The sequence below is a fragment of the Puma concolor genome, chromosome B3, assembly GCF_028749965.1.
Source record: "Puma concolor isolate L17-30 chromosome B3, mPumCon1.1.hap2, whole genome shotgun sequence".
Taxonomy (NCBI): Eukaryota; Metazoa; Chordata; class Mammalia; order Carnivora; family Felidae; genus Puma; species Puma concolor.
Genome location: NC_141672.1, coordinates 37,095,848 through 37,333,289, shown reverse-complemented (window position 1 = coordinate 37,333,289; position 237,442 = coordinate 37,095,848). Strand labels below are relative to the sequence as shown.

General features: G+C 45.5%; 5 protein-coding genes, 5 long non-coding RNA genes, 1 other non-coding gene and 1 pseudogene across 21 annotated transcripts; 8 read left to right on the top strand and 4 right to left on the bottom strand.

Annotated features, from left to right (window-relative positions):
* Positions 1–729: 729 nt before the first annotated feature.
* CHURC1 (churchill domain containing 1) lies at positions 730–16,613 on the top strand. 3 transcript variants are annotated; one of them, XM_086709528.1, is made up of 4 exons: positions 730–886; positions 6,138–6,273; positions 8,044–8,114; positions 8,989–9,144. In XM_086709528.1, the coding sequence occupies exons 1-4, from the start codon at positions 848–850 to the stop codon at positions 9,127–9,129; spliced, it is 387 nt and encodes a 128-aa protein (XP_086565654.1). In that variant the 5' UTR covers positions 730–847; the 3' UTR covers positions 9,130–9,144. The 3 variants fall into 3 exon arrangements, with proteins under 3 accessions (XP_086565654.1, XP_025774821.1, XP_086565655.1); XM_025919036.2 differs by lacking the exon at positions 8,989–9,144 and adding an exon at positions 14,185–16,613 and having other exon boundaries at positions 833–886; XM_086709529.1 differs by lacking the exon at positions 8,989–9,144 and adding an exon at positions 8,531–8,979 and having other exon boundaries at positions 833–886.
* A 3,615-nt stretch (positions 16,614–20,228) lies between these two features.
* GPX2 (glutathione peroxidase 2) lies at positions 20,229–24,155 on the bottom strand. Its single transcript, XM_025919034.2, has 2 exons — positions 23,228–24,155; positions 20,229–20,910 (listed from the first exon to the last, which is right to left on the bottom strand). Exons 1-2 carry the CDS (start codon positions 23,447–23,449, stop codon positions 20,560–20,562), a joined length of 573 nt encoding a protein of 190 aa, XP_025774819.1. The 5' UTR covers positions 23,450–24,155; the 3' UTR covers positions 20,229–20,559.
* Positions 24,156–24,218: 63 nt separating this feature from the next.
* On the top strand, positions 24,219–24,938 carry LOC147579905 (uncharacterized). The gene is made up of 2 exons (XR_015252301.1): positions 24,219–24,277; positions 24,682–24,938. It is a non-coding gene; the product is annotated as an uncharacterized LOC147579905 (long non-coding RNA).
* A 348-nt stretch (positions 24,939–25,286) lies between these two features.
* On the bottom strand, positions 25,287–48,839 carry RAB15 (RAB15, member RAS oncogene family). 5 transcript variants are annotated; one of them, XM_086709527.1, is made up of 8 exons: positions 48,522–48,828; positions 35,861–36,003; positions 31,621–31,681; positions 30,799–30,859; positions 30,220–30,297; positions 29,455–29,544; positions 28,197–28,262; positions 25,287–28,012 (listed from the first exon to the last, which is right to left on the bottom strand). In XM_086709527.1, the coding sequence occupies exons 2-8, from the start codon at positions 35,979–35,981 to the stop codon at positions 27,854–27,856; spliced, it is 636 nt and encodes a 211-aa protein (XP_086565653.1). In that variant the 5' UTR covers positions 35,982–36,003; positions 48,522–48,828; the 3' UTR covers positions 25,287–27,853. The 5 variants fall into 5 exon arrangements, with proteins under 5 accessions (XP_086565653.1, XP_025774820.1, XP_086565652.1 ...); XM_025919035.2 differs by lacking the exon at positions 35,861–36,003 and having other exon boundaries at positions 48,522–48,827; XM_086709526.1 differs by lacking the exons at positions 35,861–36,003; positions 48,522–48,828 and adding an exon at positions 48,332–48,394.
* On the top strand, positions 27,906–39,769 carry LOC147579904 (uncharacterized). Its single transcript, XR_015252300.1, has 2 exons — positions 27,906–28,033; positions 39,321–39,769. It is a non-coding gene; the product is annotated as an uncharacterized LOC147579904 (long non-coding RNA).
* An 11,895-nt stretch (positions 48,840–60,734) lies between the features above and the next one.
* On the top strand, positions 60,735–128,953 carry FNTB (farnesyltransferase, CAAX box, subunit beta). The gene is made up of 12 exons (XM_025919033.2): positions 60,735–61,011; positions 76,187–76,251; positions 88,564–88,636; positions 90,915–91,006; positions 99,667–99,813; positions 99,915–99,998; positions 105,441–105,527; positions 111,572–111,701; positions 114,830–114,962; positions 120,988–121,099; positions 121,973–122,087; positions 127,489–128,953. The coding sequence occupies exons 1-12, from the start codon at positions 60,868–60,870 to the stop codon at positions 127,618–127,620; spliced, it is 1,314 nt and encodes a 437-aa protein (XP_025774818.1). The 5' UTR covers positions 60,735–60,867; the 3' UTR covers positions 127,621–128,953.
* Positions 128,954–136,572: 7,619 nt separating this feature from the next.
* Positions 136,573–139,836, top strand: LOC147579903 (uncharacterized). 2 transcript variants are annotated; one of them, XR_015252303.1, is made up of 4 exons: positions 136,573–137,475; positions 137,600–137,728; positions 138,308–138,677; positions 139,312–139,836. It is a non-coding gene; the product is annotated as an uncharacterized LOC147579903 (long non-coding RNA). The 2 variants fall into 2 exon arrangements; XR_015252302.1 differs by having other exon boundaries at positions 136,574–137,475; positions 137,600–137,745.
* Positions 139,837–140,665: 829 nt separating this feature from the next.
* MAX (MYC associated transcriptional regulator X) lies at positions 140,666–165,773 on the bottom strand. 3 transcript variants are annotated; one of them, XM_025919548.2, is made up of 5 exons: positions 165,512–165,773; positions 164,722–164,748; positions 156,947–157,054; positions 143,445–143,568; positions 140,666–142,186 (listed from the first exon to the last, which is right to left on the bottom strand). In XM_025919548.2, the coding sequence occupies exons 1-5, from the start codon at positions 165,545–165,547 to the stop codon at positions 141,999–142,001; spliced, it is 483 nt and encodes a 160-aa protein (XP_025775333.1). In that variant the 5' UTR covers positions 165,548–165,773; the 3' UTR covers positions 140,666–141,998. The 3 variants fall into 3 exon arrangements, with proteins under 3 accessions (XP_025775333.1, XP_025775334.1, XP_025775336.1); XM_025919549.2 differs by lacking the exon at positions 164,722–164,748 and having other exon boundaries at positions 165,512–165,772; XM_025919551.1 differs by lacking the exons at positions 156,947–157,054; positions 164,722–164,748; positions 165,512–165,773 and adding an exon at positions 142,881–142,965 and having other exon boundaries at positions 143,445–143,465.
* An 8,588-nt stretch (positions 165,774–174,361) lies between these two features.
* LOC147579901 (uncharacterized) lies at positions 174,362–226,948 on the top strand. Its single transcript, XR_015251843.1, has 3 exons — positions 174,362–174,541; positions 193,696–193,844; positions 226,927–226,948. It is a non-coding gene; the product is annotated as an uncharacterized LOC147579901 (long non-coding RNA).
* Positions 179,546–179,685, top strand: LOC112856716 (small nucleolar RNA SNORA7). Its single transcript, XR_003223261.1, has one exon. It is a non-coding gene; the product is annotated as a small nucleolar RNA SNORA7 (small nucleolar RNA).
* LOC112855802 (large ribosomal subunit protein eL32 pseudogene) lies at positions 179,746–180,192 on the top strand (annotated as a pseudogene).
* On the bottom strand, positions 206,927–218,962 carry LOC147579902 (uncharacterized). Of its 2 annotated transcripts, none has more exons than XR_015251841.1 (3): positions 218,868–218,962; positions 216,208–216,266; positions 206,927–208,254 (listed from the first exon to the last, which is right to left on the bottom strand). It is a non-coding gene; the product is annotated as an uncharacterized LOC147579902 (long non-coding RNA). The 2 variants fall into 2 exon arrangements; XR_015251842.1 differs by having other exon boundaries at positions 206,927–207,986.
* Positions 226,949–237,442: the final 10,494 nt, after the last annotated feature.

Genomic DNA, 237,442 nt, shown 5'->3' with positions numbered 1-237,442 from the left:
AGGCTGATGCTCCCATTAAATATCTCTATTGGTGTAGCTGGGTATGATGACAGGTTCTTCAGAAGCACAAAGACAGATTTTTGGATATTCATATTCAAGTTAATTACATCACTATGAAAAGTAAGATGCTTTCAATACGGAGGAAAAGGAAAAGGCAGGGCATCAACCACAAGCATTTTGAGCTCCATAGGCTGGACCTCGCCATTTTCTATTTGCACAGTGTGTGCAAGCCTCTGAGGTGCTTCGGCGACGCGTTTCCCATCGCTAATGGGATAAATAATGGTCATTTATTATTAACATTTCAAATGTTTGTGGGTTTTTTTTTTTTTTTTTTTAGCAGTTTTAGGAGATTCTCTGAAGAGCTCTAAGTGCCTCTTGGCCAACGCTTCGGTTATTGCTTATTCACCTGTCTCACTGGTATGGAAAGGTATTTAAATTACTATAATTTCAGCTTTCTGTATGGGGTAAGCCGAGGCAGCGAGAAACAATTCCCTTTCGTGTGTATCGTGACTCGCCTTTCTGTCAGCCTAGCCTAGGTTTAGGAGGGAGCCTACAGCAGAACTCTGTTTCTTCCGCGTTCCCTTCCGGGTTCCCGCCACAGGGTCCACGGGCCCGCCCCCTTTCTCCGAAGGTTTCCGAAGTCCCACTCTTGGCCGGCCGTTGTTGCCTGGGAGACCAGGCCCTGCCCTCACAACAGGGGCTAAGGGGCGGAGACTTCGAGTAGATTCCCGAAAGCAAACACTCCAGGGTAGAGTACTTGGGGCGCATGCGGCAACTGTGCCTTTGCTCTCGCGAGGCTTCGTCTTTCCGGAAGCACTAGAGGACGGCCCTTGTGAACGGCGTCGGGATGTGTGGGGGCTGTGTGGAGAAGGAGTATCCCAACCGGGTGAGCGAGTGGGCGCCGAGAACTTCTCGCCCCCTTGGCCGGTGGCCAGCCCCCGAGGCTCCTCATACCCCGGGCCGGCCTTCCCTGAGAGGCCGAGCGCGGGACGACCCTGCCGCTCTGCCCATTCCGGTGACCCGGTAGCTGTATTTAGGCACTTGACGGCGGGGGCGGCCGGTGGCCGTCGGTTCTGCCCGCCGGTCCACGCCCTGGGGGCTGATCTTAGCCGTCGCCCCACTTCTCTTAAGTTCCAGGGTACAACAAAGGAAACCCCACACCACCAACAATCCAGTCGACGACAAAGGGACACCCTCCCGCCACCGCTGATGACATTGTCAAGCTTGATTTGGTGAAATTCACTTTTCTTACTGAAGTCTAGCGCTGGAAGGGACCTCTGAGGTCATCTGTCGTTAACACGGTTTTGCAGATGAAACTAATGCCCAGAGAGGGGAAATAAATTTCACATTCTGTTAACCTGAGTCAAGGCCAGAAATCAGATTTCCTGAGTATTTAAAAAAATACCTGTTCCTCTCAATCTCCGGAGGTTGCCGAAGCTTGTTTACTCTCATTTATTCAAGGTATACTTATTGAACATTTATGTGTGTAGCTAGACCAGAAAGAGATACCAAAGATGAAATAAAAGGCAGCTTCATTGCCTCCTGAGAGCTTACAGTTTAGAGTATGTGATTTAACAACAAAAAATGAGTAGTACAGTTCATAAGTGATATTCAACTTTAGAGAAAGGGGAGAGCAATAACGCTGTTCTCCCAAAAGAAAGGTAGACTTCATTTGGGACTTGGAGGCTAGTTGTGACTAGGGTAGAAAAGAAGGCAAGGAGGAGCCAGAGGCTTGGAGACTGTAAGAACAAAGATTCTTGTAATGGTTGGGCGGCAGAAGATCTATAGCTGCTCTGCCTCTTGATATTTTGAGTAATACTTCGCTTTGGGGAAGGAGGTGTAACATGAACAGTCATGGTACGGCCTCCTGGGAAAAAGGTTTAGTATTATCAAAGATTTGCATACTGAAAGACCCAGCAATTCTCATTCTAGAGAAATAAATGCATGTACATATGTTCTTGGAAACTTGTGTAAGAATGTTCATAAGAGCATCACTTGCAGGAGTAGACTGGAAAAGTGGGATATAGCCATAGAATGGAACACCATGAATGAATAATGGAATGAATTAGAGCAGTGGTTCTCAACTAGGTGTGACTTTTGCCTCCCAGGGGACATTTGGCACTATCTGTAGACAGTTTTAGTTGTCACAACTGGGGGTACTACTGACTACTAGCTAGAGGCATTGTGCTGTTTCATACGCTTTTCTGTATTGCATTCTATTTCATACTTTTTTTAAAGTTTAAAAACAAATTTTTATGAATCCAGTAATGAACACTGCACTTTTCAGAGACCATGTGAAGGAGGTGTTTGTAGTGAAGAGTATTAAAGAGATTAGGTTGGGTTCTTAAGAATTGAGCCAATCAAAAGATTTTAAAATTGTATGAGGAAATTTAGGTTTTACACTTTAGGCATTGAGCACCCATCAAAAAAAGTGAATAGGAAAATAACCCTGAAATCTGTTATTTAGGGAAATGAGTCTGTGGCTGTATGTTGAGGTTATGGGATGGGGGGAATGTAAAAGGGAGAGCCCTACAGAGTTTTTGGGGAGTCATGAAAATAGTAGGGTAGGCATGAGATAATGAAAGCCTCATTTTGAAGAAAGAATTAATAGGACTCAGCCAATTTAATGGAGGGAAGACCTACAGGTGATCTTAGGTTTTCAATCTAGGCAATTGGGAAATTGGAAGTATCATTACAGAAATTGGTGGCATGTGTGAGAGAGAACCAAAATTGGGGGGCACATGGTCAGGTTGTTTTTATCATGTTTCATCCAAGATTGAGAATGTAACACCCGAGGAATCAAGTGAAAATATAAGATTGCAGTATAGGTGCAAGATTCAAACAGATGAGTTAGCCAAATAAAAGTGTCAAAATAGAAATCTGTTTTCTTAGAAAAAGACTGGAGAATCAAGTAGAATCAAAGACTGGGCTTCAAGGAATAAATTAATTTAGAAAATGAAAATAAAGTATAAGAAAAAGAGTAGAGAAAAGGAATGAGGCGATTGGAAAACCAGGAAGGTGCCTTTCATAAGCACTTTTTTCTGACTTTATTCTGTTCTAAAATAATTAAAGGGCTGTCATGAGTAAGAATTAAACTTTTTGGAATTTCAGAAGGCAGATTTAGAAATAGTGGGTGGATGTTATTGGGTTTAGGCTTTGAATCAGAATAAAGAACTTTAACAGATTTTCAAAATGGAACGGGCAACCCTGAGAGGAATTGAACTCTCTTCTGTTGTTCAGGAGAAGCTAACTTGACCATTTGAAATCTCAAAGGTCCTTCCAACTCTGGGGGTTATCGAAGTCATGAGATATTTCTGAGGGGAGTAAGAACAGAAGTCACTTTGAACTTAGCAAAGGGACAATAAGGTAGTGGTAGCAAGAATAGTCTACCCGTGGCAGAGAAAAATAATGGATTAGCATGTTGAGAAGCTCTAAGTTGGACGCTTAACCGACGGAGCCACCCAGGCACCCCTAAATATTTAATTATTTATTTGGGTTTCATAAATTTTTCTGGAGACTTGTAGATATTTTTCACAGATGAAAAATACTAGACTTAGAAGACAAATACAAATAGTGAAAGAAAAGCTTTGATAAATTAGACTTCATAAAAATCAACTGTTCTTCAAAAGATATTATTTAAAAAACAGCACATTGGTAACAAAATATTTGTAATACCAATCTGAGAAGATTTGTATCTAAGATATATAAAGAACTCTTATGGGGCACTGGGTGGCTCAATTGAGCATCTGCCTCTTGATTTCAGCTCAAGTCATGATATCGAGCCTGGTGTTGGGCTCTGCACTCACAGCACAGAGCCTGCTTGGGATTCTCTCCCTCTCTCTCTCTCTGCCCCATCCCCACTTGTGCTCTCTCTCAAAATAAGTAAGTAAACTTTAAAAAAAAAAAAACTCTTGGGGCGCCTGGGTGGCGCAGTCGGTTAAGCGTCCGACTTCAGCCAGGTCACGATCTCGCGGTCCGTGAGTTCGAGCCCCGCGTCAGGCTCTGGGCTGATGGCTCAGAGCCTGGAGCCTGTTTCCGATTCTGTGTCTCCCTCTCTCTCTGCCCCTCCCCCGTTCATGCTCTGTCTCTCTCTGTCCCAAAAATAAATAAACGTTGAAAAAAAAAAAAAACAAAAAAAAAACTCTTTTATAACTCAATAATTCTTATAACTAAATAATAAGATAAACAAAAATGGACAAGACTTGAATAGACACTCCACAAAAGAAGGCACATGTGTAGGCACCCTGAGAACATGCTTAACGTTGTTAGTCATGAGGGAAATGCCAAATAAAAACTACTATGAGATACCTCTACATGACTAGGATGGCTAAAATAAGAAAAGACACAGTATCTAGGGTTGGTGAGGATATGGAGCAACTGGAACTCACACAATTCTGGTGGGAATGGAAAATGGGAAACTTTGGAAAACTAACCGGCAGTTCTAAAGTTTGTATGGACCATATTTTTACCATATGACTCAGCAATTCCGCTCCTAGATGTTTACTCAAGAGAAGGGCATATGTCTACATAAGACTTAATGAATCTTTGTAGCTGCTTTATTCATAATAGCCCCAAACTGAAAAGGACCTGAAAGTCTATTGACAGATGAATCCATGCAATAGATTTGGCAATAAAAAGCAATAAATTACCAATGCATACAACAACATAAATGATTAACATGGACTTTATGTTGAACAAAAGAAACTAGATGCAGAAGAGTATACTGCATGATTCTATTTATATAAAATTTTATAACAACCAAAACTAATAACTAGAGATAGAAATTGGATCAAGGGGTACCTGAGAAGGGGTTGGAGATAGACTGCAAAGCATAAAAGAACTTCCTGGGAAGATAAAACTTTTTATATCTTGATTGAGGTAGTGGTTACGTTGAAATATATGCCTATATATATTGGTATATAAGTCGTTCACGTATACCCTTACAATGTGTGGATTTTATTGTATATAAATTATACTTCAGTGAAGTTTATTTTTTAAAAAAGCAAAGCACCTGTTTTTAATAGCTGGAAATTTATACTTTAACCTCAAGACCTTTTTTTCCACCTTTAGTAATTAAGTTGCTGTGTCTATGATTTAGTATCTCCCGACTACATAGTTAGATTGATTTCCTCACTTCTCCACCCCCCCTTGCCCCAACAGAGTAAATCTCTTTGTTAGTACATAGCCTCAAGGAGCCACTCAAAAGGGAGAGGTTAACTGTGGTGCTGGGAATCCAGGAAGGCTTCACTTGTGGCATCGCTTAAAGTTGGTCTTCCTGAGAGTTCATAAGCTCCTCAAAGGTGGAAAGATATGACTCACCCTCTAATCCTTCCCTGTGCTTTGCACAGTATCGGGCACATAGCTGCATTGGAGAAATATTGATTTGACTGGTTTTTAGTCACATCAACTGTTAAAAATACCCTATTGGTCAGAATGAGGTTGAATTAGATTATTTATAAAATGACTTTCTGAACAATTACTGGTAAGCCTCTAGAAAAGAACTCCTTTGAGCCAGGAGCATAAGTTGTTAACAGTTTCTTAGTGATGAAGCAAAACCCTTTCTCCCTTGAATGCCATGGTGTCAGGCTGACGAGTTGAGAGCTTATCTTCACTGCCTGAATCACACATACCCTTAAGGATTGACATCTATAGAGCTGAGGGTTTATTCTTGTTTGCTTATTTTGTGTTATTTTTAAGGCATCAGAAAATGTTATTTCAACAATCAACTGAGCAACACATTGTATAAGATCATTTTTTATCATTAGTTCAATTTTAATTCTAGTTTTAGGATCTGCCTCATTTAAATATTGTTGGCTATTGGATTTTTCTAATTTTTCTTTTTCATATTTTATATTATTAAAGCTTCAGTGTGTTTCTAAAAATCCATATGCATTTAGTCCTCTCGGATACAGTTGCTGTCCTCAGAGACTTAACAGCTTTAACACTGCTTCAGTTTTATTTGCCATAAATAGCCCTTCTAGAGGAAAGCTAGTAATTTCAAAAATTACTTGGTACAGATTTCAAGCAAGTCAATTCTAGCCATGTTTTTTTGCCTTTAGAAATTTTTAGTCTATTAATTATTTTCACCAAGGGTTTTGAAATAGAAGAAAATTAAATTCCTATTTTTAATATTTTAGGGTAACATCTGCCTGGAGAATGGATCTTTCTTGCTGAACTTTACAGGCTGTGCAGTGTGCAATAAGCGGGATTTTATGCTGATCACAAACAAATCTTTGAAGGAGGAGGATGGAGAAGAAATAGTTACCTATGATCGTAAGTAGATTCTTTATTTTCATGCAAGTCTGATAGGAGATACCAGCTTTTAAAAGCTGATACGCTGTGCCTATTGATATATTTTATTTTATGAGGCCTATTTCAATATTGTATTGTAACATAGAGATACTAGTTAGTCTTTTAAGAGGAAAATACAGATGATGATAGCATCATCAGATACTCTGCCTGAGTGATTTTTGCAGATAAATGAAGCCTATGACTCAGGTACCATTTTTTGTTTGTTTGTTTGTTTTTAAAGCCTTTATGCCTTCTGAAACAAGATATAGAGACTTTTTTTAACCTTAGGGTCATTCGTGTGTTTTCTTTTTCTTTCTTTTTTTTTTTTTACTGTAGTCTAATATAGTGATGTCCTCCAACAGCCACTAAAGTGTTTAGGGCTGTTTGCTGCTGTACTAAATGACCCTGGATGTAATGGGTTTTTTGTCTTGTTTCTTTCTCGTGGGGTTTTTTTTGTTTTTTGTTTTGTCTCCCATCTCATTGTTAGTTGGTTATTTCTTTTGCTGTGCTACCTTCATATGCTGCTCCTCATCCTCAATACTGGGAAACCAAATCAATCAACTATGTATAATGAACGTGAATCAATTCTGAGGTTGGCACTAAGAATTTCTATGAGTAAATTAAGTGCATATACATTTTAGGGCCATTTAATTTAGTAAAGGAAGCCCATATACATTTTAGGGTATAGTGACAAGAATATAAACTGTTCACATCCCCGTTTTGCTTCTCTCTTGGTGCTTTGGTATGTTCTGAATATGAGGAATAAATGTACAAATAATGATATTTTGAAAACAGGTTATGAAAGACACTAAGCCTTTAGAATTGAATCAGACTATCAAAAGTGTTCTATGGGGCGCCTGGGTGGCGCAGTCGGTTAAGCGTCCGACTTCAGCCAGGTCACGATCTCACGGTCCGTGAGTTCGAGCCCCGCGTCAGGCTCTGGGCTGATGGCTCGGAGCCTGGAGCCTGTTTCTGATTCTGTGTCTCCCTCTCTCTCTGCCCCTCCCCCGTTCATGCTCTGTCTCTCTCTGTCCCAAAAAAAAAAAAAAAAAAAAAAAAAAGTTGAAAAAAAAAAAAAGTGTTCTAAAGTAGAAAAATCTTTTTCTTTCTTTTAGACATAACCCTTTAAACTCTATTTTGTACCAGGTAGTAGGACATAGTAGGTAAGAGCAAGGGCCCTGGAGCCAGAATGCATGGGTTTGAATTCTATTGCCAATACTTCCTAGCTCGGCAGTCTTGCTAATAATTACTTAACCACGGTGTGTCTTTGTTTCCCAATCCTTAAAAAGGTGATAACAAGTATCTGCTTCTTTGGGTTTTGAGAAAATTAAATAAACAGATAAAAAGTATTTAAAACAGTTTCTGGCACACAGTAAGCACTCAAAAAATCATAGTTATTATTATTATCATGTTTCTAGTAGAGTCTTTCGTTGCCATTAAATTCACTTTATAATGTCTAGCATTGACTTTTTTATTTATGATTGGTTTTACTAGCAGTTTCTATAGGTTCTGAGAATGGGAATTAATATATGCTTGTTAAACCTCTGAGTTGAGGCCCTTCATTATGTAGTATTGCTATGTGACAGATTTTGGATTTCTTATCAAGGTAGATTTTATAATGGGTTTCCAGCTGCTCTGTTAAATATATCACTTAAGATTCTTTTAAAGTAATACCATGAAGAGAATAGAAATTTTACTGTCTTAAGACATCTTCCAAGACTTAATTATTTAAGTCTCTCTCTGTTTTGGCAGATCTGTGTAAGAATTGTCATCACGTAGTAGCCAGGCATGAGTACACGTTCAGTATCATGGATGAATTTCAGGTAAATGTATAAATGTAGTGTGTTATTGTGGGGGAGGGGATAATGAAAGCACTTTTATAAATCTAGATAGTTTTAATAAATGAAGTATTAGCAGGTATTAAAGGAGACCATCCCTGTCTTCTACTTGTGTATGTTAAGAGAGACCCTTTAGATGTGAGTATATCTGTTCAAACCTGTCTTCGCAAGAGTCTAATCAAAATGCGTGCCTTACAAATGATATCTCAGGCCTGTCGTTTATGTTTATAAAGAACAGCACATTGTGGCTTCTTTTGAGGTTACTATTGTGTCCGTTTTTTTTCTGTCCAGTTATGTAATTGCACAATTGTTGGCTTTATGAGTGTTAGCCTGCCCATTGCCACCATACTTGCTGAGCATGGAAATTCTGATAAGGAGGTTATCTTTGTCTTCCCCAATAGGCATGTAGAGTTGAGCAACTCTGTAGTCTCAATTGTGGTAAGACATTTTAATATTATTCATCGTAAAATGATAGGATGGATGTATCAAGGTTGGAAGAAAGAACCTGGACCACTATAAAGGTAGAGAATAAGTATTTATAATAAATATGATGCCTTGTACAGTTGTGAGAGCACACAAAGAATTGTACAGAAGGCTTCTGAATGCCTGAGCTGCTAAAGATTCACAGATCTGAGGGTCAGGAAGAAAAGCTAGACAGTGGGGAAAAACCAAGGGTAAACGGGAAATCATGAAGACACACAGACCTGTGTCTGTCCCTTACTGCCTCCTTTTTCAAGCCTTCAGGTTGAGTTACTTATTTAAAGTGAACTGCATATTCATCTATCAGATATAAATATCAGGTTAGACCTTTTAACAGGCAAGGGAATTTTTTTTTTTTTAACGTTTATTTATTTTTGAGACAGAGAGACAGCATGAACGGGGGAGGGGCAGAGAGAGAGGGAAACACAGAATCGGAAGCAGGCTCCAGGCTCTGAGCCATCAGCCCAGAGCCCGACGCGGGGCTCGAACTCGCGGACCGCGAGATCGTGACCTGAGCTGAAGTCGGACGCTTAACCGACTGAACCACCCAGGTGCCCCAGGCAAGGGAATTTTAAGTGCTTCAAATTTGGGTAGTATTTTAATTAGAAAAAAATAATAATCTTCCATAATAGAATCTTACAGTATAACCACTCTCATTCTTTTTTTTTTTTAATTCACTTATTCACCTGTCAGAATCTGGTCTCATATGTTTGCTTAATCTGTACAACATCTTGACCACGTCTCCTCAGCATCCAAAAATTATGCCTCAAAAAATATTTATATGGTATATGTAACTTAGGGCAAAATCAAGATCTCAATGAATGCATAGTGGCCAAATAGGGGAAGGAGCATATCTTGGGTTTAAAGGAGAAGCTCTGTCTTTCATGAGAAGAAAAGAGGGCTCCTGGAGTCCCTGTGAGCTTTTTAGAGCCCTAAATGAATATGAAGATTGCCCTGACTGAGATATTATCTATCATAGCTAGACTTTGCTCTACCTGATTTTCCTTTATGACTGAACACAGCCATTTTCAAAGCTGCCCCAGAAATTACTCTGGGGTAGGAAGAAGAAGATAGAGGAAGATGGCTTGTATTCACAATGCCTGGACAGTGTGAAATTCTCTTGGAAAAAAAACTCAACTCAAACTAGGCTACCTCATCTTCTCTCAACATCTGCTTCCTTCCACCTGTATTCTGTGTCCTACAGATGAGTTTTCTGAAAACAATGCTTGAGACCACCTCTTTGGCCTTTCCATAGTTCATTTTAGCTACAGTGTAATATCTAAGCTCCTTGTTTCAAGGTTCTCATGGGCTGGCCCATGCTCCCTTCCCTTATTTCCCCTGGTCTCTGGCTTACCACACACATCATTGCCCTAATTCACACTCTTCCTTCTGTCCCATTAGAGAGGAAGATTCTTATTTACTCCTCTCTAAGGGCTACCCTTTCCACATGTCTTCATCAATCTGCTCTTTGTCTAGCATCATCTTTGTCTTCCTGGGATTTAAACCATTTCTTACACTAAATGTACTTGATTCTTCACTTATTAAAAATAAATTTAAAATGTTTTCATTTCCCATACCTACATCTTTGACCTACGAAAGTAGGTCTTTAACCTGTTTTCCTTATTTCCCTGTGTTCCTCGAAACCACCTACAAATGGGTTTTTATGTTCACTTCACTAAAACCGTTCTCTCAGAGGTCTCTTATCATGTAGCCAAATCATGTGACCTTACGTCAGTCCTTAGCTCTTTTGACATCTCTTGTGGGTCTGGTTTTGTCAACCATTGTTGTTTTTGAAGGATTTCTTCCCTTCAGGTTCATGGTGCCAGATTTTTTTCTTTCTTTTTAAATTTTTTTAAAAAAGATTTAAAAAGAAAGAAAAAATGTAAAAAATTTTGAATCCTCTTGCTTTTCCCCTGGTTTCCTTTCCTATTGTTCCCTGATTTCCCCCCGAATTTTGGTCTCTTATCTGGAACCTTCTCTTTACTTTCTCAAATAGTGAGCACACACACACTCAGGCTCACTTGAAACCCATCAGCTCGGGGCGCCTGGGTGGCGCAGTCGGTTAAGCGCCCGACTTCAGCCAGGTCACGATCTCGCGGTCCGTGAGTTCGAGCCCCGCGTCAGGCTCTGGGCTGATGGCTCAGAGCCTGGAGCCTGTTTCCGATTCTGTGTCTCCCTCTCTCTCTGCCCCTCCCCCGTTCATGCTCTGTCTCTCTCTGTCCCAAAAATAAATAAACGTTGAAAAAAAAAAAAAATTAAAAAAAAAAAAAAAAGAAACCCATCAGCTGTCTCCCAAATGTCCTTCTGTAACCCTAACACCCTGCCTACCCTCGTTTCTTCCTTTGTTTCTCTTGCCTTTTGGCCCTGCTGCCATACCTCATGTCAAGGACCATACCCGCTCAAACCTAAGTTACTGCAGCAGCCCCCAAACTGTAGTTCTACACACTGCCCTCAAGTTAATCTTGCTTACACGTACCATCTTGTCACTCCTGCTGCTCCGTATGGGATATGCTTGCTCTTTCCCTATCACTGTCCTTATTCATGCTTTTTCCTTGATTTGACTAGTCCATTTCTCTACCTTCACATCAACTAAATGTTACCTCTTTCAAGCAGAACTTAAATTCTCTCTCCTCCTTGTTCATGATAGTCCAGCCCATACTGCTTTCTCCCTTTCCTTGTACGGGGACTGACTCATGTGAATAGCCACTTGGGAACTTCCTTCTTAGCCTGCCTGGCACAAGAACTCTTTGTTCTCTGCTTCAGTAACCTACTTCCTTGTCCCCACCCTACGCCAGGTTCAAGGTGGGATTCCCACCATTTGTAACGTTTTGTTTGTTTTGCTTTGTTTTAAATGTCTTATGGGCAAAAGTAGGTAGGATAGTGTTTTAACCTCCACTACCCAGCTTCAGTTTGCTTTGTTTGTATCTCACCATTCCCACATCCCTGCAGGATTATTTTGAATCAAATCCCAAATATATTACTACTTAAATATTTCAGTACATATCTCTAAAAGATAAGGACTCTGTTTTTAAAATAACCATAATATCATTGTTAAAGTGATTTCTGATGGCACAAGTAGTGGGGGAAAGTAGAGACAGAAGTACAGAATTTAAAACAAAAACTACATTGTAAATGATTACAGGTATCCTTTGTTTTTTTATATCACCCTAAAAACCACTAAAAGGACTGTGTGTTTGTCTCAGGAAACAAAAGGGCACCTGTGAGATTGCCTTCTGTTCCTCTTTGGACCAGGGAATGGGAGGACTTGGGGTCAGAAATAGCAGGTAGTAATAGAAAAAAAGAGCCATGGGACCCTCAGAATAAAACAAAGGATCTGATTTTACCCAAAGGTAATTACCCACAATCCACCCTTTCTTCCGAATCTCTACCTCTATGCTTTGCCCAGGTGGAGCCTTTGAGGGTCTCCATGAATGACTGGGAGGAATTCTTACTCTCCCAACTTGGCCAGTTTTGATAAAAGGTGTCCTGACCCTGGCAGCACAGGGGGATGTGTTCCTGGCATTCCAAGCTAGAATTCTAGACGTATTTTCCCACCAAAGCACTGCTCTGTATGGTTAGATTCTGTAGTCTTGTGCAATACGAATTTAAAAGACTCCTTGGAATTTCCTGGGAACCTAACTGCTATGTACAACATTTACTTCTATGGGAAACTGCTTTTGAATTCCAAATAATTGACCTATGGTGAAATTTGGATTCCAGACTACCTATAAATTAAAGATTATAGATGTAATCAGTGTTACTTATTTAATAATCTTTCCAGATTATACCGCGTGCTAGGTTTTTTCTTGTTCCCAAGTTAGATTGTAAATTTTGCAAGGTCAGACCTTGTCCTTGTTTTCTCTCATATCTGCCAGTGCATCTAACACATTGCAAAACATTTAAGCACTAAATAAAAACTTGTCAATGGATACGTTGGTTGAAAATTCAGATGTTTGTCTAGCTTTGCCCATTTTCCCATTTTGACTTTATTATTGTTTTCTTCTTCGTTTCCAGTGATAGGTTGACATCCTACTACTAGTAATGTCTGGCAGGTGAAAGCAGAAGTATTTGAAAGCAGTAAAAGACCTTGTAGAGGGTGGATTTTTATTTCATTTTTTAATTTATGAGACCTGTATTTGTTCTCTAAGCTCTGGCCTCTGTCTCTATTGTGTGTGTGGAGTAGACCTCAAAATTAAGTGTGGTCTTTAAGAAACAATCTTTCCATTGCCACAACTAAGCTCCCTGCTGAACTCACTCATAGGAAATGGAAATCCAGTTGTCTAGGTCTGAGTGTCTGAACCACCGTCATTGTTTATCTCTGTGACCCTCTAGTGACTGTCTAGACCCATGAAACACAAACTGCCTTGATTGATCAATTCCCAGACAGCTTAACAATCTCAGTTGGAAGTGTGGAAATACTAATAGATTTAGCATTAATATTTGTTTTCTTAAAGAAGATAAAGAGGTTTTTAAGCAAAGGTTTGAAAAGAAATATGTTTATATAGTTTATTCTAGAAAGAGATAACTGTAAAAACAGGACTTTGCCCTAAGAGTCTTGCCTAAAACAAAATCCCTTCTGTCACCAGGCTGGATATTTTTAAAAATTTTAATCCAAGTATAAGTTAACATACAATGTTACATTAGTTTTAGGTGTACAATATAGTGATTCAACACTTCTACGCATCACCCACTGTTCATCACAACAAGTGCCCTCCTTAATCCCCGTCACCTATTTCACCATTCCCCACCACCTCCCCTCTGGTAACCATCAGTTTATTCTGTGTAGTTAAGAGTCTGTTTCTTGATTTCTCTCTGTTTTTTCCTTTGCTCATTTGCTTTGTTTCTTAAATTCCACATGTGAGTGAACGTAACTATATGGTATTTGTCTTTCTGTGACTGACTTCACTTGGCATTATACTCTCTGGCTCCATCCATGTCATTGCAGTTGGCAAGATTTCATTCTTTTTTATCAGCCTGGACATTTGTTAAGCCCAAGAAACATAAACTTCTTAAATAGATCAAATTCCAGACAGTTAGCTATCTAAATATGAGGCATGACATACTAGTGGATATAACATAATTATTTATTTTCTTAGAGTTGATAAAAATAGTTTTTTCAGTTTGGGACCTTTCTTTCACTTTAAAAATCGTTTTTGTTGCTTAGTAGTCTTAAGTAATCTAGAAAGGAACAACTCTGAAAACAGGAATTTGTCTTTAGGGAATCAAATTGCTTCACTACTACTTTAAATAGCAGCACTTCTAACCAAGCCCATATGTGTTTTAAATCCAAGATATAGCCATGCATTTCCAAGATGACATTCTTGTATATGTAGTAAATAGAGCATCAGCTTGTATTCAATTTATATAAACAAAAGACTTCAGGATACACAGAATAAACCTAAGACATCCCTGGTAGGGGTTGAAGAAACTGATATACAGTTTCAGAAGGAATATCCTTCTGAATGTAGAGAAGGAATATCTACTCCAATTTGTAGAGAATAGCTTTACCAGAGTAAGTTATGGAGTGTCTTTCTCCCTGTTCCTCAATGTAATTATGCACTTTATCTTGTTCTAGGAGTATACCATGCTGTGTCTGTTATGTGGCAAAGCTGAAGATACTATCAGTATTCTCCCTGATGACCCTCGACAAATGACTCTGTTATTCTGAGGATCCCTGCAGTTCTTCAGTAACTATGTTGTGTTGGTTTACAATATAGCAAGCCTGATGGTTTGTCTTACGTAGTTTATAATGGAAATTAGTTGCATATTTTTTTCTGCTTAGACTTAACTATCCTTAGAAAGAAAAAGTAATTTAGGGGATTATGCTGAGCTCCTCTGCTAAAGTTCCCAGTTCACATCAGAATGAAGCCAGAATGAAGAATCTCTGTTAGAAGTTATATGGCTGGAAGATATAACTAGAATGGGAGTATACCTAATGCCCACATCTTGGTTCCAATAAAAGGAACCAGGACTCCTTGGAAAAGTGATTGATTCTAGGACGAGGGCAGTAAATATACAAGACGAGCTTGGAGCATTTTGTGTCACAAAGAAAGTGCTCAAAAAAAACCCTCACAAAACACAACGATTGGGAGTATGTCAAAGGGGCAAAAAAGCCAACTCAAGGAGCTCCCTGTGACCAAAGTTGGAACAGTTTGAGCCACAGAATAAAGTAGTATTGGATTATAATCCAAACTATAAATATCTATGAGTCCTTACTGATATAAGTGAATGATTGAATAAGTAAATACATGAATTGGAAGAGTAGACAAATTGCCCATGCAGAAGAATTTCAAATAATGTTATGTAGATGTTCCCTACTCCTTAAGTGTGGGTTATAAATAGCAACTCCCGACTGTATAGCAGAATTGGGTAGAGTTGAGCATGCAAAAGGAGAAAAGTAACAGTGGGAAAACCTGACAAACACTAGCTCAGCCAAGTGACCAAGATTAACATCCTCAGTGATCATCCTGTTGATAACAACATGTACCCTTGATATGATATGATGGGAGGGCACTTTGCCTTTGTGGTCTTCCTCCCAAAAACCCATAACTCCAGTCTATTCATGGGAAAAACATCAGACAAATCCCACTTGAGAGCCATTCTGCAAAATACCTGACCGTTACTCCCCAAAATTGTCAAGGCCATTAAAGACAAGTCTGGGAAACTCACTAAAGAGACATGACAACTAAATGTAATGAGGTATCCTGGATGGGATCCTGGGACAGAAAAAGTGCATTTGGTTAAAACTAGCAAAACCTGAATAAAGTGTAGACTTTAATTAACATAAGTAAATAGAATGATTTCAGCTGCTCCAAAGAGATCTTAGAATATCTCACCTTGTGTAGTTGAAAGAACACTGGCTTGGGTGTTATAAACCCTGGAATTTAGGCCTCTCTGCCATTGGTAACAGTATAACCATTAAGCAAAGTGTTACTCTGGTCTTTATTGTCCCATTTCTATTAGATTAGGCTAATAAAAATTGATATTTTACTTCCTTCACAGTATTGTTAGAAGATCCAAATAAATAATGAATATAAAATGTGTTGGAAAGCATATCAAGTACTAGATGGCAATGAGATGGCTTTGGTTGATTCTTCTCAGTCTGAGACCAAAACTTAAAGGGTCAGGCATTAGAAACAAAATTGTTTCCTCTTCATATCCAAGAAATTTGAAATTCTGAACTAAAGCTTTGCTAAAGTGAGGTGAGCAAGGTGTTCATTGTTGATACCAGAGAAGTTTTGTTGTATAACAGGAACGCTAATGCTGAGGTTTATTGAGCACTTACTGTATGCCAGGGCCTTTTTAAACACTTACTTCATCCTCATTAACAATTCCATGAAGTAGGTACTATTGTTATCCCAATTTTAGAGCCAAAGAAACTAAAGCACAAAGAAGTTAAAGGAGCTTAAGGTCACACAACTAGTACAGTGGCTCCCTCTCAACACTCCTGCTCGGCACACAAGAAGTCTAAGGGTCTGGCAAGGTTAGGAACAAGTTGAGACTGTCAGTGACAGCACTCTGCGGAATCTAGGCACATCAGACCAAGATTTGTTATTCAGAAAAGTTAAGTCATCTGCTCCTCAGGGATCAGTTGTGTTATTCCTGGAAGATGTTTTCCACTTTCCTGCAAATCTATATCTGACCTGCTGAGGAAATCGTTTGGTGAAATGGATCCAGAAAGCAGAGAAAATGCTTCATTACTTTAAATAGCAGCACTAAGCCCATTATAGCCTCTGAATTGTCCCTTCTTGGAGTTTGCTAATGCTTCCAACTTAGTCATTTGGAGTTCAAGGGTATGACTTTATAAGCCCCTACTGATATCCTTGTCTATTACAGACTGTATAATTATCTATCTGTTTTGGACTATATCCTACAAAATTTAAAACATAAGGTCCTATCCACATATGTCATTATTAAACCAACCTTGTGCTGTGTTTTGTGATACTTTCTTTATCTTCTAGAATTCTTTTATGGGTCTAATCAAATAAAGACCTCTTCAGCCCAGGTCCACTGAATCTGTATTTTTCTGTTCAAATAAAGGGGAGCCAGGCAAAAACATCAGTCTTTACTTTCCTTCCTGAGATACAAGAAAGAAAAGAAATCACCTATAGATGTAATTGGGAAAGTGGGCTTGTTCTGGCTCCTCGTTCTTGGTCTACTTGTTCCATGATGTATAGATCTGGAGTCTGCCTACTTAGGCTCTTGGAGTTCAAAGCTCAACATGTTTGTTGTGTTGTTTTAGCTGGCCAAGTCTGTCTCCAATGGTCTTGGGTTCTGACAATACTAATTAATTCATATATGATATATTCTGGGCACAACCAGATATGATTCATTACTTATAAGTAATGACCAAGAGTTATATGTTTAGTGTTTTTTATCAAGGTATCAAGAATTCTTTCCATTTTATTCTTTTTTGTGAGCAAGGTTAAGTTACTTCACTGAATTTGAGACTCTCAATTTTAGGCCGTGTGTTTCTTGACTGTAGTACAGTCTCTATGGTAGATACGGTAGTGTTTGGATAGAAAGGAAACCAGGAGACTTAGGTCTAAAATTAGCTTTGCCACCTGCTCATGTTGGGACACTGAGTGTACATTGCTTCTTCGATGGAAAAATAGAAATAATCATGCTTTCTCCAGAGAGTTTTAAATCAAATGATATAATGTAAGTGAAAATGATGAAAATGATTTTAAGTTGTGCAATGCTCTTATAGGCAACTATCAGTGGTCTTTATGAAGGAACTTTGAGATGGAGGGAAACACTATCATGTTGTGATTAAGAGTACAGGCTTTAGGGGCGCCTGGGTGGCTCAGTTGGTTAAGTGTCTGACTTTGGGTCAGGTCATGATTAGCTGTTCATGAGTTTGAGCCCTGCATCGGGCTCTGTGCTGATAGCTCAGAGCCTGCTTGGGATTCTGTGTCTCCCTCTGTCTCTACCCCTCCCCCACTCACACTCTGTTTCTCTCTCTCTCTCTCTCTCTCACTCAGAAATAAAGGGTACAGCCTTTATAGTCAGACTGACCTGGGTTCAACTTTTCAACTCTTCTACTTAGAGCCCTTTGTCCTTGGCAGGTGTCTTGCTCAATTACCTTCTCTTTAAATAGAGACAAAAATTCTTCATAAAATCAGTATGAGAATTAAGTAACCTAAGATATACAAAGGACTCAGTGCAGTGTGTGAATATAGTAAATATTCAATAAATGATAGTTTGGATGACAGTTGTAATGGTGATTATGAGAAATCAGATTTGATGTCACCAATTAGAGTTTGGCTCAGTGTTTGTTAAACTAAGACATAGCTGTGGGAACATAGTCATAGAAATAATAAATTTTAGTCTTTGTCCCTTGGTTCCCTAAAATCATTTACTCCCAAGCTTTATTTTTTTGTTCAAGTCCTCAGAGAAACGATTGTCTCTATCCTTCCTCTAAATGGAGTGGCATTACCTCAGCTCTTCGGGAAAGCTTGTTTATGACACACCTCCGTGCCTCCTGAGTGCCTCTAGGGAAATTTGATTAAAAGATTGAAAGTGGTTGATTATATTAAGCTTTGCCATGTCTGTTTATGACCATAAGCTGATACTGCTGAGGCTGTAAAAGGAGACAAGCAAGATGAGGAATAAAGGAAACAATTTCTCACTTCTTTTCATTTTAACAACAGCACAACTAAAGATTTAGTAAAAATGAAATGTCCTTGTAAGACAAGTTCCCCCAGTCCGGCCCTCCCTGTTCCCTCCTGGGCCAAACTGGTCAGGTCCCTTCTGAAGCAGGGAGCATTTCCCCTGCCCAAATGAGGAGCGCTTTTCCTAGCATTATGGCCCTTACTGACTCTCTCTGCAAAATCATTTCTGTAATTCCTAATCCTTTGGGAATCTTTAGGTAATTCCTTCAACTTGAGCCTCAAGGAAAAGACCCAACACATATCAGGCATATCAGGCCCTAAATTGCCTGTGGCATAATGCCAACATCCAGGATAGTTGCTCTGTTACTAGACATAGCAATAAGCTATAGCACTATCGAGATGATGCACAAATCATACTAGCCTCCAATATGTATTCTGTACTTCTTCAGAGAAGTGATGTATCCCTGCAGTTATTCCTCTAAAATCAATGCCTCGTCCTGCCCTCAAAAAACCCATACCCCAGCTGTTGGCTTTAAGGACAGGAATCTTGAAAGGCTTGCGTTTCCAAGAGTCAGTGTAAGGGTAGCCTTAATTTAGCAGAAGGCCCTGAAAAGCATGCCAGGGGATTCCCACTGTAATGCTCAGGTTACCCTTTTTGAAATAAAGCACCGCAGATGACATAGCTTTAACTGAAGGTCAGACAGGGAGGATCTTTAGCCTGTATTCCACATTTACTTCTCAGATGATGCAGATGCTTAGAAAATAGTATAGGGAACATAACAGGAAAGGGATTTCCCCCTCAGCATTGGGGTTTTTAAGCAGTGTGTCCAGTTTGGAGAACTGTCCCTTCAGGGCTTCAGTGAAAAAAGTAAAATGTTCCATCTAGTGGTCAAAGAAGGAAAGGTAACGTGAGAAGTTTCCAGGAAGACGTTTGTAAGGCAAAGTGACAGGGCAGTGGCCTTTCAGCAGGTGTCTTTTCTTGAACATGATAGGACCTGGCCTTGGAGGTGTTGGTGCCTTTTGAGTATGCCTGTGCTAGCTGAGGAATCTGGGGCACCATCCTTACAAAAGCCATTTGGCAGACCCCTGTTCTCACAGAGAATAGCTCTCATGTTGGCAGGTTATGAACAGTCTGACTGTCTGAAGGGAGGCCCTCTTCCATTCCCACCCTCATGGAATTCAAAATGAAATCATTCATGTCTAAACCAGTTTGTCTTATGCCTGAATTTGAGAACATGTGAGTTTGAGAAAAACAAGGGTGGACTGTGAACTGTAAAAAGGAGCAAAGGATCGGGTGCCTGGGTGGCTCAGTCAGTTAAGTGTCCGACTTCAGCTCAGGTCATGATCTTGTGGTTCGTGGGTTCGAGCTCCGTGTCGGGCTCTGTGCTGACAGCTCAGAGCCTAGAGCCTGCTTCAGATTCTGTGTCTCCCTCCGTCTCTGTTCCTCCCCTGCTCGCACTCTCTCTCTCTCTCAAAAATAAAAAAGATTAAAAAAAATTGTTTTTAAAGGAGCAAAGCAAATGTTACTCAGCAAGGCAAGGAGAAAAGGGTAGGTGTTCTTTGTGTTCCCAGTAACTGCACCCTCCATACCCTTGCTGTCAGTTAGAGTTGACCAAATTCATGTCCCAGCAACATCTCAAAGTGCAGGTCATGCATAGTTGGCCCAGAACCTACACTGATAGCAACAGCTTCCTGATTGGAGTCCTCTAACGAACCTCCCAGTATACCGCACGGAAGGACCACTGACTTTTCTTTTGCTTTACCTCTCATCACCACCCTTTGCCCAGTTCTGGAGGAGCCATAGAGTAATAGTATAATTCAGATTTCCTGCAACTCCACTTGCCACCGCAGACCCTGACCTGACCAGACAGTTATTACGGTGTCCCCCTGATGAGAGAGCCTCCCTCTATCAAGCCTTTGTGTGCTGCCAGCTGTCTGGCCCACCTGTGGTTTTGTACCATCCCTCTACCCTCTGTCAGGGAAGAAGACACAGAGAGCCCGGCCATTTCCACACCTGCCCTTTATTGGACTCATCTAGCAGGCTGGCTCTGAGCCCTTCACACTCCTCAGACACCGCCCATACAGTTTAGGAAGATGCCATCATTCTGTGAAGGCCCAGATCCACCCAAGTCTTGAGCTCCAAGTAGAATCACCAACCAGAAGGTTGGGGGGAGGGAAGGGAGATAGGCAGACCGGAAAGGCAAGGCTCTTCAATGAAAGGGGCTGATCCCAAGGGAAAGCTTTGGTCCAGCAGTATCTCCTGAGGGCATTCTGAATCCTAAGGAAAGATACCTAAGGGCTGGATGGAATAGGTCTGTGTGCTGAGAAGCTTGTGTCTATATGGCAACTTTGAGGAGGCGCTTGATGTCAGGCTCAATGTTGATGGTAGGGAAGGTGCGACTGTAGCGGCGGAAGGGCTCCCCTTCCGGCCCAATAAGGAACTTCTCAAAGTTCCAGGCCACATCTGAGCGGCGTACCGGGCTCCAAATGATGAACTTGGGATCGGTCATGAGGGAAAATGGGTCATCATACGGGTAGGGGAGCTTGTCCTTCAGGTAGGCGAAGACGGGATGCTCGTTCTGACCATTCACCTCACACTTTTGGACAAGGGTAAAGGTGGGCTGGAATCCACCCCCAGGGCGCACATACTTGAGACTGTTCAGGATCTCCTCATTCTGACAGTTCTCCTGGGGGAGGAAAAAGACAAAGAGCATGGAAGAGGGAAGAGGGAAATGAAGGATCCACAAAAAATCTTTCACCCTCCTATATGCCGTTCCCAGGACTATTCTTTTCTATGTAGCGTTTTTTTCCTCTGTTCTTTCTCTTTCCTTCTTCACCGGCTTTGTCCTACTCTTGACTTGGAGTTTTCCCACTCACAGCTGTTGTTTGATGGTTTGCTAGGCCATTCCTGAAAGTCCTTGCGGTTCCTAGCTTGGCTGTTCTTAAAGTCAATGATTTAGCACTTTGAACGATTCTTTCTCTCTCCAAACTACCCTGGACAGTTTTTAGGGTATCTGTCTGAAACTTCAAGGAACCTTGAGTTCAGAGTAGGAGACAAAGGGAAAGAAGGCTCAAGTCCTACCACCTAGAACTCTCCCATCCACTACCTACACACAGGCACTCACACACACGTCCTGCCACCACCTTCCCTTTCCCTCTGCCCTGATTTGCCTCCATGGCTTCTAGTTATATGTGAGTGTGATAGCCTCTGCCTCCATCCTGCTCATATAAATGGGATTTATAGCTTCTTGCTTTCATCTTGCTTTGTCCTAGATCTGAAGTGTAAGTAGGAGGAAGCTTTGGTGAAGATGCCATCCAGGGAAATCTGGCTTTCAGGTGCCACAAAGGCGAAGTGAGTTAGAGATAACAATGAATGTACTCTAAATGGAATTGCTCAGTGACAAACAGGGATGAATTAAATAGGATAGAGTGTTTAGGGTTCTGGAATAGGCCAGGGGAAGGGAAGTTAAGGAAATAAGTGCCTGAGGGCTAAAGGTTGTGAACGTGTAGTTATCATTCCTTGTGCTTCCAGACTGCTATCCCAAGACTCCTGCCCCCCACACTCACTGTACTCAGCTGTGAATGCTTTAGCTCTGAACCTGTTACCCGTCTTTCCCTCCCCAGGGCCATCCCTGTCCTATTCCCACTGGGCATTCCCCGCCCCTGACAACTCCAAAGGCCCTTAGAAACCCTTATTTTCCACCCCTCCCCCTGAGTCTAGGAGTCAGATATCTCCCTGTGGGAGAAAGTTCTTGCCTCTGACCTGCTAGAACCAATCAGGACAGTCAGTTCCAGGCCATCATGACATCTTGAGCCCAGGGGTGATCTCTATTAGACTTCTTATCTCTTCGTGCAAATGGCTGACTGGCTACCTGGTAGGTTATGGATTCCCTCCAGCCACTGGCTAGCCTGAGGTGATGGTGTAAAGGGTGGAGGCACCTCTCAGGCCGAAGAGATACTCCTAAAGAGGTTTTGCCCTTTCTCTCGCCTGCCCTGGCCAAGCCTAGAAACAGATGGAGACAGGGAAGGAACAATGAAAGCCGTGATGGTTTGAGCTCACATTTGTCACTAGCCAAAGACACTTCAGCCTTCCTGCTTGTATCCCTGCTAATCTCTTCCTTGCCTTCACGCCGCTGTGAATCGAACTAAGGGGGTTATAATTAGAGGGTTCACTTGAGGACACTCTGCTTGCTTTTGCTGTTAAAATAATAAGTGAAAATAGAAGAGAACTTGAAGTGTGTGGGCTGAAGATCTATAACTTGACCCAGTAATCAGAAACAGAGATTCGATCCAAATGGGACACACACACACACACACACACACACACACACACACACACACAAATCAGAGCCAGAGAGGTGCATGTGATGCCCAGAGGAAACACGTGCATATTGTAAACCCTTAGCTTTCCACCAAAATCACCCTCCACTTGGCCGATTTAAAACAAAATCCTTTAATCTAAATAATACAGTTGCTTACGCTTGCATATTACCTTGTATTTTTCAAGGTATTTTTGTGTATCTTATCCCCTGAACCTCCCAGTCATCCTGTGAGATAAATGATACTATCCCCCATTTACAGGTGAGGAAACTAAAACAGAAAAATCAAGTGACTCTTTGTAGGGCACAGAGCCACTAAATAGCAAAACCATGTCTAGCTGGAACTAAGTTCCCCTTGGTCAGTCCAATCCTAGTTTGACTGTTGATCTATGTCCTCCACTCATCCATTCAGCGGATATTTAATGAGTGCCTTCTCTACAGTGGAGAGAAAAACAGACCTGGTACCAGCCCTCATGGAGTGTAATGGAAAGACAATAAACAGTGTTTAAGCATAGTTAGAACCACATACACTTCCCCCTGGTATTCACATGTACCTAAAGACCTGGATTAACAAAACATACCTGTGATTCCAGACACTCCAACACACGGTCATCCTCCCCCTCCCCTTAGCCTACCAAAGCTTCACCATCCCACCTCCTTGGGTACAATGCAAGGGACCCCTCACCTGATGTCCAAATTGATTGCAAGGGAAGCCAAGAACCACCAGGCGCCTGGGAAAGCGGCATTGCAGCTCGTTGAGCTGGGTGAAGTCCCGAGTGGTTGTGCCTCAGAGCGAGGCCACATTCTCAATCAGCACTGCCCTGCCTCGGAACGTATTGAAATCTACCTTCTCCCCATCCAGGCTGATAGCGCTGAGGTCGTAGAAAGACTTGGCTATGTAAGCCATGGTGAAGGTGCAGACTGAGACCTGCAGAATGGTGTGAGCCCGCTTAAGGGTCTGTTAAAGGGGTGGGGAGGAAGGAGGAGCCTGGCCAGACAGGAAGGATTTCACAATGGGGCTTTGAGCATCCCCAGGATGACTTAGCAAAAACAGTCACCCACCTGTAAGTGCTGTTTCAACAAGGAGGTTGCTCCTCCTATTTACAGACTCTGAACAAAGCCACCTACCTGCCCCACCCTGCTGGCAACCTGGGAAGGGCCAATTTGATATCTATGTGCAAACATGAATAATTCACTACTTGCAGGAAACTAGAGCCCCAAAGGTCAAATGGGGAGGAAAAAAGGGAGGGAGGGATGCAGGATTGACTCCGACCTGCCCCAGCAAGTTGTTCTCACTTGGCACAGACGTTTATTGTCTGCGGAGGGCCAGGCTCTGAACTGTGCCACTGAGAGGTCAGGGTCTGCCTAGATCTGAAAGATGAGGAAGAGAATTGGGATACATGTTCCCTCAACTCAGACTACAACTGAAACCTATATATTACCGTGCATGTGTTTTTCTTTGGCTGTTGCCTTCCACGCGCACAAAATCAAAGGGACCCTTAGGAGGACAGTGTGATTTTCTAGAAATAATGGCTTTCAGTGGCTCAGCTTGCACCAGGCAGAAGAGATGAAGTTTGTCTTGGAAAGTCTTTCAGTGAGTGATATTACTGGTGCTGGAGACTGCCTGCGCCCTTGCCCCCCTGCATGGCACTGCAGAGGCCTTCCACTCTGCTCCACAGGGTCATGCGGCTGACATCAGTCATGGTCGGGGTAATGGGGAGGAGTCGCAGAGCAGGTGAGTAGCTCCAAGGGCATGAGCTGCACCTGCCTTCTCTCAGACACTCAGTCCCAAAGACTGCTCACAGCAGGCTGGTGCTGGTCATTCCCCCATGGAAGAAGTGTGCAGGGAGCCAAAGCTTCCATGGTTCTAGACCAAGTCGGGCCACCTGTGATGTTTTCAGCCCCAGATATGCAGTGTACTGCAGGACATGTGAGGACCTAAGGGAAGAGCTAGTGTGCTTCATTCTTCCAAGCACCTACCAGCTCAACAAATTCGTGTTTTTGTTTTTTTTTTTTTTTTTTTTTAATGTCTGGATTTCTCTACCAGTAAAACTGGCAATTAGACTCTACCTGGCTTTGGGATTTTTAGAGTGTTATTTCAATAACAATGCAAATGTTTACTAGAGAGTGTTTTCACAGGTACATGTCCATTGGGAACTGTCTTCGAGAACAAATAAGCAAGGCTTGGGAGCAGCTGGTATTGAGAATCTGATTTGCTGAGAAGATGGAGGAACTAGTCACCAGGGAGTGTCCAGCTTTTCTGGCTTTTGTGGCCTGTTCCATAGGTCTTTAGAGCCCATGGGAACCTGTGTCTCTATTGGCTGCTCCCTAAAAACAAGCCTCCATTACTTGAGTGGGAATGGAATCTTTGGCCATTAAAGGAGGCAGGAAATGCAGAGTGAAAGATTACTTAATCCCTCCTCATGCCTTCAGGAAGACTTGTTCCTGTCCATCCCAGACAGAGGAGAACGTTCTTGGCTTTAAAGACTCCTTCAGACATAGATATTCAGCATCCTGCCAGTGACTCAATCTTATTTCTGCACTGTAGGCCCACTAGAGAGCATCGGGGGTATGGCTGGGCTCCCCTGCAGGAAGATGACGGTCTGCTGCTTCCATTGTCATTCTACTACTGTTGCTTTATAGGGTTCTGGAGCCTCTTTTACTGGCACTGCCTCTCCCTCTCCCCCTTATCTGACAGGGTCAAGTGAAAACTACTCCCGGGGACTCATACAGGCAGCCATACCTCTGGTTTGAAATATTCTTTATTTTGTAAACATCTGTGTTTAAAATAGATGAACCCTGCTCACAAGTCATATATTGGTTCTGAGACACAGTACACAAAGTTCACCCGTCACAGGGAGATGGTGGGGGCTCTGGAGCAGGTGGAAATGCCTGGGGCTGGGCTGAATCTCAAGACAGCAGATGCAGAGGTGATAAGTAAACAGGCAGAAGTACCTGTGCAAAACTCTGGGCCTAATGCCAGATCCCAGGCCACCTCTTGGACTGGAGAAGTTTAGGGGTGAGATGCCGACTCCAATTCCTTGTGAGCATAGCTGCACCCTAAAAGTTCAACCCTCTGGCTCCCATACCTCTCCCCAGCTGTGGCCCTTGGGGATGGGGCTAATCAATTCATAGAATCTCCACCCTATGCTTTCCCTTCCAGAACCCCTAGGGTACAGTAAAAATATAGTCCCTCTGTCCCAAGGGGGCTAGGAGAGAAAGGCAATGGTGCTCTGCCTGATCCTCAGGGAAAGCTGCAATACTGATCCAGGTTGGAGCTAGCGCCCTGAAGTCCCTGGCAGAGGGCACACTGTGGGTTGGCATAACCATCTCCCTGCCCCCAGTGTGATGCTGTGTCTGACACCTGAGGAGTCAGTCCTCAAGAAAGCATCCCAGCCATAGTCATGACTTCATCCTAAAGAGTCTTTATCTAAATTTCTCATTAGCTAACAATTTATAACTATTCCTGCCCTCCTTTTCCTTCCACTACGGTTAACCTATCCCTGTCCCTACATCCTGAGCTACCCTCTCCTACTCTGATAAGAGTCAGAAGGAAAGGTTTGGTCATTTCTTCCCCACCTTTTTTTTTTTTTTTTTTTGGCGGGGGGAGGAATAAGGAAGTGGGGCTCTTCATCCTTCACCTGTGTGTGCCCTGGACTTTGGTCCTTAGTTGATGAACGTTCAGTGTTGTCTTAGCTCCAGCCCTAGCCATGTGATGCTGCTAATATGTAGCTTAAGAATGAGCCTCCTCCTTGGGAAGGTGGGGAGGAACCCTACTAGGGCTGCTAACTGACTTGTTCCTTCTTTAAAGCACCTCCTTCAAGCCACTCTTGGGCCATGTGGGGTTAAAGGAACTTCTTCCTGAATGAAGAGCTCTGGAGGAGGGAGTCCACTTCCCTCCTCCTGTAGCCACAGTGCCGGTGGCTCCTGTTCCAGGAGCTAGAGGGGCAAGATGAGCACTTTGTCTGGAAGGCTGAAGAGAACAGCACCAAGCATTTCTACCCAGGGCCTTCTTTCTCTCTCCCCATGAAGTCACAGCTCTTCTCCCACAGACTTTGAGTCTCAGCGAAACCTTGAGAGCTGAAGGCTGGGTTGGGTGGATATGTCCCCTCTTACTTGCCAGGGGGTTGCGGGGAAAGGCCCTTCTTACACAGAAAGGGAAGCCGGGGCCCAGGGAGCCCTGCTCCTGCCATATTCCCCTCTGGTGTGCACAATGCCGTCTCTGGCCTCCTCCCCCTTGCTTTAACCTGATATATAGGGGCTAGACCTTCATCTCCAGACACTCCTCTTTCTGGGGGTGTGTGGTTTGCTTGTCAATATCGCCGGCCCCTGGCTTTCCTTGCCCCTGCAGTGCCCTGAGGCCTCGGTGCATGTCTTTAAATTCAGGAGCCCAGGTGGGGAGAAACTGCGTACAAGGGGCACGGGAGGTAGAGAACGGAGGTGACTTTTTATCCCTGCCTCCCCACAACATTTTGTTTTCTTCTCTGAAGCACCTGCTTCTGAGCTCACTTCCCCCAAGAGGCAGGTGGGCGGGCGGCCAAGCAAGGCCCAAGCTGGGGGGTGGGGGGGCAGGCAGGGAAAGGTGGGACAGCCCCAGTCTTGAGGACCACCAGGTTGGCGTCTCCTTCCTGCCTTGATGTACATTTCCCAGACCATTGGTGAGGCAGGCCCATGGCATGAGACGCGACGGTGGGGAGGGAAGATAGGAAGAAGTACCCTGTAGGCTTTGGCCCCTTCACAAAGCAGGGGGGTTCTCCCAGAAGAAGAATATGGAACATCCCCATGAGCCTGAGTCCATTCCCTTGGACAGGGTTAGGGAGAAAGGAAAGAAAGAAGCTGCACCAGCAGCCACACAGGAGGACATACAGGGAAAGAGGTGTGAGGGGCTTTGATACAAAACACACTGGAGGGGAAGGGGACAAGAAAGAGAAGTGGGAGGAAGAGAGAAAAAGCAGAGAGGAGGCAAGATGCACTGAGAAAGAAGGGGCCTTAAAGTGGCCGTACTCCAGACTGGGCCACTGTCCGGGGAGCTCGGGGCGGTGAGACAGTGCCCGTAGCGTACTGGGGGCTCATAGCAGACCCGTGGCAGGGAAACAGGCTGAAGGGAGCCACTCCAGGCTGGAGGGGCTGGGGGCAGAGGCTGCTCAAAGATGACAGCGGGGCTGCTCTCAGGGCCAGGCAGGGGAGTAGCAGCTACTGGTATTCCACAGGGTCACCCGAGTGAGAGGAGAAGCAGGGCAAAGCCCGGACTCCCTGTCTGCCACAGGCCTCCTGAGGGGAGGGGGATTGGCGGCTGCTCCACGCAGGACCCTCAGCACCAGCAGGTTTTTGAAGAGTTCGCTGGGCCCTCAGGTTTGCCCTCATCCTCCTCCAGCTCGGCCAATGCCAACTCATTGCTGGCACGTGTCCGGAGACCATCCAGCTCCTTCCTGTGGGCCTGCAGCACCAGCTCTGTCAACCGCGTGAAAGACTGGGAAACCAAGGGTCACAGGTTAGTCGGGCTCCTCCTCCTCTTCCCAAGGCAGCCCTGTAACTGTCCCAGGGGCGGGGGCTCATCTGACCCGGGCTCCCGTCCTGTCCGCTGCCTCCTCTCGTCTCCCCACTCTACTGGACTCAGCCCAAGAGGCAGGGTAGCTGGGCTTCGGAGCGCTCACCTCTTTAATGTTGAGGTTGGTGCAGGCACTTGTTTCATAGAAGTCCATGCCGTACTCTTTAGCCAGCTGCAAGAAAAGAACATTCCTGAAAGGGAGTCAGTAAGGGAAGGGAGGTGCCCACAGCACCTGGCACATACTTCTGCCATTGCCCTCATAGCCCCTGCTGTGTCGTGACAATTTCTCACACTAGGTCGCTTCTCAGACCAACCGGGTGCTCCTTCTAAGACACAGGCTAGCAGAGCATGGAGACGTTCCACAAACACCCTCCCGCACTCCCCACCCGCCTCCATGCAGACACACCCCTGCCCCCGGTGCACACAGCTCATACGTCAGGAGATAAATATATCAAAATCTTGGGCAAGATGTCAAATTAATAAAAAACACGGGCTTTGGGATCAAACAGACCCAGACTTAGACACCAGCGCTGCCGCTCAGCAGCTGTACGACTGTGGACAAATATATCTCTAAGCCCAGCTCTGCCATCTGTTAAACAGGGGAGAGGGTGTCTCTCAACCAAAGTCACGGAATGACTAAAAGGGGTCATGCGTCTCAAAGCACTTGCTTAGCGCTGGCCACGCATACAGTGTTCGATAAATACTGCTCTAGGAGGATTTGCTTCTACTTTCAGATTTTTCAATGACTACGTGTTATTTTTGCACACCAAAAGATCCATTTTCTCTTAAGCGCTATGGACGCAAAGAGGGAGAGAAAAGCTCTGGAGGCCCTTGGAGTGGGTAGATGACTCTCGTCTCCGTGGTATCCATCCTTCTGTGCTCTGGGAGGGCGGTCTCCCTTGGCACCACCTTCCTGACCTCTCTGTCCCATGGCTTCTCTCTGACCGTGGGCCCTGCATTCCCTCATTTTCCTTCCTACTCCTTTCCAATAGAAGGACGGGGTGGGATGCCTGTAGATGGTAGCCATGCCTGGATGCTGCTGGAGAAGCCAGCAACCTGAAGCCCTTCCTCACCATGAACATTGGGATGATCTCTTTAGCAGAGGGTAATCCTGCTCTGGGGCACTTAGAGGTGGACAGTCTTTGTTTTTGGATGGTCTTTGTTTCAGGGTGGACCCCAAATCAGTCCTGAAGGGCAGAAAGCAAATTCTCAAGGATGGCAACTCCCCTAGTGCCTTAGGGAACTTTGGAAAGTGCCAGGGTGCCTGATGACAGGGACAGAATCTTGGGTCCCAGCCCTCAGGACTGGCCCCGGAAGGCGGCAGAAGACCCAAGGGATGGGTTCGGCCAGCTCGCTCCACTTACCTGCTGCCCTTGCTCTCTTCCCACCTGCCGCTTCTGCTCTTCATCGGCCTTATTCCCTATGAGGATCTTCTGGACACCTTCTGGTGCATACTAGGGACAAAGGACAAGCAGAACTGCCAGTGAGTGCTGCCTTTCCCTCCTGTCTCCCCACCCTACAGTCTCTTGGCCTCTATACCAGCACCAAGCTGAAGAGCCCTAGGGACAGAGCAGGCTGATGGGGTGCAGGTGCAAGGCTTCCCCAAGTGCCACGGCCGACCCCGGGGGTCCCGGAGGGCTGTTATGGGGACAGCTTAGAGTAGGAGGCACTCTGACTACTACTGGTGCTTCCTGGAGTTGGACAACTGGTATCTGAACTGGCAAGGGCATTGCACTTAAGTCCAGCCCTTCATTCTACTGATGAAGAACTGGGGACTCAGAGAGTTCAAATGGCTTGCCCGAGGCTCCAGAGCCAGGACTAGAACCCCAGTCTCACGATTTCAGGAAGGAAGCTGGTCACAGGGTGGGCTTTGGCCTAACTCATTTCCAAAGACGAAACAGCCATGGAGTCCTGGCTGGGCACAGAGCATGGATGGCATGGCAGCTTGGGCTCCTTCCCCATGTCTTACTCACCCAGAGGTCTTCATCCAGGGCCGTGGAAGGCAAGGTTTCCTGGGAGTGTTTGCTCACCAACCCCGAGAGCCTCGGCCCTTCCCATCTGGCCCTCGCTCTGCCTTCCCCTCTGAGGTGCCCCTCCCCCGCCCCCAACGATGAGGCAGCATCTCCTACCTCATCCACATCACTGACCCACTTCATGATGTGCTGGTAAGAGCGCTCGCTGCTAATGTCGTAGACTAAAAATATCCCCTGAGAGAGAGAGAAGGAGAGAGAAATGGGGGAGGTAGATGCACACAGAGACCGTGCATAGTCATGGGGCCGGAAGCAGGTGTGGTACCTTAAATGCTGGGTCCCACTCTCCCTTCTCCCTGCTTAGCATACTGAGGATCCCTCAGCACCCAGAAACTTCTCCTTCTCTCTCATACCCCCAAAGCTATTGCACCCTAGGCCTATCACGGAACTCTCTGAGGTGGGAAGGAACCAAATATTCTGACTGGGGTCTTTGGCCCAGGGTGGAGGGTGGAAGCTGGGGATGACGGTGGGGGACTTGCCTGTAGTGTGTGGTCAGAGAATAACTAATAATTGAATGAATGATCAATGAATAATCGCAAGACTGCCTGAGACTGCCCTTGCCAGCAGGCGATCTGAGGGCCCTCTTTTGGGAGTCAGTGACATAAATATCTCAAACACCCAGAGTGGGGAGTGTGGATGGCAGCGTCCCACCTCCAAACCCTGAAAATGGTGGCTCACCTGGGCCCGTCGATAGTACTGCTTTGTGATGGTCTGATATCTCTCCTGCCCCGCTGTGTCCCTGTAGTAGAAAGCCAGTCCCTCAGAGGAGCAGGGACCATGGAACCAGAGGGGGAAGGGAGGAACAGGAGCTGGGAGACCCTGTGCCCTTGCAGGAAAAACTGGGGAGCTACAGGGTGAAATATCAGAGGAGCTTGGATCCCCAAGGGGGTCTGAGCATATCTGACCCTGCGGGAGAGAGGCCTGATTATCTGGTGCTGACAGGGCTGATGGGGTCTTGTCAACTACAGCTACGCCAGGAGCTTCAAACATAACTGGGCCTTGGACAACTCTGTAGAATTTGGCCGTTGTGTTCAGACAGGGTGGACACATGTACCCTTCTCAACCTGGAGGCAGCTCCAAAGGCTGTTCAAAGGCCAGGCTTGCAGGAGCGTCAGGCCAGAGAGCCACAGCGGCCCCCTGTGGCTACTGGTGGGAACTGCACCATGCTAGATGGAGCTCTCTCCCCAGGGTCCCAGGTAGCCCTCCCTCCTACCACACTGCAGCATGGCCCAAGGGCAAAGCCTTTTCCGAAAACAAAGCCAACTGGTTAGTTTGCCAATTCCTTCTAATTCCTGCCCCTTGGTGACTTGTGGCCAATCTCATAAGGTTTCTTAAGAAAAAGAGATTAAGGCTCCTAGGAGCAAGAGATGGGCTTTGAGACATCTGCTTCTCTCCACAGAAGAGGTGGCCAGTTATCCCAGATGCAGCCTTGGGATTTCTACACATGGCAGTGGAAGCCTGGGGCTCTCCTCCCGCATCTCCTCCCCCTACTCAACTCACCAAATCTGTATCCGCACTTTGATGCCATCTACCTCTATGGTCTTCATCTTAAAATCCACGCCTGGGAAAGGAAGAGAGCAAGGAAGTTACGAAGGGTACCACTGAGACCTGAATGGTAAAGGCCCAGGGCACTCACACTGGAAGGGATTTCCTATGGCTTAATTTGGCAGAAAGATGGCATGAAGTGAGGAGGGACTTCCTGAACCAAAAATTGGCCCTGAGAAAGTATCCAGGGCTTTGAATGGAGCTTCCCTTCCTCCTTGACATGAGAGTTGCCATGGGTAAAGGGGTGAGGCAGTGCAGGAGGAGGCAGAGTGAGTATGGGGGAGTCCACTCCATTGCTGCCTCGCTCAGCCCCCAAGTGTGTCTCGCTCTCCTCAGTATGAAGTCTTCCTATTTATCCTTCTGGAGAGAACTGCGGGTATTTACTTATCCTCCCTGGAACTCTAACGCCTAGGAATAGCAACCCACCGAATTTGCCTCTTATTTTTTTTTTCTTCCTCTGCCTAATTTTTTTAATCGTTATTTATTTTTGAGAGAGAGAGAGAGAGAGAGCGTGAACAGGGGAGGGGCAGAGAGAGAGAAAGGGAGACACAGAATCCGAAGCAAGCTCCAGGTCCCGAGTTGTCAGCACACAGCTCGATGCCGTGCTTGAACCCATGAACCTCAAGATCCTGACCTGAGCTGAAGTCGGATGCTTAACCTACTGAGCCACCCAGGTGCCCCTCTCTGCTTATTAATAACCAGGAGGGAATGTGGCGCTGTCACAAATGTGGGGAAGGCACACAGACCCTGGAGAGAGAGGACTGTGTATACAGCCCTCGGCACCTAGCAAAGTCCCACCAAGGCCTGGTGGATCTGCTGTTGACTAGCCCCACTTACTGGAGGAGGCACTGTTGTTTACTTCTTTATTTAGAAGGAGCATGGGCTTTGAAGTCAGGCCTGAGCTTGAATCCTGACTCTGGCCACTTAACTCATAGCTATGACTTTGGACACCTTTCTTCTCTGAGCCTCCATTTCCTCATCAGTAAAATAGCGACATTCCCAGTCATCTCAGAAGGTGGCTGAGAAGACCAGATGAGACATGGTGCCTGGCACCTGGTAGCTATTCAATTGACTACAGTTATCATCATAACCTGGTACAGTCCTGATCCATAATGGGTGCTTGTAAATGACTACCAGTGACCAGGGGAAGAGGCAGTGCCACAGCATGTCACTGGGGGAGGGAGGGGAGGACAAACAGGGTTCTCAGGCTCATCTGCCCAAGGGCTTGAGGAGCTAAGCTGCCACAAGACACAGGAAACAAGGCATTTGGCAAACCAGCCCAAGGCAGAAACATCTGGGGACACTTGCAGGAGTCAGCAGCACCAGCACACAGGCTTGAGTCTGAGAGATGGCAGGGATGAGGGAGACATTTTTATCACCATGCTTCTTCCCAGCCCTAACTGTGCCCGGTGATTCAAGAGCTGTATCTAGTAGGTTAATTAAGCTTAAGTCTTTGTGTGCTCCCTGGAGACAGGTCAGGAATGGGCACCATTAACCAGTTTTCCGATGGAGAACACGGTAAAGGCAGAGTTCCAGACAGGCAGCAGTCACCAAAGACACAGCCCCAAAGACCGGAGAGGTACAAGAGTCCCCAATACTGCCGCTATTCCCCCTCGGCATTACTTCTTAACCAATGGGAATGTTTCTCCCCTCCTCCAGCCTGTCCCCAGGCTTCCACGAACACAGGCAGATTACATTCAGGCCCTTCCCTCTCACCATCGAGGCCAATCATCATTTAACTAGAGGGGAGAAAAAGATCCAGAATGGACAGCCCAAACTGAATCAAGTTGGTCAGACGTGAATCATTTTCCGCCTGCCCAAGCTGATTCATATCTATTGAGCTGTACTTTTCCAAATGGGCAATGTCTGGCAGCCATTCTTCCAAGTGTGCTGAGAAAGCGAGGGTGGAGGGCACCTGGCCTCGGTGGGGGCAGTGGCATGCCACGCCTCCCCAGACAAACAGTTGTCAAGAATTTGCTTCTCGCCATCCCTGGCATGGAAGGGAATCAGGAAATTCTTGTTCTTTCATGGTGTAGTGCCTGCTTCGCAGGAGGACCGGCAATTTTGTTCATTTTACAATCAAACCAGCTCATGCTAGCCCAGCAAGCCTGGCCAAGGACAGTGCCTTGTGCAAAGTGGTCACAAGGTAGCAGAGAGGGAGAGAGAAGGGAACTTACTATGTGCCCTTGCCCTGCACAGTGCTAGGTGCAGACAGAGTGGTAAAAAAAAAAAAGACAAATGGTCTCTAACCTTACAGAGCTTAGTGGAAAGGAAACAAAGGCCCGGAGAGGTAAGATAAATAGCCCAAGGTCAGCACAGCAGGTGGTAGAAATTGGCAGGCCTGTTTGATGTCAGAGCCCTGACTATCCCCAGCACTCTTCTCGGGGAACGAGAGTTGTGTACTGACTAAACACAGAGGACTTAACTGTACCGTACTGGTTTCTCTGTAGGTCCTTGAGCTGTGGGTCCCCGGCTCAGCCGGGCAGGAGGACACTGTGTGAGAATGTGAGCAGCTGTTAAAAGAGGCAGCACTGACAGGAAGACGCAGCTATCCTGGGAGTGAGCCCTGGGCTTGGATTCCTTCTCCAGCTTCCCTCACTTCTTAGCTGCATGGCCAGGGACCGAGGCTGAGGAGTGCTGGGGGCCCACAGCATCCCTACCCCCATCGTCTCACAACCTAGGTCCTCCTGACCACCCAGTAAGATTTGTGGAGTTCAGAGAAGCGAAATGCTTCAATTTTGGCTATTCATATGCACTAAGGAAGAAACAGGAAGTCTAGTCCTTTTGAGGGATCTTACTCACCCACCCGCCCCACCCCCTTTTTTTTTTTAATTTAAAGAAGATGAACTGCTCAGTGATCTTCTAGTGGAATTTATTCTTTCTACTCTCTCTGGTCCCATAGCCTGGACCTCCCACTGTGTCCACCCTCCAATCATCCCCTGGCCCGCCATGACGGTGCCCATCTGTGGCCCCTCCACCCCCATGTGGCTATTGGTTTTCTCCGCTGCTGAGCACTGCGGGGCACTCAAACCACTGGCTTTGTTGGGTCACTCACAGACCCCTGCTTTCCCACCTTAGCGGGGCCCTCATAGCTGCTCGGCACCCGTTTATACAGAGGTGTGTTCACCCATCACTTGCCTGGAAGCCACTGTCCCTTCGCGGAAGGCTTCAGTCCCCTAGCCCCCCCTCCTTGGTGCCATGCACTCCACAGAATTTCTTCACCACTCTCCAGGGGCAAGATGAATGCTGCCTTATGAAGCCATTCCTGAGGCCTACCTCATTTCTTCAGAGTGTGCCTCTGTTCTATCTTCCTTGGGGAAAGAGTCCTCTGTCCTTCCCAAGCCTCGCCTCTCAGCTCCTCATCAGCCCCCTCTGGGTGCTCATCCTAACAGCCTGGCCCCTCTTTGCTGATCTCCAAACTCTATGTGGAGGAGAAATACTCTCCATCCACCTCCATCCCCTGTGTGTCCTCATTCCGGGTCCTCTAGGGCAGCACGTCTCAAACTCTAAGGTGCATGCAGATCACGTGGGGATTGTGTTAAAATGCAGACTCTGATTCGGTAGCTGTGAGGTGAGGCCCGAGATGCTGGATTAAACTTCCAAGTGAGGCCGATGCCGTTGGCCCATGGATCACACTTTCGAAAGCCGGCTTCTAGACAGTGGTTCTCAAGGTGTGGTCCCCAGACCCGTAGCATCAGCATCAGCTGGGACTTGTTGGAAAATGCAAATTCTTGAGTTCCACCTCAGATCTGTGGAATCAGAAACTCTGTGGGTGGGGGCCCTCGAATCTGTAGTTCAACAAGCTCTCCAGGTGTTCTAACACATCCTGAAGTTTGAGATTTGGACTAACACTTTGCACCTGAAGGGTCAGGTGAGGCAGCACGGGTGTTCTCCCATTCTCCAGGTGTGCCTTGCAGGTGCTCAGCCTTAGAATCACCTGGGGTGATTTTTTTTTTTAAATGCCGCTACCTTGACTTGTCTAGACCCACTGAATGAGACTCAGAGAGCAAGGCCCGGGAACGTATATTTTTAACCGGGTAATGGGTGATTTTTAGAGGAAAGTTTGAGCTACGATATAGTGAAAGAGCTATCCACTAGTGTTGGAATCAGAAAGACTTGGGTCTAAATCCTGATTCTGGCACTGGCTGTGTGACTTTGGGCAACTTTCTATTTCTCTGAGCTTCAGTTTTCTTACCTGTAGAATGACAATACCACTGGCCTCCTAAGAGCTGTTGTGGGATACGAATTAGGCAGTGGATGTGAAGCACGTGCACATAGTAGGAGGTCGTGCGCATAGTAGGAGGTCGTTCTCTCATCCCTCTGCAGAATAACAGCTTCCTGGAGAGCAGCCAGGAAAACAAACCCAGAGAGCCTTTGGTGTGGAAACGGTTACGTGGTCTAGTCCCTTACTACCCCATTGCCCTTGCTAATCCAGGGGCCAGCGGCATCAACATCATCAGGGAGCTTATCAGAAATGCAATTCTCCAGGGGCGCCTGGGTGGCGCAGTCGGTTAAGCGTCCGACTTCAGCCAGGTCACGATCTCGTGGTCCGTGAGTTCGAGCCCCGCGTCAGGCTCTGGGCTGATGGCTCAGAGCCTGGAGCCTGTTTCCGATTCTGTGTCTCCCTCTCTCTCTGCCCCTCCCCCGTTCATGCTCTGTCTCTCTCTGTCCCAAAAATAAATAAACGTTGGGAAAAAAAAAAAAATGAAAAAAAAAAAAAAAAGAAATGCAATTCTCCAGGTGCACCCAGACCTGCTAAATTTTAGGCACACTAAAGTTTGACAACCACTGTCTAGCCCATCTCTAGGCGGAGCCACACCCAAAGCTCATAATGACACTTATGATCGTTGCACACCCATTAGCTAGGGAATCCAGAGCCCTTAATTCTGGTGCCAGCCCTGAGAGGCAGGTAAGAGCGGTGATTACTACCATAGGCACAGAGTAGCCACATAGCGTCCTCATGCTCCCACACCCTGTGGCTGAGCCAGAACCGGAAAACTGGCCTCCTAACACCCACCCACTGCTCCCTTGACCAGTGGCTGCAGAATCGTACTGCCTTTTCTGTCACACCCTGGCATGCCCCCCGTACCTGTTCTATTATGAGGCATCTAGAAGCGAGGCCCTGGGCACTCGTGGAGCAAGCCCGCCCAAACCTATTTTCAGGACACCCCTGGTTCCTTGACGCGGTTGAGGACTGCGCTAAGCCCAGACGCATCACCCTGCACGCTGCCACGTCACTGTCCCTACAGGAGAGCCGGCTTCCTTTCCCAGGCCCAGGGAACGCTGTAGTGTGAAGAAACAAGCACACCGCCTCCACGCAGCTCCGGCAGATGTTCTTGGGAACACTGGGAGCCCCGGACGAGAAAGTCAGGGAGATGGGGGCCCTCTGCCAACCAAGTGCCTAAAGCACGAGGTGAAGCTCATCATTCTTATTCAGCATCTCAGAGGTGCCAGTCATGGTGGCTGCCACACCCAGCATCCCTTTCCGGCCAGAACCGCCCAGCCCAAAGCCTCTGCAGGGACGCAGGGCCGGGTGCAGTGTGCTCTCTGTGGACAAGCAGTTCCTAACCGGACCAGAGGTGGGTGTCTGACCAAAGGAGGCCCATCGGTGGGCTTGCTGGTGACCCCCAAGGTGACCTGGCCAACAGCGACAAGGGACTCTGGCTAAGCCGATCAAACCAGCCCCCTCCAGATGGTGCAGATAGGATTGGTCAGTTGGCAACTAGAGGAACACGAGGCAGATGTGCAGAGAAGCAGAGATGCCTCGAGACAGAGCACACTGGCCAGAGTCGGGGCTGGGGTGCTGGATCCTGGCACAGACCCCGCCTTCCAGCCCACGGGTACCCTCTGGGTCACCTGAAGATTCATAGCCTGTGGCTGTCGGCTGCTGCCTCACGTCCCCTACGCCCAAGGCAAGCAGGCAAGCTGTTTCAACAATAGGGCAGGGAGGAAAACACCCCCCAAATTCCATGCTTGTTGCCGCTTATTTTTTGTCTTCCAGCCCCAACTAGATGCAAAGTACCTAAGGGGAAGACAGTATATTCTGCATTTGACAATAAGTTGTTTGTTTTTAAAATCTCTGCCTCCACTCCAGCAGAGTGCCGGACATAAAGTAGTAATTCCATAGGTGGCATCCCCCTGCCCCAGGGAGCATGAGGAGGATGGGCACCTGTGGCTCAAGAGCAGGGACGTGTGTCCTGCCATGTGCATGCGTCACGGACATTGGCAAGAAAAGCTCCTCAGCTAAGTGACTGCCACCTAGGACCGTGGACAGTGTTGCCCTCACTACATCGATGGCCTCTGGCTCTTCCTGCTGTGTCCCTGTCTGAAACAGCCTCTGCTTCTCCAGCAGCAACCCTCAGAGACTGTCAGGCCACACCCGGAGCCCTGGAGCACAGTGACAGGGCTGCTGTCAGAGAACAGGAGGAGGGGCAAAGCTGGCCTCTGAGTACTGGGGGCTGGGATAGGACTGAGGGACAGGACAGGGGAGATGGTTCACCATGGGTGATGAACTGCTAGACCGGGGTGGGAGGGGGCGAGCTTACTGCCCCCTCGGTCTAGCAGTGAGGGGCCATGAAGACTGTGGAAAGAAAGGAACGGGGCACATTCAGGGGAAAGAACACTCCTTCCCATAACCACCTGCCTCCAAAGAGAGCGCAGGGAAGCTAGGAGGAAGGGAGGAACAGGGGCGTGGTCAGTCAGAATACACTGGTGTGGTCAGAGTTTGGTTCCGATCCTGCCTTTCCCACTCATTACCTGTGTGTTCTCAGGAAAGCTTCTTAATCTCTCTATGCTGTTTCTTCACCTGCAAAACGGGAATGACAATCCCTCGTGTCAGAGAGTTTCTGTGATGAGTGTGAGAGAAGGTGGAAAGCCAGTAACACAGGGCCTGACCCATAGTTTTATGAAATGTTAGCTGAAGAAGCTATCAGTTCCCTAGGGAATGAGGAGAGCATGGAGCCCAGGGGCACAGTGTGGGGAACAGAAGGAGCTCTGGGCTCATGTTGGGAGAGGAAGGAGAGTGGGGCAGGAGGTGGGGCAAGGGGCCAGCGCTAAGCCACAGCGTTCCAACAAAAAGAGAAAATGCCACCCACCACGGAGCCCGGATGGCTCCCGAGTCTGCCTACCACCTAAATTCTGGCAAAGTCAGGAGGTGTGCGTATTGGCAGGCCAGCACCTCATGGGTTAACATCAGGTGCCAGCCTACCTGCCTGCCAAGGGCCACATGTTTCAAGTGGAAATAAGGCGCTTCTGGATGCCAAATGTTATCACTGTGATCAACCACAGCCCAAAAGACCCGCAGCGTGACTTGAGCCTTTTCATTAGCAATGAGATGCCACAACAGGAACAACTCAATACACCTGAAACCCAAGGCAGACACCCAATCCCTGGAGCCAGGGTGGCTCCAGTTACCAAGCCCAAGGCTCAGGAAGGCCCCCAGCCCCTCCTCGACAGGAAACCAGCATGTGCTGGACATGTGGAGCTCACGGGGTTGTGGCAGGAGGTCACCTCCAAAGAGGTCACTCTGAACAACCCCAAAATAAGCTTTAGGGAAAGGCAGACCCTGCGGGGGGGAAGGGGGTGATGGCTGCCTGACTTTGCCAGTCCAGACAAGGCATCAGAATAATCCCCATCTCAAAACCCCCTTCTCTCAGCAACAGAGAAGACCCCTAACAGCAAGAGACCAATGACGCCGTCTTCCCCCTGAGTGACACGTAAGGGGACAAATGGGGAGAATGATCCAGAAGGAGACAAATCTCAAGAGAAGAGTCAAGACAAAGGCTCTTGGCACACCAATGTCACACCAGGTGGGTGAGGGGAGTGGGGAGAGCATCTTTGCCCCAAACCTGCCACTTGCTGCGTTCTCCTTCCTTCCCTCTAGGGACACAGCCTCGCTGTCTGCCGGACCACACGCCACCACCTGACTTCCTCCTCTTACCCAATTGAAGACTGATGGTCCCTCATGCTGGCCTCATCCTGGGGAGAAGGCGCACCAGGCTCTCTGGGCAAATGCATTACTCAGCATTTGCACTGTCTTGCTCTGGGAGGGATGGGAAGCAGAAATAAAAGAGGCAGCCCTGGTCTTTGGCAGACAGAACCCTGATCCTCTAACTCCAAGGCCATGTTTTAACCTCCAGGACATTGAGTCAGTGGCTCTGATTCAGATGCCACCTGCAAGAAAGACTGCAGATTTTAGAATGATACTCTATCCCTCCTTTCTTTTCAAAGACACGAACAAATGCGCGCACGCGCACACACACACACACACACACACACACACACACTCCCTCGATGTAATCGGAGGTGATATGGGGACCAGAACAACTCTAAAGGCTACCACCTTCACATCAAATCTTGAAGGACCAATCTTCGGAAACCCAGGGCCCAGAACCCCAGGGGCCGTCATCATGTAGAAGTGCTTCCCAGTCGAACACAGGGTCCCACAAGGCTGGGAAGGGATGCATGTTCCCAGTGCATGAGCCCTAGGAACTCTCTACTCCAGAGCCCCCAGCAGTGAGATGGCCCTGGAAGGTCGCTCCAGCAGCCATTTGACACCCCCAGTGACTCTGAGTGACAGGCAATACTGACCTCAGTCGAAGATCCCAATCTCTTGTCTCTGTATTCACCAAGGAGGACCCCGCTCACGCTTCCTTGCCCCCTGCTATGTCTGAGCTTCCCCCCAGGACACATATCTGAGCGGAAAAGCTAGGCGCTGCTGGAAGCAGCTCACCCCTTGCAGAATTCTCCCCCTCTTCTCTCAGTCCCAGACACACATGCAGCATAGTGAGTTTCCCATTGTATGAGTCCCAAGACACCAATACTACTTACAACTTCCCTCCGGAAGAAAATGCACGCATGCATTCATTTATGCATTCACTCAAACAAACGGCTATTGAATGCCTACTATGTGCCAGGAACTAGGTACTAGAAGACACAGCAGTGAATGATACAGATAAATCCTTGTCTTCAGGAAGCTTCTATTCTAGGGAGGAAGAACAGATGATAAGGAAGCCAACTAATAAATACTTTCAGAGTGATGTTAAGAGGCAGGAGCAGAATAATGGAGCACAGAGTGAGGAGACCCATGTGCAAGCTGCTTTAGATTGGCTGGTCAGTGAAGACCTTTTTTTTTTTTAATGTTTATTTACTTTTTGAGAGGGAGAGAAAGAGAGACAGAGTGTGAGTGGGGGAAGGGCAGAGAGAGAGGGAGATGCAGAATCCCAAGCAGGCTCCAGGCTCCGAGCTATTAGTACAGAGCCCGACGCGGGGCTCAAACACAGACTGTGAGATCATGACCTGAACCGAAGTCGGACGTTTAACCGACTGAGCCACCCAGGTGCTCCTTAGTGAAGACCTTTTAAAGCAAGTGACATTTGAGCTGAGCCCTGTGTGACAAGAGACCAACACAACAGAGATCTGATGGACCGGGGCCCCAGGCAGGTGCAACAGCAAATACCCCTCAGGCAGGAACACACTTCAGTCAAACTAGAAGTTCCTCAGAAGAGAAAAGGAAGAGGGAGCCCCATTATTCTTTCCTTTGTTATAAAGGGGGAAACACAGCAAGGCCGTTCCCTGCTCTGGGATCTCATGGGGACCCAGCCTCACACGTACACCTGTGTGCACATGCACATAGGATCTAACCTGAAGAATGTACCAAGAAACTTCTCAAACGCTAACAAGGCCAACTTGGGGACTCCTCACCCCACTTTGTGATGAGATCTCTATACTGAATGGCTCATGTATGTAAAGTCCACTGCTCCTGTGCACATGGTAGGGGCACTGAGCAGGTGCTTGAGACACAGCAGTTCCCTAGCCCTTGCCCTTCCCGCTGCCGTGTGCACAAACCTACATAGGGCCTCTGTGACATGAGCTGTGTGCTCCAGCCAACCCTGTCCTGCTCCCCTCTGGCAGACCCCTGACCTGGCCTTGCCTCCCAGAGCCTGCTGCTGAATGGTCAGTGGGCACAGCTGAGGTAGCCGATATCTGCCAGGCTACTGAGCGCTCACCCCTCCGCCCTCCTGAGCCTCTTCCTAGGCAGGGCCATGTTGACGGGCAGCAGAAGGTTCCCAGAGAAAAAAAAACGGGGGCTGGGAGCCTCAGGAGCAAACATCTTATAGGGGCCACGGCCTCCAGATGTGTCTGCCTTCACACAGAGCCAGCGAAGGAAACTCCTAGCAAGGATGTGGTGGAACTGAAGTTGGTACGATCATGGTCTGGCCACCACCAGTGAGCTCAGCCAGGCAGAAGAGTAGAAGCCCCACGTGAGGTGTTTTCCGCAGCACCTCCTCCCCCACCCCTGGCCCCCTGGGGAACCCTACTTAGTCCTGAAGAAACCACTCAAATGTCACTTCTTCTGTGAAGCCTTTACCAACCAACTCAGGAGGAATTTATCACCTGTGATTCCAAAGCATTTTGACATGGCTTTTGCATACTATTCTGCTTGTCTATTTGGATGCCTGACTTCCCAACTGTCTGTACTCTGAGCTCCCAGAGGGCAGCACAGCATCTTATTCATTTCATATTCTCATTGCCTGGCAGAAAGCAGATATAATAATACATATTAGTCAACAAGACTGAATACAGGAGAGAAAAAATAAACGTGTGGGTGAGTAAATAAATGAGTGAATGAATGAAGTTTGGTACATTCCAGGAGATAAGATCAGCGAGAACAAATTTTAATCAGGGCAAAGCAATCAGGGAACAACCCACGTTTGGAAGCCAACTGTTAGCCTTCTCTGTAGATTATGGGGCCCCAGTCACAGTTCTCAGGAAATCTATTATCAAAATAGTAATGTGAGGGCAACCCTTAGATCTCACTCTCAAAGGTCCCCCAGCCAGACTCCTCAATCCTCACCCCTGACAGTTCCCCAGAGGGTCACGTCAAGGAGGCAGACTTGGCCAACAGCAGGGGCATGAACATGGTTCCATCCCGGAGCCCTCGGTGGGTGGGGGAGGCACAGGTCTGGCTCACTGGAGACAGCCAACCCTTGGCGGGCTGTGCAAGGGTCTTCTGGGATAAGCCAACTGCAGAAGAGGTGTTTCAAGTCTGGGCGGCCTGCACTCAAGATGTGGGCCATCACTTTTCTCGGGGCCTCAGTTTCCCCTGTTGTAAAACCAGGAGGCTGATGATTAATCCTCTCCTCCTCAGTGGGAGGAATTAAATGTCCAGGAAGCTCTGTGCCTCCCACCCCCGACAAAGCACACTGCCCAGGCAGGAGAGCCAACAAGAGGTCAGAGGCCTGTGCAGAAAATTGGCAGTTTTACAGGGAAACAGGCACAAATATTAGATTACAGAAGAAGGCACTCTGAGAAGAACTGGCAATCAGGATAGAAGGGTAATGGCCAAATATCGACTTTCAGGCCACACAGCTCATCACCAAGCTGTCTGGGGAGCGGGGGAGGATGGAGGAGAAGAGGAGGAGGAGGAGGGGGCAGGAACCAGGGCCCTCAAAGCTGGGGGTGGTTCTGCAGAGCCGGCAAGGTGGCACACATGTGCAGAGCAGCTGAAAGGAAAGCCTCTGAGGGTTTCAGAGCTGTTCTCGGGGATCACATTCTTGGGGGACGGGGTGTGTGGAATGGGGGCCTGAGGCAGGGTGATACCAGGCAGAGGCCCAAGCCTTGAGGCAGAGCCCTTCTGCTGTCCTCTCAGGCCACCTGTCTCCTGACCTCGCCACCTCCCCACCTCCTTCCTCACCAACTCACTCTTCCTTCCCAGAGCCTGGAGCTGCTGGGGCAAGGGCGGGGGGGGGGGGGGGGGGGGGCTGGCACGGAAGCAGCGATGAAACCCTGTGACCCCAGGGAAGTGAGCCGAGGCCCTGTCTCCTGTTTGTTCACTGCTGTATCCCCAGCCTCTCATAGGCACCTCGTGTTCAGTCAACAGTGCCCAAACCCCTGAATGCGTGAGTGGCAAAGAGGATGGCCTCAAAGCACATCACTGGCAGCACATTAATCTTGACAACTTTCTCATGAGCTAGGAATAACAAATAATAAGAATAATAATGGTAATAATCATATAATCAGCCACCATTTTATTGTCGGCTCTGCCAAGTGCTTTAGATCCATTAGCCTCTGTAATCTTCACAATGACCTTTAAGAAAGATTCTGTTACTATCTTCAATTCACAGATGTGGAGACTAAGGAAAAAGATGTGGAATAAGTGTCTGAAGGTGGCAGAACCTAGCAAGGCCATGGGGACTCTCGTGCCTGGCAGAGTTCTTTCTGTTCTGCCCTGGGCTGCTCTCCCCTTCCTGCCCTCCCTGCAGTGAGGCACACAGACGCACCCCGGCCCTCCCCCGTCCCTACAGGTCCAGGCTCCTTGTGGTGTGGGGACCCCTGAGTGCCCAAGCAACTGTCCCATGTTTGTTAGGTTCCATGCCCCCGCACCGCCCCTCCCCCCATGTCTTCCCCAGCCCTCTCCCTCCCCTTCAGTCACCCACAGCCCTGGCCCCAGGCAGCCCAAGCCAGTTCAAACCGAACTTCCAAGAAAGGGGATCCTGCAGCAGTCAAGCCCGCCTGAGGAATCAGCCCTGAGGCCACAGCGGTGGGTGGTTCAACCAGTCAAACTGGAAAATCAGGTGGCCTTTAAAACAAAAAGGTCCAGAGACCATGTGACCCATGTACTTGGGGAAGACCAAGGGTGGGAGGCGGAAAACCAAACAGAAGGCCCGCCCCTTCAGCTTGATTAGTGGCTTATAGGGCACTCCCGGCCACCAATGCAGAAAGGAACCCAAGGGCCCCACCACACGTTGGGGATGATACCGGCTCCCTGCCTGGGCGGGCAGCACCGGTCACATGAGGCCCTTTCAGAAGTTGCCAGTTGACTGGTTCAAAGGACTCTCCACTCCTGGAGGGAAAGGAGGGCAGGAGATGGTGTGCGGTTTGGCAGGAGTGTCACAGGAGGGGAGTCTGGCAGAGAGAAGGAGCTGGGAGGGCCCCTCGTGCTGGCACCACCCACCACCGCCCCTGACTGGTTTCCTTGCTGCAGGTCTCAACTCTCTCTCCCAGCCAGTATCCCGAGGGCCCTTTTCACCATGTCATTCCCTGGCTCAGACACCTCTGCCACTGTGAAGGCCCAAGTCCCACCTCCTCAGCCAGGCCCTCAGTACTCTCTGCCCTCATTCATCCATTCATTCAACATTTACAAAGTTCCAGCCTGGCCCTGTACTAGGACCACGAAAATAAAGAGGAATGAGATTTGGTTTCACCTTCAAGGCACTTAAAGTATGGTCTGGGAGACAGGAAGATAAACGGAGGAATGTTCTCACTCTTCCCCTAAAAATTCCCTTCGGTTCCAGCCAGACTGCCCAGAATCCCATGAACACCCACTGAATTCCCACCTCTGTCGTCTCTACTCCATCTGCTCCTTCCTTTCCAGGAACTGAAAAGCAGCCCACGCTGCAAGGGCTGGCCTCAGCCTCCCTCCTTCTAGAGCCTTCCCTGCAGCTTCTAGTCAAGCAGGGCCTCTTCATCTGGCCTCCTCTAGCACCTCTGTAATAGCGGTAGCACTCACGGTCCCCTCACCAGCCATTGCCTGTGTCCTGTACCCTCGCATCGATATTTAGTTGCTGATAATGCCCGCAAGACCTTGGTTAACAGTAACAATGATCATAACTGATCCCTGACATTTGACGAGTGCTTCACCAAGTGCTTCCAGATTTCACTGTGGCCAGACCTCTTCTTGCCTGTGTGCTGTCTCCCCAGCTAGATTCCGGGCTTCTGTGGGCAGGAAAAGGCAGACTGAACAGGTCTCTAAAATGCCTGGCATGGTGCTTTGTAGTGAATCCTTAATTAATTAGTTTAACAGGTGAGGACACAGTAGAGGACATTAAGGCATCAGCTGCGCACTGGTACACGACCCCCATCTGGGTGGGCACAGCTGCACAGGAAAGGCTTGTTCGGGGTACGCATTGAGCTCAAGGCCACCTGCTGACTAGAAAGAAGAAGGGCCTCCCTGGGAGGTCTCTTCACTGCTCCCTGGCAGGCCCTTCTCTGGAATGTCAGTCAGGCTGACAGTAAATGGCATAAACAGTAAATCACAAAAGTGCCAGCCTAGGTGATATCCACATGATCCAAGAATCTGAACTCTGTCTTGGCAATAATTGGTGAAATGCCTCATTTTCCCCATTCACAAAAGTAGCTCTGGGAAAGGTGCCTAGATCAAGGTCCAGCATGGTATGAGAATGTGTCTCAGACAAAGAGCAGCGGGAGAGAAGTGATGATGTGTATTCTTCACCTTGGAGCCTCCAGCACTGATCCCAGCTACAGGACACACGCATTTTTTCCGAATGGACAAATTACTGAATATGATTTGGTAGTACCCATTTTCTTGGCTCCTTAATTTGTCTCCTGGCTGCCCTTTCCAACTCCATGGGAAACTTTCTGTATCACTGAAGGGAAAGTTTTTCTTGACCATCCAACTCTCTCCCTAAGTCTTAGTTAATGCTGAAAAAACATGCCCAAGACGATGTAGAATCTCACAAGCGCCTAGGTGAGCTTCAAAAAGAATGCCCAGTGGGCAGATTTTAAAAGGCTGGTGTGAAGAAAGACAGGTTGCTTTCTTTTCCAGAAAATCCAAACTCCTAAACAGTCCACTGCATCCTGGCAAAAGGTGGACCCAACCCTCAGAAGCAAAGAGAGAACCTGCTCGGGTTTTAGGTCAATACACCAAGGGCCTTGAGGAGGTGGCGTGGGGAGTGTGCCACAGAGAGACTCCCACTCGGTTTGCTGATTCATCTCTGCCTCCAAAGTGGTTGGCCCCAGGGGGACTCTGAGCAAGTCCCTGTGACCTGTGTGGGGAAACTGCACATTTGTCTATCTAGCAGGAAGGAGGTGTCTAAGAAGGGAGAAGACGAGGTGGAAGAGACATGAGAAGGGCTGGTGATTAGCCATGTGGGGGCAAGGGACTTAAGGAAAACATAAGCCTTAGAAGGGTCACCTTCTGAAACATCAGTTTCCTCATTTCCCACGTGTCTGTGGGAAAGGGGGACACGTCTCCTAGGGGAGGCTAGCTCCCCTAACAACACTGAGCTGGAGCCCAAGAGCTTCTGAATGGGGTGGGTGAATAAAGTGCTCCAGGGAAAAACATAGGCCACTCCTAGGACTTGAAATGTGGCCAGGACACAGGGTGCAAACTACTGCTCATCAGGCAAAGTCTGGGGACCGCCCCCCAGCAGCCCACAGCCCTCTGAAATAGCTCAGCAGCTCCTGGCAACAACTCCATCTAAAAAATAGCCACGGGAAGTTTCCTTAAGTGCTAACCTCCTGCCTTTTGTCCCCAAGCCTGCAACCTGTCCCCATATCCCATCAGGTTCCTCAGCCCCTCCCTTGCTCACTCCCAGGCCTTTCCCCAATGCCTCCTCTGCCCTGAGCCTTCCCTAGAGGCATGCAGCCCTCCCTGGGCTTCCAGTACCCCGCCCATCCCTCTGAGATATCTCTCATCCCAGCAGTGGCCCAGCCCACGCTCCAGAACTCTTAGGAGCCTGCCTCACCGCCCCCCTGAGAAAGAAGGATGTTATCTGTTCCCTCACCCTAGGTCCCTTGAAGATAGTGAAGCAAAGAGAGGATGAGACCCTGTGAGCTCAAGGACAATGACAACAGTAACACCTAGCATCACCTGTGTCCAAGTTTGTGCTAAGTGCTCTTACAAACATGATCTCATTCAACCCTTACAACACCTCAGGAGGTAGGGACCGTTATCACTCCCATCCTACAGATGAGAAGCACCAAGCTCAGAAGCTTAAGTGGTATTCAAGGTCACATTGTCCCAAAGCGAGGTCTCCAGGTCCATGTGACAACAAAGCCGGCCTCTTCACCACTAGGCTCTGTGCCTCCTGGCTCTACCTGCTCCCTCGTCTCTCTTGGCAAGGAACGTGTGTTGGGAGGGTCCGGGTGGAAGCTTCAAGTGAGAGCTGAGTGCTGGGGCCCTCTCCCACGGAAGTGCTAGCTGTGGTGGAATTGCCTCAACTCAGACCTCCCAGAGGAGAGGCCCCTCAAGGCCCAAGGCACAGAAACTCCCTCAGAGGGGAGGCCGCTCCCTCCCTCCCAGAACAGTCGTCTCTGGGAAGCCACCAGGTCTTGTCCCTCTAAGCACAGGATCTGGCACTGCCAGATCAGAGATGTACTGTAAGGTGGGTCCTGCCAGCCATGTGATCCCCAGGTGTGGACCAGTAATCCTGACATTCTTCTCCTCCTCGGCCTCCTTCAAAACATATCTTCATCCAAACGTTTTTCTGGAGCTGGCTAAAAAGTGCCCCTTCCACACGCAAACACGCTCACCGAACGAACGTACGCCCTCCTCCAGGTGTCCCACCTTGTGGCTTACCTTCACAACTGTGCTCTGGAAACTCAATCCCTTTGGCCCCTCCCTTCCTCCTGTCTTCCCCGCCAGGCTCCACATTGGGTCGCCCCTGAACGGAGGGTACCCAGTGACTCAGTGACGCGGCTCCCCACCCTGAACCCCTCTTCCGGAGCACAGGCTTTACTTCCCCTCCCCCTCTCCACCTGCGGGTGTGGGGAAGTCATTTCAGTGGCTGCGATTCTCGCTGCCCCAGCTCGGGGTCCCCAGGCCTACACTCGCCCCGGTGGTCTCGGCTCCGATGAGAAGGCTCCCTAGCGCAAGGCTGGAGAACCTATCCCTAATCACGGGCAACAGCAGGGACGCCCTCACCTCCAGGACCCGAGGCTCAAGTCCCCAGTCGGTGGCCCTTCACCGGGATCTCTCCCCTGGTCCTGGCCTCCCGCGCCAACGCCTCTAGCCGGGGAGGCGGCCAGTTCTCCCGGGCTGGGGCAGGGGGCCGCCCGGCCCAGCGGCGGCGGTGGGGAGGGTGGCCTCCCCCACTCCGGCCACCGCCCCTTACCGATGGTGGAGATGTGCGAGGAGTGGAACTCGTTGTCGGTGAAGCGGCACAGCAGGCAGGTCTTGCCCACCCCGGAGTCCCCGATCAGCAGCAACCGGAACAGCACATCGTACTGCTTCGCCATGGCTGGGGCCGGCGCGGGCCGGGGGCTGCGGGCGGGCGGCGGGCTCAGCCCCGCTCGGCCGCTGCCATCGCGGCGCGCGCCCGCCCGGGGACGGCCGCGGGCGGCGAGGAGGAAGCCGGGCCGGCCCCCGCGCCGGCCTCGCCCGCTCGCTCGGGGCCGGGGAGCGCTGCGCGGCGGGAGCGCGGGTGGGAGGAGAGAACGACGGCGGCCCCCGCCCGCCCCTTCCCCTGCGCCGCCGTCGCCGCCCGCGTCCCGGGAGAGGGGGCGGGGAGCGCGCGCCGGAGCTCGGCTACCCCGCGGCGGGGGCGGGCGGGGGCGAGGCGGGCGCGCTCCTCGGCCGGAGGGTGCGCGGCCGGGGCTGCAGCCCAGCCCCCTCCCACCCACGGTAAACAGTGGGACCCGAGGGAAACAGTGCGGCTGTTCTAAATGCGGGAGTTGGGGTGAGCTCCCACCCAGCCCACCTCTACCAAACTCGGCTTCCGAGTATCATCACTTCTCCCCAAATCCCATCCCGAATCTGGCCCCGCTAACCCCGCCCCGGGACCCCGCCCCTTCTCGGGTCGGGGGAAGGGGGAGCAGAGTTGGTCCCCCCTTGGGCTCGCCCGGGGTCTGAAGGCCTCGATCAGGGTCTGCATTCAAACACCCGTCTATTCTTGAAGGCACCGTCTCCAGGAACACTCGACCGTGTTGCCAGAATTCTGTGTCTGACATCTGGCTTCTCCGGAACCCTGTGTGATTGTGTCCGCCCGCCCCCAACCCCTCACCCCAGTTTTAATTTAAACGAGTAAAAATTTCTGCTGACCTTCTTCACTAGGAAGATCGATGATCATAAAAACATTTCCGAATGCACAATCCTTCCTACAGGCAAAAGTATCTGTTTTGGGTTTAAGCTGCTTAGGGTAAGGTGTTCAGGACGCCAATCCATCATTTCAGACCACTAAATATTTCCGCTGGTGTATACGAACGGCACCAAAGAATGAATGGGCCTCTTTCAAGACCGATTTACTACCACTGAAGGTGTTAGCGCCAGAAAGAGGCAAATACATGTTTTCTGGAGTCTACAAAATTGTGTATTCCTAAGAAAGGGTATTAGGGGTGAATAAGCCCAACCCATTAGGTCTTTAAAAAATGATGAAAGGTGTGTGTCTGAGTATTGGATAGAGAATGTATTTTTCAGAAATAGGTCAAGGAAAGCCATCTTCTTCACTTCAAGAATTGTATTTCAGGCAATGTGTCTAAATTTATAATACAGAGGAAAAACTCAACCTGATAGCTACTTTGTTGACATTAAAAGTTGAGAAAATAGACCCTGTGAATTCCATTAAGATTTCCAGGTGTATTTCTCTTCACTGGGTTTACGCTGGGTTTCAGGTGCATGCTGGGGCTCTGGAGTTGGGCTCACTTGGGTTCCAGCCACAGATCTGCCTCTCACTGTCTGCAACCCTGCGCATGTTACTGTACCCCCTCTGTGCCTCAGTTTCCTCATCGGTAAAATAGGGATATCTTCACAGGATTGTTGGAAAGACGAAATAATGTGTGGAAAGGACTTAGCTCAGCACTTGACAGTACTCAATAAATGCTGAGGGACAAAACCATACCGTAATGTTTTCCTTATGCATACATGGGTGGTAAGTGTATCCCACAGATGGTGGGGGGGTGTTTTCCTGCTGTGATTCTCATCCACACCACCACACACAGTGTGGAGTGCAGGTTCAACTTGACCTGATCCCTTCTGGGCACTTGAGCTGCCTTCCCACTGATTGGCATCGTAATGGTAGATACTCTCCACAGACCTGCTTAGTGGGACCATTAGTGGCTCTCTGCTTGCTTTTGTCCACCAAACAGGAAAGAATATGCAACCTGAGGTAAGTTCCTAGTGCAAGAAGAAACTCCACTTTGAAGAAAATGGCTTTTCTTAGGCAAGATGGGAAAGGGAATGAGGTTTCCTGAATGAATGTAGGGAAATACTCATACTCATAAAAAAAAAAAAAGAGGATATTTCATTATGCCTGGTTGACCTCAAATTCAGTAGCTTACATTGAGTAAAAGAAAGAAAGAAAGAAAGAAAGAAAGAAAGAAAGAAAGAAAGAAAAAAGAAAAAAGGAATCATCCAGAAGTCCAAGCTGCTAGACATCTGGATTGTCCAATCACATCCTGGCTCAGCTACTTTCAAAAATACATCTCTCTGCTGGAGAGGATGTGGAGAAACGGGAACCCTCTTGCACTGTTGGTGGGAATGCAAACTGGTGCAGCCACTCTGGAAAGCAGTGTGGAGGTTCCTCAGAAAATTAAAAATAGACCTACCCTATGACCCAGCAATAGCACTGCTAGGAATTTACCCAAGGGATACAGGAGTACTGATGCATAGGGGCACTTGTACCCCAATGTTTATAGCAGCACTCTCAACAATAGCCAAATTATGGAAAGAGCCTAAATGTCCATCAACTGATGAATGGATAAAGAAATTGTGGTTTATATACACAATGGAGTACTACGTGGCAATGAGAAAGAATGAAATATGGCCCTTTGTAGCAACGTGGATGGAACTGGAGAGTGTGATGCTAAGTGAAATAAGCCATACAGAGAAAGACAGATACCATGTTTTCACTCTTATGTGGATCCTGAGAAACCTAACAGAAACCCATGGGGGAGGGGAAGGAAAAAAAAAAAAAAAGAGGTTAGAGTGGGAGAGAGCCAAAGCATAAGAGACTCTTAAAAACTGAGAACAAACTGAGGGTTGACGGGGGGTGGGAGGGAGGGGAGGGTGGGTGATGGGTATTGAGGAGGGCACCTTTTGGGATGAGCACTGGGTGTTGTATGGAAACCAATCTGACAATAAACTTCATATATTGAAAAAAATACATCTCTCTCTTTGTGTGTGTGTGTGTGTGTGTGTGCATGTGAGTGTGTTTCACACACTTTGTGAGATTGAAGGGCTGAAATTTTAGGACAACATTAGCAAAATAACCGTACAAACTACTGAAGACAACAAAGTTTGCTTTAACCAGGGACTTTATAAATGAAACACCTAATTCCACCTTCTTAAGAACCTCAGCACTCAGTGGGACATGCGGGCATCCTCCCCAGTTGAGGTCAACTTGCACTGGGACAGATTTCAGTAGAACTGGGAGACATTTGAGGAATGGTTGCTGGTTGTCTCTCCCACAGGAAGCCTTCAAGAATCAGTCTCTCAGGGGGCACCTGGGTGGCTCAGTCGGTTAAGCGTCTGACTTCAGCTCAGGTCATCATCTCACAGTTTGTGAGTTTGAGCCCTGAATCGGGCTCCGTGCTGACAGCTTAGAGCCTGGAGCCTGCTTCAAATTCTATGTCTCCCTCTCGCTCTGCTCCTCCCCGGCTCATGGTCTGTCCCTCCCTCCTTCAAAAATAAAAATAAAAACATTAAAAAGAAAAAAAGAATCAGTCTCTCAGTTATGTGATACTCATTCTTTTACCAAAGAGACAAGTGCCTTCCCCTGCTTCCTGCCACCCCCAACCCAATCACACTGAGCATGCTCCCTGAACAGCCAGAAGGGGCACCACTGTGGGATCTGCCATAGCAACGGCCGAATAACTGGAGAGATGTACCAGTAGGCAGCCCACTGCTGAGGCCAACACACCTGGACCATGAGACTCCTGGTTAGCACAACCCTATGCATCTTCCAGACTCACACACGTTTCCAACTTTGGGTGACATAAGTGATGTGATCACTAGGAGGATTTCTGCCTTATCTCAGGGTTAGAAGAAACAGGACAGCTCCCTTTCCCCATCATCTCAGTATTGTCTTCTGTTCATTCACATTCATTTTCCTTTTTTTTTTTTTTTTTTTAAGGTTTTATTTTTAAGTAATCTCTACATCCAACAAGGAACTTGAACTTACAACCCCGAGATCAAGAGTCTCATGCTCTACCGACTGGGCCAGCCAGGTGCTCCCATCCTTTTTCCTTTCTCTCTCTCATAGAGAAAGGGGGGAAAGAGAATCAAATAATAGAAGAGGGGAGAAAGTAAGTTGTCATACTGGGGTTGGGGACCATACTTGATCTTAGCCAAAAGGCCGAGAAGCGATGGGTGGGGGGCGGGGTGGGGTGGGGTTGGGGACCAAAGGAAAGAAACATGATGCTAATTCAAGCTAACACAAAATGTCCCACAGTACCACTTCAGGTTGTCCTTGCTGTCCTGGCTACCACCTTCAAGACTGTACTAGTCGGCTTGGACTGCCATCACAAAGTACCACACACCAGGTAGCTTAAACAATAGAAATTTATTTTCTCACAGTTCTCAAGGCTAGAAGTCCAAGGTCAACGTGCTGGCAGGGTTGGCTTCTTCTGAGGTCTCTCTCCTTCCACCTGGCCATCTTCATGTTCATATGTTCTGTGCCTTTCTGTGTCCTACTCTCCTCTTCTTACAAAGACACCAGTCACATTGGATTAGGGCCCAAACAAAGACCTCATTTTACCTTACTTACCTCTTTAAAGCCTCTATCTTTGGAAATAGTCACATTCTGACATATGAAATAGGGAGACACAAATCAGCCCATGACAAAGAATAAATCCACAAGCCTCATCAGATATTTCCTGTGCACAGAGTTTTTAGGAGTGATTTCATTATCTCAGAACAGGACATGAAAGTTGTCTTTCCTGTGGCTTCCTAAAAGATAGTCTGGCATGTCAATGTGGAGGACTTCATGACGGGAAAACCTCAGAAGATTCTTCCCTTTATGAGACTAGAATTGAGAGATATAACTAGTAACCACCAACCAGGCAATGTATGTCATACCCAACTTTTATGGTCAAAGCTATGTTTGGGAAGGACAAGATATAACCTGCAGTTAGGAATCTATGTAGGAATGAGTCATTATATGTATCAGTTAAGGTAATGTTGGATACTGTAACAGATAAACCCTTAAATCTCAGGTGCTCACATATAAAGACTTTCCTCTTAGGTAAAGTCTGATGGGCAGCGAGGAGGTGGGAGCAGGGATGGCTGTGTTCCACAGTCATTTAGGCACCCAGGGTGGCAGAGATCTGCTATCTTCAATAAAGACCCCCACTGTGGACTCAATTTAAAATCAACACACTGCATTTTGTAAGATCTGTCTTGCAGGAAGGATGGAGGAAAGTGCTCACCAACTAAGGATTGGGAAGTACCACATTCCAGGGCCCTCATACTTCAAGACTACAGGTTTTCTTTTTCTAACTATACACCTAAGACCCCCTCTAAGACTGTCTTGTACACAGCAGGGGAGGAGGGGTTTTGTGACACCCTGTAGGGAAGACAAAACTTTGGGACACTTAACAGGGAAGGAGAGAGTTGACCCTGTGCTCATAAGTTAGCAAACTTGAAAAAGGCTATTTGAAAGGAGTAGTGAGAATACACATTTGAGGGCGCCTGGGTGGCTCAGTCGGTTAGGTGTCTGACTTCAGCTCAAGTCATGATCTCACAGTTTGTGGGTTCGAGCCCCGTGTCGGGCTCTGTGCCGACAGCTCAGAGCCTGGAGCCTGCTTCGGATTCTGTATCTCCCCCTCTCTGCCCCTCCCCTGCTCACACTCTGTCTCTCTCTCTCTCTCTCAGAAATAAACATTAAAAAAAATTTTTTTTAAATGTGCATTTGAAAGAGGTCACAACATTTATCCAGAAAATAACTATAAAGGGATTATGGTCATTTGTCCAGCAGAGTAAAACACCAAAGATCTCTTTGTTAACTAAGATTTTGAACTTTGAGGACACCTGGCATGAGGCTCCTTTGAACATGGAGGGCTGCCCTGGGCACTGACATCCTGCTGGGGGAGAGGGGAAGAGAGGAAGTAGATGGTCAAGTAGGTTTTAAAGGGCTAGGCCTGGATGTGGTGGATGTCACTTTTGCCTACGTTCCACTGGTCAGAACTCACTCACAAAGCCCTGCCTAAATGCCAGGGGGACTGCTGGGCAGTCAGTGCCAGCTGTGACTACCTGCTATGGAAGGGGAGCAGAACTCTGGTGGACAGCCAGCATTTCTGCCACACAGAAAGGTTCCTGGTGGCTCCCAACCCCAGCTGTGGATCAGCATCACGTGTGGAGCATTAAAAAATGCATGTGCCAGTGCTCCAGCCCCAGGGATTCTGACTCAGTGGGCCTGGGCTGGTGCCTGGGATAATCTGTATTTTCAAAGGCACAGCCTGGGTTGAGAGTCACCGGTATGCTCTGGAGTGTATACCTCGCATTATCTCTCAACAGTTTTTCAAGTCAGGTCTCAGGCTTGTCATTGCGAACAGTGCTCTTTAACTGGCTTCAATTTTGTATCTGCTGGTCAAATAGTTTTTGCCACGATCAACCAGGACTAAGAGTCAATTCTTTCATACAGGTTTTCAGTAATAGAGTATAGGTAATGATGAATAATATATAATTTGATTAATTTTATATCAAACACATGACACAATAAAATAATGCAGGTATGTGTAACTGGCGATTTATTGATTTCTGAGAAGCGCAGTTGTTCCCTGTGCCATAAAATCATTGTACTCAGAAAGCTATTCTTCTATGAATGATTTGAAGCCTTTTATATTTCCTTTTGTGTGCTACAGGAAATAAGAATAAAAAATAGAATTTCACGGGGCGCCTGGGTGGCACAGTCGGTTAAGCGTCCGACTTCAGCCAGGTCACGATCTCGCGGTCCGTGAGTTCAAGCCCCGCGTCGGGCTCTGGGCTGATGGCTCGGAGCCTGGAGCCTGTTTCCGATTCTGTGTCTCCCTCTCTCTCTGCCCCTCCCCCGTTCATGCTCTGTCTCTCTCTGTCCCAAAAATAAATAAACGTTGAAAAAAAAAATTAAAAAAAAAATAGAATTTCACAATTTCCAAATTCTAGCATAGTCATTTAAAAATTATTATCAGAGGCGCACCTGAGTGGCTCAGTCAGTTAAGCGTCCAACTCTTGATTTCCATTCAGGTCATGATCTCTCAGTTCATGAGTTTCAGGCCCTCGACAGGTTCTGTGCTGACAGTGCACGGCCTGCTTGGGATTCTCTCTCTCTCCCTTTCTCTCTGCCCCTCCTGTGCTGGTGTGCTCTCTCCCTCTCTCTCTCAAAACAAATAAACTTAAAAAATTATTACCAGAGAATATTTATTCTACTGAAAATATTACTAAATACAAATGTTACATATTAAAGTGCTACCCTCATTAAATAGATTAAAACTAACTACTCCTGGGGTGCCTGGCTGACTCAGTCAGAAGAGCACGTGACTTTTGATTTTGGGGTCATGAGTTTGAGCCCCACATTAGGCGTAGAGATTATAAATGAATGAACTTTAAAAAAACTTTAAAATTAACTGCTCCTTTCCTATTCTCCCAGGGTAGCTTGTATATATACTGTCTTAGTTTGTTTATAGATTTAAATATTTTATATTTGCTTAAATATATTTATTTATCTTATATTTATACAGTATCTATTTTTATTAGCGAGTGAGCTCCTGAAAGATAAGGCTAGTATTATGTTCACTGTTATTATCTTCTATAGTATGTTACAGAAATGAATATTCAAATGTTTATTATAATGACTGGAAATCACTCAAATCATTTAACTTACTCAATGCCTGTTACGTGCCAGAGAAGAAGCACTGAACAATACAAAAATCTCTGCCTTGAGAGCTTTTATTCTGGTAAATAAAATAAATGCATTAAACGTAAGGTCTGTCAGCTGGTGATAAAGTGCTATGGAGAAAAATAAAGACAGTATTAGTGCAGGATGATGGCATTTCAATTTATATGTGGAGGTCAGGAAAGGCCTGAAGTTAAAGGAATTTAAGTAAAGAATTTGAGTAAAGACTATAAGATGTGGGCAGACAAGCCTCGTCTATACCTGGGGGCAGAGCATTGCAGAGAGGGAATAGCGAGCATAAGCGCTCTGAGGCTGGCATGTGCCTGGAGTGTACAAAGAAAGGAAGGCGGCCCCTGCAGGGGGACAGAGTGAGCAAGTAGGAGAGTACAAGGAGAAAAGGCCAGCTCATTAGGGCCCTCTAGGCCATGGTTAAGGACCTTGATGTTGACTCTGAGTGAGATGAGAAGAAAGCTTTGAGCAAAAGGGTAACTTTGCTTATATTGAAAGGGTTTAGTCTGGCTTTTGAGTTTATACTCAGCTGCATGGGGGGGCAAGAGCACAAACAAGGAAAATGAGGAGTTAAGAGATGAGTGTAAGAATCCACGTAACATGGGGCGCCTGGGTGGCGCAGGCGGTTAAGCGTCCGACTTCAGCCAGGTCACGATCTCGCGGTCCGTGAGTTCGAGCCCCACATCAGGCTCTGGGCTGATGGCTCAGAGCCTGGAGCCTGTTTCCGATTCTGTGTCTCCCTCTCTCTCTGCCCCTCCCCCGTTCATGCTCTGTCTCTCTCTGTCCCAAAAATAAATAAACGTTGAAAAAAAAAAAAAAAGAATCCACGTAACAGTAACCCGGTTTGGACCGGAACACTAGCAATGGAATCGGTAAGCAGTGGTCAGATTCTGGATATATCGTCAACAGGATTTATGGGGAGTGAGAGAAAGAGAGGCATCAAGAATGGACTCCAAGCGGAGGCATGAAGTTAGCATAACTGAGATGGGGAAGACTGAGTGCGTAGGTTTGGAAGGGAAGGCTAGAAGGCTCTGTTGCGGACATACTATTTGAGATGCTTGTTAGCTATGTGAGTGAAAATGAAAACAGGATATTAGATATGAACTCAGACTTCAGGAGAGAGATCCAGGCTGGAGATATAAATGAGGCAATTTTCAACCCAATGGTGGTATTTAAAACATTGAGACTAATCGAGTTCACAGGAGATGAGTGTAGACAGAGCCCTGGGGTGCTCCAAAGTTAAGGTGTCAGGAAGATGAAGCAGTAGCAAAGGCTAGTGCTAGACATTACAGGAAAGAAAATATTTCGGTGAGAAGGGAATGTTAATAACAAATATTGCTAGGAAGTCAAGCAGGAAGACAGATAAGGACTGAGAACTGGCCCTTGGATTTAGCAACATGGAGTTTCACTGGGACTTGACAAGAGTTGCTGGGGAAGTCCTATGGGAATGGGTTCAAGAGGTACTTGGAGAAGAGGAATTAGAGACATTGGTAGGGAGGAAATGAGTAATAGGAAGGTAGCTGAAGGAGGGTGGAAGCAAAAGGGTTAAAAATATCTCCCCCTCCCTCCCCCAAAATGGAGAAGTAGCCTGTTTGAGGGTGATGGACATAATCAAGTACAGGGATATGATGTTTTAAGAGAGGCAAGGGAGAACTGCTGGAGTGACATCCTGGGGTGGGGCATGAGGGGCGGGGCTGCACATGAGGAGAGGTGGGGGGGCTGGCCCTATGTCAGAAAGAGCTGGGCAGTCATTCTGTCCAGGGAAACAGGAGGACCAGGGAGGACAGAATAAGAGGTCACAAATGCTGGTAGAAGAGGAAATGTGGAGAGGAAATTGAATGATCTAGCAGGATAATAGATCAGTTATTTCCATATTCTAATCTTTCCAAGATGTGTATGATCACATACTTTCGCAAGATATTATATTAAAAGAAACAATTCATGCCGACATATGGGGTTCTGTGACTAATGCAGTGAGAGCAGTTTTGAAGCCTACTGGAGAAGCTTCCTCTAGGGTCAGGAGCGACCTCTAGTGGTTCATTTAGGTCATTATTTTTTTTTCTTGTTTTCTTGCTCTTGAAAGTACAAAACAGTACTATCAACATTTTATATTATTTTTAAAGAAACAACTATAATTCACAGCTTAATTTAGAAAGAGATCAGGCATTTGAGTAAAATAAACACAAACCATCTGTAGTCCAAGCTGGAGTTGCTATTAATTATCATTATTTTCTCCTCTAAGTACATCATCCTTTGCCATACTGCCAGTATTTACGTTCATTCTGCTTCTTGAATCAGTGGTTTTATCAAACCTAGAGGAAGGATAACTGGTGGGCCACTGCTGATCCAAGGCTGAAGAGTCCTCTCAGGGCTATGGAGAGTACAAAGTCCCCATATTTTTCATTCTATGTGTCACTTGATTTTTTTGGTTGTCACTGAATTTTCTCTGCCTGGGATGTCTCCTCACCCTGCCTTTATTAATTCAGTTCCTCATGTGAGTCTTTCCTGATCTTCCAGGCTACCTAGTAAGTTTCCCCTGTTACACAATCTCACAATGGCCTATGCTTCTTTTCCCCCTCATGCCATTTCCCCCAACTGTAATGAAATGGTCAACTTTGTAACAATTGTTTAATGTCTGTTTCTTCTGGTAAATCATGAGCCCTGTAACGGTTGAGACTGTGTCTGGCTTTTCACCACTGTCTCCTCAGCACTTAACTCAGTGCCCAGCACATAACGGGTACTCAATAAATACCTATTGAATGAATAGACAGCATCCTGCAGGAGACTCTTGCCATGTCCCTTTCGGATCCTATTGTAGAAGAGACTGCATTTCAGAAACGGATTTCTATTTTCAAATACAATTTGCAATTGCTTTAGGTGCACCTGTAACAGGTAAAACAATTTGTTACAAAACAATTCCAGCTACTCTTTCAGTAGCTCAATTTAAATTTCTAGCCTGCAAAGCAACTCTTTACAAAGGCTGAATCCTTAGATGTGACTCAGACCTTATCAGACCTTTTTTTTTTTTTCCCAAAACAGAACTAAGGGAAAGACAATAAGATACCAATAGAGAGGGAAGTATAGTGCAGCCATATCCTTGACCCTAACCCACAGAGCCTCTTATTCTCAGATTTAGAAACATCCTGCCACCAACAGGATTTAATTCAGCAACACTATCACTGAAATGGGCATGGTGATAGTTTACCTGCTTGAGGCCTTTAGACCATCCCAGCCTCAGCTTTAGAATCTTTCTGAGCACTTCTATTTAACACCAGAGACAGATAAGAAGGGAATATTTGGTTGTGAAATACCACACCGCAGTTCCTTGGGCCCAAGACATGGGACTTGGAAATGAGTGGGAACAGAGTAAAGTACTCTGGGCAGGAGGTTGTCTGAGTCTATCTGGAAAGTCTGTTAATATAGCACCTCTGCCCTGCTGCGACTCTTGGTATTATAATTTTGATGTAGTCCTTTTGATGTGGGCCCTTAAAGAGATTCTCTTCTACTCTTTGTCCAAAATAGGATTTTCCTAAAATCACAACTTTTAACATTTTTATGGAGGTGTATATGATGATTAATCCCACTCAGTAAGAATTTTATTCTGAACACCTTCAGATTAAATTATCAGAATTAATAAACATACATATGTATATTCGTGGCAATGTTCTCTCAAACTTGTTCCTTCCTCTAGTGGAGCTCATACAGTTCATGTGGATGGCTCCTTGTCATCTTTTGGGTCTCAGACAGACGTCAAAGAGGCTGGGCCTGACCACTCACTCTAATTAGTCCCCTCCTCCTTTCCTCTCTTTTGTAGACCCTGTTATTTTCTTTCATACCATTTATCACAAGTCTTCATATATTGTGTTCATTCATTAATTCTGTCTATTCCACTAGACTCTAAGGTTCCCAAGGGCAGGAGCCTTGTTTGTTTTGTTCACTTTTGTATTCCTGGGGCCTAGCTCAGTGTTTGACATAGAGTAGGTGCTCCCCCAAAAACTACTGAATATTTCCTTTGTCGTTTCACTTATACTTGTTCCTGCTACTGCATTGGAACTCCCTGGGGGATAGGAAACAACTACAACGCCCCTTCCCTCCATCATCGCGCCAGTAACGAGAAAGCAATTCCCTTGTTGCGAAGCCACCGGCTTCTCCCCGGGCGGCTGTCATGCACCCAAAGGTGTCCAGAATTCTGTTAGTGATAGAGTGTCTGAGTCAGGAGAGCTGTCAAATGTTTTTACGGTTATTACACTCGCAGTTCTTGGGCACTCGAAACTACGAACTGCTGTCATTACAATTAAGTGGCAATTAGCGCAATATTGAAGTGTGCCTGCGTGCGTTGTGTTACTTTGCGTAACGAACCGAGGCGTCCTACACCATCTCTTTGAAATGAAATCCAGATGGACAGACACGTCCTCCCTTCCTTGCGCGCCAAGAAGCTGAGTCTCCTGCAGCAGCAACTCTGCCCAATGGGGGGCGGAAGCATCCCAATAACTCCTTTAAGATGTGTAGGTGGGTGGAGAGAAATTCGCGTTCAAAGACTTTTTGACTCTATTCGCTCTCCGTAGCGCCTTAGCCCGTTTGAGTTTCAATGCGCGTTGTTGTTTGACGAAGGGAGTACTATACACCGCCCGCTGCTCTCCTGATCATGGCTTCTCCGAGTTCCTTCACCTACTATTGCCCTCCATCTTCCTCACCTGTGTGGTCAGAGCCGCTGTACAGTCTGAGGCCGGAGCACGCGCGGGAGCGGTTGCAGGACGACTCGGTGGAAACAGTCACGTCCATAGAACAGGTGAGGCGGCCGGGTTGAGCGAGGCGCCCGCGCGGGGGCTTCTGGGAGCGAGAGTCCGGTCCGCAGGGCCGTCGGGGTGCGAAACTCACCGGGGAACTACGACTCCCACAGTGCACCGCGGCGCCTCCCCTCTGGGAAGCTCTGGGCAGTTCTGGGCGCCCAGGCTACGGCTTGGGAATGGAGCATTTGTGGGGCCGGGTTGGGGAGGGGTCGTTCTCAGGGTTGGGTTTGGAGGAGAGGACAGTACCTGGGTCCTCTCTGCTTAAGGAAGCGGAGAGAATAGTGTTCTGTGCCTTGGAGGACTGAAGCACCCCGGGCGGGTCAGGCAGCTTGTTTCATTCCGCCGGGACATTGGGAGGTTCTCGGATGGATAGTGCACTTTCCTCACCTTGCTCGTAGTTTGGGGACACAGAGGGGAAGAGGAGCGGCCAGACTGCGGTCATGCCATTCCATGATCTGTTTAATTACTGACCCACGGGGCCAGATCCTGTAGGGCCTACCTCGTGGGTGGGCATGTTATTTGAGCACCAGCAAAGTATTGGACACACGATGTTCAACGCTGGAAGTACAAAGAAATAAAACCTTTCCTGACCATGGGCATGGCACAACCTGGTTGAGGAAAACAGGCAGGAAAACAGTACTATTTGAAAAGCGCTAATTAAAATGAAATTTTAGACGACTTATCCTTCATTCATTGAGGCCTCAAACCTATCACTTTGAAAAGCGCTTGAGGAATGAGTAGTGAACTCTAGTTTTGTTTTCCTTTTCCTTCTGCAATTGGAATTGTTCCCAAGTTCTTGTGGAAATGTTTGCCTGTCCTTAGAAGTGGTTGAGATGGTTCTTTTTAGCACTAACAAATAAGCATCAGGCTGCTTTCTAAATAAGATCTCGTATTAAGATCAGTCTCCAGGCTTAACCTTGGAGGGACCTGCTTTGACTTTCATACCTGAATTTGGAATCCTGTATTTAGGCAAAATTCATAGTGATAGTTATCATATTGTATATTTATGACTATAAGTATAATTATAAATTAAAAAAAAAAAAAAACCAAAGACTTGAATAGACAATTATACACATGGTAGCAGAAAGAATATTGTAACTGGAATTTATGCTACATAGGTTTCAGGATTGAAAGGAAACCCTTACCTTTTGAATCTAGCCCCCCAGCTTAGCCACCAGTGTGTCTTTCTACAGAAACCTTTTGTAAAAGATTGCAAAGAAATCTTCCACCAATGAAACCTACAGGATCTTTTCAGTGTTCCTAAGTAACAGACTGTAGAGTTTATTCAGGTCAAGCTTGTTCCTTGGTATGTGATGTAACACTACTAAGTTACTTTTTATATAGTTAACTGAACTGACTCAGCACTTAAGAATATGGATAGAATACTAGCAGAGAAAAGGGAATCAGAAGTGGGTCTGTTCATTTAGAGACCAGAACAGACTTCCATGTTTAAGGGGCAAGTCAAAAACAGGAACATTAACAGGAGTTTCACTGATCTGCTCTCTTTTTCCTGTACTACTTTTTTTTTTTTTTTTTCAGTGAAGTGCCCCTGCTTAGTTCCTGCCAAGAAACACTAGCACTTATATTTTAAATGTCTGGGCATAATAAGTGATGCAAAAATGGATGCAGCAAGGGGTGCCTGGGCGGCTCAGTCGGTTGAGCATCTGACTTCAGCTCAGGTCATGATCTCACAGTTCGTGAGTTTGAGCCCCGCATCAGGCTCTGTGCTGAGAGCTCAGCGCCTGGAGGCTGCTTCGAGTTCTGTGTCCCTCTCTCTCTTTATGCTCCTCCCCCACTCACGCTCTGTATCTCTCTCTCAAAAATGAATAAACATTAAAAAAAAAAATTTTTTTTTTTAAATGGATGAACAAGATTCTGGGCTGCCAAAGGGTCAGCCAAGGCCTGGGCCGGGTGTGGAAGCTAGGTTTCTGATATGGAACATGGTTATAATATGGTGTCTTTCAAATCTAGGCTCTACTGTGTGTTCGATAATAGAGCATCTTATATGTCTTTTCCGTGTCATTCTTCCAGCTCACATTTTAAAAGTCTGGGATAAACGGTTCCAGAGAGTAGGAAGATGATATAGTATCTCATACTAATGGTTACCTCAGTGCCAGCACTAATAATCAGTAGTATCCATTTACTGGGTCCCAGTTTTGTGCTAAATGCCCTCCATATAGATTGTATCATTCAATCCTTTTCCATTTCACAGACAAGAAAACCGAGGCTTAGAGAAGTACTAGTTTGGTAGGTTAATGATGATATATATTCATAAGAAACTTCATCAGGAGGAGTTGTCTACAGAAGATACTACTGTTATTCTTTCAGTTCTGTCTGTTTATTCATAGGGATTTACCAACAGGGTTCAATTTTGTGCCATTGCCAATAGGAGCAAATGTTTGTCTCCTGATTCCTATCTGATTATCAGGAGACTTAATTATTTGTTCAACAACACTTTGATTATAGGAATTTAAACCTATAAACAATAAAGAGCCCTTAGCTATGGATTCTTCTGTACTATTCATTCACATTTTTATTCAACAACTACTTGGGTGCCTTCTATGTGCCACGCACTGTTCAAGGCATTGGATATAAGGCAGTGAACAAAAGAGGCCAAGTTGGTGCCTTTATGAAACTTTGTTCTGGGCCAGGGAGGCAGTCAACAAAATGGGGGGAAATCTATCCGTCCGTCTGTCTATCTATCTATCTATCTATCTATCTATCTCTGTATCTATCTAATTTACTTAGAAGTGCTGTAGAGAAAAAGAAAGTAGGATAAGAGACATGGAGTATGCCAGGAAAGGGTCGGGTAGGAGCAGAAGAGTTTTATATAAGGAGGTAAGGGAAGGCCTCTGATGATGTGCCGCCACTTGCGCTGAGACCTGATATAAGTAAGGAAGCAAGCCGTGTGTGTCTGGGGAAAAAGCATTCTGGGCGGAGAAAGCAGTAAGTGTAAAGGACCTGAGGCCTTCTAGTGCCCGGTGAGTGGAGAGCCACTGTGAGGAGAGAGATTAGTAAACAGGAGAATAGGAGATAAGGTCAGATCTTGTAGGGCCTTACAGACCATTGTAAGTATACTTTCGAATACCCTGATTGTGATGGGAAGCCATTTGGCTGGATAGTTTTCTGTTTACCTCCCCAGATCCACTCTACCCTTTTCCACCCTGTCTACAAATGTGCCCCAAGAGGTCACCTGCATGGACAGGTTCCCTTGCCTTATGTCTTCTGGGTGTATTTGGCTGTGTTTGTATTGATAGGGGATGAGAGGGAGGGAGAATGAGATCAGCACATTTACTCCTTTCCTGCAGGATTGCATGGTCTGCAGGGTGTTTAGAGTGGAGGCACTCACAACTCTTATCAGACACCTTCCATTGGAGCTCCCTGGTGCCCTCTTCACTCCTTCTCTTCACACTTCCATGCCTAGGAGGGGACCGAGTAGCCCTGTGTTGCCTGCCCCAGAGTACTGCACTCTCCTATGGTTTCCCTTAGGAAAGGAGTGTTTGCCCACACCTTTGTAACTAGTTCCTTTATAAACTCTCCCCAAATCACCCACTTTGAATGTGCCTTCTATTTTCCTGCCAGGAGTCAGACTGGTCTATGATCTGAGACTTTTGACTCGATCTGACCAGTATTTTAACAGGCCCACGTAGGTCCCTGTTGAGAGGAGATTGTGAGGAGGTGAGGACAGGTGCAGGGAAACGAGGTAGGAGGCTGTTGCAGTGCTCCAGGTGATGGGTGTCAGGGCTGTGGTAGTAGAGGCAGTGAGGAGTGGTCAAGTTCTGGGTATTTTTAAAGATTTCTACTTTGACAATCTCTTTCACTGATGGGTTGGGTGGATGGAGAACCTTTTGCAACTCTAGAAAGCAGGATGTGGTCATCGTCCTTTTTTTGTGTTATCCGCAATCACCCCATGGCAAATGCTCTGTGACTCAGGCCATAGGTTCATACTGGCACAGTCTCAGAGGTTTGCCAAAAAGAGTTGTTTACAGAAGGCACTACTCCTGTTTTTCTTTTAGTTTGTCCTTGAACAGGGACCAAAGCATCCTCCACTTGAAATGGCATGAGGTCATTAGACAACATTCAGTCAAGTAACAATCAACTGTGGAGGGTATCTGGAAGGATCATTGGTCTTAGTTCCTGCTCTCACAATTATTTTCTCTTAGAAAAAAGAATATACCTGAAGCAACCACAGAATAATTTACAAGAGCACGTAAGTGCTGAGTTATGCCTGCGTTGCACAAGGGTTTGGGGAGTGGAAGCCAGGGTGTTGTGGGCTAAGGAGGTGGTCAGGACAGTTTCATGGAGAATGTTGGGTTGTAAAGGATGGAGTTGGGGGACAGCTATTCCAGTCAGAGGAGCTGTTAGGAGGGAAAACTCCACTTTACTGGGAATGGAGGGAGCAGGTTGGCTGTGGTAGGAAATTAGATCAGCTGGGTGGGTGAGGCCAATGGAATTGGGGGTGGGTGGTGGGGAGGGATGCAGAGATAGGCAGAGGAGTTGGCTTCAAGTGTTGAGCCTTGTGCCACTGCAGATCCTGACGGAGGGGACGTCAAGGGTCCAGGAATGAATCCTGGACACCTACTGTTGACTTGTTTCAAGTTATAATCTCTGAACGATTATGAAATGGGGGTGAAACAAGTCACTAAATGTGATCAAACCTATTAGTTTTTTGTGCTTCTGATAGAAGGAACCAGAGCTCTGCTTGGTTATGTGGTTAGTAGACTAGCTGTGGTGAATCAGTTTTGCTTTATTGAAATTCAGCATGTACCATGTTGTTCAACTATAAGACAATTCCAAATATCAAATTCCTCCATTTTTCCTATTAAAAAGGACAAAAAAAAAAAAAAGGTTTGGTCCACTTGAAAATATGTGTATTTTTTTTAATGTTAATTTTTTTTTGTTTTTTTGAGAGAGAGAGAGTGCAAGTGGGCGGGGTGCGGGATGGCAGAGAAAGAGAGGGGGACACAATCTGAAGCAGGCTCCAGGCTCTGAGCTGTCAGCACAGAACCTGACATGGGTCTTGAACTCATGAACCACAAGATCATGACCTGAGCTGAAGCTGGACACTTAACCGACTGAGCCACCCACGCGCCCTGAAAATACGTGTACTTTTAAGTATGTAGGTGAACATATCGAATGCCTACTTGCAAAATTTACATTTTAAATTTAGATACATGTACCTATTTAGAATCACATACTTTGTAAAATCACAGTAGTTTAGAAATAGTGTTTTTCCTCTTTATTTATAACAAATTTTTCTCCAAAATCTTCACATACATTTTTGCCCTTAGTATTTTTATCTTGCTGGAGCCACATTTTGGATCAACCAATGTATTTTTCCAGAGCACATTTTCAGGTTTTTGAGATAAATCCCTTTTGATTATGGGCAAGAATAATTTTATCCCAAGTTACAACTACCCAATTTTGTAACAGTAGAATTCTTTTACAATGTGTCCCGTAGGTGTATATCTGTGATCACTGCAACTCAGCTACTATTTACTTTTTAAAATGATCTTTAAAAGGGTTTACAGTGGGCGCTTAGTGTGAGTTCGTAGCCTCAGGAATAATTGCTAAATCTGTGCTTAATTTGTCATCTTTCCTTCGTACCATCAGCTTATTTTTTATAAGCAGCCCAAACCAGACCTTGACTGAGGTTGTTTTAGGCTGATACATCAACCCCAACTCGTATTTTGTATTTAGAATAAAGGGATTGGGAGGACTTCCTATAGGAAGAGGTACATTGTAAGGATTGCTTATAAAATGACTTCTTTTTCCTGAGGGTTTTTTTTTTTTTTTTTCCGGGAAATCCTGGCCTTATATTTAATCTAATAATTCTTTCACTCACTGTATCTGCAGTATCAGCATGAGTCTCAGGCAGCAAATCTGCTTTTTGGAAGGGTCCTCCTCCGGGAGAGAGGGAGAGATGTGGAAGAAGGGGCTTGATAGTCCATGATATGAAAGTTAGTGCATCATTAGAACGGCTTTGGATGGAAGCTGTGGAAGAGAAAGTACCAAATGCATTAGTTGGTTTTTACCACTTATCCGTGAATGGAGAGTATTCTGTGCTTCTGACTGGCTTTTTTCTGTCTGGCATTATTTTGGGGCTCCTAACAGTTACCAAGCCAAGTTCTTTAGGACTCAAAACATAAATATCTATTTATGGCTTCTGGGACCATAGGTCTTAGATATGAAATAAGCAGATGCACCAGAAGGTGGGCACTCAATTCTTTAGATTTTAAGGATCCCATTCGTTTGTTTGTTTATTTATTTATTATTTTTCTTTGACTTAAGCTTTTACCTCATGTGCACATAACAGAAAGCAACAGTACTGAGGAAATGGAACTGTGGACACCAGCAGTAACCAGAGAACTAGGGACTGGGGAAAAGGTTGAACCAGCAGACCTCAAAGAATGGGGGCTGTGGGCTGATTCCAAACAAAGGGAGACTTGCAGCTGCCGCCGGTAGTTCCCCGCATGGAATCTGAAGACAGAACCAAGGGCTGGGGTTTAGAAGTTACTGCAGATTGGCTAATAGGCCCTGTGCACACCGCCGGTAATGTACAGTCTGGATTAAGCCAGCAGACTCCATTAATGGAGACTGTGGACTGGAACTAGGGAAGGGATTCCGACGTGGAATTGCGGATTGAACCAAGGGCTAAGGACTGGGGCTAGACTGACCAGTAACCCTAGACTGGGAAGCCAATCAGATGGGGAGCTCCACGGAGAGGAGCCTGCCAGTGGCCCTCAGGAATGGTGAGAAAGACCATGAACTCAAAAGGGCTTGCAGGGCACCACACCAGTGCTTCTCATTGTCTCCTCATGCCATCACAGGTTTTTCTTTGGATCCCACCTGATCTGTTAAAAACTGCAATTCAGCTGAATAAATTTGAAGATCTAATTGGCTTTATTAAACAATTCATTAATTGGGCAGCATCCATTCTAGCAGGTAGAAAGGAACTCCAAAGAGCTACAGAAAGGGAGAAGTTTTTAAAAGTAGAACATAGAAGTCATACACAGAAAGAAAGGTTTATTTTGGGCAGTCACCCTTTCCATGGCCACGTCCATGGAGAGGGCCCATGTGACAAGTTACCTTATTGGCACTGACCAGAAAATGCTTCACTGGTTAAGATTACGTTTCTAGGGGAGGTTGAAAGTGCAGTTAGGTTAGATGATTAAGCCCCAGGTTGGTGACATGGCCTAGCATAAGTGACTTTATTTGGGCCTGTGGCTTTCTTTTTAACACAGTTGTTGATTTTTAAGATCTATTCCCCTCTTCTTGGACAACTGAGCTACTTCTAGATTTTGGATATTAGCTGCTGTCAATGCTACATCCTTGTAGAAGTCTTTTTGTGAGCATGTATTTTCATTTCTCTTGAGGAGAGACCTAAAAGTGGAATTGTTGCATCATGCGGTGGGTGTATGCTGAGTTTTATAAGAAACTGCTGGCCTTTTCCAGAGTGGTTGTACATTTTATACCCTCACCCACATTGTATATTAAGAGTGCTGGTTGCTCCACAACTTGCCAACATTTGGTGTTGTTGGTTTTTTCAACTTTAGTGACTCTGCTGGTGGGTGTGGGTGGTGTTGTGTTCTTTTTGTTTGTTTTTATTTTTGTTTTTAAAAAATGTTCGTTTATTTTGAGAGAGTGCTTGCGCACGTGAGCGGGGGAGGGACAGACAAAGCCGGGGGTTGGGGGGAGAGAGGAGAGAGAGAGAGAGAGAGAGAGAGAGAGAGAGAGAATCCCAACCAAGCGACAGAGCCTGATGTGGAGCTCGATCTCTCAAACTGTAAGATCATGACCTGAGCCGAAACCATCTGAGCCATACAGGCATCCCAATAGGTAGTATTATGAGGAGAAAAATTACTTGTGACACTTGTAAAAGGAAGTCTGTATTCAAGACTTTATTACCATGGTGATGTTTGTGGTAGGGGAGAGAGATTGGGCTCAACTCTGAATACAAGGGAAAGTGGGAATTTATAGTCAGGGAGCAAGCTGGAGGGATTGGTGGATGGAAACCTACTAAGAGGACTCGTCAGGAGAAAGAAATTCTAGCTAACCCAATTTAGCAGGATTCCTCCTCAAGGCAGGCCAGGGTAAGCAGACATCACTGGGGGACAGTGGAGGATGAGGAACCCAGTCAGATACTGAGGATGACCAGGTATTAAGGATCGGGGATTCATAAGAGATGAATCACCGGGTTCTACTCCTTAAGTCAAGACTATGCTCTATGTCTTGGCAATCAAAAAGAATGAAATCTTGGCATTTGCAACTACGTGGTTGGAACTGGAGGGTATTATGCTAAGCGAAATTAGTCAGAGAAAGACAAATATCATATGACTTCACTCATATGAGGACTTTAAGAGACAAAACAGGTGAACATAACGGAAGGGAAACAAAAATAATGTAAAAACAGGGAGGGGGACAAAACAGAAGAGACTCATAAATATGGAGAACAAACTGAGGGTTGCTGGAGCGGTTGTGGGAGGGGATATGGGCTAAATGGGTAAGGAGCATTAAGGAATCTACTGAAATCATTGCTTTACTATGTACTAACTAATTTGGATGTAAATTATAAAAAATAAATAAATTATTAGATAAAAAGAAGACTACACTGTGTGTTAACTTCAGAATTAAAAAAAAAAAAGGATGGGGGACGCTGGCTAAACCAATTTGTAGGATTCTTGCTAAAATGGGGTGAGGCAAAGATGGCCACAGAAGTACAAAAGTCAAGGCCAGGTTAGGATATGGATGCATTGTATATGTGTCTGCAAATGTATTTATCTTTTCAAAAATCTTTCTTATGCTTAGATAAAGTAGTCATGGTGAAATTTGGGTATTAAGTGTTTTGTTTTGTTTTGATCCTTAATCACGTCATCCAACATTTTATTATAAAAAATATTAAATATACAGGACAGTTGATAGCATCTGTTTACCCTCTACCTAATTTCTGTCATATAGATGATTAAAGGATTTATTTTATTTTATTTTATTTTATTTTATTTTAAGTTTATTTATTTATTTTTGAGAGAGAGCAAGCAGGGGAGGGGCAGAGAGAGAGAAAGAGAGAGAGAATCCCAAGCAAGCTCCACGCTGTCAGTGCAGAGCCCAACACAGGGCTGGATCTGAGCCAAAATCAAGAGTCAGACACTCAACCAACTGAGCCACCCAGGCACCCCTCCTCAAGATTCTTTCTGTGTCTTTGTGTGTGTGTGCGTGTGTGTGTGTATGTGTGTGTGTGATTTGAATTAGTCAAAGTTATTTTTTTTTCCAGGCTATTTAAAAATTTTGAAGAGCTAATCCCTTAAAACTAAATCTTCTGGTGACTAATCCTGGTGACGTTTCTTGTAACGTTTCATATAGCAGTGTTTCTGAAACAGATCAGATGCTTTAGGCCGTCATCCTCCTCCCAAAAGAGTCATATCACTGTCATTAACATGGTCATGAACTGTGTGCCCTGTGCCCAAGGGAGATGAACCTATGGGCCCTTTGCTATTTATGCAAAAGAAAATTATCTGTTGTTATGTGGCTGTTAATCAGCCTTTGTATTGTCCCCGTTGGTAACTGCCTTGCCTTTTGGGGTTCTCATGCTGAAAGGAGAGATTGACTAGAATAGAATAGTCTGTTCCTTTGGGGTGGAAAGGAAGTGTGGAAATCCAAGATAAAGTGAGAGTTCAGGGAAAGTGGGCACACTTCAGCATCCCTATGCAGTATTGAAGCTGATTTTTTTTTTTTTAATTCTGATTTGAGAACTATATATTCAGAGCTTTCATGACTGAGGTAACTTTGTTTTTTTTTTTTTTTTTTTAATAGTTAATGTCATTTTTCCTGTATTTAAAGTGAGGATTTTGATAACATTTTAAAAAGGAACTTGGTTATAGATCTTGCCTGTATATATTAAACAGTTGTTAGAACTGCTTCCCTTAATTCTATCCCAAAGGCTAAATTTCTAAATCTCCTAATGTGTTGGAGGTCCCCAAGACTACCCCTAGTTGATTCGCTACAGGGATTCAGAGAATTCAGTATATAGTTGTACTCGTGGTTAGGATTTATTACAGCAAAAGCCTACAAAGCGAAATCAGCAAGTGAAAGGCTCACAGGGTGAAGTCTGGAGGAAACTAGACACAAGCTTCCAAGAGTCCTCTCCCAGTGGAGTCACACAGGACCTGCTTCATTTCTCGGGCATCAAATTGTAACAACACATGCAAAGTGCTGTCTACCAGAGAAGCTTGTTAGATACTTGGGGCTCATGGTTTTTAGTGGGGGTTCGTCACATACATACCTTCTGCCCAGCACGTCTCCACATTCCAGACTCCCAGAAAGAAAGTAGCTGTTCAGCATAAACAAGATTGTGTATGCAGTTTCAGGACAGTGAGCCACTCATCAGTTCTGGGAATGGTGGGGAGTGTCTCCAAATTCAGGTTTCCAGACAGCATCCAAGGGTCAACCTTTCAAGCTGGCCTTTCTCAGGATAGCAGCCTCAGGCCTGCTATGGTAATGCCTTTGTATACAAATAGCTTATCTGCTTTCCTTCTGCTACACAAATCAGAGCAAAGAATGCTTACGTCTTCTCAGTAACAAATTTACTCAGATTTTATATAACACTTGGCAGGCTATGTGGGGAGAAGGGAAGGCAAAAAAGGATGTTGCATGTTGTGGAGATTACTTTGATTTTTCTCTACACCAGATGAGTTCTGTATTAAGCAGGCTCCACGCCCAGCAAGGAGCTGATGCGGGTCTTGATCCCATAATAGTGATATCATGACCTAAGCCGAAATCAAGAGTCGGATGCACGACCGACTGAGCCACCCAGGCGCCCCCTCAGATGAGTTCTTTTTAATTTCTATATTAATCCATTACTGTTTGTCAAAACATTTGCAGGCTAATTGCTAAGCATTATTTTCAAAGTTGTACTCTAGGGGTGCCTGGGTGGCTCAGTTGGCTAAGTGTCCGACTTCAGCTCAGGTTGTGATCTCGCGGTTCGTGGGTTTGAGCCCTGCATTGGGCTCTGTGCTGAAAAGCTCACAGCCTGGAGCCTGCTTCAGATTCCGTGTCTCCCTCTCTCTCTGCCCTTCCCCTGCTCGTGCTGTCTCTCTCTGTCTCTCAAAAATAAATAAACATTAAAGTTGTACTCTAGAAACCATCCTGTGAGCTCTAGCGATCCTTTTCTAAGATATACCAGTTCCTAAAGACAACACATAGAATGGGAGTAAATTTTTGTAAATCATGTGTTTGATAAGGGATTGTGTTTAGAATATATAAGGAATTATTACAGCTCAGTAATAAAAGGACAACAATAAAAAAAAAAGAATGAAGTATCTGAATAGACATTTCTCTAAAGAAGATATACAAATGGCCAATAAGCCCATAAAAAGATACTCAACATCATTAGCCATCAGAGAATTGCAATCAATGAAACATTGCGTCACAGCCACTAGGATGGGTATAATCAAACCCACAGAGAATAACATGTGTTGGTAAGGATGTGAAGAAAGTAGAACACTCATACATTGCCTGTGGAAATGTAAAATGGTATTCCTGCTTTGGAAAACAGTCTAGGGGCACCTTGGTGGCTCAGTCGGTTAGGCTTCCAACTCTTGGGCTCAGGTCATGATCTCACAGTCTGGTTCAAGCTCCTCATCGGGCTCTGCGCTGACAAGTGAGGAGCCTGCTTGGGATTCTCTCTCCCTCTCTCTGCCCCTCCCCTCTGGCACTCTCTCTCTCTCTCTCTCTCTCTCAAAATAAATAAATAAACTTTAAAAAAACAGACAGCCTAACAGTTCCTCAAAGAGTTAAACCTAGAGTTACCATATGATCCAGTCATTCCATGCCTTAGGTCTCTGCCTGTATCTAAGTAGAAATGAAAACATATGTCCATCCAAAAACCCGTATAAGAATGTTCATAGTGACTTTATTTGTAATAGTCCCAAAGTGGGAACACAACTCAAATGCCCATCAACTGATGAATGATAAACTAAATGTGATATATCCATAAAATGGAATTTTACTTGGCAATAAAAAGAAATGAAGTAATGGTCCATGCCACAACATGGATGAAGCTTGGAAACATGCTAAGTGAAAGAAGACAGTCACAAAGGACTGTATATCATGTGATTACATTTATATGAAATATCCAGAATAGACAAATCCATAAAGATAGAAAGTAGATGAGTGGTTGACAGGGGCTAGGGAGGGTGGAGGGTTGGGGGTGACTGTTGATGGGTGCAGCATTTCTTTCTTGGGTAGTGAAAATGTTCTAGAATTGATTGTGGTGATGGATGCACAACTCTGTGAGTGGACCAAAAGCCATTGAATCATGCACTTTAAGTAGATGAATCGAATGATGTGTGAATTATATCTCAATGAAGCCATTAGAAAAATATGCCAGTTCTTGGGTGCTGGGTGGCTTAGTCGGTTAAGCATCTGCCTTCGGCTCAGGTCACGATCTCACAGTTTGTGGGTTTGAGCCCCGCGTCAGGCTCTGTGCAGACAGCTCAGAGCCTGGATCCTGCTTCAGATTCTGTGTCTCCCTCTCTCTGCCTCTCCCCCACTCACACTCTGTGTCTTTCTCTCAAAAAAAAATAAACATTAAAACAAATTTTTTTTCAAAAAGAAAAATATGCCAGTTTTTTTTAAGATTTTTTTTTTTTTAGCATTTATTCATTTTTGAAAGGCAGAGAGGGGCGCCTGGGTGGCGCAGTCGGTTAAGCGTCCGACTTCAGCCAGGTCACGATCTCGCGGTCCGTGAGTTCGAGCCCCGCGTCAGGCTCTGGGCTGATGGCTCGGAGCCTGGAGCCTGTTTCCGATGCTGTGTCTCCCTCTCTCTCTGCCCCTCCCCCGTTCATGCTCTGTCTCTCTCTGTCCCAAAAATAAATAAAAAACGTTGAAAAAAAAATTAAAAAAAAAAAAAAAAAGAGACCAGCAATGTCCTGAAAGATTGAAGTACAAAGCCAGTCACGGTCTTCTTTAAAAAAAAAAAAAAAAAAAAAAAAAAAAAAAGAAAGGCAGAGAGACAGAGCATGAATGGGGGAGGGGCAGAGAGAGAGGGAGACACAGAATCTGAAGAAGGCTCCAGGCTTCAAGCTGTCAGCACAGAGCCCAACGCGGGACTCGAACTCACAGACTGTGAGATCATGACCTGAGCCGAAGTTGGCCACTTAACCGACTGAGCCACCCAGGCGCCCCAAAAATATGCCATTTCTTTTTTTTTTTTTTAACGTTTATTTATTTTTGAGATAGAGAGAGACAGATCATGAATGGGGGAGGGTCAGAGAGAGTGGGAGACACAGAAACTGAAACAGGCTCCAGGCTCTGAGCTGTCAGCACAGAGCCCAACGCGGGGCTCGAACTCATGGACCGCGAGATCATGACCTGAGCTGAAGTTGGACGCTAAACTGACTGAGCCACCCAGGCACCCCAAAAATATGCCATTTCTTAAGAGAAGATAAAGGGAATTGTTATTTGTCCATTTTTATGAACAGCTGACCTATAACACTCAGGTATTTATTAGAATTCATAACTTAGATTTTCAGGCATGAGTTCGTTACTAACTGCATTGGAATATCACTTGTTCATTCTGCAGAAGAGTGATTAGGAAATCCGAAGAGAAATGACACTGTGTTGGGAATATTTTAAGCACTTTCTGCTTTATGTCTGTCAGGTGTCAAAGTTTAGCGATAAACCTCCATTTTCCTCATCTAGTACTTGGCTGCTGTGTTGTACTAGGGGGAGCTGAGGTGGGTCTCTTGGCTGAATGCTTTTCTTCCTAGGGGTCTCAATGTCAGAATGCTAAGGAAGTGATGGGCTCATCCATTTGCCCTGGAATATTACTAAGTCGTGTGGATTTGTACTGGGGTAAAGGAAGTGAGTTTTCCTCCCACTTGGTTTTGTTTCATTCAGAACTCATCAATTCACTTAGCTCTAACAGTATATTATAGGCAAATCTTTATGATCTTACTGACGTATGTTTTTTGTATATTTTTCTGTCCCTTTCAGCTTATAGCTAAGGAAGGTGTAATTAAGAAATGCAGTCTGTGTTCCATTTAGGCTGGTGCTTTATGTTAGTCCTGTGTGAGTGTCTCAGAAAGGAATAGTGAAGAATTGGGACAACTTCCTTATACCTCCTGAGTCTCTCACAGTGACTTCTGTTTTTTGAAGTATTGTGAACTCTTAGCCAGATTATCCCTCAAACTCATGTTCAGAGGCAAATACAAAAGTATATCCGAAAACCAAGTATAAATAATTTGAGACTGGCTGCCATTTTAGATGATTCACATCAGCGCTCCCCTCCTCATCACAAATAATTCTTGCACACACGTCAAGGGACTAGATGCTCTAACTTGGTGGATGATTCGGAAATAAAGAATACATTTTGAAATTCCCAGAGAGGACATTATTATGTATCTTGAAATCTCAATAAGGACATGCCTCACTACAAAGAACAGGGATGCCACTGAAGGAGAAACCCTGTATCCTGTTAACCAATCCACTCCTGCATTGCTGGACCCTTTCCTTACAGAAGCTGAACTGTGTGACCGTGTTGTGATAGGTCTTCAGAGGAAACGGGGGATCCGCTTTTTTTTGTGACCTGATTTTCCGAGATCCTTCATGTTATGGGACTGTGGAGTCCTTTCCGTGACTTAGGACCAATGACCAGATGTGCTGTTTCTTTGGTGTTTCAGTGATCGATGATGTTCTTGTAAATCCCTTAGGGAATTTTAATACTGTTCAATCTGTATTTAAACGGTTCGATCTGCCAATAAGGAGTATGACCCTTGGCAGGAATTAATTTTGTATTTGTGAATGGCCAGTTAAGTGAACACCTAAAGAACTTCATAGAGCAGGCAAGCATAAATCTCTCAAGCAAAATGCCTTGTCTGCTCCCTAAGTAACTGATGCCAGTGTGCCAAACTCCAGAACTGCCATTAGTTTGGATATTTGGATGGTTTACTTCAGAAGTCGATTGTAATGCCAGCCTGGTATAGATCATTCTCTGTTTCTTCTGTCCTGAGCCTGTCACCCTGCAGAGTCCCTGTTTCTAGACTTACAGTATTGTGAAGTACAAAACCACACCAGGCAACTGCAACCAATGGGCATTTGTGGCAACAGGAAGAAAAAGTTGATAGAGGCTCATCGGTATTTGTTTTCTCTCTCTCCCATCTCCTGCGTTCTTATCAGGCAAAAGTAGAAGAGAAGATCCAAGACGTCTTCAGTTCTTACAAGTTCAACCACCTTGTACCAAGGTAAGCATTTAGGAGTTTGAGGGGATCTGGGAGAACACCCCCTCCTCCGTGAGCCTTTCTTCTTTCCTCCATGAGCCTGTTCAACCTTGGGGATAAGTCTGCCATGAGACGGGTTTCTTGACCTTGTGGTCCCCTGGATAAGCATGTGACCCCAAGCCCTTCCTCTGTTAGTGGTTTAGAGGAGATGCTCCCCTCAAGCTGAGCCATCCTGTGTTATGTGGGGGTACCCCTCAAGGCCTGAACTCTGAGCTCTGAAGATGGGGAGAGGAAATTCATGTTTCTGCTGCTCAGTTGTGACCTGCTACTCTGGTGGTTTTCTTTCTCGGATTATACTTTGAAACAGACGTAGAGCCCAAGGGGGCAGCAAAGGATGGATTCTCTCGATGTATGCTGTGATCTGATGGGAGGATGGGCCGAGCTGCGGCTTCTCCCAGCCTGGCCCCTGTTGCTAAGCGTGCAGCTGCTCCCAGGGATTCAGTTTCTGGGGAGAAAATAAACAGCGCCGTTTTGCTTTCCTTGGCACTTAGCAAGTTAAAGTTTTCTAAGCAATTTGATGTCAGAGATTCCAAAAAGGGGATTATAAGCAGAAACTTATTAGTTAAGTTGTACCTTTATTTTCTCTTGTTTCTAGCTTATACCGTATCACACTAGAGCTTCCTGAGGTTCTTTCCTCCCTTTATTAGCATGCCTCTTCCTGTCACGAGTTGTTCCTCTAGAACCGGACTGTATCGCATTTCCAGCCATCAGGATGGATCAGTAGTCTGAAGCTGTGTGTGGCCATCATTTTACCTCAGTGACACAGCATGCTGTCTGGACCACCTGTGGGCCAAGGCGAGCGGGGGCTGCTGGCTGATTGGCTGTAGGGAGCGGAGAGCAGGTGCCCCTGCCCAAGCCCCTGCGCCTGGGTGCCTTCACTGACTGAAGCGTGACACATGGTTCTAGCCTGAGTGAACCTTGTGGCTTTTATTCCCCACCATTGTAGTTTGCCACTATTTCCTTGAAAAAGAGATTTTCTTCTGGAAGTTCTGATGAGCCAAGGCAGAAAATCATTGGAAAAGGCAAATTGGAAAAAAGGGAAAGGCAGGTAGGAAGGTTATCTTTGTTTTTCTTCCCTGGGGAAAGAAAGAGGGAGCGTTTTCCCCGAACTGCTAAACTAAATCTCTGTGTTAACCTAAAGGTCAGGCCTCAATAAATGAATGCCACAGCTGGAGATTAGGGAATGAAGCTCATTTGTTTAGACAGCTCGGGGGCTGAAACTAATATAACATAATATGTCACCTCTACTTAAATAATAAAATTTTTTAATTTTTTCTTAAACCTTTATTTTTATTTTTGAGAGAGAGAGACAGAGTGCAAGCAGGGGAGGGACAGAGAGAGGGAGACAGAATCCGAAGCAGGCTCCAGGCCCTGAGCTGTCAGCACGGAGCCTGATACGGGGCTCAAACTCAGGAGCCGTGGCATCCTGACCTGAGCTGACATCAGACGCTTAACCAACTGAGCCACCCAGGTGCTCTCCCCGCCCCCCCACCCCCACTTTTTAAAAAAATTTTTTAATCCAAAGATTTTTTTAAAGTAGGTTTTTAAAAACATTTATTTTCTTCCAGATTTTTATTTAAATATGGTTTCTATCTTAGAATAATCTCTTAAGATATATTAAATGGAAAAATAAAAATACAGAAAAATATATGAAGTAATCTACCATTTGTGCTAAAGATAAAGCAGAGTATTTTTACAGAAAAGTAAATAAACAGCTGAAGGCGGCAGGTGGGCACCAACTCTGCCCAGTCCAGGGGAGGCTTCCCCAGAGGCGGAGGGACTTGGTGGTGGTGAGGGGCGTGATTGCTTTCGGTGGCTCTTTGTGTTTAGCAGTTGCTTCCCCGGTGACTCACCTGATTGGGCTGAGTCTCTGTCTACTGTCTAAGGCTCTGTGCACACATACATGTCCCCAGGGTCCCCAAAGGGACCTTTGATCATTTGACATCCCTTTCCACCCACCATCAGAATAGAGCCCTGGGACTTTTCTTTTATTCTGAGGGGGAATGGGAGGTTACATAGTCTGGAAGGAAGAAGTTGTGTTTTGGAAGTGGTTGTGGAGGACAATAAAAACCATTAAATCCCCTGAATTCAGAGGTCTTAGGTCAGGTGTGGGTGGAAAACAAAAATGTTCCTCTTGGGTTTGGATCCTCTTAGAAAGAGAATATATCAGGGCTCTGGGTTTATTTCAGGAATCTGACATTTCCCATTTTGTCATTGTTGCCTCTAAAAATGAGTGTTTTAAAGGATGCCAGTAAACATTTCATTATGTCACAGCACACTAATTAATGTTAGAGATGTTACATATTTTGCTGAACGGCTGAGTGAATGGTGGATATAAATCAACATATCAATAGAAGGCTAAAGCCAGATATCACGTCCTAGAACAAACTTCCAGGATGAAAGAATAAACCTGAAAATTTAGCAAGTTTTTAAAATATTATCACAATTTCAATATTCAACGTTTTAGATGTCAAATGTAAAAAGCGTGACACAATGCAGGAACAAAGCTTCTTTTTTAGCTGAGCTGAATATTCTGTTATTAGCAATAAATCTAAAAGGCATGGCTTGTTTGTCTTTGAAGTTATGATACCGATCCGTGTGATAGAATCGCACACACACTCAGGACCACTGACCACGCACAGGTCCAGGGATGCTAGGAATGATGCTGAGGGAGACATTTGCCTATTGAACCTTCCAGTGCCACAGCCAGATATCTACCAGATTTGGCTGAAGTTCAAGGCTGAAGCTGAATGTTGATCCATCCTACAATTATTCCCTATTCTATAAATGATTTCCCTCCTTCTCTAAAACTGTGAAACCTGCATCCTGTCCTGGAGTGAGATGCTTTCAACACTTTTGTTTGCCAGTAGCCTGCTTTCCCGTGAAAGTTAATTTTTCACTCCCCATGGTTATTCTCACTATTCCACACACTTGTGAATTTACTCTTTTCCACTTACTACATTAGCTTTAGTGAGAGATCTGAGATGCATCAACTAAGCACACACACACACACACACACACACACACACACTCTCTCTCTCTCTCTCACACACACACACACACACACAAACATATTCACATGTAATTTTCCTCTTGGGAAACAGGGTGGTCAAGGCTGACCCAGGTCCTGCCCCTACTGGGCTCTCAGCCTCATGGGGGAGGTAGCCATTAAACAAACAAATGCAAATACAGAATTACCAATGGGATGAGTGTCAAAGAAGGGAACTGGAGGCTCTGAGAGAAGACCAGAGAGGATGTATTTTAGGTTGGGAAGTTAGAGAATGTGTCTGAGTCTATTCCATCTGCTACAACAATTTACCATAGACTGAGTGGTTTAAACAACAAACATTTATTTTTAGGGCTGGGAAGCCCAAGATCAAAGCAGCAGCAGATTTGATGTCTGATGAGGGCCCACTCCCTGGTTATAGATGACCATCTTTTTACTGTGTGCTCACGTGGGGAAGGGGTGAGGGAGTTCTCTGGAGCCTCTTTTATAGGGTCACTAATCACTTCATGAGGCTCCACTCCTATGACCTAATCACCTCCCAGAGATGCCGCTTCCTAATACCATCACACTGGGGATTAGGATCTCCACCTGAATTTTGAAGGGTCACGAACATTCAGTCTATAGCAGAAGGCCTCTCAAAGAAAGTGGTTCTCAGGATGAGACCCAGAGGGAGAGTAGGAGTTGGTCAGTTTGGGAGGTGGTTGGAGTGTTCCAGGCAGAGGGAACAGCGTTAGCTGGAGTCCCGAGACTGCAAAGAAAAGGACACAAAGAAGGCAGTGGGACTGGAGCTTGGTGAGGGCATGAGTTGAGGTTGGAGAGAAGTAGGTAGAGGCACATCACGAAGGGTCTTGAAACCCAATGGGATTCAAGCCATAGTAAGAAATTATGTTGTATTTACAATATACAATTACATATATTTCTAAGTTCCTTTTTGGACAGCGGAACTGGACTCCCAATATCTTTAGCATGTTTACTTACTTGATCATTTCTCTTGTGTGTCCCCATCTCCTGTCCCCCTCTGCACAGCCACACAGGTGGCCCTCTCATCCACTTGGATTCCCTGCCCCGCCGCCCCACTCCTGCACAGAGCCTGTGTTGTTCTGCTTCACCTAATTGCACGGGTTTAGGGCTGACTTATTCAGGAAGGAAAGGGAAGGAGCCCTGGCTTTTCTGTTTTAACTCGTTACACACAAAAGATTTTTGGAAGAGGTGAATTGAGAATAAAGGTATGGCAAGGGTATTAGTTTGTTAGGGCTGCTATAATGAAATGCCGCAGACTGGGTGGCTTAAACAACAGAAATTTATTTTCTCACTGTCTTAGAGGCTGGAGGTCCAAGATCAAGGTGCCAGCAGGGGTGGTTTCTCCTGAGGTCTGTCTCCTTGGCTTGTAGGTGGCCGCCTCCTCATTTTGTGCTCACGTGGCCTTTCCTGTGTATGCTCCTCCCTCGTGTCTCTTCCTCTTCTTATAAGGTCACCAGACCTCATTTAACCTTAAATAGTTCTTGTTTTTTTTTTTAAGTTTGTTTATTTATTTTGAGAGAGACAGAGACTGCACAAGTGGGGGAGGGGCAGAGAGAGAGGGAGAGAGAGAGAGAATCCCAAGCAGGCTCCATGCTGTCAGTGCAGAGCCTGGTGCGGGCATTGAACCCACGAAGCCATGAGATCGTGACCTGAACTGAAACCAGGAGTCAGATGCTTAACTGACTGAGCCACCCAGGTGCCCCCTTAAATACCTCTTTAAAGACTGTGTCTCCAAATACAATCATACTAGGGGTTAGGGATTCAACATATGAATTTTGGGGGACACAGTTGAGTGCAAAACAGTAAGGCTCTTATACAATTTGTGGCTGGCCAAAAGAAGTTGGATATATGACCCTTTAATTTAAAACAATCATAAGCCGGGGCGCCTGGGTGGCGCAGTCGGTTAAGCGTCCGACTTCAGCCAGGTCACGATCTCGCACTCTGTGAGTTCGAGCCCCGCGTCGGGCTCTGGGCTGATGGCTCAGAGCCTGGAGCCTGTTTCAGATTCTGTGTCTCCCTCTCTCTCTGCCCCTCCCCCGTTCATGCTCTGTCTCTCTCTGTCCCAAAAATAAATAAACGTTGAAAAAAAAATTAAAAAAAAAAATAAAACAATCATAAGCCTCAGAGAAGTTGAAATTCAGTCAATTAGCATTGTGGCCCTTGAAGTTCTATATAAACCAAGAAACCTTTTTTTTTTTTTCCTTCAAATGTTTATTTTTGAGAGAGAGAGAGAGAGAGGGTGAGTGAGCGCGCAGGCAGGGGAGGGGCAGAGAGAGAGAGAGAGGGAGAGACCGAATCTGGTGCAGGCTCCAGGCTCTGAGCTGTCAGCACAGAGCCCGATGTGGGGCCTGAACCCACGAACCATGAGATCATGACCTGAGCTGAAGTCGGATGCTTAACTGACTGAGCCACCCAGGCGCCCCAACAAAGAAACCTTTTGCAAGATTTTGGAGTAATCTATACGTATCAGCATTAGCATGTATGTGGGTGCATGCCTCTGTGTGTGTATTTATGATTAAGTGGACGAAAATGAAAGAGAATAGTTTCCCTGGTGGAAATGCTTTCCGCATAGAATTCCTCTTTTCCTGCGTGTGGCTGGTCTTCAGATAAAACAAGCCAGAGGAACTTACCAGTTCCCTCCTGGTAGGGCTGCTAGGGCCTGGCTGTGAGTGAGGGTCAGCTAGGAGGGCGCTGTGGGGGAACCTGCCCACAGAGGCCAACCCAGTGCTGCATAAAAGGTGAGTGAGACTCCCTTCAATTAGGTGTTTCTGGGCATGTGAGGTTCCAAGTGTCCAGAGGCAGGATCCTGAAGAGTCAGTCAGACTCAGCAGGGAAGCATTTGCCCTTGAGGTCTTTCGCTTTGTAGTGACTGAAAGGCCCCTTGCTTGTCAAGTGAGGAGTGCTGAGAAGACAAGGAAAAGAGTTTCTTCTCCAGGCTTCCTGTTGCCGTTTTCCCAGGAAGAGGAGGGATTTACTTAGGTGCGCGCTTAGGTGCCTAGTTGGGCTCTCTCAGAATCCTCAGTCCCACCATGAAGGTCAGCTTTGGCCGGCGGGGTCTCCTCAGCACGGTGGGTGTGAGCATGAGCGAGAGCTGACCGCTGAGCCAGTCTAGCCGCCCCTCTCCTTGCTGTCTCTGAGTGAACCTGAACTCCCCTGGAGGTTTATCATTCTTTTCAGTTGAAGGGACATATATCCAGGGAGAACAGTCTCATTAGGTCCATCGGAAAGTGTCCTTACGGTGCCTTTATTCTTTCTTCTGTTCATTTGACAAACAGATGTTGAGAGCCTGCGCTGTGCTGGGCACAGGTGCTGAAGCCAGGTGTGAGCTCTCCTCGGAGTTACACGGATCGGAGTGGGGAGGCCTACTGACCGGGGAATCGCAGTACATGCATCCCTTTCTCACCTGGTCCCTTTCCCCCGCACTGTGCTCAGGATCACAGAACCTTCTTTACAGGAGACCTTTAATGCTCTCTGGCCTCCCATTTCTGAATGAGGTGGCTGGTGATCTCTTGGGCTTTCCCTTCTCCCCTCGCTCTGTGGCTTAGCATCTCAAGGGATTTGGCGTATTCAAATTCCCGTGACTGTTTCTTCAACAGAAGAGGGCTGACCTGTAGAAAACCCCACTGTGAGTCAGTCCTTTCCGAGTTAGAAATTGGGCGATCTGCCTCCACTTTCTGTATTTGCCCCCACCTGGCTTGGGGTTTCTCAGCCCGCCCTCACGGATGGCCCCGTGGACCCTCGCGGTTCTCCTCGTCTGCACTCCATCCTGCCAACCCCCCCAGCCTCACAGCCTGGGCCAGCATGACTGTGAGCTGTTTCACCAGTTCCCTGGTCTCGTTCCATTCCTTCTCGTCCCACCCTCCTGGTCCTTCCCATGGCATCCGTCTCCCTGCTTCTGCTGAAGGGTCCCGTTGAGATTTCCAAGGAGCAAAGTGCTGTGACGGCGCCTGCCGTGTGGCTTCACCAGAAGTGGTACCACCCGCTCCAGTGAGGCCCTCACTACCTCCGCGCGCTCCTCTTATTCTCACCTCTTGTACGTTTCCTAACACGTTCCCCCAGTGGCCAAGCCACAACTCTCCCCTGCTCCTGCCCCTGACTCCTGAGAACTCCAGGTTGTCCCGCATGAGTTTCCTCCCCCCTCCCCCACTTCCAAGTCCTGTATTTGTCTAATTTCACACTCTCATTATATCTGTCTGTGAGAATGGAGCATCCTTCCTTATTGCCAGACTCTCCTAGACTGCGCACCTAAGCAAATCCCTCCTCTTCCTGGGAAAACAGAAACAGGAAGCCTGGAGAAGGAACCCGGAACTCTCCACCCCAACCCTCCTCCCTCTTCATTGGGGGTCTTTGCTGGTGGATTTTCTCTGGGCTCTTGCATCTTCAGCATCTTCGCTCTCAAGCATTTTTTACCTCTTCTGTGGCTGAACCACTTGCCTTCCCCCCAGTGCCCCATCAGGCTGCCACTCTGTTGTCTTTCTCCCCCCCCCCCCCCCCCACCACAGACACACTTAGATTGTGGGTTTGGTTTCCTGTCACTAGTCTTACCCCACCCCAGCCCATTCAGCCTGCTGCCACTCCTGCCATCTAGAAAATGCAGATCTGACCATGTCTTTCCCATGCCTAAAATACTTCAGCCACTGCCTTAGAATTTTTTTACTTGGGGGGCACCTGGGTGGCTCAGGTCATGATCTCGAAGTTCGTGAGTTTGAGGCCCACGTCGGGTACCATGCTGACAGAAGCCTGCTTGGGCTTCTCTCTCTCTCTACCCCTTCCCCACTTGCACTTTCTCTTTCTCTCTCTCTCAAAATAACTAAACTTTAAAAAAAAAAAGAATTTTTTTTTTACTTGCCTTTTATTTTTTTGTAACAGCTTTAAGATACAATTCAGATATCAGATATCATATAATTCACCCATTTAAAGTGTACAATTCAGTGGTTTTTAGTCTATTGACAGAGTTGTGCAGCCATCACCACGGTTAATTTAGAACATTTTCATCACCGCGCAGAGAAATTCTGTCCCCCTTAGCTATCTCCCTCCCATCCCTCTGTTCCCCGCCAGCCCCTGGCAACCACTTCAGCTGTGGATTTGCCTCTTCTGGACATTTCGTATAAACAGAATGATACAATATGTGGTCTTTCTGTGACAGCTTCTTTTACTTAGCATGGACTTTTCAAGAGCCATCTGATGCTTGAAGCAGAGTGACTCCCATTTGCTCTTCGGTTTAAAGTCAAACTCCCCACGCATTATAAGTCCTGCGTGGTCTGACGCCTCTGTACCTCTCCCGTCTGATTGCTCATGGCTCACTACCTTGTACCTCTGCTCCCGCTGAACTGACCCTACACAAACGTGCCACATTGTTCCCTTCCTGAAGCGCCTGCCCCATCATCTTCTTTTTGGCTGGCTAACTCATGTCCCGGGTCTCCTTCGTTTCTTGACATAGTGCTGTGTCCTTTGGGAAGTTAGTTCTGATCCTCTGTGCCTTCCTGTGTGCTGCCAGAGCCCATCAGGCTTTCTGTTTGTCGGATGGGGCCCCAGCTGCCAGTGGCTCATCTGTGTCCACCTCTGGACACAGGGCTGTAGCTCTGGGGAGCAGGGTCAGTGTCCACTGATCCGTTCAGGATGCTCGGCCCGCACAGAGTGGGCACTCCCTGAGTCCTGACCCTTGGAGCTCCTTGAAAGAGAAAGTGAGCCTGTCCTTCTCTTCTTCTTTGTGATCTGGAATCTGCTCTCCCTGCTCCCTGAACTCTCCTAAGGTCACCAGCCACTTTATCGTTTGTCCTCTTTTTCCTCAGTCTTGCCGCGTCCTCTGCGACTGTTAAATACCTCCATGGACGTCCCTCCTCCTGTTTCACCTGGGACACAACATTGCCTTTGTCCTCCTCCCACATATGCAGCGTTCTTTAATTCTCTCCTCTGGCTCCTCAGCCTCTGAGCCCTTAAGGATGGGTCCTCCCCCAGTTCAGCATACAGATTTTTCTCTCTGCTTTGTCCTCTACTCCTGCAGCCTCACCTGTCACCTGCATGCAGGTAAATGACTCCTAGTCTGTCTGTGTCACTTGGAGCCTTCTCCTGAGTCTCACATGTGTTTCCAACAGTGCGACTGACGTCCTCACCCACATAGACTTCCCGTGCCATACAGCCCACCTGCCCGTGGGTCACCATGGTGTTAAGCCCCGAGTGCTCTAAGGACTTCTACTCTGGTAGATTCTTGGCACCCGCCTTACCCAGTGTTCCCACCTCATCTCTCTCCACGCTTAGTGCTTTCACTCAGTCTACTTTGTAAATACATGTTGAATGCCTACTGCTGCCAGATAATTTTTCTAAAAGCTTAGTTTTTTTCATTTTTTTTTCTCAGCTCAAAGCCTTCAGGACTTCACCTTATACATGGCTAGAATGAAAAAGACAAGAAATAACAAGCATTGGTGAGGATGTAGTGGGAAAAGAACCCTACTGCACTGTTGGTGGGAATGCAAACTGATGCAGCCACTGTGGAAGACAGTATGGAGGTTGTTCAACATTTAAAATAAGAAATACCATATGATCCAGTAATTCCGCTACTGGGTATTTACCCAAAGAAAGCAAAAAAAACTAATTTGAAAAGATATATGCATCCCTGTGCTTATTGCAGCATTATTTATAATAGCCAAGATACGGGGGCACCTGGGTGGCTCAGTCGATTGAGCGTCCGACTTTGGCTCAGGTCATGATCTTGCGGTTCGTGAGTTCAAGCCCCGCGTCAGGCTCTGTGCTGACAGCTCAGAGTCTGGAGCCTGCTTCAGATTCTGTGTCTCCCTTTCTCTCTGTCCCTCCCCCACTTTTGCGCCCCCCCCAATAAATAAACATTTAAAAAATTTATAATAGCCAAGATATGGAAGCAACCCTGAGTGTCCATCAATAGATGAATAGATAAAGATGTGGTATATATACATAATGGAATATTACTCAGCCATAAAAGAAGAATGGGATCTTGCCATTTGCAACAACATGGATGGACCTAGAAGGTATTATGCTAAGTGAAATTAGTCAGACAGAGATATTGGTGATAGATGGTAGCTTCACTTGTGGTGAGCACAGCATAATGCATAAACTTGTTGAATCACTAGGTTATGCACTTGAAACTGATGTTAACATTGTGTGCCAACTATGCTTCGATAAAAAAATAAACACTGTTGAAGTGGAAAAAAAAAAAAAAAGAAGAAGAAGAAAACCTCCAGGGTCTACCTTTGCCTACTAAAATTGAGTAGAAATTCCTTAGCTGGTATCCCAGACCCCTATAAAAGGGCTTGCATTGCCTTTTTGGCCATTTGTCCTTTATTCCTAATATTCAGACCAGATTCCCCCACACCTCTTGCACACTTTATACCTGTGCTCCACCATACAGTGGCCATTTGCCTCCCGCAGTTATTTAAACTTAAATTAACTAAAATGCAACAAAATTTGAAATTCATCTCCTCAGTCACACTGGCACACTTCATGCGCCCAGTAACCGCTTGTGGCTGGTGGCTGCCTGTTGGACAGCACAGATACCGTTCCCATCATCGCTGACAAAGTTCTTTTGGACAGCACTCGTCTGAACCTGTTCGTTTCTTTTCCTTCTGGCTACTATCTCCTCACCCTCTCTACCAGTAAACATTTTTTCCCCCTACCGTGGCCACCTGCCTTATACTCCTCTTCTTCCACACGACCTTTCCTGATCGTTCCTTTCTTAATGAGATGCCCCCAGCCCCTGGCTTTAGAGCCTTGGTAGTATTTTATCTGTTTCCTTCATGAAATCTACCCATTTGTTTTTTATATCGTAGCCACTTGTGTCTAAATGTCTAAGTCATTTCCAGTACTGAACTGAGAGACTTTCTGAGGTGAAGACTACATTAATGGCTTTACTCTGAGCATGGTACGGTGGGAGTTCAATAAACAATTTTTGTTTTATTTTATTTTATTTTATTTTATTTTATTTTATTTTATTTTATTTTATTTTTTTAAGTTTATTTGAGAGGGGCATCTGGATGTCTCGGTTGAGCGTCCAACTTCAGCTCAGGTCATGATCTCACAGTTCATGAGTTCAAGCCCCGCATCGGGCTCTGTGCTGACAGCTCAGAGCCTGGAGCCTGCTTCAGATTCTGTGTCTCCTTCTCTCTCTGCCTGTCCCCCACTCAGGCTCTGTCTGTCTGTCTCTCTCTCAAAAAACAAAACCAAAACAAAAAAAAACTCATTAAAGTTTATTTGAGAGAGAGCATGCATGTATGTGAATGGGGGAGGGGCAGAGAGTGAGGGAGAGAGAGAGAGAGAGAGAGAGAGAGCATCCCAAGTAGACTCCGCACTGTCAGTGCAGAGCCCGACTTGGGGTTTGAGCCCACGAACCGTGAGATCATGACCTGAGCCGAATCAAGAGTCAGAAGCCTAACTGACTGAGCCACCCGGGTGCCCCAAACAATTTTGGAATGGATCACCTAGAAAACAGAACGGTTCTTTTTTAATTTGTGTTATCAGTAAGCACAGGGGATGTCTTGCCGTTCTGTTCTTTTTTCATTCCTTCTGTAATCACACAGGCCTCTTCTGTGAGACCAAGCGAGAAGTGTGGCCCCCTTCAGCCCCTGTCCTTTGCCCTGCTCTTGCAGGTGGCCACAGGAGGCACATTCCACCTTACAGGCCAGTGTTGCTGACGTCAGTGCCAAGGAGAGCGGCTGGCTGCAGAATACGATTATGATCCCCTGTCCAGGGCAGTGGGTCAGCACGCAGGAGGTGGAATTTCAGGGAGGGAATAACAGACGCACAGCTGAGGGGCAGGCAGGGTATAAACGACCCACCTCGGAGAAGTGACCCCAGAAGAAATGACTGAAATGACAGAGGCTAACCAAGTCAGGAAAGTGGTGAGGCTCAGATTGGAATTGCTTACAGGGTGGGGAGCCACAAGATGTGTGTTCACAGTGAAACCCTGCAGGAGCTTTCTGGACGGTTTGTCATCGCCTGGCCTGTGTATTTACTGTGGCTTTTCACTTAGCCCAGAGTCACCTACCATGAAGGAGAGGAACCCACCCAGAACATTTGCCAGCACGTTTTCAGATGTGTTAGGGGCATTCAGGTGCTGGCTGCCTCTCTCTGGTTTGGCTGCCCTTGGGAGCTGAAGGGGATGCTGGTTACATACTTGTTGGTGGTAGGGGGGTGGGGGATTGTCCCAAAGCTGGGAGTTTATGTGTGTGCACACGTGTTCTGTAGCGGGGTGGAGGTTTTCAAGCTCCATGTCTTTCCAGGCTTATTTTGCAGAGGGAGAAGCACTTCCATTACCTGAAAAGAGGCCTTCGACAGCTGACCGACGCCTATGAGGTAAGTATACTGCCCACGAGCTCTGTCAGATGGTCAGCCAGACGGTCCTCCTTTTTTCTGTTGGAATGTAAAACACCCATTGGCCTGGCCTCCTGTAGAGTCACTCTTTGTACCACGTGGCTGTGGCAGGAAGCAGGTTCATGGGGAGTGGGGAGCCTGGGCCACAGAGCTGGGACTCCCACTTCTGAAAGCGCAGAACCAGGTCTCTTCCAGTCTTCTCCTCCCCACCCCCCCACCACCCCCAACCCAAGGACAGAGCACCCTAGATGGGGTGGCGCTTTCTTGCACCGTTAGATCACAGTGAGGGGTTCTCGTGCTTTCTGCTGGATGCCCCTTGCCAGCTAGCTGAAAGGCAGTTACCAGTCCATCGCTAATCCTTTGCCCTATAAGCCGATCTAATTCCTATACTGGCCAAAGGATCAGCATATAAATCCCAGCGAGGACTAACACAGTTTAGCACTATAAAAATGCCCACGCTTAGAGTGCATTTTAAATCCCATTCCTCAGAGGGTTCTACCGAGGAGCCTCAGGGGAGGGCAGTGGTGGTGGAGGAGGTGGGGGGGGAGGGTGTTGGGAAGGTGGCAGGCAGAGGACAAATGTCAACAGGAGGGCCCCAGTCTTTCTGCCTTACTTTACACACAGCAGCCTTGCTTTTCATTTGCTTTTTATTTGGGGGTCTACATTTGATTATTTGCAGCAGGGATTGTCCAACTGAAATGCCGGTAGACCCAAGCAGGTGGCATAAATATGAGAAGTGGGCGGGTGGGAGGGAGACTGAGGCAAACCAAAGGCCCTGTGCTTTTCCTCTGTTGCTGCCAGGTGCTGCTATCCAGGAACGCAGACCCAGGCTTGCCAGATTTCTCTCTCTCTCTTTCTCTCTCTCTCTCTCTCTCGCTTTTTTCAAATGAAGCCAGATTTCTGTGTGAATCTCCCAATGCTTAAATGTTGCAACTAATTCTAATGAAAAAAACAACACGCTACAGGGAACAAGCAGAACAGGTCCCCGGGCTAGACCTGGCCTTGGCTCAACATTTTCAATCTTTGCTGTGAGTCTTCTGTAGTTAGGGTGCAGTCAGCCCTGATACAGTTAATACCGTACCAGAGAACAGTTGAACAGAGGGCTGAAAGCTTACCATGCCTTATCTCATTTAATCCTCACAGCTACTAGGTGAGGTAGGTGAGTATTTCTTACAGATAAGGAAACAGGCCTAGGAAGATTAAGTCATTGCTCAAAAGCACATAACTGTAAGCGGAAGAGCTGGGACTGCAACCCAGACAGGCCAGAACCACACCACTTGCTCCCCAGGTGGCGGCCTCACCACAGCCAGAATGGTCAGCACATTTATGAGGGGGGCAGCTTGGGCCACTGGAAAGAGCACTGGTGTGGGAGTCCCAAAAACCTGACTTCCTGTCTCAGCTTTGACATTTGATGTCTTTGTAATCTGGAAAAAGTTCATCTCTCTGGACCTTATTTATATAACTTCTAATCTGGAAAACTGGAATAATAATACTACCTGCCTGCCTAGCCTTGAATGCTCAGTACAGGTTTGTGGGTTGAATCAGGATCCAAAGCTGTTCACATATGACCTTGGGAAGCCTTTCCCAACCCCCCAGGCAGAATTAGGCTCTTCATGTGCTCCCTCAGGACTCTGCTTCTGCCCATTACAGCATATACCGTTATTCAGGTATATGTATACATGTGATATGTGCCATCTTGTTCCGTAAAGCGATAAGGTAACTTGTGCTTAAATGCATCTGTCCAGAGCCCTCTTCCTCTGCAGATAAACACACACATTCTATATCCGAAGAACCTCAACAGTAGAAACTGAATTTTATTCATTATTTTGCCCGCAGTATCTAATGCAATGCTTGGCCCACACAAGGACATGCTAAATATTTGTTGAATCAGTGAGTGAGTTAATCCCAGGAAATCCCTTTCTGAGAGTATATATCGACTTGGGTCTGCACTGAGAAGACAGCATCACTTAACTTCCCAGCATGTGGGCACTCCTCTGCTCAGCCTTCCTTAGGTGCCTATCAGGGAAGGACCCAGTGGGGGCAAGGTAAACTTCTTTGTCCCATTGTCCTTTCTGCACATGTGTTCATTTCAGCTGCTGGCTGGGGCCACAAAGCAAAGTGTCCTTCATTCATTTATTGTTCATAGGGTGCCTTCCTCCCCCTTTCTAAGCTGCTGGGGTGAGACAGATGTTGCCTTGTCAGCAGCATCTTGGAATGATTCTGAACAAGGGGTGTGTTTTCTCCCCTGTGCCTTTCACAGTGTCTGGATGCCAGCCGCCCATGGCTCTGCTACTGGATTCTGCACAGCTTGGAGCTACTAGATGAACCCATCCCCCAGATGGTGGCCACAGAGTGAGTCTGGCGTCAGGGAAGCTGGGCTGTTCTCTGAAATTCTGTTTTGAGTTGGGGGGTTCCTTGTGTTTTGTTTCTGTTTTATTGATTTTGAATGAAAAACACATCATGCTACAAAGAAATCCTTGCCCTCCTCTTGACCCCAGTAACTTCCTGAAACTCCTCCACTCTAGAAGCCTATTGTGAGCTCGTGGGTAGAACAAGACTTTGAACTCCCAAGAAAAGGATTCTGGTTTCTTCTGTGGCCTTTTCTTTTGGCTCTTGCTCTGGTCTTGGAGAAAATTCCTCATCATCAATTCTGAGAGACGTGATTTTGCTAGAAAGTACAGTATGCATTTGAATAGCTTCTGTGAGGAAGCATGTGCCAAGCCAATAAGCAAAAATGCCTTTGCCTTTCATAAACACCTCCATAGACATCCCCCTTCACCAGTGCCTGGGGGATAGTGTAGCTCTTGATGTCCTAGATGGGTTACACCCTTGGTGCCCAAATGCCTTGACTCAGAATATTCTCAAACTTCTGATTTATGAGTAGAGATCTAAGCAACTAAGATTCTTCCCAAACTGCTGGTGCAGATGGTGTTCTGGGAATGAGTGTGGCACCTCATCCCTAGAAGCTCATCACAATTTATACTTTAAAGAAGAAACTTTAGGGATACCTGGGGTGGGAAAGGGCAGCCAGGAATGGAATCTAATGCTCCAGGTCTCACTGAGAATAAGCATGTTCCCTTGGAGGCATCTTGAGTTCACCTGCTCCCCTGTTGCTCCTGAAGGAGAGGAGTCTGGGAAGAAAGGCCCGTGAGCCAGGTCCGTTTTTCCACAGCACCAGTGACAGCCGTGCAAGGGTGTGTGCAGGCTAGTCCAGGCCCCCCTCCTCTGGTCCCCCTGCCCCTGCCTGGGGTCACACTGTCAGGTCAGAAGAACAGAACCACACATTGTCTCATTCGTTCTGCCTTAACAATAACCTCTCATTCTTGCCTTCCTGGGCAGGGTGTCTTGTGATGACTATGGATAGGGAAGATAATGAAGAATTAGACCATTAACCCCTGTGATATGTACGGAGCTTTCTCAGAGAGAGGAAAAATATGCATTGTCCTCATCATGCGGCTGCTGCAAGCCTGGGTGCTTCTGGCTCTGGAAGTAGAATTGGACACAGTTTCTGCAATAACAGGAATTTAATTGTCAAAATAAAGGCCCATGTGTTTTTGAAATACCAGTTGGGGGTTGTGGATTGTTTAGAAAATTTCTCCCCCACACATACACAATCAGGATGCACACTAGGGGAAATGCGAGAGTCGTACACGAGAGAAGAAAAAAAGCGATGGAAGATTCTGGAAGAGGGAAGTATAGGTGGGCCCCCGAGGAGGACGTAGTTGCTGAAGAGGAAGCACTCAGGTCAAACTGGGGTCAGCATCGATTTTGAGTTTCTTTCTAGGTTGTATACCTAGTGTTTGATAGGTGAGACTTTGCTGAGGAAATAAGTGTCAGAGCAGCTCCCGTGGCAACATCAGGTAGGAAGAGAGGGCCCCCTTGAAAGGGCTTTTCACAGTGAACAACTAGCGACAACCTAAACATCAACAGTAGGGATGTGTTAAAGTGTATATGAAGTTTAAGTAAAATATGGTACAATACATACAGTGAAATACTGTGCAGCCATTTAAAAACTTGACGATGTTGGGGCGCCTGGGTGGCGCAGTCGGTTAAGCGTCCGACTTCAGCCAGGTCACGATCTCGCGGTCCGTGAGTTCGAGCCCCGCGTCGGGCTCTGGGCTGGTGGCTCGGAGCCTGGAGCCTGTTTCCGATTCTGTGTCTCCCTCTCTCTCTGCCCCTCCCCCGTTCATGCTCTGTCTCTCTCTGTCCCAAAAATAAATAAAAACGTTGAAAAAAAAATTTTTTTAAAAACTTGACGATGTTAATTGTACTTATTATAGTGGTCATTTCACAGTATGTACAAATACTGAATTGCTTTGTTGTACACATAAACTAACACAATGTTGTTTACCGATTTTACTTTAATAAAAACCAAATGCATATGAAGTATATATTTGTATATAAAAATGCATGTATTTACATAGAAAGATACCCATGAATTAAGTGAAAATAGATAGTTAAAAAGATTCAACTTCTGTAGATTAAAAATATAGCTGGTTAGGGGCGCCTGGGTCACTCAGTCGGTTGAGCATCCAATTGTTGATTTCACCTCAGGTCATGATCCTAGGGTCGTGGGATGGAGCTCCAGTCAGGCTCTGTGCTGAGTGAGGAACCTGCTTAAGATTCTCTTTCTGTCTCTGTCCCTCTCTCTCTCCCTCTCTTTTCCCTCTCTTCCTCTGTCCCGATCCCCCATTAATGCACTCTTTTTCTTAAAAAAAAAAAAAAAATATATATATATATATATATATACATAAATATACAATAATAAAAATATAATATACATATAATATATAAATATATAAAAACATATAATATATAAATATATATAATATATAAAATATATAATATATATAATACATGTATATAATATATAACCAGCCATATATATGTATGCGTATATGTATATATGGCTAGTTATATGCATAGAGAAAACCAGAAAGGTATATACACACTTGGCAATAGTTATTTCTAGATGGTGAAGTTAAAGGTGAATTTTCTTTTGTTTTTTTTCCTAAGCCTATTTCCATGTTCTAAAACTTTATTTATTGTTTTCGTACTTAAAAGAATGTTTTAAAACTAAAAAGCTACTTTGTTCTAATTTCACGAACCAGTTGGTAGTGAATGACTTAAGAATTTCTGCTTTCACAGCTGCCTTAAAATCTTTATGTGTGGTTCTTCTGATTTAACAGACTTTTAAAGAATTACTTAGGCTTTCCAACAACAATGTATTTTGTTTCATGCCTAGCAGACAGTTCAGTCTAGGTCCAGATAATATCTGTTATGAACAGAGCCTAGTAGCTCTGACCTATAAGGAAATGAACTATTTTTAGTAAGATAGGAGAAATCCTAATGATTTCTGTTAAAATGCTGGGATTTTTAAAAGACTCTCTGATATCGGATGTATTTTGCACAGAGAAAGGAAATGCTTTGAAAATATGGTCAGCTTTCTGTCCCCTTCTTCTTCATATAACTATTAAGGTGCAGAGTTTAGCTCTGGAGTTTTATTATTTTCCTGCCCTTTTCTTTCCCCACTCTGCCACTTAGTGCAGGTGACACGCACATACACACACATTTCTCTCTCCTATTTCGTTCACCTTTGCGCTTCTGTTTAGGGAACAAGATGGCAAGCTGAGTTCCCTCTAGTGGACAAAATCACTTTCTCAGCTACTGTGACTGTTAAGAGAAGCCAGCAAGACCAGGTTTTTACTGCTGGTCTCAGATCTTTCAAAAACCACATATTCATAGGTAGGAACGTAGCTTGCCTCTCTAAGAGGTTGTATGCACAAATTGATATGTATGTTTACCTGAAATAAATTGATATTTTGGTACCAAACTAAGTACATTTGTTAATGATTTTAACGGAAGGAAGGAAGCATCCTTTAATGAGAATCCCATGCTTCGTTATTGAAAAGTACCGTAACATAACACACAGAGTAAAGTGAAATCACAGGGAGACCGCTGCATTGTTGAAGTTAGTTTTCTAGCTTCTGTAAGATCTAAAAATTGTCTTTAACTTCATTGTTTTAAGACTTTTCTGCTTATAAAGTTTTTCCAAATGTTCATTAGTTTAAATTTTCGTGTGTCACTGTTTTGCTATTTCCCCTTCAAAAAGTTATTCGTAGCTGATCCCCTGAATAGCTCTTCAAATATTTTTCCTTTTAATTTTTAAATGTAATTTGTTGCCTTACCTTTCTGTGAAGATACCTTACCTCGTCCTCTGCGTTCTGGGCTTTTTTTGGCCAGGTGCTCCTGGTGTCGAGTAGGTAGAGGAGGGCAGGGGTGCTCCCAGATTTCCTCCACAGCACAGTTCCCACAACGAACAACCACACAGTCCAAAATATCAGAGTGCCAAGGTGGAGAAACTCTGCTCTACAATGACCAACTTTAGACTTGACCTTACCTCCAGAACAGCAGCTTCCAGAGGATGACTGTGCTTGATGGAGTCAGACAATGTGTCAGACTCCATGGGCAGCTCCCGCCTCCTGGAATCGGTGAGGAGCCTGTCATTTCCACCTGCTCACTGCTGTGCTCTGCTAGGGAAGGAGCTCTTCTCTCCCTCGTACTAAGCTGGAGTTGTTTTATGGTATGAAATTCAAAAGCCTTAGTACTAGAGGAAGCTGGATGTCCATGCATCCATCTTCTATTGGCATCTCTCCGCAGGCCGTCCTGCTCAAGGATGACCATTCCTTTCCCAAAGCTGTGATCTTTCTAACTTGTTCTCGGCCTTCAGTCTGTCCATGGTAACTTACTGTGGTGCTGAAGGTTTTCTTAAATCTTCTCTAAATTCTGCTGCTGCAAACTAGCTTCAGTGTTTGTTTCTCTACCAGAAAGTTTGCGTACGTACCCTTTGTATACCTGAGGTATTTTTTTAAACTTAAAAAAAATTTTTTTAGTATTTATTTTTGAGAGAGAGAGTGATACACACAGTGTGAGTGGGGGAGGGGCAGACTCAGAATTCAAAGCGGGCTCCAGGCTCTGAGCTGTCAGCGGAGAGCCCGATGTGGGGCTTGAACCCACAAGACTTGAGATCATGACCTAAGCCGAAGTCAGATGCTCAACCAACTGAGTCACCCAGGCGCTCCTGTATACCTGAGGTATTTTGCTGGGTAGCTTCCTCATGGTGGTGGTTGCCTGTAATATTAAGCCTTTTAATATTTGGCCATTTTTACAGTTATTATTTTTTTTTTTTAATTTTTTTTTCAACGTTTTTTATTTATTTTTGGGACACAGAGAGACAGAGCATGAACAGGGGAGGGGCAGAGAGAGAGGGAGACACAGAATCGGAAACAGGCTCCAGGCTCCGAGCCATCAGCCCAGAGCCTGACGCGGGGCTCGAACTCACGGACCGCGAGATCGTGACCTGGCTGAAGTCGGACGCTTAACCGACTGCGCCACCCAGGCGCCCCAACAGTTATTATTTTTTTAAGTTTATTTATTTATTTTGAGAGAGAGCACATGCAAGCAAGTGGGGGAGGGGCAGAGAGAGGGAGAGAGAGGATGCCAGCAGGCTGAGCGCTGACCGTGCAGAGCCTGATGCAGGCTCAAACTCACGAACCGTGAGATCATGAACCTGAGCCAAAATCAAGAGTCGGACGCTTAACCAACTGAACCACCGAGGCACCTGTGTTTTTATAATTCTAACCTGAACCTCCTTTTAGTTGGAAAATGGGGGTTTGAGCCAAATACAGTTGTGACCAGCGCTGCGTTTATGAGGCTCTTAAGTGTTGTCGTTTTTGTCCACAACTCATGGGTCCTAATCTCTGGTCCTCTTTCTCCTGTATTCCTAGTCCTTTCCCGTTGTATATTGATATGCTGTACTCCTCCCCACTCCTGCCATCCCTGAGTATGTTATTTATTGCTTGTACTTGTTTCATTTGTTGTATTCTTATGTGCTTCTGATTTGTCTTCTATTATTCCGGACTTTAATTCTCACCTTGGCGGTGTTTCTCTGCTCCTTTTGTATTACTTTGCTTGTTCTCTGTACACGTTTTGAGTACTTCATTCAAGTTGGTGACAGCAATGCCCATAATCTTCAGCCATCACCTGAAAGTCCGAGTAACTCCTTAGAAGTAAATCATTGATACTCTTGCTTTGAACTTGATCTTCTTACAGGTTTTACATACTTTTTAATAGTTGAATGATAGAGTGTTGGCGTTCAGGAGAACTTTCCACAACAATGGAAATGTCCTCTATTCTGTGGTAGCCACTAGGGACGTGTAGCTATTGAACAGTTGCAATGTGGCTTGTATGACTGAGGAGCTAAACATTAAATCAGTTCTTAAACGTAATTAAATTTAAAATTTAAATAGCCTCACGTGGCTCGTCACTACCTATTGGACAGCACAGATCTTTCACATTGCTACCAAAAATGTGATTCCTCACACCAGTGGCATTGCCATCAACTGGGGCTTGCTGAAAGTACTGACTTTCTAGCCCATCCAGCCCTTCTGAGCCAGAACTGCAGTTCAGCAGCTTCTCAGGTGATTTCCATGTGCACTCAAGTTTGAGAGGCACTGATACTTGGCTGTACATTGGAGTCACATGGGAATTAAAAAAAAACCTGTGGCCACTTGGGTCTCACCCTCAGTGATCCTGATTTCATTGGTATTGGGTGTGACCTGGGCATTGGGTTTTAAAAAACATCCCCCAAGTGATTCTAATTGCTCAGCCAAGACTTGTGGTTCTCAAACTTTGTGTGTACACATGTCATCTGGGAATTTGGTGAAAATACAGAGGCCCAGGCTTGTTCCTGCTTCAAGAAGCCTGGGCCTCTCTTTTCTCTATTAGCTCTCCCATGTTTGTGATGCACACATTTTGGGTTTGGAAATCCCTAATATAAAAGATAGTTTCCCGCTTTGCTAGAACAAAATGCCTTGCTGACTTGAAAGAACACAGATCTGCTAGATCTTTTAGTCGTGTGACAAAATACTGCATAACGCATGCTCTTTACAAAGTTGACTGCTCTTCGTGTTTGCACCATGTCTCCTGCTTGTGAATTTTTTTTTTTTTTTTTTTTTTTTTTTTTTTTTTTTTACTAGTTGGTGAATTTCTGGTCTCTAAGATAAGTTTTTCCTTCCCCTTTTGATAGTAGAAGTCTCATTCACATTTTGGTTTTCAGAGTTGCTGAGAACTCTGCTAATGACAGCTGGCAGCTTCATGGTCAGTTTGCCAGTTCCTTAAGGTGTTAGTTGGAAAGCCTCTGGAGCAGAATGTTCTGTAATATGGAAGCGTCTCAGAGTCCAGAAAAGCCCAGCCCTGCTCCCCAGCGTAGCCCCACGGCCAGTCAGATGCCACATATCAGCTGAGGAAGGTTGGCATCGAGGAATGATTTAAAGGTGTCTGGTACATTCAGATCCCAGTTCATCAGACCTTAGGCTACAGGGTCTGGGATGTTGCATTTGGCAGGATTCTATCTTAGGAACTGGGAAAGAGAATGGGTAACTAGGTGACTCTTATCCTTTTCATTTTTTTAAATGTGCTCTTAAGTTTTATATCAACTAAAACCTTTTGTTTTTGTGATACAGAGAACTTTCTGCACGCTAGCGCAGCTGGCCTTTGTCAGGACATGAGTTCATTAGCTATTTGTTTCCAGGAAACAGGATATGAATTGATGAAGGTTTGGAAAATATGTTAGGGACAAATTAATTTTCTCCATGAAAATTAATTGCTGTTGCAAATAGGCCACAGAACTGTCTTTCTTCTCTGATGATCAACTTCAGCTTCAGTCCTTGTGTTTCCTGTAGTAAAATTGCAGGTGCAGGTACAAGGGAATGAGTATTGTTTTTGAGACCCGGGAAAGCTTCAGGACCCCAGCAGCGAGTCAGCAGCATTTTTTATTGCCGTCGCTGCCAGATAATGGAAGGTCTGAAATCAAGTAATCAGATATGATGTGGAAAAGCAATAGTAAACTTGTGTCCTAGTGGAGATTCACTAGACTCTGTTTGGCCCCTCTGACTGCAGTAGATGAGAAAGAATAAGATGACGGAGTCCAAGAAAAGAAGGCTGCCTGAGCACTAGGGCACAGATTTCCAACGTGTTCTCTTAAATGGAGGCTTGTCCTAACAGGAAGCCAGTGAGCCCAGCTGAGCTGTGGGGAGAGAGCGTGATGACCAGGGCTTTCCTGGGGCACCCCTTCCTGGTGAACTTCAGAGGACCTCGGATAAATAGGGGCTCCCTTGGTTTGACCTAAGGCAAAAATGTAACTTCTGGGCAACCTGATGCCATGCTTGGAAGCAAACCCTCAATAAACAGTTTCCCTCAGTGAGGAAACTGGAGCTTCTGTAGATTAGTGTGAAAAATTCCCCAAAAGCCTACAGGCCAGGATGCATTTTTACCATATGAGTCAGCAGTGCCGCAGTTTGCCACATTTGGCATGAGCGTGACAGAAGCCCACTTCTGTTTCGCTCTCCTAACCGTGGGGGCAGAATCCATGAAAAGCTGGTTTCTTGGTGGCGGTAGGAAGAAAAGTCAGAAGCCCCTGGGGCTTAGGGGCAATGGGAGTGAGAAGACATCTCTTTAAATATTCTGGGTAAGCCTTGGTGGTGTCTCTAGACCAGAATGGTTAGCATAGAAAGAAGTAGTTGGGCACCACCATAGTTTGGGCAAAATTCAAAGCCTGGGGGAGACCCCAAAGGCAAGGAGAAGGGGCTGGTTCCACAGATCCAGGGTGGTAAACTGAGTGAAAAGTATGGGAAGAATTTGGTCAAGAAGTATGAGACTTAATCCCAATCCCATGAAAGTCTATTTGTTTCTGCTTGACTTACATCCCTTGCTTTATGGTTAGACAGGTGCTTAAACACAAAACTCAGAAAGATGGGCATTCAAAATAGGGCAGAGAGGCCCTTTTCAAAGGTTAATTATATTCAATATGTGTTCAGGAAGTGGGAGGAGAGGTTTTTTTTTCCCTTTTGAGGGAAGGGGGGGACATTGGAAAAGGCATAGACTCTGGTGGAGTCTGGTGTTTTGAAATGAATGTTCTCTGACTTTGTTTTTCCCTTTGGCTGTATACCTAGCGTGTGTCAGTTCCTGGAGCTGTGTCAAAGTCCAGAAGGTGGCTTTGGAGGGGGCCCTGGCCAGTACCCACACCTTGCACCCACGTATGCAGCAGTCAATGCACTATGCATCATTGGCACCGAGGAAGCCTATGACGTCATTAACAGGTACAGCCAAAGCCAGCAGTGCCGGACCCCCAAAGGGTCCCCGCCTGCTGCTGCTGCACTGACCATTGCTGTCTCCTCCCTCTCCCCTATTTGTGTCTCAGAGAGAAGCTTCTTCAGTATTTGTACTCGTTGAAGCAACCTGATGGCTCTTTTCTCATGCACGTTGGAGGTGAGGTGGATGTGAGGTGAGTGGGGTTTTCCTCAGGCCACTGTGTCAGTAGATTCTAGATCTTCTCTGTCATTAGAGATGCCAAACCCAAGGAACAACATGGAAAAGCTGCTGCTTTGTCTCACAGAATGACGTAGAATGGCGTGTCAGTGACACAGCTCATAATCATTGCAAACATGACACAGATGTCCTCAGGTGTCACTGTCACTTGACCTCTTTTATGTAAGTGTCAGAATATAAGCAAGACAGGAACAAAATCAAATGCTTTTATTTTAAAAATCAAAAACATATTTGGTTGGTATAAAATGACATACCATACATAATATATAATAACGGTATAGTGTAATACAATCTTTCACCTCTCTGGGATAGGAAGGGAGAAGGAAGCCCAGTAGGAACTTAGTAAATATTTTCTGAATGAATTTGATGAACTCGGGAGAATGTTTATCACCTGAATGAGAATTGCTTTGGGAGGTGCAAAAATTTTGGGGGGCCAGTAGAGTGCAGCGAAACAGAGTTTCAGTAACTGATTGGAACCACTTGGCCCAAAATTATTATTTTACTCTAGAATTGTCCAACATACCCCACAAGAAGCTCACTCATCTGGTGGGAGATTGGTGAAGCATATATGAAATTCACTGAGTCATTTCTCAAAGGCGGTGGATCACTGAGGTTTTATACCAAATCCTTAGAGAAATATGTGTTTTTGAGCTTTCTATAGCAAAGCCATCTTATTGCCTTATTTGTAAATGTGTTTAGCTTCTACACAAGTTGATTAATTTTCTGGGTTAACCATTGGTTCGAAAGTAAAGGGGGAGAAAAAAACATGTAATGTGTCTATTTGAACCTAAAATAAGTTCTTCACTGGAAAAACTGTTTCTTACAACACTTCCAACACCAAACAGGTGCTTTTTCCCTCATGTTAAATAATTCTAACATGAACTAACTAGATTTAACTCAAATTCCACAGGTTAAGGGCTCAGTCCCACAATATCACCCCCACTTCAAATGCCAGTCACAAGTAGTGTGTCCCCAGGTTACCCACACTTCTGTCTGACTTAGCTGCAAATCAGAGGTTCCCATGACCCCCTCTTCAGGTTCAATAATTTGCTAGGATGGCTCACAGTATGCAAGGAAGCACTTTACTTACTGGTTTATTACAAAGGATATTATAGAGGATACAAACGAACAGCCAGTTGAAGAGGTATATAGGGCAAGGTCGAGAAGGGTCCAAAGCGCAGGAACTTCTGTACCCGTGAGGCTGGGGTATGCCACCCTCCTGGCAGGTACATGGATGCATTCACCAACCTGGAAGCTTCCCCAAATACCTGCATTTACGGTTTTTATGGGAGTTTCATTGTGTAGACATGATTGATGAAATCATTGGCCATTGGTGATTAACTCAATCTGCAGCCCCTCTCGTCGGGGGCGATGATGCTGAAAGTTCCAACCCTCTGATGATGTGGTCAGTTACTTTGGCATGCAGTCCATCCTCCAGGAATCACCTCATTAGCATAACTCAGGTGTGCTTGACCAGGCACAGAGCCCGACGCGGGGCTCGAACCCACAAACCGTGAGGTCATGACCTGAGCCAAAGTCAGATGCTCAGCCAACTGAGCCACCCAGATGCAGTTATTATGAATAACTGAAGACTCTCCTATCACCCCTGTCACTCAGGAAATTCCAAGGGTTTTAGGAGCTTTGTTCCAGGAATCTGGGAGAAAACCAGTATAGTAAAACCTTGGTTTGAGAGCATAATTCATTCCAGAAACATGCTTGTAATCCAAAGCATTTGTATGTCAAAGCGAATTTCAAGAACCATTGGCTCAGTTGTGATCCTGTGACATCTGGCGTCACGTACTACTTGTATTGCAAGACATCCCTCGTTTATCAAGTTAAAATTTAGTAGACATGTTTGCTCGTCTTGCGGGAACACTCGCAGAAGAAGTTACTCGCAATCCAAGGTTTTACTGTGTATGTTTCTTATTATATCATAATATCCCAATATCTGTTGTAAACACAAACTGAAGCATATTTTTTTTAAATGTAAGAGTTTGAGCAAAAATCTATTCTAATCAGGCAGCATGTAATCTAGCAGATAGAAATGTACTCTGCGGACCTATACAAAATGAGAGATTTTTATAGGCAGAAAGGAGTGGGAAAAGGAAGTTATATTAGGCAAAAAAAGTGGGCCAGTTATTGCAAGGTTACTTTTCTTTAGGAGGCAGCAGGGTTCTGTCAGGCCAGTGACCTAAGTAGTGCTCATCAGGTGATTCCTGATTGGCTGGTTTAAGATTTCATTTCTGGGGAACTGAAACTGATTAAGATGTGGAGTTCAGCATAAGTGACTCCCTTTGGGACCTGTTGTCTTGTGTTTTTAAACCCTGAAAATGCCAACAAAGCCAATATAACTAATGAAGAAAAACAGTATTCAGTTGACTCTTTTTTAAAATTTTTTTAATGTTTATTTTATTTTTGAGAGAGAGAGAGAGACAGTGTGAGCAGGGAAGGGGCAGAGAGAGAGAGAGGAGACACAGACTTGGAAGCAGGCCTCAGGCTCCCAGCTGTCAGCACAGAGCCTGACACAGGTGTCGAACCCACGAACCGTGAGATCATGACCTGAGCCAAAGTCAGATGCTCAGCCAACTGAGCCACCCAGGCACCCCTTAATTGACTCTTCCTTAAGGAAAAAGCTAAAAGTTGTCTCACCCCTGCAACCAAAAGACACTACATTTTCATTTCTGTTCTACAGATGGTACAACTGAGTGTGCACAGTCTCGAAATTTAGCTTTTTTAAAATTTCTGAAATTATTAGACAAAAGCAAGATTGCTTTGGCATTATATCACATACCTTTTCAGATACAATTATTTTCTAATTTCGTTGTTCTAGCTTCAGTTTTTTCTGTGTTCTTATTTATATCTGCTAGACAAATGCTCAGAAACTTCTCCACTAGAATCGATCTGTGCCATCAAGGAACCCTGTACCTACGCTCTTCCAGTAATATGCTCTATTCCAGCCATGCTCTCCACTTGTGTAGACTCAGAGATGTGAACGCTTCTGTGCTTTGCTTGGTTCCCAGTACCCCAATTCCCATCATTTCTTGCTTGTTATTTAATTGTCCTTTGCCTAAAAGTGTCAGCCAGGACTCCAGAGTGCTTGTTGACTGGGTTTGACTTGGAGAGAAGCAGCAGTGATGGGCATCTGGAGGCTAGCATGTCTTATCCTGGCTTAGACAGAGGAGTCTCTTGATCTTTCCTGTCTGTCACAGCTCCTAATAGTGTCTGGGATGAGCTTATTCAAGTGTCTATGGCACTGGAGGGCTGCCGATAATCAGATTGTAGTGAACTCCTAGCAAGTACGATTTTTTCCCGGTTCTTAAGAAAGGAGTAATTATTACTGCCCTCCTAATCCAGGTTTTATAACTTGGAACATTCTTTGAGGATAGTAGGGAGACAGGGACCCAGCATTTGCAGAAGTTGAGGTGACAGGGAGTGTGTTCAAGAGTGTGTTCGAGAAAGCAGTTTAGTGTTGCTGAAGTACAGAAGGCATGGGGGGCAGTAGAAGTGAGGCTGGAAGAACAGGCTGGGACCAGACTGAGGGGTCCTGGGATCTCCTTAAGAGCTAGGGAGTTTATTTTAAGAGCAGTGGAAAGCCATGGACTAGGTTTAAGTAGGGAGTGACTTGATCTGGTTTTGTATTTTATGACAACTTCTCCAGTTGCAGTGAAGAGATTGTGGTGTTTTAGTAAAAGTCCTCCGGTTTCAGGGCTGGATGGAGAAAGACCAGGCAGGAGATTGACCCAGGTAATGGTGACTGGATTTGGGGGACAGCAGAGCATATGGAGAGGAGTGGACAAATTTGAGAGATGTGATGAGCAGGTGGGTGGAGAGAGGAAGAAACTGCATGAAAAAGGTGTGTTTGTTCCCTCCCCTTTTCAGTGGGGGACTTGTGGCTGCTGGCTTCACATCTCAGTTCTTCCCTTTGTGAGAAGGAAACTACTTTGTTGGCCACCTCCCTACCTCAGAGGTTCCGTTAGGGGTCAGGAGCAAATGCTGTGAAACCCCTCTGAGAGGCTGAAACGCTGAAAGAAATTAGCTCAGGCCTCTGAAGTTAGCTTATGGCAGATGAGAACGTTTGGCATGGGGGACTCTGGTGTGCTTCTGAGGCCTGCCGGGGTAACTCAGCCTCTGCTGTGCTGTGGCCAGCATGAGCGGGCTGATAAAGATGCTAGTCGCACAATAGGGCTTGCAGCTTCTGCAGAGATTTCTTTTTGGAATACCTCTGTAAGTTCGGCTTAGGAGCGTGTCCATATTGAACAATAACGGACATTAGACCCTTCTCTTTCCTTCCTTTTGTATTCCTTAGGAGCCCTTAGAAACAGGATCTGTATGCAGAATTAAAACAAACAGTTGTCTTCAGTGTAAAATGGAGCTGAGATGCTGGACATTGGAAAAGGGCATAGAAGGGAAGAAAAGACAGTTTGTAGCTATATTCGATAGTAGAGGGAGAAGCTGAAATAAGATGTGTCCTGGGAAGAATTAGGGCTGGCAGGGCAGAGTGGCAAGAATTATTCCAAATCAAGTAGGATAATATTTAAAAAAAAAAAAAAAGACGTTCTCTTTCTTTTTCTTTTTAAAATTTTTAACATTTATTTATTATTGAGAGACAGAGAGAGACAGACCGTGAGCAGGGGAGGGGCAGAGAGAGAGAGAGGGAGACACAGAATCTGAAGCAGCTCCAGGCTCCGAGCTGTCAGCACAGAGCCTGATGCGGGGCTCGAACTCACGAACCGTGAGATCATGGCCTGAGCCGAAGTTGGACGCTTAACCGACGGAGCCACCCAGGCGCCCCTCTTTCTTTTTCATTTAAAAATGTGTGTGTGTGTCTGTACTGGTGTCTGTACTGCTTGAAATCAAAGCGCTTCTCTCCCTTTAAAGGCCTAAGGAAAGTATCTGAGTGGACTCATCTGTTTCTGGCCATTAGGGTTTGGTGCCCTGCTTTGGAGTGTCTGTTGCAGAAAAAATATATAGTTAACCTTTAATGTGTCCATGCTATAAACAGAAATCCTGGATCTAAAACATGACAGACATCTCAATAAATGAGCGTATCAGAAATACTTGAATGACACCGTGGAAGTTTGGGAACCATTGGAGGTCTTTGAAAGAGCTAAATTCACTTTGGCTACTATTTCCTCTGATGTAGATTTGACCATGTGGAGGTAGGGAGACTAGAATGTCATGTTCTTTCACTGAAGCCATGCTGTGAGCAGCCCTATCCAAATAGAATGTCACACCTCTCAGTTGGAGACCCAGGAGGACTGACCGTGTGCCAAGAGTGAGGACAGGAGGTGGTTACAGTTTACCAAGCAGAGGGCAACCCGCCTGAGAAGCTCCGTGAACCTTATTTCATCCCTTTCTTAAAGCCTCACGTTGTCCCTGTGTGTTTCCATCCTAACAGAAGTGCATACTGTGCTGCTTCCGTGGCTTCTCTGACCAACATCATCACCCCAGATCTCTTTGAGGGCACCGCCGAATGGATAGCGAGGTGAGAGATGCTGGGGTCTGTCCTGGCCTCTTAGAAAGCAGGTGGTCAAGATTCTGAAAAAGTAAAGAAAGTGGAAAAAGGAATGGAAGGGAATATAAAATGACAGGAGATGGATTAGGGTTGTAGGATTGTGCATTTCAAACATACAGTAAAAGTTTCCTTTTTTCCGAACTTTCTTCGGAAAAAAGTGTTGTGTAATTGTATGGATTGGCAAGGCTCAAAACCTTGGGCGAGCAGTATTTGTGGGCATCTAAGTGGATTTAACCAGTTTGGGGAGGATTTCGGTAATAAGATGCCCTTGCTGATGCCCCAGCAATCCCACTTCTACAGAAACTCACACATATGCATGAAAGACACAAACATATGACGTGGTTGTAATAGCAGAAACCCAGGAACTGGTTAAATGTTCATAAGCACGAGATGGAGAAGTAAAGTGTGGTAGGGTCACATGGCAGTATAAATTGATTAAAATGAACAAAGCAGAGCTACATGCATCAATGTGGATAAATCCCCAAAACAACACTGAGTTAAAATAAAGGATGTTAAAACATGCGGATTAGCACATTTATTTAAAATTTGAAAACATGCACAATAATTCTATATTGTTTATGGAAAGAATCACATGTGGTAATATAAAAACATGCCTGGGAAGAATAAACACCAAATTCAGGATGGCGGTTACTTCTGGGGGGAGAGCAGAGGACATGAAATCAAGAGAAGTTTACACATCTCCGCAGGAGACTTCAGCTGTATCTGTAATGGTTTATTTCTTTAAAATAAAAGAAAGACTTGAAGCACATATGGCTAAGTTAAAGCTAGGTGTTAGATGCATGGATGTTCTATATATTTGCTAGACTTTCCTAGATGCTTCAAATATTTTATAATTTAAAAGCAAGTAAGGAAAATGTATAGTAGATACCTATGTACTTGATATCCAGGCTGTATTATTTTGTCTTTTACATGTTTATTCTTATCAAAGTAGTACCTATTACTGTGAAAATATAGTTTGCAGGTAAATCAGATGGTAAAATGTGATCAGATTTACTGTCTTACATAATTTTTATTTTCCTGGAATTAATCATTACCTCTTTTTTTTAAATGTATAGATCATGGACTTATTCCCAGATTTTCTGCCAGAGCTATAAAGTTACTCTCAATACAAACACTTTCAGTGATGTATCAGTTCTGTGTGTGTGTGTGTGTGTGTGTGTGTGTGTGTGTGTGTGTGTGTGTGTGTGTGTGTTTTCTGAGTTATCCTTCCTGGAGCCCCCTGCTCTCCTGCTTCAGTCTGGACAGATTGCTCTCAGCTTGCTGCACAGCAGGCATCCAGAAGCTTCCTTTCAGCATGAAATTCACTTCACTTCTCTCCTTTGTTGAAGCCCCTGTCCTCTTTTTTCTTGGCTTACTTACTCATTTTAATGAAGCACATACTCTAGTAGATTCCAAAAGAGAGCACTTGGGAGATGAATTTTTAAGATTATGCATTATTTTAAGATTAAGATTATTTATTCTACTCTCACACTTGATTGATAGTTTATTTGGTGAGAGATTTCTAAATTGGAAACTGTATAAATTGACATCCTTCAGAATTTTTTAGCGTTGCTCCATTATCTTCTGGCTTCCAGTGTCATTGTTAAAAAGGCTGATGATACTAACAACCAACATCTGCTGAAGACCTGATATGTAATACTCACTAGTAAGGTAGCTAGAGATTGGTAAGGTAGTTTAGAGATTGAGAGTATAGGCTTTTGAGCTAACCTGCGTGGATTTGTTTCTTTTTTATGCTTTCTGTTTCTCAGTTAAGATTTCCCATCTTTTTATTCTTTATAAGTATATGTTTTTTTCCTACTTCCCTGAGGTAAATATATAGTTATAACATCCGCTTTAAAATTCTTGTGTGGTAATTTCAGCATCTGGGTATCTTGGAGTTGGCATGTCCCATTTCCCTGATTATGCATATGTCAAGTAATTTTAGGGTTGTGTTTTGGACATTATGATGTTACATTATAGAGACTGGATTCTGTTAGATTGCTCTAAAGAGTGTTGTTTTTGTTTAAGCAGGCAATCAACTCGGTTAGATGCAAACTGTGAATTGTCACACCTGCACTGGGCTGTGGTTCAGCTCTTTGATCAGTTCTTGGGTCAGAAGCTGCTCTCATTTTGCCCAGCACCTGTGTGATTGGGAGTCATGTAGAAACTTCGTTGAAGTTTAAACATGGAATTAGGAGTTTTCCTTCTCTGGCTCTTTCTGGTACTCCTCCTTAGTATCTTTCAGCCTGGTTCTTCTTATCAGAAAAATGGTGGGCTTTCCATTAGTTTCGGCTGCCTTCCACTGACCCCTCTGACTTGCTGCTGCCACCACTGGGGCCCACAGCCATCCTCAGGGCAAACTGGGAAGCAAAAAATAGGGGAGGGGGAGGGAAGGGAAGAGACTGCCTGCCTGCTGTTGTCTGCTCCAACTTTTAAATCCCCACCAGAATCTGCCTGCCTTTTGTCAGTCTGCTGAGCCCTCAGGAATTGTTTCGGTGTATTGTGTCCAGAGCTTGTAGCTGTTATTTGCAGGAGGAGAAAACTCTGGGTTTGAATCCCAGTCTCGTGATGTACTAGCTTTGTGCCTTGGACAAATTATTTCACTTCTCCATGTCATGGTTTCCTTAAATGTCAAATGGCAGGATATTGAATTTGATATTAAGCTGAATTACAAGAAATTTAGGTGACCAAAATCTGTTATGGTAACCACTGTGCTTTACTGCCTCCCAGTGCCATTGTGTTCCCAATCCGTTGTATGTTTTGGTTTTGTTTCTCTTTTTCTCTTTCCCACCTTATCCCCCTCCCTAGAAGTTGTTGGAATCTGTATTCTTGAAGTTTGGAAACTTCAGGCTGATGAACCATGATACGGATTTTTTTTTCTTCATTTTTTGGGTACTCAGTATGTATCTTCAATCTGGAATTGCAAATACTTTAGTTCCAGAATCTTTACTATACAATATGATTTCTTTGATAATTTCTTTCCCTCTATTTTCAGTGTTTGCTCATTTTATAACTTCCTAGCAGTAGGATTAGTCTTCTAATTTTTCCACAATGTTTTGCCTATTTTTTAACCCTTAATCTTTCTTACTGTACTTTCTGGGAGAGTCCCTTACCTTTTATTTTCTAATCCTTCTGTTGAGTTTTTATTTCTGCCATTCTATTTTAAAATTTCCAGAGCTTATTTTATCCTCGTTTATAAAAGGAATACTTCTTTTTTACATATTTTCCTGTTCTTGTTTCAGGCACATTTTATTCTTAAAGTGTTTTTATTTCATATAATATTTTATCTAAAGATACAATTTTAAAAAGTTTCCTTCTGTTCCCTACGTTATTTCTCCAACGTATTTTTGTTCATCTGTTTTGGTCTCTCTCTTCCATATTAGAGACTTTGTTGAAATGTCTCATATTCATATTTGGAAGCCAAGGGCTAAAAAGCTGATGGGGAGCTACATGTGCCAGAGTAGGCTAGGTTCAGCCTTTCACCCCATTGGGTTTTTCTCTTGGGCTTATCAGCTTCCCTTGAGAAGGATCTTCCAGATTTCTGGTTGGGGTATGAGGTTGGCAGCCAGCTTTGTAAACTAGTAGGAGGAAAAGGAGTAGGGGGTGTTTGTGCTCAGATTATAGATTCTCACTTAAGCCCCTGCTCAGTGTGGTGCCTCCTTCCTGCTCTGCTGTGCTGGACATCCTGGAGTTCAGATCCTCTTGATTAAACTCCTGAAACTTCCTGTCCTCTGCTGCGTACCCAGAGGTCTCATTGATTCCTATATACATATGCAACCAATTAACTTGTTTCCAACTCATCCCACTTCTTGAGGCATCGTGGTGCCTCTAGTTCCTGGGCCTTGCACTGGAGCATGTCGTCTTGCTTTCTGTTGCCTCCTATCCCCGGGCTGGTTTAGGTTTCTCTAATCTGTTAAGTCCGTTAGTTCTTATCTTTCCCCTTTTCTGGCTTTCGAAATTTTGTTATTTCCTGTCTGTATTCATATCTTCTCCTATGCTCTTTGCCCTTGTGGCTTTATCCCTTTTTAAATTCTTTTCATTTTATTGGGCTTGTGCTCAGTCTGTTAGGGTTAGCTAGAAGACATTCCCAAAGAATTTTACTAAAATTACTAATTTACAATTATTAAAATTGCTCCCACGTATAAAAGGGAGGGAAAGCAGAATGTAAATCACGCGTGTGTGCGTGTGTGCGTGTGTGTGTGTGTGTGTGTGTGTGTGGAGAGAGAGAGAGAGAGGAGGAGACAAACTGACAGTGGTCACTGCTGGTGAGAGGGACTAGGAAGCCAGCTTGGGCAGGAGATTTACTTTTCATTATTTACTTGTTAACACTATCTGTTTGTTTTTTTTTTATTAAAAAAAAATTTTTTTAAGGTAAGTTCAGAAAAGTTAAGAAAAAGGAAAATGTTAAGAGGTGCCCATCAGACTTTTCAAACTTGACTGTTCCTCTGCTCCACATAGCCAAATGTGTTGGAAGGAAAACTCGCCACTTAGGCAGCAGCAGGGTCACGGGATGGAGGTGCTAAAGAATCTGTACAGGGGGTGGTAGCCAGTTTTTGACTTGGCGCCCTGCTCTGTGATGTCCCTGGGCCTGCGGACTGCTCTGAAAAAGGCCTGTGAGTTCCCAAGATGCAAGGCCTCCAGGGAGAGGTGCCTGAAAGACAGGCGGTATCATTGCTTGTGTTCTCTGCCATCCGGAGGTTCTGCCGGCTCTTGGATCATGTGCCCATCCACCTGTGCACCTATACCGTGGTTGGGATTGTGAGGCAGACACGCCTTAGAGTGTGTACATATTCGGAGGTCATCAGAAGTAAAGTCCTACACTGTCATATGAGTATATACTAAGAAAAAATGTCTTTATTACACAGAAAAGCATATTTACTAAAGATGAGCAAAAAGAAGAAAATCTAAGCCACTTGTAATCCACCATCAACCACTCTTTTGGTGTATGTCTTTCTAGAATTCCGGGAAAATTATACAGTACCTTACCATTTTGTAACTTTTTTTTGATTTGGAACATCTTTAAATATCCTTCGTAGCATTATTTTATTTCATTTATTTTACTTTAATGTTTTTTATTTATTTTTGAGACAGAGACAGAGTGCAAGTGTGGGAGGGGCAGAGAGAGAGAGAGGGAGACATAGAATCTGAAGCAGGCTCCAGGCTCTGAACTGTCAGCACAGAGCCTGATGTGGGGCTCGAACCCATGAACCGTGAGATCATGACCTGAGCCAAAGTAGGGCGCTTAACCAACCGAGCCACCCAGGCGCCCCCATAGCATCATTTTAAATGTGTAGTTTTCCATAGTACAGATAGGCCATAATTTATATAACCAGTCCCTTACTGTTGAGTTCCTGAGTTATTTCTCATATTTCACTGTTATATTATAATCTTATCTTTGAACACATTTTAACTTATTTCCTAGGATGAATTCCTAGAAATGACCCTATATTGCTGGTCGCAAGATGAGGTGTGTTTTTATGACTAGAGAATACACTATTAATATATAGTCTAACCCCCAAAATAATAATTGTTATAATAGTAAATGAGTAATTTGAATATATAGGAGGTTATAATTTAAAAAATAAGTTTACTTCGATAGTAATAAAGTTTTATATGTTTATTATAGCAAGCTTTTGAAAATACGGAAGAATAAAGAGAAAAAATACCAGCAATAGACCTGCCCTAAATAGCAATTATTTTTCATTTTTATTCTAACCTGTGGTTGTCATACTGTATGTATGATTTTATTACTTTTTTCCTAAAAGATTTGAGGTACTGTGCATAAGTAGACTGTTTCTCTGAGTCCCCCCCCCCCTTTTTTTGGAGGAAAAGGCATTTCCAAAAGTTAATTAGCTGGCATCTTTCCATTCATAGTTGTGATGGTTCATGTCATTATCTGAATAAACTCATTCTTTGCCAACCTGGGTGGTTCTGCACTTGTGCCCACCCACTCTACCCGGCCACTCATTGGTTGACACCTACCACTCAACCTGCTCTTCTCCATCTCCTCCCAGGTGTCAGAATTGGGAAGGTGGAATTGGTGGGGTTCCAGGGATGGAAGCGCACGGTGGCTACACTTTCTGCGGCCTGGCCGCACTGGTCATCCTCAAAAAGGAACGCTCCTTGAACTTGAAGAGCCTATTGGTAAGTGTCTGTTGACTCCTCTTCTTCTCAGGCCCCAGGCTGCTGGTGATGTGACTGGTCAGACTCACAGTGCTTTGGGACTGTTTGGCTGTGGGAAGGACCAACAGAGTTCCTGCTCTGAGCCCACGAACTGAATGACCCGTAATGAAGCTTTTCAACGTAATTGCTGGGGCGCTCAGCACTGGTCGGAGAAAGTGGGAGGAGTGGGCGTCTGCCTGGGTCTTGGCTCCTTTCTTCCTGCCTTTCCATCTTTCCTGATCTGAACTTTCTATAGTATATTAGGCCAGCTCCACAGTCTTCCTGAGTCCCTCAAACATCTGCAATGAGGCATAGTACCTGCCTCCTGCTTCCGAGACTGTAGCTTCAGTCTCTTAAATTTGGAGGTCATCATGTATCTTAGAAGGAATCTGCTAAGAGAAAAAATCATGAGAAGTGCTCTCAGGCCTTTTGAAGCCAAGCTGTTATTACCAGCTGCAATATGTGAACATTTAGTAACTACATTCAAATGAGCTGGGCAGAGCACAGTGGTTGCATCGAGCAGGTAGCCTTAGGCATTTATGTCTGGACTTTAAGCTCCTGATAGATATCGAGAAGGAAAGCTGACTGCATTCTGATTCACTAGATAATTCTTAAATTATCATCAGAGGCCTAGTGTACAAACATACACGCATGCAGTGCCACCGAGACGTCTTTTGGGAAGCATTTACTCCCAACCATGACCTCAAAGCAAACCAGCTGCAGTGGACATTCATCTCCTCTCCCCAAGCTCAGATGTCAGCTGCTCAACATAGGAACTGTCATGAGACCCATCATGAGCTTCCAAGAAAGTTTCTGTTAGACTCTACGGATATATGACCAGTAGTATTTTGTCCTCATCCGCAGGATGCCTCCTATAGCGTACTTTCCTTGAAGGTTCATGCTGAGATGGCCAGCTAGACATTTAAGAGTCTGATTACCAATAAGGCGTGAAATTGAAAAGCCCCATTTCCTGGGAAGAAATAAGCAATATAACCAGCAGAAGGCTCGGTTACAATGGCAACACTCTAGATTTGAGCCTTGTCTCTCCCACTTCCACGCGACCTTAGGAAATTTGTCCGTTTTAACTTCAATTTCCTTTGTCCTCTGTAAGGTAGAGATAACAGTTCTTTGAAGGTTAAAGGAGGGGTTAGAACTCTGGACTCTGAAGGTTAAAGGAGATAACATATAGTAGGTGCTCAATAAATGCCAGTGTCCTTCTTACCCAAACCACTCCGTCCCCTCCTTTTGCTTTGAGAGAACTAGGACCCATATCTGAAGGATTTTATGAATTCATATGGCCGAAGGAAACAGAGTAAACCCATGGGCTTAGACACTGGAAAAAATTATGTAGTCCAGCTTAAAAACTCTTAGTCTGGGCAAAAAAACAAAAACCAAAAACCTTTGGGGCACCTGGGTGGCTCAGTCGGTTGAGCATCTGACTTTGGCTCAGGTCATGATCTCACTGCTCGTGGTTTCGAGCCCCGCATCAGGCTCTGTGTGCTGACAGCTCAGAGCCTGAAGCCTGCTTTGGATTCTGTGTCTTCCTCTGACCCTCCCCTACTTGTGCTGTGTGTGTGTCTCTCTCTGTCTCTCAAAAGTAAATAAATAAATAAATAAATAAATAAATAAATAAATAAATAAATAAATAAATTTAAAAAAATATTAAAAAAGAACTCCTTAGTCTGTGGTGTAAGTGAAAATGAAGAATGGACTCCCCACTGTAGTACCTGTTTTCTCTTTTCTTGAGTGATGCTTCACCGCTTTCATTAAATGGCATCATCCCTAAAGCACTGGCTCATTTAAGACTCACTGGTGATTTATTAGTGCCTACACCTGCAGTGTAGTTTTTTTTTTTATGTCTTTCTTCTAAGAATTCGGGATTTGACTCTTATGGGTGAGTATGGCCTTGAACAGGGATATAATCTAAACTCCACACTTGGTGACTTAAAGACATCCCCTCCCCCTTCCAAAAAGGGTCCTCGGTAGCTCCTTTCAGGAACTCAGTCAAGTAAGAACCTAGGGGTGGGGGGAGGGGGAGACAGCCTACTCTGCACCTTTCCGTTGTGAAAGCCCGTGGCTGGTGTCTGGAACTGCCTGGGAGGGAAATGGAGATGTCATTATCTGCTCAGCCAGTCGGTTCTGCTCGCTTCTGGAGGACGAAACCCCTGGCTATCTTGATCTTGGTAGCAGAGTGTGTTTAGGAAACTTGGAGATAAGCAGGGATGGGCAGCAGCATCATGTGTGACCGCTGAGTGACATCAAGAACCATCTTACAAGTTCAGAGTAAAAGATTGTCTTCTGTTAGCCAACCAGGTTTCCCTGGAGACGCAGAGAGGCTAGAGCTGACAGAGCCGTCCTTGGCGGTTGGGATAATGGCTTCTGCTTCTGGTCCTGCAAGTAACTTGCTAAGAAACCTTGGATGAATTTCTTCAGGTGCCAAGTCAAAGTCAGGAACAGTTTGAGATCATCCAGTGAGACACAGCACACAATTCCATTTATCTGCTTTTTTTTTTTTTTAATTTTTTTTTTTCAACGTTTTTATTTATTTTTGGGACAGAGAGAGACAGAGCACGAACGGGGGAGGGGCAGAGAGAGAGGGAGACACAGAATCGGAAACAGGCTCCAGGCTCCGAGCCATCAGCCCAGAGCCTGATGTGGGGCTCGAACTCCCGGACCGCGAGATCTTGACCTGGCTGAAGTCGGACGCTCAACCGACTGCGCCACCCAGGCGCCCCCATTTATCTGCTTTTAATAAACATCCCTGAGAAGGGAAAGTGGTTAGAAATGAGCCACTTGCCTTCAATTTCCTCGTTAAGCCTTGTTTATTGAGAGACATTTGCAGGTCTCCTTATATGCCAACTTGATGTCTTTATTCTGTCAGCATTAGAACCCATTTGAAACCCGGGAAAAGGTGGTTAGTTGTCCATTGGGCACGAAGCAGAGATCAGTACTGGCCGCCCTGCCAAGAGTCCAGCTTAGATGGTCCAGTCCGCATCCGCGGCAGTGAGGGGAAGGAAGGAACAGCCCCAGGACTAGAATTCCAGTGCCAAGAAGCCCAGAGATGGGAACTTGGCCTACACCCGCCTTTCCCTTCTCTGTCTCATTCTCAGCAATGGGTGACAAGCCGGCAGATGCGGTTCGAAGGTGGATTTCAGGGCCGCTGCAACAAGCTGGTGGATGGCTGCTACTCCTTCTGGCAGGCGGGGCTGCTGCCCCTGCTGCACCGCGCACTGCATGCTCAAGGTGAGCCCGGGGAGCTGCTGGCAGGGGCTGGGTGACTTCCCCTGGCTGCTAACCCAAGTCAGGAAGCCAGAGTGTTTGTCTGTCTGTCCTGGATTTTGAGTGCCCTGTGTGTGAACCGCACCCCCCCCCCCCCCCCCGCCATGTCTCCTGCAAGTACATGCAGACTAGGCTTTAATTCCAGTGGTTTAGTTGAGTCACAGTTACTGCTGCAAACTGTCTGTGGCTAGGAGGAGGTAGGTGCGTGTCCGGGCCCCAGGGTGACTGCCACCTCAGCCGGGTGTGAAGCCACAGTTTCCAATGCAGCGTCCCGTATCGGTCATATCGGAACTGAAAACCCACACTGTGTGCGTCGCGGTCACAACAGTGACTGAGAAGGCGATGGCACAAAGGGGCAGAGAGGCAGAACCCCAGGAGAAAAGATACACCAGGTCTGACTGGCTTTGTAGTTGCTGCCGTGAGCACTGTTGTATTTTAAATTCATTGAAGAATCCTAAATGCAAGTCTGTTCCACCCATACCACTGGAGTGGAGAGACCTGGGTTCGTTTCTCTGGAGTCGCAGATCGGAAGGCAAAACCAAAGCAGTTAGACAGCAAGCACAACTTCGGGGAGCCTTCCTTTATTTGATCATTTGAAATCTCAGGTCGCCCGCTGACTCCTGAACCATCTTTCTTATTTATTTTATGTGAGAGCAGCGTGTCTCTGAGGAAACTGGTGGGGGGAGGGGAAGTCATGGCTGTCCGCTGGGTGCTGATGTGTTCTTGGAGTGAAACCCCTTGGCCCAGAGGGAAGGTTTTCTTTGGACTTAATAATTGGGTAATTAATTGCTCAAATGTGGAAGATGAGATTCTTTCCTATTGTCTGGCCCCCTGACCCATGCTTTTCTTCCTTCTTTGGCTGTTCTTTCTGAGCGCCTTTCTGTAGTCTCTTTGTTTCATTTGAGTTGTGGCCACTTTGGATGCTGAATTGAAGTAAACGCAGTCTCGGCCCTGTCTTCCCATTCTTTCTTTTTTTAATTTATTTTTTACTTTTTTAATCTTTATTTTTGGGAGAAAGAGAGAGACATTGCAATCTTTATTTCTGAGAGAGAGAGAGACAGTGTGAGCACGGGAGGAACAGAGAGAGAGGGAGACACAGAACCCAAAGCAGGCTCCAGGCTCTGAGCTGTCAGCACAGAGCCCAGTGCAGGGCTCGAACTCATGAGCTGGGAGATCATGACCCAAGCTAAAGCCAGACACTTAATGGAATGAGCCACCCAGGTGCCTCCCATTCTTTCTTTTTTTTTTTTTTTTAATGTTTAGTTTATTTTTGAGAGAGCATGAGTGGGAGAGGGGCAGAGAGAGAGGGAGACAGAGGATACGAAGCAGGCTCTGCACTAATAGCAGAGAGCCCGATGAGGGCTCGAACCCATGAACCGTGAGATCATGTCCTGAGCCTGAGCCAAAGTCGGATCCTTAACCAACTGAGCCACCCAGGCGCCCCCTTGGCTTCCCATTCTGCCGGTCTCAGTCTGTCCTGAGATTCCTTGCCTTGGGCCCCTGGGCTTAGGGTCTCAGGGCGTTAGGATAGATCATCCCCCTGACTCTGGAGCCTGCACGGTCTCTGGCTTGACCACTATGATTGGGAGGTCAAGAATTCCCTGAAACTTCAGTGTTTTCAAAGCAAAAATAACTTAGGGTTTTAGTGATTTCTTTATTTGAAACTAGTGAGGTCAAGCCCTTGGTAAAATGGTCAGCCTTTCACAAACCTGTCCCTGGCAGGGATGAGATGCCAGGAAAATCCAGGAGAGCTGTGAGAAGAGTGCTCCCTGCTAGCATCTTCAGAGGGGCCCCAACTGACATTCTGTTTATTGTAGCACAGGTCCTGGAGGAAATGATATTCAGAGCTTTGTCTGTGGAAAGCACTGCCTGTGAATCGTGGACCTTGCAGCTTTTGTCAGGGCCCAGGAGAAGGCCTGTGTTGGGCTTGAAGGTCACCCACTTCTCAGCAACAGTGGGAAGGGAAGGGCAGTGTCTTGAGTGGTGGGCAGAATACTGACGTTGGGAGTCGCAAGGAGACGATGTGTGCGAAGATTTTCGTAATACACTGTGATCAAAGGTTTCAAAGCAGTCTGTATATAATTCCATTTTTGGCAAAGAGTTGACTCCAAAAAATTACGAGAAGGCACCGGGACTGTGAGGCGCCACGCAATATTTCTTTCTTTTTTTATGTGTATTTTCTGATTTTCTACAATTAATTTGCATAAAGAAAAAGAAAGATAAAATTCTTTTATAAAAGAAGAGAAATTCTATAAACAAAACAAGTAGCAAGGTAGGACAAATTATTTGTGACAAATGACAAAGGGCTAAATTTCTTTAAGTTGAGAGGCTCCTAAATCACTAAGAAACAGATGAACAGACCCACTGAAAACCAGGCAGAGGATCTGAACGGGCAGATTCCGGACGGGCAGGAAAGAGCTACTACTTGTGTTACCCCCTCTACGACCACCGCTCCTCCCGGCCGCTGAGGCTTGCCAAGCGCTCAGCCTCAGCCAGGGACTGAACGGAGTCCTCCACGGGTGTTTTCTCATTTGATCCTCTGAGCAATGCTGTGATAGGTGCTGTTGTTATCCCCATCTTACAGATGAGGAAACAAAGACCAGCAAGGGTGAGCAACTTGCCTTATAATGCCCGATCGCCACCTACGCCTCCGTCAGAGCCTTGCTTCTAACCAGCACAGGCGGCATGCATGAAACGAAAAGATGGCAGTGAAAGAAATGTGAATAGAATCAGTGGGGCACTGGTCGTTTTTACTGTCACGTTGGCAGAGAGGAGAAAACGCGGTACCCGATGTTGGGGAGAGTGTGGAAAAACAGGCACTTTTGTACTGTCAGTGTGGGTGTAAATAGCTGTATCAGTTTTTTTGGAGGGTAGTTTGGAGATTTGTCTAAATTACTTAAACCCAGCAAGTACACTTTCGGGAATTTACCTGCAGAGATATTAGCAAAGGATGTGTGTTGAAGTGGAGTTTTAATGGCAAACAACCAAATGCTCATCAAAAGTTTAATAGTTGAATAAATTATGATCTCCCCATCCCGTGGTTAGATGCAATGAGCTAATATTGGAAAACTCTCCAGGACACAACATAAAGTGTAAAGGGCCAGGCCTAGAGTGGTCTCTGTGCACACGGACCGACCTCTCCACAGCTTTTCCTGGAAGCGAGCAAAACCCCTTTAGAAATGGGCACCTTTGGGAGGAGGGTGGGAGATGAAGGCGAGGGAGACATACGTGTTGAATTGTTTTTCCTTCTGTACTACACTCTGCCTTTTTTGTTGCTGTTGTTAACCATGTGCATTACTGCTTTTATCTTAGTAAATGACCAAATAGATTTTGTAAAGGTGATGATCACGTTGCTGGCTAAAGAGATAACAAAGGACCGACACACGACCTCACTGAGCAAGTGGCCGTTAGTGGTTCCATGCAGGTGGCTGCCTTATGTGTATAGAAGACAGCAGTTGAGTAGAAGAACGAATTATTTTTTTTTAATTTTTTTTTAATGTTTGTTTATTTTTGAGACAGAGAGAGACAGAGCATGAATGGGGGAGGGTCAGAGAGAGAGGGAGACACAGAATCTGAAACAGGCTCCAGGCTCTGAGCGGTCAGCACAGAGCCCGACGCGGGGCTCGAACTCACGGACAGCAAGATCATGATCTGAGCTGAAGTCGGCCGCTCAACCGACTGAGCCACCCAGGCGCCCCGAAGAACGAATTACTAAGATCTTTTTTTTTTTTTTTTAATTTTTTTTTTTCAGCGTTTATTTATTTTTGGGACAGAGAGAGACAGAGCATGAACGGGGGAGGGGCAGAGAGAGAGGGAGACACAGAATCGGAAACAGGCTCCAGGCTCTGAGCCATCAGCCCAGAGCCCGACGCAGGGCTCAAACCCACGGACCGCGAGATCGTGACCTGGCTGAAGTCGGACGCTTAACCGACTGCGCCACCCAGGCGCCCCATTAATTACTAAGATCTTAAAAATATTCAATGCTGACTAAATTAGTGAGTTATTTGGTTTCTGTGGAGCAGTAAGAAAGCAGCAGGCCCGTGAGTTTGGGTTTAGATTGATGGTTACTCGTTGCTTGTGTGTTCCTTGGGACATACTCCACGCCTGGATTTGTCCACCTGTGAAATTGAGCTGCATGTGGCTGAACCTGTCAGTTACTGTTTGGGAAAACTTTTTATTTCTTAGATAAAAGGAATCTTTGAAAAGCAAAATGACATAATAATGGGGATTTGTAATTGAAGGGAGAGGTATAAAGGACTAAAAGGCCGATTGTGGTGCACAAGCAGCACCCGTCATCACGCCTGCCTTCGTCTCTGGTTGTGTGAGCTGCTGTGCAGATTCAGGACCCCTGGAAGCTCCTGGTGGAGTTTGTGGACTCGGAGCTTGTAGATTTCCATAAGGTAGCAGGCAACCGACCCACTCTGTAATCTGTCTGATAATAAACATAGCAATTTCTTTTCAGATTCTGCTTTTAGTGACAGGTTGGCACTTACCTTATAATAGTCTTTTATTTCCTACAGGATATAGAATAAAAGGATATTTTGTACAGATGTTTAATGCAGTGACCCTAAAGTTTAGTAAATTTGCTTTTTAAAGAAAAAGTAACAGCTTTCTTGAGATAGAATTCACATACCATACAATTCACTCACTTAAAATATACAACTCAGTGGTGTTTAGTGTAATCAGAGTTGTGCAGCCATGACCATAATCAATTGTAGAATTTTCATCATTACCCCCCTCAAATCCCAGTAGCTATTAAATTTGCTTCTTTAAAGAAGAAATTACAAAGGAAAAATCAACAGTATGGTAACAGTATAGAAAAATGTATGCCTATAGTGTTAAATGGAGAATGCAAAATATAAAATTATAATAACTATATAGAAAAATGCACAGAGACAGACTGGAAGAAGGAAAAATTAGCTTTTAATTGCTATTTACAGATTACTTGCTATCTTTGTAGTAGCCCAAGTATCCAAGTATAAAATTGACCAAAGACTTAATGCATGTGTATATTTAAAAAAAAAAAAAAATTCCCACGTAAATGCTTCTGGAAGCATCCATCTGTTGGCAGTCTCTGTCATCTGCATTTGATAACTATGCGGCCCACGGAATTCTCCGACCATACTGATTCAGCTTCAGAATGAAGAAGGCCAGTTGCTTGTTCATACATGAGCATTATTACCAGAACTGCCAGTTTCTGCTCCTGCTGCCATATTTTTTTTAAGTTTATTTACTTATTTTGAGAGAAAGCACAAGCAGGGGAGGGGTAGAAAGGGAGAGGGAGAGAATCCCAAGCAGGCTCCCTGCTGTTAGTGTAGAGCCCGACTCAGGGCTTGAACTCACAAGCTGTGAGATCATGATCTGAGCCGAAATCTAGAGTCAGACACTTAACTGATCCACTCAGGTGCCCTACCCTATTACATGATGCAGAAATCCTGGCGGTTCCTAGTAATCCTTCTTAGGAACAGTTTTTGAGGCCAAGAGAGGAGTTGGAGGATGCCCTTTGGAGATACATTAAGTTGAGGTTTAGAAAAGTAGAAGGAACAGACATCACCCCTGTTGAGAGTTCTCTTAGCCAGTTAGAGTCAGGGATGTGCTAGCGGAAATGTCTTAAGAGGCCCAGAGGAGGGAGTTGTGGACTGAGTCAGGAGCAGTGAGAGGGTGGATCTGGAAGGCAGAGATAGCCAGCTGGCCCACGCCTGTCCGTGATGTGGTTTAGGACAGGCATTCACAGTAAGGGCGTATACCCCAAGGTATCGTTCTGCACTGCTGCTCTTTGACTCAAGTCAAAGGTCGGGAGAAGGGACATATCATGGGACGTGGGTGAAGATATCAAGTGTCCCAAGAATGTAATTTTCAAAATTAGTCCAGGAATAATAGAGGGAAACCTTAACTGTCCCCAGTGGGTAATAAAATACAAAGACGTCATTCATACCGTGCTGGATGCCCACCGGGCGTTGGCCTGCCCTGACACTATGCCTTTCTGCAGGCGACCCTGCCCTCAGCATGAGCCACTGGATGTTTCATCAGCAGGCCCTGCAGGAGTACATTCTTATGTGCTGTCAGTGCCCCGCCGGGGGGCTTCTGGATAAGCCTGGCAAGTGAGTGCCTTCTCTTGGGAGAGGGAGGGGCAGGGAGGGGAGAGATGGTGTGCCACTCAAGCCTCCCCAGAACCAGAGGGTGACAGCCGCTGACCTTTAAAAGCCTGGGGGCAGGGGGGAGGGGGCTCCCTTTCCATCCAGCTGCTTGGTGCTAGTGTGTTGTGGGAAGAAGCCTCCCAGTGGGAGCACCCCTTCCAGTGCCATCCTGGCACCCCCCAGTGCCCATCTTTTCCCCCAGCTTCCATGTAGCCCCCTCTCTGGGTAGGTACATAGATTGCCAGGTTGGTGGCTTTTCTTGCCTTTTTTTTTTTTTTTTAAACGAAACTGATTTAAATAGAACAGGATATAGGACTTTAAAACCCTTGAGTGTCATAAACAGAAATTATAATCACAACTATTGCAGCATAGATTAAATACCTTGAGGCGCCACAGTAAAAAGAAAAGGGAAATCAGATAAGTCCTGTTCCCTTTGCTACTGGGCCAGCACACACCCTGTGACTGTCAGCATCCAGGGGAAGGCCCAGCTGAAGGCTGGTCCCTAGCAGTTTGTCAGGGAGAATTTGGCTCATTTCTAGGCATTTTGGTAGGATTTTTTTTTTTTTTTTTTTTTGAGAAATACATTAATTTAGCACCAGCACTACCCTGGAGAGTCCTTTCTGGAAGACAGCTGGAAGAGACCCTGGGGGGACCGACTACAAGTCTACAAGACTACAAGGGTGCAGGGCTGAAGAATGGGGCTCAGAAATGCCACGGCTTGACCTGGGCCTGGGATGTGGGGGTGTGCTCCAGGCCTGAGTCTCCTGTTGGAGGCTGTGCCTGGGGGGATTTGTGGGAGTGGAGGAGTCCCTGCTCAGAGCCACCTTGTCTTTGTAGGTCTCGGGACTTCTACCACACCTGCTACTGCCTGAGCGGCCTGTCCATAGCCCAGCACTTCGGCAGTGGAGCCATGTTGCACGATGTGGTCCTGGGTGTGCCCGAAAATGCTCTGGTAAGGCCGGGTGGGGGGCTTGATGGCGCTTCTCCACAGGGTCCCCAGGATGGGGGCATACCAAGAGAGGGGAGCAGCCACCCGTGTCCTGCACAACTATCCATGTGCCTCCTGTGGGCAGGTCTGTGAGCACGCAGCCCCCACCCTCCCTCCATTGGCAGCCGCCCTGGAGGGAGCCTGGGACCCAGGAGGGAACTATCTTAAGGCAAACTCAGGGTTCCAGGTGGGGGCATCCAGTCTGAGACAGAGGTTCTGTGCCTTTATCCCTGCGTCAGACCCAGACCTCTATTCATAGTTCCATTGAGGAAATGTACTAAGAGGCAGTAGGTTTCTGGAATCTGCAGCCACACAGTCCTCACTGCATGGCTGGCTGTCTTCTGGAGCCTACAGTGACGTGCCGTCTCTCCAGAGAAGATTCCCAGACCACCTCTGTGAAGGAGGCCTCCCTACAGTGCTCCACCACTGCGCCTTGTTTGTGCCCCTCGTGGCACTCAGTTGCAGTTTGTAGCATGTGTTTAACTTGGTTTTGTCTGCTGCCTCCCAGAGCTGTCAGCCCCTTGCGGGCAGGATGTTCAGCCCCACATCCAGCCCTAGACCAGCCTAGCCGTGGGAAACACCCCTGAGCCTAGACGTGAGCCTGTGACATGAATCCAACTAAGACCGTCCACGGCCATCAAATCACGGGGCCCGTGCAGACTGTCACAGAATAGTTCCAACAGAAGGAACACAGATGGCCAGTATGGATAAAAAGATGCTCAGCCTCACTGATAACCAGACAAAATCGGAGTTGCAACCACTCTGCTTTTTCAAGTCTTAACATTTTTCCATATTCGCCTCCCATGCACCCCTTTTCCATTTGTCAGTCTCCTTCCATCCTCAGCATCACCTTGTCCTAAGTTTGACATTTGGCATGCCTGCAGATAAGTTTTTGTGCTATCACTACATATGTATGTATCCATAAACAATATAGACAGCGAATGTTTTCATGCCTTTTAGGACAGTAGCTATTGGATCACTTATTGTGCATTACTGTTCTTGCTGACCGTTACACTTTTGAGGTTTACCCGCGTTCACGTATGTGGCTCTACTTGAACATTTTAACAACTATATGGTATTCCCTTGTATAAATGTACCCCAACTGATTTTTCTTCTCCTGTTGGCGAACATTGAGATGGTTTCGGTTTGTGCTATTGCAAACGGAGTCACAGTGCACATTCTTGTGTTAGTTTCTCTAGGAGAGACTTGCTGGGTTGAAGAGCACACACACCTTCATCTTCATAGACAACACCCCCCCACACACACACCACTGCCCATGTGGCTTGTGTCGTTTTACACTCACACAGTATTCAGATGAGTTGCTCTGTGGTCCAACTTTTCCTCTCTGCCATTTGATAGATGGGAAATGGTATCTCAGTTTTATTTTTACATTTCCCTCACTCGTAGTAAGGTTGAGCATCTTCTCAAATGTTCGTTGACCATTTGTGTTATGTCTTCTGTGAATTGCCTGCCAGCTGCTTGCTTGCTTGCTGATTTGTAATTTTAATTGTTTGCCCTTTTCTTACACATTTGAAGGCGTTCTCTGTGTGTTCTCAATACTAATCCTATGTCAGTGATGTGTGTAGTAAATCTCTTCCAGTTCGTGACTTGTCTTTTCACTTTTAGTGGGTTTTTTGGTTGTTGAATAGAAGATTTTTAATTTTATAGTGAACAGTTTTACTGCCTTTTTGGTTTTTGAGGGTGGAGGGGTACTTAAGAAATCTTTCCCGGGGGTGCCTGGATGGCTCAGTTGGTTAAGCATCTGACTTCAGCTCAGGTTATGACCTTATAGTTCATGGGTTTGAGCCCCACGTTGGGCTCTATGCTGACAGCTCAGAGCCTGGAGCCTGCTTTGGATTCTGTGTTTTCCTCTCTCTCTGCCCCTGCCCCACTCACACTTTGTCTCTCTGTCTCTCAAAAAGGAATAAACATTAAAAAAAATTTTTTTTAAAGAAATCTTTCCCAGGGCACCTGGGTTGCTCAGTCGGTTAAGCATCCAACTTCAGGTCATGACATCATGGTTTGTGAGTTCGAGCCCTGTGTTGGGCTCTGTGCTGACAGCTCGGAGCCTGGAGCCTGCTTCCGATTCTGTCTCCCTCTCTCTCTGCCCCTCCCCCGCTCATGCTCTGTCCCCTCAAAAATAAAACATTAGAAAAAAAAAATCTTCCCCTACACTGAGGTCATACGTATATTTTCTTCCAAACCATTTAAAGTTTTGCTCTTCCCATCTGGATTTTTAATTCTCTTGGAATTGATTTTTGTCTGTGGTGAGGGTTGGATATAATTTTATATTTTTTCCATGTAGATGACCAATTGACCAATACCACTTACGGAAGTTTACAACTTTCCTACTGATGTGTGTCACATGTCTGTCACGTACTCGAGTTTCTGTATATGAGGTGACTCTGTTCTGTTCCTCTGGTCTGTTTGCCTGTCTGTACTCTCTTAAGCAAATTGTAAATGCAGGTAGGCAGGTCCCATCCCCTTGTTCTTTTTCTTCAAAATTGCCTTGCTGTTCTTTCTTTTTGCTTTTTTCTATGAATTTTAGGATCAGCTTATCGAGTTCCACAAAAAAAAAACCAAACTATAATGGAATTTTTATGGGAATCGCATTAGATTTAAGATTAATGGGAGAGAACAGACTTCATTTCAATATTAAGGCTTTCCATTTGTGAACATGATTTTTCAGATTATTTTTCATGTCCTTTAGTGGTCTTACATCATTTTCTCCATAAAAGACTAACACATCTTTTGTTAGACTTATGTCTAGGAAATTTATACTTTTTGTGTCTATTGTGACTGGAATATTTTTTTATATTTGTGACTGGTTGTTACTAATGTACAGAAATGATATTTATATTTTAATTGTATGCAGCCACCTTGCTGAACTTAATAGTTGTAATAGTTTGTAGAATCTCTTGGATTTTTTTTATTTAGCATGTGATGTTATTTTCAAATAAGGACAGTTTTGCCTTTTTCTTTCTGATTCTTAAGAATTTTATTTCTTTTTCTGCCTTGGGATGTTGGCTAAGACCCCCACAGAGTGTTGACTAGAGATGGTCATGGGGGGGTGGGGCGCTCCTGTCTTGCTTCTGGTTGTAATGGGAAGGTGTCTATAATTTCAGCATTACGTAGGATCCTTACTGCAGGGTTCTGATAAATACCTCCTATCAAGTTAAGGATGTTACTTAACCCTCTCTTCCTGGTCTGCCAGGTTGTTTCTTGTTTGTTTGTTCCAATCATAATCTAATATTAAATTTTACTGAGGGCTTTTTCTACATCTGGTTTTTCTCCTTGACTGTGCTATATTTTGTTAATAAATGTTCTGATGGTAACATTACATTCCTAGGATCAGCCCTTCTTATGGTCAGAGGACAGCGTGATTGTGTGTGTTTAATACATTGCTGGATTCAGTTTGCTAGTATTTTTTTTAAGTTTATTTATTTGGGGGAGGGGGGCAGAGAGAAAGGGAGAGAGAGGATCCCAAACAGGCTCTGCACTGCTAGCACAGAGCCCGATGTAGGGCTCAAACTCACAAATTGTGAGATCGTGACCTGAGCCAAAACCATGAGTTGCACATACAACCGAGACCCCCAGGTGCCCCAGTTTGCTAGCATTTTTGACTAGTATTTTATTTTTTTAATTTGAGAGACAGTGCAAGTGGGGGAGAGACAGAGAGTGAGGGAGGGAGAATCCCAAGCAGGCTCTGCGCCACCAACACAGAGCCCAACACGAGGCTCAAACCCACGAAACCACGAGATCATGACCTGAGCTGAAACCAAGAGTCAGATGCTTAACTGACTGACTAGTATTTTACTAGTATTTTTACCTGGGCCACCCAGGTGTCCCTGACTAGTATTTTTATTTAGGATTTTTTTTTTTTTTTGCATGGTATTCATAAGAAAAGCTGATCTGAATTTTCGTTTTATTGTATTGCTCTTTCCAGTTTATATTTCAGGATAATATCACAGCCTCATAAAATTAGATGGGTACTTCTTCTCCACCCCCACCCCTGCCTTTTGTTTAGACTTTGAAAAAGTTTATACAAGTTAGAGATTATGTTTCTTGTAGGTTTGGTAGCACTTGCTTGAGAAACCATCCAGGCCTGCCTGATATTTTGGGGGAGGAATGGTGGAGCAGAATAAGCAACTGTTATTACTGATTTAATTTATTCATACAAGTTGGGGCGGCTCAGTTGGTTAAGTGTCTGACTCGATTTTGCCCCAGGTCGTAATCTCATGGTTCTGTGAGTTTGAGCCCTGCATCGGACTCTGTGCTGACAGCACAGAGCCTACTTGGGATTCTTTCTCTCTCCCTCTCTCTCTGCTCCTCCCCCCACCAAACTAAATAAATAAAAACTTTAAAAAAAATGTATTCATACAAATTTTAAAGAATTTCTTTTGAAAATTTATATTGTTCTGTAGAATTATTCAGTTTATCTGTACTTTTATAGGTTTTGGCATAGAGTGGCTCCTAGTATTCTTTTTTTTTTTTTAACGTTTATTCAGTTTTGAGAGACACAGAGAGACAGAGCGTGAATGAGGGAAGGGCAGAGAGAGAGGGAGACACAGTATCTGAAACCTGATCCAGGCTCTGAGCTGTCAGCACAGAGCCCGACGTGGGGCTCGAACTCATGAACCATGAGATCACGACCTGAGCCGAAGTCGGACGCTTAACCAACTGAGCCACCCAGGCGCCCCCATAGTATTTTAAAAGTAGTTTTAAAACCTCTCCTGCATTTCTGTCCCCTCCTTCATTCTCCCAGAGTGGATGAGTCCTGAATATTGGCCTCCAGTTGTGCCCTGTCTCAGACCTAAAGTTTCTTTTGGATTTCTATGACGTAGTAGACTACTATAAAAGAGTTTCAATATGGCCTGACGCTTTTACTGCATCATAGCATTGTGGTCCTTTTCCTTGATTACAAATGTAAATAAATACATGTATGTTTTAATAATTAGAATATATACAAAAGTATAAGAAAATATCATGGGACCGATTTTGGCATATGTCCAATTTCTGCCTATAAATCACATCTACAAACACATTTTCAAAAAGTAAGTTTGGGATAACATTGTATATACTGTTTTCCTCACATGATACGTTATAAGCATTTGCCCTTACCGTTAAATATTTGAAAGCATGTTTTTAAACGGCTGTGTAATATTCCTTTGTATCCTATGTAGCATTAAATGCTTTTACTAATACCTTGTTGTTGAACATCAGGGCCTGGGGTGATAAACCTCCCTGTGTATGTCTGATGATTCCTTCTTCTGATAAATTCTTACAAATGCACGTAAAGGTTTCAAGTCTGTGCACGGTCGCAAGGACCACTGGGGTGATTGATCGGCATCTGTTCTCTTTGCAGCAGCCCACTCACCCTGTGTACAATATTGGACCAGATAAGGTGATCCAGGCCACCATGCACTTCCTGCAGAAGCCAGTCCCAGGCTTTGAGGAACATGACAACGAGGCACCAGCAGAGACTGCCACCGACTAGAAGACCCAGGGCCCCTGGCTCTATGTTCACCCACCTCCCCGGTCAGACCCAGGTTTATACATTTCGATACATACTGCATTCCGTGCTGCAGAAGCCTTGGCCACTAGGGAGCTGTGGTCCTTTGTCCTTTTCTTGTCAAACAAAACAAAACTGATGGTCCTGGGTTTGGAGAAAATAGTGGCGTGGTTTTTAAAAAATTCTTTCCACTTCCGTCAAACCAAAAATCTGTCAGCCCGTGCGGCATCTAAACCCGGCTCTGGCCTGGCCAGGATTGTTGGGGAACGGTGCATGCTGGGCAGGACCAGTCCCTCGCCGCCAGCTCTCCGGCCCGGACAGTCGTACTGAAATGAACGGTGTCTATGAGTCACTGCTGCGATTCCCCCCTGCACGCCACCATTAGGTCACCAGGAAGGTGCCCTCCCCTGAGTGGAAATAAGTCTATTCCGTGCCGAGGGGGAGGGGGAGCTTTGGTCCCATCACAGTGAATTCTCTAGAAAAAAATCATGGTGGGACTTCACTAGGAGATGCCCTACCTCTCACCTTCCACCTCAGTCATTTGCAAGGGAAAGGAGCTGGGGGTGGGGGAGAAAGATCTCCTTGAGTTGTGAGTCCCTCCCCCTCCGCACTGGAGAACTGAGCCACACTTCTCCCCAGGGCGGGACTCGCTTCAGCCACAGGGGTGGTGACTTAGACCCAGGAAACCAATTATGAGTGGAAAATGAACCTCTAGTTCACTTCTGTGTCCGAGGAAGCAGCCCCAGTGCCCGCCCCCCATCATGTATGTGAAATACCCTTCTCGTGTCCTCAGGGCCGCACCTGCAGCCTGTGGCCATTGTGCGTGTTTCCATCTTTCTTCCATCAGACTCCCAGCCCATCACCCTCAGAGACGGTGTTGTCTTCTCTCATCTGGAGTATTAACACTACTAAGTCTTTCACCTTAATTTGACTCAGGATTTATTCACATCCTGCCCACTCTAGTCTCACAGAGATAAAATCAAGTGCTAGATAGGCTGGCTGCTCAGCCGGCTGTGGCAGGGCTGAGTGCCGCCCGGCGTGCTCAGCCTGGCAGGGCCTCTGCTGCTCACGGGGAACCCTTTCTCGGTCAGCGGGGCGTTGAGTTGGGCCATCTGTCCGCTGCTACAGTCACGGCACACTCCGTGTGGCTGACCTGGCCTTCATGTACGCAGCCCCGGACTGCAAGCAGACAGGAGCCTGGAGGTGCGGCACGAGGCTCTTCTCAAAACTCTGGCCGTCTGCTGCCTCTCATTCCCTATTGCTTTGGCGGATTGGGCTATGTATTACCTCCTTGAAATAATAAAAGAATAACATTTTCTCTGATGTCTCTCATTTGTGACTGGTCCCAAGAACATTCCCTCAGAGTGTCCACTGTTGGGAGTTACTGAAGATTGCTCGCGGATTGCCGGTCTCCCGTGTGTGTGTGACATTTCAGACCTTGCAGGGATCTGACTTGGGTTCCACCCTTAGACAGCTGCTCCAGTGGATGCCACCATGGGCCCAACAAGCAGTGGGAGAAGCTCTGTCTCCCAAGCTCCCCAAACCAGTTCTGTTTACTTTTGTCCCAGCCCTCTGTACGCCGCGTCTCATGGTGTCTGTGTGTCTGTCTGATTCTGAGCAGAGACTGTGCTCCTGAGTCCGAAGGCAAGAATTCAGCAACAGGTGGAGGTGGCTGTCCTGACCAGAGACAGGGGGACTGTCACAGAACGGGCCAGAATCCTGTGGTCACCTGGCTTTCCTTCTCATCTGGTGAGAGACCCTCTCTCAAGGGAGGCCAACAAGGCAGATACTCCTTGTCCTGACCCTCCATGGACGAGAAGAGGGTATCCTCATCTTGGAATATAATTCCTGCCCCATGCTCTTTTTGCCCAGATAACAAAACAGTTTGGGCCACAAAGCAGCACATTGAAATGCATCCTTCCCATGACTGTAACAAAAGGCCAAACCCTCTAACACCAGCAGCCTCAAGGTATTAGGGGATTAATTGTAGTAATTGATGTGGTTAGAGACAGAAGGGATTGCTTCGGTATGAGTTGGCTTTATACCAAGGGGAGAGGGTTTGAGCTGGCCCCAGGATTAGGTGAAGTTTGCCTAGGTAGAGGAGAGAGGGTCATTTACTGGTATTTAAAAAATTTTTATTAGAGAGAGAGGGAGAGAGAGACCCAAGCAGACTCTGCGTGGCAGCACAGAGCGCGACATGGGGTTCTTTTCATGAACCGTGAGATCATGACCTGAGCCAAAATCAAGAGTCGGATGCCAAACTGAGCCACCCAGGCGCCCTGGCATTCTTGTGTCAGGGGGTTTACACTGGCATAACCATGAGACTCCCTTTCTGCTCCCAGTTGGGTCTGGAGGATTTCTTGACTTTTACAGCATTCGAAGTGGGTGCTGGAGATAAATTCTCAGATAAACAGATTTATCATGTGTATCCTTAAGTAGAAGGCACTTACGTAGCATTCAAGATGGGTTACCCCAAATATCTCCCTCACCAATAAAGAAATACAGAACTACCACAGATGTCCAGATGGACCCCAACTGGCCCCTTGGACCCATTTCAGACCCACGTTGAGTCCTGTGTAAGTTGGGAGGCCTGCTAGATCCTCGTGTGAGCAGAAGGGGAGCCTCCTGGATAAGCAGACGCCCCTGAGATAACAATACCAGTCAATGATATTCCTAAACTGCCTTCTCTTCGCGGCATCATTTCTGAGTTAGAAGCCATCAGTCAGATTCTGGCCACTGTGTTGGCGGCAATGCTGTACTCTACTTGATGAAGCCACTTCTCATGAAGACTGCCCACAAAAGCATATGCCATAATATTAAATAACAGCTCCACAATGGCCTTCCGTTGAGGACTAGCCTTAGATCTTGATATGTTGCTTCCTGGTGACTTAACGTAGCAGAGAGATGGAGGTTAGAGACTCCTGGCAACGTGGTTGCTTATGTGACCTTGGCGATTGCATCAATGTTAACCATCTATTGTACTTGTGTCAGGAGCTTGATAGAATTAAGAGTGGAGCTCTGAGTGCTCCATATTGTTGGCAGCAGTGGAATCCATTGGCTTCAGATGGTAGATGTACAGATAACGATGCTGACATTCCATTATGAAACTGAAGAACTGGTCTCATCTTCCAACCAGGTTTTCATTCATCCAGCCTCCTTATGGAAGTAGGTCACTGGGCTTCCTGCAGGAATTCGCCAGTAGCTTCAGCACCCCAACTCTGAGAGAAGGGTAATGGTCTGGGGTGGGGAAAGAAATGTTCTTTATGTCTGCAGGCTTCCGAGGCACTCTTTGGCCAGGACTACTGTGTACGATGTCTGTCATTCACTGTCTGGGATAAATCCAGTTCAATGAAAGTTTGCTTTCTTAATGCTAATAATCAGGCCTGAGGTTAATGATACAGATAGAAGTCTATGATGGAGGGCTACTCAATGTTGCTTCCATTTGGGAGCCCAGGAATAACTTGGGGGTGGGGGGAATATTTGCTAATGTTTTATTAGTCTACCATCTATACCAGGGGGCAGCAAATTTTCTCTGTAAATGGTAAGTATTTTAAGCTTTGCAAACAACTACTCAACTTTGATCGGCCATGGTAGGACAAAACAGCCATAGACAAAGTGCGGTCGTGTTCCAGTAAAACTTTATGAAAACAGGTGGTGGGCTAGATTTGGCCCAAGGGCTGTAGTGTGCCTACCTGTGATCTAGACCAAATCCCATCCATATTCATTCAGCATTCTTCCACATCTTTCATGGCTGAGATGTAATGTAATACTATGTCCATGTACTACTAGTCTCAAAAGGCAAATGTGCTTGGTAGAATTTGTTCCAAATATTCCAGCCACCCACGTGTGCTGCTCGGGCATTCACTGCCACGAAACAGGAAGAACTGAATGATTTAAGACATTGTTACAACTTGCTTAAAACAAAGAGGAAATGTGTTGACTCTTAAACTGAGACGTCCAGGAATTAGCTTGGCTGTATGGCTTTAGCAGCTTCCTCGGTCTTTCTGTATCAGCTCCAACCTCAGGCTCTCTCCATGTGACTGTCAAATGGCAGCAGCAACAGCTGCAGACCGTACATCCTCTGAGGGTGAAGTTCAGCAGACACGAGCAGCTGGCACTGTCCCAGTCGTCCTTCCCAGCAAGTGTCACTGCGTCTCACTGCCTTTGATCAAGCCACGTGCTTTTCTGAGAAGCAATCCAGTGGCCAGATTGAAGTGCACTGAATGACCTAAGTCTTGATCACATGCTTCTTGCATGAATGGGAAATGGGGCTCCATCAGAAGCACACAGTCTAAGAATGCGGAAGGAACGAAGCCCCGAGTCCAAATTAGGGTTGTAGTCAAAGCGGGGAAATGGATGCTAGAGAGACAAACCACCACTGCTGTCTACAACAGTGGATTATTACTGGGATAGAAACCTGTGGTGGACACGGTTGGCATCCATTCCTCCCCTCCCCAACTGTGGCAGCCAATAGGCTCGTGTGAATGTGATCCCCTTCCGACCTCCAGGACCAGGCCCTGATTGGCCTAAGGCAATCATTTTAATCCATCCCTCTTTGGCAAGAACAGAAGCCTACACCAATCAAATGGCTTGCCCTGGCCTCATTGATTGATGCAGAATTGAGCATGTGGCCTACAAAAACCGGAGAGAAGCCCAGGACATTTGATGATAGAGGAAAAGCACCTCTCTCCTGTTAGGGATGGTAGAATGTGTGGCCTGGGACTCCTACAACCATTTTCCTACCTACAAGGAAGCCAGTCTCAGAAGCCAGTACGCACAGACTCCCTGACTCACTAAGAAGCATGGCCAGAACCCTGATCACCCCTCTCCCGCAGTTTGCCTTGCTTCTGGGTTTTTCAGCTACGTGAACCAACCTGAGGTGGATTTACTCTGACTCGCAACCAAAAGCATCCTAACACATACAAAACTCTATCCGTGAAAGTTCTTACCTGCTGCCTGAAGGGCACGGATCACCCTTGCCACATCCACCCGAAGAATAACCCCTAAGAGAGTTCCTCCTGGTCTACTGCCTCTCCTCATTTGATCCTTGACTCAACCTCACGAGGTGGGTGAGGCAGCCGTAGTATCTGCATTTTACAACTGTCGAAACAGGTCAGAGAGCTTAAGTGAATCACCCAAGGTTTCTGGCGATCAAGGAGTGGAGTCTGAACCTGAACCCAGACCTGCTGCCCAGGAGCTTCCATCCCCCCAGGTGTCTAAAGGAAGGTGGAGTGCGTGGTCTCGGGGATGGAGGCAGTACCGAAACGTGTGTGGGTTACCTCCGGGGCTGGATGACAGAGACCCCGAAGGCCGGCCCCCATCTTTTACCAGGACGAGCATGCTGACAGCAAGTGGCCGGGGAAGGCTGGCCTCGCTCTTCGGTCTTCGTCTCCTGCTCTGCCAAATCTTCAGCATAGAGCAACGATCCCCACACCAAATGGGTGCCACCCCAGTGCAGAGCAAGGCTATGGTGAGTCAGTCTTTCTGGTAGCTCTGAAGACAGCCCGCCCCCTGCAGCCTGGCCCGGCCTGCCTAACCGGTTCCTGGACTGGACATCCTCTTTCACTTCCCGGCAACTCTGCTTTTCACCATCTGGTGCAGGAGGTTCAGAGAACGAGGCCAGGTGGCCGATGCTCCCCTCCCACTGCTTGCGTACGTCCAAGAACAGCCAGGCAGGCGGGGACACAGTGCTCATCGCTCGCCCGGCTTAATGGAAAACTTTCCCTGCCCTCTGCTCCTCCTGCATAAACACTGCTCCTGCAAAATAATCATAACGATGCATTTAAAAAAGACGACCTTTTTATTTTAGGATAGTTGTAGATGGACAGAAAAATCGCAAGGATAGCAGATCCCTATGTCCCTTAAGCCAGCTTCCCCCACTGTTGCCATCTTACGTGAATATGGAACATTCATCGAAACTAATGAACCAATGTTGATACGTTACCATTAACTGAAGTCCATAGTTTATTTGAATAACTTAGTTTTTACCTAAATGCCCCTTTTCTGTCCCCAGATTCCATCCAGGACACCTCATTACATTCAGTCAACTCTCCTTAGGCTGCTCTTGGCTGTGACAGTTTCTCAGGCTTTCCTTGTTGTGGGTGGCCTTGACAGTTTGAGGAATACCGGTCAGGTATTTTGTAGATGGCTTCTCACTTGGAAATTGCATGAAAACATTCTCATGATCGGGGTAGGGCTGTGCGTTTTGGGGGTAAGGCCACAGAGGCCAGGTGCCCTCTCATCACATCCTATCAAGGGTGCGTGTGGTCCACATGGCTTGTCCCGGGGGCTTTTAACCTTGAGACCTGGCTGAAAGCATGTGTCAGGCTATCGCACTGCAAGATTCCTCTTTCTTCCCCTTTCCAGACTGTGCCCTTTAGAAGGAAGTCCATGTGCACAGTACACATTTAAGGAGCAGAGAGCTATGCCCCACATCCTTGAAGGTAGGGTATCTACATAAGTTATTTGGAGTTCTGTGGGAGGTTTGTCTTTTCTCCATTTATTTTTCTACTCATTTGTTTATATTGGTATGGACTTGTGCATACTTATTTAACGCTTTGGGTTATGTTCCATACTATGTTGTTTATTTTATTGCTCAAATTATTCCAGCTTTGGCCATTAACTCTTTCAGTTGGTTCCTGTGTCCCTTTGACATCTCCACACTTCCTTACTTATAAAATAGCGTCATCATCATCATATCCTCATTCTGTCATCCCTTTTCTTTGAAGAAGTATGGGCCTGTTGATAATCGTTGACACTGGATAACGGGTGCATTGGGGTTCAGTATACTATGCTCTTCAATCTTTGGTCACATTACATTCTGTCCAGAATAAAAAGTACTGCACGCTGGTGATCTTGGATGTGAGACTTCGTGCCATCTGCTGTACCTGTGTATGGCTTGAGCTGATAGGACAAAGGTGGTGACAGAAGCCTAGGACTTCAGCTCCCGAGTCAGAGCAGGCTAGATGTCATAGTCTTCTCAAGGGGAGGGCCAGGGGGGACCCTGGGACTGTAGGGGGCTCTGCCCCCGAGGCGTGCGGACTAAGTGCCTGGCAGGAAGGTGGGGAGGGTCCTGCAAGTGGCACCCCCAGAGGGGGATGACAATGGTATGATGGAATGGGTACCCAGGAGAGCTATGCTGTGCTCCCGGGAAGGCTGATGCTTTGCTGGCTCATCCACTCAAGTCCTCCCCTCCCTCTTGGGAGCAGTGGTGGCCATGGTCTGGATGCCAAGCTAGCCAGTGAATGTGGTGGAATGTGAAGGGTGATCCTGTCCCCGCAGAGTGGAGGCTTTGGCCCACCTTCCCTTCACCCAAAGCCTCTGCTGGGCTCTTGTGGGGAGGGAGGAAGGGGGGCACACCAGAGCTTGGGAAGCGATGGCCTGGCCCTGTTCCTTGTCCCGCCACATGCCAACTTTCTCATCGAGGGACCAGCTTCAGAACTCCTTTGGTATCCATGTGCTTGAGTCTGGTTTCTACCTCCTCTGAGCTTTCTGCAGGCAGGGCCTGGGCTTCATTAGCTGCCTGAGTCTCCCCAGTGCCTGGCACAGTGCTGGGCTGAGGATATGGGCTGCTCAAACACCTGTGGGTTGAACTCAGGTAGAGGCAACCCCAGAAGTGACCTAAAAGTGTGCAGAAATGAACGTACACTGGGAGGCTGGAGTCCCTTGGCATGCACTCATTTGTGTATTTGTAGTATATCCAGTGACAGACCAGGCACTGTGATAGGGGTGCAGCGGCGAGCATTAAGACCAGTCCCTGGCCTCATGGGAGCCCCCAGTTGGAAATGCCTGCCTAAGTGTTCACGGCCCCGGACTCATTTCCTGCAGGGAAACCTAGTCAAGCTGTTTGAACCAGAGTTCCTCTAGCTGAAGTCTCCCGCTGGCTTTGTGGTAGGTATTTGCTGTGGACGTGACATTTCTTCTTTCAGCTGGCTGGCCTTGCCGTGGCCTTTGGCCTAAAGCCATCGGCCACTGTCCTTTAGCCCCAGATCTGCCCCTGCCACCTCCGAGCTGTTGATGGCACCGGGAGATAAGAAACAATGAAGCTCTCAAGCATGTGCGTGGGAGCCACATTGCCAGCTGGACTCCTCCGGCTGGTGAGGAGTGAGGGTGTGGGTGGCAGCTCTGCATGCGCATTTGGTTATTTCTTTTTTTTTTTTTTAATTTTTTTTTCAACGTTTATTTATTTTTGGGACAGAGAGAGACAGAGCATGAATGGGGGAGGGGCAGGGAGAGAGGGAGACACAGAATCGGAAACAGGCTCCAGGCTCTGAGCCATCAGCCCAGAGCCCGACGCGGGGCTCGAACTCACGGACCGCGAGATCGTGACCTGGCTGAAGTCGGACGCTTAACCGACTGCGCCACCCAGGCGCCCCCATTTGGTTATTTCTTGAACCAGACTTTGCACGGCTCATTGGGCCCTTGCAGGAGCCAGCTTATGGAGTATGTACCTTTCTCTACTGGCCTGCTATGGTAGCCGTCAGCTTTCTGGTTTTCTTGGCGGGAGGCTCAAACTCTTAACCATGTTCGGCACTGGGGTGGAAGGTTCTGGCACGGATTTCTCAACGTTGGATCCTTGATTCTTTCCCCCTCCCCCGCCCATGGCCTTTAATTTACTGGGAAAAATTAATAGACACTGTGCTGGACAATTTTGCCCAGAGAAGGCTCTATAGGTATGAAAGGACCCTACTTCTGCCATGGACATCAGAGGAAAACAATCCTAAATGGGGCCTGGCAGTCAGAACAGGCCTGCTGGTGCAGCTGGCATCCAGCACAGGGCACAGGAGGGAGCCTGCCCAGCTGGTTGTGAACTGTCCAGGGCCACCTGTTCGGCTCTTTTCTAGACACGCCCATCCTGCTGGGTGTGTGTGTGTGTGTGTGTGAACAAGGTATACACGTGTCAGCCAGCGTGAGCTGGAGCCCCTGGGCCCTGGGGTCTAGTCGTCAGACCACGTGGAGCCAACAGGCTAGGCTGTGCCCGCCTCACCCCTCCAGGCAGCTCTGCTCATGGTGCCCCAGGAGGGAAGGCTGAAAAACAAGGGCTCAACCACTATCGTAACCAGGCCCTGGCAGGAAACATCCAGCAGTCACAAGATGGGCTTTTGCAGTATCTCTGGGCGTGGCATGATGTGGGCCAGCAGGCACTGCAGAAATCCAAATTAAAACCAGAATGGAGAACGGGGAGAAGTAACCGGTATGGTAATGGTAAATGGTTCTGATCCAGCCAGCAAGGATATATTTCATTTCCCAAGTCCAGATTTTTTCCACAGGGAATACATCTGTGGTGTTGCTAGAGTTCCATCAGAACTCACCCCTTGGTATTCAACATGTATTTACTTCCTTTGAGGAATTTAAATTCCTTAAATTTAAGTAAGTAAATTTAAATTTACTTTCCTTTAAGGATTTTAATGCGCTGAAAGATAGAATTTATTCACTCCGTATTTCAACAAAACGCAAACAGAAATGGTTGCGCGGCCCAGGACCTATGATGGCAGCCAGACCTAAGTACATCGGGGTACTCACCAAGCGCCAGGCACAGTTCAAGGACTTTCACACTTAGGCCTTTACGCCTCACAATGGCACTTTGTGCCACTGCTGTCTTCATGTTGTGCCTCAGGAAACCAGGGCAGTGTCACCCAGAGCCAATCCAGATGGGCAAGTTCAGAGCCTGTGGCCTAACCTAGCCAGTCAGGCGCTAGCCCTGAAGCTCCTCGGGCTTCCCGCCCCACCCTGACTGACCCTGATAAAGCAGTGACGACACTTAGCAGCTGGTGATGGTTTGCTGGGAGAGCCTCCAAAACTCAAGCGGGGGCCTGCCTGATGCCGTCACTCCGGTCCTGGGTACGGTTAAGCCTGCTTATCCAAACTTGTCCAGGAATAGGGTATTTGGCCAATTTGACTTCTACCTCAGGAATTAACTAGAAAATATTTTTGTTGTTGTTGTCTGTCCCCTTCCCAAGGACAGCCGGGCGCTGTACGAATTAGTCCGTGCCTTAGTAAAACCCCAAACGCTGAAGGACGTCTGTCTTTGCCTGTTCGTGATCCACGCTTCAGGACCCTTCAGAAGGGGCCCAGGTCTCACCATGGGTTTTCGGTACGGCCGACGTAGAGGTTGGCAAACTCCCGCTCCCTACCCAGGTTTCCTCCTCAGGCTAGAGAAACTGTTTTGAACAAAGAAAGGCTCTAGTTTCGTGTTCCCGGAGGCTGTCCAGAACGGAGCCTGGCAAACAGTCCTGAGACACTGCCTTGCTCTGGCTGGCCTGTAGACCTGCCCGGCAACCAGAGAGGCGGCCGCCAGCGTGTGGCATAAAAACGGGTGTGGCCCCGTGCCATCGCCTTTGCTCGGGGCTTCAAAAGTGGGTGGCTAGACAGCCCTCAGCCGGCCCTCAAGAGTGTAGAGCCCCAGTGGGACAAGGGCAACATCATCAAGGCAGTCCTGTCAGGTGGATGGCTCCCCAAACCCCTCTTCCTTCCCCCCGCTTTTCTCCCAAGTGCAGTCTTAAAAAGAGCCTGGCCTCACACCCACTTGGCTAATTCAGCTCAGCTGTGCCTCTTTCCTCAACAGCTTCTTTTCGTCCTCTGTGTTATTTTGCTTTTGGGAGTCAAACTTTGTAAGGACAGGGCACATCTGGGGGTGGGGGGGCACCAAGATACCCACCCTCGCGTACTCCAGGGGAGGCTGACCGCAGGAGATAATGACCACCAGCACCTGAGTGCTCCTGTGGACCCTAGGTCAAGCACATCAGAAGCATTCTTTCATTTAACCCTCACGGCCACTTTGTGAGGCTAGCACTATTATTCTCCTCACTTCATGGATGAGGACACTGAGGCTGGGAGAAGGGACTCCCCGGAGACTACCAGCGACAGACAGAGCCAGGATTTTGAACTCAGGCAGTCTGCCTTCAGAACCCAAGCATAAAGTACTCTCTTATTAGAAACAGAATTCTGCTTTCTTCAGCCAGGGTCAGAGCTCCACTCCGATCATCTACTTAGTCTCGTTCTTCAAACCTCTCCCAGCTAAGATGATAACTCTGCGAGCTGAGGTAATTCTTTGCTAAACTCACAACTACTCTACATATGGAATTAGCATACCAAGAACTTTGAGGGAGTGCCTCGGTGGCTCAGTTGGTTGAGCGTCTGACTTTGGCTCAGGTCACGATCTCACGGTTTGTGAGTTTGAGCCCCACATCGGGTTCTCTGCTGTCAGCACAGAGCCCGCTTCAGATCCTCTGTCCCTCTCTCTGTCTACCCCTCCCCCATTCGCGTTCTCTCTCTCTCTCTCTCTCTCTCTCTCTCTCTCAAACATAAATGAAAACATTAAAAAAAAAAGAATTTTAAAAACTGGGCCATTTAAAAAAAAAACCCTCGCACTCAGGGCAATCGTAAAGGTAGGAAAATATCAAGCTTACCATTGCAAAAGAACAAGGGGTGGCTTTCAACAGGACCCTCGGTGAAGCCACCTGCTGCAGTGACCAGGCAGGTCACCAGGTTCTCTGGCTTTGTGCGGGCCTGCCAGAGCACCATGACTCGCTGTGAAAGCAACCCGTGGTCAAACATCGGTGTCCTGGGGGGGTACATACACTGGCTTCCTAGACAGACCAGAAGAAACTTGGCTGGGGCTTTGGCTCATCCCCTGTAGCGAGCAGCCTGGGTCTCTTACCTTGCTTTCCTTTCCAGGCAGCTGCTCCCAGCGGCACCGGCTTTCCTCCACCACTTGCCAGTCTGCTCGGCATGTCAGTCAGTTGGATCAAATTTTCCCCGGAACCAGCTATCCGTTGTGGCCCTTTTCTTCCAACTGGTTTACTGAAATTTTGAGAAGCCTAAAACTCAACTTCTTTGAAAGCCAGGCTCTCAGGGACATCACCTATCGTCGTGCTGGCTCGACTGGTCTTCGTCCTGTTCCCCACCTCCTAGGAGCCCAGCTGCACAGTCCCTCCATGTCGGGACCACGTTTTCCTTCACCTGCAGCTTGCTTCTAAGGCCCACCCTGACCAAGCTAGCTGTGTCTGAGATTTATAATTAAGGCCGGACATATAAAGACATATGGTAAAGGGCAATAAAAAAAAGGAAGGCATCCTAACTTAGAGGGCTTACTACCCTCTTCGACCTTATCACTCGACTTCGTTCCCATTTTCTTATTCTTGTCTCTTTCCTATCTTAGAAAGGAGGGCCTTTAATAAATGGGATGTTGTTCTCCCAGTATCCTTGGTTTCCTAATTGCAATCATGGTTTTGGGGGCTTGGTTTGGTCATGCTCCAAACTGCCTGTTGTAGAAACACAGCCTACGTGTCAACTCCCATTAACTAAAAAGAGATACTCTGAGTTTGACATCTGGTTGACAGAAGCCCCAGCATTACCATTCTAAAGACAGGGACAAATCGAAGAACCGATTTAACTTCACTCCCTCCCTTGGTCTAGGAATAGCAGTATTTCTTGTCAGCCAGACAGGAAAACCAAAGCTGAGCTGTGTTCTGGCCATAAACTCTCCTCCTTTCGAGGTCAAATGAGTTGAGGCCAGTGTTGGTCCCTAGGCCGAGTAGAGCTAACTCGGTGCTGTTGAAGCCTCCTTTACCACTAGTGCTTGGCAGCTCTGCTGCCTCCTCTTACTGTGGTGGAACTCTCTAGAAACTCAAAGGACCTGGAGAACACCAGTCACTTCCGAACTGGGCATTCATTACCAGGAGAAACCCAAACACACAGCTCTGGGCTACCAATTCCCCAAGGGCCATTTATTTAGCAGGAGCTGTATCTAGAAATGTTGCCCTGGTTAACCCCATCCCTGTTGGAACTAAAAAGGCTTCTATCCAATGAGCAAAGTCACCACCACTGGTTTACCCACTCCCTGGCCGGCCCAGCGGAGCTGAGCCCTGAGAACAAAAAGAGGGGTGCTCTGGCTTAGAGGAGCTCCTCATTCTGCAAGCCCACGTAAGTGACCTCTGCTTCTCTCTCAGGTTTCCCCCCCATGGCCTCCAGAGGGCTCTTTCCTTAACCGTCTTGGCCTCTACAAGGGCAAGAAGACACCACCACCAAGAAGGATAAAATAAGTTTTTATTTATAGTCTTATAGTAAAGGGGAAAGCCTTAACTTGCAAGACAATTCTTGGGCAGTATGTACAACATACTTTTTATTTCCATGGAATGGAATCAAACACGGACTGAGACTACAGAGTACACACTAGAAATCAGCAAATGCCAGGAACGGAGTAGGAAAAAGACAAAGAAATGAGGCCTAAACACACAAAACCCTTCACTGGGATCTGCTGACCGCAGCCAGGACCAGGGCTGGATCACACAATGGGAACGGGGTCCAGGACAGTTGGAACAGGAAGGGGGTCAGGGTGGGGAAGGGTCCGCACTGGGGTGCGGGTTTAGTACCAGGTAAATTGCTCTTGGTATTTACATACAAAATCAGTTGGCTCTATTTCTTAGAAATACACACGGAAAGAAAGGAAGATTTGATCATTACTTTATGAATCTGTCGCTTTGCAATACCGACGTCATCAGAAGTAGGGACAATTCACTCAGATTCAAATTTCAGTAGCAGGAAATAAATATCAAAACATCATCACTGGCCCTCAATACAAAACCTCTACCCGACCCGATCCTCCCTCCTTGTCCCACCCCCCACCACCCCCTGGCGGCTACCACTTCACTGCTGCCCGCTGTCCCCCACACATACCACACGAGTGTCACGCAGCCCTCCCTAAGGTTGGCTGGGAGAAGCAGGAGTGAAACAGGCCAAAGACTCTGTGCTGCAAATCTGTCCCCACTTGTATTTATACCACAAACTTCTTCAAGGATCTGGCCTTTCAATAGGAGCGATAAATAGCTTTTTAGAAAAAAACAAAAACAAAAACTTAAAAAGAAGGGGGATTAATTCTGATTACTCCAAACTGGTCATCTTCTTAAAGTAGAGCAGTCCACAGATTCACAAAGTCTATCAAACGGAGGTGAGGGTGGCCTGGGAGGAAAGGCCTGGGAGGGGCAGGAGTCCTCCGGGCATGTGCCCGGCGGGGCTGGAGGAGCTGGTGGGTGGTCAGGACACCATGTGCTCAGAGGTCCGGCCGGCCGTCTGTCCTCCACAGAAAAAGCTGCCAAGTTGGGGTATTTTGGTTTAAAAATTCCTGGTGGGGACAGGGAATCCCTGAAGGGAAACATTAAAAAAAAGCTTGTGGAAATGGGGAAGGAGAACGAGAGCTGTTGTCCAAGAGCTTCTACGTAAAAATAAAATTAAAAAAAAAAAAAAGAGAAAAGAGGAAAACAAGAGTCTCTTAAATGGTTCTGAGGGTTCTAAGGATGAACTGAAAGGAGGATGGGACGATGGAGGAGACAGACAGTTTGTATTGCTGGCCTGCCCCGCGGAGCTTAGCTGGCCTCCATCCGGAGCTTCTTCCTGCTTTGGGGCTCTTCGGGCTCCGACTCCGAGCTGGAGTCTGAGCCTCCATCGAAGGCAGAGATGGTGCTGCCCTTGGCGTTGGTGTAGAGGCTGTTGTCTGAGGAGGGGTAGTTGGTCTGCAGTTGGGCACTCGACCTCGCCTTCTCCAGTGCACGGACTGAAAGGCAACCAAGCGAGCGGGTTACAGCCTTCTGGAGACTAGGGAAGCAACCGAGTCTCAGCTCAGGGTCCAGCCTGTTCTTCCGAAGGGCTTGCTGGCCCCCGAGGCTCAGGGTGGCTCAGAAGTAACTCCCTTCTGGTGCCTGTTCCACCCACACACTTCATTTCCTTCCTCCTTTCCCAGCCAGACCTGGGGGCCCAGTGGACATGGCCAGCCACTCTGCAATGCCTCCCAACCCTAAAGAGAAGGCTTGTGATGTCACCATCCTGCCATGGAAGTCGACTGTAGAGACAGGAGCATACGCTCCCTGTGGGACCCAGCAGCACAATGACAGAGAAGATGGCCTGGCGATGCCAGGCTCCACAAGGGTGTGAAGGCCACACAACAGCAGGGAAGGATGACATAAGATGTCGGCCAAAGAAAAGTTCCGGCTTAGCTCTCTCGTACAAGATCCACTTGGAAAGACAAGCTGGACACTTGGAAGCAAGTCGCCAATGCACACAGCATACCTGGGCCTCTCGACACACAGCCCCTCCATGCAGGCTGCGTGGCCCAGTAACCAACCCGATACTGCCCCCCACTGCCCATCCCTCGGGGTTCAGCTCATCTTGAGCCTGGAAGGTCAACCCACTCATTTTATCTTATTTTATTTTATTTTATTTGAGGTGTTCTAACCCAGGTGGTTACTTGCATTTCCTTTTACTTGCATCTTCCATGAGGGAGGAAGAGAAGTGAATTCCCCAGGAACAAAGAACTTGATCAGCTCTCGCTTTCCCCTGTGGTTGTAGGAAAAGGTGGGTGTGAGCATTGGAGAACAGCATGGGCCTGGCCCATAGGCTGCCCTGATTGGACTACCATTGACAACGGGGAGGGCTCACTGTCCCTGAAAACCTGGAGTTTCTGGTACTTACAAAGCACACTCCAATCCAAGGACCTCAAAGCTCTTTTGAGACACCTGATGCCAGGTGTGACCCCTACCGCAGGCAGAGCACCTGAGCCCCAAGAAGGGGAGAGATCAGGTCAGAAAAAAAGTCTCCAAATGTCCAACCCCTAGACTCCACTGTTCCCTCACTGGCGGCTCAGGTCCTTCCTCAGGATGGTTCTAACACTCAACTATTCAGGCCCAAGAAGCAGGGCTGCCGCTGCTTATGAGCACGCGCTCCGTGACTGGTTCTGACTCTGCAGGCCCAGGTGCGAAGCCCTGACCTGGCCGGAGCACAGCAGGGCCGGCTGCCCCACCGGCTCATGTGCTCACCTTGCTGCTCCAGGAGAGCATTCTGCCGCTTGAGGTCATCGATATCTTGCTGGTGTGTGTGGTTTTTCCTTCGCATATACTGGATATACTCTGTGGCTTTGTCTAGGATTTGGGCCCGGGATGCCTGTTGCAATATGAAAAAAAGCAAAGGGGACAAAATAAAGACCTAGTCCAAGCGGTGAGGAAACCATGCCTTTCTGCAACAGCAGCACAGGGGAATGGAAGCAGGAGGGTGAGGTGGGACAAGGCTGAGGAAACACAGGAATCGCTGCTAAGAGCCTTCTTTGTGCCAGTCAAGGCGTCGAGTGCTTTATGCAGCAGCACTGAGAGGCGGCTCCACCAGGGACCCGAGGCTCAGAGAAGTTTACTCGGTTAGCCAAAGTCAACAGCTAGATAGTGGCAGAGCCTGGATTCAAACTCGGATCCATCTGACTCCTGAATTTGTACTCCCCCCATCCCCTTTGATTCTTTAGATTGCTTTCAACTTTCGGCCTGGCCATGTCTGAAAACATTGAACTACTACTTAGCCGAGAGCTTAGGCTACTCACTCTCTGCTAGGGTGTGACTACGGGCAGCTGGTCCAGTGAGACAAGAGCAAGATCTCGGTGGGAGCCAGCTCGGAGTTGGAGGAGGCTCAAAATTTTTCCCCAAGGTCCCTAGATTTCAGACAAACCCTGACTGTGTTACCTATTTCCAACTGAGCTGTGCTGCTGTGTCACCATTTCAGCCTTCCTGGCTAAAGAGGCTTTTGTGAAAGCCGTCAGAGCTTGATGTCAACACAGGAAGGGCATGAGATTGGGCCATTTCAGGAAGCAACCACACCTTTACCACAGCCGTGGGCAGCCTAGGCACTGCCCTCTTAGAGGAACAAGTTGATAAGCCATTAAAATGGATGTCAGGTTACTCTGCCCCTGAAGGCCAAACATGCCTGGAAGATTCCCTCCAGGTTGCAAGCATGGCCAGAGTTACTCACGGCCAAGCAGCCAACTAGCCAAACAGGTAGAATGGTACAAAGCCAAGAGGACTGATGCCCAAGGCAGGGCAGTCTAGAAGTTGAGTGTGGCATTCAGGCCACCGAGGCTTCTGAGGAGTAGCAACATTTCTTACTCGGGGTAGGGCAGTACTCGACAATTCTGTGTTACAATCCTGGCGGGTCCTTGACAACCAGAACACAACAGGGGGGAAAAGGCAGAGAAAACATCCACACTCAGGACAGCAAAACTAAATCCACTTGTATTAAATCCTGACAATCTCAATTTATATACCTCGGGCTGGGCTGGGCATCAGAGAAGTTTGCAAGGCCTGGATTTATTCACCAGTCCTCACAAGTACTAGAATTTCCAGGCTTTCCTCTTATAGCATGCTTAAGGCAATTTCCTCAAAAGGAAATTGTTCATATTCAACCATTTTTATCTGGTGCAAATTATATGCAAGGAACCGAGCAGACACTGTGGGGAAACAAAATGTATTAGTCATGACTTCTTTAGCCCAGAAGCTTACTTACTATCTAGCTGAGGAGATAAATATATCTATACACAGACAAACCACAGGGCAGCACCAACAACTGTAACTTGAGTAGCACAGATTAGAAAGGCCATGGGAAAGATGGCTTCTGGCTGGGGTGATTACCTACTGTGTGCCAGGCATGGGCCTCGGCCTCTGTGTGTGCGCAGGCATACACGTGCGCGCTCCCATCTGAAACAGTGAAGCCTGGTCTAACCCAGGGTGACATCTGTGGGAACGGGTCACTCTGGGCAGGGAGAACAGCACGGCATAGGCATGAGATTGGAGACTGAGCCAGGTGTGCTTCTTGAATAGGGCACCTTCCGTAGGAAGAATGAGAGTACCGTGCCACCGGGGCTTGCAACTCTGGCTGCAAGGCTACTTCAGTTGCTGTTCCCCATTTCTGCTGAAGGGGACTTATTAGGTCTAATTATTAGGGGATAAAATGAAAAAAAAAAGGGGGCACATAATTAGAAAGGAGTAATGAAAATACTCTGCTTCTCTAGATACTACAGAAGGAATTTTTTTTTAATGTTTATTTTTGAGAGAGAGAGACAGAGTGCAAGTGGGAGAGGGGCAGAGAGAGGGAGACACAAAGCAGGCTCCAGGCTCCGAGCTGTCAGCACAGAGCCCGACATGGGGCTCGAGCTCACGAGCTGCGTGATCATGACCTGAGCCGAAGGCAGACACTTAACCGACTAAAGCCACCCAGGTGCCCCTAGAGATGGAATTTAGAAGTAGCACTGTAGGAAAGGTGGCAGAGTGGCAAGGAAGAGTTTAGGCATCCAGGAGACAGTTGCATTCTGGGCTCTGTCATTAATGCGCTCTGTGACTGCAGATATAATCTTTCTCTCTGTGGCTTTTTTTTTTTTTTCAACGTTTATTTATTTTTGGGACAGAGAGAGACAGAGCATGAACAGGGGAGGGGCAGAGAGAGAGGGAGACACAGAATCGGAAACAGGCTCCAGGCTCCGAGCCATCAGCCCAGAGCCCGACGCGGGGCTCAAACTCACGGACCGCGAGATCGTGACCTGGCTGAAGTCGGACGCTTAACCGACTGCGCCACCCAGGCGCCCCATCTCTGTGGCTTTTTTTTTAAAGCTTATTTATTTGAGAGAGAGAGATAGAGCGTGAGCAGGGGAGGGGCAGAGAGACGGGGAGAGAATCCAGGCAGGCTCCATGCTGTCAGTGCAGTACCCGATGCGGGGCTCAATCCCAGGAACTGCGACATCATGACCTGAACTGAAAGCAAGAGTCGGATGCTGAACCAACTGAACCACCCAGGCGCCCCTCTCTGTGGCTGTTCCTTATCTGACTAGAAATTCTCTGAGACCCCAATCAGCCTTCCAAATTCTATGCACCCCATCAGGATCCAGTTGCTGTGCATATTCACATCCCAGTCTCTCTTTAAGTCTGCCTATTTTTTCCACTAACAGTTCCCAGAAAGCAACACTAGCCCTTATTTAACTACTCATTTGCAGCTGGGACGAGGGGAAAGAAGCAAGATTGAAAATGTTTGGTGAGGACTCTTAATGAAATACCACACTGAGTAGCAGCCTGTGTGCGACCAGTTTCTTCTTCACATGTTTACACATGAAACCATGAAGTGAAAGTGAGCAGTAAGCAGAGCACAACAAACCAAAAAGGGAAAAAGATCCTGTGAGTGGTGCAAGTTTCCATTCCAGGGCAGTTTTCACATGAAGATAAAATTCACAGATGCTCAGAAAACAGAGGTCCCCAAAGAAGGTGGGATTGGTATACACCCGGCTCAAGGCCTCCAGAGGGCTAAGCACAGCCCTTCCATTATCCCCTGAAGGCAGAAGCGTCCCAGGCCACCTCTTAGCCAAGTCCAAAAGAATGGTTCAATTAATTTATTAATTGTGCCCTTCCCAGAGTACTCACCAAGTAAAATCCAACGAGAGAAAACTTAAAGCACAGAATACAGAATTCCCCCAAATTTACATGCGTATCTAGTCCGGGGTGGGGGGGGCGGGGGTTGGCGCTGGAGGAACAGCAAAAGGTTGAGATGAGAAAATGCTAGACATCTAAAATCTCCTCTTCCTGACTTTCCAAACCATATGATCACATGCCTGGCCACAAGATTAAGGTGTGGGCAGGCCCTTCGCGCCTTTAGGAGTTTCTGCTATGTGAACAATAAAAAGAAACAGACAAGAACCTTGGGCTTTATGGTAGGACTGTGTGCAGCCCCAGGCTTTAGAGCATGGACTATGGAATGGCCCAGGGCTTTCGGTTTCTGTTTTTTGAAATGCAGGGTTAGCTAAGTCAGCAATCTGTGAGTGAGTGACTGAGCAGACCGAACTTGGTAAGTCATTGTGTCCACAGATGGACTGTTGCCTTTGGATACCTGTTAGGAACTGGGATAATTTTCTCCCTGCTAGGTTTTACAGTTAGGAGGCACAAATTCTGATTCCGCCTTTCTGAGCAGAAACCGATCTCTTTAATGGTCTGGACACAGCCCTGAGACAGCACACACTGTGGCTGGGGGGACCAAAGAGGTACTGGGCCTCTTATGTGACCGTGCGAGTCAATGTAAAGTGGCTCCTCGGGTTCCTCCTTCACCTGTGGGAGCCATGCAAAAATTCACTGGACAGCCCCGCCAGGTCCTGTTCCAAAGCCCCAGCTGCATTACAGCAGTACAAATGATGACGATGATAAGAATGGCAGCAGCTAACACTTACTGAGCACTTATTTAATGCCAGGTGTCTTCATACAACCTTCTGATGTATTACGTCCCCTATTTCATAAATGAGGAAACAGAGGCACAGCGCTCTGACTTGCCTAGTAGCAGGTAGTAGAGTCAGGATTTGAACCAAGGCCTCCAGGACACCTCTATTTTGGGAGCACAGAGGAAACTGTGGAAGTAATAAAAAAAGATGGAGAGAAATGCATTGACAGCATGGTCTGAGAGAAGAGTCTGAGCAGGAGGGAAAGGACTACGAAAGAGTCATGTGATTTGTCTACACTGATGTCGATAAAGACCCAGGGAGGATGGTTTCCTTGGAGGAGTCAGAGTTTAGGTAAATCACCCCCACACAGTTAATGAGTGCAGGGATAGAGCTGAAGCTGAAGACTAGTTTTTTAAAATTAGGTTGACAAAGTAAGAAATGAAAAAAAAGTAGCTTGTAATAACAGCAGCATTGAAGGAAGATTGTTTTTCTTTTTCTTTTAAAGACAAGTAAAAACCAAACAGCCTTCTAGCAGAGAAGAGACAAACAGAAAAAGCCTAAGGATGCAAGATAGCTTGCATCTATCTAGGACTGAACCTGACCCCGGAGGAGGGGAAACACCAGCCTCAACAGGGCGGTTAGCCTCGTTACCTAACAAGGATAAAACCAATATGGACAAAGAAGACCCACTGTGGTGTGGCCAAGGGGCCCAGCAGGTTCCTGCCCCTTTTCCAGCTTGTGCCACAGCAATAAGGAGACAGAAGAAAGGGTCAACTCAGCCCCGAGAGGCACCCACTTGACTAGAACTCCATTTGGGAACACAGTGCACCCACCTCATGTGTTGCAAGAAGTGACTACATTATTTCACAAAAGGATCAAACCCAAGAGTTTCATTCTAATTAGAACCTTCTTAAGGCCCCAAATGTTTCTTGAAGTAGTTAACACTGACATGAGGATAAAATCCAAGGTTACTAAATCAAAACTTTTTACATAAGGCACAGTTCCACATGTTTCTGGAGATGTAAAGCTTATTGCAGTAATCTGGATTTGTGTAAAAAGCCACGTTATCTTAGAAAGCAGGCGGAGAGAGGTAAGGAAGAGAAGAGTAGTGCTAGAATGTTCACATTAGGAACACCATTGCTATTCCCTGGGGTTCCAACCCTGACTCGAGAAGTAATCACCTTAGTCGTATTCATCACTTTTCCTCCTCCCTCCTCACTGTCAAAATCAGATGTTACCACTGCCTTGTTCCCTCAAGAACCAAAATGCCACATCCTGGGGAATGAAAAAAGAACTACTCACTAACTGACATTTGTTTTGCACTACATATTTTAGGAAACATAAAACCTTTATTTTCTGACACCTTGCACAACCTTTTACACATATTAAGGTAAAGAGAAAGCTAGGGCAAAGCCTATATACATTTCCATTTGAATAGTCATCTTCTGAAAATAAAAATTAAAGAATCTGCACAATAAATCTGGGCCTGCATTAAAGTGGTTCATTCCAAAATGGAACCCCCATCAATGCCAACAAGGGAGGCTGTGGGATCAGAGCCACCCTCAAAGCTTCCTGCTACCAAGCCCTCCCCAGCCTAGACTATTTTGTGGCTTACTATGGGAAGGCATCATACCCTTTACGGGGCTTAGTTAAAGCCAGGAGTCAGGCATTTGTTTAAGAGTCAACACAAATCATGTTTCAAACATGTTGTGCCCTTGGTAGTTTGAGATGAGGGTGTGACACTTATTCATCAAGGTTTCACCATGAAGGACAGGAGCACACATTCCCCAAAGAGGAAATACAACTAGTAAATAAACATGTGGAAAAGGATTTAATCTTCCAGGTAATAAACAAAATACAAAATTAATTACTAACTCTGCCTACTAAATTAATTCCCCCTCTTCAAAAAAATTCCAGTGATGGTAATACCGGTACTTTCAAAACACTGTCAAAAGACTAGTCTTTTTGTTTTTGTTTTTGTGTGTTTTTTTTTTTTTCAACGTTTATTTATTTTTGGGACAGAGAGAGACAGAGCATGAACAGGGGAGGGGCAGAGAGAGAGGGAGACACAGAATCGGAAACAGGCTCCAGGCTCTGAGCCATCCGCCCAGAGCCCGACGCGGGGCTCGAACTCACGGACCGTGAGATCGTGACCTGGCTGAAGTCGGACGCTCAACCGACTGCGCCACCCAGGCGCCCCTAGTTTTTGTGTTTTTTTAAATAAGGTGTCCATTTATTCTTAATGTTTGTTTATTTTTGAGAGAGGCACAGAGCGTGAGTGGGGGAAGAGCAGAGAGAGAGAGGGAGACACAGAATCTGAAACAGGCTCCAGGCTCCGAGCTGTCAGCACAGAGCCCCACGTGGGGCTCGAACTCATGAACCATGAGATCATGACCTGAGCCGAAGTCGGACACTTACCGACTGAGCCACCCAGGCGCCCCTAAAAGACTAGTCTTTTGAATTTGTTTTAAAGAATAAGAAAGGAAAGAATGAAGACATGAAAACAATCCTCTCTAGAGGAATTCTGGCAACAAATGGCAAAACCCAGATGTTCTTACTCCTAGACCTAGCAATCCAACTTCTTGGAATCGACTCTATGGAAACAGTCACCTGCAACAAAATGGTCATCACTACATTATTTATAAAATCAAAAAATGAAAAGCAACCTAAATGGCCAACAGAAACATGCCTAATGACTAAATATATGAATACATCATCAGCTGGGCAAAAGGCATGGTACGTGAAAACAGCAAGCTGTAACATTTCTCCCATGTAAGGCGTGCAGAGGAAGAAACCAGAAGGGAATACACAGATTGGTAATACCATCATCTCCTTGCTTCTTAGATGCCATCAATTATTCCATGGATCTCATAATAGCAGCTTGTTGGGGGAGAACTAAAAAAGGCAAGTTTCTTTTGACGTTCACTTTAAGATGGCACCCAATGTCAGTCACATTAAAGTGGAGTGTCCAGTGGGGAGACAGGTCTTTAAACTGCATGGTTGTCCAAATAGCTAATAAGCACTTGAAATGTGACTAGACTAAATTAAGCTGTGCTGTAAGCATAAAATATACTGGATTTTGTTGAAGTCATATTTATTTTTGCATACTAGGTTAAATAAAATATATTATTAGAATTAACTTCATCTGTTATTTTACTTTTTTACTGTGTCAACTAGAAAATTTAATTGTAGGGGTGCCTGGATAGCTTAGTCAATTAAGCGTCTGACTTCAGCTCAGGTCATGATGTCACGGTTCGTGAGTCTGAGCCCCACATCAGGCTCTCGCTGAGGGTGCAGAGCCTGCTTCAGATCCTCTGTTCCCCTCGCTCTCTGCCCCTCCCTGTTCACTCTCTCAAAAAATAAACAAACATTAAAAAAAAATTTTTTAATTGTATCTGTGGCTCACATTAAACATCTGTTGGGCAACACTTGTCTTCAAATCTTAGAACAAAAGAAAGCTATAGGTTGGAGGAAGGGGAGGTTTTCTTCTTCACATTTTTCCTAAACTTTTGTAATTTTGCTGCAAGGAAAGAAATGCTGAAGGGAAGCCCTGGAAACCAACTGGGTATCCTTCAAATCTTGAGATGGAAAAGCATTAGGTACGGTTTCCTGGCTCTCTAGTCCTCTCCATAGGAGTGAACCTTCCCCTGCTCTGCACTGCAGAGACTTCCAGAAGAGTGGACAAGGCTTCTGCCCTCGAGAAGCACACCCTTTAGCTAGGTGATAAGATGGTCACAGAGAAAAGGGAGACACAGGCAAGGCCCCATGAAGCCCATGACCACTGGGGCTGATGGAGGAGCAATACCGTGGGGTTCTCTGGGTGGTGAATTGCTTGATATGAGCCGTGAAGGCAGGCAGGCAGACAGGCCCAGGCAAAGAGAACATGGAGGCACTCCAGCAGCCAAGAGTGCACAGGCTGGGGGGCCCTTGTGAGTGGGTCTCTTCACTGTGAAACCCTGATGTCATCCGGGCGGTAAGGCTGGAGTTGGGCCTTGAGAGAAGGAAGGAACTCCAACAGATGACATTTCTGGGGGAGAAGAGGAGGATGTACACTGCTCCACAGTCAGGGAAGGGGGAGAAAAAGCAGGAGGGCAAGGTGGGCACCTTCTTTAGAGAACATAAAATACCAATCCTTACCTTGAGGGGCACTGAAAAGCCCTGGAAAGGTTTTCAGTAGCACAGAAACAGCTTACAAGGAATTCAATAAATCAGTACACTTACATTTGCTGAACCCAGGGATTAATGGAGACTCGGGCAACCACGGACAATAAATTTAAGGTAGAAAATTAAATTTTTGAAAAACCTAGTTGTGAAGCAAATTACTGCACAGGTTGGAGTCTGGTCAGGTAATAATGAGTAAGGTGGTGAAAAGGGCAGGGATGTGCCTTACTTTCATCTACAACATAATCCCTTCAACAGCCCCATATGATGTAGAAACAGTGTTGCCAAATGAACTGCACGCCTTAAGAGGCGCCCACCAGAATGAGCCTCTCCCAGTATAACATGGCCAGAGTGGATGGACAGGGGGCCTCTTTCGTTAACAAATACTCTGCACAGTTCCTGTGCCTGGAACTGAGGGAAGCAATACGACCAGAAGCTGTTTTCCCTGCCTTCGTGGTACTTCTTATGGTGTAGTGTGGAGGACGGGCAGACATTCACCGGGTAGCTACACAAACAATTAGAACTGGGATAAGTGCCCTGGTCACAGTGCTGAGTGACTTTAACAGGACACTGACCTTCAGCTATAAGAACTGTCAGGTTCCCTGTTACAAGTGAGTTATTTGACAGACGCCTTAACATGTTAAGGAAGCGGGCTTTCATGGAAATGAAACAGACTAGCTCAGTATTTTAACCTCTCCTTCGATGCTCAGCATGTTACCTTATTATTGCTAGGTATTACATATAATCCTCTCTCCCAACAAGGGAGCAAGACCTTCAAGAGAAGACACTATTATACCTTTTAAACCTTTACAGCACTCACATAGGTCTTGGGTCTTAACTAAACAGGTGAGCACAACCATGTTGGCTGATGTTCTTTTGTTCAAGGACTGAGCAAGCCCACGGTTTCCTCTGGCACTCTCACTCCACAGCTACGTACTGGGAATTACCACGTGCCAGAGTCTATGGCAGGAGCTGACTGGGGCGGTGCCCTCATGTTCTCATCCAAAAGGAAAGAATTCCGAACTTAATGCTCACTAAAAGAAACCCCGATTTTATTTTCATCTTAGGTTATGTTCTCTCTTTTTAACACAGCTCTATCCAGAAAGGAGAAATCCATAGCACAACTGCCTGAAACCAATAAACATTAAGATAAACACATTTAGGAAGAGACTTAAAAGATGAGAAATTTCTATAAACCACCATACAGCTACAAATGGCGATGTTGCAATAGAACGTTTTATCACTGAAGTCAACCACGCTAAGGAGACAGTGTGATTGGATGCTGGGGCTAACTTATGGGGTGGAGGGAAGAATTATATCCCCATGTGAAGGCAAACTAATGGGCTGGCCACCAGGTCTTGAATCCACATCAACAGGATGAGTTCAGTGCCAGCAAGCCATCGGGTAACCCTCCCTAGCACCCAACCTACTGCCCTTAAAACAAAGAATAATTCTGTTCCAGAAAAGTAATGTCTTCCCAGAGAACAGTCGTTACTCCCTTACTCTGGTTGACTGGCTGATGGTTCTAATTCCATCTCATCTTTCCCTGTGGGATGTCCAGTGGAAGAACTACATGGGAAACAAGAAACTTACACAACAGAGTTCAAGAGTCTACTTGCTAACGCTGCGACCTATGGCAAAACCCAAATGGACCACCAACTACAATGGTCTATTTCTCAGAGAAGCTATGTGGACTCAGAAAAACGTACAGAGTTAAATGATCCTCAACTGTCTGCACTTCAGTGGCACCTACATATACCACCTCAGAGGAGACTATTCTAGCAATAGCCCCTGAATGACATACTGCCAAGAATACCGGCTCTACCTTGAGGGAGCTCCCAACGTAAAGACAAGATATGGTAGAAAGACTGACCTTGGCAACTGGCAATCCCGCGTTCTAGTCCCTGTTCAGCTACAGACAGGGACCATGATCTCAAGTTGCTTCCTCATCTCTGACACAGTAATGATGGCAGGAACAGCAGTAATAGCAAACGTCCAATTCTATTAGCATAATACCTCAGAGAACTGTTGTGCTTACTTTTACATTGCATCACAGATGTTGATTACTGATTTTTTTTTTTTCTTACACAGAAGGTGATCATTTTTTATAATGTTTATGATAACAGTATAAATAAAGGAAGCCGAGGATAGAATTTGGGTCTCACATTTAAAGCTATTTTTTTAATACAAGTATCCCCCATTCTTGGTTAGGATCCAATTCACTCAGTACTGGTTTTGCATTAAAAATCAAAATGCTTAGGACACGTGACAGATGATTCAAATATTAAGTGAGAAGTCACATGGAAGTTAAAAATGCTCAAATCAAAGGAGCCTGGAGGCTTTCCTGTAAGAATCCACTTGAAGCTCACCCAAACTCACGATTATTTACACAATGTCACAACCTTAATTACTGCAATCCAAATCAAGAATTAGCCAATTTCCTTTAGGTTCAAATACCGTATTTTTAAAAAATTACAACATTTAATGAGCACAGGGAAGACTGAGAGACAAAGCACTCTTCCTGCTAGACTCCCTACAGCATCTATGAAACAATGCTGGCAGATAAGGAAAACAATGTAGACGGTGGAATTCAGATGCGAAGGGGCTCAGGGTTACTTTACTCATGCTCCGTGTGAAATATCTGGATTAGAACACAGAACAGGACTCTGAAATTAAAAAGGCACCTGGTAAATTCCCACACTAGGGCTTTATCAATGGGCTCCACATAACCTGGCCCCTTGACTGCTCTTCTCCCCTATTCCTGCTACTTCTCTGACCTCATTTCCTGTCATCATCCCTGCAGTTCCAGCCTGGCCACTCTGGCCTCGGCTCTGGACAGGCCCGGCAGTGCTCCCAGGTTCCTGCCTTGTGGCTATTACACTTGCCTTCCCTTGGCCTGGACTGCTCATCACCAGATAGGTACATGGTTCTTTCTTTCACACTTCCTTCAAACCTTTGTTCAAATGTTGCCCTGCCAGTGAGTTTTGTCTGGCTTATTGAAAACTGCAAACCTTCCTTCCCTGTTTAATTTTCTCCACAGCACTTAACTGAAAGGCTATATATATTTTACGTTATTAGCTCATTTTCTATCTTTTCCTCACCAGAATAAGCGCTTCTGCTTGTGTGTTTGGTTCATGGCTGTCTCCCTAGTATCTAGAACAGTTCCTGCCATGTAGAAAAACCTCAAATAAGCATTCGATGAACAGACTGAGTGAATAAATGAACTGGCCACAATGAATGACTATTCAGTTTAAGAAGCTACCAAATTCAAATCATCAACTTCATTGAAGAAAGGAGACAACAGATTTAGGATACTGTGATTTTAAGGACTTAAGGAAGATTATTATGGTAATGTAAAATAGGCTGGATAAGGAAAATGGTACAGCTGAGCTCCTATGACCAACCTCTCCCAAAGTGTCCTCAAACTTAAGAATGTCTAAGAATCAGTAGTGAATCTGACATGAGTGATCCAAAGGCCACTTCTTGGGAAACATTGCCTTGGTGCCACTCCTGGTTAGATGTGAGACCTAAGAGAAGGGAGCTCATTCCATTTAATTCACCAAAGTCGTTTTAATCGATACCATGGCATATGAGTAAGCACTGACTGTCAACAGCTCAAACAAACACAAGAGATAATCCTTTGCATGTGTGTACTTTGACGAAAAGAATGAGTCTGTCTCCCCATCATAAAGATTTCCTGCGCTGCTTAGACGGTGTTGTGTCTAGGAATGCTGTTATCCTAGGTAAGCACCTTAGTTCAAGGACACTTAAAGCAAGTCCACGTTAAGTAGGCCTAACCCATGACAAATTCTGGTTTTGCAATACTAGGTATTCACTGGCCTGTTTTGTTTTTTCATAAAGGTCAGACTTACTCCATGCTTCAGCCACATACAAGGCCACACCTCAGATAAGGTATAAAGCACATGATTTACCAGAGTGACAGTATAAACAAAGTGAAACTATAATGGTTCCAAATTTGGCTCTGGATAACCAAACTCAGGACCCCCACCCACAGAACTGAATCAGGAGAGCTACGGAAAGTATACCTGAGAGCAATGATTTTTCTTAAAACAGCTGTTTTTTTAAACACTGTATCACTAAAGAGAAATACACAGGACCTCTTTCCAGTCCGCCATTTCTACCACTGAACTGCTGCAGAGAGCAGCTGGCTATGTTCTGTGTTCAGGATATAACTAACTGTGCAAACAGATGTTTTTTCCAAATTCCAAGAAGTGACCCCAACCCATACGCTTTTTACTCAAAGCTTCCAACTTTGTTTTTCAAATGTAGAAACAGCTGGTGCCTACCTCTCCAGGGAAAACATTAGTTTCTGGAAGGCCATCAGTGGGGCGGAGGGAAGCAGGAGAAGATCAGTTACTATTTTCCCTCCATTTCGTATGAACATGTCTCTTTCCTTAAGTCTTTTGTCCCATGGCTTAACATGCTCTTTATACGCCTTGAAATAACAGCTGTTGGAACTGGGAGATCACTAGTATCCAGGTTGGTTCACATACATTCCTGAGAGGTCTCATTTAAAAGAAGTACTAACTTCGAACTATACAAAAGAAATTCTCGTGGAGGTCTAGGGAATCACTAACCTCAGAAATCCTTAGTGTTATCCCAAACTTCTATGGGCTGCTCCCTATACTATACTTATAATAAATTCTTGAAGGAGTAATTTTTTTTTTTACAAGTAATACTGATTTTAATAATTTATTTATTTTTTCAACGTTTATTTATTTTTTTTGGGACAGAGAGAGACAGAGCATGAACGGGGGAGGGGCAGAGAGAGAGGGAGACACAGAATCGGAAACAGGCTCCAGGCTCCAAGCCATCAGCCCAGAGCCTGATGCGGGGCTCGAACTCACGGACCGCGAGATCGTGACCTGGCTGAAGTCGGACGCTTAACCGACTGCGCCACCCAGGCGCCCCGAGTAATACTGATTTTAAAAGAGAACTCCTACTAATGTCTTACAAGCAGTTGCATTTTATCTGTCGTTATTTGCTAAGGACAGAGTAGGTGTGTAATGATACCCAAAAAATCAAAAAGTAAGGAAACCATGTAATTTCCTTCCAGATAGGTGAGTGGCCTGGTAAGCCCCACAGCAAGTTCCAAGTTAGTTGTGGCCATCAGTTTCTCCATAAACTCACCTTCTCTCCTTGGAGTGATGGGACCGAGTCCCGCAAACTGTGAAAGCTGTCTTTGATGTGGTCCCTACGTTTTCGTTCCAGTGCGTTATGATGAGCCCGTTTGTCAGCCTAGAAGAATGGGAAAAAGAGCACATTAGCAATGTCGTTCCTTTTGCTTGGTACAGGTGGGTGGGGAATAGCCTGGAAGTATATGCTGTCAGCGCTGTCCCTGGCGATTGGGCTGGGAAGGATTTGTCGAGGTGGGCAGTTAGGAGTCTCCAGAATTAGGATCTGCTAAAGGGGGAGAAAGGGGTGAGCAAGGCTTGCGACAGGAACATCCAAAGTAGCTCGATGCATCCAGCTCATGCATAAGTAAAATAAAAGTTATTCATGGGGACAAAGTGCAACTCTCCTGCAACATCAGTCTTCCCCCACAACTTACTTATGTGACAGAACAGCCGCCAGTCAGTGGTTAGGAAGTGACCAGGGAAAAGCTCCAGAGGGGCCCCTTCATAAAATGTGATCACCCCCACTGTAAGAGATTCCTCATGGTGGGTGCCCAGGAAAGGAGTAAAGTCACTGGTGCAGTGCTTTTCATGTGAAACCCATCACCATGAGTCTGCTCTGGGCTCCAGCTTGCTAAAAGGGACTAGTTTAAGACCTGCTCACCAAATCATACAATAGAAACTAAAACCTCTAGAAAAGCCAGATGCGTGAATCTGAGATTATGACAGAGATGATAAAGACACCAAGTACATTATGAGTTCCTGTTTTTTAAAGTGGATCCACGGTGCCATCCTGCCAAGGGCTTCCCCTCACACAGGCTATGCCAGAAAGTTTGTTCTTAGACAGAAAATCATCTGACACTCACAGGCTCTGAATAAATTTCCTCAGGCACCTGTGGCAGGTCAAGCTTATTTGGCAGTATCTAAATACCCACAGACTGGACCGAAGTCTTTATCCTGTCCTGCTTAGAATCACAAAGAACTATCAGCTGAAGAGCGACAAAGACTGGTGACAAATCACAAGCGGCAAAACACACTGGCTTCAGGCAAAAGAGAGTGCTGGAGAGCACTGCAAGAGAGTTTCAGCAGGTCCCTAATAAAAGAGCATTTCCTCCAAATGGAACACAGACACTTAGTCTAAAGCAAGAACCTTGATCACTTCCACACTTTGGGAATTATGGAGAATAACATACTCTGAGAATTTACCCTGAATACACAAGGTTGCGCTGAGCTACTCAAAGAGCAAGTCTGTATATGGAAATTTCGGGTAGCTTTAACCTACCCAGACAGAGCACCGGGCACTTTAGATATGAAGCAACAAGAGTAAATAACTTGGCTTAGACAAGAATGCCTCAAATGAATCCTTGTACTAGACAAAATGCACAGGCAAAAATCTATAAAGACAAGTCATGGGAATGAAAGGACTTAGAATTCTACTGTATAAGCCTAAGTCTGAGTCATTACAGAGGAAGAGGAGGCTGGGAGGAGCTGTGGTAACCAAAGTCCCTTCCTGGTGTCTCAAGCACAACACCTCGCCTCTAGCTCTGCTGAATCGGACACCTGGTTCCCATCATGGCCATGGTTTTTTCTACATGGCATGGCAACTCATCTTCAGGGCAGATGCCTGGGCACTTCTAACATCCTCCTAACCTTGTTAAAGTGTGAATTCGTGGTAAAGTGAGTGCTTGCTGAACTCCAAAGACATATGAAATCTAGGGGGACACTGAGGGAATGATCAAGCTTGGACACCAGATAACTTAAGGCTAGAGGTAGGTGTGCTGCACCACACAGCATTAGAACAAGAATGCCGATGCCTTCTAACAGCAGTATGAAATAACTTGGAAGTATTGAACATATTTAAGTACCCAGTCCTTTCCTAACTTACTGTCCCCTCTAGTCACCTACACAGGTAAGGTGGGCTGGGTTCTAACCTTGACTCTACCTAAAGCACTGAGAAGGTGGAGATGACATCTGCGTCTCCAGCATTTGTTACCTACTCCCTAAGATGGTTTATTTACATGCAAATTAATTGCACAGCTTTGGTCTCCAGCAGCAGCCCAAGATACTCCTGTCTACTAAATCACCCTGATTCCTGGCCCTCCTCCCGGCTTAAGAGCTGTGCACAGAAGCGGTGACAGCAGAGTTACCCACAATTCCTCTCGTTGATACAAATAAAATCCTAATTGTCTGTTTTCTTTCTGGGAGAGTCCTGCATATCTCAAAAGGTTAGAATCAAGTTGAACTTGGCTTCACTCAGGCCTGCACTAGACAGGTGGAGCCAGGTATAATCTAACACCAAAATCATCCCCACAATGCACTACCCCTTCCCATTCACTGAGCCTTGAAAGGACTCAAATGGACAAGTCTTTTGGTTAGAGGATTGTTAAGTGAACTTGGCTGTGGACCATCAGCAGAAATCTTGGCTTCTTATCTGGGGAGCCAGCCAAGTTTGAGAAGTTGGCTCAACAAGGAAAGGCAGCAGTCCACTGCCTGGTAGAAAGCCTAGGCTGGGGACTGTTGTTCTCGAAGTAGTGGATGGAATTTCTGTGGTGGTTCCAGGCCCAATTTAACTAGCAGAAGGGTAGAATCTTAGACCAATCCCTGTTGCCATGTCCATCCCAAGCAGCTAGTCTTAACCAGAGTCAATTTCAAAGCTCTCAGAGACAATGGCAATGGTGTATTGTCTCCTCCCTAGGCCTCATCTGAAAGAGCAAATTAAAAATATGCAGAACTAACATGCCTAACTCCAGGCAACTCTAGACTAAATGATACCTCTAGTGGCTTGAAAGACCATATGAAAAACCTTTACACAATGCTGAGAATTCTGTTCAGGAAACATTTCCAAACCACAGAGATCCATCCAGCCCGATAATAATGTTCCCCTGCCCCCCCCCCCCCCCGCCCCAAATCATCCAAATGGAGGGCCAGTTGCCAGGCTTATCACTGCTTTGTTAACAGTCTTCACTTGCTGGAAACCTTTTTCGAAAGAGCCAAGATTTCAGAGTTGAGAATGAAAAACAGGGTAAAGACTTCCAGTGTAAAGCATCTGAGATCCTCCCACAAACTCAAAACTAGTTTAAAACAAGGGGGTGGGAGTGGGGTGCGGGAAGGGCAAACAACTGTGTGTCTTAAATAAAGCTCAACTCAAGAAATCAGCCAGCTTTCTGTTGCCCATACTGAGATGTTAGAGAATGAAGATGAATGGGACCAAACAAATTCTAGAAGACAGCAGAGGTTTTCCTGGGCTACACAGCTGGCCCACAAATGCCTTCCTCCTTACATCCTATAGGAGCAGTGGCTGGATGCTGCCACTCTTCAACTACACTCAATTTGCAGTTTCTGCCAAAAAACCTTTCCTTCAGGGCATCCCAGGCTAACAGAAATCCTAAAGGGTTGTGCGATACTGAAGAGTGGCCCACAGATGCTCAACAGGAACTCCAGCACCAAATCGCTTCCAGCTTTGACATCTCTGCCAAGGTTTTTATCCAGCCTCTCAGTTTTATTTCCACCAAACTTTCCATACTGGCAGCCAGAGTAAAAATCTTCACCTACAATTTGTCCACCTCTGACACTAACAAGCACGTGTATCTTAAGTGTTATTATATGTTGAAAGCAAACATTATTTTGCTAGCCAAGAAGTTGCTAAACTGGCAGGAGGTCATTCAAGCTAAGGAGGTGTGTTCAAAATCGAGGGAAATCTCTTTAAATTATTTCCTTCCAACTTACTGCACAGAGAATGTATCTTCCTTCAAGGCCTTATATCAGTTAGCAGCCTCATTTCCTACAAGTTCTAGGTAGGCAAACAGCAGGGGGAAATAAATGCTGCATTATTCAAGGACGCACAAGGTTTTCAAGAACGATGCCATTTCCGGGCTATCTGACATCTAACCCCACCTATAAGGAGAATCTTCTTAACTCCAATACAAAGAATGCTCAGCATATACTGAAAGTTGCTCACTAAACACGTACTGCCTTTGAGAAATTCAAAGATTGCATTTTAGAGGAGAGATAATGTTGCTTATTGTTAATAAGCTACTCTTATTAAACACAACCATGGAAAATACACAGGTTCAAAATTCTCATCAGAAAAGATCTATTTATTACTTCTGATGGGAAGCAAATAGGAGAAATAAAACTGAATTTCTAAGCAACTTAACTAATTTTAATCAACATGAAAACTGCAACATGAAATAATGGGCAGCTGTGATGAGAAACCACTAAGGTCCTTAATAGGAAGATATAAATTTCAAGTTCCCAACACCTCTCCTGCTAGAAGCCAAATGCCTACTATACATTTCTAAAATCAACTAAATACATGTGTTTTTGAGGTTTTTTTTGTTTTTTGTTTTGTTTTGTTTTGTTTGGCATCATCTGGTGCCTAAAAGAACTTGGGAATGCCATTATCCAAATATGCTATCAAACTACAGCCATTTGAGAAATTAAAAATGCCTTGGTCATGAAATTTTAATCGAAAACCAAGTTAGATTCCACGATCAACAATTTCGCCATTACGGGCATCTTGAAAAAGGACTTTAAAACATAAGAACACCTTTTACTCTAACAAACAGGCGTATTTAAGAAGCAAGCCTGGCATTTCTGTACCACTGTCAACACTCTGAAGCACACACAAATTACATGCAGCGTGCAGCACTTCTACGCAAGTAATTCCAGGTAAAACAGACAGTGGCTTCCAAGTAAATTCCAATCTCAAAGACGACCAAGCTCATTCCCTTCTAAATAGACTGTAATTCCCAACAAAGCACAGAGCACTACGAAATTAAAAATATTTAATAGGAGGAAGACCCACACGTGAAACTGCACAGATCTGTTTTTATACCCCTTAACAGATATACTGTAACTCTAACACATCCAGCTGATATGGATAATAAGCCTTGAGTTTCCTAACACACTAACCCTACATTTCTCGTCTACTTTCACTTGTTTCCAAAAGTAACTTCCCAAACAGAAATAAAAAAGGATTTACTTCGTATGAAACATACCCGTCCCAGAAAAGTTTCTCTAAAATGCAGATTTTTTCCCTCCAAAAAAGAGTAAGATAATACCAGTGGGACTGTGAGATGCATAAAATTTAGTAATAAAAATATTATTTCCTTTACAAAGCTTACTGGTCACTGGAGAAGCTGTTTTCCGTTTGCACTGAGGCAACAGAAAAAAAAATTCACCAAATCAGTTTCACTTTCTGTTAGAGTTAACCTCACTTCCTAACTATTCTTGCAGAGAATCTTAAATTTCTCACACAGTAAGGTTGTATCTACTGTAGTGACCTCATAAAAGACAAATGAGGGTCTCTTTTTACATTAGGACCCACAGAACCTTCCAAATAACTTGTTAGAAGTTCTTCTGTAGTCCTGAATATTTGGTTGTTCACAGTCCACAACCTTTTCTGAATACAAAGCTTATGAATAGTTCCCTCCGAATTAAAAAAAAAAGTATTACCTATACTGAACGGCAGGAAATAAAGTGATGTATTCACAGAGAAAAGAACCCTGAAATCCTTTTTACCCTATTTGTTCATGATAATTGTTTGATATGCCATAAAAATTTATCTGTTGCTTCTTCTTTCCATGCTCTTATGATTATTTTGTGCCAGATAATGTTTAAAAGTCTCGGCAAATAGGCATGCCTGGATGGCTTAGTTGGTTAAGTGTCCGACTTTGGCTCAGGTCATAATATCACGGTTTGTGAGTTCGAGCCCCACATCGGGCTCAGTTCTGACAGTGTGGAGCCTGGAGCCTGCTTCACATTCTGTTCTCCCTCTGTCTCTGACCCTCCCCCACCCGCGCGCGCGCACTCTCTCTCTCTCAAAAATAAACATGAAAAAAAATTAAACAAAAAAGTTTCAGCAAATAGATGTGTCAAATTAAAAACAGAATCAAATCCACTCCCACTGCCCACCTCCCAAAATCAAAGAGAAAGATCTTAGGCACCTTAACACCAAACTAAAAATATCTAAGAAAAACAATGACATTAGCATTCTAGGAGAGTGGAAACATTTTAATAATTTAATAAAGCAATTTACATCAATACCCATGTGGATGGATATTTTGAAAAGCAGAAAGCTTTCAAGAACTGTAAGCCAAACTTTCACAAAGAAAACTCTCTCACTGGAAAGCCAATGTAATTCTAATTCAAATAATGATTCTGTAAAGGAGGCCTAACCAATCCCTAGCCTCCAACCGTGATCAAGCCCTGGAATACATTTTATAATTGGAAACTTGGGGGGGGGGGGGGGAATGTTTTAAAAAGACTGGGTTCTAAACACGAAACTCAACATTCACACCATTAAGGGTAATAGTAACTAAAAAAAAGGAACTGAATTTCCAAATACATGTGTAAAGGTAAGTATCTGACAATACTTCAAGGAAAAATAGAGCAAAATCTTTTTTGTGACTATTACCCAGGGATAATTTTTTAAATCTTATGGAACAACTTCATACTCCAGATTTTATGGAAATATTAGCTCTCAATAAACATTTTTCTTAATGCCTATCTGCTTGGAGAACCTGCAGAAACTTTGCTCTACTGAACAGTAGGTACAAGGCAGTGAACATGCTTTTATCCTGTGATAACAGAAGCATCAAAGTGGCATCCTGCAAATTCTAACAAGTCCCCAAACATCATGTCAACAATCAGAAAAGTAAAAAAATCTGGATTTCTAATCTTTCTTCAAAACAGGAAGATCTGGCAACAGTGAGCCCTCACTCCCACATAACAACAACCCATTGGAGTTTAATGGCTGTCTTTTCAGTAAAGACATGTGCTGTCCAGAGCCCTAGTCCTCACCTCTGCTCTCTACTTTATTCCTGATGATCTTACTGCCTGGGCCCCCCAGAGGCATCTGAATTTTTGAACTCCCATTCTATAAACTCTGTACCGTTCCCATTTGTCAAATGTTAAGACACTCTGATGTACTTCTCTCCCTGTGACTCTGATTTATTTGTGTCTATTCTTTTTTTCTTTCTCTAATCTCTTCATGGAACACTCACCGCACTGTCCCAGACTGGAAAGGCATGAGATTAGTGTCTATCTAAATCCACAGAACATCTACTGAGAACATTAATATCAAAACCCTGAGAAATTACTGATAACATTGTATGATCTCAACCGCCACCTTTTAGCAAATCTGTCTCTGCAATGCCACGCTTTCCTCAACAATTTTTCTATTTTCTTTATACCTCTCCTTCAACGCAAATAGACCACAATAAGCTGTTTGTGACACTTTCCTATTCAACCTTTGGCTCCTCTACATTTCTAATTTCTTCATTAGAAAAATACCAGGTTGTGCTAGACTCTATAGGCCTATAGAAATTACATGACTTTTGGTTAAAGATGATTTTTCGTATGTGGCTTCAGCCTCACACAACTACGCAGCATGTATTGTTTAGAACCTACTTGTTCCAAAGTAAATCTGACAACTTTGACCCAAAATAATACAATTTACTTCAGAATGACACATTTCTCATTTTACACTTACAAAGTGACAGCTAGATCACCCACGTGAAAACTACTGAACGATTCATTTCTTTGCAAACAGCTCCTTTCACTCACCTACAGTCCACTGAAACTTATCACCTGAGTCTAGAATGATGAGATTTGCAAACCCGACCCCCCCACCTAGAACCCCAGAACAAGGCCCCGCCTCACCTTAGCGGTTAACAGGAGAGTTTACTACAATATTAAAAATAATAGAACAATCTCTTTTTCTCTCTGACCCCAAAAAGGACTAGAACTGAACGGAAATGAAAATGAAATGGAGAGTAGGAGACGTACCGCAGATTGAAACCTCGGTTGCTCTTCCTGGAATAAGAGAGAAAAAAATAGAAAATATAGAAGTTATTTTTACACTTCACATTCAATAATAAGAAAGAAAATGCCGGCGGCGGAGGAAGCGGCGGGTGGGGAGTCGGCCCGACCCCCCTCCCTCCCTCCCCACCCCACGCCGACATCACCCCAGCGGGATCCGGTAGCGGGGCAGGGGGGTCCCGAGCGCCGCCCCTCCTTCCAGGATCCGACATCGGCCGGAGGGGATTTAGAGCACTGTCTCCTCCCCCTCGCACCCAGCTCGGGGTATCTGGGCACTCCCAACCCCTGTCCGCTCTCCCTCACCCCCCAGGATCCGCGGGTCACGGGAAGAGGGTGATCGCGGACCCAGGGGGCAGGTCCTGAGCGTCGTCCCCTTACCCGGGATCCGGACAATGGGATCCCAGGCGCACCCCGTCCCAGTCCCCCGGATCCTGAGCGGGATAGGGTGGGAGCTGGAGGCCGCAGCACCCTCCTCCACGGGGGGAGGTGGGGGTCCCAAAGGCCGCGTGTCTCCTCCCCACCTCCAGTCCCAGAAGGCCGCTCCGGCTAGGAGCCCGGAGGGGAGCGAGCCGGGAGCGCGACAGAGGCGGTCCCAGTCAAGGGCGGGGGGGCGGGGGGGCGGGGGGGCCGGGGGGGTGGGGGGGAAGGGGAAGAGGAGGAGGCTGCCCGACCCCCTGCCGCCGTCGCCCCGCGGAGAGCCCCGGCCGCTGTCCCCGCCTGACAACCCGTACGGGAAGGAAGAAGCCCCAGGACTCACGTCGCTCTCCACCTCGATGTCATCGTTATCGCTCATTTCCTACGGCCCAGGGAGCGGCCACTGCAGCGGCGGCGGGGAAAGGGGAGGGGTGCAGGGGAGGGGGAAGTCACCGACAACAACAAGCCGAGTCCCCCCACACACACACTCACTCACTCACTCACTCGCTCTCTCACTCACACTCACACACACACGCACACACACACACACAACACGGGCGAGAACCACCTCCTCACTGCAGCACCGGATCAACGGCGGCACGCACGCCCGGTCGGCCCCCTGCCACGTGACCGGGCCCGTCACGCTGGGGCCGCCGAGACTTGTAGTTGTCGTCCCTTTGACTGACGGCCCAGCTGGAGCCAGTAAAACTACAAATCCCATAAGGAACTGCATATAGTCGTCGCCACCCCAACCTGTTGACGGAGCCCAGGGCGCCTGCGTGTCCTGTGGAGGGGGCGGAGAGAGAAGAGGCGCGATGCCTGCTGGGAGTCGTAGTCCGCAGACCGCGAGTTGTCAGGAGGTTTTCTTCCCAAGGCAGCAGAGGAGGCTGCTGGGAAGATAGGACACGTGGAGGGAGTTGGGGCTCCAGGAGCCGGGCTTGGTCTGAGCGCTGGGCGCCGGGCCCAGGGGGCAGGGTGGAGGCTCTGGGGGAGTAGCCGGCTGCCTAAATAACGATGCCTCTCCTCGTGCGACTAGTTTTACTTTGTCTTTTTGGTGCCTGAGTTGCTCTGCATTGCGCCCTGGGGCGTAACCCACTAGGGCCAGGGTTGGGCGGGGGAGGGGAGGGGGTGCAGATCTTGCTGCGGCAGACTAGGGGGCGCGGCTCCGAATGCCCGTGCGTACCTTTGGGATCCGGCTGTGGGGAGGTGTCAATGGCAGGTGTTAAGTGGTGTTACAGGACAGGCAGGATAACCGGCCTTGCTGACGGACCAATCCCAGCCTTGAGAATCTTGTATTCATTCACGCGGGGTAACCATGCCTGCTACTCATCGTGAGGCTCCTGCATTCATTGACCCCCGACCTTCATCAACCGTTTACTTGGAAGTAAAACCCCTTCTGAGTTTGTTGTCGCCCACGTAGATTAGGGAATGCCCAGTTCAGAGTGCCATATTTAAGAATTGCAAAAAGTATCAAAACGGGAAACCGCACTCTATCCAGTTAAAATCATATTGAACACCTACGATGTGCCAGCACGGGGATGTCATAGTGTATGAAACTGGACGGGTCCCTGACTTCATGCAGCTCACATCTGTAGAAACAAAAACAATACTGCGGCGCCATCATTTAAAGAGTGTACAGCAAGTCCTACAGGAAGGAAAAACAAGACACTTTTCAATCCTGAGGTAAAGTAACTGAACTACTCTTGACATCCGGTGTCCAAAATGAAGGACATTTCGAACTTTTCCGTTAAGTTACTGATTCCCTAATGAAAACCATTTTATCACTAACCTTTGAATCCAGAAATTTGGAGATATGTGACATATCTCCCCATGTGAGCATATCATCAGTGCTTAAAAGACAGATGTCAACATGGTAATCTTCCCTTTACATTTTTCCTTTAAATAGCTGTTGTATTTTCTTACTTAGTGATTCAATCCTAATGAAGTCTGCATATCCTTGCAATTAAACTCATCTTTTCTAAATAGTTTGGTCTCCTAGTCTTCCTTTCACATCTAGTGGGGGAATACAGACCAAAGCAGATCTTTGTAAGAGCTGAGGGGATGTAAGGGAGACAGGGAAGGTAGTTCTGGGTGAGTTAATTAGCTGGATATTAGAAACAAGGGCTAACTCATATTAGAAACTAGAACAAACAATTATTTGGTGCCAGTTATGTGCAAAGCATTATAGGACAGCACTGGCTACAAGTTAAAGTCACTCTGAGGCTATTAAAAATTCTGATACTCAGGCTGTACCCCAAACCAATTAAGTCAGAACCTCTGGAGGCAAGAAGCGGGCAACAGTATTTTTTAAAAGCTCTCCAGGTGATTCCAATGTGCAGCCAAAGCCACATTACCTTGGCACTTACTAGAAATACACCCCAGACCCACTGAATCAGATCTGCAATATGACAATAGTCCCAGGTGATTCATCTGCACAGCAGAGTCTGAGAAGCTCTGATGAGGGACGAGGGGTCAGCCAGTGGGGAGGGCAGACTACCTCCATTTTCTCCTGAGCTCTTCCACAGTGTGGCTTCCACTCCATCACTTGGCTAAAATCACTCTTATCCAGGCCACCAGCTACCCTGTATTGCTAAATCCACCACTCCTCTTTCTCAAAGGCCAAGAACTACCCCCCTCCTCAAACCTCCTTATCTGCCTCCTCTGACTCCTCCCACTCTGTTGTTTGAGTTTCAGCTCTACAGTGGCTCTGGTGGCTCTCCCTCTTCCCCTCCTACCCTCTGCCTCATGGAATCCTCCACCTCCTGCGGCTTTCACGGTCATCTCTCTGATGGTGACCCCAAGACTGAGTCTCTTCAACTTTAGATTGTTATTTTCAATTTGTTTCTGGACACATCTACTTGGATTATTCCACAGGCAACTCAGAACTTGAGGCTTATGGATGAGTGAGAAAAAGTAGGTTTGATACAGCATTTGGAGTATGACTCACTCAAAATTGAACCTATCTGTAGGAGTATATATCTGTAGAGAAATGTGTAGAAGGATAGCCAGCAAACATTTAATAGCATTTGTTTCCGGGAGGTGGGATTTCCGATGATTTTTCTCTTCTTTTTAAGTGAGTGGCATCATTCTCATTCAAACGGTAGGGCTATTAAAAGACAACCACTATCTCAGAAGGTCTGTTATCTTTCCTAAACAGCAAACTTCTCAAGCCATTATCCTTAGGAAGACTGTCCCATCCTTTTCCCGAGTCACTTATGCTTGCTTTCTCCTTATTTAGGGGAAAGGGTATAACCTTGAGGGGCTCAGCAGGAACCAGCTGGCACACTCAAATTAGGATGTTCAAGGAGCTTTTAATAACAAGGTTGTTTACAAATACGTGGGCAGGGTGTAAAGAAACCACAAGGAATTGCACGGAACCCCTGGGGTGCCTACCCCAGACCTGTAGGGGAGAGAGCATGAGTGGTTATCAGAGCTGGGATGGGGGCTGTATGAAGAGGGCCCTCTGAAAGGAGTTCAGACCCGGGGCCCAGGACAACTGGGCCTGGAAGGTCAAGACAAAGGTTTCTAACACTGCAAAGGACACTTGATTCCTCTTCTTACAATTTCAGAGAGGGCTGGAACCTCCAGTCCTTTTCCTGCCATTCCCCACTCCACAGCCCAGATGGGTCTATCAGAAATGAAGTATCTTTACTCTTTCTATTAAACCTTTCTATCCCTCTCCATGACCTCAGGATAAACTTAGACTCCACAGTTTAGCACCTAAGTCCCTTTGTGATCTGGCTCCTTGGCCAGCCTCATCTTTTAGCTCCTGTTCTCTCACCCTCTACAAATCCAGCCATGCAGAATGTCTTGCCTGTTCCCCCAAGGGCCATGTTTTTTTCTGCATCCAGGGATTTCCACATACTGCCCCTTCTGCCCTGAGGGTTGCCTCCCCTAAACTACTACCACTCACCCTCCTTTTCTTCTCATCCTTTGGGGCTTAGCCAACACCTCCTTTAGGAAGTCTTCCTGGATTCTGAAAAGCTGGATTTAGGAGACTGGGCTGAACCACAGGCAGCCAGTTTCTCCTCTCAATCTGCAAGTCCATGAGTCATTCCTCCTCCCAGGGGGAATAAAAGAGGGAGTAGAAAGGCCAGAGTATTCCTCCCATACATTTCTTCCCTGTAGACTAGACTATTCAGTTCCTTGAACTTTCAGCCTCCAGAACGGGGAACAATAAACGTCTGTTGTTATAAACCATCTAGTCTGTGGTATTTTGTTATAGCAGCACGAATGGACTAAGACAATCCCCTATCTGTTTTGATTTGGTGTTTGTTGACTTATTTATGGACTCTCACTCCACTAGACCATAAACTTTATGAGGTCAGGGACCATGCCCATTTTGTTCCTACGCATATCCACAGCACCCAGCGCCGTAGCTGGTGAGTGGTGGTGGGGGGGGGGGGGGGGTACAACAAATAGTGTGGGAACTGAAGCTTGTAATAATTTATTTCAACCCCATCATACTTTATAGACTACATGGATAAATGTTAATGCACTCTTGGAAGTGTCTGAGAAGAATAATCACGAAGATTGTACTATCTGTATTACCAGCCTTGGGGGCTGCGTAGAGCTTCCCTACCTGACCTAAACATCCCTGGCTTGATGGACAACGAAGAGACTGTTTGGGTCTCCACTCCACACAGTGTGCTTGGGGCAGGGCGGTCCCTGCTAATAATGCCTGGCTCTGAATTCTTCTCAGAATGCGTTCAACAATTCAGAGGACTTAGGGGTCAAGATGGAGAGGAGGAGATTATGTCGAGGGCCAGTCTGTGTTTAGCCTATACTTTACTTGTAGTCCTTGAACTAATTTGATTCCTTTGTCAAGAAACCAGAGGCATTGGTTCATAGCTTTTAAAAGAAAGAGCCAGCAGGGGGTGTTTTGTTCCTTCGCGCCAGGGTTAGCCTCCTCGTTGACATCGGAAGCTCTTTCGTTGATTGGAATTCGTTTCGTTGATCATTTTGGCTCCTATTAGCGATATACAGGACTTCACCATTTTCGTTATTTCACAATTTTCATATATCATGATTTCAGGGTTTATATCCTCTAGGAGAAATTTTAATATAATGAAACGATTTTACATATATTATTTGTTCCATCATGTAATGAAAGCCCAAGTTACAAAGAGCAAACAAACAAAAATCACAGGTTTTTAATGGAGAGGTTTGAGGTTGAATGGGACAATAACCTATTTTAAACAATTTAATCAGTCTCCATTGTGACACACTCCAAAAGGCAAAAATGTATTCCAAGAGGTAGTTTGGAAGTCAGTGTTTCAGTGTGACAGATGCTGCAGCTTTGATCCTGCTGCTCGCTTGCCGCTTACCGTAGCAAGAGTATTTGCCTATAAGCCCCGGGTTCCTTTTACTTCAGGGGAACGTGCATGCCCCAGGGCCTGTGGGTCCTCCAAAGGGTGTCCTGGGTCTCTTCCCCGTGACAAAATTAGAGACCTTGGAAGAAATACGTTTTTCTGAAGCTTTGTGGAATTCAGATACCCACTGCCAAACTTTTAATTGACAAATCCATTGATTAATTATTGGCGTTATTTAAGTGGATGGCTTAAAACATTAGACATTCATAGGAAAGGGAGGATGAGAGAGAGACATACAGGGGCTACAGCACTGAGGCGTCTGATCGAGTCAGAATGGAAGCAGTTCCAAGGAAGGAGCCCTGGGGTCCTGGTTCCACTTCCCTCCATAAGCCTCACCTTCCTGCAGCAAAAATGAGAGAACTTGGCCCAGGTGATGAGGATGTGGGAATAAAATGAGAATATGTGTGCACAAATATTTTCTTTTCTTTTTTTTTTTTTTTAGTTTATTTATTTTTGAGAGAGAGAAAGTGTGTGCACGAGCAGGGGAGAGGCAGAGAGAGGAGAGAGAGAATCCCAAGCTCTGTCAGTACAGAGCCTGACAAAGGGCTCGATCTTTCGAACTGTGAGATCATGACCTGAGCCGGAACCAAGGGTCGGACACTTAGCCGACTGAGCCACCCAGGTGCACCTGATTTTCTTTTAATTGAGGTATAATTTACATAAAGTATAATTTGCCCTTTTTAGCATATATTTCTGTCAGTTTTGACAATGGGTATAGTCATGCAACCTAGCACCACAATCACTATATAGAATAATTCCATCACCCCCTAAAATTCTCCTGTGCCCCTTCCTGGTCAACCCCTTAGACCTTGAAAACCACCACTGACCTGTTTTCTGTATCTATAATTTTGCCCGTTCTAGAATGTCACAGAAATCACATCATACATTATGTAGCCTGTCGGCTCTAGCTTCTTTCGCTTTGCGTTTGGGACTCATTCATGCATAGGTCACTGGCCCATATTTTTGACTGGTAGGTAGTATTTCACTGAGAGATGCACTAGTTTGTTTATCCTTTTACCAACTGAAGGACATTTGGGTTGTTTCCAGCTTAGACCAGTTTTGATTATGAATAGAGCTGCCATAAGCATCTGCAAACAGGTTTTTGTGCAAACATCAGTTTTCGTTTCTCTTGGATGTATACCTACAAGTGGGATCACTGAGTCTCATGGTATGTGTATGTTTAACTGTATCAAAAACTGCCAAACCGTGTTCCAAAGCGGCTGTACGATTTTGCTTCCCCACCAGCAATGGATGAGTGTATGACAACATTTTGAAGAATAAAAATGTCTACGTATCACTTATAAAAGCGGGTGGAAAGCAATTTCCCCAGGATTGAGAAGGGCGACTGAGAGACAGCTCTGAATTGTTTGCCAAACTAGCCCACAGAACCCACAGAAATCAGCTGAGAAGGTTTACTGAGTCTTTGGAGCAAATGCTACAAAGAATATTGTTTATTTAGGAACACAGTTAACGCTAGCAGACATTTATTGAGCCCTTACCATGCCCGGGGCCTTGGGTTTCATGCTCTACAGGAATCTTCACAACGATCCTATTTGTTATTTCACCTTACAGGTCAGGACACGAGGCCCAGAAAGGGTAAGCAACATGCCAAACAAAAGCAACCCAGCTTATAAGAGAACTAAAAGGGAATAAAATCCAGGTGTATTGGATTCCAGACACTGTACCCTAAAAACTGTTCCCTTATGCTGGCCTTTTAGCTCCTTATAATTACTAGTTATTAGCGTTCATCAGAGTCTCCCTTCTGCTTCTCCTTGCACACAAAAACCGGGCCCAGGAACATTGGGCAGAACTTAAGTTTTGTGCCTGGCAACTCTAGACCTTTCTGCTGCTGTTCTTTCCATCCAAACCCACAGGGCTTCCCTACCAGGCTCAGTCCTCTGCTCTCAGCCTTCCCAGCTTCCTCCGAATCATGCTATAAGTCACACGTCATTTCTTTGGAGAATATTCTGGGAAGAAAGCCTCTTGCCGTTGAATGCAGCAAAGTCCAATGGAATGACCTTTCCCTTCCAGTTTGAGAAGGTCAGGCTAAGAGTCTTCTGCCAAGAGCTGGAGCTGGTTCTCTCTCTCCAGCTCTTGCTTCTTTAAAAGTAAATTAAATTAGTTTAGTTAAAACTTTTTTTTGATGTTTATTTATTTTGAGAGAGACAGAGAGAGAGAGAGAGGGCCAAGCATGCGTGTGAGTGGGGGAGGGGTAGAGAGAGTGGGGAGACAGAGACAGAGCATGAGCAGGGGAGGAGCAGAGAGAGAGAGACACAGAATCCGAAACAGGCTCCAGGCTCCGAGCCGTCAGCACAGAGCCCGATGCTGGGCTCGAACTCACAAACTGTGAGATCGTGACCTGAGCTGAAGTCTGACACTCAACTGACTGAGCCACCCAAGCTCCTGCTTTGATGTGGGTCCATTCCTGCCACCACACAGAAGCACAAGGAGGCAGAGTTTTAGGGGGGCATTGTTGGTTGCCTCAGAGTATCTTGGAATCCTAAGGGCCATTTAGCTGTGATTTAGAGCTGACAGGGACCCTGTAAATCACACATTCTAACCCCTCAGACCCACAGCATCAATTCACTGTGGAACTGTGACTCTATCAGTTACTGGCTGTGTGACCTTGGGCAAGGTGACTAACCTCTCTGTGCCTAAGTTTCTCCGTCCATAAAATAGGGAAGTGATACATACAGGGTGTTTTTTTGTTTTTTTTTTTTAATTTTTTTTTCAACGTTTTTTATTTATTTTTGGGACAGAGAGAGACAGAGCATGAACGGGGGAGGGGCAGAGAGAGAGGGAGACACAGAATCGGAAACAGGCTCCAGGCTCCGAGCCATCAGCCCAGAGCCTGACGCGGGGCTCGAACTCCCGGACCGCGAGATCGTGACCTGGCTGAAGTCGGACGCTTAACCGACTGCGCCACCCAGGCGCCTCTCACACAGGGTGTTTTAAGGACTGAATGAACAATGATTAGACCACAGTGCAGGCAAATCGTAAGTGCTTAATAAATGGTAGCTTAATATTGATACAACACAGACACTGTAAGGGATACTTCTAATGTCAATGTTTTCTCAGAGCAGGGCTAGAGTTAGGCTGTGTGGTGCCTCAAATGAGATGCTTATCTGGGACACAGGAGAAATTTGAGGCTAAGAATGGATTGGCAAATTAGTTAGCTTTGTGATCTTGAGCAGTCCCTGAACTTCTCCCTCACTTATCTTCAGTGATTACCTCTGACAACTGCTCCTTATGGCTGCCACTCAGATCTCCTAAAGTAAAAAAATAAAAAGACACTGACCAGTCCTTTCCTTCAGATGATCACATCCTCCTTTATTCTACTCAGGATAGTTTTAGAAGAAAGGATCCTTGCAACTAGACAAACTTTCTGTGTGTACTCCCAGAAAGATGAAGCTCTTACTGTGTAATAGAGATTGTAATAGCCACGGCACCGAGCATTTCCGCTGAGTTGGGTGCGGTGCTAAGCCCTGCCCAGTGAACATGACAGAAGCTGGAGTTGAGCAAGGTCAAGTAACTTGCCCAATGTCATTTAGCTGGTAGGTGGCAGAACCAGGGTCTGAAACCAAGTCTCTCTGATGCCGAAATGTGTGCTCTTCACCGCAGCACTGCTGCCTTGATTAGGAACATAACAGAGAGCTTTAGAATGGAAAGGAACCTTGGAAATGACCTAGTCATAGCACCCCAAACCATCCCTTTTAATCAACAATAGCATAGCTGCCGTTATCTCTATTAAGTTACTCCCTGCTGGCTCCAGTTCGTAGAATAGCGAGTTGGAGAAGCGCGGCTTGCAAAGGCTTGCAAATTCCTTGTGTGGCTTGAGACCCCTTCCGTGGTCAGTGTAGTTTGAAGTTGTCATGCACTTGACAGAGGTGGCCGTTCAAGGGGTGTCAGGGTATTGAAAGGCAGCAGTTGGAGATGCTGGTTCCCTGAAGCTGCGAAGGAGATCTTGAGGTATCTAGAGCACTCAGATGCTCTTTCCAGGGGTGAGTAGGGAAAATGCTGCTGGGGCTGTCATATAACTTTCCAGAATCCAACCATTTCTTCCAAATGTCAGCACTGAGCTCCGTGCTTCTGGCATTCTGCTCCGGGCTTGGTAGGGATGGCAGTGACTGGCACAACCTGTTGCTGGCTGAAAACAACACAGTCACCCCACGCTCTTCCTTCCCGTCATTGCCGGGGCCTGTGTGACCTTGAACAAGTCTCTCGAGGATCAATTGAATAGTTCAGACTGCAAGCATACTGGTTAAAATAAATAGATAAATAGAAATGATAATGTGTGAACAATTGTTCTGTATTTATAGAAAGGTATTCCTCTAGGCCACACTTCCCCCACCTCTGTAGCATGATTACAAGCCAAATGTTGTGGCAATTCAAGGAGAATGAGAGGAAATTTGCTTTGAAATAGGAGGAGAAACTGACCTGGCTGGTTTGGTAACTGGTCCAAAGAACACAGTGTCCTCTGGAGGCTGACAGCTGCTGGAGTAAGTCTGTTCCTCTTGACGGTCAGACCGACCCTCTCTGGCCAGTTGACTCATGGCAAGCGGAGAAGGTCAACGACATTTCTGGAAAGCCCACTCTATCCTTCACAGTGAGATGTGCTGAGGTGGGAGACGATAGAGATTTTTATGTATTGATGAATAACGGGAAGATGTCCACAGTGAAAAGTGATTCCAATGAGGCAGGTTACAAAACAATACATGGCATAGCATCACATGTAGATTCTTTTTACAAAGGAAAGAACATGGGTAAATTATGAGAAAGAACGTATACAAATGGGATTGAAGAAGGCAGAGTGGGGATTTTCATTATTTTACTGAGTATACTTCAATATTATTTGAATTTTTCCTAAAGAGAATGCATTGCTTTTCTCCCCCCAATTTTCTTTGGTATTTTCTTTAAAGTCAGTTTTACTCACTACTAGGTATTTGTCCAAAGGACACAAAAATGCTGATTCAAAGGGACACATGCAAGCCAATGTTTATAGTAGAGCTATCAACAATAGCCAAATTATGGAAAGAGCCCAAATGTCCATCAACTGATGAATGGATAAAGAAGATGTGGTGTATATATAGACAATGGAATATTACTCGGCCATCAAAAAGAATGACATCTTGCCATTTGCAACAACGTGGAAGGAAGTAGAGGGTACTATGCTAAGCGAAATTAGTCAGAGAAAGACAAATATCGTATGATTTCACTCATATGTGGAATTTAAGAAACAAAACAGGTGAACATAAGGGGAAAGAAAGGAAAAATGAGATAAAAAGCGAGAGGGAGACAAACTATAAGAGACTCTTAAATAAAGAGAACAAACTGAGGGTTGTTGGAGGGGTGTTAGGTGGGGGGTTGGGCTAAATGGGTGATGGGCATTAAGGAGGGTACTTGTTGGGGTGAGCACTGAGTGTTCTATGTAAGGGATGAATCACTAAATTCTACTCCTGAAATCGTTGTCACACTGTATGTTAACTAACTTGGATTAAAAAAAAAAAGAATTATAAAGAAAATAAAATCAGCTTTACTGAAGTCAAATTTATATATAATTACCAAGTAATTATACATATATATGTAAAAACACTCTTCAAACTGTGTGGTCACATGAGTTTTGGCAAATCTATACAGTCATGTAACCACCATCCCAATCAAGATATGGAACATTTCCATCACCCTTGAAAGTTCTCTTCTGCCTCCTTGCAGTCAATCTCCTACCCTTACTCCCTGCCCCAAGTGACCATCGATCTTATTTTTTAAAAATGGTAGGGGCGCCTGGGTGGCTCAGTTGGTTAAGCGTCCGACTTCGGCTCAGGTCACGATCTCGCGGTCCGTGGGTTCGAGCCCCGCGTCGGGCTCTGTGCTGACTGCTCAGAGCCTGGAGCCTGTTTCAGATTCTGTGTCTCCCTCTCTCTCTGAGCCTCCCCCGTTCATGCTCTCTCTCTCTCTCTCTGTCTCAAAAATAAATAAACGTTAAAAAAAATTTTTTTTTTTTAAATGGCAATAAATGGGATCATACAGTATGCAGGTAGCTTGTTATGCCTGGCTTCTTTCAGTAGCTTAATGATTTGAGATTTGGCCATGTAGTTAGTTCTTTTTCATACTGATTAGTATTCCATTGTATGATAGTTTATCCATTCACCAATGTGGCTTGTTTTCTGCTTTTGCGAATTACAAATAAAGGTGCTGTAAACATTTTTGTACAAGTCATTGTGTAGATACAAGTTTTCTCTTGGGTAAATACCTAAGAGTGAGATTGTTGGGTCATATATTAAATGTATGATTAATTTTATAAGAAAGTGGCAAACTATTTTTCAGAGTCACTGTACCATTTTGCATTCCCACAGTGCTCCACATCTTCATCAGCTTTATTTATTACCAGTTGTTTGGATGAGTCATTCTAGTAGGTATGTAGTGTTATCTCATTATGGTTTTAATTTGCATCTTTCTAATGACTAATAATATCGAACACCTTGCATGTGCTTATTTGCCATGTGTATATTATTTTCAGTGAAGTGCTTCAAATCTTTCATTTATTAAAAAACTGAGTTATCTTCCTGATATGGAACCGTAAGAGTTCTTAATATATTCTGGATATAAGTTTTTTTTTTTTTAAGTTTATTTATTTTGAGAGAGAGAGAGAGAGAGAGAGAGAGAGAGAGAGAGAGAGACAAGTGGCGGGGGGGGGGCGGTGCAGATGCAGGGCTCGAACCGTGAGATCATGAACCATGAGATCATGAACTGAGCTGAAACCAAGGGTCAGAGGCTTAGCCATCTGAGCCACCCAGGCGCCTCTGGATATAAGTTCTTTATTAGAAATGTGTTTTTGCAAATATTTTCTCCCAGTCTGTACTTGTTTTTCCATTTTTCTGAATGTTGTCTTTTGAACAGCAAAGGTTTTTCATTTGGTGAAGTGTAATTTATTCTTTTTTTTTTTTTTTTATGTAGTTTGTCCTTTTTGTGTCCTATTTAAGAATTATTTGCCTAGGGGTGCCTGGGTGGCTCAGTCAGTTAGGTGTTGACTCTGGCTCAGGTCACCATCTCACAGTCTGTGAGTTCAAATCCCATGTTGGGCTCTGTACTGATCCCTCAGAGGCTGGAGCCTACTTCGGAGTCTGTGTCTCCCTCTCTCTCTGCCCCTCCCCACTTGTACTCTGTCTCTCTTTCTCTCTCTCAAAATAAATAAAACATTAAAAAATTAAAAAAAAATTATTTGCCTAACCCAATATGACAGATTTTTTTTCTGTATTTTCTCTTAGAACTTTATAGTTTTAGCTCTTACATTTAGGTCTATGATTCATTTTGTGTTCATTTTTAACAGCTTTTTAAACAGATATAATTCACATACCATGCGTTTAATCCATTCAAAGTGTACAATTCAATGTTTGTTTGTATATTTAGAGTTGCAGTCATCAGTATAATCTGATTTTAAACATTTTTATCAAAACAAAAAGAAACGTCATTACCCGTTAGTAGTGTGACTTCATATTTCTCCTCCCACGCTCTTAGGTCTAGACTTTCTATCTCTATAGATTTACCTACTGAGTTAGTTTTTATGTATGGTAAAGGTAAGGGTCAAAGTTCATTTTCGCTCATGTCTGTCCAATTGTTACAGCATTGTCATTTGCTGAAGACTATCTTTTCTCTAGTGAACTACTCTGTCATCCTTGTCCATAATCAATTGACCAATATGTGTGAGTCATGTTGAACTCTCTGTTCTGTTTCATTGATCTATGTGTCTGTCCATATGCCAAAACCACACTGTCTTGATTAATATAGTCTCGTAAGAGATTTAAAATGCAATAATGTGAGTCCTCCAATTTTGTTCTTTTTCAAAATAGTTTTGACTACATTCTTTGCATTTCCATATAAATCTTAGGATCAGCTTGTCAATTTCTTTAAAAAAATTAGCAAGGCGGGGATTTTGATTGGGGTTTCTTTGAATTTTTAGGTTAATTTAGGGAGAATTGACATTTTAACCATATTGAGTCTTTTGATTCATGAACATAGTATCTCTCTCTCTCTCTTTTTTTTTTAGGTCTTCTTTAATTTTTCTCAGCAATATTTTACAGTTTTCAGCAATAGGTATTACATTTTTTCTTAGACTTATTCCTAAGAATTTCATGGTTTTCCGATGCTATTGTAAATGTTATCTTTTAAATTTTAATTTCTGATGGTTTACTGTTAGTACCTTGAAATATGCTTTTTGTATATTGACCTTGTATTCTGACTTTACTAAACTCACTTATTTTATTCATTGTTTTATAGATTCTTTGGGATTTTCTACATGGATGATAATATTCTTGTTTTTTTCTAAAGTATATGTCTTTTATTTCTTTATTTTGCCTATTGCACTGTTAAAGAGCACGGATTCAGTGAGAACAGACATTTTGCTGAGTCCCTAATTTTAAAAGGAAGAATATTTTTTTCACCATTAAGTTTGATGTCCTCTATCAGCTTGAGAAAGTCACCTTCTATTCCTACTTACCTGAGTATTTTTATTATGAAAAGGTTCTGGATTTTGGCAAATGCTTTTTTTTTTTTTTTTTTTTGGTGTGTGTGTGTGGGAAGTTTATTTATTTTTGAGAGAGAGAGAGAGAGAGAACGCATGCGCATGCATACATGCACATAAGTGGAGGAGGGGCAGAGAGGGAGAGGGAGACAGAATCCAAAGCAGGCTCCAGGCTCTGAGCTGTCACAGCAGAGCTTGATGTGGGGCTTGAACCCACAAACTGTGAGATCATGACCTGATCCAAAGTCGGATGCCTAACCGACTGAGCCACCCTGGCGCCCCTTGGCAAATGCTTTTTTAAAAAATCTATTGAGATAACCCTATGTTTTTTTCCTTTTTTAGTTTACTGATATGGTGACTTTACACTATTGATTTCTTTGAATGTTGAACCAACTTTGCATTCCAGGGATTGATTCTGCATGGATAAATATATATGTTTTTTCCTGGATTTGATTTGCCAAAATTTTATTAAGAATTGTCATGTTTAGACCTCCCACGATCGTGTCTGGAGAGTGGTTGGTATTCTGCCAGCTGTGGAGATGAGAGGGAAAACAAGCTTGGCAGAGGTACCCATTCCATTCCCAGCTTGCTCTGTAGCTGGTGTTTGGAAGACTCCTTGCAACAATGTTCAAGCCCTGAGCAGGAAAGCCTCCTTCCAGGACTCTTTGACACCATCTCTGCCTCGTTCTTGAAGGCATCATGGCTGCCTTCAGACCTCTGGTGAAGCCCAAGATTCTTAAAAATAAGACCAAGAAATTCATCTGGCACCAGACTGATAGGTCAAAATCAAGCGCAACCAGCGGAAACCCAGAGGCTTTGACAGTAGAGTGTGCAGAAGATTCAAGGGCCAGATCTTGATGCCCAACGTTGGTTATAGGAGCAACATGAAAACAAAGCACATGCTGCCCAGTGGTTTCTGGAAGCTTCTAGTCCATAACCTCAAGGAGCTTGAGGTGTCGCTGACGTGCAACAAATCTTACTGTGCAGATTGCTCACAATGTCTCCTCCAAGAACCACGAAGCCATGGTGGAAAGAGCAGCCCCGTTGGCCATCGGTCCCATCGCCAGGCTGTGCAGCAAAGTAAATGAACAGACAGCTTATGTGCATGTCGTATTTGTGTTGATAAAACCATAAAACTACAAAAAAAAAAAAAAGAATTGTCATGGTTAGATTCATAAGCATATTATCTCAGAGTTTTTGGTAATATCTTTTTCTGGTTTTTATATCAGGATAATGAAGGGAGACGTGTTCTGCCTCTTCTGTTTCCTGAGAGGGTTTGTGTAAAATTGGTACTATTTCTTTATTATTTTCTTCCTCATTTTTTTAGTTTGAATACTTCTACATTATTTGAATCTTGCCTAAAGAGAATGCAATAGTTAAAACTTTTTTTTTCTATTTTGAGATAATTTTATACTTACATAAAAATTGCAAAAAAACAGTATGGAGAGTTCCCCATTTATCTTTCACCCAGATTTTCCTAATGTTAACATTGTACATGATCATCAAAACCAGGAAAATAACATTGATATATTACTGTTAATTAATTTATATATCTTATTCAAATTTTACCACTTTCCCAATAATGGCCCTATTCTTGTCTAAGATTCCACAGTCCATTTAGTTGCCATGGACCTTTTTCCCCTCTCTCCTTTCAGTACTTTTGAATAATTTAGTATAAAGCCATTAGCTTATGCCAAACAAAGTATTCATCAGTGGGGAGTGGGAGTTTCAGAGATCTGTCATAGACATAGGAGCCCAAATGTGGTGAGGCACATCAATGGATTGGAGTGGTGAGGGCCCAACAGGATTATTAAGGACTTAGTTGAGAGAGGAGGGCCCTCTATGCAAGGGGAAGGGGTAAGGGTGGGCCCAGAGTGGGTGAGATGATGAGGGCATCTGTACAGGGCTATGATGGTAACAACAGAAGATTGGTTACACATGGGGCTTGATAAAATAAATAAACATACTGAGAATAATGAAAGATAGGTGTTTCTCTATCAGAAAAGGCAATTATGATATGGAGAGGAAGGTAACTAAAATGAATGAATCTTGTGGTATTGGAATAGAATTGAAGGTAACTGTGTAGACTTACGGTTTTCACATGTATCAATAGATACAGAAATATAGATCTCCCGAGCTTCTAGCCTCAGAGCACCTCTGGGAGGAGTAACATCCCAATAGCAATAAGCATACCTACCACCCAGATCTTGACTTCTAAATAACATTCTCCACCAAAGGAAACCTAGGCTCTTTAGAGAAGTGACTGATTTAAGGGTTAGGGCAGGGAAAGTATGAGTCTGGAATATGTTTTTGCATCAGAAATTAAGAAGTTCTAGAAGAATAATGGAGATATGTCAAAAGAACATAGAAGCCAGTGTGATGGGGCTCCCACCTGCCAAATCTGAAATAATTTGAGCATCAAGATAAATAATAATAATTGCAGATCATAATCCATTTAATAAAATGGAAATCAGTGAGTCTATGCTGAAATAAGTCAATGAATAATAAAGAGGGAGAGGGAAAAGCTCTCCTTTATCATGGAATGCCAACTAATGAATGTAAAATAATGATAGAATTAGAAAATCACTTTGGCAACCAAAATAATAAAAATAATTCAGTCAAGAACCCTCATGAAATGCATGCTGGGTGAAAGTTGAGTGAGGAATGATTTATATCACTTCAAAATACCTCCCAACAAATATTTGATGATTAAGAAGGAAAAAGAGGGTAAATTTACGATGGAGAAGTCTGGCACAGAGCACCTAATCAAGTGATCAAGATTAACGTCACAAGTAATGGGACGAATGGGCTTTAAGCACTTGTGATAGAATGTAATCAAGAGCGCAAAGCATCTCTTTTATGATATCCCTGGCAAAAATGCATAATATAAATCTAATCTTGAGGACACATCAGGCACACCCAAAATAAGTAACTTTCCAGGAAACAGCTAGCCTATAATCTTCAAAAGTTTTGAGTCTGTGAAAGACCAGGAACGACTGGAGAACAATTTCAGATTGAAGCAAGTTGGAGACACACAGTAACTAAATGCTATGCACGATCCTGGCTTGAGTCCCTTTGCTACAAATGATGATATTGGGACAATTAGTGAAGCTTGAATGGAGCACGAGAATTAGGTAACAGTAACGTATTGATGTTGGTTTGTGATTTTAATGGTTATAATATTGTAAAGAGAAGATAGTCTGGAAAAAGAAGCAATTTGTCTACTCAAGACCTGCTACTTCTCTGGTATTCTATATCTTAATTGGCATTATTGCCATCTATCTATCTACCCAGAAACTTAAGCTTAAAACAAGGGAGTCATCCTTCACAGCTTTCTTATAACCTAAAAGTCCATTTGGAGTAATCTAAGTATCTATTAATAGATCAATAATATTATGAAACATCTGTGCCTTGGAATATTATATGGTTATTCTGAAGATCGAGGTAGGTCTGTGTAGCAACATAAAAATAAAAGAAGAAAGTCGTAAAATAGAATATGAAGCAAGACCCCTTTTCTGTCAACTTTTGTACATGCAAAGACCAAGAGAATGTATTCTTTTTTTAAAAATTTTTTAATGTTTATTTATTCTTGAGAGAGAGAGAGACAGAGACAGAGCCTGAGTGGGAGAGAGGCAGAGCAAGAGAGAGACACAGAACCCAAAGCAGGCTCCAGGCTCAGAGCTGTCAGCACAGTACCTGACGGGGGCCCGAAATCATGAACTGTGAGATCATGACCTGAGCTGAAGTCAGGTGCTTAACTGACTGAGCCACCCAGGTACCCCCAAGGGAATGTATTCTGAAATGTTAAAGATTAGTATCTCTTTGTGTTGGAATTATGAATTTTCTTCTTTTTGTTCTGTTTGGGTTTTTCTTAGAGTGACACATTTTTTTAATAGAGAAAGAGAGAGGGAGGTACACGTGCACCAACGGGAGAGGGACAGAGAGAGAGAGGGAGAGAGAGAATCTAAAGCAGGCTCCACACTCAGTACAAAACCTGAGATCATGACCTGAGCTGAAATCAAGAGTTCAACATTTAACCATCTGAGCCACTTAACCATCTGAGCCACTTAGGTACCCAAGAGTTGCGAATTTTTATTTTATTTATTTATTTTTAAAAGTTTATTTATTTATTTTGAGACAGAGAGTGCAAGCAGGGGAGGAGCAGAGAGAGAGAGAGAGAGAGAGACAGAGAGAGAGAATCCCAAGCAGGCCGTGTGCTGTCAGCGCAGAGCCCTACAAGGAGCTTGATCCCACGAACTCTGAGATCATGGCCTGAGCTGAAATCAAGAGTTGGACGCCCAATGGACTGAGCCACCCAGGCACCCCAGTGATGCATTTTTAAAAAGAACAATAAGATATTTTACTTCTGAAAACTTTTTAACATAAATTATGTGGCAGAGACTTACAAAGGAGATAGAAGCTATTCATCTTCAAAGAACTTCAAATCTAATAGGACAGTTTAAAAATTATTTATGTGGCACAGAATACTTACAAAAACAACACAGAGAAAACACAAATGTAGAGGCAAACTGCAGCTCTAAAAAATGTTTGAAGATATAAGAAGGAAGAAAGATGTATGGGAGGACTGAGAGGGACTGAACAAACAAGGCACAACTGGAAAGGTCTTGGTTATGAGATGGATTTTGAATAGGAAGGCAGAGAGGCAGGAGGCAGAGAGAAGACTGTTTCCTGAGAGTTGGGGATTAGGCCCCTGGATCAGAGGTTTGAACCAGGAGGATGGCTAGAGGGAGACCCTTAGGGGACATGATAAGCAGATTCCTTCCTCAGTTTTTGTCTTTTCTTTAATTTCTCTCATTTTTTATTCCTCCTTCCCTACTGTTCAGGGCCCTAGGGAACATGCACCCCTTTCACTCCAAGGGAAGCATGGACAAAACTCCCTTAATAGAGCTGAAGGAGTTAATATGAACAAAATTTTTTTATAAAAAAACAAGGTACTATATAAAGAAAATAATGTCTGATAATACAACATAAAAACAAGCCACCCATGTCTGGTTTCTTATTCTAAATAAATTCTGTGAAAATATCTGAGATTTGTACATAGCCAAAAGTTTCCTGCACTTAAAATAATGTCATGTTAATTCTTAAAGGCCTTAGAATCACTTTGCAGGCATCTGGTTTGGCTTCCTCTCCTCCCAGTTTCTCTGTCTGAACTTAGCCATGTGGTCACTGTGCTCGCCATCTTGTTTCCTAGTCCAGGGAAACTGGTCCAACAAATGCATCTGGTTCCACGTAAGGACAAACTCTATCTCCATTAAAACCCAACCTTGCGGAACCTCTAGAAGCTTCTCATTCTCTTTTAGTACAAGTTAGTAATAAGAGCACACCTAGTTCACAGCTGAGCTGTCTGGCAATACTGATGGTCATCTTTAAGTGCTTCCTACTTAGGTCTTCTGAGATGATTCACTCAAATAAGACTCAATACACAAGGAAGGGTCTTGTAAAAATCTGCCAATTACAGTTTCACAACATGGTAATAACTGCATAGTAAACATCCAATTCACACAGTATGAATTACTATATTTATAATACAAGGATGGTCATTCTCATTTACCCAGTGAGGTGGTGAAATCTTGCCTGGAGGGCTCATGTTGGGCAGATTGGGAATAGCTTTGCAAGCAAGTGCAAGCTTGAGATACTGTTTCCAGCAATTTTCTCAACGAGGTGGTTTAAAGATTAAAAAACAATCGTGTGAATTTCATCTCCATAAATTAGTTAAAAAAATACCCAGTTGCGTTCATGTCCAAATCAATATAGGGATATCTGTAAAACCCACCTCAAAGTACAACTAATTTAAATTCCTTCTGTTAAAATAATTACTGTTTATAGTAGTTTCAGGGAGTAATTCAATTTGTACAGGGCTTATGTGAGGGTAATTTTTGCGTAGCTTTTTCTAAGATGAAGGTCTACATCAGGTGTTGTTTTAACTCTGTGACTTTGTTCAGCTCTGTGATGCTGACATTATGTCTTTGAACTTCTGTTATGGGAGACCCTTAGGAAATCCCCTATGGGACCTGAGCCCTCCTAACACTACCAAGAAATGATTTTAATCTTATCGTGGGAGGCATATAATATGAATAGACTTGTAATTATATATTAATTTTACAAACTCTTTTATAGTACTAACTATATCCTTAGAATTGTATAAATGGTAGCTCATGCAAACCTCTAATAGCCCTCTGAGGTGAGACTGTCATTAGTTCCATACAGGTGAGGCACAGAGAGCTTGTGACGTATCCAAAATAGCATAGCCAGCAAATGGCCGAGCCAGGATTTGAATCCAGTCGGTCCAGTCAGGCTTCAGAGTCTATGTTGTTTAAGCATCATGTTATGGTGCTTATCCATTGTGATTGAACATGGAACTCCAAGAGCTCAATGCCCTTCCCAGAAGATAGGCTGATAGTTGCCATAAAAAAAGAGAAACAACATCTCACAAATTTCCTGTTAAAATAGCTCTTTGCTTAGACATCATACATGCCTTATATTTTATTTTTTTTTTGTAGATTTTGCTGATATATATATTTTTAAGCTTATTTGCAAAACAATTTGACTTTTACAAATTCATATTACTTTGTTTTTTTTTTCTTTTTTTAATTTTTTTTATTTATATATGAAATTTATTGTCAAATTGGTTTCCATACAACACCCAGTGCTCATCCCAAAAGGTGCCCTCCTCAATACCCATCACCCACCCTCTCCTCCCTCCCACCCCCCATCAGCCCTCAGTTTGTTCTCAGGTTTTAAGAGTCTCTTATGCTTTGGCTCTCTCCCACTCTAACCTCTTTTTTTTTTTTTTTTTTCCTTCCCCTCCCCCATGGGTTCCTGTTAAGTTTCTCAGGATCCACATAAGAGTGAAACCATATGGTATCTGTCTTTCTCTGTATGGCTTATTTCACTTAGCATCACACTCTCCAGTTCCATCCACGTTGCTACAAAAGGCCATATTTCATTTTTTCTCATTGCCACGTAGTATTCCATTGTGTATATAAACCACAATTTCTTTATCCATTCATCAGTTGATGGACATTTAGGCTCTTTCCATAATTTGGCTATTGTTGAGAGTGCTGCTATGAACATTGGGGTACAAGTGCCCCTATGCATCAGTACTCCTGTGTCCCTTGGATAAATTCCTAGCAGTGCTATTGCTGGGTCATAGGGTAGGTCTATTTTTAATTTTCTGAGGAACCTCCACACTGCTTTCCAGAGCGGCTGCACCAATTTGCATTCCCACCAACAGTGCAAGAGGGTTCCCGTTTCTCCACATCCTCTCCAGCATCTATAGTCTCCTGATTTGTTCATTTTGGCCACTCTGACTGGCTTGAGGTGATACCTGAGTGTGGTTTTGATTTGTATTTCCCTGATAAGGAGCGATGCTGAACATCTTTTCATGTGCCTGTTGGCCATCCGGATGTCTTCTTTAGAGAAGTGTCTATTCATGTTTTCTGCCCATTTCTTCACTGGGTTATTTGCTTTTCGGGTGTGGAGTTTGGTGAGCTCTTTATAGATTTTGGATACTAGCCCTTTGTCCGATATGTCATTTGCAAATATCTTTTCCCATTCCGTTGGTTGCCTTTTAGTTTTGTTGGTTGTTTCCTTTGCTGTGCAGAAGCTTTTTATCTTCATAAGGTCCCAGTAATTCACTTTTGCTTTTACTTCCCTTGCCTTTGGGGATGTGTCGAGTAAGAGATTGCTACGGCTGAGGTCAGAGAGGTCTTTTCCTGCTTTCTCCTCTAAGGTTTTGATGGTTTCCTGTCTCACATTCAGGTCCTTTATCCATTTTGAGTTTATTTTTGTGAATGGTGTGAGAAAGTGGTCTAGTTTCAACCTTCTGCATGTTGCTGTCCAGTTCTCCCAGCACCATTTGTTAAAGAGACTGTCTTTTTTCCATTGGATGTTCTTTCCTGCTTTGTCAAAGATGAGTTGGCCATACTTTTGTGGGTCTAGTTCTGGGGTTTCTATTCTATTCCGTTGGTCTATGTGTCTGTTTTTGTGCCAACATGCCTTACATTTTAAATCGACACTCATAGCTTGTCAGGTCCCAATGTGGTGTGAGAGTTTGACAGAGTCACCATGGGAGGACAATCTCTGTTCTGAGGAAAGTGATAGTGGAGGCAGACCAGCTCCCCTCCTGACAGGTATGGGCTGCCCCCCTTTGTCCTCCACCCCCAATCCCAGTGAGCTGCCTAGTTTTGGGACCAGGGACCGTGCAGGTAATGGAAGAATCCCACCCTCAGGCAGGGGACAGGGAACAGTGTGGATGTTGCATTTAATGCATTTTGATCAGCCTTTGTCTCGAGGTTCTATAATGCCCACCTTATTCCTATAAATGGAAATGAAAGCACCATCTAGACCAGAGCGGACAGTGCCTCTCATTTTGCCAGTCCTTAAAAAAAGCCACACCGAACATATCAGCTGTATATATTTTGAAACTTAGAAAGAAAAATCTTTATTAGCTGGTGGTATACTCATGTGGTTCGGTCTGTCTGGAATAGACTTAAGACACTATATTGAACGCAGTCATAGCTTTTGCCCTCCACCACATCACATGTTGCTATGAAAATAGCAGGTATGCATTAAACATGGTTATTGATAATGCCTTTGTTATAAAGGTTTTTCTGCGGCTACACAATTGTCTTCACCTACTCTCCTTGCCACTGTTCGGAAGAGAATTTTTTTTTTTTTAAATTGTTTTTTCAACGTTTATTTATTTTTGGGACAGAGAGAGACAGAGCATGAACAGGGGAGGGGCAGAGAGAGAGGGAGACACAGAATCGGAAACAGGCTCCAGGCTCTGAGCCATCAGCCTAGAGCCCGACGCGGGGCTCGAACTCACGGACCGCGAGATCGTGACCTGGCTGAAGTCGGACGCTTAACCGACTGCGCCACCCAGGCGCCCCCGGAAGAGAATTTTTAAAGCAGGTCAGTTGGGTTTTATTTGAGAGATCAAAGTGGAATTTTACATGGCATTTGATGAGGATGAAAGAAGAAAAGAATGGGCTCTGGGAAGTCTGACTACCACAGAAAAATAGAGGAAGCTGCGTGGTTAGGGGTGTTCTGCTCATTTTATTTCTGCTTTGCTGTCAGTGACACAAATTGTCCCATAAGCAATAGAAATCTCATGTTCTCCTGGCAACAGCAAAGATGGCTGATTGGGCAGCTCCCCGATGCTTGTGACCCACACCCTGAGCTTCTCTGGAAGGGAGATGCTCAGAAGTGGCTTCCTTCTAGGAGCAGAGGGTGATACTGGTGCCTTTTTTTTTTTTTTGATACTGGTGCCTTTTGAAGGCAACCAGAACAAAGGAAGGATTTCCTCAGTACATGTGGCTGAGAAGGTGGAGATGAGGGTGAAATGCTCCACTTTGTAGAATGGCATGTAGCTTCCTTCATAGTCCAAAGACACTGGAGTCTTCCTGGGTCTGTCTTCTGGGAAGATGTCAGTGAGGAGGTCTGTGAGAGCCAGATAATGGCTCCACGGAGCCCTATACCCCAGGCTTCGTCAGGTTTTAGTTGAAAATCTTTCTTTTTTAAAAAAAATTTTTTTTAATGTTTACTTATTTTTGAGAGACAGAGAGAGACAGAGTGTGAGCCGGGGAGGGTCAGAGAGAGATAAAGACACAGAATCTGCAGAGGCTCCGGGCCCTGAGCTGTCAGCACAGAGCCCGACACGGGGCTCAAACTCACAAGCTGTGAAATCATGACCTGAGCCGAAGTTGGACGCTTAACCGACTGAGCCACCAACGTGCCTCAAAACAGTCTCTCTGATACACAGGTTCTTTGACCATGCCAAGCCCCAAGGAGATGCCACAGGCCACCTCCGTGTCCTAGGAGTGTCTATGTGAGGAGACCCCATAGTGTCGAGGGCAAAGAAGCCGGAGTAGCACTGCGGGTTGGAAGGCACGGACAGTCTGCCCCTGTGTTCATTCTGCTCAGGTCACCCACCACTTGAGGTACACACTGGCTGTTTCCGGGGCTGGGATCACATCCCCTGGGAAGAGAAGAGCAGACGGAGTGCCGGGCAGGCAGCTGAAAGTAGGGATGAGGTCAGTTTGGGAAAGCAGACTTGAGTCCCACAAGGCTGTGGCCTGATGAGTGCTCCTCCGGAGAGGGAGGCCTGCTCCAGGCTCCAGGAGCCGCTGGCTGTCAGAGGACTGCTTCTCTGCGGCAGCCATGCCTTTTCCTCTCGCAGGACAGGGCACACCTGGGAAATCCAGGGGTGTGTGGTCAGCGTAGGGTCCCAGAAACACCTGCTAGGCAAGGTCGGGCAAGCAGGGTGCCTAGGGCACGGAATTTAAGGAGGTGTTCACTGTTGGGAGTTGGGCAAGTGCCCCACGTCCCCTGGGTTCTGGCTCCTCTCCCAGCTGAGTCCTCAGGAGCCAGTCTTTCTCAGGCTTGATCTTTACTGCCATCCTGAGGCCAACGTCTCAGCTCGGCCTGACCGCTGTGCCCGCACCCACTGCTCATTGCTCCTTCTCCCTGGGCCTGATTCCCTGCGTTGTCCCTCTTCACCGTGAGTATCAATAACCTAGGTGCTTTTCTGAAGGGTTTCGGGACACTCTGGGATTGTAAGAAATGTGAGCAGGAGGCCTGCCTGGAGCCTTCTCTGCATACTCAGGGCATCAGACTACTGTCAAACCTGTCCTAATTTCCAGGGTTTGCCAGATATTTTATTCCCCTTCCCTTCCATAAGTAGCACAGGCTAGTGCCCATTTAGATAGCTTCACCGGGCTTGTTATCCTGAGCAATCTCTAGGGACAGAAAAAGGGAAATGCTTTGAGGTCCAGCCAACAGGTGCCTTCCACATGTATCTTCCCTTAGAGTTAAAAAAAAAAAAAAGAAAAAGTCAGGGCTGCTTCCCAGCTGCAGGGAGAAGTCTGGCCTCCCTTCTCTGTTTCTAGATCAACAGTGGCCACCCCAAGAGCAAGCAGGAATTTTCATTACCTTCGAACTTGTGCAGGAGATGACTGACTTGTTTGCTCTGACACAGTTGTTTACTCCAAAGTGTTGGTCCTCTGGCCCAGTAACTTGGGAAATAATGGTTTAGCTCAAATGTTTTCACCCCTGGGAGTACCTCTTAAAAATGAAGGATGAGCTGATTTTCTTCTTAGGTATAAGAGGGAGACAGGCAAACTGAACACTCTGCCTCCCAGAAATGGCATACGGAAGAGAGGGGTGCAACCAAGGAACAGCCCCGGCCTCACATTTGCAGGGCCCAGAGCAAGAGATCCTCTCTAGGCCCATACACCATATGTCTACCTCTTTAAAAGTTATACATCAAGCCGGCAACCTGCTTCACAAAATAACACGTATCCATGCCACAGATACTTTCATAACAACCTAGAAGGTCAGGTTCAAATGGAAACAATTCTTGGACTTCTCAGGATTCTGCACAGGGACACAGCAGCCCAGGGAGTGCCTGCCCAGGTCCTACACCACCACCTCCTTCTCTCCCCCCCACCACCCTGTCCTGGGTCTGCTCTGCCTTGTGAGAGGGCCTGTGTACATGTGTTGTAGACACTCCAGCCTACATGTCCAAGCTCCTTGGCCACCACTTGGTGGCCTTGGGTTGGGGGACTATTTGCTCGAGTGCAGTTCTATCCTTAGAAGAGCAGACCCAGAGAAGGGGTGAATGCAGGTCCTGGAAGCAGGCTCAGGGCAGTTTGGGCAGGAAATTCTGGGTTTGTTTTCTAGAAGAGAGGGCTGGGTCTTGGGTATATGATGAGCATATCTCTTTGGCTCTGAGGGAGAGCAGCTGCCCATGGAGGGCCAGAGAGGGGGCCAGAGGGAGCAGTCCCTGCCAGGAATAAACAGCTCCCCTTCCAGAACCTCCTCTTCTATGGAGACCACAGTTTTCAGGTTCTTACACTCATGTGTTCTGGACTACCACAGAAGAAGTCCGGAGGGAGGCCCTGGTCCAGAGTTCAATGCCACATGGACACCAGTCTAAAAGGAATTCAGTGAACCATCTTCTTATCAGCTCCAGGCCTCCAGCGGCTGATAATGACCAATACATTGGATTAGAGCCACTACCCCAGTGGAACAATGGCCATTCCCAAGTTCTATGGAATCCGGTCTGATGCCTTAAATGGAAAGGAGACAAGGGAGGTGTTGTTAATCATATCGCAGCCTGCCAGCCTAATTGTTCATTTTCAGACTGTTTCACTCTCTAGATTGGGAAGCAAAAGCAATTATGACATCTTGATGACACCACAGTCCTTCCCCCTTGCCCTGCCCCCGCCAATACCTATTTAAGATGCTCCCTCTCTTCTATAAGGCCAACTGATAGTTCCCAGAGGGGAGCAAAGTGTGGTGCGAAACAGGTGATGGGGATTCAGGAGTGCATTTGTTGTGATGAGCACCAGATGCGTATGAAAGTGTTGGACCGCCACATTGTACACCTGAAACTAATATAACAGTGTGTGTTAACTGGAATTAAAATAAAAAGCCAGGGGCGCCTGGGTGGCTCAGTCAGTTAAGCATCAGACTTCAGCTCAGGCTATGATCTCACGGTTCACGAGTTCGAGCCCCGTGTCAGGCTCTGTGCTGACATCTCAGAACCTGGAGCCTGCTTTAGACTCCGTGTCTCCCTCTCTCCACCCATCCCCAACTTGCGTTCTTTCTCTCTCAGGAATACACATTACAAAAAGTTAAAAAGCAAAAAATTAAAAATAAAGAAAACATATTAGGCTCAGGTAGCTGCCAGTGGCAACCCCAGGCTTGCTTTGCATGAGACCCCCTGATTTTTCCTAGATAATCCACAGCCTTCGTAACAAAGTAAACCAGCATTCATCCTGTGCCTTTGCTTCATAGTCTCTCTTATGACTGGAAATAACCTGCTTATTGTAAGTTTCTCTTGTGGGATTTGCAGAGGTGTTATCTGTTCTATTTTCCTTTTTCACATGTTTATTTAACTTCCCTCATTACTCTGCAAGAACATTGCGTATTCTGTCTTAATTATATAAGAAAGAAATAGCGTCCAACAGACACAGCTCTTCTTGTATTGATTAAGGTTTTCTTAACTTAAAAGGTGGGGTTTCTCCCTCCTTGATAGTTCTTCAGCTTTTTAAATATATTTTCTCTATGAAGTTCTAGAAATGGCTCCTAAATGTGGTACATTTGAATCTGGGCTTCCAAGGCCGCAAAAAGCTTTCTTCAAGGAATAAACTCAAGTTTATTATTGCTCCGGAGTTTTACAAACTATCTTCTTTGCGTGGGAGGGACAAAAGTACATTCTGGTTTTCGTTTTTCTCAGTTGCTAACTCCAGCTTGGTTCCTGACGTCCATATCTGTCTTTGACCTCAAATTGTTGAGAAACCCTTTCAACCCCTTGCCTGGCATTTTGTGTGTATGCTTGTGTAAAATATATGTGATGTGTAATTTACCATTGTAAGCATTTTTAAGTAAACAATTCTGTAGTCTTTTTTTTTTTTCAACGTTTATTTATTTTTGGGATAGAGAGAGACAGAGCATGAACGGGGGAGGGGCAGAGAGAGAGGGAGACACAGAATCAGAAACAGGCTCCAGGCTCTGAGCCATCAGCCCAGAGCCTGACGCGGGGCTCGAACTCACGGACCGCGAGATCGTGACCTGGCTGAAGTCGGACGCTTAACCGACTGCGCCACCCAGGCGCCCCAACAATTCTGTAGTCTTAAGTAGGTTCGCAATGTTGTATAACCATCACCACTGGTTTCCAAAACTTTTTTATCACCTGAAACAGAAATTCTGTACCCTCTAGGCAATAACTTCCCAACCCTGGCATGGTCCCTAGCCTGTCTAGGGTTTAAGCGAATGCACTTTAGAGTCAGAGAACGCCAGCTGGAATGCTTGTTCTGCGCCTTACCGGCTCTGGGACATTGAACAATTTGCCTGATCTCTTCAAGTTTTGTTTCTCTTATCTGCAAAATGGAGCTGATAAGAATCAGAACAACAGCCCTCACATGTTTGTTCTGTGCACATAATACCACCCTCAAAGGAATATCATCAACTCTCAGTAAGCACGCTGTCTCCTCCTTGTTGTCAGTGTCTTCATTGCATCTAATGAGAGTTTTCTGCTCGCATCCCCCCAATTCCCAGATCCTCATTCCACCTGGGCTAGACCTGGCTCTCTCTTTAGCCCTTGAGGTAGGGCTAGGAGGGCATTTCTTAATCTTCACAAGAATAACTAACATTTGTCAAATGCTTACAGAAGAGAAAAACCAAACCCAGAGACAGAGGCTGAGTAATGTGAAGAAGGCTCCCCAGCTTGTAGGTGAAAGACAGGATTTGGAACCTGTCTGGCTCAGAGCCCATGTTCTCCACCACTGAGCTACAGGGCCTTGATATGCTAATAAGCATCTTAGGGAAATTCAAACTTAGCCAGCAAGTTAGTGGAACGGTTAAGGTGACAGTCTCTGTCTTCAGATTCACCACCCAGTGCCCCAGCCACTCATCACAGCAGTGGTTGTGCTGAGATGTAATTATTCTGAGAGTGTTACGTCAAAAGTGATCAAAGAGTCAGGTATTCAAATTCTCCTTCCTTCGAGTGAGGTCTAAGTTCTTCAGGGAGATTTAAACATGGATAATACCAATGGCTTCCCTCCTGGAGTATTGCTTTGATGGTTTCCCTCATATATCTTTCCACAGATCAGCCAAACCACATGCTTGCCTAAAGATAGTGAGTGTCACCAGCCAGCCACCCACCCACTGCTCCCATCCTGATTCTCAGTCCCCCAGTGCACCCTCCTTTAAGACTTTATTGACTGAGCGCGGGCAGTGAAGGAGACACCTCTCATGTAAGTCTTTGTTCACATTTTCAAGTTGGTTTCTTAAAATGGCTTTGTGAATGCCTCTCAGGACAGATTTGTTCTGCATCCTTCAGGAATTGATGGAGTTTCGCAAACTCACGAGTGCCTTTCTGTCATTCAATTGTTGTTGGTGTCTAAAGTAAGTAGAGATAGGGGCGCCTGGGTGGCTCAGTCGGTTGAGCGTCCGACTTCGGCCCAGGTCATGATCTTGCAGTTTGTGAGTTCGAGCCCCACATGTCAGCTGTGCTGACAGCTCAGAGCCTGGAGCCTGCTTCAGATTCTGTGTCTCCCTCTCTCTCTGCCCCTTTCCTGCTCATACTCTGTCTCTCTCTGTCTCTCCAAAATGAATAAACATTAAAAAAAAATTAAAAAAAAATAGAGATAAGATGCTGCATGAACACTAAGGCAATCACATACATCTTTCCTTTTCATCCCGCCCAAAGATGCTGCCCTATAATTTCCTCTGTGTTTGATTTTATTCCCATCACATACCCACCATAAGGAAATTAAAATGAGAGAAAACATAAATGTACTCAAGCACTTTACAGTGTATATCATGCAGTGTAATGTCAGACTGAGCTTGTGCAACTTCAAGGACATCTCCAGCTATCTTAGGGGATCATCTTAATTATGAACTTCTCAGAAAATTAATTTTAATTCATTTTGGTTCAAAAATAGATGTGCCCATGTATTACTAAGAGGAGAATGGAATTTGTCATGAAGTCAAGAACACGTGTCTGTGGGCGTAATTACGAAAAGACTGGAAATGAGCGAGTTCTCCGCAAAGCATGTGGCTGTCTGCCTTGTGGTTTGCTTTGTTGGCCCTGGTGTTGGGCTCTAGGGGAGTTACCTATCTTTAGATGAGCAAATGGGGAGATATCAACGAACAAAACTAGTTCTGCAGCATCCAGACTCTATTCCTGACAAGTAACAGAGCAGCTCCAGGGCTAGAATGAAGAGGGAACATGAAAGGCAGAGGCAGGCCGTCCAAACAGCTATCCTGCTCTGACCAGGAGGGAATGTGCTGAGTGATAGCTGCAAACGTGAGATAATTAAAGATTAACCACCAGGAGCTGAAACCATCTGAGCAGGAAATGGTAACAATGCTGTAAAAAAAATTGCCAAAATATAAAATGATTAGTTAGAAAAAAAAATCAAAATCAGTAACAGTTAAGGTAGAAAACTGTATCCAACTTGTGTTTCCAAGTAACTCTTTTTCATTGGTCTTCTTCTAAGTTGGGGATTAGCAAACTACTGCTTGCTGGCCAAGAACCACCCACTGCCTGTTTTTGTTTGGCCCTTGAGCTAAGAATGGTTTTTACATTTTTAAATGGTTGAAACAAAATCAAAAGAAGAGTATTTTGTAACGTGTGAATATAATAGGAAATTCAAATTTCAGTGTCCATAAATAAAGTTTTTTGTAACACAGCCAGCTTATACATTGTCTACAATGTCTATGGTTGCTTTTGAGCTACAAGGGTACAGGTGAGTAGTTGCAGAAAACGTATGGCCCTAAAAGCCTAAAATATTTACAATGGCCACTTTCAGAAAAAGTTTGCCAGTTCTATGGGAATGCTTGCAAAGTGGGCAGTCAGTAGCTATCCCCTGGGGTGAGGGGGGGGGGGAAGAGCTCCATGGACAAATAAGTTGGGAGATACTATTTTAAATAAAAAAGAAAAACAGTTCTTTTAATAAGCTAATGCGACTTGGAAATCGACAAAAAGTGTCAGGAAGGAGGAAAGCAGAGTATTTAGTGTTTCCCAAACTTATTGGCTATGGAATCTCTTTTTCTTTCTTTCTTTCACTTTATTTTGGTGGGCTCTTTTGTGGGACTAATGCTTCAGGGAGTATCACTTATTAATTTTTTTAATGTTTATTGATTTTTGAGACAGAGAGACAGAGCGTGAGCAGGGGAGGGGCAGAGAGAGAGGGAGACACAGAATCCAAAGCAGGCTCCAGTCTGTGAGCTGTCAGCTCACAGTGCGACGCGGGGCTCAAACTCACGAACTGCTAGATCATGACCTGAGCTGAAGTTGGACGCTTAACTGACTGAGCCACCCAGGAACCTCATCAGGGAATATAACTTAATAAATACTGCTGAAAAGTATTGGTGATTTCCATCTAGACAATCGGGAAAAATCCTGCTACTTAAAAATCTTGCAGATATCACTTTACACCTGTCAGAATGGCTAGAATAAAAAGGATGAGAAATAACAAGTGTTGGTGAGGATGTAGGGGAAAAGGGGAAAAGGACCCCTTGTGCACTGTTGGTAGGAATGCAAAGTGGGGTAGCCACTGTGGAAAACAGTATGGAGGTTCCTCAAAAAATTAAATATAGAATTATCATATGATCCGGCAATTCCACTACTGGATATTTACCCAAAGGAAATGAAAACGCTAATTTAAAAAGATGTATGCACCCTTAAGTTTCTTGCAGCATTAGTTATGATAGGCAAGATAAGGAAGCAACCCAAGTGTCCATCAACAGAGGAAAGGATAAGATAATATCCTTTAAGAAAATAAGAAGATGTGGTATATATACATACACATAATGAAGTATTACTCAGCTATAAAGAAAAGAGATCTTGCCATTTGCAATAACATGGATGGATCTAGAGTATGTAATGCTAAGTGAAATAAGTCAAGGGAAGAAAAATACTGTATGATTTCATTCGTAAGTGGAATTTTAGAAGCAAGACAAATGAACAAAGAGAAAAAAAAAGGGATAAGCAAAAAACCAGACTCTGAAATACAGAGAATGAACGATGGTTGCTAGAGGGTAGGTGGATGGGAAGGATTGGTGAAATAGGTGAAGGGATTAAGAGTACACTTATCATGATGGGCACTGAGAAATGTACAGAATGTTGAATCACTGTATCGTACACCTGAAACTGTTAATGATATTTCAAGTAAAAAACAAACCAAACACAACCAAACTCATAGCAGAATTTCTGTCAGAGGGAACCTTGTTTTTTGTTTCATAAAGCACTCTAGTGGGTCATCTGGTCATGACACGTTAGGTTCCAGGAGCTGATCTGGAAGATGGAAAATGAAAACAAAGAGAGCATTAAGTAATTCTGCATAGCACTGTGGGGGTGATTTGGAGTTTGGGGCTAGCCTAGGAGGAGGGATTGAGAGGTGAACAGGACAGAAAAAGAGGGAGATGAGGAGGGTCTATGGGACTTTGGGAAGCATCAAAGTAACCTGGCAGGGAAGTGGACCAGAAACTCCCGACGGGGGCAGGGAGGGCTACAGAACATCAGAACGATGATGGCGGGGACTGGCTAGATAATTGGTGGAGCCCACTGCAAGATGAAAATGTTCAAAAGGCAGCAAAGGTTGCTGTTAGAGGTACCAAAATACAAAGCTGTTTCCTTTCAACTACAATCCCTTTCTTTATTTGTCATGCTGTTTTTAATTTGCTGTGTAATGTCAAGTCGGGCATAGGGAAACCACGAACACAGATGCTTGCTGGCAGCAGGGGTCCACTTCTGGGACTGTGGTGCATGTGCGCGAAGTCCACTGACTGAAGGCTCCCCCTACACCAGCCTCAGGACCCACATGCGTCACGCCCAAGGCAGCAGTGGGGAAGTCGGACCAGGCATCTCTCTTTCCCAGGTGCCCCTCTGCCCCAACGCATGGTGGACTGAGGAGAGGTAGGAGGTGGAGGGCAGGTCAGTGGGTGAGGGTGGGGAGGAGGCTGGGGACACCAGGCAGAGATGGAAGATCATTGTGGGTCAGCTGAGAAAGGTCCAGAAAGGTCTCCCTGGTCCAGAAAGGCAGGGAGTTGGTGACAGGCAAGACGGAGCCTCAGTCCTGGGCATACCCTCCACTGACCTATCAGACTTCACTTACAAACACCAATTCAAAGATAAAACTATGAAGACTTCAAGATCGTGGCAATGGAGCCCAAAACCCCAAGCGCGGGACCCCTCTGAGCAGAAGGCCCTGTGAAACCTCACTAGTTGCACACCCATGAACCCAGCTCTCCTGACTCATAATCACTTTTCTTCTTTTTATTTAAAAGAAAACGTCCCCACACCTTTATTTCCATACCCTTGGTAGAAAGCTGCTGCACGAACAGCCTTGTGTTGGGCCAGACGTTGCCTTGGCAAATTAAAAGCAAAAGGGACTGCTTTCCTTGTTTGGGTTTATGCCAGCTGAGGGAATGAAACAGTAGTAAGGAGGCAAAGCTAGATGAGACTCAGATTTCAGCATAAACAAGGAATCGGATGAAAGGTGGCCGTGAGAACATAGTCCCACTGGGAGCATGCGGACCTTTTGGGTTTCCAGTCACGCAAGTGACCAGAGCCAAGTGGAGGATTTGGAGACAGCCAGATGGCCAACACTTGGGTTCCCCATTGCATGACTTATGCTTTATGGGAAGCATGTTGAAAATATGTAAAAATCATCTGGGGAAATTTAACAGTCAATTTTTACTGTGTGCATTTCTCTATGCTAAAAGGAAATCTAACTATGGTTTTATGCTCCCTTAATTTGTCACTATTAATCACTGATGACAGGAATCAGCAAACAAGGATGGTAATGGATCTTAGCTCAAGTTCTGGTTCCTACTTCATGCTTCAGCAGCCATGTGACTTGGGGGGAGAAGTTGGTCATATGCCAAGAGGCACTCTCACCAAATAAAGAATATATAATGCATCATTTACAGGAAAAAATTCAAGACAAAGGGGGGTAGAATCTCTTCTGCCTGATCAACCTGACTCTGATCTGAACAAAGTGATGGAGAACATGGGGAAAAGGAGGCAGTAACTAAGTTTAGTTCACCTGTCCAGGCTGAAGGCTTTGAATGAATAAGGAATAAATGATTGATGTCAGTGACTGTTTATTGAATACTTTCCAAGTGTCAGGCATTCTAAGTGATTCTTGTGTGTTATCTCACATAATTGCCACACTGATCCTATGAGGTGGATTATTCCCTATTTTACCAATGAGAAACCTGAGACTCAGAATGGGGTGCACTTATACGTAGAGCCAGTAAATGCTGGAGCCCTGCTTTAAACCCATGTCTATCTGCTTGCAAAGTCCAACCTCTTCAGTCATGTCTTTTGCTAAGAGATGAAACTCTTCTTACCCTTAAATGTGTATATCCAGAAGGTCCCGAAGCTGCTTTGAAGATTTGTTAATAGTTATAACCTAAGATAAATCACTTTTCCAAACACCGGATATAAACCAGAGTCAGTGGAAGGGACTGGTGGTATTACTATTCAAACACCATTCTTTCAATTTGAAGTATTTTACACCAAAGATTGAGGGCTGAGGTCAGTTCTCTCATGCCTCAGTTTATCTTCAAAGTCTTACGCATAGCAGTCACTCAAATACTAAGGAACATAATGCTTAGAGAGAAACCTTGAGAGTGTTGATCATCTTCTTGAAGCTTTTGGTAGCTAACATGACAAAGGGCTGTTTTAGGAAAGATAACTTATGAGGAAAATTTTGGCTATCATTTGTTATTAAGAGTTAATCTGTAATCGGGCGCCTGGGTGGCTCAGTCGGTTAAGCGTCCGACTTCGGCTCAGGTCATGATCTCGCGGTCCGTGAGTTCGAGCCCCGCGTCAGGCTCTGTGCTGACACCTCAGAGCCTGGAGCCTGTTTCGGATTCTGTGTCTCCCTCTCTCTCTGACCCTCCCCTGTTTATGCTCTGCCTCTCTCTGTCTCAAAAATAAATAAACGTTAAAAAAAAAAAATTTAAGAGTTAATCTGTAATTTATTTATTTATCTATTTATTTATTTTAAAAGTTTATGTATATTGAGACAGAGAGAGAGAGAGAGAGAGAGAGAGAGCATGAATGGGGGAGGGGCAGAGGGGCAGAGAGAGAGGGAGAGAGAAAGAATCCCCAGCAGGCTCCCCACCATCAGCACAGAGCCCAGTGTGGGACTCAAACTCACAAACTGTGAGATCATGCGCTGAGTGGAAATTAAGTCAGAAGCTTAACTGACTGAGCCACCCAGGTGCCCTGTTAATGGGCAATTTAAAACAAAATGTTTTTTTTTTAACTTAATCCGAATTTAATAAAATATATGTAAAGCCCCCACCCTGGTATGATGCTTAGAACATAATCTTCGATAACCGGTGGCTGTAATAGTTTTTTATTTTCTTAATTTTTTTCTGCCATATCTCTTTTATTATTATTATTTTTAAAATTTACATCCAAGTTAGTTGGCATATAGTGCAATAATGATACCAGGAATAGAATCCAGTGACTCATCCCCTACATATAACACCCAGTGCTCCTCCCAACAAGGGTCCTCCTTAATTCCCCTTGCCCATTTAGCCCATCTTCCCACCCACAGCGCCTCCAACAACCCTTAGTTCTCTATATTTAAGAGTCTCTTGTGTTTTGTCCCCCTCCCTGTTTTTATATTATTTTTGCTTCCCTTCCCTTATGTTCATCTGTTTTGTACCTTTAATTCCACCTATGAGTGAAATCATATATTTGTCTTTTACTGAGTAATTTTGCTTAGCATAATACACTCTAGTTCCATCCACGTTGTTGCACACATCAAGATTTCATTCTTTTTGATTACCAAGTAATACTCCATTGTGTATATATACCACATCTTCTTTATCCATTCATCCATCAGTGGATATTTGGGCTCTTTCCATACTTTGGCTATTGTTGATAGTGCTGATATAAACATGGGGGTGCATGTGCCCCTTCGAAACAGCACACCTGCATCCTTTGGATAAATACTTATAGTGCAATTGCTGGGTCATAGGGTAGTTTTATTTTTAACTTTTTTGAGGAACCTCCATACTGTTTTCCAGAGTGGCTGCACCAGTTTGCCTTCCCACCAGCAACGCAAAAGGGTTCCTCTTTCTCCACATCCTCACCAACATCTGTTATTGCCTGAGTTGTTTTTTTTAAATTTTTTCTTTTAATGTTTATTTATTTTTGAGAGAGACAGAGACAGAATGCAAGTAGGTTAGGGGCAGAGAGAGAGGGAGACACAGAATCCGAAGCAGGCTCCAAGCTGTCAGCACAGAGCCTGATGCCAGGATCGAACTCATAGAGCTGTGAGATCGTGACCTGAGCCGAAGTCAGACGCTCTAACCGACTGAGCCACCCAGGCCCCCCTAAATTTTTTTTTCCATTTATTTATTTTTGAGAGAGAGAGAGACAGAGCACAACCAGGGGAGGGGCAGAGAGGGAGACACAGAATCCGAAGCAGTCTCCAGGCTCCAAGCTGTCAGCACAGAGCCTGACGTGGGGCTCGAACCCACAAGCTGTAAGATCATGACCTGAGCTGAAGTCGGATGCTCAACCTACTGAGCCACTCAGGCGCCCCCTGAGTTGTTAATTTTAGCCATTCTAACTGGTGTGAGGTGGTATCTCATTATGGTTTTGATTTGTATTTCCCTGATGATGAATGATGTTGAGCGTCTTTTCATGCATGTTGGCATCTGGATGTCTTCTTTGGAAAAGTGTCTATTCATGTCTCTTGCCCATTTCCTCACTGGATTATTTGTTTTTTGGGTGTTGAGTTTGATAACTTCTTTATAGATTTTTGGATACTAACCCTTTATCTGATATGTCATTTGCAAATATCTTCTCCCATTCTATCAGTTGCCTTTTAGTTTTGCTGATTGTTTACTTCCCCATGCAGAAGTTTTTATCTTGATGAGGTCCCAAACGTTCATTTTTGCTTTGGTTTCCCTTGTGGGGACATGTTGAGTAAGAAGTTGCTGCTGCTGAGGTCAAAAAGGATTTTGCCTGCTTTCTCCTCAAGGATTTTGATGGCTTCCTGTCTTATGTTTAGGTCTCTCACCCATTTTGAGTTTATTTTTGTGCATGGTGTAAGAAAGTGGTCCAGGTTCTTTCTTCTGCATGCCGCTGTCCAGTTTTCCCTGCACCACTTGCTGAAGAGACTGTCTTTATTCCATTGGATATTCTTTCCTGCTTTGTCAAAGATTAGTTGGCCGTATGTTTGTGGGTCCATTTCTGGGTTCTCTATTCTGTTCCATTAATCTGAGTGTCTGTTCTTGGGCCAGTACCGTACTGTCTTGATGATTACAGCTTTGTAATATAGCTTGAAGTCTGGAATTGGTTTTCTTTCTCTGGATTGCTTTGGCTACTCAGGGTCTTTTGGGGTTCCATACAAATTTTAGGATTGTTTGTTCTATCCCTGTGAAGAATGCTGCTGTTATTTTGATAGGGTAAAAGAAAATGGTTTTAAACAAAAGTGATTTGAGATGAAATAGTAAACATTTAAAACAGAAGTTATCCAGGTTACCTTCTTCGTATAGCAAGGTAACAGTTCTGCAGGGGGCAAGCCACCAGTCTAGGTCTCCTACCCAAGTCTCCACACTGACTCGCCTGTTACTTCACTGAGGACACAGAAGTCATTCAGGCTCAGTCCAGAAATGTGGCATTTGTCCTCTCCTTCAAGCTCCGTGTGCACCTGTCACTAGGTTCTATTGTCTAAGTATCTCTTGAACCTGTCCCTTTCTTCCCTTTCTCATTGATTCTTCCTGTTTTCACCCATAGTCCAAATACTGTGTTGGTCCCCATGCTCCAATGCAGCCTGCACACTTGGGTGTGATATTTCTGAAATAAAAAGGTGGCGGCTGATACTGAGAAGCAATTGGATCGAGGCAACCAAAGGGGTTTTGAGGCACTACCGGGTGAACACGGGGTGCGGTGTGAAGCCACAAAGAAGCAAGGGTTTGTTTGTTTTACTTTAGGGCATCTGTCTCGCGGTAGGCCACTTATGTTCGTGGCATACAGTGTGGTGGCAAAAGCATGGGTCTGAGGGCTGGAACTGAAGTCTCCCTCCTCACTTTAGGGGTGAGAGACGTGGGTCGGTCTCAGTTTCCTCCCACACCAAGCAGAAATACTGAGGACCCTTTCCAGGGTTAAATGAATTCATCCGCATGGGGAGATCAGCATTCAGCACCGGGTGAGGACTCAGGGCCACAGCCATATAGAGGACTTGCTTGCTGTGCCCTAGGCACTGTCCTGAGTTCCCATATTAACATATTTAATTCTCACAAAGCCACTCAGAACCAGGTACCATTCCCCTCCTTCTACTGGGTAAGGAAACTGAGGTACAGGGAGGTTAAGATCCAAAGGAGTATGAAAAGTTACCAAACTTATAAATGATGCCCGCTCTGTGTTGTGAGTTGCATGAGAAGAAGGCAAGCACTGTTCAAACTCTTCTTGTAAATTCTTCACAAAGAAATAGAACACATTGCTCCCAACATTCCTACTGTTTTAAATAACGGATGTACCATATAAGTATTAGTGTTACTATTTTTTTAGAATTACTGTTTTAAAAAAAATTCCTCTGTATTTAAAACTGACAGTAAGAGAGCCTTTCGTGTTTTGGCAACAAAAAAATTTTAAAGGTCGGAGAACAATTATAATTTTTCCCACTGACTACTGAGGTCACTTGGAATGGTGGCAGCTTACGTGGCCATTTTTGGGGAGGAGGATTTCCTGTACTTCCTCATGGAAAAGTGTGTAACAGACCAACTTTTGTGGTTGCCGTTCCTGTTATTTTAAATTGGGCTAGAATACACATGACATAAAATTTACCATTTTAATCATTTTATGTGTACAATTTAATGACACTAACTACATTGACAGCGTGGTGCAAACATCACCACTATCCATCTCCAGAACTTTTTTTTATCAGACCAAACAAACGCTCTACTCCATAAGCAATAGTTCCTCATTTCCCTCTACCCCTCCTCCCTGCACCTGGTAAGCACCCTTCTACTCTCTGTTTCTATGGATTTGCCTATCCCAGGGACTTTCTACAAAGTGGAATTCATACAACACTTCCTTTTGTGTCTGGCGTATTTCACTGAGCATGATGTCTTCAAGATTCATCCATGCTGCATCCTGTGTTGGCATTTCATTCCTTTTTATGGCCCAGGGAGTAATATTCCCTTGTACATATATGCCACGTTTTGTTTCTCCCCTTGCCTGTTGAGGAACACTAGAGTTGCCTCTACCTCTCCAGCGGTTGTGAATAATGCTGCTGTGAATGTGGGTTTCCTTTAAGAGACTTTTTTTTTTTTTAATTTTTTTTTTCAACGTTTATTTATTTTTGGGACAGAGAGAGACAGAGCATGAACGGGGGAGGGGCAGAGAGAGAGGGAGACACAGGCTCGGAAACAGGCTCCAGGCTCTGAGCCATCAGCCCAGAGCCTGACGCGGGGCTCGAACTCACGGACCGCGAGATCGTGACCTGGCTGAAGTCTGACGCTTAACCGACTGCGCCACCCAGGCGCCCCAAGAGACTTTTAAGAGTAGTTATCTCCAGGGCCACCCAGGGCTGCCTGGGTGGCGCAGTCGGTTAAGCGTCAGACTTCAGCCAGGTCACGATCTCGCGGTCCGTGAGTTCGAGCCCCGCGTCAGGCTCTGGGCTGATGGCTCAGAGCCTGGAGCCTGTTTCCGAGCCTGTGTCTCCCTCTCTCTCTGCCCCTCCCCCGTTCATGCTCTGTCTCTCTCTGTCCCAAAAATAAATAAACGTTGAAAAAAAAAATTAAAAAAAAAAAAAAAGTAGTTATCTCTGGAAAGTGAGATCAGGGCTCGGAGAATACTGATGTTCCTCACGTTAGACCATTCTGTACTATGTGAATTTTTTTAAACTATGAGCACGTGAGTTTTAAAAATAATTACATCAATATTATATAAACTTAGAGAACTTAAAAAATCCTACCATAAAGGATTGGATTAAATGTGTGTGAAGACATCAAGCTTAAAGCCGGTAGATAAGAAGGTGCATGATGCTTGCTACTAACATTGGAGTTAGAATCCCCTCCAGGCAAAGGGCATGGGAGTGCTGTAGGCTGGCAGGAGGATAGGGTTCAAAGGCAGAAAATATGGGGCTGCACTAGAATTTGCTTTGGTGACCCATCTGGAGGCGCTCCATTTTCCCAAGAAACCCAAGGAATGGGGCTGCTCCAAGACCATCCCAGCTTCCCATCTGCACCCCATCTGGGCTTGTCTTCCTTCACTGGCAACACCAGCTCTCAGGCAGCCTGCCATCCTCAAACCCCCTCATCAGAAAGTCCCTGTCCTGGGGCGCCTGGGTGGCTTAGGTGGTTGAGCGTCTGACTTCAGCTCAGGTCATGATCTCATGGTTCATGAGTTTGAACTCCATGTCGGGCTCTGTACTGACAGCTCAGCGCCTGGAGCCTGCTTCAGATTCTGTCTCTTTCTCTCTCTCTCTCTCTGCCCCTCCCCTGCTCACACACTGCCTCGCTCTCTCAAAAATGAATACATGTTAAAAAAATTTTTTTTTAATACAAAAAAGAAAATTCCCTGTCCTGACTCTTATGCCCTTAGGGCCCTGCTGATAATGGCTGTTAGTCATAACAAGTTCCTGTGTGTTCTGGCTATAGAGCTGAAACTATAAATGTCGGAAAAAAAATTTTAAGTATAACAATTCTGTAGCAAAAGCCCTGGCTCTTCTTTTCCAGTGCCCACGAAAGACAGTGCTAACTGATCACAAACATCCTACTGCTAAGCCCAGAAAAGGTCTCAGAACCTTTCTGGAAAAAATTCTACTCTCAATTGTTTGGAGTTGGCGCTTACAGTGAAACCCACTTGTCAGCCCTGTAACCCGAAGAGTGACCTTTTTGGTCTAAATTTTGGGCGTCAGGACGAGGGTGTGGAGGGGAGATTTGGGGAGCAGTCCTTGCAGCACCTCAGAACTCATGCCACAGAGCTTGGGGCTCCTTTTTTGCTGCATCCCAACTGTAGAGCTTGAGACACTGCAATCCTCTCCCAGTTGGGAGATGTGAAGGTCGCCTTGTGAACACTGAGCTCAAAGGCAGGGCTTCAAGGGGCCAGGGCTGGGCCCACCTCCAGACCCCACAGTTCAGCCCCGAGGCATGAAATGTGTTGTGGCATTTTCATGACTTCTGTGCATATTTCGGGGAGGAGCAGGAAGGCTTATAGCCCCAGGTACAGCCATGAGCAGGCCCGGGGGGACCGGCCATGTTGTGTCCATGCTTTCCCCACGCTTTCAGTAAGATTCTCCAGCCCTTGCAGATCCCATCTGGGAGGAAAGCAGAGAAAATTTACCATGAGGAAAAAAAGAAAGAACGAAGAAATAGGGAAATCAAATTGTCTGCTTTTGTCACAATGGAGCATGTTGGCCGTGGGTCTGGCTACACACTTCCTAGATCAAGAAGTGTCCACTGAACCCTGTAAATGGAACCATTAGTACACCACCATTAGCAGTTTTTGAATTCGGTTTTCTAGATCTGGTTGTTTTAGGGCTGGACACGCATCTTTCATAAAGGCTGGCCGTGGGAAGTGAGGCTCTATTAAGGCAGATGCTTAGCCACCGCTAATGACAATGGCAATAAATTAAAAGGGGAGTAATTATTGAGACTTTACTGTGTGGCAGGCAAGGTGCTAAGGGTTTTATGTTTCTTTACTTAATCCTTACAACAACGCTCAGAGGTAGGAACTACTGTCATCATTTTACCGATGAGGAAATGGAGGTTTATAGAAGGTAAGACATTTACCTAAGGTGACTCCTAGGGGAAGATACAGAGCACAGATCAGAATCTACGTATTATAGACTCTGGATCCCTCAGCCACTAGGCCACCTGAAAAATGACTTTCTCCTGTAAAGCTTTTTTTTTTTTTATTAAAAAAAATTTTTTTTTTAACGGTTATTTATTTTTGAGACAGAGAGAGACAGAGCATGAACGGGGGAGGGTCAGAGAGAGAGGGAGACACAGAGTCCAAAGCAGGCTCCAGGCTCTGAGCTGTCAGCACAGAGCCTGACGCGGGGCTCGAGCTCACGGACTGCGAGATCATGACCTGAGCCGAAGTCGGATGCTTAACCGACTGAGCCACCCAGGCGCCCCTCCTGTAAAGCTTTTAATGATAACTCTGTGAACATGATGGGCAGCTCTCTGGTGGCTTATGCTGGAAAGCATTCCACTCCACTAACACTGGGCATTGCCTTCGAGAGTCCCTTTCCTTCCCCCTCCATTCTTCCTCCTCCTTCCCTCCTTTCCCTCCCCTATCTCTACCTGTCTCCAGCTTAGACCCCCTAGTCCATCCCTTTCCCCCAAACGTGTGCTGACCCATGTGAATGGGGACCCTCACTCTGCTCAGCTGGCTGGGCAAACCTTGCAGAGTGTGGGCATCCTGGTGCTTGCCAACAGCTTTATGTCCTCCAGGTGCTTCTGATGGACCTTGAGGAGCAAGGACCCTGCCTCTTCCTGCTCCATCAGCAGCCTGGCAATGTCCACCACAGTGCCTGGGTGCCTACTGGGCTTGAAGCTTTCAGCCTGGGGCTCTGGTGGCATCAGGGAAAAGGGGCCAAAGAGGTAGGTGAGGCCCCTTCCCCGCAGCAGGTGAGCAGGCCCGGAAGAAGTGGTGGTCTTACTCTGTGATCCCTGGGTCTAGGAAGTGTTTGTGGCGGGGGCAGCAGGTGACTTCCTCCTTGGGGAGGGTGACTGAATGAGCAGCAGCCAACAGCGTGGGAGGCCAGAGGAACAGAAGGGTCCGATTTCACTTTCCATGTCTCCACACGCTCTCCAATGTCTCCCAGCTGAAAGCAGTTGGCTGTGGCCTCCCAGGCCAGCCCCTACAAGTAATTGGAGCTTTTTGGCTTGTGGTGCCTTTCACTTTCCCAATCAGAAGCTGCTTCCCTTGTGCTGCAGCTTTCCTGTTCTGCATGTCTGTGGGTCCTCTGCACCCTGGGCTGGAGACTGGGGGAACAAGCAGAGGTTTATATTACTATTCCACGCGTCCAAGGGGCTCCGAATTTGGCTGATGGGGATCTTTGACAATTGCCTTGTCCTAACTGCTGTGCTGGCCCCCACATGAGGGATGTGATGATGGCTGCTTCCCACAATGATCCTACTGACCCAACAGAGCTCCTTGGCTCCCAGAACTGGGGGAGGGGCCGGAAGTCTGGTTTCCTGAAGGAAGGACTCCAAGAAGTTGGCAGGGTGACATTGTCTGAGTCACATCTCAAGAGAATTTGGGAGAAGAAGTGCTTTTCTGAAACTTTTCTTGGCGGAAAAGTAGACTGCATTCAATAGGGTGTGGCGGGGCGGGGGTAGGAGGAAATGGTGGGGAGGCTGTACTTTTCCAGGGGTAGCCTCACTGATAGGTGACATCTGAGCTGTACAAAGAAGAGAATTGGAGATAAGGGATGAGCTGGACATCCTGGGTTCTGGTGGTGACCGCTGAAAAACAGAATTAAATTATCCCGGTGGTCTCTGTCCTTGGATTGGTTTTCTGTGTCTACATTGACTTCTGCCCCTGGAAGAGGAGGGCTGTGTGCATGGTTATGGTGGGGGAGCTGGAGGGATCCTGTCCCATTTTGAAGTAGGTTCTGGAGCCCTGGACTGGAATCGGAGAATGCTGTTCTTGGGTGCTGGGACATGAGCCTACAGAGAAAGACGATATCACAAGAAGGTGATGTGCTTCGTCAAAAGCCGGAGATGGCCCAACACCTCACCTAGATGGAAGATTCGATGAGGGGATCCTGGTCAAGAGATGGGAAAAGTCCTCGGGATTAGCCACTTGGAAGCCTAGCTTACGCTGAGGGAAGGGCGGTCCTGGCTGGTGGGCGCTGAGTTTGGAAGGGCCGCTGCAGGACCATGGAAGTTTAGAGAAGAGAGGGCCCCCGAGGGGGGTAGGAAACCAACGAGAACCATCTCTGCCAAGCCCAGCTGATTGTCGCTGCTGCAGCTTTCTTGAGTGTGGCCCTGCTTCAGGAGCTCCTGGTCTCTCAGTACCATTCCCTAAGCACCTGCAAAGCTTTCTTTTACAAACGTCCTCGGAACACACAGCCCCCTCCTCAAGCTCAAGGTAGAGGCACTTGCCAGAGGCCAAAGTTCCAGGGGAGTGACGGAGCTGGGATTCAAGCTGAAGTCAGCCTGGGTCCAAAGCCCAGATTTTCTACTGTGGACACTAGTGACCTCCCACACACATGACGGACTCTCAAGGAATATGACTGGACTTGTCCTCTGGATGGGGCTGAACCCTCCTTTAGGAGACAGGAGTCACTGAGACCTTTCTCTTGTGCAGCGAGAAGACCAACGAAATGGGTGTCCCTCTCTGCCCCTTGCACTTAAGTGCACCTGGAGAGAAGTGGTGAGAAGCTGCTGCTGCACTTGTACGCATTTTTTTGAATTTTTTAAAAAAATTGTCTTTTAATGTTTATTTATTTTTGAGAGACAGACAAAGTGTGAATGGGGGGACGGGACTGGGGGGGGGGTCATGGAGAGAGAGATACAGAATCCGAAGCAGGCTCCAGGCTCTGAGCTTGAACTCATGAACTGCAAGATGACCTAAACCAAAGTCAGAAGCTTCACCGACTGAGCCACCCAGGTGCCCCTGTTTGTCATACGCAGTTAAGGGAAGAGGGCTCACCATTGGTTTTCATCACCATCTAGCCTGAAACATCTGGAGTGGAAATATTTAGCCACAAGCTCGGCTAGCACCTAGTCAGAAGTGACTTTTGGGACTCGGCTCCTAGGACACATTCTCCTAACAATGCACTTTAAGTCCCATGAGCATCTGCCCCTGCCCAGGGATTCAGAGACCTGAGTCTCTAGGTTGGGCTGGAACACTGAAGAAGTGAGGGTGAGGTGGGCTCAGGCAGGAGGCGCCAGCTGCCTGCCACCGTCACTGCAGACGAGAGGAGACCCAGACAGTTTCTGACAGCCAAGAAACACCTGTTTTAGGGCAGAAGCGAGAGGTAATCTCGGTAACGTGGATGGAAAGATGACATTTTGTCAGATACCGAGAGAGCCCAGAGGAGCAAATTTGCATTCTTGTTCTACATGGGTTCCTCTGGTGATTCATGGGCCAGCCACCGAAAGATGTGTGAGGTTTTCAAAAGTATTTCCTACAGCAAATGCAGTTCCACGTTGTAAAGGGCCTGAACACAAGCGGTTTAATAATACGGCTGTAGCAGTGGATGCCTTACTAAGCCAAAAGCTTCCCTCCTTTAACTTAAAAAAAATTTTTTTTAACATTTACTTATTTTTGAGGGACAAAGAGAGACAAACCACGTGCAGGGGAGGGACACAGAGAGGGAGACACAGAATCCAAAGCAGGGTCCAGGCTCTGAGCTATCAGCACAGATGTTTACTATTTCATCTCAAATCACTTTTATTTAAAAACCATTCTATTTTACCCTATTAAAATAACACCAGCATTCTTCACAGGGATAGAACAAACAATCCTAAAGTTTGTATGGAACCCCAAAAGACCCTGAATAGCCAAAGCAATCCAGAAAAAGAAAACCAGTTCTGGACTTCAAGCTATACTACAAAGCTGTAATCATCGAGAGAGTATGGGACTGGGACAAGAACAGACACTCAGATCAATGGAACAGAATAGAGAACCCAGAAATGGACCCACAAATGTGTGGCCAACTAGTCTTTGACAAATCAGGAGAGACTATCCAATGGAATGAAGACAGTCTCTTCAGCAAGTGGTGTTGGGAAAACTGGACAGCGACATGCAGAAGAATGAACCTGGACCACTTTCTTACACCATGCACAAAGATAGACTCAACTGAGCCAGCCAGGCACCCCCTGTCTTTTAACTTTTAAAAATTTATTTTGTAAAGGAGGCCAGGCAAACAAGGTGATCCATAAGTGCGGATAATCTTTCCAAACTGGTTTGCAGAGTACAAAGTTTGAAGGTCTCTATCAGGAAGAACAGGTTCTATTTCTAAGATCTCCTCATTTGGGGAGCTAACAGGCCCCTCTGCCTTGTTTCTAGTGAGAGACTAAGTCTGCCTTCTTTCCTATGGCCAGGATGGAGAGAGACACTGTAGCAGGTCTGAGGGTAGGTTAGAGAGGAGGACACTGCCCTGAGCCATAAGTGCGCCCACCCTCTCTGGTAACCAAGGCATAGCTATACAGATAGGAAAAGGAGACCTAGGGAAAATACCAAATGTGCATAGTGGTGAACTCTGAGTGATTCTTACTTATTTTTTTTTTATTCAAATGTATTTTTCAAGCCGTCCACAAAGAATTCGTGTTCTTTTTAAAATGAGAAAAAACAGAGTAAATACCTCTTTCCAGCAGGAAAATAACCATTTATCTAACATTCTGATTTATGAAGTCTTTTTCGCACACATTTTAATTTCGTTCTCTCGACAGCACTGATGACTATTTCTGTTTAGGTTTTAGAACACAAGCCTCGAGAGGTTTAGAAACATTCTCAAGGGCATACAACTCCAAGTGGCCGAGTCAGAATGGAAGCCAGTCTTCTTCCTTTGGTTTTATCGTCTGCTCAGATACTAGGGTCTTGGAATGGGCGGACTGAGGCTGCAGGCAGAAATTGAGGGCAGATTGGGGGAGAAAGGAAGGGGAACAGCTAATCTCATGGGAGGTGGAGGTATGGGGCTGGTGTTCAGATAGCTGGGGTCATGAGATTTTGGGGTTTATGTGGTGGGCTCCAGGATTATTTCTGGGATGAGTAGAAAGCATGCCTTAAGGGGTGCCTGGGTGGTTCAATCGGTTAAGCGTCCAACTCTTTTCAGCTCGGGTCATGATCTCAAGGTTTGTGAGTTCAAGTCCCGCACTGGGCTCTGTGCTGACAGTGTGGAGCCTGCTTGAGATTCTCTCTCTCTGCCACTCCCCCCTCAAAAACAAACATTAAAAAGAAGAAGGAGGAGGAAGAGGAGAAGGAGGAGGAGAAGAAAGCACGCCCTCAACAGCTGGGTCCTCTGGGGCTCCTGGCAGCTAGCTGGGCTTACCTCTCTAGCTGGGGACATTTGAGAGCTGCTCCCTGAGGCCATGTGTGGACTCATGCATTCCTCCTCCTTTCCTGGGCCCAAGACAGGCCTTCTTTCTTGGGCTTTATATAAAGTGAGTGGCAGGGGCGCCTGGGTGGCTCAGTCAGTTAAGCATCCAACTTGGGCTCAGTTGATGATCTCATGGTCTGTGGGTTCGAGCCCCCCGTCAGGCTCTGTGCTGACAACCCAGAGCCTGGAGCCTGCTTCAGTTTCTGTATCTCCCTCTCTCTCTCTGACCCTCCCTGCTCACGCGCACTCTCTCTCTCTCAAAAATAAAAGTAAACGTTAAAAAAAAAAAAAAAATAAAGTGAGTGGCTTGTAGTCCAGGGTAGGCCACCCTCCTCACACCAGAAAATCCAGGGCTCGGCCAGGAGCCAGGAGGTGCCCTCTGCTGGGGTGGGAGCTTCTGGGCTGAGGCGAATCCAGTCTCTGGGGAGGGAATTTGGAGGCGAAGACAGGAAGGTGATGTCAGAAGGATGTTCTCTTTCAGGGCTGGTCATGATGTTCAGGGCAGTCCCTCTTTCTTTGGTTGATTAGAAATGAGAAAGCCTGAGTCTCTGCGAGAACTGGGTTGAGTGATAGACAAGAAATTTGGGACATGGTGCAAAACCTAGATGTAGTAATTGGTCCCCCAATTACTAACAGGGAAATGGATCTAAACTATACTTAGAACCATTTTGTGGAAGAGCTATTGCTGTTTGGTATTTTCCAGTTAGTCAGAACTATACCTCTTTTCCTTTGTAAGTGTTTTCACTCTGCTTAAAATATACCTCCTCTTTGGTTTTGTGTGTTAATTTTGTATCCACTCAATACAAATTATGCTTGCTCCGTGATGTTTTCCCTTATAGCCATCCTCCGCCCGGGTCTTTCTTATCTAAATGTCTGCACTCTGTAATCAAGTTCTTAAGCAAATGATTTTCAGTTTTCAACAAAGTTGCAAAGACATTACAGAGAATGCCTGCATGCCTCTCACTCAGTGTCCCTGAAGATTAACTCTTAAATAACGGTGGCACATTTGTCCAAACTAAGAAATTAACAAAGGTAGAATACTATTGACTAAATTACAGACTTGATTCAGAGTCCACTGGTTTTTCCACTGACATCCTTTTCTGTCTCAGGATCCAATCCAGGATACTACATTGCATTTAGTAACCACACTTTTTAAATCTTATGTTGTTAGTTGTGACTCATGTATCACTTTTTATCTTGCATTTGACTAATCTGTAGACATTTATTCATCTACCAGACTACTGTTACCTCGAAGGTAGGAGTCCTGACAGGTCTGATTCATTTTGTTACCCTGAAGTGACTTGAACTGATTATATACTTAATAAATATTTTAAAGTTGTTATATATAAAATAAATTATAGAGAAAAAAAAAAAAGAAATGAGAAGGCCTGGAAAGGGGGAGGGATGGAATGGAAGGAGAAATGGACTTCTGGCTGGAGCCACCTGTAGATGTTGAGGGGACCTTGGCTGGCACCCCTCATTCTCTGTTTGGGGCCAGCCTTGCTGGGGCGGGGGGGGGGAAGGCTGATCTGTCCCTGCTCATTGATGTGCACCAGCTGGAAGAATTCTGGGGTCTAGTTGGTTGGGAAGGAAGATGAGAGGGTGTATTTTCTCTAGACATAAAAGAAGTGGTATGTTGGAGCCAGCTCCTACCAGTTCGTGCAAGGCCAGTTGTTAAATTTTCAAGAACCTTGTGAATCATCATGTTGGTAGCTTGAAATTGGTCATAGTGGGAGTATTTACACCATGGAAATTGGCAAACACTACAGACCATGGCTTCCCTGTGTCAGAGAGCTGGTTGTTAAACATTTACACACATGCCCATGAACGGGAGTACCATGACCTCATGATTTGGGGTATCCTGTGCTCTTTTGAAGGAGATGATGACAACAGCACCTGGCTTTGGTCTCCTTTCCGTGATGTCATGATGGGAAGTGGGGTCACCCTTGCCTGTGGTTTCTCTGCTTTTCTTTTCCTATATTTAAGTCACAGAGGCTCGTATCTAACTAAGCCTTATATCAGCTTATATCTTCTTATATATAAATCCAGGCTTGGCTGGAAAAGGACCTTCCCTGTCCTCCATTCCTATACTCTAGACCATGTGACAGCTAGTGCAATGCCCAGGACAAAGTAAGGTGCTCCAGAAATACTTGTTCAAGGGGTCAGAGCGGTCAATGTCACCTGCAGTTAGAATTGCATAGTTTTCATGACTCTTGTCAGCAGGGGGCGCTGCAGGACTAATGATGTGTCTTGAGCCCCAATTTCCTTCTACACTCTCTTTCAAAGAATCAAAATCCATGAATTTGAATGAATTAAAAAATTAAATTTGTGATTTTTAGACAAAGCACCAATTTGGGGGAAAAACTGTAGTGTTCAAGTGATCACAGTGAACATTGCTGGGCCACTTTACAATTTACAAAAAGCACTTGGCCGACATCACCTTGTGTAATTCTCAAGAGGATCCTGCCAGGCAGGTGGAAGATAAATACACGTGTGTGCTCTGGAGTCAGCGCATCTGGGCTTCAGATCCTGGCTTCCGCAATTCCTGACTCTCTGACTTTGGACAGGTCACAAAACCTTCCTGTGCTCTGGTGATAACACCAGTACTTGACCTCCGGGCTTGGTATGAAATGAAGGGATGCACACGAAGCACTTAACAGGCTGCTTTGTAGGTAATAAGCACTCTGCAGCTGTTAGCTCTTATGGTTCTTGTCACAACACCAGGCACCTGATCTGAACATGAAGGAAACATTCAAGGTCATATCACCAGTAAGGGCAAAGCCAGGACAGAAGGCCCATCTTTCTCAACCCAGGGTCTCTGCCTCTGGCCGCTACCCGTGCCCAGCTGTCACTGCTGACAAACCTCCTGTGCTAATAATGCTCTTCGTTCCTGTTAGTGCTTTAAAAACCACTTTTTTTTTTTAATTTTTTTTTTCAACGTTTATTTATTTTTGGGACAGAGAGAGACAGAGCATGAACGGGGGAGGGGCAGAAAGAGAGGGAGACACAGAATCGGAAACAGGCTCCAGGCTCTGAGCCATCAGCCCAGAGCCTGACGCGGGGCTCGAACTCACGGACCGCGAGGTCGTGACCTGGCTGAAGTCGGACGCTTAACCGACTGCGCCACCCAGGCGCCCCTAAAAACCACTTTTTAAAGGATTCCATCTTGAAATCCTATTTATGCTATTACTTTGCTTAGTAACTCACTTTTTTTTAAAAAGGATGTATTTATTTTTGGAAGAGTGCAAGCGGGAGAGGGGCAGAGAGAGGGGGACAGAGGATCAGAAGTGGGCTCTGAGCTGACAGAGGAGAGCCAACGTGGGGCTCAAACAAACCGGGAGATCATGACCTGAGCTGAATTCTGACGTTCAACCGACTGAGCCACCCAGGTGCTCCAGTAACTCACTTTTCTTAAAGAGCTTACAGTTACCTGCAGCCCATCCTCTCCAGGGCTCATGATTTGAATCCGAGGGCTCAAAATCAGGGAGGTTGGCTGTCCTGGGGAGTTTAAGCCTGGCTTTATGAACTCAAATGACTTCAGGTGTGATAAGATAGGAGAGGTGGGGATTCGGATCCTGTCTGAAGCAGGAAGTGGACGTGCAGGCAGAGTATGATTAAATTTGCTGATTTTTCAGGAAAAGCAAGGCCTCCAGATTAAAAAAAAAATTTTTTTTTTAATGTTTATTTACTTTTGAGAGAGAGAGAGACAGAGCTCAAGAGGGGAAGGGCCAGAGAGAGAGGGAGACACAGAATCTGAAGCAGGCTCCAGGCTCTGAGAGGTCAGCACAGAGCCCCACGCGGGGCTCGAACTCACGAACTGCAAGATCATGACCGGAGACGAAGTTGGATGCTTAACCGACTGAGCCACCCAGGCGCCCCATGGCCTCCAGATTTTTATGTAAAATATTCCAATCGATAAATCTTGTCAACGAATTTTAAGTTTTATAAAAAAACACTCTGGGGACTAAAGCAAACATGTTTGTAGGCTGTATCCGGCTCTGTGGCCACCAGATAGCAATCACTGCATACAATTTACAAAAAGTACTCAGCCTACACCATCCTGGGGGTGGGACAGGTTGTTGTGGCCCAAGGGCAGTGTTCCCAGGAGCAGCAAGGGTAATCCCACTTCAGTTTGGAGATCCTTGTCTAAAGCCAGTGTATTTTGCTCAATTGATCATTTTCTCCCTTCAGCTGAGTTAAGTAGCTGCCTTTGCTCTTTCTGTAAAGAATCAATTCCTTGTGTAAGTAGCATTGGATGCTTCTGGGTGGAGGATTAGAATGACTGGAATCTATCTGCAATCCTGTCATGTGACTCCAGACCAGTCTCAGACCCTTCCTACTCGCTCTCCCTCCAACACACTATGCAACTGGGTTTCCACTCCTGTAAGACCAACAGTGCCGTTCTCCCGTCTATTTGGAGTCTTGTGTAGAGAAGGAGACCCCGCTCTCTAAGTGCCAGGCCAGAAGCCTCCTAATTGGTCTACATTAGATCTCCCCACGCCCACAATCGGAGTTAGTGTTTTCCTTGCTCATTTGTTCTTAAACATTCAAGAACCTTCGGAAACATACATACCTGCGGCGTAGCCCACGCGGTGAGTCAAGGCGGGTACAAGAAGTGTGTCATTTCAGGTCCTTTGAGAAAGAGATGCTGAGGTGAAAGTACGTATGTAATACACGTACCTGGAAGAACACCTGAGAAGGCTGAAGGGTGAGGGAGGAGGGCTAGGTAAAGAGAGCCTTCAGGCAGCCATGCAGGCCTCACGCTCACCAGAGGAGAGAGGACATGAAAGAGGCTTGGGTAGGAAGAAAGCACAGCTCCAAGAAAGTTATGGCCAGGCAGCTGGGAAGCCCAAGAGCCGGGGAGTCCCCACTGGGCAGGCCTGGCTGGGCTCTTGGACTGCTGCTGTGCTCGGGGAGAGCAAGGCCTCGGTGGGATCCCCAAGGCACCATGTTGCTGGCGGTTGTTAGCTCACCACACCCTTGTAGCACGTCCTCTCTCCAAGGGAGACCTAAGCTGTGCTCTCTCATGACTGCCACAGCCGGCCAGATTCCTGCGATTCCATAAATGTGTGATATTACATGTTTCTACACAAGAAGAGGGAGCAGAGCGTGGGGTTTCAGTTAGTCCTAGGTTTGTGGCTCCATCACTGCGCTGTGACCTCAGGGCAAGGACCGGAACTTCTTCACCTGTTCAGTGAAAATAGTGAAAGTGTCTCTCCCATGGAGCTACTCTGAGGATTATGATGGAATTTAGGAAAGTGCTCAACACAGTGCTGAACACCTCGCAAGTGCTAGATAGATATTTTTACTTTGGGACGTACTAGGAGACGAAATGCAGGCCAGCCGCCCAACAGCATTTGCTTTCTTTTGCTTTGTAGCAGTTATATCTTCTAGAATGACATTGTTAAGGTGAGTCTGGTCACAGGGTCAAGGGAGGATGCATTTATGGACAATGGCCACTGGAGGCACTCTCCCACCGACCCTGTGAGGTAGCTTCTATTGTTATATGCCTGTTGTACAGATGAGCAAACTGAGGCTCAGAAAGGTCTTGTGATTTGGTGGAGCAAGTGACTCAGGTATGACAGATCAGAGCATTGCATTGCATCCCCAGGGTTCAAGGAAGGGCAGAAGATCCAATCCGATGTAATGAGACTGACTGGGGCAACTGCGAAGACGTCGGGCTCTTTCACTAAGGGACGTGGAGGGTGTGAGGCTGGTTTGCTGAAGTTGTCTTAATCTCCACAAAGCTAAGCCCCTCTGAGAATGAGGCCGATGCAGAAGAGGTTGGCTGGCTAACCCAACACCCATTCACCTCCTTTCTCTGATACCTGTGCTGGAGGAGGTTGCTAATTGTCCTGCCATACTCCTCCCCTTATTCATTTTAGTAACAGAACTCCCCAAGTTTTGGCTGGGCACATGGCTATGCACACGGTACATTTCCCAGGTTCCCTTGCAGCTAGTTGTGACCACGTAACTAGACTCTGGCCAATGGGACGGGAGCAGAAGAGATGATGAGCGAAACTTCTGTATCACAGCCTTAGAAGGAAGCTTCTTGCCCTGCTCTTCTATTCTCCCCTCCCAGCTGGGAAAGGACAACAATGGAGTAACAAAGCAGACCCTCTGGTGAAGGGGCTGACCCATCCCACATTCCTGGGTATGGCTTCTCTTTGACGTACAAACAAACAAAAAATGGCCTCTACTCTAGGGGCCAGGAAAAACTAAAAATATGCTTTCCTAGCCTTCTGGTGGTACTGATGTGTCAAATCAGCTGGAAGCAGAGATCGACTGGGGGCTCTGGGGAAAGATTTGCTTTTCTAGATAAAAGAATCAGATACAGCTACTTCTTTCTGCCTTGAATGCCTGCAGCCAGAGCAGTCCTCCTGTGACCTTAACGATGGTGGAATTGAAATGAAGAAAGAGGTTGGGTTCTTGGTAAGATTAATGAGCCGCTGCATAGTAAAGTCATGGGTGGCTATCCTGGGCTACCTGTTATATGCGGGGGAAAAAACCCCTCTCCCTGGACTTCTTACGTGAGAAAAATAAACCGCACTTCACGGAAGCCTCCATTAGCTGAGTTTTATGTTATGACAGCCCAAATGCCAAGACGTCAGTAGAACTTGGTGTGACACAGAGCCCAGATGTTGATGATGTCACTGGCCCCCGTGAACAGCTGTGCCTGAGACCAGCCCTTGGACTTTTCAGTTATGAGAGAAAGTAAGTTCTCTTTGTGCTTAACAGTTTAGGTTGGGTTTTCTGCTGCTCCAGATGGAAAGGCTCCTGAGACAACTATTCACAAAGAGCCAAGTGGACTGACTGAATGTTCACCTCCGCTCGGTCCCTCCACCAAATTTTAAGGCAAAAAGATGAGAAAATTAAAGGAAGGAAGGAAAGCAGAAGGGATGAAAGAAAAGGAAAGAATGACAAATCAACAGGAGGTCAGTATGCTTTTAGAGTTCCTTGCTCAGAAACCTGGGTCCTAGTTTCCCTCGCTCAGGGGGTTTTCTGCTGCTAGGGAACTGCCCCTGACACCGTGTGAGCACCCTGACTGCAGTGAGGAGCGTGACTCAGTTTCCCATTCCAAGCAACCCGGTACCATATTTCTGGGGCTTTTCATTCTCCTTTACTCTTCCTTAGATGCGGCATGGCCCAAGCTAATTAATCCGTGTCCTGACCAAGCCGGTTGTTTCCCCAGGTTACCCTTAAATCCACGGGCCATAACCCTCCTGTACTTACTGATCTCCAGGGCTTTCATCACTTCTGAGAATGGACCGTTTAGTCCAATCTTGGTGCAGGCCAGCATTAATAGGCAATTGCCACAGGGAGACAATACAGGAAGAAAAATGGCTAAAAATATACAGTGAATCACAGAAAATTACATCTCTTAAAACCCACAGTGTATTCCTATTGCCATAGCAACCCCCTGGCTAGTGAAGACAGAGCTGATTTATCACAGGCTTTCCCCAGCACTCAATTCTGCCGGAAGCTCCTCCAGCCTGTGGTGCGAGACCCAGTGAGGAGAGGGAGGGGACATCACAAACCCAGGGTTTTCTCTCCTTTCTTTCCATCCCTTCCAGGGGTGTTGCTGTGGTGAGGAGACCTCAGTTCCTTCCACACAGCCCGTGTTTTCTCCCAGGCTGTTTTCTGAGATGAAGGTGACTGTTCTAACCTCTGACGAAATGTCCTGCATTCTGTCCACACTAATGCCTGTGACAGCAGAGGGTTGCTCCCTAGAGGGGTCAGTGTGCAAGGGGGACATGAGGAAGTTGCAGGTGCCACACCACTCTCAAGGATGACGAGAAAAGAGGCTTTTCTCTCTCCTCTCCTCTCCTCTCCTCTCCTCTCCTCTCCTCTCCTCTCCTCTCCTTTCCTGTTTCTCTCCACCTCCCTGACTCTTCTCTCTCCTCTATTTCCTTAGTGGGTTTATTGTGAAGTGGACTGGCCTCACATTGAGACCAGGAGGTGGGAGAAGGAGTCAAGCCTTGACTTACAAAATGAGTCTGGTGTATAGAAAGACAATGAAATGTATGTTCATAAGCCTTTTGTTACTCCATTGGAACTCTAAATGTCACTGGCATATACTGTGGGTTTTATCATAATATTAAAAAATGACATTCTTGTGTGTGACTTAAACTTCCACAACTTAGAGAAATATTCTGGGCCAGAGTTCTGGAGCATCTGCCCTCAAAAATAGCCCTGCCTGGACATGTCACAAGGACAAAAGGAGACAGCTGGAAGGAGCTCCCACTGGCCAAATCTGGGACCATTTGAACTTTGAAAAAAAACGTAGTAGTGGTTTAAAATCTACGGAATAAAATAAGAAATATACATCCATACTGATGTAAATGAATACATAAATGGTGGAAAAGAAAAAGCCCTTTCGTATGGTAAAATTTCAACTACTAAGCATGGACGAAATAACAGTGTTAGAAAATTCTCATTTGGCAACTTTCGTAGCAATAATTGATTCAGGCAAGAACTGGCAATGGATGTATAGAGGGTCAAAGTTTGATGAGAAACAGTATATTTATACAATCTCAAAGTGTCTCCTTATAAAATGCTTGTTGATTTCAAAGGGAAAAATAATAGCTTGAGAGTGGAGAGGGTTGGCAGACCCCGCCTGAATCAGGTATCAAAGTTAACATCACAAGGGGACAGATCAACATCCTGTATCTCCTGATGTGACGTGCTAAGGAGGACATAACATCACCTCTGTGGTATTCCTGCCAAACATGTACAACCCGAATCTTATTGTGAGGAAGCATCAGACAGTCTCCAAATGAGGGACAGTCTATTCAATAAATGGCTTAGATTCTTCAAAATATCAGCATCGCGAATGACAAAGACTGAGGAAGTATCCTAACTGAAGGAACCTAAAGAGACATGACAATGGGTAATCTTGGATTGGCTTCTGGAGCAAGACAATTTTCTCTTTTGCTATAAAGAACATTGTGAGAAGAACTGACGACATTTGAAAAAGATACGTAGTTTAGATAATAGTATTACATCAATATTATTTTCCTGATTTTGATAATGTATTGGGGTTAGGAAAGAAAATGTCTTCTTCTTTTTTTTTTTTTTTTAGAAATGCATGCTTAAGTATTTAGGGATAAAGGGGCATCATATGTTCAAGTTATTTGCAGCTAGTTCAGAAAAAAGTATATAAAGAGAGAAAATGATAAGCAAATGAGATGAAGAGTATACAGGAATTCTTTGCACTTTTTGTAGTTTTCTGAAAAAAAAAAAAAAAAAAAAAAACTTTGTGCTTTTCCGTAGCCTGAAACGAATTCAAAATAAAGTTTAAAAAAAATAGCCCCATCTGCATACGCAAAGTCCTTTTGAGTGAATTTTCTTCCCACTCGTTTCTTTCCCTCACTCTGATGCTACACCTTAGTATTTAGGTCCTCACAGCTCTCTGCGTTAAGCAAGAGAATCCAACCTTAATGCAGGAGGCGGGGGTGTGTGTGAGAACGAAAAGACGCAGCTACCCCCTCAAGGGTGTCACAAAAGGCCAAACAGAAAGCTGGGATAAACGTATTTGTTGCAATGTCCAAATCAGACCGGTGAATGAAGTCAAAGTGTCCTTTTAGGTTTCTGAGGGAAGGGAGGGCATGTTCTCAGCAGGATGTACTGACCCAGATCAGTGAGGGCAGAGAGCCAACACTGTAAGAAAGCCCAGGACTGAGTTCATGTTCTTTCTCAATCCCTCCGTCCCTTCCAATCTCTGTCTCTGTTTCTGTTTCTGTCTCTGTCTCTCTGTCTCCCTCTGTCTCTCTCTGTCTCTCTCTCTCTCTCTCTCTCTCTCTCTCTCTCTCACACACACACACACACACACCTCTTTCCTCTTTTTTCCTAGACTTTTTCCAGACACCCTGGTACCTGGTGAAAGGGCCTCTTCTATCAGAGACAAAACATTTCTGCAGAAGGGGGCACTTTCTTTCTCTGGAGCCACAGATGAAACTCAGGACTCAGCAGGAAACCTGCTAACTTCAGGCTCAGAAGGTGGTGAGGTGGGGAGGGACATGAGGCCAGTGCCCCATCCGCCTGCATTTGGTCTGGCCCATCCAGAGCCTTGTATCCAGGTGCGAGGACCAGGTATACAAGCTCCAAAGTGCTTACCCCATTGCCTACACAATGGTTACAATATGCAAAGATTCCGAAGGAAGGTCTGCCATACGTTACATTAAAATTCACTCCCCTACTTTCTCTAATAGCCGTTTACTTTAATTCACTCATCTCAATATCATGAGCTGCAGTGAAGCAGAAAGTGGTTCTGCTATTTATAAATGATCCTGATCGAATAAAGTAATGTCTTGATTCCTTCCCAATGGTCTAGGGACGATATAACAAGAGAAGCCTAAGGGACTGCGGTGGGGGGTAGAATTCTCCTCTCCCAGGGAAGCAGGCATCTGTCCCACCCCCAGCTTTTAGAGCACTGCCTTATGGTTGGAGGGAGGCATAGGGAAAAATGGAGTCATTTTCAGTTCTGAATAGATGATATTTGTCTCAATTCACCAGCATCAGCCAGGTATGTGGCAGTACAAATCGAATGGGCACAAGGCTTCAGGCTGGACTGTGAAAAAGAAACTTTAAATATTAAAGAGCTGGTCAGCCCTTATCTGATCAGTTTGGAGTGCAAACAGACACTAAGTCTAAGCCCCCCCACCCCTTTTTAAAGTTTATTTATTTATTTTGAGAGAGAGAGTAAGCAGGGAAGGAACAGAGAGGTAGACAGTGAATCTCTGTTGTCAGCACAGAGCCCTACACGGGGCTTGAACTCACACACCGTGAGATTGCGACCTGAGCAGAAATCAAGAGTATGAGTTTAACCGATGGAGCCACCCAGGCGCCCCAAGTCTAAGCCCCCTTTAAAGAGGCCACGGTCTGTACATTTCTGCAGAGTAGACCTCCATGGCTTGGCCCAAGGTTGTGTGTAGATGACAATAGACGATGCAACTTCCTGCCCATGATGTGGCCCATTTGCCTGCATAGTATCCCACAGATGGCTTCATTTCAGGTAAAGTGGCAAGGAACTGCCCAAGTGGCAGCATCTTTTTTATCAATCCAGTGGGAATCAGGCAATGAATGACTTGATATTAAGTGTGGGCCAGCCCAGCACTTGGACAAGCCTGTAAGAAACTATAGAACCAACAATCAGATGGGAGTAGGTGTGACCAAGAAACTCCCTGTGGCATCACAGTAGTTGTGAGGGGAGCAGTCAGGGTCTTTCCCTGAGTGAGTGGCTGATGTACACAGACCTCTAGAGCCCAAGACGGGCGAGGGATTTTAGCTTTTTCAGGGCCCCCATATGAAAAGAAATGATCAACTCTTACACGGTAAATTCACTATTTTCATGAGGCAACCTATGTCTTCTTTTCTTTTGCCAGTCTGAGGAAGCATATCAACATTTGCAGAACCAGTATTTGTAATTTCAGTGCAAAGGATCTCACAAAGATCTCAAAACCCATATAATGCAGGCTTGGGAAAGAATAACTATACTTAAGGAGTGAGGAATCTGAAAAAGGAGAAGCAGGTGCCTTGCTGGAACCCAGGGGTAAGTAAGCTCCATAGCAGAGGAAGGAGCTGGGCTGAAGAGCCCTCCTCCAACACTGTGGGTGGGGGCCGTGGGGCAGGATCGGCGTCACTACCGTCTCCTGGGTGTGAGTTCTGCCAAAGATTCCATTTCCCACATGCCATCTGGTAATGGTCTCTTTTGGTTTATTGCTCAGAACTGGGGGAATCTCTTCTCGCTGGATGAGTCCACACTTGGGTCTTAGTGATTTGCAACGCCATAGTGTTCTGTTTCTTAATTACGCAAGAACCTCGTAACCCTTTTGTCTTCAGCAGATTTACTGTAGTAGGTTAAGATGGATGCACATTCTTTGCCTCACCTTCCATCCAGGGGCAGAGCCTATTTCCTTTTTCTTTGGAAAAGACTGACCCTGAGACTGGCTTTGACATATAGAATGCATTGGAAGTAACATTGTGTATCTTCTAAGGCTGGGCCTTAAAGACATCAGTAGCTTCCAATTTTGTCCTATTTGGAGACAGTTGCCATGTAAGAAGTCTGGCTATCCTGAGACTTCCATGTGGTGAGGAAGCCCAAGCTAACCATATGGAGAGAGAGAGGGGTCATGTAGAGAAGTGCTGAGGTGCCAGACATATGAATGTTCTTCTTAGACCTACTGCCCAGCCACCATGTAAAAGGAAGCCAAGTGCTTGCCCCTAGAAAATGGCTTGTAGAACAGAATAACTACCTGATACAGCCCTGTTTGCTGAGCCACAGAATCACAGGCAAATATGATGATTGGTTTAAGCCAGTAAGTTGTGGGGTGATTTATTATCTAGTTATTTACTGAAACATACATAATCAAAGCTAATGGAATTAGTGACCCATCTACCACCACCACATGGAAACAACAGGACCCATATGGATAAGGCTTCTTTATGTCATTCAAATGGCAAAATCTCCACTGAACTGGGAGAAGAGCCCAGAAAAACTCCAGAGTTCCAGCTGTGGTCTGCATGATGTCAGACAGAAATAATATTTTTCTGAGGGCAGTTCTTCTCTCTCATAGCCCCTTTTCTGTACTGTGCCCCTGTTTCTTACCCTAACATTCTGGCCATTACACTACCCTACAGTAACCCCATTATCCAGGGGTGTGTTTGTTTTACCTTGACATGACTCCGGAGAACCCCATAATAATAACATTTGTAAACAATCTAGCTGTCCAACAATAAGGGATTGGGTAAATATACTTTATGGTACATCCATATAATTTTTACAAACCCTTGATTTTAATAAAACTGATGCTATAGAAGTGTATAATAGGCATAGAGAGGTATTTTCAATGTATGTTATAAAACAGTATAATTCCACTTAAAAATCGTATATAATATTCATTCATACATGCCTAGAAAAGGACATGAGGGTTTGTAGCAAGGTTGAGCAGGATATGGGGACTCTGTCCTTTATTTGAGTTTCCTGAAATAAGTATGTATATACCTTTCATAATCTAATAAAACAGCACAAGAAGTATTATTTAGGAGGTAGAAATGAAGATGGGATGGCAGGAAGTCGGCCAGGCCCCCGAGGGCAGTGGAATTGGGCTGAAATGATGTTGTGACTTAGATTGAAATACCTGTGGTGTCTTGGGTCCCCCACTTGGTATTTGCTCTCCTGTGCACAGAACGTGCTTCAGCCTGCCAACAACATGACCTCTATTAATAGCAGCTGAAGTCTGGGCTCAAGCAGATTCTTAAGTGGAGTCGTCAGAATCATGGGTTATTGAGTGGCCTTGTCAGAACTTCATCAGCAAATGGTATTTGTTAAATACTGTATTGCCTTCATGAGTCAGGAAACAGGGCTCTCTTTCCCTTTATCACTCACAGTTGTGTTTCTCAGCAAGAGTAGGTCTCCCTTCCTAAAATGGCCCAGGGCCTCATTTCCCTGAAGCCATATTACTTAGGCAGAATTTTCCAGGGAAGGGAAGTGTTGATTCAACCACAGAGCACCAAGCAAATGTGAAATGTGTGGTTGTTCCCTGGGACTTTTTGTCTGGCTCTCACTTCTCTTTCCTACATCCTGCCAGAACACACAGTAGCCAAATCTGTGTGCCTGTGTGCTATGGACATCTGTTGTCCGACATCTCCTTCTTTCTTCCTTTTTTTTTCTTTTTTTTTTTTTTGAGAGAAGGGGAGAGAGAGAAGGAGAGAGAGAGAATCCCAAGCAGGTTCCATGCTCAGCGCAGAGCTCGACTCTGGGCTCGATCTCACAACCGTGAGGTCATGACCTGAGCTGACATCAAGAGTCGGATGTTTATAGGGCGCCTGTGTGGCTCAGTCAGTTGAGTGTCTGACTTTAGCTCAGGTTATGACCTTGCGGTTCGTGGGTTTGAGTTCCACATGGGACTCGCTGCTGTCGGCCTGTCAGTGCAAGGGCCACTTTGGATCTTCTGTTCCTTCTCTCTCTGCCCCTCCCCTACTCACACTCTCTCACAGTCTCTCAAAAAATAAATAAAAGCATTAAAAAAAAGGGGGGGGTCAGATGCTTAACTGACTGAGCCACCCAGGAGCCCCCAGATCTCGATTTTTCCTTTCAGTCATAATTCTCCCCCCGTGACTGTGGGGCTGTGTTCTCTACAACTCTGTAAAGACACAGTCCCTGCAGGAATCCGGCCTTCTCAAGCTGGCTCTGCCGGGCTGGCCTGGGCAGCACCGAACTTCCTAGCTTCCAATTTTCTGGCTCCTGCTGGTGCTCAGAAGCCCAGCGTGAAACCATAGGAGGAATAAGGGAAGGATTGACCAGCAGGAGTGAGGCCCTGCAGGCCGAAAACCCTCAGAAGGCTTCTCTCTGTGTCCCCTCCTACCCCACCCCTGCTGCCTACGTCTCCATCCTGCCAGGAAGGGGATACAGCTCATTATCTATTTGTTTTATAAAGTGCTGCCCTTGGTGTTCAAATCGCCTCAGGGCACAGAACGCACAATTTTAAAACGATTAAAAGATACAAAACAGAAGACTGGCAATGACCGATACCTTTTAAAATTCAGCAATAAAATGCCAATTTGAGGGGCCCTGGCTCACCCTGGGCTCTGCGGATCACTTGCAGGGGTGGAGGGGGGGCCGCTCCGGCCGTGGGAGGGGTAGGGAGTGATTTCTCTACAACCTCCATCTCAGCTGTTTGCTCACAGAGCCAGGACGCTCCAGCCACCTTCCCTCAGACTCTCCCATCTGAGCCTTGATGACTCAGCTCAGGCCGGCATCAACTTGCTTATTTTCTTCCTGTGCCTGCTGTGGGGGCTTGCCGGAGACCTGCGGTGTCTGACAAGGGACAGAGCGGCAGGCCTGCTCTCGGTGCGCGCCATGGGGGCCACCTTAGCTGTTGGTTTGTCACTGCCTGGGCCTAGCCAACAGTTGGCGACCAAATAATGTTAATGACAATATTAATAACTGATAATAGCTGAGCTTGACTAAGGCTTCTGTTGTCTGAAGACAGTCACGTTGGTTTCCTCGCTGAGGTTTCTCCAGCTTTGAAAGACATATTTAGAACTACGGGGGAGGAGGGGAGCCCGGGTGGCTGGTGGGTTAAGCGGCCAACTTCGCTCAGGTCATGATCTTGCTGTTCGTGGGTTTGAGCCCCACGTCTGGCTCTGTGCCGACAGCTCGGAGCCTGGAGCCTGCTTCAGATTCTGTGTCTCCCTCTCTGTCCCTCCCCCACTCACACTCTGTCTCAGTCTCTCTCATAAACAAAAATAAACATTAAAAAAAGTTTTGTGTTTTTTTTTTTTTTTAAAGAGCTACAGGAGAGAGAACAAGGCTGAGAACTACAGGAGAAAAAACAAGGCTGATGCAACCACATTACTCAGTTGGAAGAGAACTTGGGAAAAAGAAAATTCCACATTGAAGTCATCTGAGCTTGAATGGAGGTCAAGGTGTGGCTGGGGCCCTGACCACAAGAAACAGAACTGCTGCTCATTGTAGACTTGTTTGCCTAAAGAATGAGCAATGAAAAAAAAAAAAAAAAAAGAATGAACAATGAGCCCAGACCTGGGGGATCCGAACAAGGATTCCCAACTTCTTTACTACCGGTATGGCCTTGGGCAAGTCACTTCACTTCTCTGGACTGGTTTCCAGACATGTAAGCAAAGAGATGGGCCTAAATAATCCCCTTTAAATGCTACATTATAGGCTTCTGATGCTCAGAACTCAAATAATCATTGGCAAAAATTTATTGACCACTTTCTCTCTGCCAGCTAACCTGTAGGGATCTCTCAGGACAAGAAACATTTTCCAATTTCTCAGTGTCCCACAGGTTATTCTTCGGTGGCTGCAGCCCAGCCATCTCTCCAGGGCCAGTGGGCGGAGGTGGTAGGGGGGTGGGGGGGAGAGAAGCATCTTTTGACTCAATTACTTGTTTACTGATCACCTACCTTTCCTGCCTTCCAAGTTGGTGGTTGTCCCCAATGGCTGTTCCATTTGATCCCACATCGTGGGATTCCCCGAGCACCACCCACCTAGAGAGCGGCCCTAGCCTCTCTCTGGGCAGTAATACAGTTTCCTTCTCAGTCTCATACGGACCTCCTGCTATCTTTCATCCTGTGGAGCTGCATTTGCCTCTATGCCCCGGGTTTATTCAGCTGTGTTCTCCTCTGCTCTGCAGGCTCTCTGTCACAGGACGCTGTCACAGCACCGTCGAAATTCACTTTGCCTTTGCCTCTGAGCAAGTGCATTCGGCATTTCGGCCATGGAAATTCTCCGGCCCCCTTCGCTCTTGCCTAAAATGGAAACCTCCGTGGCTTTGCAGAAAAATTCCACAGTCTCCCGCAACCCGAACTCAATGGCTATTTGTTGAGCACTTATGATCTGCTCGGTTGTTGTTATGTCCTCAAGGGGCTTATGATGTTGTGGGTGAAATGAAACAGACACATGGGACACAATGTGAAAACAGCAAAGCACAGTAGTGTCGTCAGTGTTATCACGAGGTGCCAAATGTGTGGTACTAGAAGACCATCTCTACCACTAGTGGGGGCTCCTGCCATGCGCCCACACCTTGCACACCTTGCCAACACCTCATGACAAACCTATGAGCCGGGTAGTATTGTCCGTGATCTACACATCAGCAAACTGAGTCACAGAGAATTTAATTAACTTACAGTCTCATGGACGATAAGACAACCCGGCTCTTTTCAACTCCAAAGTATGTGCATTTGTAATCTTAACTCCATGCTGAACCACTGCTCTGTGAGCACCATGAACGGGGGGGAGGGGGGAGTCTCTAGGTGTTTTTGCTCATGACTATTTTCCAGAACCATTTTCTTAGTGCTTACCATAGTAAATGCTCAGTTAAAATAAACAAACAAACAAACAAACAAAAAACCCAAAACAACAACAATATATATATATATTGCATGCTACACTTCTTCTGGACAGAAACATCTATAGGAAAAGCTAGACAAAACGGTCTGTTTTCTAGAGTCACGGTGGGAGGAATACTGAAGGGTTTGGAGGACTACCAAGTTCAAGGTCAGCCAACCCAGTAGACTAGGGATGGGCTTGATTAGAAGGCAGAGGGGGAATAGAAAAGGAGAGAAAATAAAACAAAAACAAAAGCCACAGCAATAACAACACACACAAACAACAGCGCTGCTCCTCTCTGAAGGTCTCTTTGAGACCTTCTAGCCATCCCTCGTCCTGCCCTGTTCCTCCTGTGCACACAGCCCCTCTCAATGCTGCTTTCATGCTGCTTATGTCTTGAGTCTCCCACACGGTGGGCCTCAGGAGGGCAGGCTCTGGCTTTACCCTGCTTTGTATCCCCTGTGGTGGGTTGGTTCCTCAGACCAAATGTTTGCTGAAATGAATTGAAATTAGGAAGTGTACCATGCCACCCAGCCTTCTTCTTTTGTTCTTTCTGTTTCTTATGTGATGCTCTTTGGGAAGTAGCAATGATATAGGAAGAAAGAACAGCGGAGAAACCCCTTGGTAGTTATAAGGAGAAATGATTGTGGTGCCATTTTTTTTTTTTTTTTTAAGCCCTGGGTCTGATCTGTCCCAGATTGGATTCCCACTCTTAGAAGAAGGGGAAAAAAAAGGAGAGAAATGAAGCTGTATCTCCCCATTGAGACAGACTGGAGGGTCTGCCTCAAAGAGGATTGAGGGGGAAATGTTCAATTTTATTGATGTGTTCTGCTGGGTCCTTCTCTCCGGGACACTGTTTAGTGCACCGAGTGAAGTGGAAAATAAAGAGCAGGTGAGCAATCAGCTGTGAAAAGCTTTAATGGACCCAGTACCCCTTTGGGAATGAGGCAAGGCTCTTGCTGGCACTCAGGACCAACACTATTCCAGTTCAGTGGGCTTTGTTTTTGAAATGGGAATTTAACTCCCTCAGGTGGCCCCAGGATGGAGGAAGAGTACTGCCTTTGGCAACAGCGGCCCAGCGGCCCCTTTAAAGAGAACCAAGGCCGCCGTCCCAGAAGGAACCCCTTGGCTCATCAGGGGCCTTTGGGAATTTTGAGCTTTCTGGGTGGGTCACGTGACCCCGAGAACAAAGCGATGTTGTGACCACCTGGGCCTTCAAAGTAATGGAGCTGAGACCATCCTGGAGCGGAGGCTACCACGGGCTGGTGTGGATCCAGACCCAGGGGGCTTGGGACTCCTGCAGCATCTCAGCAGGAGCCCCGGGGTGGGCGGGCCTCTTTTAAGGTCTCTGGAGTGTTCTATGGAGAATGAGGCCTTGGATTTGGTCTAGGAGGCTGGGAAAGGAGGTCTCGCTCCGAATGTCAAGGAGGAGAAGGATGACGAAGAGCAGGCCGTCTGTGTTTACCGTACTGCAGAGCCTGAGCTAAGTACCGTATTTGTTAACGTGTGAGCGATACCTCCACTCCCTAACACTAACAAAAATTTGGTCTTTGCCGGTGAGCTTCTCTTCTCTCCTACCCTTTCAGGTCCTCCTGGCTACTGAGCTTCTGCAAAGGTAGGACTGGGGGAGTGGCTGTAGAGGGAGGACCAGGGAAGCAGGGGGAAAGGGAAGGGTTCTTCTTGCTGGGCCCCCTCCAAAGCTCTCCCTCATTGTGGAGGATGCCGGTACTGGGCAGAGCGTAGATGAAAATCTGAAAATGAAGTGGGAGAAACTTAGCACCGTCAACCTGTGTCGCAAATATGGGATGGGGAGGAATGAAGAACAGAAAAACAAAATCTGTGAGATGGGTGTTAGGGAGCGTTGCCAGATAAAATACAGGACACCAGTTTCATTTGAATTTCAGATAAACCGGTAATTTTTTTAGTGTAATGTATATGTTTTTTAGTATAAGTATGTCCCAAATATTGCATGGGAAATATTAGTGCTAAAAAAAGATTTGTTGTGTATCTGAAAATCAAATTAAACTGTGCATCCTTTTCTGTTACTTGTTTCGTTTTGTTTGGCTAGACTTGGTAAGTCAAATGCCGTTGGGAGAGTTTTGTGAGATTTCTAGTGGGGGCAGGGCAATTGGGCAGAAGAATAAAAGATATTTTATGAAAGGTTACGGTGGGTTATAGACTGGACCCTCTCTTATGATCTTTGAGTGATACTTCTGTGATCAGAAAGCAGTACGAATTACATTCGCCTCTAGGACTATCTTCTTCAAATGTAACTTCATGCAGAGACTGGATGGCGGGAGACCCTGGCTTAGGTCTGGGGCATACATATATTATCTCATATAATCTTTACCTTTGTGTAAGGTAGGCAGCACTGTTCTTGCTTTACAGATGAGGGAATTAAGGCTCAGAGGGGTTAAATAACTTGCCTAGGGTCACATAGTAGACCTTGTAAGTAGTAGAGCTGGATTCTAAGCCTAAGTTCATGTGACCTCCTGGGCTCTAAACCTAAAGCCTTAAGAGCCCACTTCAGACTGAATCTCTACTTCCCAGCTAAATGCCACTAGGATATGCATGTGTTTTGCAATACTTGAACATACATGACAAATGCAGGTGGAATGGACTCATGGATTTGTAGCATTCACTTTTCAGTTGAGGAGACGGATATCTAGAGAAGATAAAGTTCACACAGGTAGTAGCAGAACTGAGACCAGAACCTGGACCCATAGAGGGCATGCAGGGAATGAGAGCTCCCGGGGGCAGCTGCAGAAAAGTGAAGCAGGTCAAGCTGACAGCCCCCTTGTTGTCAACCTCCTCCTGCCTCATCACCTCACCTGTCCCCCTCCCACATCCCACCCTCTTCCGGCATTGAGCCGTGTCCTGTTTCCACGTGTTCCGGCTCTGAGCCAGCTGTCATAATCCCTGCAAGGTGTTAGACGATAACAGCTTGGGGGAGGATCATAAAATGTTGGCCCAGTGGAGGACATTAGAGGTTACAGAAGTCTGCAAGGAGTGTGTGCTGGGACAGATATTGCAAGAGATGCCAGAGGGCCTGGGCACCAGGCAGCCTGGCAAGGTGGCATTTACCTTGGGGCATTCACTATGGTCCAGCACCTGGTCTGTTCCCAGCCCTGCTACTCCAGACGCTCCATTGTCTCATGCCCTCAGTTTGACTGGATGAGCGATGATCACTCATAGGAACAAAGCTCAGGGAGCAATACAAATAAAAAAGCCAATTTATTAATGTACAATAAGACATAAAGCTGGTGAAGTGACTGGAGCCCACTCAGTGCTTTGTCTCGCACAGAATGAGAAGCTGCATGAAGTCAAAGCAGCAACTGGCTGTTCAGGGCTTCTGAAATCAGTGCAGAGAGGGTGTCAGGCAGAGAAGCCCAGAATTTAACGGCATTGAGTGCTAAGGTCTGGGGCCACCACTTTTACCAGAAAGAAGTACCTGCCAGAACGGCTGGACGCATGCCCCCATCAAACTCGGCCTACTCACTCTCTTCTGGGCAGTGCTGGAATATGGCAGGCATCAGGCCAGAAGATAAACAGCATACTCCAAAGAGTGTAGTGATTGCAGAGAGCTGAAGAAGGAATTCTTTTCCAATGTGTTTTGAAGCCAACGAGAGATGATGAAGCACCCCTGATCTAGCCCCAATCTGGCAACCTTGGGAGTAATTACCATCTCCAGGGCAAAAGGAAGAAGCAGTTGTCAGAAGCTGGAGAAGCCGGTAGTTGCAGCCCTGAGGGAGAGAGCAGTTCTACAGGATCCAAGGCCTCGGTATGGGAATAAACACATCATTGCCAAAGCTGTCTAGCAGGGAGGGAACTGAGGAAGAAATACTTGGGCTTCTCGCTCCTCCTGTCCTTTGATTCTGCTTGTGCCTCCCATTGGCTGAACCCAAGCAGAAGCCAGAGAGCTTGATACGATCTGTGGAGGCCAGCCTCTTGGGTCACAATCTGTGGAGGCCAGCCTCTCGGGTCACAGAGCAATGTAGGGAAGAAGGAGAACAGCTCTAGATGGGCAGAGATCCCTGCTACATGGGCCTGCAAGCATTGTGCTTTTTCTTTCCCACACTTCCTTCCAGGCCACCCTGCTTCTGCTTGAGACCATCCAGAATAATCCCCTTCATCTGGTTACTCAGTGTTCTTCCAGCTGTGAGAGCTATTTTTTTCTCTTTCAGATGACTCTAGGTATCTCTGTTCTGATCAGGTAAATGATGGATTCATAAATGTAATCTTATAATCTTATTTTCTTTGTTTTCTCATGGTTTTAGGGCTAGGGCCGGTGCACCTCACAGGGGCTTCCATAAACCAACATAAGTCAGCCCCAGTAGGTAGAAGAATTAAGGGCAGAAAGAACTCAAGAGCGGGCCAGGGCTCTCTCAAGATGGCTGTCTTGCCATCACTTTACCAGGAGTGTTTGCATTTTAAAAAAGACTCTTAAATATACAAAATGTAAGGCCTGAAAGAAAGTCTCTCAAAAGGCAGCATTTCAGTTTAGTATTGGTTAAGTGCGGCGGGCTAAATAATGCCTCCCTCAAAGATGCGCACGTCCTAATCTGTGAATATGTTGCCTTCTGTGGAAAAAGGGTCTTTGCATGTATGATTAAATTAAAGGTTTTGAGATGTGGGGATTATCCTAGATTATCCAGATAGAGCCAATGTAATCGCAAGGGTCATTATAAGGGAGACAGAAGGGTCAGAAGCTGGGAGAGGAACTGTGACAACAGAAGCAGATGTTGGATTGATGTATTTTGAAGATGAAAGAGAAGGGGCCATGAACCAAGACATCAGGAAGCCTCTAAAAGTTAGAAAAGGTGACAATTCTTGCCTACAGCCTCTAGAAGGAACATGGACTTTGATTTCAGCCCCACAACACCCATTTCAGACTTCCAACCTCCAAAACTGTAAGAGAATAAATTTGTGTTGTTTTAAGCTGCTAAATTTGCAGTAATTTGTAACAGCAATCATAGAAAATCAACACAGAGGATATCTTTGGGGCAGAGGCTCCTTTCCAGCAACCTTTAATCACAGGCTATCCCAAAACTTGCTTAGGATGGCATTTTTGCCAACCAATCTTGGGTCTTTGTACAGACACCAGTGGGCTGGAATCCTGAGTGTAAAAGCTACCCTGGTTAACTGTCCCATGACATGTGCAACTGATGTTAACATGGTTTCTGCCCTGACAAGCATATTCCCAGCCCTGTCCTTCACTGCTCACCAGACCAAGGTTGCTTGGGGTCCCCATCTCCAAGACTTTTGAGCCCAGAACTGCATTCCCAGAAAGTGAGAAAGGCAGGCAGAGGTGGTGAGGAGACCTCTCCAGGCAGGGATGGTGGACCAAAAAATTGAGGAGTGACACAAAGGACTTTGTTTTCCTCTTGTCGCTCTGTTTCAAAAATAGCCCAAGGAAATGGTTTTGAATCTGCTTTGAACTGAAATACTTGGGGGGAAAAAATCCATGGCGTGAACTTCAGGTCATTTAGCAGATTTCCTTAATTTTATTCTCCACCCCTGTAGTGACCCCAACAGGCTCTGGGAAAAGGTCCTTCTCTGTAAAGCTGTTTTCTTTCTTCTTCAATTAAGTCACACACACTAAATGGAAATGAAGAGGACATCGCTTAAAATGTGCCTTTAGGATGAAATGGAATATGAAAAGGCTCAAATCCATTTTAGAGACAGCCTCTTCTGTCAGAAATCAATACAGCCCGTGCATTCTACAATGTGCCAGTTCATAAAGTAAAAACGGCTCGAACTCTCAATTTAACATTTTCAAAGCTGATATTAAATTCCAAGATTTTATATCTGCTGTTGCCCATTTAGGACCAAGTTATAAATCTGAAGTCTCTCCCCAGCTTACGCGTCTGACAGTGCTCGATAAAAACTTTTATAATCAAGTTCAAAAAAGAATCACAAATCTCCATCTTGCGATTTTTAGCTTACGACAATCTGCGTAAAAAACATCTCCCTGCCTTGATGTTTGTCAATATTTGTCATTTTAAGAAAGGGGTAAAATAGAAATGCTATGTAAACTCTTACCTCTTGGATGAAAATTATGGTTAGTAAAGGATTCAATGAATAAGACGTCTTCACAGCGGCATTTATACAGAATGACAAGGAAAAGCCAGATGGAAATTCAAGTGACAACCATGATTTGCTACCTATGGCATTCACAGTGAAACAGAAGACAGGCCATTATCTGGAAGTAAAAAAAAAAAAAACAAAAAAACAAAAAAAAACCGCACCCCACAACAACTTTTCTTTGCTCATTAGCATTTATTCCAGTCCTGCAGGCCAGCCATGCACCCATCCTTCTAAATTATCCTTAGGCTAGAAATAAAGAGGCCAGTTTTATCCATAAGCCTGTTTTTGGTGATCTTCATTCTTCAGAGCCAGAAACCGAAAAAATAATAATAATAATGAGAAAGATATTTTATTCAAGCAAGTTGGAGTCTGAGTGTTTTAAATTTTCCTATCTGTAAAGAGACTGGAAACAATACATATACACATATACATATGTAAACACCCACATACGCACAGAAACACATGGATAAATACATATTACTAAAATTAGGAAGATAAGCATGGGAATGGTAAACATCAAATTCAGGACAGTTGTCACCTCTGAAGAAGAGGGAGGGGGACATAATGAAGAAGACACACAGGAAACTTCAGGTGAATCTGCAATGTTTTACTTTTCAAACTGAATAGTTCACAGGTGCTCATTATAGTAATGTCTATGCCTTGGTTATATGCACATCTGCCAAACGTTATCATTAAAACAAATTTTTTTAAAAGATATTTTTAATGTTTATTTTTGACAGAGAGAGAGAGAGCATGAACAGGGGAGAGGCAGAGAGAGAGAGAGACACAGAATCAGAAGCAGGCTCTAGGCTCTGAGCTGTCCGCACAGAGCTCAATGCAGGGCTCAAACTCACAGAGTGCGAGATCATGACCTGAGCCAAAGTCGGATGCTCAACCGACTGAGCCACCCAGAGGCCCCTCATTAAAACAAGTTTTAAAGAAAGGTTAGGGTTGTGTGAGGTTCATTTCATGTGTCAACTTGACGGGGCAAAGGGAAGCCCAGATAGCTGGTAAAACATTATTCCTAGGTGTTTGTGAAGAGAGAGATTAGCATTTGAATTGGAGGACTGAAGAGACCCATTCTCACCAATGTGGGCAGGCTTAATCCAATCTGTTGGGTGTCTGAATGGAAGTAAAGGTGAAGGTGAAGGAGGAATTCTCTCTTCTACAAGACAGAATTGGAACGTTCCTCTTCTCCTGCCCTGGAACTTCAGAGATTCTGGTTCTCAGACCTTCGGGACTCTTGACTGAATTATACCACTGGCTTTCCTGGTTCTCTAGCTTGCAGACAACTTTTTGTGGGACACTGCCTCCATAATCATATGAGCCAGTTCCCATAATCTCTCTGTCTCTCTCTGTCTCTGTCGCTCTCTGTCTCTGTCTCTCTCTTTCCCTCCCTCCCTCCCTACCTATCTCATCTCCCACTGACTCTGTTTCTCTGTTGAACCCTGACTAATATAGGTTGGGTCATCAGAGAAATGGGGAAACGAGGGAACAGTTCAAATGCGATTCAAATTCAACACGGCTTTGTTACTCTGCCCAAGGTCTCTTTGCTAGTTCTACATTGGAGTGGGGACCAAGAGGTCATGTCAGTGACAGGGGAGGCTGGAAGTCCAAATGGTGTGCTGGATTCTTTATTTATTTATTTATTTAATGATTTGCTGGCTTATAGTGGCTTATGAAAGCTGACTTATTTTCAGGAATTTCACATGCCATCAGTTAAACACTTATTATTAAACATTAAATTACATAAGCTTGCAATTAAATAAATTATATCGAAAGCAGAGTAAAATAACTACTTAAAACATCACATCTTAACTATTTTACTACTCGGTACTATTATCTATGCTTTCGAAGTTGTTTCTATGTATTGTATCTGTATGGTGGAAATACTCTTCAATTCACACCTTTACAACTCTGCATTCAGTGACACCATGGAAACTAGGAGACTCTACTGATCAGGGCTCCTTGCTGCCCACCCATCCCCCATTTGAGAACCTGTTGTTAACATTTACCAGCATACCACTGGGTGGAACCCAACTTCTTCAGCAGTTTCTTGCCTCTAACTTCATTGTGAACATTCTGAATTCTCAGTCACCAAGAAAAACTCACCCCTCTGCCAGGTTTGGATGACTTCTGCAAAACCAACTGGGTAGCTTCTTGAGGTATTAGGCAACTGGGTAGAATTTTCAAGAGAGAAACGGTCTTTTCTTTTTTTTAAATTTTTTTGTCAACGTTTTTATTTATTTTTGGGACAGAGAGAGAGCATGAACGGGGGAGGGGCAGAGAGAGAGGGAGACACAGAATCGGTAACAGGCTCCAGGCTCTGAGCCATCAGCCCAGAGCCTGACGCGGGGCTAGAACTCCCGGACCGCAAGATCGTGACCTGGCTGGAGTCGGACGCTTAACCGACTGCGCCACCCAGGCGCCCCAGAAACGGTCTTTTCTTTCTGTACATCCCCAGACCCCAAAGTATCAACTGTCAATGTCTCTCGTAGTCGCCCATCAAAGGTGCATTTGTGTGTTGGGATAATTCCAATACCAGATGTCACATTGTTGGGCCAGAGGCCTCTGTTTGGCTACCCCTGTTCTAATTCTCTTTCCTTTTTCAGTCCTGACTTGTCTTCAGCTGGTCTCGGGCCTTGATTTATGTAATATAAGGAACTGGCAAAGGGGCGGGGCATTGGCCAGCAGAAACCATGGGGTGTGTAGGCTTGAGCAGGTGGCCTGATGGCCAAATTCTCTGCTGGATTGAAGGCGTATCCTTTGGGCTGTGTCCCTGCTGCCAGTAGAGCCTGAGGCATCTGGAGTTTAGCAAGGAACCAACAGGGGCTGGTTGAAGAGTGATCTCATCCTGTGCCTTCCTTCC

Coding starts and splice junctions, on each gene's coding strand:
- CHURC1 (XM_086709528.1), top strand. CDS start 848: ATGTGTGGGGGCTGTGTGGAGAAGGAGTATCCCAACCGG. Junction 887..6,137: donor AGAAGGAGTATCCCAACCGG/GTGAGCGAGTGG, acceptor TTAATATTTTAG/GGTAACATCTGCCTGGAGAA. Junction 6,274..8,043: donor AGAAATAGTTACCTATGATC/GTAAGTAGATTC, acceptor CTGTTTTGGCAG/ATCTGTGTAAGAATTGTCAT.
- RAB15 (XM_025919035.2), bottom strand. CDS start 48,645: ATGGCGAAGCAGTACGATGTGCTGTTCCGGTTGCTGCTGATCGGGGAC. Junction 30,860..31,620: donor AAAGTGCGGATACAGATTTG/GTGAGTTGAGTA, acceptor TTTCTACTACAG/GGACACAGCGGGGCAGGAGA. Junction 29,545..30,219: donor GGGTCAGTGATGTGGATGAG/GTAGGAGATGCT, acceptor CTTTGTCCCTAG/TATGCACCAGAAGGTGTCCA.
- FNTB (XM_025919033.2), top strand. CDS start 60,868: ATGGCTTCTCCGAGTTCCTTCACCTACTATTGCCCTCCATCTTCCTCA. Junction 111,702..114,829: donor TGAACTTGAAGAGCCTATTG/GTAAGTGTCTGT, acceptor TCTCATTCTCAG/CAATGGGTGACAAGCCGGCA. Junction 122,088..127,488: donor GTGTGCCCGAAAATGCTCTG/GTAAGGCCGGGT, acceptor TTCTCTTTGCAG/CAGCCCACTCACCCTGTGTA.
- MAX (XM_025919548.2), bottom strand. CDS start 165,547: ATGAGCGATAACGATGACATCGAGGTGGAGAGCGAC. Junction 157,055..164,721: donor AACCGAGGTTTCAATCTGCG/GTACGTCTCCTA, acceptor CCATTCTTCTAG/GCTGACAAACGGGCTCATCA. Junction 143,569..156,946: donor CATCACTCCAAGGAGAGAAG/GTGAGTTTATGG, acceptor ATATTGCAACAG/GCATCCCGGGCCCAAATCCT.